Here is a 248027-nt window from a genome sequence, read left to right on the forward strand (position 1 = left end):
TTCAATAGGATCAGTTATATACAGTACACATAAGGAACGTCTTTACAATTCCAAATTTCTGGTTTCTAGGGGAGTAATTAAAAGGGTATATGAAAAGTCATAGATTTATTTAGAGATCATATATTAGCCTATAATATAAAGGTTTATAGAGATTTTTTTTCTAAAACTTGGGCCTAAATAAAATCAAGCTGCCTGCAAAAACTGGAAACTAAAGAGTCTATGTGATAGCAGCATTCTGTTTTGTGTGTAGATGAAGTCTCTGTACTGAGTATTTGGTTTGTAATTTGTAACTAGACAGAACAGACACATGCCAGGCCTCATTTGTACAGAGTTTTCATACAATGATTTAAAACCAACAGTTTGAATGGTATGTGACCACCTTAATGTTCACAGTCATGAGTTCCATTCAATGTGTAATCTTCTCTTGTTCATTCTAAATGTATGTTTTGTACATGCAGAAATACCAATTCCAATGATTGAAGAAGTAAATGAGTGGTTTTGTGAGACAAAAATTACTAAAATACAGACCTTTCAATTGAGGTATAGTAAGAAAACCATAAAATGCTTTTTGTAGCACATCAACAGTGCACATCAACTTCAGAAACCCTGGGCTGTATAAACAATTCCAGAAAGACCAATGTGTATTGATCATTGTGACTGTTATACACCTGATGAGTTTCCCCAGAGCTCCAATTAAATTTCTTAAATACAAAAGGCATACAACAACACATTATATAATGTCACTGATAAATAAACACCCATTACAATTATTTTTTCCTTGCATTTTGTCTTCATGTTGGGGGGTGAGCACAGAAACATCACCATGGGCAACTACAGTATGTGGACATGCACCTAGGAAAGATGTGCGGTGCAATGTGTTGGGGCTGTTTCTCCTGGGCAAAGTAAAATATTGCTTTAAATATAGAGCGAGCTGCTTACTCCCACATCCTAGACAGTTCCCTCTGTGTTCCTTGGACATTTATTTAAGTTTAAAAAAAATCTGAACCTTTTAACTGTCACTCATGGAAATAGAATTTAGACAGAAAAAAAACGTCAGACTCCTTCAGTTGACACTTCACTGAGCCAAAGTTGAGAAAATAAGGAATTCATATTTTCCCATACAAAATAATGATACCCTGTGGTGAACACGTCTCAGCTGCTTGGTTGAGCAGACAGACAAAGGGTTAAATGTATTCAATTAAAAGTGAAGAGCACAACTTCTTTCACTGGTATTATTGTTTGTGGTCTTGATTGCTTAGACCGTGATTTAACTATTTGATTTTCAAACATTTTACCACCAAAGAACTTTAATATTTTCTGATTGTCCATTATTTAGTTTGCTGTGTCCATTCATTGAAATGACTGTGTGAAAAATAAGTAGGTATTACAATTGAAGATTTCAAGTAGTATAATTCCTTTTTGTCTTCAAATCGATGCACACATTATTCTGACTGTTGATGTTGTTGACTTAAGTTGTTGTTTAAAAGGCTTTAAATGTCATTTTGTTATTTGTTGAAAATTAAATTAGTATAATATGTTAATGATATGTTCATTTCTAGATGGAATACTTATTGCACTATAGATATTTACACGGTTTTAATATCATATTCGATTATGGTCCAATAATTTATTTGATAGATTTCAACTTCTGTTATCCTTGTTAATGTCTAGTTAAAGGAAAACATAAGCTAATAAACATAGATGTTGTTTTTAACATGCACAAGGTACAAATGAAACTTTATATATGAAGACAGAGCTAGACAGAGCTATTTAACAACAGAAAAAAATATTTTATTTTCAATTTGCAAATCAATTTTTTCATTTTTTTCAAGTTGTTCTCTTACTAATCTTCCAGGTTCTACCAAACAAAGGACTTATTGCCTGATGTGCAGTTGAATTGTGAAATGTTACCTCAGTGATCATTCCTGTATAAGTAGATACTTCTTGCAGCACTGTAGGATCTTCTTGCATGTTTAATCTGGACTGTGAGATGCAGCCTGAAGGTGGTGGTGGTTTATGAGTATGTTTTGATATATTATTAAAGAGTTTTTTCCTAAAAGACACAGAACGTGTTATGATGTTTTAAACAATGCTTTTAAGGTTTACTAAAAAAACAAGGGTACATCAGAGACTGAATTATCAATACCCACTGATATTGTAGAGGCTGAAAAACATAAAGTGGAATCGAATCGTTTATTCTTTTGCCTGTTTCGGTAAGGTTTCTGTCTGTTTTCCCCAAATTTCAAGTGATTCCTAAAATCAAAGGCCCAAGTCTCGTAGTAACTGTCTGTCTCTCTGCAGTGCACAAGCCATCCCTTCAAAAAGAAACTCTAAACCAGGACACTGCGCTTCCTGGGGAAAGGATCTGTATTGACTTAATGCAACGAAGGCTTTCTTCATCTTCTTGAGCGCACAGATAAAGTAAGTTCTTACCAGCTGTTTTTAGCTTCTGGCAGAATTGGTCATGAAAATCCCAATTACAAAGCAGCATACTTTCACCCTGATAGCTGCATGTATTTCTTCTTGTTAGTACTTTACTGAAAAATCCCATTCCACCCAGGAGCTTAAAGGTAAACGAGCAGTGGTGGTTTTGTGCATGCTGGGCTCATCTTCTGTCAAACACGTATTTACCTCATTAGGCCATGCCAAAGAAGAATTGGTCATGTTTCCCTTTAGTCTTGTGTCTGTGGTCTCATAGATTTTTTTCACAAATTCAGAATTAACATTAGGGATTTAAAACAAAACCAAAGTGGGTGATTGCCATGATGTTTACATTGTTGGTTCTCCAGCATTTCATTGTTGTTACTCCTTGTTCCTAAGACTGGAAAAGCACAATAGTTGGAAATGGTTAACATAGTTTAATTTGAACAAAACAGAAGAATCAAAGGTGTGATCTTCTTACAGTTTGGGATGTGGCGTCCTCTGGGTTTTAGCCTCTTCAATTATATATTAGTTATATATGTATATTATGTGTACAGTACAGTATGTGTATCTGATAAGGAACAACTTTTAAATGTGAGGTGTTTGTTAAGAGCAGTTTATATTCACAAAAGCTGAAATGAGAAGTCACTTTAGGTGGTTCAGCTCCCCTCTGCATTGTGAAACAGCAAGAACACTTTTTTATTGCTTTTCCTGAATTTTGTGTATTTTTGAATGCTTTTCTTAGAGGTAATTTTACAGGACCATCTTGACAGTTCCTAGTTTCCTATGAGAAACTGCCTCAGATGGGAAGAAAGGGAAAAGGAATTTGATTCCATTGTTCCGTTGTTAACATTATTTAATCAAAATACTTTTAATTTCAAGCTTTATTTAATCTAACATTTCTTAAAAAGACATGTTAAGAGTCAGAAATATACTGGTGCTCTTCAGAATTCACTCACATAATTTCATCTGGAAAGCTGAATGAGGTCAGTATAAATAAGGAAAGAAGGCATTAATTATACATACTGTAACACTTTCAATAGATTTTTTTATATTTCCTGAAACTATAAAGCATCGTTTGTTTTTCTGTGTTCGGAATTATGTTTGTATGTATGCTTGTATATGTGTATGACTGGACTTTTTCTTCATCCTCAACAAAGGAGGCTGGTCATTGTAACTGTCATCGTATTTAAACAGGAATTATTGTCTCTCGCAGTTGCGTCACATATGCCTAAAGGGAAAATAGATATCTTTTCTCAAGGAGCATTACATTGAACAATGCATGTCAGAGGACTGCCCCATAGAGATGACATATGTTTGGCAATGGACATCTGAAATATTGGTCTGGGTCTGGAAATGGCAGTCTCACACTACCACCCCTGGAAATGACACTTCATCGGTTGAATTCTTCCTTTGAACGCTGCCAAACAGATGGCAAGGCTATAGCTTTTGCTATAGTCATCTCTTTTGTGTAGCTTTTTGCTTAGCATTACTTTGTGTGGACAATCAAGCCACTTTGTTGACCAGCACTGGCATTTCAGTTATAAGTATATTAAAAGATCAAGTATCTGTATGATACAACTAAATTTGTATTTAATTTGTATCATGAAAGGCCAGATATGGCTTGGTATGTTCTCACTGCAATCTGAGAGTATTAATCATACCACGGTGCGGTGGCTCTGTGGCTAAGGATCTGCGCCTGTGGCTGGAAGGTTGCTGCTTTATATCCCGCGGGCGGCAGAGGAATCCTACTCTGTTGGGCCCCTGAGCAAGGCCCTTAACCCCAACTGCTCCAGGACTCCGTATAAATGGCTGACCATGCGCTCTGACCCCAAGCTTCTCTCCCTGTCTGTGTGTCTCATGGAGAGCAAGTTGGGATATGTGAAAAAAGACAAAATCATAATACAAGAAATTGTTTATCGCCAATAAAGTGATCTTAATTACATTTTCATTTTAATTAAAAACATCTACAACCCACATGACTGGATTATTAGCATGCAAATTCTAGATTTTTCATTTTATCATTTTTCAGAAATGGCAGTATTCTTTTTTCACTGTAATACCTGTTTAATTTTTGCATCATTTTGGAGAAGATGCAATTTAAGACAAGTCATAAATACTGGATTTATGGCATTATGCAATCTAGCTATTTTATTTAACATGTGCTCTTCATTATAGTGGTTATGTGAAATGGAAAAAAATATAAAATAGAAAAGGTGAAGTTTGTCATGTTAATTTTGATGAAACAATAAATTGTACAAGCTTGAATTTTATAAAAGCTATTTAACAGTCGAAGGCTACTTTTGCTGAGACAAACACCTGCTGTACCTGCTTTTGCAGTTCTGTGAAGAACCCATGTTTTGGATTAAAACAAATTAAACACAGTTGTTTTATGCTGTTGCATTATGTACATATTATATAAACAACTCTTACATCCCCCCACACAGACACTGCAGGCAGCCATAACCCAGAATATTCTGATAATGACTGTACAATACATTTAGAATTAACATAAATCCATAACAAACCACAGCTGAACTACAGCCATAACAGAAGTAACAGCAATATGTCTTCAATTATAGTTTGTAATTGTCAAACATAAATGAAGAAATGACCAAACAAAAGTACTAACACATGCTGGAAATAAACTGGTAAAGTAGGTGGGTGTCTTCTGGTAGAATATTTTGAAACTACCACTTTCTACACAAAACATAAATGGATCACTGAATGTTGAAACATGCAGTAGAATCCTGTATGTTTTTTTCTCATGTACCATTCGGGACACATATCACCAAGTTGTTTCATTGAGCTGAATCATTTATTACAATGTTGTACAGAGAATGTCAACACGATTGAATATAAGAACAATTTTTAAATGGATTTTCCTTTCATATATACCAAATGAAATCAGCCGATTTTGAACAGTTTGTGTTTTGGAAGGGCCAGGGCAGGGCAGCTGAGGGACATTCTTAAGATTTTTATTAAGTTTAAGAACTATATCTAGATGAATTAATTGCTTTCCATAAAATATCCTTTCATGGGAAAGATGTTTTCTTTGCCTTCTGATTGACTGGTAGCTGAATTAAAAGCTGAAATATGATAACAGAATTTACTTCATTCATGTAACGGCTCACATCATACCAACCTCAGCAGAGATAATGATATTATCAAACAGTCGTTACCAACATCTTAGGTAGTGAGGAAGTGTCTTTGCATTTGGAAGTGTATTTTCTGTGTTAAAACATTTTTCTTCATCGCAGTGGAGTGTTATACTGGGTGTCAAAAATGACAAGCCTGACACAAGTGAATCTAACCCATACAACACCCCAGCCACTGCCTGTGCATGTGAACCAGTTTTGCCCCACGCCTTTGACTTGAGCTGTCCATTGTTTAGGAGCTACATACAGTATTTAATTTACAATAGTATTTAAAATTCACAGGCTAGGCAGAACTGATATTTTGAGTAAAGGTAGATGTATGGTGCTTAAATTAAAAAAAAATCAAACAGTAATTTTCTCTTTCAACGTGAGTGAATTTAAATCTCCTTTAAAGCAAGACTTCAACTTCTTGCAACTTCTGAGTGCATTTAAATCTGCTTTGCAGTGGGACTAATTCAAAGAAAATGAAGTGTGGTGATGAAGCTACATTATGCACAACTGTGAGGTCTTAGAACTGTTGATTTCAGAAACATTATTATTGCATTCACATTTTAAAGAATTAAATATGCTTAAGCCCTTTGCTTTGTAAGCAAAAAGTAAGATGAGGTGCCTTTCTCTTGTTTCTTTCTACTTCAAGAGATAAGTAGTCTAAAATAGAAATGTACTGTTCATTTTGCTTCCTATCCTCTTTCAGTGCCCCATTCTCTTATTATTTGGCAAAGTTAAAGAAAATGATGGTCTTATGGAGAACAGTAATGTCCTAAAGGTTTGTTTATAATACACACAGTCCTATGGCACAGCAGCATAAATAGTTAAAGTAGCATGATAGATGCCAAGCACTAATGAATGAGGTTAATACGCACAGTATACCTCTGTGTCTGACCATTTATCTTAATGACAAATAATTCTTTTAATCCATTCTAATGTACTGGCATCAAGAAAGCAATTTCAATTTAAGGTTTATTTTACAGTTGACATCAAAAAAGAGTGCATCAAACAGAAATGTACACATCTTAGGAAATGTTAACAAGATGTAAAAGTGCATGCAAAATGTGAGTCTTCTTTATCTATTTAACTTTTTTTTTTACTACAGCCGGATGCCAAAGCACAATCTCTGCAGTCTTCTTGTTCAGCTCATGTGTGAAGGACATTCTGCCACTAAATTTCAAGGAGGCATGTTTTACAAAAATGACATTTATGACAAATACTTTCAGCAAGCTGATGGAATAGATGTGTCTGGCTTTATACAAGTATTCATGTCAGAATATTATTGTGTTTTTGTTTTCTTTTTTATTATTGAATATTTGCTTTTGAATCAGGCAGTTACCCCAGCTGGAAAAAAACAGGTTGCTCTGTTAAATATATATATATATTTATACAATGTTTCCAATGATGTGAATTTCATTCCAATACAAAGAAAAATGTGATGTCTTGTTTTTACAGTTATATAATAACAGCTCAAATACAGTGGTTGTCCTCCGTAGGTTCAAACATTCAGGAAATGGTTTTAAAGTCTGTTTTACATTTTTGGCTCAAAGATTTTAAATATGCAATTATCGTATCCTAATATTGTCTTTGTCTTCAATGGTGAGGAATTCCGATCAAAGTTTTCCCCCTTCTTTTTATACTTTAGGGAATTTTCAAACGTCGGGAAGTGTGGCTGTAATGCCCCAAGATTTGTTCTCCCTGAAAGAAATCATAGAGTAACAATTTATTAAACTACAGAGCAACCTGGATTTTAGGGGTCTGCATTTGTTTTTACTTAACGTTATTTGTAATAAAATATCTCTCTATGCTCTCCAGAATTTATGTGGTGTCATTTAATAAAGGCAGCCATATTCATGCATTAAAAAATAATCCTACAGATATTTTGGTAATGATTTGCTACAGGGTTTTTATTTGCAAATCCATGGGGCATTACTTTGAAATAATAAATATACTAATGAAAATAAGGAAGAAAAAAAGGTAGAAAACAGTTTTCACTGTGCATTCATCACTGAATCATATTCAATCTGTTGTTGTCACTGAAAAGAAATCCTGTAAAAATTAATTTTCATTTTTTGAGAAAAATGTAGAAACAACACATTCAATTTTAATATAATAAAATAAAACTCATTTAAAGCAAAGTATTTTATTCACACAAATTTAATCAGATATATAACAACCGTTTGGTCCATAAATATTTAAGGGGAAATAGTTTCTATACACCATCTTTATCAGGAAACAAAGAAACATGGACAATCTTGTTAGACCACTTACTGTACTATAAACACGAAGATCAATATATAAGATTCTTGGATTTACCAACTATAGCTGAAAGAGTGCACAACTGCTTTCTATGACATCTCTGTCCCCTTTTAACAGGATACACCATAAAAAGATCTTCAGAAATCAGAAATCAATGTAAAACAGTACAAAACTAGTGAGGCGTTAAAAGGATGTGAATCAGTTAACAAACAACACATATATCCTGAATTTCACAAACTTTCTCCCAAGTTATAGCATAAGGCACATAATAGAACTGAGTTAGGCATCTACTTTATAAAGTAGATCTATAGTACCACTTTTGTTCTATTAAAGAACAAATTTTGACACTTTCAATGAAATGTTCTTAATACCAGCAAGGACTTTCCTTAGCTTTCAGCCAGAAGAAACATGTTTTTGGTCTGTTCAGTGGCAAATGTCCATAAAGAAAATAATAAATGATGTTCAAAAGATAAGATGCGTATGAATTTTTTTCAACTGGCTCATTCAAAATGTTACAGTTATCAAATTACTTTTTAATACATTTTCAGCTCTACTCCGTATGTCTCTGTAGCTAACCCATGCGTCGTTTTTACAAGTTTTTAAACTAACACCCTGAGCAACATATATAATAATGCACTTTCTATTGGGCAGTATAGTGTCACTGTGCAATTGTACTTAAGACTAAGTCTACTGGAAATCTGAACTTAGATTTTCCCATGTTACATTTTAAGTAATGAGGCCTGAAGACTGGTAAAAGTGCTCTATTAAAACAATCAACTAAAACACTCGCCACCTCTTGCCTGTTTAAATTCAGAACAAAACTCTTCTGATTTTTTTTTCAGTGTTTATAACTAAAACACTGAAACACATCTCATTCAATGTATCAGGTTTGCCTGTTGAACAATTACCACTGTACAGATCTCAAGAATTCTGTTAGCTTCCTGCTACAGTTTAGCTTTACGCTAAAACAAAACATATTCTGAGGTCAGCATCCACCTGGCTTTGAGTTCAGAAGCATTTGAAGTTCGATTTTAGATTCCGTGTTATATCGTTTTAAAATACTGTGGCGATTTGTGTAGGACCTTTTGCTTTACCATTTTACCTAGTTGCTAACTTTTACATTTTAAAAAATGATAACATAAATATTTAGTCAATAATGTAGAGGTTCTCTGTTTTCTTACAGTCCCAAAATGACTGGAGTAAATCCAGTAAACCCAATAAAAATAAGGATAATTATGAACAAAAAGAAAGACAGTATGTAATGACTTATGAATTATATTTTACTAAACATCTTACAAATAAATATTTACACATTTCCATAAAGCATATATTAAAGATATCCTTCAGGAAGGGAAAGTACAGTGTGGTGCATACATAGGGACATTTTGCTGGGCAAGCTTAAATAAATACAAAATTATTTAATGCTAGGCATGAAAAAATACAGATTTGTGAAGTTTTTTAATCAAAGGAAATGTGTAAATTTTTAAATGTTGATGTTTATAGTCAAAAGTATAATTTAATAATTGTTTGCCATGAAAATAATAGACATAAATATTGAATTTCAACAGTTTATCGCTAGTTTTGCTCTTCAAAAATTCAGATGTGAATTTTCTTTTTACATAATTATCTAGAACGCTGCACATTTGAATTTCTCGAGACCAAAAAGAAAAATCTGCATACACTGACTATGAAACTCAGCTGCCAAGTGGTTGCAAATGCTACACACCAAGATTTGTGTTTGTTTGCTCTCCCAAGATCTGTCTCTGGTTGTTAAAATGTCTTGTAAAAAAATGTTAGAAAAGGTTTGTTAAGGTAGTTTGTGAGGGACTCCCAGATTCGTGGCTGTCCAGACTAGAGGTCACTGAAGTCACTACAGTGATAGAGGGATTGGTCAGGTCTGTTAATGTGGTCGCAGTGCTGGGTGGAGTTAGTGCGCCGCTGTCTGACGAGGGCGGAGGAGGAAGTGACGTGCCATCAGCTTTATCAACACCCCCATTCTCCTGTCGCAAAACGTTCCTTCTGAATTTGGCTCTTGCGTTTTGGAACCAAACCTGCAAACCAATCCCAATTGATTTCTTTACTTTTCTTTTCTGCTTGTTTGTTCTACTTTGCTTTTTTTTTTAAATAACGCAATATGTTTGTATGTTATTAAACACCACAGTTTTACTTGCTACAGATTGTAATATGAGAAAAAAGAGGAGATGACAATAAGAAGTTTAAGTTACATTAAGAACTGGGGTGCTGATGTTGACACAACTTTTCTTTTATCCTTAACAACCAATAACCAAATAGTAATAAAGACCACCTGGAAGCAGAATGTTGCATCCACCAAAAATAAATTTCTGCATGTGTATATATAGATACATATACACATACATGTATTGACATAAAAACAGTCATTGTGAATTTCAATTTGTGATTAAATTCTTCCTCAATATTAAGAACATAATGGACTTTATTCATATTAATATATGGGTTACTAAGGGTACAGCCAAACTAAGCCTTATTACAAAATAGCTTAACCTTTCACTTTACAGAGAAGTAGGAGTAAAGCAGTGGATGAAACATGTCTACCAACTAAAGCTTTTTAGTGTAGTGCTTTCTTTCTCCTGGTTGTATAAACTGTAACCTGAAAACCAATAAAACAAGTCCTGATATAAAACAATAAACAGATCAACAAAAAATAAGATGAGTTAAAAAGAAAAAAAATATGGCAACAGCTAAACAGAGGATTCTAAGAAAGGACAAGGAAGGGACCAATTAAATTCATGCTTACCTGGAGAACTCTTTTGGTAAGCCCAGTTTTCTGAGCAAGCTGCTTTAGGTCTTTAGCATCAGGGTTGTGGTTGATAGCGAAGTATGACTTCATGGTGCGGAGCTGGTGATGTTTGAAAGACGTACGCATACGCTTGGTCTTCTGAGAGGGAGGGTAAGACTGCTGGTCCCGGTCCAAGTGATCTGCATCATTTTCATTACAACCTAAACACAAAAATGTTTTAAAAAAACTGTCAATAATCACAAAGCAAGTGGTTGGCTTTCACTAAATCCTGCTGTATTGAATTGAAACCATCAACCCATGCAGTATTAACAACAGATATTGTTTTCCCAGTCTCAGGATTTCCCTTTATAACTGATTTGGAATCAGAACTATTATGAAGCATTAATTTTTGTCTGCATATCGTTTGGGTGTTTTGGTGTGCTCCTGCATTTTTAGGTAGGTTTAAAAGTGTATTTCTAAGAGACTTTTACTGTGCCAGACAATGTTCACTTATACAGCTGTATATTGTTTTATTGCAAGATCCGTTCTCTAAAATTACAATAAAATCAGTCTGGATCCTTGGTGGTAACAGGAACCACAACAGTATGCACTCCAAAAACCCAAATGCCAACACTATAAAAGGCATGATTCCGAAACATCTGGATGCTACATAAAGTAAAAAGAGATGCATTTAAAGGATTAGAATTTGTTTTCAGTCCTTTTGGGCTAAAGCCTGAAAGCTGGAAAAGGATGAACTCCTTAAACGCAAAACAAAATGTACCCCAAAACATTTCCAAAATTAAATCTTTTCAAAATGATTTGCGCAAAATCCGAAATCACACCCAATCGGATTTACCATAGTTAACAGTGGGGCTCTAACCTAAAGGATTGATAAATGCAATTTTTTCCATAAACAAGCCAAATAATAAACAAGATTATGGCATTCACAAGATAATTATTGTGGTCTGTCAACTACATATTGGTGTCATGGAAAGTAACATGGAAACTAAAAATTGTTGGTCTTTTTTTCAGGTTAATACGGGTTATAATGCACAAATTTCATAATTGATGGAATTATTTTCAGTTTATATGAAATGTTGTGTATTGTCATACTCTTATCTTTTAGCTGCATTGAATTATGAAATTCTCAGTTAAGCTGAAGTTCGGTTAAGTTATTGCTTTCCTCAGGATGAGGCCTTGTAAACTGAAGTAAGTCTGTTATTGATTTATTTACTCACAGCAAGAAAACTGCCACTGGTTTCTGGTTATCAATATGACTAGGGACTGCGCATCTCACAAAAAGAATAGAACAGTCATACAATCGCTGGGAAATGTTAATAAAATAATGCATCTATTGAATGCATGAATTGGATATTTAGTGAGACTGAAGAAGGAAAAATAGGTCACATTAGGTTAAGTGAGTCTAATTATTTGTTCTTTAGAACCTTCCAATTTGCCTTAAGCACACTTTACAGTTATTAATGGCTGAGATTTTAACTTCTAAACTAAAGCAAAATACTGACCAGCTACACAGCCGATTTTTCTGTGCTTTTCTTATCTCATGAGTAAGAGGGAAAATCCTACCTGCTGTTTCCCAGGTATATACTATTCAGAATGATGATTACAGTTATAAGTGTAAAAAAACAACATCACAACAATAATAAGATGATGATAATTTAGCACAGTTCTTGGGTCCTGATTCGATTTTGGCCCGGGATACCCTCTGCGGCGAGTCTGCAAATTCGCTTAACTGAGGACTCTAACTTCTGCTCCGCAGGCGAGCGTGTGAGTCAATGTGTGTGTCCTGTGATGGACTGCGTCCAGTCCAGGGTGTATCATGCTGTGCGCCCATTGTTTGTGAGTAGGCACCGAGACCTTCTGTTAGACCAAGCGGTTGTTGAATCCGTTTTCACTTTCAACAGGAATCATGATTTTGTTAAATTAAGAATTAGTTCTTTCCGGAAGCTAGACTTGGTATTATATTAACTAATTTAAACAACGAGCATCAGGTTATTTGAATTTATTATTTTTTAACAAGGTTCAAATGCATTGTCAACGATTTTTTGCTGCCTAATTAAAAAATGATTAAATAATTAAAAAATGACTAGGAAGTGAAAAACTGACAATTTAAAATAAATTATCGGCAAGTAGTGCCAGGCTGAAAACATTGTGGGGTAGGCGCAGACATATACACACGTAAGATTAGAACTGTCTACATTGTTATTATTTTGCCTGATATTCTAGATGCCATGATTACGAGATATAGTGTAGGCACATTGAGGAATAATTTAAGGAAGAGATTGCATTAATGAAAAAACTCCCGAATTCTCTACTGCGAGATTTAAGTTTAGGTACCTTAAATGAGATATTCTTAAATTGTTTAGCAGTTAATTTGCTATTGTTCAATTATTTTAATCCATAAAATGACCACCAGGGGTCCCTGTATCATCATGTAAAAACATAACATCCTTATTAACAATAATCTGTCACGAGTTTGGAGATTTTAGGATAAAAACAACCCCACTGTATTATTTAACACCCCTTGAAGAATAACAGAGGCTGAAAACAAAACAGGCTTGTTGCATGATTTAAAATAGATCTTTTTGTAAAATGCACCCATATTTTGCTCAAGATTTCGAATTGTTTGGAAACAAAACATAATCACATAATTTCTTAGGACAATGTTTTTACATTGTAAAACGTCCAAACGCAGGTCATAATGATAGATTATTAAGGACGTGCAAAATACTTTTTTCTCACTCTGAAATTGTAACTTATATGTCTATTATTTTTCTCTGCGCCAGTGTGTGCATATACAATATACTGTAACAATGAGCCTGTCTATTGTTTTCTATTTCAAATAAAAATATTGGTCAAAATATCGTAAATCAAAATGAAAATAAAAATGCCTTAATGGATTTTAAGCCTTGGGACTAAATCAGCAACCAACCTTTTATTTTCAATTCATGTTAAAGTATCTTGACTATCTATAAAATAAAAAAAATGGTATGGCTGCTTACGTAATCATAAATATGTCATGCTAATATAGGTCTGTAGTCTACAGTAATTGGCTATGTACTGTTATGAAAGGTGAATGTACATATTCTGCGAATATAATTCCCTCATTAAATAAGATATACTGCACATTTAGATACATTTACATTGGCTTTTTGCCTCTCTTATTTCCTAAAACCGCAAGCAAAATCGTTTTTTTTATATATTATTGCTTTTGTAGTTCATACTAATGTTTGAAATAATATTATACCGCTATGCAGTTTAATATTGCTTGGAAAGAAAAACAATTAAAAGCAATGCAAATATAAAATCTATTTTTTTAAAGTGCATTATGTTTAGGCCCAATCCGTTGCTCTCCAGTTCCCGTGCTAAATTAATGGAGTCGGTGTAGTGGTTCCCGAGAACTGAATTGACCTTCTAAGAAGTGATTAAAAGCTGGTTGGAAGCTGGGGATTCCTACGTCATCTTCAATTAACAGAGAACAATTAACTCGCAGATTACCCTTATTCCACCCCATTCACGAAGAACAGCTCAAACTTGGCACACAAAGCCAAACTTCTTCAAGCAAAAGATAATTGCAAAAATGGTTCCAGAAAAAACGCAGTGTGTGAATTATAGCTTCAAAGGTACGTAGATTCCAAAGCATTAAAGTATTTCGAGTATAATAATAATTGTCATTAGTATCAAAGCAGAGAGCTCATTAACTGATATGATTCATACCTGCTGAATCAAAGGGGTTAAGAGTCAAGCCTTGTGAGTTCAATCTTTATGTATTTTAGCAAATGACTTTTTTGGGGCAATTCCATCTTCGTATTTTATTTTTTGTCAATAATTCACAAATACAATTTTGAAGGTATACGCTGTTTTGGTTTCGATTGATTGGGGAAAAGAGCCTTTGCTGTATTTAATAAAAAATAATAACTAATAAAATGTTGTAATCCAAGAGCCTTTAACAAAAAAAAAAGTTTTATACTGTAGGTTGTGTCTAATACCTCGATATTTCCAGGGTTCTGAGCCGTTAACCTGTAGGTGACCAATTCACCCCAATCAGCTACCCCCTGTTTTTAATGGGGGCAGGACTGTTAAATTAAAGAATCAATAATGATAAATTGTGCTTAGTTATTTTGAAATAATTGCCCAGAGAAATGTGACTTGTTACTTGCTAGAGAATCCTTTAGCCCGTGTGAATGTTGCGTATTAATAAGGAACAGTTTCATTAGCAAGTACATACTGTATATAGTGGCAAATATCGAGTGTAGATATTCATTATTCTCCTCGATTACATGTCTAAAAACCGTCTAGCTACTCTGGTAATTAAGCAAGTATTTTGAATGACTTAATTGTTTATTATCACAGCACAGAAGTGTGGGAGGGGGATAAAGAATAAGATTTTCAACAAATGTGTAGTTCGATCTTATAATATTTTGTAATATTTTAGGGCCATACTGAAGGTGAAGAGTACTTACCTGAGTTGTAACTGGCAATGTCTACACCTATCGCTGGATTCTTTCTCTTCCGAGGCCTCCCCTTCTGGACCGTACCAGTGCCGTTGAAGTAAGGCAATGCCAACCCCCCACTTTTGGCAGCTAATTCGGTGTAGTTTAACTGGGGGTGGTATTCTCCCTGTAGAAGGGTTTCGAAGTGGACCCTGCAGTACACGAGGCTGTCTTTCATACCAAAATGGTCTCCCGTGGTTAGGGTCTTGTTGCAAGTTGTACACGTGAAGCAGCTCAAGTGATAGACCGAGTCCCTGGCGCGCATCACCATTTCCGAAGCCGAGATACCAAGGTGGCAGCGGGCACATCTCTGCACGGAGAACCTTCTGAAACAGCAAACATTCTTTAAAGTAATGCGTCGACACGCATCGTGCATCATTCCTGATATGAAAATAAAAACAACCAGTTTATTGTTTGGTAAAGACGGTACTTTTCTGAGGTAGATCATACAGTACATGTAAGGGAGTAGTTGGACTGATTGGAGACTTGCCTTAATTGTATGTGTCAATTCTTGAAAAATAGTCACATTATGCTGTGGGCATAGCTTAAGTCAACGGTATATAGTAATTAGTATTCAAGAAATACTTTTTTCAGATATTGCTTTTAAGAAATTGAAATTATCAGTTGATGTTTTGCAAGGACTTAAATGGTCAATAATGTAGGTGGAATCTTGAGTTATACAATGCTTCATGTTGAAACGTGCTTAGTTTTTATTTGCAATCCAAAATTATTCAGACTCGCAAAAATGTATTGTCCGGCCGATCAAGGAACGCGAAGCAGGCCACTGTAGGGAACCGGTTATTAAGTTTTTTTTTTCCTGCTCTGCAAAATACAGTTAGAACGCTTTTAATATGAAACAGTTTCTGTAGGCCTACAATATTTGTTTGACATTTGGGCACCAAGTAAACTAAAACTGTTGGAATATTAATTGTTAGGTGTTTGAAAATGTATTTCCACGCGCATTATACTATATAGTTTAAAATGTGTAAACTGTATTCTTCAGTTAGAAATATATAATCGAGCAAAATGTTGCATGCAACAGCTAGTAAGAATCTATTTAGAAGTAATTTAAAAAACGTATAAAAACCTAACCATATTTAAGCAGCCCTATGAAAATCAAATAAAGTTTTTCTAAGGTTTGAAAGAAAATGGTAATAAAAATAACTCACCATATGCTTTATAAAGATAGAATATTAGACTAATTGCCCATTACTTTCGAATGATTCATTTTAGGTCTTGAAACGTCTATCATTTGGAAAGTAAAGTTAAAGACACGACTTAAGTGACTTTCCTTAAGGATTCAAATTAAAATCCAGAATATTCTTACCTGTAGTAATCCTCTTTGCAGTAAATGCTGCCATCCTTTGCGAAACAGGTGAGTTCTGATTCAAGGGCGAGTTTACATTCACAGCATTTAAGACACCTCAGGTGCCACTGCTTGTCCACTGCGAGTAAATAGTATCTGTCCGAGATTTTGCCGCCACAACCAGCGCACAAGGCAGGCTTCTCCGGACTCATGGAGGGCATACTCTGTAAAACCGCGACAAGCAATTCAATTTGTATAGTTGTAATTAATTAGACAATTTTATGCATTAAAACAATATAAACTTTCTGAAACGGTGTATTTCCATCTATATGATATTACAAATGATATATATATTAAATATGCTAAATTTTATTTATTCTAAATAAATACTGTAATCACAACCTTAAAAATAATAAATGAACAAATATTTTGGCATTATCTACGGTGCTTAACATTGGAAACAACCATAGTAGGCCTGTGTTTGTAGCTTTTAGGAGAACACATAAAGTTAAAAAGTTTAAACAAATGTTTAATACACTTCACCTGAACATAAAAATGATGTAATGTTACTTTTAGGAAAATGTGACAAAGAATTAGTCTTGGCAGATTTTCAATATATAACAGTTCCAAACGAAAAACACACTGGGTGTGGTATACACAATAAACACGAATATTCATTCTAAGTTTAATGTACCTTTATAGGCATGTACAAGAGATACGGATTTATCTTTAAAATAAATCGGCTTCAGGTTAAATTAATTGCACAGGTTCATTTTTATTTTCTTCTGGTAACACTAAAGCTCAAGAATTCAATAATCAGCAGTTCAGAACTAGTTTATTTTAGTTTAAATTTACGAATAAATAAAATAAAAACTTATTGTGTTGTAGTATTTTTATCATAATATCATTGAAACGTGTTACATAATTTGATTTCAGAGACCTACCTTAGGGAACTGATTTGAGCTATATTTTAATTCACACAATCTTTTGTCCATTTTTCTTCTATCCAGTTTTGAAGGATACAAAGAGATAGACTTGGTTGGCTACAAAAGGTACCATTTCATCATCAAATGATGTATCCTTCAAACTGTAAAATATATTGTTACCCAGGTTTTGTATTTAAACCTGGCTGTTTGGATTAGTTTAGGGCAAATTCAGTTATCCACGTGTCGCTTCATAACAGATTTACATGAAACTACAAATCTGGGAATTAAATCACGCAAACCAACAACATTTGCCGAAAACATATTGTTTTCCTAGTAGAGACAATACACTTTTGTCAAAAGGAATAATAATACAACGATATAGCCTATATATGTTTAAAACACGTCTGTATATAGAAAGTACATTGCGACAGAACAATATTGTGTTATTGCTGATATTAACAACAATGTGCTGTTCATATTTGAAAACAAGCTGTGTTTTAAACATTTTCAGTACATATATATTTGTGGATTCTCTAGCCCTCGCCTTTTTCTATGTTAATTGATGTCTATTTGTTCGATTCAATTAGTTATTAAGGCCTATTACGCTGTGAAAACAGATAAACCAACGCGTTAACAGTCCCAGCTAATAACTGCCTTTTGTACCAAGGGGTCTTTTAAAATAAAGGGAACTGCTGTTAATTCAGAGAACAGAGTCCTTACCGTCTCCCTTCCGTTCATTTGAACGCCTTTGGCCAGACGAGACTCAGTTTTAGATCTCCTTTCCATCTCCTCCATGATTCCTTGAATGTGATCCCCGGAGATTCCGTGGAAAAGCATGGCTGATGATCGGAATGTGTAAGTGTTTTCTTCTGCCTTGCACCCCACAACTTCCATATACAACCCCCAGAGTCTCAGATCATCCGAAAATATCTACAGCAAAAGATTCACACAGGTGCTAAGCTTCACTTTCTTGCAAGTACAACTCAAACGGTTATTAAAAGATTGGGAAAAGAAAAGACCGCAGCAGTGACTCACTTCCCAGTCTTTGATAACGGCTTGCACAAAGTGTAGTCCAGATAATAAGGCAACCAAAGTTAGAGCTGGCGGCAAGCAGCAATAACAAATGTTGATGTTTTTGTTTTCTGCAGTCCCTTATTTCCTTTAGGGTTCCAAGTGCTTGAAGGTCAGATTGGGACTGCCTGAATTTGAGAGCTGTGTCCTATTTGTGAACAGAGCAAAAGCCTGCCCAGTTTGGATAATTTGGTAGGAGGAGTTCTCCCTCTCTGGATTGCCAGTGATTTCTATTCACCAACAAAGACCTGTCATTCTCTTCTCAAACCCCTGGTGATAGGCAGCACGGGCAGAGAGAAAAATGAATTGGTATTAACTTTTTTTTTCATTAATAGTGTTTTAAATAGATTTTTAAAAACATATACGATTATTTCTGAAGGAGCAAGAAAGGGAACAAAACTGTTTTCTATGAATACCTGTCCATCATTTTACATCTTCTAATACAACATCAGTGTTGCTGCCGCAGTAAATCAATTAATATTAAATGTAAGTAAAAACGTAGATAAATGTTAGTTTATTTGGATTAGTAATGTCAAACAAAGATACAGGATGCTTTTATACTCTGTGTGCCTCTCTTAATGGGCAAAATTAAACAATAACATACATTAAATTATGGCAGTTTAAATGACCTTTTTAATTTTCACTCACCATTCAAAATAAAAAAAAGTATAAAATGAGGCCCGTGGACGTTTGTTCAACGTAGTTTTGCTATAAATAACAGAAATTTAAAACAAATATTAAATTTCGACAAGCCGCCTTACAAATGGACTTGGAACATTGTTCTAAGCAAAGCGCAAAGTTTCATTAAAGTTTCCGAAATGATCGAATCGATGTGTCGCCCTTTGTAGCATAACTGTGTTTTAGTTTACAATTTACAAAAAAATATGAACTTACAAAGCGGAAATATTTATATTTTATTTTAATTATATTCCAACCGTTCCTAATGGTTTCCTAGCGCTCCATCCATCATGTTCCGGAACCCTATCAGGAAAAAATGTATGTCCATTTGCAATTATATTCCAAAACTGTTTCCTTCAAAAATATAAAATGGTTTACTAGAAAGGCCATTTCTGATATTAATAATATCTTAAATTTCATTTCTAAGTGTTGCACAAGATTATTCTGTTTTAAAAATAACGTTATTACATAAATGATATTAAGACTAGCGCCACTTTTTATACCAGTATTCTTTCTCACATATTGAACGCATTTGGGATATCACATTAATTTTTAATTATTTATGTGGAATCTTATTTACATATCTGAGAACTAATGTTCCACCAAATATCAGGAATAGAATTTGTCACCTGTGCGGATCTGATACCATTCCTGAGTGAAGGCTTCGCTCCTCTGTTCATATTTGATTTTACCACATCCCTACTCCTGTATTATCCACACCTTAAAAGATTAAGTATACTCTGTATCCGAAGGTTTAAAACAATACATACGGCTTGTTTCTATGTGTATTGCTTGCACATAATGAATCAAGTATTTAACACTTCTCGTCTGATTGATGATGAATCAAATCACATATCTTGATATCCATATAGCTATAATTTAGTCCATAAGGCAGAACTGCATGTGTAAATTATTCTAATCAAGTGAAATAAACTGTGATTTGCTATTTTCTTGGCATGCTGTAATCTGACAGCAGGGCTGCTATTTACTGTAAGTAATGCAATTAGCCGTTTTTTAAAAAAAAAAATCAATGCCCTTTAAATAAAACTGTTATCTATTATACACTCAATGGGGATCCCAATTATTCAAGACTGTGTTTGTAATGACAATATGACACGCCTAATAATTTTTGCTTACATTAGATTTTGTGATTCGATTGAGAACTGAGACCATTAATATTGCGATGAACACAATACAGAACGTGTTTCGAGAATTCCTGAGGAATATTTCGACGGACCAAATCATTGTAAATAAACATCGTTCAACCTCTGTGGCTATTTATCAAATTAACATTTTATGATTTGCACTAGCCGGCAAAACACCGACGTGCAAAATTTAACAGGATAAATCATATTTACAGACATTTACCGTTTTTGCTGTTTGCGGCATCATTGCTTTTCTGTTTAGTACGGCAAACACATCCAATTAAAAGTACCTCACCTGATATGTACTGTATAAAACAGTATACATTTAAGATTAAATTACTTACACTGTTTATTTTCCACTTCCACACAATAAAACGGGATGAATGTATTTCCTTTACATTTAATATTAATGATACAGGGATTTGTTTGTTTTATGTATAAGAATTTAGAATTTTTATTTAAAAAAAAAGCTAAGTACTCTCCATGTGCTTTGGCTGTTAATAGATTTCTTCACGTTCAATACAAATCTGAAGGTGCAGTAGGTACACTAGCCAATACCAATCATTTTAAGTAGTGTTACGTTTCCATATCTGTCTCAACGCTGTGGCTCTATTAAATATAATTAAGCAGTTCCAGTAGCACCACTCTAAAATAAACTGAACAAACTGAATTTACTGTTAATTGCATAGTCCATTCTTTTCGCTGTGTCAGTTCCTGTTAACAGTACACTAACTGATGAAGACGACATCGGCTATATCCAGGGCATGGAGGAAACATTGCATTCTACTTGGAGTCATATAGAAAATCGTAAATGATATTCTTTAAGAAACCAGAATGTTTCCAAATCCAAATAACATTGTTATGGTGTAACTATTTAGAGGTGGTCTTTATCTTTAAAAAACAACACAAATGGCATTCCATTATAAAACCAGCGGGAAAGAGATAACGGCTATAAAAAAACAATTCTAATGTAAAAACGCACAAAAAAGGCAACTTACCAATTCATTTGACTTTACGCCCGCTGGTCTTCTGCAGTATACAGTACAGTGCCTTTATGTACAACAGAATGATGTCAGTTAATGCTATTCATATTAAGGTAAGTACGGCCGCTTACTTCAGATGATTTCTATATATTTAATTAATTGATTCAGATTTTTAAACCATAGAACTTCCTTCGGTAGTATGCTATGAAAACAATATTTGAATGCTGCTAACTTCACATCTCCTAATAATCGGCCATGGGCAAAACAGTAAGGCCATCACACACCGACCACCAGCTAAGCAGGGCTGAGAACTTTCGCTATCAGAAGACACACATTTTGTACACATATATGCATGTACCTATATCTTTGTGTTTGCTTACACGTTAAATTTGTTCAGTTTCCTGCAGTATGTGATCTTTAAGAATGGTGAATGAATATAAACGAAACGGATTCATTACGGAACATTAACAATGTGTGAATAATTCAATAATAAAACAGCAAGGTGTTTCTCACCGAATGCGTTTTTTGAGGAAACGAAAGTTATTTTTAATTTCACAACAAGAAACTCAATGTTTAAAACGCACCGAAAAGACAAACAAACAAATTTGGTTTTGACACCTTTTACCACAGTATCATTACTGGAGAAAAATCATTTGGGGTTCACATTTTGATTCTGCTTCGCATTTTAGATTATGCAGTAGAATTTGATAGTGATTGACGTTCATACATAACCACTCCTGCGTTATTTTGCAACTAAGTAAACACTTAAATTACATTTTCAGTGATAATTATCGTACATATACTGTACCATATACTAAAACAGTACTATAAATGAACAGATGCGCAAATTAGATCATGCTGATTGTACGCTGATTCAAGTGCCGGCTTGAATATACAGTACGTTTTTAAAGCTGGCATAATGTGTAAAACACGTAAAGAATGAAAATTAAAGAGGGCACGTTAGTTAATGTGCCGTCTTTCGAGGATATACCTGTCAAGGCTGAATATTCTTAACTCTGTCGCTTGCTCTTTGCTGAAGCGATCTATTGACGTTATATTGACAATGATTTTCCTATTAAAGCACAATGTTGGATCTGTGCATGTCGTATATAGAGTACTCATAATAAAGAAATTAAATCCAAAGACACTAAAGGAAGAGCAGTTTTAGCTTACCTTGGCTTTAAGACGCTTTCCAATGTGAAAATGTGCCCCTGTGACTGAGGGCTGGAAATATGATGGAGTAGAGATGGCAGGGATTCTGCCAGTAGATGGGGGTTGTTCCTTGTTTCTTTCAGTCCCAGTGTTAATTAAAATAAAACAGCTGCTCGGTGGACTGAGACTTGTCTGCGTTTTCCAAATATATATTTAAATATTTCAGTATTTTGAATATCGGTTCAGGAAATTCTAAATTATGTGCAAACTAGCCTAATTTGTAAAAAAAAAAGTAATTTATTCTTTAATTTTATGATCATATAAAACATTGTGTAATGTATAGGTTATTTTAGAAGAAAATGAGAGCGAGTGTACGCAAGTTCACTTTTAAGGGAGAGAATATATATATATAGGGTGCATTGCTATGTAGTGAGAATTGTTTGTACACATAATGTTAAATAAGAGCGTAGTTGTGTACAGGTCATGTTATGGTTATGATTACATCAAAATGACAGAATTCCTAAGCGTTATGGAGTAAAATATCAGATGAAGACGGAATCATATAAGTCTAATGAAAATCAATTATAATGTCACACAAGTCTAAGCGTATTGTACCTGTACTGTGGACTACAATTCGTGTTTGATGTGTTAAAAGTATTATCTTATGGAAATGACAAATATTATTAATGCAATGATGACTTAAAGCATCACCTGTTTTAAATAATGAAATAATCACAAATATTTCATATAAATCTCAGAAAAAATGTTACAGAGGGTTTGTACAGACTCTAATATCTTTTTTTTCTGAGAGAGAAGGGTTATACTTTGGGTAACTTGGATAGAGTTTTAAGTAGGCAGTTCGATTTCGATTTTTAATTTGCTGTTAATATTTAACTGCTAGGGTCGACACGGGGAGATGCGTCAGAATACGAGTTACAAAGGAACATTTTAGAGGTTAATTCCATACTGAAAAGTAGGAAGAAAGAAGAGAGTGCAGGGTTTAGGTTTTGGAACCTTCTTCAAGTGTGTGAGAAGGCTTTGTAACAGAAATATTGTTCATCTTCTTTCTTTTTACTTTTATGCGTGGAATTAACATTTAATTGTTTCATTCCAAACTAAGCATTGCTATTTTTATGTAAAAATTATTTTAATTATTTTTGTATCGGTAATCTATAGGTGCTTGTGTTACCTCGTGAACTTAATTAAAGGATGTCATAACTCTTAACAGTGAAACCCTTAGGCAAGATATTTCAGAACTGACGCTATAATCGCTATATTTTTAAAAGTTCAACTTTCCGAAGAGCAATGTAAGCTATCGGACTGTGATGACTTCACTAATACTAAACCAGCTTTCTGACTTTTTTAATGAAAATTTCCAGAATTTAGTATAAATACACATAGAGATTAATGAACACCCCTTCTATATTCCGCCTATGAATAACAACCCAATTCAGACGCCAAATTGACATTCGCTGTTTACCTCTTGAGTCTCTTTTTAAATATACGTCTTCTGTTTTTCGGTTATTTTTAAATTGCTAAATACCATCAGTTTTTATTTTTTTTAAATGCTCTATCTGAGCCATGTAGGGTTGGCATGTAGATTTACTTTATCCGCTACTTGTTTTAAAAACTTGGATTTCAAGATGAAGACTTAAAATTACTTTTAAATTGAATTTAACCTTATGTGTTATTTTCTTAGTATTGATAAAAACGTTGCCATTAATACGAGTAACAAACAATACTCTACATTTGCTGTTGAAATGTTGGATATGGTGGTATTTGATGATAATTTCTTGAGGCAACCAGTTAAATAAGTACATATTGTCCTATATAAATTAACCCAGTTGATTTCTCAAATTCTCAATTTATTATGAAGCTACATTATTGCAGTTTAGCTTTACTCTTTTTCAAAACTATGAAACACAACCTTTAAATCTTTAAAACTCTTCCTGAAAGCAATTTTCTTCTTCTGTACAGCAAAGAAAGTAAAAAGAAATATAAAAGACATACATATATGTGTATTTACATATTCTACTTATATAACATAGCACAGTGCAATTTCCAATTTATTTTCGTTTCCCATTGTGTATTTTATGTCCGTAAGCAATTAAAGAAATTAATCTAAAAGCTTTTTTGATATGATTCGGTCCATCACTTTAATTTTTCAGTGGCGATAACCTAATAAAGAATTCATTATTGGTGTGCAGTTTCTATAGCAACAGCATAAAATGAGCTCATTGTCTACATCTGATTGGGTGTTATTCAGACAGGTAGACTTAGAGCTCTTGTTTTGTTTAAATGCAATCCAAAATCAAGTCATTCTTTGGGGGGTGTAATTGTTAACAACAGGAAACTTTATTAAAGTCCTATTCATCAAAGATAAAACTGTTGTCAGAAGAAATCAATGGAAGTATGCGATCAACCTTCTTCTGAAAAGACCCTAAATTAAAGGATAACATTTTCCACATACTAATATTTATTCAGTATTCTAATATTGTTGTAGGGGTATTTGTAATAATACTGATTCTTAATAATACTTGACACTATGCTGTAACAATGTTAGTAATATGTATGTAATTTTAACATTGTTGTGTAAAATATCTAAGCACCAGAAGACACTTAAAGCAGTAGGGGTGAACATAACGTTTAGTAAATCTTATGTATTTAATCATTCATTTGCTGTAGGCCTGTATGTTTAAATAAAAATGAAATACTAAAGCGAAACATTCTATCAAAAGTATGTTCTTTACTACCTGCAATGATGTTCCCTCTAGTTACTAGAAGGGTGAAGAAAACCTACACTGGTATGACCCTAGAGGAAAAATTGAACCTAAACTAAAACAACATTCTATAAATGATCAATTAAGCCTATACTGATTTGTTTCCAATTAGATGCATATTAATTTAAAACTTTTACAAGAGTAATTCAAGGTTGGTACAAGAAAAGTTCTTAATTTTTAGAGATAAAACAATATAGTTTTTGTGTACAACTTCAGCATCTGAGCTACCAACACTCCATTATTAATGTGTGCATAATAATATTAATCAAAATATATTAACTTATTTTCATAGCTGACAAAATGTTTAAAATCTAGACTATTTTATCTTTGTACATTCCTCTAAAGAAAAAAAGTATTTGGAAGAGTCACTACAAAATCATTCAAATTCAGAAGAGTGAGCTTATTTTTTAGTTCTCAGCGTTTATCGCTCTTCATAAAGTAAAGAACAAAACAGATTTCATTGCCACTTACAGGAAATCATGCTGGCAGGGAAAAGTACAGATTTAGATTCAAACCAGTGAAAGCTTAACCCACTCCTTAAATATGCCAGTATCGGTATATGAAACAATCACACAAACACAACACATGGGCACCAGCAACACAATACAATGGTGATACATCACACTTGACTTAATTTGATCAATATCCATAAAAATCAAAGCTTGTCAATAGCAGAAGCCCTCTAGGATCCTGTTAGAGTTGCATTATTTTTTGGTTTGAGTCTATAAATCCTCAGCAAATTGTGATGAATTTGAAATTGTGATGGCCTTGGTATGTACGTTTCTAAAAAGAATAATGAACCCGATGTCATGTACAAGATGAAGCAAGATGATGGGCTGCGAGATTAATGTTCCTTCTGTCAAATAAGTATTTACCCAAAATTTTTCATATGCTTCCTTAAAATGTTCTATTTTAGTACTGCTTGTTACATATTGTATTATAGTCCAGTCTGAGCTGTGCATCTACTTTATTTAACCATGAAATACTTATATAATTTATAACCTATCCCTAACTTAGTAAATTTGCAAGGGACAGACAGATAGGAATCTTAAACTTTAAAGAATGTTTGAGCAATCCATGATCAAAAAATACAAAAAGATTATTCACACAGGATGACCATTTTTCAAGTATTGTTAAACTTTTAAAGCTGCCCTTGTATATAGTGAATTTTTAATTTATTCTTGTCTGAATTTAAGGCAGACACTTAGGGAAGTGAGAAGCGACCTACAGTATGTAGAATAGAGCATCAATACACACCAACTATATCACTTCACTAGGAATAACAACACCCCAGAATTTAGTGTACTGAAAGGATTATGAAGTGTTTTAGTCACAGGTTTAGCCTGCTCGTCTGAAGGCTACAGGACGAGGAGGCTAGGACCTACAGTACATGCAGAGTGAGAAGTGACCAAGGGGCAGCTGCAGAGGTGGAGGTGGGATATAAAATGGAGTAAGAGAGGGAAAGAAGATGGGGATAACATGTAGTACAGTATATATATATAATGTGTTAGAAGAGGAAATAACATGACTGACAGCCGAGTTTGATTGAACTTGGCTGTCGTCATCCCTCCTGAACCTTCGTTATAAACTCGATTTAGACAGTCCGCAGATTTTCCAGATTCTCCTGGTCATTACTTAAATCTTGCTGTATTTTTTTCTTCCCACTGTTGGGCTTCTCATTTGAACTTGCTGTGGGCATAAGTGGGCATTTGCCTTTCAAGCATTTGCCTGTACTGTATGAAAAAAGATTAATATACAGAGGTCAGTGTAATACATTAATCAAGAAGTGAATTGATGCAGGAGTCTTACTGCAAGACAACAGTATTTTGTTTTAAAGTTCCTATCATCAATTATTATCAAATTGAAACAAAGAAAAGGAGACTTTCAGTTAGTGAGCAACAGAGACAGAAAAAAGGGGGCCAATAAGTCTGAATCAATTTATATTTATTTTGGTAATTAGTAAATGAGTACTGCCATAGACGTCTCTGTGTTTTGCAGTATGAAATGTAACAGAGTGTGTCTGTTATGTTCTAACCACTTTATCCAATACAGGGTTGCGTGTGAGCTAGAGCCTATCCTTCCAAACAACAGGTGAAAGGCAGGATACACCTTGCAAGGGACACCAGTTCACCACAGGCACACACAGAAGCATGCACACACTCACACCAGGACCAATTTTTCTCAATTAACCTACCAGTATGCCATTGGACAATGTGAGGAAACCAGAGCAAGCTGTGTTTAAAATGAACCAATATTGTTTCATAGTTCTCAAAGTCTCAGATGTAATTTAGATTAAGAGCAACATTGTGTGTGCCGATATGATTATACTTTAGATATGATAGAGGAATCCTGGACACCCCACATACAAGGTGATCACTCAAATTCCATTTCCTAGTTAGAAGTGATTTTACTGCTAAACTGATAAAAGAAGTGATTTTGCTGGCGAACAGAATATGCTTATACACATCACCCTCTGTTTTCAATCTTGATCTCAGCTAAAAAATGCATATATATGCAGAAATATTTTTTATATATGCAGAAACAGCTGATTGTGATGTTAGGAAGAACTGGATTGGGGCTTTTTACCAATAGTGACTGTAATGACTGACACATGACTTAAGAGGACTCTATGACCATAATTGTTAATTGCAGTGTTCATTTCTCTATAAATGACCAATTAATCTTCCCCAAGTGTTCCACAAATACATGATCTATAGGAATTTTAATGTGTGATGGTACAAGAATGCATGTAGACTATTGTCTTTATTGAGCACACTATATTCCTGGAAGCAAAAAAAAGGATCAATACTAAATGTGATGTGTGCTTCAGAAAAATTTGATTTCTTGATTTGACCGATTTAATTGCCAGCTTTGATTGCATGTATAAATGTATAGGCCCAAAGGATTTATGTTTATTCCTACAACAAAATGTAATAAGCATTTCATATACTTTATTAAAATCAATTTATTGAATTAAAATGATTATTTTTAATTTGCTAATTAAATATTTCCTAGTAGTAAATTCACCCCCAGTAGTGGTACACAGAAAAAAAGGGTAAACACTGTTTAATAAAAATGCTTCACATTATCAAGTACATCAACAACATCAGTCAGAATCAGATGTCTTGGGTATATTATAGATCACACATATTAAATACAGTATGTTATGCATAGGGCTGTCATGCAAGTAATTATAGTAAAACCAGTAAAATTAATGGTCAAATATGAAATAATTCATAAAATGATTATAAAAGCATTTAATTTAATGTTAGCAAACTATATGATGTAACCAACTGATACATACAGTAACGTAATATGCATGACACTGATTGTGATGGCAAACTATAGGAAGGTAAGATTACCATGTCACACTGAAGGACACTATAATCTGACACATGCTGATGACATTTTGACAATTTCTATTTCAATGCTGCAATGATGACCTCAGAGGCACAGGATTAAGGTATGGAGATGAATAGTAGAAACCACACAGCATAGAAGATCGTTTACGTTGTCATGTCCTTTGGTTTCTTCTGATTGAGCATTTCTTGGTCCATCGTTATCACTACTATCATAGTACGAAGAAGTTTTGGGGTATTTTCAAGAATTCCTTTTCTTCATTATATTCCCCAAACATGCTTCTATCTTAAGTGGAGCAATTCATTTTCTGTTTAATCCAGTCAAGTTTGCATGTACTAGAAAACTCAAGGTTTTGAGTTGCAGAGGATGTTCAATACATCTTATAATGCAGGTGAAGGCTCCTTGCCTTTTTAAAATCTTTTTCTTTATTTTTGTATACAAACAAACATTGTAACAGTCATGTAATGAACCAAGAATCTATAATTCTACTTATCTCCAAGTAGTATTGCTAATGTTTATGCGTTAACTTCAACTTGCATCCACTTTCTAAAGCTTCTGGAAACAATGAAAACTCTTCCTTTAACTTACCATTATTTAGCTTATTTATTTGTATAATATGATGCATTCTTTCCTTTTGACAACATTGATGTTACTGACCTGGAAAGGATCTGAGGGCACAATCAGTGTTTTACAGCTTGCCTTTTTAAAAAAAACATTGTGCTCACATTAACAATGATTAATTTTTAAAATGAAATGTAATTCAAATGTGCTTTTAGACTTTTAAAGTCATTAGCAACAAATGTTATATTAGAAGAAAGTGCATTAGTACATATTAGCCTAATATGTAGTTATTAAGATAAGATAAGATCACTTTATTAGCCATATAAAATTTCATGCATTGGGAATTTGTCTTTTCGCATAACCCAGCTTACTCTCCATGAGACACACAGATAGGGAGAGAAGCTTGGGATCAGAGTGCAGGGTCAGCTATTGTACAGCACCCCTGGAGCAGCTGGGGTTAAGGGCCTTGCTCAGGGGCCCAACGGAGTAGGATTCCTCTGCCAGCCACAGGATTTGAACCGGCAACCTTCCAACCACAGGCACAGATCCTTAGCCACAGAGCCACCGCTCCGCCCCACAACACTTTAACAACGCTCAGTTGTAAAAGCAGAATTTCCTCATTTAAATAATCTCTTGTGATCTCAGTACTTTTTAAAGCATAAAATCCAAATTATCTGATACATAAAGTATATTAACAAAAAAGGTGATTTATACCTCATGAAAATGTGAGGTAGGTAACTTAGTAACAGCATAGTTATTTCTTATTTAACAACACATCTTTTATACCTTTCTGCACAGTAATTGTCGAAAAGTCATCAGCTGTGGAAAATACTCAGGCTATGTAACTACTGAGTATTAGCTGTCGAGGGCTACTGTTGATACGTAAGCTGGCCTATTTCACGGTCAGCTGAAAGAAGGGATGCACTAAATGGCAATACATCCAGTTAATGTGACAGATAAGTCCCTAGGCAAAAGAGAACACCCATTGTGAGCAGACCAGGTATTTGATGACTGACACCTTCACCATTCCAGTAGAAATGTTGCTTCTGCATGCTCTGTTGCTTCAATTCAGAATTCAAGAAAATAAATTCACTTCTCATCTGCACTGACTATGCATCCAAGAAACCTGTCCCCTTTAGTACTTTTATGATTATGAATCTCCTTGTAGATGCTTACAAGTGTTTGCTACTGATCAGGAAGCAATTGCCTTGGGACCCACTTGGCACTGAATTGTGACCAAGCAAATAGTCAGTAGTGACAATGTTCTGCCACAAACACATTCCCTCGTTCAGCCGGAGTAGCCTATAAAACAAGACATTCTAGCATGTGTGACAGAATCAGAGTAACAAACTAAGGGAGCTGTCCGTCCGTTTTCTAAAGATAGTTGCAGACATACAGTAGGTAGTAGCATTCTCCATCTTCAACATTATTCATTTTTGGTTTTGGACCTTTTGGTTCCATAACCCAAGATTTTGAGAAATTATGGGTTTTTCAGTTTGCCTTCAAAATTAAATATCTTAATGCTTTACTTAATTATTATGCATTTACTTAAGTGCAAGTAGGTCCATCTACCCTGTTTTATACAGTAATTAATGGCTAATTGATCCAAGCATCTCATTCAGTCGTTTCTTGAAAGTAGCAAGGGTATTGGCTTCAACAACATGAGTGGGCAACTTGTTCCCTACTCTTACAGCTTTTTGGATAAAGAACTGATGCCTGTTCTCAGCTTCTAATGCACTGCCTGTAGTTTCAACTTGTGTCCTCTGGTTTGCGTTTCATGGTTTATTCCAGAGAAGTCCACCTTTTTTTAGGATTTGAATAATCCTTCATAGGCTTCTCTATTCAATACTAAATATGTTCAGTTCTTTCACCTTGTCAAAGTGGGACATTCCTTTAAGGAATGCATCAGGGTGCTTTTCTCTTGACTGATTCCAGAGTAACTATCTTTTCTACAGTGTGGTAACCAAATTGTACACATTCAAAGGCTGCTTTCCTGAAATTGTAAAGTTTTAAATTGGACTCAATCTGTGTAGTCTCAAAGTATACTTAAAAAAAACCCATTACTCCCAGCACCTTAATTGTTCTCTCACTTGATCTCTCAAGCATTTTCTCTTGTTGATGCTGTGATATGTTCAGTAAGAAAGCACTCCTTAAAAATGTCCAACATTTTGGTTTCTGTTGCTGACTTTTCTATAACTTCTTCCCAGTCTATTGGGGAAAACTGAAGTCTATAGAATAGAATATATGTAATAGAATAGAAATTGACTCTATGAGACATGTAGTATTTTCACAAAAATACTTCATTCATTGGCTTCATTAAAAAAAGTATAACCTTGTGGTCAGGTAACCACCCATTTTTTGAAAAAGAACACAATGTTACAAACTTAAAAAGGTACATTTAAAATTATCTTAAACTGGCAATCTGAAAAAAAAAACCATGATCAGTTTTTAGCTTTTCTTGTTAGGTACAAAACTGTTAACCTAGCATTACAATAAAGCCAAAACATGAACATGACTCTGTGAATAACGGAGTGTAAAGTCAGAAGTACTTCAGCCACCTGTTACAGGAGTTCAGACTTCAAATTCCACATTTTTAATCCAGAGCAAAACTGATGTCAACGCAAACCTTTTTGTTTTGAAACATTTTTTGTTGTTATGCAAGAAAGAAATTAGTCAAGTAATAAGGTGTTAAAACTATAACGTTCCTTTAAAAGGAAAGGTATACATACAGTAAAAGTTTTAACTGCAAGACAGGTGGTAACAGGTAGGGTAAACAATACTATTCTTACTGAGTAACTGGGAAAAGCAGCCATTACAAGAGATGTTTACTTAGGTTAGAAAACTTTCTAACTGGTGTTTTAGAGCTTTCCGATTCATGCTCCGTTGAGTTGTATGTTTAGGTTGATAACAAGCATCAGAAAGAGAATACAAGAAGCACCAAAACAAAAGCAGGAAGCTTTGTCATAAGATTAGAACAAAAACTCATCATATATTTTCTAAGGATTCTATGATTTCTATTAAACATGTCACTTTCGTTCACTTGGCTCACTTTTCAGGAAAATGAACTATAGAAATCATACTATAGCTTTGAAGTCCTTAGGTTGAAAATTGATTCAGCTTTATTTTTTAATGAAGTGCATATTCAAGCAAACATTTTCAGACATTAACCATTATTGCACATCAGTTTGGTAATACATCTGAAATTTAAAAGATATATGTTCTCAAAATAATTAGGAGTATTCTGTGATATTCTGTTCCATACAAAGTAAGAGCATACTGTATATTGCAGTGTTCATAGCTAAATATAAAACACTGAATTAAATTTTTTCTTTTTAGCTGGGTCTTTCACGTTGACTTGGCCATACGGACACTGTAGAAAGATCAGAAAAGTAAGAATGAATTACATAAAAATTTAAAACTATATACATGGACCGGGTGAGAAAACACAAGTAAATATATCAATATATAAAATTACTTGTGAACTTGGATATTTCTATATTACACTTATTCATTTTGAAGTTATTTCTATAAAGTGTGATTATTTTATGATAACTACAGTTTTATTTTGCTGTCACTGTTCTTATTCAGTCATTTATTGAAAAGACTGCTTGCCACCCATTAACTGAACAAACTTTGCTTATATGTAACAAGTTCACTACTGAACAACAGTGGGATTACAGACAGCAATGCGCATGGACTTTTAAAAAATGTTTGGCGAATGAAACTTTAAGGCAAGCAATTGATTTAAAGATTACCAATGTTTTTTTCTAGCATTTATTTTAAAAGACAGAAAGGGTAATCTTTCAAGAATACAAGCATACTCACATGTCTGCAAGCACTTCCACAACACTTTCCTCTCTGAAGGTGGGCAAACTTGGTAAGTACCTGATACCCTGTTACAGGATCTACATATGTTTGCTGTTTTGCCTAAAAAACACACATACAAAAATAAACAGTATATTAAACTTTTTGCAAACAGACTTGTTCAATTGAAATAAATATGAATTTTAAGAATATACTTAAGGGATTAAATATCATATGCATTGTCATTTATTTGGTAGGGAACTGTAGTTTCATGAAAGGCTTGCACATTTTATTCATTCAGTACTCTATTATCATGCACAACAGCAAATATCTACTGTTCTTTTCTATTATTCATCATACATTAGTTACATCAACTAAACATTTTATACCTATTATAAAATGTTCAAATAGGGAGCTGTGTCAGCATGCACTGGCTGCAAAGTAAAAGTTAATTTTACTTAAAAGTACTTTACTTAATTTTAAAAGTTAAAATTTCAGAATTTTGAAAAAAACAACAACATTTCAGCTGTTATTTGGGTGTGTGACACATATGAAGTACTGTAGGCTCAATAGTTGTGTTTCCCTTTTCTGTTATTCAGCATGGGGTTAACTTTCATTTGTTAATGTTAATGTTAATAAAATGCAGATGTTTATTCCTAATGACATCATGGATGATAGTGACTTTGAAATATGACTAAATGCAGGGTCATTATAAAGTTTTGTTATCACTTCTGAAAAATGCTGCTTTTAAAAAACTACAGGTACAGTACATATACAGGCATTAGAATGGCAGTGGACTACACTGTTACAACTTTTCAATATGCTCTGTTACAATGATACAAACTGCCAGTAAAAGCATGTCGATAGAAATGGTAGCCTTTATATATCAGATCATACATAAGCAAGTCATGCTACTGCTCTTTGGCATGTCACTTGAAAAAACGAAAACATTCATTTCCACTGTTTTTTATATTGCACACACCATTGAGTACAGTGCCACCTGGTGGCAAACACATTTTTCCTTGACTATTCACATTCCTATGTGACTATGTATCAGACCTGTATGATTTTCATAGATACTGGATGCAAGGTTACAATCACATTCTTTTCAGAGATGCAGAGCTGTATGGCTGTGAGTTTTTAAAAACAGAATTCAGTCTATATTATTAGAAAAATGACTGTGACAGAACAATGTTTCCATGTCCTTGCTTTTAATAGTTTATCCTTAAGATAATACATTTAATGTACACCTTCTTCCTTGAAATGTGACATGGATATTTGCAAAAGTTGAATAAATAAAAGGTGTTTCCATCAGAAATGGAAACCTATGTTATTTCAAAATTACAAATGCGCAGTTATTATTATTCACAATGACATTTCTGTGAAATGTACTTTCCTCACGGTGTTGTGGCAGTCTGTAACTAACTGTATGAACCAAGGTGGTGAAACTGGTTTATTTTTAGAAATGCCAATAATTGTTACTGTGAGCTCAGTTCCATTTTTATGACTTTAACAGAATGAAACTCACATACACAGCTTTGACTTCCACAAAGACTCACTTTTGTCAAATGTGGCACAAAAGTCACAATTTCTATTTAGGGTTTTGAGCAAGAGACATGGTAGCTGCTGACGTGGCTGATATTCACTGAATATAACAAAGGTACATAAAGCATTTCTAATCTGATCCGGAATAGCTTTGTATCAGGGTACTTTTAATGACGTGAAGGAGATCAGCCCATAATGTTGCTGAATACAAAACATTTTTGACACTTTTGCACCGATCTACTTTTGGATTTTGTCAAATGATTTCCTCGGATAGTATTAATCGAAAGAAGCGATTTTTTAAAATGCGAAGACATCCATTAGTGTGTGCCACTCGTTCCTGGAAACAGTCTACATTTTTCAATTTGCTTTGCAAAGAACAGAAAATGGACTTTAAAGTCACTACACCATAAGCAAACCTTTGGTCCACAATGCTTTTCAAGGCTTTGAATAATTGCTCAGAATAATCTTCTAGGAAAGATCATAGATATATATTGTATATACCTTATAGTTTCTTACAATGATAATTTGTAGTTGAATAATCATATTTTTAAGAACCTTTGGTTTAAAAAAAATACACCAGTTTTCTGATCTGACAAACTAGAATGCAAGAAATGCCTAAGGCTCTTCTATGGCATGCCTTGTCATTTCAGATGGAATCTAGGCTTTCCATAGTGAAGCTGGCACTGTCTGTGTATTGTGCATTTTCCACCGCATTACACTACATTTCTCAAGTCTTTCAGTAGATTTGCTATAAAACTGCAATACGCTGTAACAGGATAAATCATTACAGTGGAAAGCCCTACGGCACTTTGAAATGATGCTGTTTTCTTAAAGCACTAAAAGCTTTTGATAAGCAAACTTCATGCAGATAAAGGTGAGCTATTTACTACTGAAACCAAAAACAAATGTACTATTAAAAAGGAGATATATATGTGAAGAAAAAAACCCAAATTCAAAAAATGTTTTGATAATGCATTCAATAACTGTTTTACTGACTGCTGAACTGACTTTTTTGTTGTGGTCAGAACTTCTTTTAAGTATAAAACAAAGACGTCAATGATTAAAACTATTTAACAGCACTTAATTTAACACTATTGATGTTATAAATGGTGTTATTAAACTTAATGCTTTGAAAATATTTTCTTTAGTGCCGTCTTCTGTTGCTCTTGATTCCCTGCTTCACTGTATGCACTGAAACTAATACTCAAAGGGACTTCACACTGCGTAAATAGCTGAATTATTGCTGTTGTTATGACTTGTCGTGGGTGTTTGTGACCCCCATGTGTCCCATGTCCAGAACTCTGAATGGTGAAATTAAATGCCACTAGAGGGAACAGGTTGATTTAACCCAAGCTAGTTAGTCAAGCTAGTGTGTCTGTCTTACTGTGGCTATATTAGGGGTGTGATTGCTTACCTAGAGAGATTATTATCTGTACCTAAAAGCCAGATGCATTAAAGCACCAAGCACAGACTTACTCATCTGCTATACTATGGAGAAACCTTGCTAATATAAGCAAAACGTACTGCAGAATAACCTATAGGACACATCATTACCCTAAAATGCAAAGCAGCAAAAGTCTCTGAAGAGAATTAGAAATGGAGCTATAATAGGTCACATTTTTTATTTATTTGGAATTTAGATTTGCCAATTACTTTTATTACATCACACCTGAAGAAGGCTCCACAGCCGAAATGTTGCATTTCCTTTCTTTTCTTTTCAGCATGAAATAACCCCGTTACCTGTTACTTTTATTACATACTCAAATATAATCAAGGGCTAAGTATGAGTTTATGGGTACCACTCCTGTACTGCATAAGGAGAATGTTGTGGGCATGCTGCTACAACAGCCACTCTTGCTTTGTACTCTACAGTACCTTACTGGGGAATTAGCGTCAATTGGACGAATGAGACATCTAACACTGATGTCAATGCAAGCTTGTAGGCCATGTCACAGGTGTTGCTGTTGTGATGAAAGCCAAGATGATTCTGGCTAACTAATACTCATCCAATCAACTGGGAGACCCAACGATGTACTATGCTGGAACTCTGAAAGCAAAGTTACACCAGCTACTAAAAGAGAGGATTCAGAGGTGGCATGTTGTGCTGCTTCAGAAAAGCACAAAAATATAAGAACACTGTTCTTGAGTCAGCAAACAAGAAGACGGGCAAACTACTAAAGGATCTACTGTGACAAAAGCATCTTCCTATCAGAAGCACTACTGGTGCTACTGTATGGCACCCTATGACATACTGTACATGAATGCAACAAATTCTCCTCCAAGTGTCAATCCTCAAACACAGGGAAGCACCAGCAGAATGGTGTGCTGAAGTGTGGCATCTTGTTTCTCTCCTCTTTCTGAAAAGAACACACCAGTATCGCATCACATCAGTTTGGGTAGAGGCCTGCACCCTGCTTCATTATTAGGGTACGGAGCAAAACCCTAATCGATACTGGCCCTGGGATTTTTAATGACCACAGAGAGTCAGGACCTCGGTTTTACGTCTCATCCGAAGGATGGCGTCTGTTTACAGTATAGTGTCCCCGTCACTATACTGGGGCATTAGGACCCACACAGGCCGCAGGGTGAGTGCCCCCTGCTGGCCCCACTAACACCTCTTCCAGCAGCAACCTTAGTTTTTCCCAGGAGGTCTCTCATCCAGGTACTGACCAGGCTCACACCTGCTTAGCTTCAGTGGGTTGCCAGTTGTGAGTTGCAGGGTGATATGGCTGCTGGCGTATATGGAAGAATGCACAGCACAATGGCTGGAGACCCATCAAGGTTCAGTTATGTACAGTACCATTACCAGCCAATTGGTCCCCATGCTGGAAATGAATGCTGTTATGAACACTAAGTCTTCTTCCCTTTGTGTGAACAATGTAACACAAACAAGAGGGCTACACAAAGTTACATAAGTAGAAACGTTGGGGAAGTGTCTTTAAACCCGTGAATATACGGCACCGTTTTATCCTATATAAATATATAAAGGTTTGTGGGAATCTGGAACAAGCTACCTAGTCATGTTGATAAAGCTCATATCATTGCGTAAAAAGTATCGGTGCTTTTCTGGTGCAAATTCAAAACATTTTGGTTGTTGATGAGAACTCTACATTTTCAATACCAATTGATGCAGTGGCTCCTAACAAGGTTTTGAAAGGGTTTTTCGAATATCCGGCTAAAGCCGGCAACTTGATTAACGCAGGACCGCAAACATTTTTTTGTAACAAATGTAATGGTTTACCAATTTGTAACGTAATAGTATACCTGCCTAATATGCAGTTGCTCGGCTGCCCATTCTTCGGAAGAAGTTTAAAAAACTACTAAGAAACATATCCTTATAATCACCATAGGTTTCCACTCCCCTGAAGCCAAATAAAAGCACAAATGTCATATGCAGACGGATATTGATATTCGTGCCAGCCACAAAGAATGCAGCATACCTTTCAAACGCTTCCACTAGAGGCCGAGGCAGGCTTAACAGGACACAGTGTTTTTGAGGTTGAGACTGCATGTCTCCTTCACATGGTTACCCCTGTAAAAATATATAATAATTCTTACCTCACAGGCCTCCTGGTGCAGTTTTGCAATTTCCTTCTCATCTTCTGTTAAGGGTTTTATTGCACGGACTCTGCTCTTGCTTTTATTGGTGGCTTGTTTTTCAGAGCTGCTACCGGTGTTACTGTAATTTTCTAAGCTACTGTACTTTCGTGAGCTAATTCGACCAGTCGCCTCAGCCATGCGATTTCGGGCACTGATAAAATATGCCAAACTCCGCGAGTTTAAATCTTTACAAACAAATGCGTGTGTTCTGAGGTACTGACAAACTGCGAGACACATGAACGATATCATTAACATATAAAGCCTCCTCTTACATATCATTAAATTATCGCTGTATTTTTTTTAAAAACAATATGAAATTTAATCAACTTTAACCAGTTAAGGGTTACATGCAAATGATCAAAACTGTTTTTTTTTTACTTTTACAATCGTTTTCTACTAAAGTGGAAATGAGACTGTTGGCAGATTCTCAGCAAGCCCTCCACAGCGTGACTGGGGTGTGTACGTAGTGTATACTGCCTTCCTGTTCAAGAAGGTGGTACACCAATAGAGAGGAGTTCCTGATTGGGAATCCCACAATACCTGGAATGTAGTAGAGGAATGTAGAATTATGACTCGGTTTCCACTTTTTCTTGAAGTTAAGAAACAAATATATGCCTACATATAAGGAACAGATAACGCCTACACTTGCTATATGAAATTACTTATTTGTTTTATCTTTTGCTGTATTTGCTACATTTGCTGTAACATAGGTTTGCCTCCATTTAACATACTCCGTAAAGCTGATATCTAAACTGTTTATACCACTTTGTCTTCAGTTTAGTTTGCAGTTGTGTAATTGCTGTAGCTATAGATTTGTGTGACAGGAAGAAAAAATGAAAATGCAACTCAGATTGTGTTTTAGGGAACTGCTCCACTCCCCCATGAAACACAATAGCCCATTCAGACCTGATATTCTCTACTTAGCGCATTATTATGATAGATGACAGTTGCAATCTTCTTTTTAACTTTCCCATGAAGCTCACCGTTTAACATAGAAGCAAGTTTAAACTGAAGCAACTAGGGAAGCCAGTGCATGAGTCTACAAATTGTTCTGTTTTAAGAAATCAGATTGCATGAGGACTGGTGTATTACAGGTCCTCATATTGTTGAGAAGAAAATCTTTCACTCACCCGTTGCCATCCTCACATTTTTGAAGATCAGTGAAATTAAGAGATTAAAGTGGTACTTTATACTGTAAATGCCCGTTTTTACCACTGCACAATAACCCCAAACATGAATCTGAAAATTGCCGAAAAGTCTAAACATTTCTTCCCATAATAATTCTCTCCATTTCCACATCTTTGCAGTTTATTTTTATCATTTATCATTTTGCATTTTTGTCAATTTTTGTTTGCAGAGCAACACAATTATCTGTATCTTGATAGTGAACTTCTCTTTCATGATGAGTATCACACCCTAGCCTTCATTAAGAAGAGTAACTAAAACTCCATAATAAAATAACTCCATTTGATCAAGTTTCTATTACTCTCTTTCTTTACACCCCTTTCTCACTCACTATTAGATCATTATTAGATTATTAACTGCACTATTAGATTATGTTTTTTTTTTTAAAACAGAACAGTTGATCATGCAGACAGTCCGTGTACTTGTGCCATACATTCTCTTGTCTGAATGAATTCAGGTTCTGAAATCTGTCTTCAATCTTATGACTGTGAGGAGAATTTGCATAATATATGAGGATAATCAATTTTTATTTTATTATGAATCAGTGGTTTATGCAAAATGTTTCTTTCCTATTAGTTTCACATATTTTTGGCTGTGTGCAGTATTGAATATAATTGCACACATTCTGTATTTACATGCATATAAAATATATGATATACTGTATATAAGTATATTTACTTGCTAAACAGTATTTGACTAGGAAAAAGGAGACTTTTATGCTGCATATAATTATCTTTTTGCAGAAAAAAACATTGTCTATTCACACAGATTACACATATGACTAAATTGGTTAATGTCCTCATTCACGCCAACACCCACGCACATTTCAATGCATGTAAAAGAACACCAGTAGAAACTGCTGACCTTTAAATGAGAAACAAAATATTAACAAGATATATAGATTTAGATTATATATAGGTGAACTCAATCATAAATTCTAGAAATGTAAGGAAAGGAAAGGGGAAAATAAAATGCTGTTGACTATATATATTTTATCTTCATAAGCACTGATGGCTCCATTCAAATATTCTAGAAAAGATCTGTAACATTCATTCATTCATTTAAACAATGATCAGTGTATGAAAATAAAACTGTTATTTTATTATGTTATTTACTTTTTAATTGTAGGTCCATGAATAATAACAATGATTTTTATTATTTCAAGGGTAACTATTGCTTTAAACCATCTTTTCTAATGTGGGTATGATTAATAGAAACTGACAGATTTTTTTTTTAGCAGAGAAGAATTAAAAGCTGAGTACAATGTAATGCACTGTTAAACTCTTACCATATGTATGAGAAAAAAGTTTCATAGTTGCCAAGGTACATTAAACATGAACAAGTCAAACATATGGCTGTGCACTGTATTCTACTGTAGATGCTGGCTTAAATTTAGTTTTGTGCACACTTAGAAAACAGATTTTGCATTGTAAGTGTTTTTGGCAGAATTCAATTTTGATTGTATTCAATATTCAGTTTTTCTTTTGTCGGTACTTGATCTGAATATGCAGAACTGACTAAACCTTAACTTCCCTATCCTGCTGGGGTCATGTTAGGAGTTGTTTAGTGTGGTTTTGTCCACTGCAAAATGAAAGTACTGTAAATTCAGTATGACAATATAGGTTTGTGAAGTGTACAATTATAACTAAATTCTTAAACAATTGGCTTTAGGTGAGGGATCATGGGCAGTGGAGAAAAAAGGGGACTTTGCTGTAGACATGCACAAGCTTAGCAGATGCAGAAGAGGCCTCTTCTCAAAGGCCTGCATATACAGTACAACTCATTCCTGCCATTTCCTTTCAGTTATAGCCCGGTTCAATAATAACAGCTTATATTTTTTATTGAGTTGTTAATCCTTTTTATTAAAAGAGACAAAATATCTTCATTAAATATTCCTGGTCATTTAAAACAGTGGCTGGACATGTGGGCCAGTTTAGATAAGCATATAATGGCTAACTGTTAAAGAAAGAAATGTTGGCACGATAGTTAGCATTCCTGTTTCATGTAAATACTAGCAACAGCATGTCCCAGTTTGCAGCCACTTAATTACCTTCCAGTCTGCCTATAGGAAATTGGATAACAGCCAGTTAGACTCTCGTGAGACGAGACAAACCACAGCTTTCAAGGCATTTTCAGATTTGGGGACTTATTGTAGTAGTAACAAAGACATTGAAGCTAAAATGGTGAATTTATTTTTACTGTCATGGAATACTTATGCCATTTATTTGGTATGAAAGGTTGAATGTTCAAGATTTAGAATTCCAGACTAAGACATTTACCTTATGCAAGAAAAGTCCCACCTTTCTCAACCTGCACTGGTATTCTGTGTGAAATACTTTTTTAAAGTAAAAATGGTCTATTCTTTCTCCCAAATCAGCCTTACAGGTCAGTTGCCATTTTGATATTTGAGTAAAAGAACCAGTAACAAATCAAAATCATATTACTTTACTTCAGAACCTTAAGGATTCCTAGTGCTATCTCCTGTATCCAGTGCTAGAAAATCTAAGCAATTATCAACATACAGTATTATGTTGTAGTGTTATACACATACTGTAGCTATCACAGAATTTTTTATTTAAAGATAGAAGTTGTTATCTTTTGCAAATCACTTATCACTGATGGCTTTATTCTGTATATCCAGGGACACAGACAAGAGAGCAGAGTCATTCCATAACTCTAGTTAACACTGTGGTGGTTCATCCCTGTCAATGCAGTGACAAAGGGTACTGTAGGTTTTAAAAAAAACATTTTCAGTTGCAGACTGACCTGTAATTATCTTTTGGACAGGTATTTAAGCAGAGAATTAATGGGTAGAGATGAATTATCTATTTAATGGTACTATATTTGATTAAAAAAATAAAATTTGACATAATTTTACATTATCCTAATTTAGTTAGGAACTTGCCACCATCACATCAGTGTTTTAGAGTTTCATATTTTAGTGCTTTATGTGATATTTTTGTGATAGGTGAAGCTTAGATTTTCAACAACCTGAGCAGTTGCACATTCATTTTAAATTAATCATCAGTGGTGTCCCGTCACAGCTATTTTGTGAATTATCATTATGAAAATTTAATATGCAGCAAGCAGCAGTTCTAACTTTTGATGTGCACGTTAGAAGTCACTTTACGACTGAAAATGACTAGGGCATGAGAGTCCATATTGCCCAATTGAATTGAATCCGAGTTCCTCACATAGATCCGAGGTTATCGGGCTAGGTAGTCTTACTGTCAAAACATTTACCCTACTAAAATATCCAAGCCTCTGCCAGTTTTTCCTCAATATGTGGTATTTTGTTAACAGTTAATAACTTAATGCACTATTACACGTCATTCTTGACAATCGCTGACAGCAGACTGGTGCCGCACCTCAAAGACGTTTTTTTTTAAATGGTGTAACAGAACTTTCATGGCAAATGCTTTAAGAAACTGTTTTTTATCCGCATCTTGTAACCTAGGTTACGACATGATTCAGCCTAAGGAGTACCGTGGGCTGTAGACTGAAATGACACATACATACAGCACTTGCGCTCAAAAATCAGGTGTTGTTCAAAGGAATGACGTCACCAAGGCTTCTGTTCTACTTCCTGGTTTTCTGTGCAGTGGGGAAATCTGTGGAACTGAAACACTGAGATAGCAGAATAGAAAATCTAAAAACAGCAACTGAAAGAATCATGCTGGGCTACCACGGAGCGTAAAACCCATGAGACACCATCGAAGCAAAGGCACTAGCAAGACGAAGCATTTGCAGTGACTTCTTTCCGGATTCCGACAGCAAAAACACACGCCGGTCTGTAGCTGTCGAGATGTAACTATGGACAGCAGGATAAAGTAAGTGATGGTTTGTGCATTGCATAAAGGCTCGAAAATGAGAATGTCAGTTTGCTGAAATAAGTTATTTTTCGTGCGTTGGAATGCACTAAGATTGCAAGTGTTAGCTCCTAACACAAAAGGGAACTGGATCTGTTTATCCATGATTTGAACATTTTTCTTAGGGTGAAATTGCTTTTACTGTGTGTACTGTATATGATGTAGGCCCAAAGCCTATGAAGAATCTTTGCTAATTCATTATTAATTAAAGTTTTTGGAATAGCAGAAACGTTAATCATTTCCCCCATTCTCTTCTAGTCTGAATTCAGTTTGTTAACACGTGAAATGACCTTATGAGAGCATCGAAAAGCTAGGTGTTCATTTCTGTTAATGGGACGTTCTGCTCAATCCTAAACATTTGCTAACAAATCTTTTTATATAAGCCAATACAAGTTAAATGCATTTACTTTTCACATGCTACATTTACCCAGTTAATGTTTAATTACATTTTAAAGCGATTTCTTTTTACTTTGACAGCGAGAATCCAGAAAGAACCTTTGACCTGGCAGTACAGGTGGAATGTCCTACCACTGAAAATGAAGGTAAGAAAAGCTATGAAATGCATACTGTGAAAAGTCTTTTTCATTTTACATGGAATTCAAAAGTAACGATTAAGTCAGGTCTGCCCTGTCAGATCTGCTTTTAACATGTCCCATCCTGGAGTAAACTAGTGGCAGAAAATGAAAACAAAGGTAGTGTGGTACTAATCCCAGCTATGAAGATCTGATTTATAAAAATATAAATATAGTTTCACTTTTCTACTATAAAAATTCAGCACTCCTGGTTTTTGTGGGTTAAAATCAGTCTCTGAGGTGTTTTCCAGTCAGGTGTCAGGAGGAAACCATGGCTATCTGTTTGCAGTAGCTGTAGATTTTCTATGATGCAGTCTGAAAAGTCATGTGTTATGAGCTATAGTTTCATGTGCTTAATACAGATGTTTGAAATAGAATCAGTGCCATGCATAACACTGCTCTTAATGCCAGTGGAAACTTGTGCATTCGTCGCTTATTTATTCACTGCATGGGTTTGATATCAGCAGGGACTGCAGTCTGTATGTAGTTTAAAATTGTTAAAATCTGAGGTAGTTTTTTGAGCTGCTGTACAAAATGCATAACTGTTTTGTTTCCCCACAAAATTTATGTGAACTCCTAAAAAGAAAACTGATAAATTATTCTGTGTTAAGAGTTTTGTGCTCTGAGGTTGAGTTTTTTACACTTAGGCCTATTGTGGCACAGGCTAGGTTATTCAGGAAGGAAAGCAGAAGTAGCATCTGCCTACTGATTTTAATCAGAACTTTCTTGAGTGTTTGTAGTCATGGTACAGTATATTCAGTGTGATAACAATATAAATTCCTTCAATGTGCATATAAATAAGCAGCTTTATAAATATCCTCAGGGTCTAAGTTAAAATCTTAAAGTTAAAATCTTAAAACCAGAAACAGGAATTACAGTATTAAATGTGATTCTCAAAGTAATGCAGAATTTATTCTTTGCTTTTTCATTTCTGAACTGATGATGATGTGGTTTTGTAAGTAACTTAGGTAAGTAATAAAAAAGAGCTAAGACCCTTTCCTCTTTTGTTCTGTAACAGCAGACCTCTGTGATCAATCGTGAAAAGAATAGAATCACGTACAAACTATTTTTAATTATCATTAAAAAGGACACCTTACTCCATCTAGACAGAAGGTTACATTTTTAATCACAGAGTCTATAGCTGCATAGGCCTTGAAAAGAAATTCATTTCCTTAATATCTAAATCTTTGGAGATTATTATTGCTGATCAGATACATCTGAGCAATAGAGAATCATTTGAATGTTGGAAAATTGATGTCCCAGTTTTTTAAAAAGAGCATGAGTTTATTTTACCATCACATCGGTATAACAGATTTAAAAGGCAAGATAGAAATATAACTGTTTCTGACTCGCACAATATGACTCTTAACAAGTAGCTGCATGTATGTAAAAACAGAAAATCACATATCTACTCATTTAAGCTATGGAGCCTTGAGCTAGATTTTCGTTACATAGTTAAAAAGTCCATATATGTTGGTACATACACACACATACTGTATATATGTATTATAGTAGGTGTCTTTGGATGAAAGGATTTAGGGAGTTCTTGTTTGGGCTCTAGAGTAGTAACTAGAATGTGTTCAAATCGTAAGTGATGGACTCAGCTGAATCAATGTTCAGTAAAATACCCAGCTGTATTACTGTTCTTCCCAATAAAAATCAATAATAACGAAATTGTGGTGACCATTTGGTCACTTGACAGCATAATGCTTGCATGCTTACAAATGCTATTTCATTTTTTGTTGTACATTAGAAAGAAAAATAAAGTGAAGATCAGCTGAATGTGGTTGTGGGCTAATTGTGCAATTTATAGTGTGTGAGGAAATCCATTTTTCAGTAACCTCACGTCCACTGTCCAGTACAACTTTTTACAGTTCAGTACTTTTTCATAGTTGCACATGAGCAAGAACTTCCTTGTGCTTTTTTCAAGTGAGATCACTCTCACTGTCTCTATGCATGTTCATTCATGGGGCATCAGTTGTGTTTGACAGGTCCTGGACAATGTGGTACTCGCATCTTGCACACTCGGGATACTTGACATATGATCTTAATAACATCCACAGAAGTGGTTTTTGTGTTACAGGTAAAACACGGATCCATCTCCAACTTTGCTCATGGTTTTGATCTGAATATGTAGGTAGTGGTACATGCGGGTTATTTTTATTTTGGTAGCATTTGCACTCTCACAACACATTCTGCTGGACTTTGTATTTCCTTCCCAGTAGTACCTCCATCCATACCTCTCTCTTTACTTCTCCAACCAAAGATTGATTTATTTCATCTTAGATCTTGATATGTGGCTATAAGCCTCTTTTTGTCTGTTGCCGGTGCCAAAACTCAGACATGCATTGTGAAACACAATTTCCATGCAAGAAAAAGTAAACTTTGTTGGTAGGTAGTCCATTACCACAGCCTTTCTTATCTAAAAAAAAAAATGGAAGGATCAAGGTGACTACAGTAAATATTTGATAAAATTGTTCAGTCACATTTTCTTCTATCAGTGTTAGAAGTATTACACAGAAGGCAAAAAGAACCTGCAATAATATGTCTGCTTAGTACCAACCTCTCAATAAAATACTGTATAATATTATGTAATTATTGTTATAGAAATATAATGAGGTACCGTTACACTGCAGTTCATCATTTCCAATCAAGAGCTAATTAGAGTTAATAAATTCTCTGATTACATTTTACAGGTATAGAGTTTAGGAGAAATAAAAACACAATTCATCCTTTTGTATCCATTAAAGCACGATGACAAAAAGCTTCCTTCATGTGATTTTCAGCAAAATGTCTCAGTGGAAAGTCAGATGTCAAAGATGTTTATTTAACCCTCTGTTTAAATTTAATATATGTTCTCCTAAATGCTACTTTGCTCATTTATATATAGTACGGAAAATAATTCTCATTGCTTATTTCATGGTATTATTTCACCCAGTTATTTTTAAATTCAAAAGAAAGGACCAGTTTGTCATTACAGGGTTTTTCGTCTTTACCTGTAAGACTTGTGTCCTTCCTTGGTTTTTGGACTTTTCTGGGGAAGTTGATAATACCTTAGATTCATTTCTTTTTCTAGAAACTTAATTTACAGCTTTTAAAAGATTTAAAAAATCTTTCCCAGTAGATGCAGTAAAGATACAAGGAGCACAGAAAAGCAACAAACAACCAATTCATTTTGAAGAACATATCATTTTGGTACACATTTTAACATTTTAATTTGATTGCTCTAGTTTTTGTACATCCTACTGTGAAAAAAAAAAGTTGAAGAACAAAAATGAGAAGTTTTCTCCTCCTTATGTAGAGTATGTAATTTTAAAAGTTCCTGAAATTGCAACTGTAACTGAAGCATGAATTACATGAATTGGCTCTTAAGTAGAATGAGGTTGTGAGTGCCTATTAAATGCACTGTACAGAGCTACCTAACCTCAAAAGTTGTCTTTGTATAAATAACAGCTTGGCAAAAATTGTCTGTGGATTACAATTTCCCTGATTATTGCTTTCTGTAGACATCAAATAGTTACCTTCAAGAAGAATGGTAAGAATACAATATATCTTCTAAGCATCTTGTGCTGGAATATTTGCTTTCGGTGTAGAAAGTGTGTTGTGGTTCATTGTTCTTTTCTCTCCCATCTTTTCTTTCTATGATGGGAAAATATTATTTTTTTGGTCCCCTACTAATGCATTACAGGTGGTCTGTCTCACTTAGAGCAAAGCCCAAAATAAAAACTTGAAAAATGCTATAATTGATAAAAGAATCTGTATGATTCTAGGTTATATTATTGCATTTCTGGGTATGAAAATGAGAATATGACATTGTTCTTTGAGCTGATGTCTTTTTCACAGGAGTTAATTTTTCATTTGGTTTTACCATATGTCTTTAACAATAGAACTAGCTTAATGTCTGCAGCTCATGAAAACATCAATCTTTTTTAAATGCGACAACAGAGAAGTATGTTGGCTAACCAGAAATGCATATAAACTGGGACTGCTTTTTAATCTGAAAGTAAATACCACAAGCATATTTTAGTGATGAAAATAAAATGGCACCTTAAAATGTTATTTTGTATGTATGAAAATATTTAGAACCTTAAACATGACTTATTTATATTTATATTTATCCTATATTTAAAAATATTATGTTATATTTAAAAAAGGGGTTAAAAAATAAGTTGTTGCCTGTGCACACTTTGTTTGTTCCTTCAGAGCAGAACACCATTTTTTCACTTTTTCTGATTTAATTTATAATTTTGTTTAGTCTAACAGTTTTAAGTTCTCCTTTATTTCCAAGTGCCAGCGACAAAGCTAATTAATATCACGTGTTGCAAAAGTTGTAATTTAATGTGATTCTTCTTTATGCATTAGGGGCTTTTTAATAGCAAAAAGTTTTTTACTCGCTTAATGTCTTAAATTAGAGCTCATATATTGTCATAACCCACTTCCCTTTAGAATACAGAGCAATGAGGCTCATTTCCTGACGTTTGCTCTCAGGAGTAATATGTTAAAACTTTCAGGACTCCTTCCAGTAAAATACTTAAGCTGCCCTACTCTCCTCACATAAACATTGCTCTGGTGCTCTGGACAGGAAGCCATTTTGACATGAGATCATAGCCCACTTGCTTCTGCAGCAAAATTCTGCATCGAAAGGCATTGAAAAATAAATTTTATAAATTGGAGTTCTCCTTTTGTCCCACCCTCTTCCCAACACATGTAAAAATATTATTTTTCCGTGAAGCTGGATTTGCCCTTTCTGAATACATTTCTCAAACTTTTTTTTCTGTATGGAAAGCTACATTTTAAGTCTTTTCGATGGCAGTTTTAACAATGGGTATAGGCATGAAATTGACGCGATTGATTCAGTTTTCATAGAATGTGTTGACTCATGACTTACTGCTAACGTTGTTGTGTTGTCTTGTAAATCTCCAAGATAAAAGAAATGACAACAGACCTCCCCATATCTGTAAGTCTGATGATTTTTCTTAAAGATGAACCTTGAAAATAGATATGAGGATTGTGAGTTCACTCTGACAAAAAACAGAAAGTGAAGGTCTTTTTAACTCCAGGCAGCTTGTCATACTGATATAAAAATGTTACACTGATAACGAGAAAGATATCTTAAAAGCAATCAAATATTCAAACAATACTTTTGTGCTGTGATGTGTTTGATGGTTTCTGATGAACCTCTTATGAATTAATATTGCTTTTAGACATGACATTTTACAAGACATTGATGTACTGTCTTTCAAGTCTAACTTATACACATGACCTTAAAGTAGATTTAACTCATTTCCTGCTACATCGTAGAAATAAGGAGCCTCATCTAGCTTTCACACAGCTTTGGCACTGTGGTAAATGATACAGTGTGTGAAAATTAATGAACAGCACATGACCTGGAGCTAAATACCTTTAGTATGTTTTTGAAAAAGTGCATTAGTGAAGGCTGTTTTTAATGGACAGTAAGGGTCAAGCATCACACTTTACAGCTTCCAAGAAAAATCATCACTGCATTGAAATAAATTTAGTTACCCGCATTTAATTTTTCTTGTGTTGTCCAGTGAGTATTTCTTAAAATATTTAAACATGAATCTATTTAAGATATAAAAAAGTCACTATAGATTCTGAAAGGAAATGACTTCCTGTTCTGTGTTGTTCATTATAGAGTGCATTTGAGGGACAAAAATAACTAGAATAGTATTCAAGCACTAAATTGTTCTTGAAAGTCTTGAGTTTCAATTTATAAGTTGCAAGTGACCCATAAATTAAAATTTGCAATAAAACACCTTTTCAGTAGTCTCTGTGGACAAGATGGTGTAGTGTAGCCAACCTTTTGGGGTTAGCTGTGAATGTCAAGCACTATGTTTAATATTATGTTTAGTTATACTTACTGTTAAATTAATATTTTAAAACAAATGTATAGACACATAATGAAAAGTATATCTCATACTGGCTGATGTACAATACATGTTTTTGGTGTCAACATCACTTTTTTCAGTTTTTATTTGAATAGCTTTTTACTATATAACATATTTAGGGTTATGGTTGTCAGACTTTTTTTCCTTACACATCTATTATCAATAGTTCAGTTTAACCAGAAGCAGCATAAGTGGAAGTGTGACAAACGACACAATTTCATGCTTAAAACATAAGAATGATCCGTCTGTTCTTATGCTTGATAGAACCATATCTAATAGAACTAAAAGTCTTCAGAACGCTTTAATGTGCTGAGAAGGATTAAAATGCAAAAAATGAGTATTGGAACCAGTAACATTAGTTTCATTTTAACACCTCTCAGTACATGAGCTAACATTTTCATAGCATTAATGGTTGTGCTTTTCTTCAGCAAATGCTGTGTGCAAGGCCTAGAGGATTTGTATATTGATGGTATATTAAGATGGAGGCATTGCCTGTACAATGTATTTGCTAAAAAGATAAAGCTGATTGTGCTGAACTTTTTTGTAGCATTATAACATCAGGTACAGTAGCTTATAATTGCATTGCAGTTATACTTCCCTTTTAGAAAATGATATACCTTGCAGTTTCTGGTAACTGCCATGACCTTTTTGAATATGTTTTTCTAGTTTAATCATGAAAATAAATCTCTTCTTTAAAATGAATTCCTTACAAAAGTTGAGAGTTCTGGCCTTATTGTTTATATTTCATTTTCTTTCATTGAAAAATACAGGAACAAGAACAAAACAGCAGAACCTCATAGTAGCCTGTGTAAAGTCAAATTTTGTGTCAAGTTGGGCTTTTTTAGAATAGTAACAGGTCATTAAGTCTCTGTTGCTTTTTCTGTTCTTTGCAGAAAAAATGAGTCATTTCTTGTGTGTCATATGTTGAACAAACAATAAACAGCAAACTGTTGTTACATTATAGACTAAGAATTGTTTGTATTAAAAGAATCACTTTTTTCACTTAATGGTAGCTGTACAGAAACTGTTGAAACGTTGTACGTGAAAGTGTTAGGTCATCCTAACAATGGAAGTTTTAAAAATCCCTTTTTTAGGATACAAAATAATGTATTTTCTGTCCAAAAACACATCTGAACATACAGTATGTGCAAGTGATGTTTTTAGAAGCAAAGTCTCTGCTTACAGCTTAATATTAAATTCATATGTGGCACACATAGAGGCTGAATTACAAGCTTAGGCACTTTTAATACACACAGATTTTTCCAGACCTTTGCCAAACCTGCTAAAGGCTGTTAACACTGCCAAGGAAAGAGTTAGAGACAGATGTTACCTGTCTCTCTGCTCTCCCGAGTTTCATTTTAGCAATAAAACTTTTAAAGATTAGAATGTCTTTTTCATTACTACAAATATGGTACAACTGCAGACATATAATATCCTGCAATTAAATTTGCAATTGATTATGTCTAATGTATGTCTATGTATTTTTTTTCTGTACCATATACTATGTATAAATATATATGCCCTTTGAGAAGTTCTATAGATGTAACAGGCAATTTTTGGAGGGATAACAATACCTGCTGTGTATGCAATTGTTGAAAGGCTCTTTAAAATGATTTACTAGAAAGCACGGCCGTTGGCTTAATAATTAGATGGGATTCAAAAACACTGTCCTTTTTCTGGGAAATGGTTTTGGCTTCTGGACTTTTCAGATTATCTTTTTTATGTAACGTGGGTAACGTTTGTACTGTATCTTAATTTTTGTTCTTAATAATCAGATAACATGGTTATGATGTTATTTTTTAAAATTACTATTGGGATTCTTATTATTACAGGCCTTTGTTTAACTGTATTAACCCAACTGCTGACTCAGCTGGCCTGTCAGCCCTGCCTGAGACATGGGTGCAAGACCTCTGAAGAGCACCAGATGCGTTAGTGCACAAAATGGTGTTGATTGCTCATTAATGCTCACATAACACTGTTCAAGACAGGAGCTCTAGAGAGTTAAATATGAGTGGCCAAATCCCCATTAATAAATTAACATTTGGTCTGGATACCCTGTACTTTTTGTGTTTCACCAAATTCAGGAACCTGTCAATTCCCCCAGTGTATTTTTTAACACATTGGTATCATAAATCTGACTTCCTTTTTTGTTAAACATGTACAGTAAGTAATATATTAAAAGATAATATTACAAATTTTATGACGAGAGAACTTAATGTTTAACATAATGTGTTGTATGGATGTGTTCATAATTAAGACAATATTACTGTGTGCTGGAACTTATACTAGTTATACCACTTATGACCGTCATTTAACTTTCTGTACCATTTAACCCATTCCAACAAGTAAGCAGATGTCATAAGTGGGCTTGTAGAGTGGTTTAAATATGTCTGGAGGGTTGGAGGTAGGAGACCCCCAGGTTACCACTGCTGTGGTTCTCACCAATTGGAAATGTTGGTACTAAAGCAGAACTATAATGTTGGATGATTTAAGAGATGATATAGTGGGCTAGGAACAGAAAATAGGTGCTGACAATCTTCAGCCGCATACCTAGCCTCTTCTCTATGTGCAGAGTGGGCGGAACAATTAGGTGGACTTGTGGTGCCCAAATAAATTTATTTAGAGAGCGAAGGCAAGCAAAGCCATGGGTGGTTGGTCCAGGGAGACCAGCTCAGTATATCAGCTATAGGGTTAGGGTTGGCTATGACAGTCTCTCATCCTCTCAATGAAAACAGGCAAGACACTGTGAGTGTGTTTCACATTTGTACAGATGAAACTCCAGCAATTTAGGCTTTGAAGGTTCTATGATCTAAGACCCTAATGGGATTTTTTTGTACTGAGGAGACCAAAAGTGAATTTAGGGCTGCATTTTTATATTCAAGGGAAGATTTATTTTCTTCTAGAACCCATCAGGTATAGGTAGTATCTCTGAGATTCACTATCTGGTTTGCACAGAGCAAACGGTCTTGTGGAGGTTTTCTTTGCTGAGTAGAATCCAAGCTGAAGCTGAGTGTCTCTGGATGAGTAAAGGTTGCTTTGAAGGCTTGGGCTCTAGGATATAGCCTTTGTTACTAAAAGTTGGTGTAATTGCATTAAAAGTTGTAAATATTAAGATTGTCTTCCAAGTTTGTGCCTCCTCAATACTGATTTGTAGTAATTGGTATCAGTGAGGGTTTTATTATCTGTATTTTCCATTACTAATCATAATGGGTATGTACAGCTGCATGACCATGTTGAGACAATTATTAATAAAAATATTCTGTATAATATTGTAAGAAGATAGATGGTGTAAATAATTGAATATATGTATTTAAAATACTATATAAGAAAAATCAGGTCTGGACTCTAGCTTGCCAAGTTAACAATAGCATGCCCCTATAGGCAACAAAGTAATGAACTAGCATGCTTTCGAAAGCCAAATATGTATTTATAGTAATTTATAACCACACAATGTCTCCTCCTGTTATTTACAGAAATTTACAAGACTGTTAGCACCAAGGCCATGCCTTCTTCAGAGCTAGGAAAACAGAACACAGTCCTGCAACTGAGGCACGGATACCATATATCAGAAGGGGGAACCTGCTTCTTTTAAAAGGCTCTATGCAGAACTAAATGGATGCTAAAACAAATAGGAATCTCCCTATTCCAAACTGCACATCACTAAGCAAGTGAGAGAAATCAATACTCTGGTGGATACCACAAGTAGGAAATAAACATTCTCAGCACTGTAAAACAGTAGTTCCTTACCTCATTCCTGTGGTCTTCAGTGCTCAGATTACCTAGACAGGAGACGCTCTCTCACAGCCGTGTTCTCCTCCTGTCTTTGATTCTTCCTCTGCTTCTCCTATACTTTTGCTTCTGTGTATACCTCTGTTTGCCCTGCCTTCAGAATCACTTGTCTTCTGTAACAACAGTATGACTTAATGATGTCATTTAGAGTGATGTGGACAATGTTAAATATTAATACAATTGTTTGGCCTCTGAATAATGTGGCCAATTGAGACTGTCATGTGACAACTGATTGAAAGAATACACCACACTGTCTTACCTTAAAGCATGGGGTTCTGTAGGTGAAGTTAAATATTTTAATTCACATGTAACAATATACTGTGTTATAAATGTACAGTTATAATGGCGTAGTTTTCTTTAATACCATATTTGTGCTTTAAGGTAGAAAATGTGGTGTGTATATTTTACCTTCGCTTGAATCTAGTGTAGTTATTTAGACTATTATATTGAAAGATATATTTTGCAATAAGTAAAAATCAAATATGAAAACGATCTGAACTTTTTTCTCCTTTGGTTCACATTTAATTAAAAAACATGATGCTTCAACCTTAAATCAAGTTACGTGATTCACTGGAGTCTCATCCTTCTGCTTGGTCTGTAACTGCGGTGCTCTCTGTAAGCTAGCTGAACATGGAATTCTTACTCGTACCTGTCAGTCAGTCTGTTTTAGTTTCCTGGGAGTCCATTGCTTACCCTGTCACCAAACTGAAAGAAGGCTCTGCAGGGAGTGACTGAGATCCAGAATCGCACTGCGCCACTGGTGTGAATTGGAATGGCAAACCAAACGACCAGGCAAGGACTGCGGCTTGCAGGCTTATCTAGTTCAGTGTCAACTCTCTAGTTCATTTGTGTGTTGACCCGTTATGACGGATGTTTTCCAGTTCTGTTTGAAGCTCACAAGTTCTGACGGGTACGGACAGCTCCTGCAGGGATGAAATTTTCTCAGGTGGTCAGAATCCAAGGATAAAACTGCGATAGGACGCTCTTGATTTTAATTACTAGATATGCTGGTTGCAGAAATCTGGAATGCAGCATACTGTATGGATCATTCTTTAGACATATATTTACTGTATGACACTCTTGTATGGCTGCAGTTTCATTATGTGAAGCTGTTTAGGTACTGTTTTTGAATTATTGGTTAGGGAGTGCTTTTCTAAATTGTAGTCTTAAGCATAAGCCTCTTTTTAAAATGGCAATAAAATGTACTTTGCTCTTACTGTTTTGCAGTCAGATGGAACATGTCTAAAGCAAATGGCAGGCATAAGATCCAAGTCAGTCATCTTAAACTGGATTTAAAGACAAGAGGAAGGTTCTTTTCTGTCCACCTTGGCTCATTTTTACTTCCCTCTCTTTGCTTACAGTAAGATCTTCTTGTGATCAGTGGACTTAATTTTTGCTTTCTTGGCTTTTCTGATGGAGCTTATACAATACCAGTCATGTGCAATTTCACAGACATGACTAACACCAAAAGAAAAACACAGAGTTTGTCTCCCTATCACTGTGAAAATAAGATTTATAATAGTATTGATTTAGTTTCAAATACTGGTTGATATTCCTCTGGCAAGTGTCAAAAGAATACGATGTGCTCAGAATGTGTTTTCGTATAGTCCAATTTTAACTTATTAAAATATTCTGGTTTTCTGTAAGTGTTTAAGACCCCTTTTTGGACTAAGGCCCAACAAACCAGCTTTTCACCAGAGAATGTAGGTCATTTCCAATGGATGTCTTTGTGGGGCTTAACTGTATTATTTGTCTTCACTTATCATGTGACTAAATTGGGAAGTCTTTGTTGTTACACAGCACACAGCGCTTGAGCCCGGCTTCACTGCAACTGTAATTGTCTTACAAAATGAACATTTAATATCAGTGTTTGAATATAGGAAGGAACTTGTTTTTTTTCCTTACTTCCTACTTTTCCTTCCTATGTTTTTATATTCCCTCAAATAGTAGGGCATGTTTTCTTAATTTTAACAGCTTTACAGGTGTATATTTACATTTTCAAAACTCCTTTCTCTCCTACTCCCTATTCAGACAAGTTTTTATTCAGTTTGGTATAGACCTAATCTAAGTCATGGTTTTGCTTTGAACAGACATTTGCACATTACCAAAGGATACCCTGGACTCAATTCCCTTAGGCGTCATTTCTTAGAATTTGCTTCTTCATGATATCAACAATGCAAACTTAAGGTGAAATCAAGTGTAAAATGTAACAATGTGTTGTTTTGGATGTAAAAAAATATTGATAACATTTTGTCACAAGTTATATTGAATGTCACAAACAGATGAATTAATAAAAAAGGCAATAAAAAGGAATTCCAAGTTGCCTGATAGTTACATGTATAGTAGCGGTGCTGCGTGGTATTTATTTGTCTGGATAATATTAAGGAAAGCTGTAGTTCAAAATATGTTTAATGAAAATTAGTAATCCTGACTCAAACACAAATTCTGTAATGTCTCCCATATCTTTATAACTATATTATCCAATTACTGTAAGTGTCCTATATCATTAAATTTTAACCCAGATACTTAAATCTTTCAAGGGTGCAGCTGTTCAAATGGTTGACAAGTTCATTTGGCAAAAGGAAAACACTGCTAGTGAACATAAACTCTGCATTAAATAACAGCTGTAGATGCTAAAGACCAGTTTTATGCTAGTAATAGCACAAAACTGCCTTTGACTTTAAATGTGATACAAAAGTGACAGTATATTCCACATCAAGAAAGCACTAACGGAATGTAATTGTTATCTCTTTGTACATGTAATTGAGTTTTTACTGAAACTGATGAAATTTTCCTTTTTTACGAAGCAGGTGGTGTGAACATATGGTAACAAACTTGTGAATATCTGAAGCGGAGCCTTTTTTTAAGCTGGAATTTATATTGACCTGAAGGACGAAAAAAGTATTCTTGTAGTGCGTATTAGTACTGTGCATTTATTAAGTCTGTGTACATTTTAGGCATACTGTAAAACCTTGTTATTAGTTATTAGTGAGGGACACCTTGAAATGTCTGTGAATGGCGAATTTGCGACTTAATAACTTATGGGGAAAAGGGTATGGTTCCGAGCCTTGTGAAACCAACATTTCAATAATATGAAGTACTGTAGTTCAGGCGGGTAGCTGCGTTAGCATGCGTAGTCTGCAAAGGAACAAGTAACAGGTTTATTCCATGCTGAAAAGAGAAGAAAGAAAACAGAATGTGTCGGCTGTGAAGCCTTCTTCAGGTGTGAGGTGTGATTGAAAAACAAATTTAAATAATATTTTTGTGAAAACTGGTACTTGGTTCAGAAACAGTATTTGGATTAATTATCAGTAAGAATTTTTAATGAAATATATTTTATTTAACAATTCTATTTCGCAGCATAGCACGAAACACGTCTAACGCTTTTCTTACGGAAACTAAAACGTAACCCACGACACACTGCTACCTTAATATGTTAACTCCTTGTTAACTAAGCCGTGTCTACTACAAAGTCTGATGCAGGTTGGGTGAAATAGATCTGAGAGATTAAAATGTGTAATGGGTTGACAGCAATTACTTTCCAACTGTGCGGTCTGCAAATGCTGAGAAAGCGGTCACTAATAATTTTGCACAAATATGCAAAATCGCCAAGTGCTGACCTAGAGTATGAATATGGAGATTTAACTGTACATGAATGCTATTTAGTTTAATAGTGCTCAAGTACTTTGTGCATTTAACTATACTTTTTAAAAATAAAATCATTATAAGTATTCAGAATTTTGAAAACACAAGCATTTCTTTTACATGAAGGTAAGAACGAGATGATTATTTGCACAACTATACAAACGTTTACCTGTGGACATAGCTGAACGTCTGAGAATTGAACTGAACAAGACGTTTTTTAAATGATGATTAAAATGGTGAATGATTTGATCTTTAGTGTACTATTCTTGTAAATGCAGTGTTAAAGTTGAATAGTCTGAACATTTGAAAAAAACAAAAGGTCATGTTTTATTTTGTAATGCATGCAGATATTAGATCTTACCAGTTACCTGTTGTTACTGGTTTGTGGACTTCTACATAGACATTAGCTTAATGGTATTTCAGTAAAAAAAATACTGATCAGCCACCTGATCTCCATAGAGTGCTGACTCCAAAAACCTTTTTAGCGTAATCATAATTAAACTTTTACTTCACCCATGAAAGTAAAAGTGGGAAGCAGTATTTGGTCTTGTCTTGCTTCTTCAGGGAAGTCCTACTAATTCTGTGAAAAGGAACTACTTTTAAGATTGAAAAATGTGCATACCTGTACAAAACCAAGGGGAGAACAGCAGTTTACCATATATAGTAGCTCAAATGTGTGACTTATCCTTTTACATATTATACTGTTAGTGATTCATTAATAAGTCCACTTTTTAATCATATAACATTATTGGAAGATAATATTTATCGACACTACAGACTCATTAACAACAACTAACAACTCATTAACATGTCTACATGTTTCTCTCAATCAGATTGTGTAGAAGGCCTTCATATAAATAATGTGGTTGTGTACTCTCTGTCTCCTGTTTCCTTGTAAAGAGACCAAACATAATATATGTTCAAATAAGTATTAAATATTTTTCTTTAAAAAAAAGATTCTAAGTATATTATTGGTTTTACCATAGCTTACTGTTTGTGGTGCTAACAATAGGTCATATAAATTTGTTACATTACACAGTTAAATGTGTTCATTTGTTTGAAACATCTGTATTCAATGAGTAGTTAAGGTTTTAGATTGCTACATGAATGGGGCTGTTTCAGAAACACTGTTATTCAATTATAATTCAATTAAATATGTAAAATCCAACACTGGTACGTATGATAAATATGGTATGGTAAAAATATACAACTTAATTTGTATATTTATACAATGTAAATATAAAATGGGTACCACTTTAGATTAGGTGTTATACAGGTCAATTATAACTGTTTTCTAAATAATATGTATTATAAAGTATTAATAGAGTGGTTAGTACATGATAATAACCAGCCTCTACTGCAGATTTATTCCTTGTTACTGATAAAACCCCAATCCTGACCATATCCTGAACCATACCCTTAACACTAGCCCTACGGTGATTTGCAGAAGGTAATATTGTCCATTTAGAAATGTATTAACGCCTCACTTATTCATTTATACATTTTCCAGTTCCTAAACCAAACTGTGGCCTAGTTCTTTTTTGTTCAGATTAAAGTTAAGTTTAGATCTTGGCAAAATTGAAATACAATACATTGAAACTACAGTCGACTTATTTTTTTTAATCTTGTAAATTATGCCTGTAGCACTTTCAAAGTAATCTTAACTGATCGTTTTCATAGTGCTACAACACATTGTCTGCCCCTCACAAATATGCTAACAATTAAAATAGTTTTAATGGAATTAAGCATATGTCAGTATTGCAGCTATTATTGAAGTGGATAGAAAATGTTAGCTATGTCATGTTTAATAACTAGGTAAAATATTTATATCCCTGTGGATTAGGTGAGAAAAACAGTTTATTTTTTCACTGGAAAAAAAACTTGTCTGTAACAGTATATTTTTTGCACTTTTTTTTCTTTCAAAGCAGGCTCTGGAAGTTTCCCAAAACTAATGTTCTTCTTGGAAATGCTTTACACTTTAAGTGTGCCAGTTCTGTCTCTGGCTGGCAGAAGACATTTCAGACATTTCTTGCGTTTTGGCAAAAATGTAATGATTGATGCGGTGTTGAAAAGAGATATTAATCAAATTTACATATTTTCATGCTCCGCCTCAATAAGTTTGGCTAGGCAGAAAAGTTAACATTGAGTCTATAATACCGTTCAACTTAATTAAAAGAAACTGATATCGTCTACAAAAGTGTAATTAAGTAATCACCCCAACATTTAGTTGGGATATCTGTTTTTTCCACACAAAACCTCTACACCTGTGTTGAATACGAAAATTAGTTTTGCAACTTGAGTTTCTGTGTCAGGATGAGCTTGAAGTTCAAGGTCAAGAGCTCAGATACTACAGCTTGTCTGTGATTGTATTGAACTGTAAGACAACTGTCTGTATTTTTTATATCAAAGTTGCTCATTTTAATGATGTAGCATTCTGCATACTAACGTACTGTGCCGCAAAAAGAACCATACAATACTCAGAAAGCTGTGCATTACCCACTAGAAGAGCAAAAATACTGCTTCTGATTTTGATTTGAAATACAGTGCAGTTTGTTTTTATGAATTGCACTGAGGTATAAGTTTTCTGGGAGTCTTATCTTTGCAAATACCAGAACATGTTACTGTATATATGCTACACCAGTAGTACAAAATGGAAGATAATACTACTAGATATTTAAAAGGGTAGTAGTCATGAGAAAAAATAGCTGGGAAAAGATCTGTGTAAATGTATGTGCTGAGATTGAGTGTGTATTACATGACTATCCCCAGAAGTTTAGTATTAAATCCAGTTTTAATACCGTTTTGCGGGGAGTGTTTCATTTTATGCTTTTTATTATCAATAAATTAGCATGAAATGTAATGCAATTTGTGAAAAGCAATTGGAAAAACATTTTTTTTTAGCGACACTGAGTCTTTTCGTATCTTAAAGGATGCACACTAATCTTCTTACCCCTTTAACTGAGAATGCTGGGGGTGGAGCTCCTTGCAGCTAGAATAAATCTACTGATCCAGAAGTAAAGTGATGACCACAGTTATTCCATGCTTTTGGCTCTGAAATCCTCTCCCTCCCCTTCCTCAGGGAGGAGGAGGGGGGTGGGGGTGTTCAACAATAGAAATTTCTGCCGTATGTTCAGTTGACATCTTCATCAGGTTCACAGCGGGTTACCTTAGTTAACTTTCACTTGACTGCTTGATAGGATTTTCTCCTGTTTCTTGACTAGCTGGGTGAAAGTCTAGACACCAAGAAGCAGGCCTCATACTACAAACACACAATGCCATTATTGTGAATGTTAAGTAGCTGCAGCTTCCTCTTACGTGCAGGCTTCTTACACGAACCGCTGGTACAAAGACATGGGCTTTGTTCGGAGAGAGAGGGGCTAATCCAGACCACTGCCTACTGTGAAATAAATCTTTCATAGATAAAAAAAAAATCATTGCCAATGAGGTTAGAGTTCAGCAGTTTAACCTTTGACCAAGCAAAGAAAAAATGAAAAAAGGCAGAGAAAAATAAAGAAGAACAGGGAGAAGCAAGTTCCACTTGGTCCTTCATCGTCTTAAAAGGAAGACTGGCATGAATGGTAACAAGAGTTCTAGTTGCACACAAGGAGTCTTCAGATAGACACTTGGTTATTCTCATGCATGTTCAAGCCTGTTACCAACACAATAGCTAAAAAAACAGGAACATTAAGTACAGCTAGTTTTGTTAAACCATTTTGAAGAGAACTTAGAAGCTGATCTTGAGTGAAATCTAAATATATAACTGAAACATCATGTACAGTACCATAAACTTTGGGCGGCAGTGGTTAGCATTGCTGCTTCACAGCACTGGGGCTCTGGGTTGAATTCCAGTCCTGGGGTGCTATCTACGTGGAGTTTGTGAGTTCTCCCCGTCTTCAGGTGGGTTTTCTCCAGGTGCTTTAGTTTCCTCCCAGTCCAGACATACTGGTAGGTTAATTGGTTTCTAGAAAAATTTGCCCTGGTGTGAGTGTGTGCACGTTTGTGTCCGTGTGTGCCTTGTGATGAACCGACGTCCCATCCAGGGTGTATCCCGCCTTGTATCTGTTCCTTGTCAGGATAGGTTGTAGCTCACCTGCGACCCTGTAATGAATAAAATGGATGGATGGAAGTATTGACCTTTTACACCACTAAATAATAATGTGGTTTGGCCAGCTCCACAAGCTTCTTTGGTAGTTGTATCGCATTTATGTTTGAATTACTCTGATAAGGCTTTTTAATTTTTTAACTGAGATGATTACTCATCTCAGAAGAAGAATGTGTTTACCATGTATGTAGTATGTAGTATACTGTACAGTGCATGCAGTGTACTATTGAGTGTAATGTGGATGTGCAATCTGTTTTGTTTATTTTCCCCCTCACCTTGGAGAGGCCCCTTGACTGCTGCAATGAAGTATGTTTAAGTGTTAATGGACAGCTGAAGCTTTGGACTACATAGGCAGCACACACATTAAGGAATGTCTAGTGTAGAGACTCAATAGAATAGAGACCAAAGGCATCCATAACATATGAGCCTTAAACGTTCCTAGCCAGCCTATGTCACTAATGGTGTCTTTCAAAAGACAGACAGCAAGCAACAGATATACTGTAACTTTGAAAATGCTGCATTGGTAGATCAAGAGAGAGAGGAATCACAGCTTTAGAAGTCATTTTAGACCATAGATTTCTCTTTTATGAACCTAAATCTATCAAGTATTGGGAACTGACTAATACTAAATTTAGGTGAAGGAGTTGTATTTTTTATAAAAGTGGAAACACAGCAGAAGTACTTTACCCAAATGCCTGGAGCATGATAAGGACAATTTCGTTGACTAAGATATTTCTTCAGCAGGCTAGACAAATACTTTGAGGAATTAAAAATACATTGTAGATGGCACACATAAAAGAAATTAGCTTTGAGTCACAGGAAATTGGGGTTGAATGTTGAATGTAAGATCTACCTTCTTTACGGTATTTTCTTTATGCAGGTATATTATTAACTAAAACTGGGAACAATTCTAGCAGCTTTTCACTGGTGAGCTGTACTGACGATCGGTGCAAGTTTAAAAAAGCCACAAAACTTTCTGCTCCTCTGAGGTGCTATGAATATCTTTAACTCTTTCTGCAATTAAAAAAAAATCTGTAATGTATCTGCTGCAAAACCTTTTTAACACTTTTAGTTTCAATTTGGTTATGCTGACTCCTTTGTGCTTTACCATATACAAATGTATAGATCAAGAGGAAGTATTTAACCACTGAAATAGCGGTGGATGAGCCAGGAGTCAAAGCAGTTCATTTTATCCTTTAAAGATATTGAATATTAGCATTTTGTTTTAAGTTGACAAATATTAATTTAGTTTAATTTACTCCTGGTAGGGAAAGAAGCAGTGGTCTCTTGTTTTTGACATGTTGTATCTTTACCCTGTATTAATGATGTAGCAAGCGTGGATGTGTTTGAGATTCAGTGAAAAGTGCTGTGCATTTCGTTAAACACAAATAAACAGTAAATTGTAAGCAAGACTTTTAGAGAGAATGCAAGTGTACTTTACTGAAAGCTTCCTCAGTACCGCAGCTTTAGGACAGCTGGATAGTAGGACAATGTGCTATAATAATATTAGACAATACATTATATGATTTTTTTGGTCAGCCTCTTCTCCTCTCCATTATATCTCAAGATCGAAGTGATGAAAACTTATACCAGCTGTTGAAGAAACATGGATCTCACTACCAGCAACCTATTAACCTATTCCTCCTGCTCTCTCCTTATCAAAGCCAGGGTGTTGACTTTTAAAGACAAGCATCCGAGGAACGTCAAAACATTGATTTGCAACTGACCTGTGCATTTCTGCTTGCTATGGCCATATCAAAGCACAACATCTGCCATACAGCCATGTTCCTGTTGAAGGTTAGTTGCACTCAAAGCCCTAGGGAATAATGGCCCCTCACCAGTGATGGTTCTATTACAGCGATCACCCACAGTTTCATATGGGTGCGAAGAAAAGAAATTACTTACTCCATCTAGGTGATTTCAATTCAATTCTCACCCATTAGCCCTGTTTTCTTTACTTTGAAATTACTCCATCTGGTAGAATATGCTTTTTTTTTATCAGAATAGGTGTCTTCTGAAGGATGTTTTTTTTAACATTCTGGTTTTGACAATTGAAATGCATGAAAAGACATTTTTTTCCTCATCTGTATGCATTTTGACGGGTGTTGTATTTCAGAAAGATTAGTTTGATTCTAATTAGATTGGCACTGGTTGCAGTGGAGTATCGAAGGTAATATAGAATATACATTTTTTGTATGAACAAAATGAACAAAAACAAAACAAAAAATCTGAAATACCTCTGAAAATAGTTATTTCTGATGTAGCACATTTTTTTAGTTCCAATTGCATTCTACCCTTTTTGTAAAACTAAACAAAGTGAGGTTTATTATAATTTTATAGTGTTGCTACTGTTGTTTAAGGTTTCAGCCTTTTTTTGACTGAAGTTAAACTATTGAAAATACTTAAACATTCCTAATATTTAATACAACATGTTGGTGTCGGGCACCTTCTGTACTAATCATAACCCAATATTTATTGTAAACAAACAACTTTATTTTGGCGCCATTAGATGCCTATGGCCATTAAACATTCTAAGATGCAGTGATTTCTGGATGCTTAGTGTCCTGTGGTATACAACATTAACAACACAAATAGAACACCACATGAATTTTTGAAAGCAAAAATAATATAAACTGGTAAAGAAGATGGGTATTTGCATAATTTTTTCTTACTCAGCTATATCATATATCGAACATACATAGTCCCTACTGTAGTTTTTCCTTTTTTCTGATGCTCTGAAGGGCAACGCTTAGAAGAGATGCTTTAGTGCTTGCAGATGTTTGAAATTAATCCTGTGTGGGGTAGGGCAGATCTCTCTGAGATTTGTAGTGTTGTGGTTTCTTCTCTTTCGATAACTATGAAGGTCACAAAGCACTTTGCTGATAAAGTCCAAATGTCAGGGACTCAGGGATTTGGCATTGAGGAAGATCAAAACTTTTAAAAATCCCCCTTTTTCAGAATGCTTAATTAACTTGGCTGTTTTGGAACGTGAACATCAAAGACAGTGTCCAGTAATCACATTTAGAAGTCAAAAACTGTGTAGGTGCTATTTATAAGAGCTGCAATGGTTTTCTGATATCACATCATTTGGCTTATCGTTTACTGTCTATTTTTAGAGAACTGGTGAAGAAAGTTTATAGAGTGGTATGTTATACTTACACTAAGTGTTAATTAAAAAAAAAAGCTTTTTAATTAACATGTTGTGTGGAGTTCATGAAGTTTAGTTTGAATGAATGCACACTACACCTACCGCAATCATGCTAGGAAGTCCATGTCAGCAAGATGATTGATCTCAATGAAGTTTACTTCCAGTTTAAATACTGTAAATAAAATATACTGACGCAGTAAAGGTACTAAGCAGATAGTGAGTTGAGAACACTTTTTATGTGATTCTGGCACGACTGACTGAAGCCTTCCAGATTTTTGCTAAGATTTATTATTTGTGAGAGTTTGGATTTGCAACACAGCAGCATCCTGTCTTGCATCCAAGAACCTTAGTGTAGTGACCACAGACAACTGACTTCATCTCATGAAACATTCAAAGATTTTGAATCATTTAACACTTTGTTATTTAGCTGACAAAGTGTGTAGAATGAAATAAGAATGACTCTGTTCTATATTTAATTTCCTACAGAAGGCGCCGATGTGTCAAATAGAAATATTTTGAATTTGACACCCTAAGGATGCTCAACAGCTGAAACATTGTGTTTTACTTGTTCAAATACAAAGTAAAGCACTTACTTGAAAAAGTTCCTTCCGGCCTCTTAGGACCTTTTGAAATTTGGAGGATTTTATTACTTTTGTTGTCAGACACCAGAATCTGAAATTTAAACTACTTCCTAAGTAAAAAGGCAAAAATGTAGAAAGAAAGACATTTAATTATCAGCATGAAATTGTTTTCTTTTTATCAGCATATGTTTGTCATCAATATTTCTGTCTTAATTTTCTTATAGAAGAATTTGAGCGTATTATTAAGCATACATTATTATACTTTCATAACGAATGGTGGCATACAGTAGCATTGCAATTGTATGCAAAAGAGTGTCTATGAATGTAAATGTTTCCTGGGATCCCTAGCTTTTCCATAAATTTCAAGTTTGATCTAATCTTAAAAACCCTCTTTCATGTGATGTTTCTCAATAAATACACAAATATTTTTCATTTGCTCCATATGGCGGTGTATGTCACACACGTGGTTATCAATACCAAGCTTCTTCTTAGCAAGGTTTAAAATGCTAAGATACTGTATGTTTGAATGTGTATCTGCAACAAAGTGTTGCAATGCGGTCTCATTATATTGTTCTTTAAGACATTTGGGGAAAAAAATATGCATTTTTTTTAGAGACCTGAAAAAAGTGAGTCGTGTTATTAAAATGGCTTTTACAATGGAGGATTATACTACCTTGTTGACCCAGGCGTATTTCCAAAGAAGAGACCAAGGTGTCTGAATATTTTAGCAGCTGTGTGTGTGTCTCATGTGCACCAGTATGTTTCACAGACCTGCTGAGAATAGGCACAGTCTCAGCAGGCACATCTCAGGAGGGTAAAGGACCAAGAACGAGGGGATTAACCAGGCCGAGGTTTGTCATGGTGACATTTTTCTCCTCTGGCTGAACAGCGGGGGTTGAGTTTACCCTCATAACCTTCAACTTTCATCCTTAACCCATTAATCCCCATTGTATCTTTGGAGCCTGTCTGTATCTGGGATAGTGCATATACAATAAGGTGTAGGGAATCTTTATGAATGGGTAATGGCTGTGATAAATAATTTTTAAAAAATCTTTGAATTTTTAAAGAAGAATTATAAGCCCAATACATCATGTAAAAGCTTTTTTAAGTTTTCCTTTATGAATTAGCCAGTCTATCTTTAAAATAAAAACTAACCATATGTAATTTGCAGCCAGAGACTTTGGCATTTTAAATGTAATAAATGACCTAAACATGTTAGAATTCAGTGCATTTAGAAGCGCCTGGGAATCTATTCTGAAAATCACTCTAGAATTAACTTACACTTTACTAATGTGTGCCTTGGAATACCATTACTGGTACCATTACTGCAGTATTACAATACATTATGCAAAGAGGCATACAGAATACGTTGCAGTTTACATACTTTATTAATTCAATATTGTTCCTGTATTGTATAGTCTATCAAGAATAATAAAATAACCTTTCATCAATTTTATGCTACTGTATATGGTTTCTTTTATCTGTAGTAGGAGAGGTAATATATCCCTTTTTGTTTGAATGTGAATTATTGTTAGATTGCAAAGGAACAAGTAATAGGTTTATTCCATGCTGAAAAGAGAAGAAAGAAAACAACGTTTTGGCCGTGGAGCCTTCTTCACCTGAACTACTTATTGTTAGTTTAGTTTAAGAAAATAAGAGAAATGTATATTAATTGTTTACACCCATTGTTTGTCTCCCCACTAAGATTGTCTACACTCCCTTTCATCACTTCAAAGTGTTATAAATATACAAGTCTTTCTTGGATATATTTTTTAAAAAGTCCTCTTCAAACTATATAAAGTAGGACACAATAGAAAGTTGATCTGAATCTGGGCTTTCCATATAAATTCTTATAAAAGGAAAAACAAATTGTCCCACAGGGGTTGTTATTTGCAAGTCCCCCTTCTTCATATGAATAAGCATGTGTCCTGAGGTATGTTTGAATAGTTTAGCTTTTAATACACAGCCTTATGGAGAAAAAAAGTCGACAGAACAGAGTGCTCTAGGTACTTTGTCTTTGGTCGCAGCTCTTTCTGGCAGTGATTCTCATCCTCTCACCCATAAAATCAGCATAAAATTGACCTAACACTGACAGATCAGATGGGGCATCTGGGAAATAATCCCTAAGGAAAAGAAAATTCAGTCTTTGTAAATCTTTTAAGATGAAGTGCGTGAAATCATGGAATCGGATTATGTAATGTGTCTTTGATTCTGTCTGTGAGTGAGTTTGTCCTTTTTTTCAAATGCAGTAAATATAGCACTTCATTTGTGTTTGTTGTAAAACAGAACAATTAAGGATTTATTATGCTGTCATAATATCTATCAGAAGCATGGAGTACAATTTCTAAAGTAATTTTGTTATAAATCTGACAATACCATGAGTAGATATTTTAAGCATCAGATATCCGAGTTGATTAAGCTTTTCTGTTAGTGCTATTTCTTTTGTTTTTTTTCTATGCTTCAAAGGTCAGAGTCTCACTCAGAACAAGATTATTTCATGCTACAAGTGACATTCTGAACTCTCAAACTTTTGATAAGAAACGTGACTGCAGACAGTATTAATCAACCTATTTTCTTGTGCTACAGCAAATGGCAGAAACAGGTTCAGAGACTTACATTTGTAGAGGTTTGTGAAATGTACAGTAGCATACAGTAGATACTGTAGGTGATGGATCTTGTATAGCTGTAAAACTTGACCAAAGAATTATACTTTCAAATTCATGAAATAAACATGGAGATATATTTTTTAAAATAATGGCAACAAAATCATCTAAAATATGCATATTAGGTTTTGGTAAGCTCATTTATTTTTACAAAGTGAATCTGTATCTTTTACTCAAACCATAATTATGTACTTATACCTTTATCTTCCTGGCCAATTAGGCAGTTGAGTGGGTTCCATATTGTTACATGTACTGTACCATGTTATGTTTACATCTGATCTTCTTACTGTTCTGTAATGTTGAGTATATAAAGGCAAACTTTCAGTTTCCTAAATCTCTATATAATTAGATTTTTCTCAAGTTCCATTTTCATGATTTACGTGATAGATTTTAAACCATTTTAAACCACAGGGAATGTTTAGAATGTGAGAGAAACATTTGAATTCCTTCCATCCATCCATCGATACATTTCCTAATCGCTTTATCCAATTCAGTGTCACAGATGAGCCAGAGACACGGACACAAACAAGCGCATGCTCACACTGTGATCTGTTTTCCTAGAAGCCAATTCACTTACCAGTATGTCTTTGGACTGTAGGAGGAAACTAGAGCACCCAGCAAAGACCCATGTGAAGATGGGGAGGGCATACTGCACCCCTGGACTGGAACTGAGCCCAGTGCCCCAGTGCTCCAAGGCAGCAACACTAATAACTGGGTCACTGTGCCACTCCACATTTTAGTTTTTTGATACTTATCTTTTCAAAATATTTGTAGTGCAATAAATATCTTTAGTGAAGGCCATCAGACACCTTAAGTATTTTGATTATAATATATATTATAATAGTTTTATTTTGAAAAGATTTCTCATTTTTACTTGCAAAGCAGGGGCCACAGCAAAAGTGATCCTAAATTATGGCGCAGGGCAAAATCTGTTCAAGTAGAAGTAGATTGACTTCATTTTCTTTCTCATCAGCTACATTAGCATTGCCTGGAGTTGTGTTTTGTAAGTGGATACTTTATGATCCAATCACAAAAAGTTGACCGTTAGAACAAAATATAGCAGTGTTTTTTGAACAACCAGTAATCACCAATACATCCGTATGTTTGTTCATGCTGTATGCCGAAAGACCTTTGTGTTTTCAAATGTTACTATGCACGTCAATAGCCTATTGTATATGGCTTGGACAGTTATGTACTGTATTTGTGTACTGTATATGTTGGGCTTAATTGAGAATAATCATGTGCAAGATGCTTCTGCAGCTATCACACCACAATCCATAAAGAACAGGAACAATGTAATTGCCTGAGCTCAGTGGAAGTGAGAGATCAACATACGTACTGGAGTGCTTACTGTTTCTTGCACATAGCACTGAACTACAGTGTAACACATTTTGAGTTATGTTGCTATTTCTGCTGGTTGGTTTCTTTAAAAATTAGTGCCCTTCAAGAATAAACCACTCCTTTAGGATTATGGTTGCTCTGTATTATTTTTTAAGTACTCCGGTGTTTCAGATACTACATTTATAAATCTAAAAATCGTAAGAACTCTAGTTTTCTCTGGTTTGTGCTTTTTCAGTGTTCTTGTTGATTCGGTGGGTCTTGGTAACACTGAGTTTTTCACAACAGTTTGACTCATGAAGTTGCTACTTAGTGGTTCACAGCAGCTTTATTCTAAGGGTGTTTAAACTGAAATACTCTAAGCAATACACATTTTGGTCATGTATTTTGGGAGTTCCTGAAACATTCAGTAACTCGCCATGCTGCTTCCTGTTTGAAAAACACAAAATGGGGAATGAATGATATCTTTATTTCGCTTCTCCATAAAACATTTGTCGAGAGAGGTCTGAAATGATTTTTGGTACAATTTTTAAATCTTGTTTACAGTTTAAACTGTTTACAGTTTATTTTTAGTGGGTAGAATTTCACATAATGGAACTTTTCACAAGCTACAGTATGTACCCAGAAGTTTTAGAAAAATAAAATGAATCCTTTGGATTTTTCCGTAAACAGGGTTTTTAAATATACCAAAAATGTGATGAATTTTCAGTTTTCTCCCCCTTGAAACTCTTGAGTAAAGGTTTCTGGTATGATTTTCGATAAAAAAAACCCATCCCATTGAAATTGTGAAGACTCCTATTATAAGATTAATGAGTGGTTTGGTATAATCTCTTTCATTTATTGCTTTTATAACATTGATACAGAACATAATCTGAAGTACCTGAATGGCAGTATAGGGGAGCTTTTTTCAAAACAAGGATGTATATTCTGATTTTATGTTGTGTTATTGTTTGATTATGTGTTGAGTGAATAGCTTCATTTGTTAACTTAATCGAGAAGGCTGAATTACTGAAGTACTGGACTTTAATTTGGGAAAGTATATATAGACCTAAATATAAACAGACAGAGCAAATGCTTTCTGGCAGTCCAGTTCCCTCTTAATAAATCACACACAGCATAAGCTGGACAGCAGCACTATCTTACACCTTGTCTCACACTCAGAGCTCAGGGAGACTTTGAAGCTCAGTGTGTGGGCAGTGAGAATGAGAAGTCGTGCAGTGTAGCGCTCTGCTGTTGGTGGGGTACTTTAAATAAGTGTGTATCTGTAAAGCTCATATACAAGACACCAAAAAATTGTCAGCAGATCAAGCCTACCTTTTAAAGTACTATCCTTACATACCCAGAATGAAACATTCCAGTTTTGTTTATATAGGCAATTGTGTTGTAGCTCATCTACATTTCAGTCTTGTGGTCAAATGTACAGTATTTAAATGCACATGCAAAGTACTTCCTGTTTTTAATATTGTGGAATTGAAAATATAAATAATATGCAGTTTCCACAAAAACTAAATACCATGCAAATCTATTAATTTATTATACCAAATTCACACATGTGTAAGACTTTAGCTGATTAATTATCACAACCAATAGTGCAGTATTAATTTTGGGGATGTCTTTGCTCAAGAAGATCACATTTACAATATATTTAATTATCAAATACATTAAAATATAATATAGCTAAGCTGTTTCTAACTAACGAGCATGCATCTAATAAAGTTTAATTAAAATAATATCAGGGTTCTGACAGTGGGTGCAGGCATGATTTACAGAATTCCTCTTGATGAACAAGGGCCACACACATGAATTTATAAGGAATATTACTAAAGGTATTTACAATGAATTTGAAATGTAAGGCCACCCTATATAGTTAATATGTGAATTCTTATAATTTATAATCTGCTCATATCAAATACAAATGAAAATTCTTTTAACATGACATTCTTTGTCAGAAACACTTTATGCTTAAATGAAGTGTTTTAAAAACTTCTATTTGACTACATGACAAAATAGTCTAGTTTAAATAGAACCATGTTTTATCATACTGTAGTAATACTGGCTTTTTCAGGGATCCTCACTGTCCCTATGCTCTTTGAATTGCTCAAAGGGAGTTTGGCGCAATTTGTATTGACTAAAAAATTCTGCCATCCTGTATGAAAGCAATGGGATCCAGGTCTAGACACCGCAAAAAAAAACAAAACAGAGTCTCATCATGCACATTGCAGCAGGCTACCGCAGCCTTCGGAAGTCTTGACACAAATTGGATAAATGGTTTTGACAAAAGGCAACCTTTAACAGAAAGACCTGAGGTGTCTCAATAATTCTGAAGGCCACAGTATGTTGAAAATGAAACACCACATTTATGAGATATAAACAGTCCTAAGGGATAAAGATTTGAGTTAAGTGCATTGATACTTTCCAATTTTTAACCGTAGTTCAGAAAAAAAGATTGGAGACACAGTAGAGGATGTTCTGATTCAGAAGGTCCCACACATTTTTAGGGTCTGAGCTGGAGTGTGCAGACTTGAGGAAAAACTACCCCCCCCCTTAATATTTATGCGTTCTGAATGTTATGTTCTGTTCTTCAGCTGCTGATTAATGCTGTCTGTCAATTATTTACAGATCCAGCGGTGTTGTGGAAGTTCCCGGAGGACTTTGGAGACCAGGTTGGAAACATAAAATGAACTTTTTTTATGTTAAAATAAAAATCCTCTCCTAGTCAGCCGTGGAGAGGCAGACGGTAATGAAAAGCAGTGAGCAGGTCTTCAATAACTGACGTATCAGTAATTATTATGCAGCCGTGACAGGAATACATACTGGGTCTCAATAAGACTTCAGTTTCCTGATGGTGCGGATTTGTTTAAAGTGTTGTTGAATCGGTGAATTCCTTTTCCTTATATCTGAGAGGTGCTGTAGTTGGCATTGTTTTAGGCAGTGTTTAGTAACATAATTTTATTTGAGCGTTGTTTCATTTAATTAGGCTAAATAGAGAACCTGGTGTTCAGCTGCATCCGAAAAAACAACAAGAAATTAGTGACCATTTCAAAATACATGCCTATTGTGGTCAATTCAGAATTCATTGAAGCAGTAGCCTCTTTTTTAATGTATGTGCTGTTTTTATAAAAAAGAGGTAGGCCAGGCATGTCTTTTTATAGAAAGTAATAAAGAATTGATAACATACTGTACACAGGCACACCGAATTGAGTTATTTTGTAAAATATTTTAAAACCTTTAATTTTCTCTTTTTTTCTGAACTTCATGAAAGTAATAGTTCGAGTGCTAAACAGCTTATTATCCAATACAAATGTTTTTAATAACAGGCTACCTTTTCCTTATACAGTACAAATAAGAAATACGGGGATATTTTAAGTAGTTAAAAACCCAGTCCCCACCAATCAAATGATTTGTCATAGGTATGAGATGTGATATTTAAACAAGAAGTAAAACAACACCCCCAAATTTCAATAGCCAGGGCTTGGAAATGTGCAATGATCAGTCGATATTCATCTTGCATCATACTTTGCTGGCTGTTGCCTGACTTGAAAAGAAAAAAATCTTTGGTGTTCTGTGTCCAAGTTCCATGACCAGTCCTCTGCTTTTGCTATAACTCTTCTAGTTGCTTGTAAAGAGTGACCGAAATAAGAACTGTTGTCTGGTCTATGTCCAACTTTTGTCCCTGGTTTCTCATTGGTTGCATTAATACAGGACTTCGTTTGGCTGTTATAAGGTCAAGATCCAACACTGCCACAATATCCCAGCAGTTTTGTATTGCACTGAGGAACACTTCTCGTTGTCCATGAACAACCATGCTTTTGATGCCAACATACGTATCTGTTTTATTTTTAATAAAATCAGTTTTATTTAAGGCTTTATGTGTTACTAATTTCATGCCACTTGTATTTGAGAATGGTCTGCCTCTGTTATAATTGCTCTTAACATCAGGTATGTGTTTCTTCTATACCCACTCACTGAATTGTCTTGCACATGTTTCCAAAGGGAAACCCCCACCCAACTTTTGTTGAGTGATTAGTTATTTTGTGCAGTTGCTCTTAGAAAAAAAATCAGTTTTCGACCTTCCACTGATTTTCAGTATTTATGATGTGTATTTGAGCACCATGGGTGGTGTAGTGCTTAGAATTTGTGCCTTGCATGTATGTTCTCCCTGGGTTCATGTAAGTTTCCTCTGGGTGCTATAGTATCCTCCCCAGTACAAAGACATATTGGTAGTATAATTGGCATCTGGGAAAACTGGCCCTGGTGTGTGTGCCCTACAATGGATTGGTGTCCCATACGGGATGTATCCCTCTTTGAGCCCTTTGCTTGCTGGGACAGGCTCTGGTTCTCCCGCAAACCAGTATTGGATACTGCGGTTAGAAGATGGATGGATGAATTTATGCGATATACTGTTTGGAATTGAATAATATTAACTTGTGAGATTCAAAATATTTTAATTTCATGTTGTCAACTGTCATTAAGTGTCTTTTTTAAAAGGTGTAGCAGTTGCTTCGTGATAGGAGTTTAGAATGTGAACTTGTCTTTGCATCAGATTAATGTGTTATCAAAAGAATATAATATTTAAAGCACCCCATGTTTGAATGTAAGCTGTATTGCACAAATGTGTTAAAATTTGTATGGACATGTCATAATAGATAATATTAATACTTAGTCATGCTTCTAAACCTATTAATAGTGTTTATACAAATAAAGATAGTGCTTGTCATTAATCATTATATTGTGTGAATAAAATGAACATAGCTCTTGTCATACTTTCATTTAACATTGCAGTTTTATCGTGAGCTTTTTTGTGGTTTAACAAGTTGCTTGTTGCTTCTGTACAATGGGCTATAAATGGATGTAGGTCCCTAACCACTAAAGTAGGTGGGTTAGGGTAGGGCTAGTAGTTGGGTTGTATATCATAAAAACAAACAGGAACAAGTATGCACAGACTCTTCTGTTTTCTGTATAATGGAACGTCTTAGTCCTTTGCAAACATACTGAGCTTTTTTAATGTAGGTTTTGTCATTACAATGCCCCGAAATAGTGTCACAGAGCAAAACTATAATAGTGTTTGAAATAAATTAACCTTTGTTGTAGAACTGGCAGTGTAAAATGTGTAATTAATGTACTTTTGTTAAGATTGTTTGTGGATGCGATTACTTCTCCTGGTGTGTGTACAGATGGATTGGCCTTTTCCACATAATCATAAAGGGCTCATTCACTTGGCTCATTACTAGGATTATGCCTCTCTAGTTTTTGTTGTGCTGCTGCTTCGGTAGCTGGAGATTTTTTTTTTAAGTTACTCAGCATATGGCGGTAACAGACCCAAACTCTACAGGGCCCTTTTGTTTATCTTGTTATTGTTGCTGAGCGTAATGACAGTTGTAGGCCGTAGATCGGGGTGCATGGGTTAGTCTACCCTGGGGAGGGGAGAGAGAGACAGACAGAAGTGTGGATTATGGAAATATGAATTGATTTCCTTTTTTTAAGAAGCACTGCCTGCTCTGGTAGAATAGGACTCAAAGGAGAACAGACTGGGAGCTGGCACGTAGTCTGTGGAATATGAAGTGAAAATGATCAGTTGAACACTCTGAAGTCTTGGTCATCCCCAGCTGCTGTGTATAGAAGCAAAGGCATATATTTGAATTATAAGAGGATGATTTGCAAATGAAGCGGACAGATGGAAATCAATCTATCCCTTCTTAGATTTCTTCCCGAACTTCTGAGAAATCAGGATTCTGCTTGCCTGTTGTCAGTCACAGGTTTCCTTCTTGAACTTTTAATCATACCATACTTTGTTCTTGGAGTTTGATAAAAAAAAATCTTACCTGGCAAATTAATATATTAAAATTCCTACATTTTGTTTTGTTTTCATACAAGCTGTGAGTGAAGCTTTTCAGAAGTACACACATTTGTTGAACAACCTAGAAAAATGTAAATGAAACCAAACAAAAACATACAAACAGTACATGGCATGTGTAGAGTTATGTTGCGTGTGTGAACATAGCCAGTGCAACATTCGGATTGTTATTGAAAATTAATATTTCTGGCTCGCTGGTTATTGTGTGTTGCTCAACGGTTTTTAAATCTATAATCAGATATTGGAAAATAGGGCTACTGTTTTTTAAGTGACTTCGGCAGCAGTTCCATTACATGCTGCTCCTTATCTTTCTTGCAGTATTTCATTCTTATCTTGTGCAGTTCTGTGCACCCTTAGATTTACATGAGAAAATCCTTATCTCATGCAGTGTGGTTAAGTAAAGCAAGTGCATGATTGAAAAAGTACATTACAGTACTTATATTAAGAAATACAATGCCCTTACTTTCATGTCTCACCAGTTACCTTTGGCTCTGCACAACTTTGATCATGACGCTTCAAACTCATGGTACAGATAATTTTTGGAATTATAAGGCGTAAAAGACGTAAGAAGTCTTAAGACGTACTTAATTTTAAAGTGCAAATCTTGTGTCTTCCACCCCTTCTGAAGATAAGTAGTGGGAGCACATAAAAGTTTAAAAGCAAATAGTTTTGTCCACATATTTATGCAAGTTGTAAGAAAATGTTAGAACATCTGTTGAAGTAGAAACAGTAATTGGAAAATTATATGTTAAGTTTCTTTAGAGGACTACGTTTTTTTTTAGTTATAAGCCACCTAAGATACCTTACTGACACTTGGCACTTTCGAAACAAGGCATGGAAAAAAACATTTTCTGTGCTTGCAGGGTTTTGTTTTCCCTGTTGATTAAAAATTGAAGGCCATTGAATTTAACAATGTGGCAATGGGGGTGGGGTAGGGGGCTGGAGGTTGTGTTGGCGAGTTCTTTTAGCTTTTGTTATTTCTTCATTATCCAAGTGAAATGATTTGTTCTGGGAGGCTGCTTTAACATATAAGGATGTACTGATCATCCCAAGGGTCCTTAAAGCAAATATTTGGACTATCTGACACCATGTTCAATCAAAAGGTCTAAACTTGACACTTCATGATTGGTTGCCTTTCCTCTCCTTGGCTGCCGTAGGATGCAGTGCACCACCCAGGGGATGTAGGAGAAAATGATCTGAACAATGTGGAATGTCAGTACTAAGATGGCCATCTTTTTAAGGCTTCAACGTGAAGCACCCTCTACAAAGGGTAGTTGGGGGTGGGGAGATGAGAAGGCATGGGGGGGGTTCATTCTGTCCAAGTTGACAGCAGGTTTGGATGTTGTTTTGTCTGCATGATTTTTTTAACACGGGCTTCTTGGGGGGGTGGGGGTGTTAAAGTTCAGGGTAATCTGCAGTTCCAACCTGGCGTTCTGGCCTTTATGCCAAAGCATGGTGAGCTTCTGAAATCCCTTGTTGTTTGTGGTTCTTGATTATAATACTTTGTAGTTTAGTATTCTACAAGATGGTGAATATGTTTTGCCCCAATGCTGTACCCGAACAAGAAAAAAAAACATCCTGATAAAAAAAAAATGTCCACAACATGGCCAAACATTTTCCTGTGTCTTATGTTCTTCATGCAGCAGGTGTCAATTTCGTGTTCTGGCCTTTTAAAAGGGAGAACAGGTGGCAGCATTGATTGCTAAACACTTGAGTCAGCTTTTATAATAAGGACTGCAGAACAAAGTCAGATTTGGCCACAGTCTTGTACATTTTGTTTCTGTCCTTTCTGTTCCAGTGCTGAAATACACATTTGGTGCATCCCCTACACTGGCACTCACACATTCACTGACTACAGTGTATTATTTTGCTTTTGTATTACTATAACTACTTTTAATATTTATATATAGGGCAGCAGATGAGGTGAAGTAGAGAAAATACTTATTTTTTGGTGCTAGTTGCCAAAAAATGATTCACAGTTTTTAAAAGCGTCCTTGATCTGGAGAGTTGCAAGAATGCACCTGCATTAATAAAACAAAAATATAATGATCTCAGTTGTATAGTGGCAAGCAGCCTATTTAACCATATAATTAGGTAACCTAGTTTATCTTTCTCTAAAAACATCATTTTTCCTTGAATTTTACGTGTTCATTTGCCATAAAACATTTCCGAGTATTTCCAGTCACTGAATGTCTTTTATTGTTGCCAATGCCTTCACAGTAGTATACACTGTATGCTTAGCTTTTATTCTTCAGTCTGTAACTTCTGCAGTACAGGCTATAAGATATGTTAAAACAAATGTGAAAGAACACAGCACATGTTTTCACCCTGCAACAGAAAAACTCCATCTTCCAGTTCCATTAATTGCGTGAAGAAGACATGTATTTATGGTGGCACATTTAAGGCTGGAATAGGCTTGTTGTTCTCTCCTGCTAGACCATGGAGTGCTCATAGCAGATCCACACAGCAGCACACAGCAGGGTAGTACAAGACTGGAGAGTCCAATGGGAGATGAAAGCTTAAATGGGTAAAACCCCCGAGGCCAGTTGGCACTCAGTTAATGATGTTTCTGGCTTAGCATTTCAGGCGTATGCAACAAAATCTCCAGTTTGCCCAGAGGAATATCAGTTTGTCTTCTTTAGAACAAAACTGTTCTCCATCAGAAATGAGTAGATTCATATCCAATGATTGCTGAGTTGTTTTTTTTAATTAAACTATGCTATTCAGCCATGTTGATTAATTTGAAATTTATAACACTAAATAATACACTTTTAGTTTTTTTGTTATAAAAATGTTAAATAAAAATTTGATATCTGAACTGGAAAATATACTATACCAATTGTTTTGATTGTGTTAATAAAATGATAGGAGTCCATGTTCTGTTTTTTACCCTCAATTTTATAGTTATAGTCTGATCAGTTTTTGAACTTAGAATTGATTTCTTGTGTAAAATTCAGAGTGTTTTGAGTTCTGGGATAAGGATGATGCACTGAATTACTAAATAACACCCTAGATTGCATAGTTGGTTTGGTCCAGTGCAGACATAAAAAGAAAACATGTTGGGAGCAAAGGTTATTTTTTCCTTATTTTATAATTAAGTGCAGCAGCAGTTTGGTAAAAGTCAAAAGAATATCTGTGAAAACATAACTGAAGAAAAAAAGCCATCAGACCTTAAGTGTGTTGTATTTTATTACAAAAAAGTGTCACTGAAATCCATAATTGTCAAAGCAATTTAAATTGTAGCCTTTATATCCTGTGAGAAAGACCTCATTGTTTAAGGTACTCATCCCCCAAAAATATAGGTACCCTTTAATGGTCTTCTGTGTTTTAATTAGATGTAACTAGGGACTATCGTGTGCTTTCTGCTCTTCACTGAGAACTGGACATAGATCCTCTGATGTCTTCTCCATTAATTTAATTTCTGTTAGAGCAGAGGGTGACTCAAGGCATTGGGATTGTGAATTTTTGCGAGTAGGTTAAGCAACATAAATCATTTTCTTTCCTTTTTATGATAAACACTAGTATAAAATACCTGCTACTATACATTGGCAGTAAACTAAAATGATGGATTTAAAATCTCATCAGCTACCCTCTGGCCTTTGCTGCAAGCACCCAGGAGAAGCTAGATTTACCAAAATGAAAGAGTGTGGCCCCATTAAAAGAAGTGAATTTTAATTTTTGTCTGCTTCAAACTGAAACAGATTTACGTTATGAGAGCTGAAGTGGAATGCAGGGGTTTGCTTTACCTTTTACAAATTGGCCCTCATAGAGCAGGCAGAAACTCCCCAACTCCGCATGGATGCCAATGAGTTCAGTTACTCAGCAAAATCAGCTGATCACATGCAGTGAGTGAGAGAAAGGTATTAATTGAAACTCCATCCTCTTTTTTGACTGACAAGCTAGTAGAAGATTGTTGATGGAGTTGAGTGTGTGTGGGGAGGGGAGGGGGGAGGTTGAATTTTATATTGACATTTTAAATTGAACAGTAGATGGCTAAAACGATATGGGATCCTACATTTGTAAAACCCTGAGCATTTATCATTGATCTCGCTGTCTTACACCGTGCTCGGTGCATTCATTGCATGTATTGGCGGCATTTATTGCCATATTGTTGAAAGCAGCTTCAGCCATAATGTTGCTTTCCATATGTTGGGAAGCACATTATGTAAACTGTCTTGTTTAAATGTATGCTGTATGTATGCCTTTTGTAAAATGTTTTGAGAGGAATCTAATTGGGGAAGGATGCCTGGCTACGAGTCCCAGCATTGATCTGTGCAAACCCATCTAACTCCATCAGGGGAGATACAGCCATCAGCTGAGCAGCTTTGCCACTGACATAAGCTCAGGGAAGATTTTTTTTTCTATACTGTTTATACAGCAGTCTACAGACCTGCTGGCTGGTTGAATTTTAAAGAGAGTTGAGGTTTAAAGACATAACCCCTAGGGAAAGCTTCTGCCAGTAGGGAAGGAGGTGAGAACTGAGGCTATTTTTTTTTTTTAGACAGGAGCGAAGAACTGAATACCAGTTAAATGATTTTTACATCTAAAATGTATTTCATTACTGAGGAATAGTTAATCCTTGGTTAAGTACAGCAAAGCTTTGACTGACATCGGAGATTAATTCTTTGTTCATAAGGAATTTTAATTTGTAGTCTTTAATAGAGTTAATATTTTTTACAGATATTAAAGTTTGGTTGTAGCAGTTCTCATCTTGGCCCTATGATAAACATGCTTTCCAGAATATAAATTGTTGGGAATAATCTCTTGCGGGCTACTCAAAAAGAGCTGTTATGTCTCTGGTGAATTTCTTGATGAAATCTTTAAAATAAGTAAATACATAAATTTGTGATTGCAGCTTGTTGCCATGGGACCTTACTACAATGAGAGTGCTGTCTCATTGAGTGATATCCCTGCCTGAACAGTAAATAAATAATAGAATCTTGGAGTTCATCCACTGACTCCAGTGACTTGTAAATGTATTATCTGTTTTATATTCTTTTGTCATGGGAAAACAGTTAAAACAAAAATGCTTCTCCCTGTTGACTCTTTTTCAGCCTCCTTTAGTGAAGGCCTTGTCTAACCTGGATGAATCCAGAACAACAAGTGGAGATAGAAATTCAATTGAAACAGCTTGTCACTGTTTTAGGAGAAAACAGGAAAAATGTGTTTTAATAGCGGATGTGCTAATTAATAAAAAACCGTTGAAAAATTCATATTAAAACTTTCATTTGAAAAACTAAAAGTTGCAAGCTGCAATTGACATGGATGGATGCTTCCTCATGAGTTGTGCCTTAATTTTTACCTGTTCTCGGAAAATTAAAACAGACCTCTAACTGCTAATTGTTTTTCTTTAATTTAGATTGATTTTATTTTGTTGTCGAAATGTCCTTTCCTGAAACTCGTGCAGTATGTGTTGAATCCCATGTGAAGACTACAGCTGCCACAAAAATAAAACATTTAATAAAGGAACAATAAATGTACAGCTTTTCCGCAACCATGTGCATTATTGGCGGCAAATATTTTAAAATGCTGCAAGAAATCTAAATGAAAAGTCTTTCTTTTGCACCAGGTGAGGCCATGGCAAACCTTTTTTTGCCCATAAAATATTTCATTTGCACAGAAATGGAGTGCACACCATATGCATTTCCACCACTGAAGTACCCGGGAACATACTGTTTTGTGTACATAATAGTTAATAATAGTCTTAAATGCATATGAAGGACCAGCTCAGATGTCTGCGACAGCTTTATTGCAACACAGCAATTTAACACTTGAAACATAGAACAGGCATTTCCATCTCTCAGAAAAAAAAATGCCACTGACTACAGCTTGCAGTGTAACTGGCAAAATAATGAATTGGTTAGCTTTATTTTTCATTGTCTGAGCTAGTCCTTCTTTTCAAGCTTTTTTCTTAATTGTGGCAGCATTTGTTTTTTTTTTTTCTGTGAGCGGCGGGGGGGGGATCAGTAACACCTCCCCATGGCTAGGCTGTGGTACAAGTACAGGCAGACGTGGCTTACCCATATGGTACAATGCTTCTTGTAAAAATCCATATGCTGCTGGTGAGGGGATCCCACTGGGGAGGTGTGGGGCGTTAATACCCTTTAGGCCAGGGCTCTTACTCCTGGTACTGCTTAGCCATTGTCACTGCAATCTGCCAAAGCATACTTTTAAATCTGCTGCTAGAATCAATGAACTTAATTGTGGCTAATTACTTAAACTAAGGATTACCCTTACCCCACTCTTCTTTATTTTTCTTTTTAAGAAAAGCACTGCACTACGGCTAGGTTTTGGCTACTTTGCAAGAGTTTCATCACCCTGTGATGAATTCAAGGCTTTCAGGTCTTTAATGTATTTTTTCTAATCTGTTTTTACAGGAAGTCCTGCAAAGTGTGCCAAAGTTCTGCTTCCCCTTTGACGTTGAAAGGTACAGTGAAATGTTCCAAAAAGAACCACCGAACAGTATCTGCGGTCTTATTCAGTTTGCCTCAAATGTGCATGCATGTGTCCGGATAGTTTGGACTGGAAAACTGAATTATATACAGTTTGTTGTGTGAGAAAATGTGAAAATGCTTCATTTACACATGTAAATGTTTTGTTTCCACAGCAAACATATTGATACATTTTCAGGCTGTATTAAATGTAAGGAAAGTTGTGTTTTCAGTACTTTTACTAATAGAGGTACTGTATGGGTAGTTGTTTTGTTTCAACTTTTCTGGTTGTCTGGTCAATTTTACTGTTAGGATCATGACAAAATTGTTCTTTTCTCTAGGGATCGTTTAACTGATATATTTGATCATTTTATTGGGATACTAGTGTTCAATTTCTTTTCCAGCACAAGTATTCATGTAGATATGGTTTCAAAAGCAGTTGCCCTTTAATGTTTACTAAGCTCATGGAAAAAAATAGAAAAAAAGTCCCATTGTACAGCTTTTTGATGGGGGTTGGGAAATGTCATAATCGAGACCTTCCGCTTAAGCACTGCTGCTGCCATCTAGTGGTAAAATCGTATTCTTAAAAATAACTAGCGGAGCATCCTAGTAGTTTTAACTAATGATCAGAACATTGTATTTCTGGCGAGGAATATTTAAGTATCAACTATCCCATTTAAAACAGCATTAAAAGACACATTGCCAGATTAATAATTATTGGTCTCATTTAAAATATAATATTTACTTCAATGCTTTGTCTTTGTTTTATAAACAATGAGCTTTAGTGAATATCTTTTCATGCTATTTATGAATGTTTTCATAACATTTGATTTGTTTTTCAAACATGTTATTTCAGTCATTGAATTCCAAATAAAATAAGACCTGCTTCACGATACAGTATTGCCTGTAAGATGACAATTATATCTAGTATAACAGGACTTGTATTTTCAGTGTTCTCAATCTTGAAAGCTTTTATTTTTATAGTTTGTACGCAGTTTTTTTATGACAAGTTACCCTCTAAGCATAATATTGCTGTTGGTTAGATACTAACAATGCTAAGTGGAAAGGGTTTCCTTTACAGGTTTGACAGTTGGTTTCTGTTGAATTATTACATTGTCATTGTTTCTTGAAGTAGTCACTTTTTTAAGTTTGTTTCGCTTGAATGTTCTTTTCTTACAGAAAATCTTACATCTTACAGATTCTTATCTTTCTTACAAACTTCCTACAGAGTTTCCCAAAACCAGGTGGGACAGCATTTTACCTTTGTGCTAACAGACATTGAAGGCAAACAGAGGTTTGGGTTCTGCCGGCTGACGTCGGGATGCAAGGTCTGCATCTGTATACTAAGGTAAGCTGATGTCGCAATTTATTTTTTTCATTGTGAGATTTTCTATTGAAGGAATGGCCTAAACTAATCTGACATCAAATTGGATGAACAAATTCTGAAAATGTGTAGTTCTAAAATACCTAAAGTTGCTTCTCAATATTGTGAGAGATTTAAATGGTGGTATGGCGAAACTCAACAAATTCTAATGCGGCGCCTTCTACTTCATCGAAAGTATTTTATTTTATTTTTTTTATAAATAACCTGTGTGAAGTCTTCTGTTACCATATGTTTTTGTGACCATTCTCCCCTTTTTAAAGGGGTGGAAGATTAACAGCTGTGTCAGTCTGCAGTGATTTATAATATGTCTTTATTAGAATACTTTTATTTTTTAGGTATTATGGGAGTTTTGTAAATGTCGTATTCAGCCTTTTAAGCATTAGCGGCTACAGCAGTTTGTTTTTTCAATGGACCTGCTTAATAGCAATTTCATGTCGAGCTTTTTAATACTGCATTATTAGTTTCAAGTTGATTTCTATGTACCGTGTTAGAAAGTCAACAAAATAAATGTTTTTTCTGTTCTGTGAGAGCCATGAGGTTATCATGTACTGTATAATTGATGGATACTTGATGATTCTTAGTATTTCATTACAGAAAATTCTTTAGTAGAGTTTACATGGAATTAGAGCATTTATTCATATCGGTGAACTTTATTTTTGTGTTCACATGCACAACTCTTTAAACTGTTGCTCCATTGTTTTTCCATAAAATGAACACATAACTCCAATTTACAAGCATTTGCCACAATATTGTTGGAGGATTTGGATTTAATATTGAGTTGATAATCTGTTGTATAAACCACTCATGCTGCCACAGTCAAGACTGCCTTTGTTTTTCCTTGTTGTGTGCCTATTGGCACAGAAGTATGGCAGAGACAGTTCAGTGATAATTATGTATGGTCCCTGTGCCAATTAGCAGAAGGCTCCCCTGTCCCTCTCATTGAGCATTACATTGTAATTCAGTTGACATATGATGTATAAAATGCATTATGCATTCTGAGTAGTTTGCATGGCTTGGTTCATTCATAATATAAAGCATACAGTAGAAGAAAGTTATTGGTTATAAAACATGGGATGCTTTATGGCTATTTAAAGGTCATTTTTTGTCTGGATTAAATTTTTGCAGACAGAAGTAATTAATTATTTAAATCGAGTCAGTATGAAAAATATCTTTCTGTTATTGAAAAGTACTTGGAAACAATAATACTCTACCTATTGCAGAATTTTATTTTCCATGAATAGTATACATATGTAAATATCAATTCCTAGATATCATGATAGAATGTGGTTGGTGTAAGGATTAGCCTTTTACTAAAATTTCATTAATGGCTTCATTAAAACGGACAAGCTGTTTTCCAGTAATATTTTTGTTCTGCCTTCCCGAGTTTGTCATGAAAATGAGGGGTTTTGTTTTTCCATAAAATAGAATATATTCCATTCCAGATTAGTTATTCTTAATATGTGTATAAAGCTCATGGTCCATTAATTAAAACATGGCCATTTATTAAACAAATCCACACTGAATCTTTTGTTCTCTTGAAAACAAAATAGAAAGTCATTAAAACAGTTTGCCTCTGTTTGATTGTTGAAGTGTTGGGACTATAAAATTGTCACCTCTGCATACATAAGGAAACACTCTAATGAGTGGGACAGTTTTATGTGGCCGAACCTTTGTAGTGTTGCAGCATGAGAGCAAGCTTAAAGCCCTGGGTCCCTTTAGGCAAAACCACTTTAAAAGCTAAATCTTTCCATTTTACACATTTTTTTGTCATTCTTCTGCATTGAAAAAGTAGCCCCTGGACATTAGAAGCTCTAGGATGGTTTCCTCTGTTTTATTTGATAGCTAAGACTGAGATTCCGGCTGGAGGTTCATTTCTATTAGTGGTCACTTAGCAGTTTGACAGAAAACATTTCCTTTTCTTTACTTAACCTTTAACCTTGAAACCTTAAGGTTTCACCAGATCTCGGATAGAACTAGCAACAAGTTTAAAGCCAACTTTTAGTAGCTTTCTTGAATCAGTTGTGATTTAGGACCCATTAAAGAAAGACAAAAATAAACTAGACAAGTAAAATACTACACTAGCCAGATGGGGGGAAAACTATGGAGGCTAATTATTAGGGATTATTAAAAATTTGCTGTGTAAACATATACAATTCCACGAATAGAAACATTATCAGTATACTTATTCCTTTCCAGCTTTATTGAAAAGGAATATTTATGCTGAAGAATAGTAATATGGGTTCCAGGTGAATTTAACTGAGTCCAGACATTAATTTTGATTATGGCTCCGTAGTTAACTTGCTTCTTTTAACATTTATTTAATCATTGTTCAGTAAACTTTAAAAGTTATCATTGATTAAAAATTCAGGTAAAATGTGCCAATAACACATTTTACGAAAAAGAGCGTCATCTCTTTTGTCCAAGTGTATCTATAGGCATAAGTTTATGATGCATACTTTTTTTACTTAAAACAATCTTGCACTTGAGGCACGGGGGTTGTGTAGAACATAGAAAGATAAATTACATATATATGGGCTTGTGGGGAGCAGAAAGAGATGTACTACAAATGATGAAGAGTGGGAGTGTTAAGATTTGTGTAAATGTTTATTAAAAATATGAAGCATTTATGGTTTATAACATTAAAGAAGTTAAAAATCACCCACCTTGGTGAGTATTCCTCCCTTAATCTCTTGATGAGTAAAGGGTCACTGCTTATAAACCAATAATTTATCTACTTTTAAAATAAACAACTTATGATCCACTCATTTATATTACAGTTATGATAGAGTCTGGAAGCTCTGTGTAGTTTTCTGACAGGGAAATACTCTTGTTTATAAAGACTTTCAGGAATGAAAAATGAGGGATTAAAAGTCAAGAGCCTTGCATTCTAAGCATCAGTGTCATACAGAGAACGATAGATAATGGTTTGGATTTATAGTTTTCTTAGGCTTCACTGTTGAGGATGTAGATACTGTAGTATATTAACTAGTCATGTATAAAAATGTCTTGACTGATTTATTATTTTTATATGTGTGTGTTGTGACTGTATATTTTTTGACGTTTTTAAATTGTTTATGGCTATAACGGTCTTTGTTTTTGCTGATTGTCATATATATTTTATTTAATGCATCAAAATGCTGTGTATGAAAATTATAATTATAACATTTTACCATTTTCTGTAGTATGTTAATTCCAGTCTACAGAGTACCCATTGACCTATATTATGATGAAAGACCCTAGCCAGTACTAGAACTATTTTATTCCTTTACAAAATATATCCTTATTTGGTGAAGGAGCATGCTGTGATCACTTGACTATGTTTGTCACTTAAAAAGTTTTTTTGTTCTTCCAAGTTTGCTTCTTGTTTTAGCCTTGTAAGCAAAAGAAGAGCTGAGTGCAGTTAGGCTTTTCCAAATTTTTGTATTGTGATCAATTACCATTACAAGTTGTATACAAAGTGTGTGGTCTCTGGATGGAAAACTGGAGCTTAGTTTTCTCAGACTGAATGCATGCTTGTACTTTTAATATTTAATGCACATGTGCATCCAGGCACATTCTAAAACCAGTCAACATTTACGGATAACTAATAGTTCTAAAGGAACTATGAGCTCACACCCGAAGAAGGCTCCACAAACTGAAACGTTGTGTTTTCGTTCTTCTCTTTTCAGCATGGAATAAACCTTTTACTTGTCCCTTTGCAGCCTACACATGCTGATGCAGCTTCCCACTAATAGTTCTGTACATGTTTGTCTGTAGATTCTTACCACTTGTGCATTAGGTAAACCTATCATAATTTAATGAAAGAAGGAATGTATTAAATGGGACTGATTTCTTTTTTTAACTTAACATCTGGGTTTTGCATTGACATTTGCAACATATAAATATGTAGGAAGCAGTTAGATTGGAAATCTGTAATATAATTAATATTAATTTGGTTGGATTAAAGCTTGCAACTCCATATTCCATTTTATATGAACTGGTAAAACAAGGCTATTATTGAATGTGGAGCAAAATATTTTAAGTTGGTTGTATAAAATAAAGAATAGTTTATTCTCTTTCAGACTACAATGCATTATGTGTTGTTTTAGATCAGTTTTAGGTTGAATTAGATCAATTTTTGGAGCAACTTTGTTGTTAAGAGAATGTGTAAAATGTGAGACCATTTTGCAAAATGTGAGGTTTTAATTTAATGATTTTGAAACATTTCTTATCCAAGATTTAACCACAATATGTTTTAAATGCCCCATACAGAAAGAAATCTGTAATTAAATGTAAACAAAGTGTTCTTAAAATGTGTATGTACACTTCTGCTACATCTAGTTGTGTGTTTGTAGTAGTGAATTGCTTTATCTTTTAGTTATTACAAAGAAATGTGGTCAGATACTGTTTTTTTTTTTACAAACAAACAAGAACATTTATATCTAATAAACTACACTAAGAAGAGAAATTCCTAAGATACCAAATAGTGAGTATAATGAAATAACTTGGATTAATAAGGAATGATATACTGGAAATTCACAAGAAGTACTCTTGGTACATAGCCAAATATTTGAGGGAGAGACAGACAACCGGTACAGAAGAGGGAAAGAAGCACAGAAAAACAGAGCAAAATACCCATTTTATGATCATCTTATGTACATGAACGATTACCCAAATGCCCAAGCAACCACCTGGTAAACACAAGGCATCATTCCAGTTAATGTAAAGCAGTTTAGAATGTTGTCTGCATTGTGGGAGCCAGTCACTTTAGAAGCTTTAGCAAACTTGGTTTTCCTGTGTACTGTAATATAGTAAAAATTAAAGATATGTGGAGAACACCAGGATGAATAAGTTTGATGTGTAAACTTGCAAACCGTTGGAATATAGAATTGTTTGTGCAAAGCGTTTGGTTTGTTAATGTCTTTTCTCTTTGCTTTCAGTTATCTCCCATGGTTTGAGATTTACTATAAGCTGCTAAACACTTTGGCAGACTACTTAGCAAAACATCAGGTGAGCTGTTCATTTTTTAATGTTGTCTGTTTTCAAGAGAAACCTAATTTATAGAAATAGTGATGATAAATACTGTGATATGACTCTTTCATTCTGCTTAAGGTACATTCACATGTAAGAATTTCTTTTTGGCATTTGAATTTTTTGGATTTTAATACAAGTATTTTTTTAAATTAATATTGTATATGGCTGTTTTTGTTTTCTCTTCACACATTAGCCTCTTTATCAGAAATAAAGTTTTCTTACTCTTTGATGTGTAAGGTTTAATGCTGCTGGTGAAGTGAAAAGAACAAGAGTACAAAAACTGAATTTTTGGTTTGTGCATTCATGTCAGTGTTAATGGACTTAATGTGTTTTAATCGGATGTCTGTATAATTCTGTATACTGTATAAATCTGTTGTAGAAAAATTGATTAGCCTGTTATAAATTCATTATTACTGATGCTTCAGAGGAGGTAAAGGGTTAGATTAAATACTTAAATATGATCTACTGAGAAGAAAACAAATTAAGAGAGCTCCTGTCAAATACTGGTGTCTTGGAAAATTAAATTGCTGAAGCAAAACTTTTGAAAATGATTATGAGCAGTTTTCATAGAAAAAATATTGACTTGATGAGCCAGCATCTATCATCCCCTGAAAGAAACAGTCTGAAAGCTTAACTTGTACTATCAGTGGGCTGTCATGTAGCAATGTTAAAAAGCTGCTGAGAACACAGTGCAGGGGTGTAAGATTTCTTGTACAAACAAATCACAAGCTAAGTATGTTTTGGAGTTTGAGGGCACAGGAAATACTGGATGACATGTTGAAGTTTTTAACTAGTTTTAGTACCATTGCTGTTTCCCTGTAGACAGATGGTTGGGAAGCTCTGTTTTAAACCTTTCTGATTTTTTCTTATAAAGTTGGTTATAAACTGTTCTAAAACAGTATTTATTTAATATGCTACTTAGTGCTTTTGCGGTTGAAGAAAAATACATGCTGTATACCTATAATACAAAATCACTTCAGCTGCAAAGCATTGAATAGCTTCTAATGTAAAGTTAATGGGTTTTTTATGGTATACAAATGTTCCAGTGTTATGCAAAAGTTCCAGTGCAGAGGCATGAAAGTGCAGTTTTGTTTACTGTTTCGTCTACTAAAGTGTGGGGAAAATGTTTTAAATCCTCGTGTATTTTAATGTGGTCTTGACAAGTTATTTTCTCAAATTCTAACCGCAATGGCTATAAGGGAAAAAGGGTATAATCTGTTGTACAATTTATAGAACTCAGTCTTCAATCTTAGCCAGTTTTGTGGCAAACAGATTAAAAAAATGTCTAAAACTTCTCAAGTGAGTGTCTTTCGTTAATTGAAAAAAACAACAACTGTACTCTATAAATCATCACATCAACAATAAGCTTGCATGGCAGTTTAGTTTGTAGTTTGAAACCACAGAATCTCTTGTTAAACTTACTCTAGTGGGCTTTTCTTTCTTGCAGAATTCTCCATGAATTTAGCATTTGCAATTTATGGGCACTCAGGCATTTACGTATTGTTTTTTGTCCTTCCTACAGGAAACTGACTTGAATGATATGTTAAAATCATTGTACAACCACCCAGTGCCAAAGCCAAGAACTCCTGTCAGTCTCAGTGTGGTAGGTATTAACAGAGCAGGCAAAAGCTGACATTTTGTTTTGAAGCAGAAGTGGTTTTAATAGCTAAGGTATCAGATAAGAAGCAACTGGACATTGTTATCCTAATGGGCACTTTCACAACTCATCATGTTTCATTGTAATCGTAAAATGACATGTTTTTATAGCTGTCCATCTGTCACTCTGAATGTACATATTTGTGAAGTTCAACCTTTTACTTAGAGACTGGCCTTTGGTCAAAATGAGGTGTTCCAGTATATAGCCATTTTTTTTAATCCATTGATTCCTCTGAAGAAAACAGCTGATATATCAAAATATGCCATGGTGCTTGTTGCAACAAATTGATGTATACACTAAACAAACTTTAGTGAAAGAAAAAAAAAGTTTGTACAACACTTCAACATGAATCTGTTTTTCAAAAATGTCCTCACTGGAATATGTCTAAAATGTATCTTAAAAAGGAGCTGTTTGAAATTGTCTTTTACACGGTGTAGAATATGTTGTAAGACTTAAGTATAGAAAATATTTGTGCTATGAAACATGTATCTCGACTGAAGTAAGAAAACTCAAAGCATGCTTCAATAGAAATATGCAGAAAATACTCCAGCAGGCAGCTGTGATTCTATTGATATGCAAAGTACAGGAAAAGGAAAACTTTTTTGTATTATAGTATAAAAGCACGGTTGTACTGTGGTCAGATGGCCACACAGTTCATTTGGATCCCAAATAAAGTGACACAGCCTGCTAATAAGAGTAGATTTCTATTTTCCATCCTGTTAATTGGATTTACAGTTCTTGACAAAGGATTCAGTGTTGCACTGTATTAGCATTGTATTTACCAGAGGAAGTATCTGTGATGCAGTTCCTGTTGTGATCAAAGTGTGTTATATAGCCTACTTTCAGCAATCTGAGAGTTCTCATCTTTACTACATTTTCAAATAACTTATTTTCTCTAAAAATACTGTTTTATGAAATGAACAGAGACTGGGTTGCTTTTTATGGTACTTCATGATACAGTACTTTACACATTTATTCCCAGGTTTTCTATTCCCTTAAAAGTCTGTAGACAAACCACTGAAAATGAGTGGATCAATCATGTTTTAATCATGGAAGTTAACTTGCAATTCCTTTTCTATAGTGTTAAATCGTTTTTATATAATAAAATTATAAAATCTTTCAAACATCTACTGTCATATAAGAAATCTTTTTTAAAATGGGATATACGATTAAGAAATTATCTAAATCGTTCTCAGTCTTTCCTAGTAAAAAGAAGGATTGTATATAGAAAAATAATCACACTTGTTTTATTTACTAAATCATCAAGAGATTATTTTTAGAAAAACATAAAACAAAGGGTTCACCATGTCATGCAGGTGCAGACATACTTTGACTACATTGTTTCTTGTGTGTTTTTACAAAAACATTTAATTAAATAACCAAAACTTGAGCATGTTTTCATGTGCGAATCACTTATTTTCCCAATTGGGAAACTGAAACATCAGTATCATTTTTTAGTACATATATTTATTTTATGTATGCATACATACATTTTAAATGAAATTCTAAATGTAAAGCTGAAGAATTATTAGTGTACTGTCTGTAGTTGACATAATGGTTTGGGTTAAAATGTTTGTTCAAGGTTTTTTTTAACATTTATACTTCCATTTTTCAACCCGCCACAACTTAGGCACCTATAAACACTGCATGTTTTTAATTGTCTCCCATATTTCATGAAACTAAAATGTAGCCGAAGTTCATTTTATTTTGAAATTAGTGCTAGAAATTGATCTTTTTATTTCAAGTGTGAATTTTTTATTTTACTTTTTTCCTCAAATTGTAAGAATGAGCAGTTGCACATTGCCACTGGGCAGGTTGTGAAACAACAGCAAAGCCAGCAGCCGGTGAGTGTAAAGAGAAAGTCTGCAGCAAATCTAAATTCTTTAATCTAAGCACTAATCATGGGGCAGTTGAAGGTTTTAAATTTTTACTAAATGGTCTTTTCTATCCTTAATATAACAAAATAAAAATCTCTGTTCATTCTGGATGTTTGCTTTTTCCACTTTGGAAAGCAAACTTTGTAATTGATAATAATGTACTGCACTACTGTATTCTCTTTTTAAAACAGCACGAGTAAAATATTGCATTTTTCATACACCTGAAAACAACTGTAGCTTAAATAAATCTCCTTTTTAATGTTCCCTCTAGCCCTCATTTTTGTATTTCCAAATATTTCGAAAACAAAATGAAAAATTTATTTCAAAATACACCATTTTCTTAAATACGTTTTCAAAAACTGCAAAGGATTTGACAGCTGTGGTGGATTTTAATGGTGAACATACTTCAGGTTTCAGTGTTCTGAGAAATGATTTCTGTGTCTATAGATGCATTTTAAGTATTTCTAAAGAAATGCAAAAAATATTTAAGGAAAGTTCACTTTGTGAACTTCAGTGTTGACAGATATGATAGTGTTCTACTGTTAAATCTACCCTTCTTACCTCACAGAAATGCATAATACGACTGCATACTAGGCTATTAGGAAATATAGGCTGTTCCGGTTAAAAAGAACTTACCTTTTGCAGAGAGAGGGTATTTATACAAAAATATAAAAAATCTGATGATACTGGCTTTGTCAACTTTCCCAATTGTAAATCTTTTATACACAATTCTTAAATAAACCTTTTTTGTGAACTTAAGTACGTACAGTACAGTCTTTAATCTTGAATGCTATCATTTCATTCTTCCCTGCTCTTTTGAAACTTTTAATTGGTGGTTGGTTTACTTCCTGTACTGTTTTATGAGCTTATACTAACTGAGAGAAAATAACCCTGAATGTTTTCCAACGCAGTTTAGGGTTTATTACCCTACCAGGCATTTTTTGGCATCTGTCTGTGCAGAACTCAGGGTAATGCTCAAGAAAAAGTAAACTATTTTGTTGTGAAGCATGAAGATGTGGACTTTGCGAAGATACTATGAAGCTGTTCCATTTGCAAATATACCTACTGTTGTTTGCAGTGAACTACATATAAGACTTTGTACGATTTATTTTATTTTTAATGTGAACAGTTTCTGTGGTACATGGCAATTCAACTTTGGAAAAGTTAATAAATCATGTATATGAAGAAACTTTTCAGTTTAATCATTTCCAGAATACAGTTGCTAAAACACTGTCAGCTGTGTTGGAATCACTGTTTGTCTGGTGCAATGACAGCCTAGCTGAAAGAGAGAAAACATAAGAAAAACGTGAAAATCTAGCTACTTGTGTCTATCGTAAGCCTTTGCTTTACCTTGCTTCTACAGATGGGTATGATTGAAGCACAACAAAGTTAGGACTAGCCTCAGGAAAAACAGGGAGTTATTGGATAGGCTGGGAATCAAACCTTCATTCTCTTGGTTTCGAGTCCTTTGATCCGAACATTAGACCATGCTGCTTTAAAAGTGAGAATTTCTTCTGATCCTGTTGATGTAGTTCACTTTAATCCTTAATAAAAGCTGCAATTTATTCAACGCAGTGTTTTACTTTTTTGTTGCGTAAAGAAAGCCAGTAGATGTGTTTGGTTTTAATATGAGATGTGGGCATTACCATACCTTTAATTTTGGGGAAAAATCATATAAACATTAACTGAATCAAGTGTTGCACTTTCCCAACAACACAGAATGTATCTCTTTTCTAAGGTTTTGTTTTCCTGTTTTACAGCATTCATACTTCGTAGCTCCTGATATTAACGGACTTCCCACAATTCCTGAAAGTGTAAGTTGTTTTGTTTTCTAGATAAAATAACAATACCTTTTAATATTCTCTCTACGTGTATATACACACACAGCTCTAAGAAGTTGTTTAATGGGTGAGGATCAAAATATTTTTATCATTTTTTTATGACAGAGAAATATTACTGAATACTTTGTTGCTGTGGATGTTAACAACATGTTGCAACTCTATGCCAGTATGCTGCATGAACGGCGCATCATCATTACCTCAAGCAAGCTAAGCACTGTAAGTACCCTTGAAGCTTTCACATTTCAATTTTTTAGCCACTAGAAATGTTCAGATTTAACAGACTTGCACATGCGGTTCTTATCACACCCTAGAAAAAAAAATATAAGCACTTGTGCACAAAAGGATTTTTCATAGAAAAAGCTAGTTTAATTACAATTTCAGGTCAGGTGAAATGTTGGCCTGTTAAGATTAGATTAAAGTTCTTTCAGTCTTCTTAGTTCATTTGAATGCCGTGTTGGCTCTGTGAAAGAACCCTTAAAGGCTATTACCGATTTTTTTATTATTCTACAAAGCAATCTGAAAAAAGTCAAGGTGGGATAGGACTAAAAAACAGCCCCCAGCTGATTATAGGTGGATTCATCTTTGTGACATAGCAGCAACAGGACAAGAATACCAAGTTAATGGTGATTTCTGTGAAAGGCTTCTGAAGATGTGATTTTCGCCCAGAATAAAAGCGGTGTTTCAAGTGGATAGTTGCATTTATAGCATTTTTAAGGTTTATATTAATGGATATTTTTCTGTTTTGAAGAGGGGTAAAATACAATAGTCAAGTTTTATCATTATGGGATTTCTAAGCACCTTAATTTTAAAGATGATCACCTTCCTAATCTTAAAGTAGCTTCCTGTCAATATAACATTTAAATGTACCATAGCTTTCTGTACTGATTGTGTGCATTTATTTTTTTTTCTCTTTTGAAAAGTGACTGTTAAGAAGTCTGCATACACTGTAACACTACTTTCAGACAGGTAAAATCAATGCTAGTATAGTATTTTTCCACAAACCTGCTAAAATAAAGTATGCGTAAATTGTCAGACGGCGAAAAAAGCTTAGTTTAATTGCTTGTAACATCTGTCCTACTGGAATATACGGATCATTAAAACATTACATCCACATTTCTACAGCATACAACAATCTGGACTAGTCTGCAGTGAAAACATGGCTAACATAACACTTAGGCAATAATATATCTGCTTCATATTATTTGCTAAAACATTTAGATTAACTTTATTAGAGTTTTGAAAATGGAAGTCATGGGTATAAAATATAGCCTAAAGAAAAGCTATTAAAGAAGACCTTGAAACAAATGGCAACATTGTATAGTACAAAAATAATTGTGTAATTTCATTTTCAGCCACTCTTAAATTATCACTTATATTACTTGCTTTCTGCATACTTCCTGTCAAACAGCTCACACTTTAAAGGGAGTTGTCCCTTATCTCTGAGGTTGATTGCAGTCCAAATGTTTATGACAGTTCATGGAAAATGGGCTAGTGATGTCATCCCAGCTCTATCTTTGCTGTTCCAGTTCACTATCTAAGGGCAGTGTGTGCAATAGGCAGGACAGGATTCAAGGACTCCCAGAAGACTTTCTTTGTAGGAGGTTACAAAATTACTCAATCTTGAAGAATTTTCCTCTTTCAAATCATCAGGCTCATGCCACTTATTCCATGACATATAGAGTATAAAACTATGAAATATTTGCCTCTTGGTTAAGGTTTTCACATTTAAGTGATTTAGTTTTTCCAGTGTGCAAAGACAAATCATTCCTAGTTTATTAAGCATTAAGGATTGTATAACACAATTTTTTTTTGCTTCATTAAAAAGCATGAAATGTACTGCTAACTTTCGAAAGCTAATCAATCTCTTCAGTGAGTAGAACTTCATTTGAGTTTTATATTATACATACTTTTTAAATTTTAGCAAATTATTTGGGGAAAAATATGCATTTTTTTTTGCCAAGCCCTGTTTTCCCTTGAAAATAGACTATATCTCAGGCTTTAGTCTCAGCTAAGGTTCTGTCCAGCTAGACCTGCTGCAGTTGTTCCAGTGAGCTGCTTGGAAAAAAAAAAGATGTGCATATATTATGCATGCTGCAGGCAGGCCCTCAATGTTTAGGCCCCCAGTGAACCTGCTGTGCCAGTCTACCAGAACATCACTCCATACTCGCATGTATTCAAAGCAAAGGAATAAATCATGATTTTACAACAATGCATCAGTTGACTTATTGCTGTTTTGTGACCAGAGGTAAGAAGTACCACTGTTTAAAGCCGTGTCGTTGGCTCTCAAGTCAGCCAAGCATGCAGGCTTGTCATATGCTTGTATAATTGTACCACACCAGACTTTCTCTAACTAGTCAGCTGGGGCTGTACATTTCGTCTCTGAGACCCCGACTGGCCTGTGTCTGACAGGAGCCTTCTCATCATGCTGTCAGTGTTATGCTAACAAGAGCAGATCCTTCATGGCCTGCAGTGGTAGCCAGAGAGGTTGCTTTGGTTTAGACATTCCTTTTTGAAGTGCATTGTCTGCAGTGTCGTTTTTTTTTTCTCCCCCCAAATTCCACTATTGATTTATTAGATATTTTTAAAACCCTTACCACCTTGCTTGTTTTTTTTTTGCTTGTGCAGAACCAACTTTAAGTGGCTGTTTTGCAATCTTGTTCTTGTTTCTTGTCTCCCCCCCCCCCCCAAAAAAAAAAAAGCCACCTGCCTGTTACTGGATAACCTGTGCAGGTTTTAGCTTCACACTAAACAATTGTCGACAGAAACTGGAGGAACGGCAGTAATTGGAGTTTAAATAAAAGGCCTACAGTATAAGGAAGCTTCTTGCACTTCCCTGGGTTCAGATGAGTATAGCATTGTCATGTGTGACAGAAGAAATTTCTTCTGTTCGCATTTGGCAGGAATCACTGCGCCTTTGTACCTTTGTTTTTAGAGAGCAAATTTTCTGGTTCTCAGGAAATATTTACTCAATTTTTAACGTGTTTTTTTTTTTACATAGATATATTAATAGTTTATTTTTCCATGCTTGGAAACAAAATGCGTTTTCTCTTTGCACATTATTTCTGGATTTGCATGGAATGCCAAAAGTAATACAAAAAATTCAAACAAAGCGGTGAACACATTATAGGCAGATTTGGCAAACAAAGGCAGACACAAAATATGTTTTACATTTCTTAAGATCGATTCATTTTTTTTTGCTATCTAAAGATGTAATTTTAGAAAAACGTCAGATTAGGCATCCAATGAAGATTTTTTCTAATTTAGGATACATTCATTTAGAATTCTTCAAGGGCAATCAATGGAGTCTATGCATCTTTCGACATACTGATACTGAGTGACTTGATAAAATATTTGATTTGTCGTTAAACTTTTGAAGCTATGGTCTGTTTTGGTGAAGGTGGTATCGAGTACTGGAGAGCTACAAAGCTAATTAATAAGAAATAACTCTCAGTAGGGTAAAACTGGCACTAAAAAGGTATAATCTATCATTTGTTCTTGAAGAGTGTATATATAATTCTGCACTGAATTGAATATTAAGTAGAAATCTCTTTGTGGATTTCATAAGCCATTTGGCTTGAAGCATTAATTATTTATTAGTCTGGCAAATATTTTATTAGACTGCACTGGAGACTGAATTCATATGGAGCCCTAGAGAAGCAAATCAGATCTCCAAATTCACTCCTTTTTACTTTTGATTTAATCTTTCCTAACAGTGTGTGGAGCAGTGGTGAGGTTTATTTTGAAAATGTTTGACAGAAATTAATTGTGCTACTGCTTAGTTTTGCTACTATATGAGACCTTATCTCTGCACAGTAAAGGAGTGAAAAATCAAACATATAATTTGCTTCTCAATGTTTATCTATTCTCCTGCCCTTATCCAACTTCTAAAATCCCTTTTAAACTTTTGTATAAATCAAGCCAATTGGGCTTGCCTTGAGGCCTTGTTGAAATAATTGGAGTTGGTTACCCAGGTTTTCTGAGCCATTACTTCATGGTACCAACTGATGAAAGGTTTTCTCCTCAGGGATGAGACAGCAGCTTGTTGGCACTATCAGAATAAAACATTCTAAAACTGGATGGGTTGATGTTTTTTTTTTTGTATCCAAGATTCCCATTACCACCAGTCAAGAACCATGAAAAATTAAATTAGAATGGAAGCACTTGAAATTCACAATGAGCACAACTTGATTGTTGTTTTATGATGAAGGTGGCTTTTGTATTGTTAAATTTAGAAATTCTACTTTTTAATGTAATTTGTTATACCTTCAGCTGTTTGGAATTAAGAAATACAGATTGTTTTTGGGAGCTGTGAAATATATATATCTATACTCTAAAATTATCCACAATATTTATCTCAAAGCAATTGTTCAACACACCAGGAACATTTTTATATCAAGCAAGCCAATTAGTGCTAATTAATGTTTTACTATTGTGATGGCAGGGGTAATTGCATAGCATACAGTATAGTGCAATGCAGTGTAGGAAAAAAAGAATAGAAAAAGTGATAAGCCCTACAGATGCACAAACTGGTGTTAAAGAAAGATTTATTTTGCTTGCTGTGGTGTAGCTGTTAAGCTTGGCCAGTTTGCTGGTCAATTGTGACATTCTGTGTGTCAGTGAGCAGGGTCTCCTGATAGTAGAAGCTGTAGTTCACACATTACTGAAGCTCCAACTGTCGAACATACTGGTCCCTTGGTATTATTTCAGCTTGCAGTCTCTCTTGGCTAGCTCATGTTTCATTCTTTGGCAATTTGCCCTAATGATATCCCCAAGGAGCCTTCAGACCTCTGTTCTTTTTCCATATTTAATCATGTTATTTTAATCTAGAGGATGAGCAAACTGCCGAGCAGGTCATTATAATCCATGGTAATGTTCACAAACACACTGAAATGGTTTATTTTCCGATGGATGCAGACAGCAATTGTCATACTGGTTTTGTTTTAATAAGGATTTTTTCATAAACTGGAATCCATTCATTCATTTTTGTCAATAATGTTCCTTTCTCTTTGTTTGGCTAGCCCTTCTTTTTCCTTTTTGTCGCTCTTAAACCTTTTAATAAAATATCTACTTTACTGCACCACCAATGCAAGTTGTGGAAACATAAATCCACATTCTAATAATAGTGTTTTTTAGATGAATTGAATCAGTTGTTGTTCTGTGAACATGAGCAAAAATAATCTGTTTTGCTGATGGCTACGCTGTATTACGCATTAGAATTCTAAAGCAATTTTAAATCCTCCACATGTGTGTATGTTTTGGAAAATGGAATAGAGCCTTTTAGTTTCTGCAGATACTTTAGAATGCAATAAAACATGAAATGCGTGATAGTTTCTCAAAATAGTAGTTCTCCAATGTTCTTTTTCTGTCGTTTATAACAGTTCAAACCCATAAGCAAATTGTCTTTTTCTGTTTTTTGTATTCTTTGCTTTCAACCTTTAGTTAACTGCATGTGTTCATGGGTCTGCTGCCATGCTGTTTCCAATGTACTGGCAACACATTTACATCCCTGTGCTTCCTCCACATCTCTTGGACTACTGCTGGTAAGGTTACTAATGCCTTTTCAACCACCTTTGGATATGAAACCCTGTAATTTAAATGACACCTTATAAAACCTGTAATCTCTACTCTTTAATGATTCATACAGCAATTATTTCACAATGTCCAAGACAGACTGTAGGTTTTTCAAAGCTCTTTATCTAATGAAACAGAATATTTGTGCTGTACATTGAAAAAAAAAAACGTGGTCTAAACTAGCCTGTTTTCTGAATTTAGAAGATTTGAGGTATCTAGAAATGGCTACTTTCAATATCACTGAGAAAATAATTTGTTTGGTCTCCGTTTTCTATTTCTTCATCATTTAAAAATTGGAATATTTTAGATTGGCACAGAACCCAAGAGATTTATTTGTATCATCTTATGCCAGTATTTGTTTTCATTGTGACATTTCTGTTTTGCACCGTTTTCTGGTTGCCTGCACATATTGTTAGTCAGTCAAGCAAGCATTTGTTGGTAAAGAGGATGTTCATGAATAAGGACAGTGCTCATTAATGTTGTATAAAAATTGAAGCCAAAGATCTGTAAAATCAGTTTGCATTGAAAAGTATAATAATTCAAAAATCTGAACAGTGGCAATAGTACACCTACTTGATATTATTGTAAAATTAATTGGGAAAGCTGCAATAAATAGTACTTTTACCAACTTGGGAAATCAGGCACATAATGTACATAATCAACCACCTGCTTAAGTTTATCAACAAATATGGAGACGTTGTGCTGAATTGAGGTTGATATAACTCTTTGTGTAATATCAGACTTACAAACAAGAAAGAAATGCACACAAATTTGACCAATTTAAATCCACATGTGCAAAATAGGCAATATCTGTGACATTATAAGCACATGATTGCTACTTATAAGCATAGGTACAAGCCAGAGGGAGTTTCAGTCTGTGCATTGTAAAAATTGTAACCAGCAAGTTCAAAAGAACTGAAGCTTGAGGAAGGAAATGCACAGGTGGTTAAAAGAACTTTGGTAGAAGCCATCCAGAAGACTGAGGAAGTAGATATTCCATTCTTAACTGACTGGGTGTTCATGGGCATCCTGGATTGCCGAAACTAAAGCAAAAAATGCCACCTTGAACTGTGAAGAACAGTGTGAGAGTTGAGTCTCAGTAATCAGCTGCTTATGGGGCCATGAGGGGGTCTATGAGAACTACCAGACATTATATCCACAGCATGGTGAACAATGACAGGCCAACAATACACAAAGAGATTTGCTCCCCACACAGTGCGAGTTGTACACTGCAGTAGATAGTGCTACTGTGCTCTTACGTCACGTTGAACGTTGTCAGTTTTTCCAGTGGGTCCAAGTTTTCACTTCCCAGACAGTGACCTTGTTTACATGTGGCATTAATAAACAAGGAATTTTCACTGAACCATGCGCAACCAACAAACAAAAATGTGGAACTTTGTAATGGAGCTTAAATCCAGACCAATAAATTAAGACTTTGCAAGCTGGACTTCTGCTTTCTCTGCTAATGACCATTTTACTAAAGAAGGTGGCATGTTTGTTGAAGATAGTGCCCTGTGCATAATACCTACGTAGGGTATTGATGGAAGGAGAGATAAACCATCACCTGCTATGTGATGTATAGAAAATCACATTAAGGACTGTTCTTATTTTAAAAAACCCAGTAATGCCTCATTCAGGGATTATACCTTCCACGTTAGCTAAAATAGGTTCAGTGACAAGACTAAGGTACCATACCTTCCTACTGGCATGAGAGAAAGTAAAGGAATAATTTTAATTTTATGGCAGTGTTACCCATCATTTTCTAATAAAAAGGTGTTTTTAAACCCTCAAAATGTTTATTTACCTGTAATATGTCTAGGCTTGTTTTATTCAAAATTATATATATTTAGAACCTCTCTGCATTATTGTGTATTAATGAAAAAGTGAATCTGTTTGTTTACATTTGGTCACATATACAATTTGTATCCACCTCTGATTTAGAGTTGGTGCAGTCAAACCTTAAAGCAGTACAGTGGGTCATTATAAATTGCATCTATTAATTATTGAAAATAAACTAGGTGAAATAATGTGTCACTTATGTGTACTTAACATTTTACCCTTGGGAAAGTTTGACAAAAATATTAGCCTTTTGACTGTTAGTTACATGCTGTGGGTCCGTGTTCTCCAGTTAAAAATATGACATTGTTCTATATGCTAACTGAAAAGACAGACCATTATCTTGTAGAAGAAAACTGCCATCATGCAGTAAAGTACACACTGCCTGGATTCGCTCCACAAGTGAGAAATCTATCGACTACTCATTGTGTGATAGTCAGTTTGTGGGGCTGACAGGCCAGTTCTGTACACAGAAGCATTTTATTATCAGGAATGGTTTTCAGCTTAATTCTGTCTTCCTCTCTTAAAATATTTCATTTATGTGCTTAAAGCTTGGTTTTTCCTAGAGTTGGAAAACATTAATTTTCCCAATTCTTTTTGAGGAATTTAGCAAATGGTTACAAAAGCTGCATAGCCAGATGAGTCCAATTTAAGTCATTATATTTGCGAGGTATTTTGGTTCTTTACTACTGTATATAGAGAGATTTTTTCAGCTCAAAATTCATTTAATTTTATCAGTCTGCATTACACATTTAGTTTACCATTCTAAAACCGAGAATTTATCTTTGGTTAGCTTTGGATATTGAATTTTCATATTTCGGCTTTTGCTAAATCGCAAGATCAAATGGATGTTTATTGAATATTTTCACTAATGTTAATAATGCAGTATGAGGCATAATTTAGCCAGGCTAAGAAAAAGACCAGAGACTTAATCCAAGTGGGTGGTCTCCTTTTTAATGTTGGGGAAAAAAACAAGAAACCTTTTATGAAATTAAATTTAGACTTTCATAAAGTAATTACTCTTGCAATCAACAATAATTATAGCACAGAGAAGAAGGAAATCCTGTAGCGTGCAAAATTTTGCTTGAAATGAAGAAGCTGAATACAGTAATGTGATGTTACAGTCATATCTAGCAGATGTTACAGCTAGGGCATCTTGACTTATTAGCTACTTGATTGAAAAGGTCCAGCAGCAATCTCACAAAATATATAAGATTTAGCTAGTTAGTAAGAGCACAGAATCCTTTATACAAGAGTCAGATAAAAATTGCTTACCAATTAAACTAATGAAATAATACCTTAATATAACGTAATAAAATACAATAATGATTTCAGGAAATAGTGTAGTACACTAATAAAGTTTTCTTTATAGGCATTTCCTTTTGATTAGTGTTCTAAAATTTCTAAAACTTTCCTTATATGATTCAGACTGACATTTTCTCCTTTGTCACTCTGTCCAATCATAATATTTGGATGACAGGCTGTAACTGTCAACTGTGTGTAGCTTTATGTGAATTGTTTGTGGAAGTACAGTAGAATTGAAAGTGAAAGAATTTGTAAAGTGTTGTCTTCATTTGCTAAAGTGCTCCAGGTTATTTAATGGTTCAGTGGCGAAAAATGCATGTGAATGTACATATTGTACTTGAGAATAATAAGATATTATGGGAAATGTTAACCATCTAGGTTAGTGTTCGAATGCTGCAAATACAGGATTTTTGTAGTACGTACTACAAGATGTTTCCCCCTAATTTCAAACAGGTTTAGTACCAGTGGCTGAAGATGCATATTATTTTTTTTCCACAGTGCCCCTATGCCATATGTGGTTGGAGTTCATCTCAGTTTGTTAGAGGTGGGTATTTCTTTTAAATTCCAAGGTTAAAAGTAAACGGTTTTGTTAAAAGTGGGCCAAGTTTATTTTATCATATATTGTGTATAGCAATCATTGTAAATATATAATGATTGATAAAAGTGCTTTGGTGAATTGAATTTTCTACTTTCAAGTTAGGAGTCTGCCATTTCTGCAATTTAGCGGGGTATAGCTTTTCGAGTAACTTGCATATGTACTGAACTCAACATGCTTTTGCTACCAGTTTATAGAATTAAAATTTTAAGTCTTTTGAAATGATAATGAAGTAATATTTAATTGGACAAGCTAGCATGGAACAGGGAATAAATTGAAGTGACATACGTTTTCATCAGCCTGCCTGCTTACTACAAGTAAAAGAGAAAGCGTTTGTGCTTCATTATTGAAGATGCTGCGTCGGTTGGGAGTAGACCTATAGCAGAATGTCTAAATTTGATATGCCTGACAATTGTGGAACTCCCGGTATTTATCACAAATCGCATTAGTGACAGTACCATATCTGGGCATACATAATGAGATAAAATCAGCATGCGTCTCCATAGCAGGAACTGTCACAGAATGACAAACTAAAATTTTACATACCTCTGCTTTTTTCCACCTGCAGTCTGAAAATAATTGTTGAATTTGTAGGTATCAGAATAAATGCATAACATTTTGTTGATTTATGATGTTGCACACTAAACAAGATTTTTTGGTTTAAATGTTTGTATGCTTTGTATTTCACAGAAAACCATAATCTCCTTTACTTAATCCTGTATTAGAAAAGCAGTCAATAGATATTTAGCCATTTTTTATACCTGATCATTATCGTCTATTGATTTATCTGTATTTACTGAACTGTGATTTGTTATTTTGCCTTTGATCCAGTATTTATTAAGACAATTATAACATATAAACCCTTAGTTTAGAATGTTGTCATCTTCAGTTTTTAAAGGGATTACATGACAACAAGGTTTCACTACCATGTATCTGTAATAATATGTATTACATTTAGTTCAGTTATAAAATGTCTTCTTTAGGTGGACACTCTGAAAGTTAAATGTTTAAAAAAATGTACTAAACATTTCTTCATGAGAGCATAGTGCTGTAAATATATATATATATCACTTTGTTTTTAGTTTATTATTCTGATTAACTTTACAATATTAAAAGAAATCTCAACGGTTTGACCCAGAGTCTAGGCTCTGCAAGCTGTTTGTAATTGCTCTGAAGGTGGTTGTTACTAGAACTGCTGAGGCAACTTAATGGCAGTTACTTTTGCATGCTTCTGTTTTTATTAAATTCTGACACCTTGTTTCAAACTATATATCTTTTTCATTACCTTGTGTTCATTTATATAATCTTTCCATTCTTGTATTCTTTTACTCTACATAATAGAAAGTCAAAAGTAGATCGCTGGAAGATGTAGTTATCCTAAACGTTGATACAAACACTCTGGAAACGCCATTTGATGACCTGCAAAGCCTGCCTAGTGACGTGGTAAGTCCACTCAGATGTCTTGGCCTCCTGCTTCTGTCCCTTTGCTCCGTGCTAACAAGATCATGCAGAAACAAGCTGATGCTTTTGCCGAGGTTTTCAGGGACATAACCAGCAGTTATAACTATACATTGCTGAAGAATATCAAGTACAGCACGAATTTCTTTATTATTTCAAAAGTGCTTAACAACTTCAATTGGACATCGTAATCACTGTTTAGCAATTGCACAACTTGTAATTAAAAAAGCCAGTGGTGTTCGTTAGCCATTTGAGCTACTAGAACAGAGGAGTCTCTTCATCTTATTTTAATCATTATATTATAAAGTAGGCATTTCTGTCTGCCTAGTGGCATGTCTTGCTGAAGAAAAGACCTTGATTTCTGAAGGCAGGAAGAAGAAGGGGGCCAATTATCAGTTCTTGCTTCTCTGCCACCTGCCAGTGCTTTCCCCTTTAATTAATGATCTGATGACACTGGTCAGTATAATGGGAAATGGTCGTACAGTTGGGGTCAGAAATATCTGTCTTTCATCCTTCTTTCAAAATTCAGTAGTTATTTGTTTTGGGGGGATGTTTTCAATTACAATTTAATCCATTGTACCCCGCTGGGATATGGGGGCTTGAGCGAAAAGCCCCACTGTTTGCCGATTCTGTTTGCCTAGCCATGTCTGCTTACTCAGGATTCTATTTGTAAATTAAATTGCAAACTGAGTTTGTCATAAAAGGGAGTTAGGTCTTTTGAAAATGACAGGGGATTCTTTTGTTTACATAGTTTGATAAATTAAGTGGCAGCTCTTTCTTGGCTTTGATCTTGCAATGCTATTTTTCACTGACTAATAATAGAACGCATTCTGTATTTCATGTTAAATTACCCAACCTAATACGTGAATGTCAAATAATGTATTTATTGCAGCAACATTTTTTATTAGCTCACCATTGGGGATATCGAATGGAAATGCAGAACAAAATGTTCTCTACCTAGTTAACTAATTAAAGGAAACTTATTTTTGTTTACTTGCAAAACACTTGCTGAATATGGGAGATGCATTCCATTTTTTTGTGAGGACATTTTTAATTGAAAAATGTTAAAACACAAAACGAAGCCCACAATGTTTAGAAGATTGAGAGAACCACTGGAAGACAGGAGATGGATCGAGTAATTTACAGTTTTATGTTTGAATACGAAAAACAAATGAGACTTTGAGTTCATTTATTCTAAAATGTCTTTAGAAAATCTTATGTAATTCAGAAGCTACTGAAAAAGATTTAGAAATATCAGTATTAATTAAAAAAATACTTTGAATTTACATTTTGTTCTATGTAGCCAACATCCTGAAAAAGATGCATTCATACATACAATACATGGTTATTTCGAGCTCAACAATTAATCTTTTGATTTCTAAGACTAATGTAAATTGAGCTAAAGGCAAAATTCTTAGAGCTTCAGATGTCAAGCTCAGAATAATGTGTATTCTAAGGCAGAAAATATAATATTTTTACAGCTATTAAAATAAATGGACCTAAACCAAAACTGCTAATGTTTTCAGACCAAGAACGTGCACCCATACTAATTTAAGGCAAACCATTGGAGATATGTGTAATTATAGGTTAGAAGGCTTTGGTTCCATGTGGACCTTATTATTATGATAGTTTGACCACTGGCCCTACTTTGGAAAGGGTTAGAGGTCACAGTTGTCCTGAATTACTTGCCCTTTTTAGATTCAAGACCTTATGCTGTGTTCTGTGTTGTCCTCAGCCTAATAGCCATTTCTCCAAAATTCACACTTAATATTTTAGATTTATTGACTATTAGAAATGCTACCATGCCAGTAGCAGTTCCGTTCTGAATTTTTTTAAAGATTTACAAATAGGAAGAATAATTGGTATAAGCTTTAAAAGGATGTGGCAATTTTGCGATAATAATTTTGGAAATGTCCCTTATTGAAACCATAAGATGTGTTTGTTTGCTATTGATTGTATTTTTGTCAGAAATTGGCATCACCGTGCTTTCTAGTAATGTCTTTATATGGCAGCACAGGTAATTAACTTAAATAAATCATTTGATGGCATTGAAAAAAACAGACAAACATATTTAAATGATTAACAGTATTATATAGTAGAAAAAAGCCTTGTCTTTGAATAATGAGAAAGATAAAATTAAGTACCTAAGAGAGAAAATGGTCAACAAAAAGTTTGTGTAACAGAAAGTTATGGTTCAGTCTTAAATGTTTGTACTTTGCAGCATTTTCTTCTGTTTATGACTTCTCTAGAATTTAAACTTCCAAGTTCCATTTCTTCCTGTTTATTTTTGTGTTTGTAATAGAATTGATAACATGGCATTAATATGTTTAAAGAATTGTGAAGATGAAGCAAATTCTTATTTTGGCATATTAGAAACAATAGTATTTTCCTTGAAATTTATTGATGTCTTATGTGGTTACCAAACTGCAATGACCTTGATGTTTCTAAAATAAACAGAAATGTTTTTAAATGTATCATGCACTCATTCTGCTCTTATTTAAGCATTTTATTTCTAAAATGGTTTAACATTGGTCATTTCTAAAATGTAAAAATAAAAATGACTGTCATCAAATTTCTAAAATTTCTATCTATACCAAAGATATAAAGTAGGCCAAGGTGGAATTAAAGCTTAGTATGTACTGTCCTTAAGGGAGAAAAATGTAGTGATTTAATTAAATTAGTTTAAAATTCTGGACAGTTTTGCTTTATTATGCTTTTAATATTAGTGGTTGCCATATGGTTTAAATGAAATGATTAAAGTTTTGGTTTAAAGATTTTTTTAGATAACTGCAATGACGCCTGCACAAGATTGATAGTGTTGGCTAACTAATTTATTTCATATAGACCATCATCTGCCAAAATTATTATGAGATCTCCATTCATCACATGACAACATGCCTACAGTTACTTTTCAATTCTTTGGGCATGGGTGGTAGTTATATAGTGCATGTGGCTGCAAATGTTATTAGCATTGCTCACTATACAGTATAAAAGTAATGAAACACATGTATTAAACCAGTATCAAACAAACAAATAAGATGTTCACATTCATATAGTCTTGACTGTTCCTTATTCTAAATTTTATATAGTATTTTGAATAAATATATTTTATTGAAAATATGTTTGAAGGTAGTTTTTACTTTTTTGAATTGTTGTAGGGAATATTTACCTATTGGAAACACAGAAAACTCAGAGCAGACCGTATAATTTCTTGAAAGAAACTTTTAACAGTTTGTACTTTTATGATAAATCGAATGACTCACCATTCTGAATCTTAGCTCTTTCCTGAATTATTATTCAGGATTTTCATATAAAAATCTTATTTATAAAAGAATGGAGTTTAGCTTATGTTGTACTTTACTTTTCTTTGTGTCATTTTTTAACAAAGGAATAGGGTTTAAAATGGTTTTCTTATACTAAGAAATTTATTTTTGAAGAGTTTTGTTTAAAACTTAAAATTAGCTTCTAAACAAATTGTTATTGAAAACCACTAAATACAAATATCAAGTGTTATCAAGTGTTTTTGTTCAACAGATTGGTGTGAACATATTATGGAATACAATTCTTCTGCGTTACAGGAGACTTACACGTATGCATACTGTATGTTAGAGGTAAAAAACTTTGACCATGAAGACCATGAATTTGGAAAATTTAGAATTTTGAAATTTGGAAAACATTAAAACATCTTTACTCTTAAAGTAACCCCCATTTGTTTCATTATTTTTAGATCAGGACACAGAAGTGTGATTACCTTAATTACATCAAGCTGTTTTTGAACAATATTTTTAATTGAATTAAGCATTGTTGACCTGTATTGTTTATATGTTCTGCATTTATATTTTTCTTTATTAGAGAAAGAATGAAGTAGAATCAACACAATAACCAAAGATTACTGTCATTCTTAATTAAAAGATTTTATTTTAGAGAGATTTCATTTTATAGTTGTACAATATAAATAGTAAATGAAATCACAGATGTGGCATTTAATACTATTTATTTCGTATTGCAGTCGTATTGCAGAAACAAATACTACTAATAATTTTTTAAGGAGGTCTCGTTAAAATGCAGTTGTACTCTGCCTTTCTTTATATATATAGATGTTCAATTTATTAGTTTTTTTTTAACAAAAGATTGCATTATTTGCAGTCTACTTTAGGACAGCTTATTCTCAATTTTGAAGACTCTTTAGTACCATCAACTCCTGAAACCGATAACTTTGCAGTTTGGCATGATGTAACTTGTATAATTCTAAGTGGCTCAGTATCTGTATGACTGTCTTTCCCTGTCTGTATATACTGTATATCATATCCAGCATGTAGGTTCTGCCTCAGAAAGCAGCCCAACACATGTGAATAGGAAGGCCCAGGAGGATATCCTATTAGTTCCAGCTTTCTCCGCAGCTCCCATTGCCAGCTCCCCAGTACAGCAAATAAAAACACACAAGTACCTCCTTTACTTAGTTTCCTGCACTAGACTTTGTTACAGTGTACGCCCAGAGGAATAAAGTTAAAGTATCACCATATTAAATAAAATGCTGTTTTTTTTATTTTTGGAGTCTGAATATCTGAACACGACTATCTCTACTTGTTAAATTCACTCTAGTTTTTTTTTAAGTTGAAAAATTTGGGAAAGCAATAATTAACAATAACATTTACAGTATGTCATATTACTTTACTAGGAACGTAAAGTGGGAACTGTCAAGTACATTTCTGAAGAAGACCTGAAAGTTGAGCTAAACTGAAAAAGCAGATGGTGTTTTTTTCCCCAACTAACTACAAGAAGTTGGTCATAAGATGGCACAGTCAGTTAATTGAGTTACATTTTTAACTTTTCCTTGTTCTCAGTTTTACATTCACATCCATGTAGTTTACACGTGTATCCTTTGGTTGTACTCCTAAGACGTTCACTGGGGGCTTTGAGGATTTTCAACACATGAATTAGGTCATAGTTGTCTCTGATCAAGGCTACAACAGCTCAATAACCAGTCTCAATTTTTTAATCATTGGCTTTAGGGATTATCTACTAAAGAATCATATTAAACATTTTGTTGTTTTATTTTTCTCTATTCTCTGACAAAGGCAGTTTTTATGTAAGCTTAATAATACTGTAAACCAAACCTGTGTGCACCTACTGTATTAGCCACACAAAAAGTGAAATTTTGAATGCTTCTCAATCTTGTGCATGAATAAGATTGTATACATGTATATGTGCACTTCAGAATACAGTACTGTACATCAAAAGAATACTGAAGGTTTTTAAGCAAACTTTTTCCCTTTGTAGTTCTTTAATTGTCTCCCAATGGTCTCCTTTCCACAGAATCTAAAAAAGAAATTCCAAGAAACATATCTTGATAAGATGTAAGTGTCATGGTTTTTGGAGTAGTGTCTTAGCAGTATTATACCATTTCTAAAAGCCAAGTATATTGATAGAAGGAGTTTAAATTTTATAGTGTACACAAAATTCCAATCATATTTGTAAAAAAATTAGAATCTTCTTCATTTGTGATATTCCAGCATAAATACAAAATGTTAACACGTAATTGATATGCATCTTAAGTAAATCCACAAAGCCTTTTGTAGTAGGATTTTGTAGTGTTTTTGTTTTTGTGTGCATAGGTTGAAGTTTTATAAAATTAGAAGTGGGAAAACTAACCTGGATTTAATTTTATGTGGTGATGTCAGACGTTTGCGTGTTTAGTCCAAATGTAGTTGCAATGCTGATTCAAAACCTTGTACGTGAATTGTCATGCTGTGTAATTATGTAGCTGTTTTCTTAAAAAAAGAAGAAATCTAATATAAAAGCACATTTAAGATTTAAAAGTTCTGAAATGGATTTCTAGAGTGAGTTAAGGAATATTCTATACTGTATTCACCATACAGTAGATCTGTCATGTATTATCCTTATAAAAACAGCAATGCACCTGTTAATTATCATCTCCAGCTGGTAAGTTAAATGGAGATCTGTTTTCTGTGTAACCTTTGACCCACACACTTTACATTACGCACTTCAAGCCTTGTGCTGGAGTTAATGGAACAGACTTTAATGAGCCACAGTGTATGCCCTCTGTGGGCTAAACGAATTGGACTCCAGACTTTTATCTAGAGCTATCTTCCCTTGATGTAAATTGAAAAGATCACAGCTCTGAGGAAAAGACCTATACTGGAAAGGCCTTTCTGCATAGATTATAAATATCATAACTCAATGATTTTTCTACAATACTATAGTTATAATTGGACCCAATGGGGGTCTCTCTCTTTGATCAGATCATAGCTACTGTGACTTTACACTAAAAAATGTCACTGCCAAATAGGTTTATCACCTGTAGAGCTAAGCTTCTCTGTGATGCTTCGTTCAGTTCTCGTTAGCATTATCAGATATATAATAGTTAATTAGTTTGACAGTTCAATTTCCATTATTGCATACAAGACAAATTGTATGTGCCACCATCAAAATAGAGGTATTAATCTAAATTTGTCTGTAATACAATTGGCAGTGATTATTAAAAAGTACAATTTAGAAGTTTATCCTATAAAAAATATAAAAACAATATATGCTGATGATTTTAACAGTAAAAACAATGGTTAAAGGAGCTTATCATTAATTTGTTTTTCAGGAAAGGTAGAATGTAATAAATCTAGAATATTTCTTTTTATCCTTTGGTGTTTTCTCAAAAATTAATACTTGAATTGTATGAATTAGTAATTATTTTGCATATTCTTAAATCAGTCTGATCTAATGTACGGTAGATGTGTTCCATGTGTTATTTTAACATTGCTTGATTTTTATGCTTTTGAGAAATAAGTGAACAGCATAGAAAACAAATGGCTGCATTTAATAGACTTTAATTTCTGTGAGGCTGCCTAGCATAGATACAGTAGGTTCCCTGCATCAGTTCACTGCTACTCCATATTTTGATTGTTTATTGTGCCATACATAACATGGTTCATATTAATAATGACATAACATTTATATTTAAATAGCAAAAACAAAACAATGATAATTCATCAGGCTGAATTATATCATTTGATTTTAAAATGTCAGTGTTTGTTGTTTGTTGCACCATGTATATGTTATACTGTATATATAGCTTGAAACCTGCTAAATATACGTGTGGAAAATGGTACTATAAACATGTTCACTGTAGATTTTTAGAAGACGCAGTGAACTGACTACAGAGTCTTTGACCTAATAAATTTCACAGGTAATTAATTTTTTAGGCTTAGTTGATTTTTATTTTTAATTATTTTAGGAACATTACGCAAGAAAACATTAGTGCCTTGTTTTTTTTTCCTGAAAATGCAAAGAGCCTGATGCTACTCCTGTGATGAATACTAGAAAAAGGTGATAAGGAGGACTTGAGTGTCTCTTAAGAAATGGGTCCCTCATGGATCTACAGGGTACATCTTTTATCAACCCACAGCAAGTTGGCACATGCTCTGCTCCTGCAGCAAACCTGTCGAAAAATGGCCAACAAATCAGAGAGAAAATAATTAAAGCTTATTTATGTCAAGAGGCCTTGAGAGAGTGCACAAAGCACTCTGCATTAGTGCTTCACATTCACCCCCCTGCCTTCTTCTCAATTAACAGACCAGCAGGTGCTCTCCACAGCACAACAGATAAGCTATCAGGAAGAAGGGAGGCTTTTTTGGCTGACCTGCAAATGTGATGGTTCACACCCCGATCGAGTTTGTGTCTCTCTCTACCAATTTCAGAGGTGTTAATTTAACTTTTCCTCTCGGTCACGCAGGTCTCCTCACTCAAAAGTAAGTTGAAGAAGCAGTCCACGGCAACAGGCAGCGGAGTTGCCAGGGCCTTCCTGAGGACTCAGGCCGCGCTGTTCGGATCCTACAGAGATGCCTTGAGATACAAACCTGTAAGATTTCATTTAGCAGCCACTTCGGCTGAAAAAAAAAAATTAAAATTCCAAGTTAATTAATGGATTACAGCAATTGCGGTGTGCAGACACAGGTGTAAATGCTTTAGTGGTGAAATACCCACTGGGCAGAATGGAGATTCACACATGCTCTGCAGAGAGAAAATTGCACTTCTTTGTAATGTCCCATTAACAGGGATTTAGTATTTTTAGTAACATTACTGGTAGCATTAGCATTAATAGTATTATTACCTTTTTATTAGCAACATATGAAGTAAACGGACAAATTTATATATTTTTACAAATGCACCACTTTATTAATCCATTGAATAATCATTTTTTGAGTACAGCCATCAATGATAACCTCTCTGCTAATGAGCTGATTTGATTTCTTGTGCAGCAATTGCTGCCTGAGACAAACCATTATTAAGTCAAAATGAACTCAATGTGCATTGTGTCTTCAAAACAGAATGTTGGAAAGCCAGTGAATAATGGACAGTTATTCCGAAAATGGGTAAAACTACTAGTGAACTCAGGTGATCCAAAGCCTTTGAACATTAGAAAACTGACAAGCCACACAGTACTATGCTGTTTTTTTTTCCATTTTCCATTTTTATTAACTTTTTGAAGGGTTCTAGTAAACTGCTTTACAGTTCATTCTCAGTGTAACATAGTATATTTGGCAAAGCCTCTGTTTCAGCTTTAGAAAATAATTGGACTGCGTAGGCTAGGAGAATCGGAAACCATAATTTATGCATCTACATAATCTGTAAACACTAACTGTCTTTGTTTCTAAATTATTGTGTCAATTATTATGTTTCAAAATGAATAGAGGAATATATATAGCTTCATGGCTTTATTTAACTTTTAACTGCAACAATTATCTTACACTTACCATTTAGATTTCCAATAACTCACTAAAACTGCATTTCTTTTTTAGAACAATTTTAATAGCCTTATGAATGGTGGTGTGGATACTGAAGTTATATTTTTTCTGTCCGCGATATATTCAATTTGGACTGCAGACTTTAAAATCCTGTTTTTGGTAGTGTATTCAGAGCACCTTTTAAGATTAATGTTTAATGTTTTATTTGTCCTCAATCTAAACTGAGCAGAAGAAAATGGAAAGTGAAAGTGGTGAGATGATAGTACCAATGAATCAAGAAAAATGTATTAATATAAAGTATAGAAAGTATTAGTATTGCTTTGTTTGAATTCCCAAACTTATTTTTTTTGTAAAAAATTATTTGAATTTAGACAGTGATTGCAGCTTGTGTTGCTTCTCACTGTAGCACATTAACCCTTGTGGAGGAACAAGTTAGACTTAATTCCACTTTTCCAAAAGTAAAATGAACACAACTTTTCATCCGTTAAGTCTTCTTGGCTGTGAAGACCACTACTTTACACAGAGTACTGGATTGTTTGCACTCATGTTATTTACATTTAAATATCTTTATAGAACATACTGTGAACATGCATGTTTTTTTTCCTTTACTGAACACACATTCTTCTTTCTCTAAATCCATCTTTTATTAAGGAATTATTTATTGTCATTTTTTAGTTTTTAAAGAAAAGATCTCCGTATTATTATTTGGAAAACAATGTATATTTATTGCATTCATTAAAGCCTTTTTAAGGTCCTTTTTAACTTTTTCATGTATGAAATAGGATACATGTAAAATTTGGCTCTTATGTTACAGAGAAGTGGTATTGGTATGATACCTTTCACATTTCTATGCTTACTTTCATACTTGGAAATCTTCTTAAGCTAAAACTGACATGGACTTGCTCAGCTGTATGTGGAATCTCGGTATTTTCTGACATCCTCAAACCTCAAACATACAAAACAGGGTATCCCCTGGAGAGAAATAGAAACTGTATTGCCACCCTGCTGCTTCAATATATCAAAAGAAATACATTTTCATTGAGTGTTTAATCAAAAATTCATTTTCCAGTGCAAAGCTACGTGATTAGAAAGGATATACAGCTTAGTATGCTTCGTTCTACCAGTGGTGTCTAATTTTACCCTTTCTCTCAGTTTCTGAAACTAAATTATTATTTATTATAAATAATTTGTGAAAAAAGAGTGGCTGGGATATGGTACAAAATGAACAAACTGCTGATGTTGCCAGATCATCTTTGTAAAATTCGAGAACCTCAGCTTTCTAAACTGTACCTGCAAAAAGGAAGGTTTTTCATAATCCCCCGCTTGCATAATTTTTTCTAGCTCCCCTTGGACTACACTTGAAAGTTTTATTTTGAAAACTCTCTAATATATATATATAAAACAGCACATGCTTTATTGTAGGTTTTTTATGTAGCTGATCGTGTTGGCAGGTGTGTTTGAACTAGTTTCTTTGGCTGACATAAAAGTAAATACCTACTGTACACGGTGAATCCAGTTTATGTTTTGACGTAATTTTTAGTTATACATTAAAATCTGCAGAGGCCAATATTATTACACAGGAATAATAATTATTTGAAGTAATATAAATGCTAATTATATTTTATTAGATCCGATGTATATCCTCACTGGCTCTCGCATTTCTTTTTCTTAATGTTTCGACCATTGAATCTGTGTGAATCTTTTTTATTTTTTCATTATGGTATGATGGTATAGTATGTACTGTCTTACAGTAAACCAAATTAGATTTTAGTAATGGCTCCTCTATTGCACCTGCCTGTAAAGTCATCGGTTAAAATTGTAACTTTTAACACATAAAAGACCAGGTATAATCTCTTTATTGTATCATTAATTCTTAGCTTGAAAGCTCAGTTTTGTTCTAAAGTTTAAAAAAAATGAAAATACTTCTCTGTAACAAGAGTTCTGATAGCAAATTTGTTTCCTGTTGCTCATTAGTAGCACTGAATGTGATCTCTGACTGCAGAGCTCATTACTGGCACCATTGCCAGTTATATCGCCTGTGTATGTGAGACAAATATTCACTCCTAAATAAGAAGATTACAGGAACAACACTGTCTAGGGAGATATATTTTCATTGGTAAATAATATTTTAATTCCACTATGAGTCCTTGGTTCTACAGTGTTCTTTTTCAGGACAAAAATAATTTTTAAAATTCCTAAAAAAATGGGCTATATTTTGAACAACATTAAATCATTGTCCTTTGCATATATGCCTATGATGGTACTACAGTTAGCAAGACCGAATGATTCAAAACTGCCTGGAATATGTGACGTTTGAATACAATAAAAACTGAAGTACAAAGACAGGTGGCAAAACAAAAAAAGTGTTTTTAAAAGAATAATGACACTGCAGTGTACTGCATGACAAGAATCATTATTAGCCAAATCTCTATCATATGTCACTTTTTTTTTGTTCCTCATTAGGGAGAGCCAGTCACCTTTTGTGAAGAAAGTTTTGTAAATCACCGGTCTAGCGCAATGAGAAGTTTCCTGGAAATGGCTGTAAACCTTCAACTTTTCAAACAGGTAAAGATTTTGTGAAGTAGAAAATACAAATTTTTTGGATCAGAAATAGAATTATATGATTGTGTGACTGTTTAACCCTTTGAAAACCAATTCATGTTTTTTTTTTTGGCCAACAAAGTGATTTGTATGTTGGGGAAAAGAAACTCCTCCTCTTTTGTTCTCTTTGAAGCAGGACAACTAAAACATTTATTTTTTAATTCCTTTTTTATCTGCATGAAACCCTAAAAAATGAATCCATTAAAGTGTGTTAGTGGCATACTTTACACTTTTCAATCTTTATATGGTTGAAGGAGGCATACAGTTTTATAGATTGTTTTATTCCGTACTAGAAGCTTTGTTGCTTTTTATGAAATTTTGTATTTCCGAATACTTTGCTTAGAAATAATTTTGCTGGACATGTCCTTGACAGTTCCTAGTCTCATTACTGTGTCAGATGAGAAGAAAGTTAAAAGGGTAATATGATAAACTGAATGTTCCATATAATATACAGAGTTTCTAATACTCCTAGAGTGAGCCGCAGAGTAAATTAGAAGGTAATGACATAAAAACCAAAAGGAACTATCTTAACCATTAATTAAAATGAATCCCTGTTATGTTGTACTGTTCTTAAGCCAGTACCTACAGAAAATGTTACCATCAGCAATTGCTTTTGATTAAGAAATGTAAACTGTTAATACTAGTACTTGGCAAGCCTGCCTTCATGAATTTCTTTTTTATCGACAGTTAAAGTTTAGTGCCTTGGTTAGCCTCAGATAATTTTTTTTCACAGAAGGATGAGAATAACAATTAATCAAGCCTTTGTTTCTGACGTGAAAGAAATTCATAACCTTCCTAGAAAAGATAGTGACAAACAGTTCAAAGACTTTTTTCAGCTCTGCAGTAGCTTTGGGTGCCTTTATCTTCTCCTAACCTCAGTGAAAAAGTCCAGTGATGTTCATTGCTCTGACCATGAACTACAGTACATCCATTTAGAAATAAGCCTGTTCCAGATAAATCCTACCTGCCAAGAGAAAGCAAAAAATGTGTCACTGAAAATCTGCTTTCTTTCATTTTTATCCATTTTGGTGTTGCTGGTGCATGCTTTTTCTCCAATAAGGTTTGATTCATTTCAGTTTCTCCACAACACTTACAAGAATCACTTGCTGGCAGAGCTTGCTGTGTTTTTATTTTTTTTGCTGTGTATGACACTTCCCATCCCTGAACTAATAGTGTGAGATCACAGTGTATATTAATATTGAGAAATATGTCTTCTCTTTTAGCGTGTTGCCTGTTTTTATTATTGTTTTCAAAAGCCATAAAGATATACAATCTTTTAAAATCTTGTAATCCTTTTTGAAAGGTATATATGTAAAATCACAGTGTTGTGTGATGCGCTAAGATGTGTGTAAAGAATCTTTATTGTTGTTTTTTTAGTAAACCAAGAAAGAAAACCCTTTGCTTTATTTCTCCACAGAATCGTTACTGTTGATTTTTAACAGCCTTGGGAGTCTTTTTGCTTTTTTTGACTTTGCTTTTCTGTGCAAAATGTATGTGGATCATGTTTTATTGGGATAATACAGGAGATATTATGATGTTATTTGATAGCTGACATGCAGATAAGTGAAGCACTAGTGAGGTGAGCATTTTAGGGTCATCATTAATATAAATTGGGATGCACATTGTGTACATTAAATCTGATTGCTCTGATTAGAGGGAGTATTACGTAATTACGTTACATTATATTGTTACAGCCAGAATAGAACCAAGGATTCCAGAATTTGATCCAGTGCAAGAAATGTTATATTAATCTAGCATGCCGCCAGAATGTTTGTTTTGTTGTGTGGATGAAGTAACACAATGCAACACCAAAATTTCATGCCTGTGTAATACACAAATATTGTGCTTTAAGGCTCTAAAATGTTTTAGGCTCTAAAACATTTCTGAAAATGTTGCCTTTTCTCCTGCTCTCAACTGTGATTATTTTTTGTTTATTTGTCTCTTTGAAATCTGAACATTAAAACTGGTAATCACAATATGATTTATTGAATGTTTTATGCCTTCTGTGTGACAAAGGAGGAAATTAAATTTCCCGACACTAGACATGCTACATGCTGGCCTGTAATGTTAATCGACCAGCTGTTCTTAATTTTAAGATTCTTCACTCTTTTTAAGTTGTGAAGATGTCTGGAACAGGTAGGATTAAAAAATATTTTGTCGTTTACCTTTAATGTGACCTGAACTTTGATTTATATCTATAGTTCATTGAAGGCAGACTAGCAAAATTGAACGCAGGAAGGGGCTTCACAGATATCTTTGAGGAGGAAATCACGGAAGGTGGTTTTTGTGGAAGTAAGTAGCACTATTTATGTTCTTTGTGTAACACGGATTATTCTCCATACTAGCAATGCTTTTATAAATATCACTTTTTCATTTTCATTGAAATATTACTTTCTGCATTTCACAAATTGTTTAACAATTTGTCTTTTTTAGATAAATATGTGGTCCTAAATCTCTTCAACCAGAAATTTAGGAACCAGGAACTTTGTCAGTATATTTTATTCATTAAGAATGGAAAAATTGTACTATGAAATGTACTGAAAGAAACATTTTAATTGTCTTTATGTTTATTACCTCCTCATGTGTTGGCATCAATTTCCCTTCTGTTTTAATGATAAATCACTTTTTGGTTAAATTGCAATAAAAGTGTCAGCAATCACAAGAATGCATTCATTAGCAACAGGTACAAAATGAGTACTATCAATATTAACATACAAATGTTTTTAAATATATTATCATTCTTACATATATACTTCTAATTTTAGGCAACTCTAGGTCTTATCAACAATGGATGCAAACAGTTAAGGTAAGGACAACTTGAGATAAAAACAGTTATTACCTGATTTATAACTTTTTTTTAAAAAAAGCAACAGAGTAAACATGAAAGGGTTTTTACTTTTTTACATTTTTGGTTTCAGATATTCCTGCTTTTCACTAATCTTTATGTACAGTTTTGTTAAACAAGTCAAGAATGTTGTGGGTTCCACAATCATATTACATTCCTCATCTACATACGCAAGAGTATATGTGTAATACAGGTAGTATCTTATCAGTCCCCAGTGAAATAGTCCCAGCACAATTCTCCTTGAGTAACCATATCCTAACTAAAATGAAGTGGTTTACTAGTTCATTTAAAAAAGATCACATTCCTCTTTGGTGAGTAGAGCATTTTTGTATTGAAATGCCCCCTGTATTGGAGTGTTTGGTTAAGTAAATGTGTGTTACACTTTGTTAAAGAATCTATTGGTGTTCACCTGTCTTTATAGTATTGCAAAAGTAATTAATCCATCATATTATTTCACACTTGCATCATAGGAGAACAAATACAAATAGTTGTATAAAAACAATAGAAGCACATTCTAAAAAAGTGTTAACGCAGTTATAGGTTTCCAGACAGCAATGATTTGATGTGGCAGCTGGTCTTCCAGGATTCTAAATTGTTCTGGCAGGAAACACATCCATTGCTCAGTATCCACCAGCTCGTAGTCTTTCGTTAAACTTGAGAGGGATCAGAACACATACGTATATTAAAGTTCAAATCTGTTGAGTGCAAACCTACTTCCTTTTTTTAAACTGTTTGGCATCAAGACATTAAGTGCAAAACGCTCTGCAGTTCTGAATCATTTACCTTTGACAGAGTGGACTTGTGTCATGGGATGAGCATGGTTAGCCAGAATTCAGCAAGAGGTGTTTAGCATTCTGGTTTGGAGAACATGTCAATGGAAACCTTGAAGGTGATGAGCCATTGCAGATCTGACACCTAGCAGGCACTCGGATTATCCCAGAAACAAAAGTATTGTGTGTATATGTTAACAGACGTATAAACTATAAATTCTGACTACAGTGCAGTAGATTAGTCATATAACTACGCTTATCTAATTCTTTACATTCTGTGAATATCTCAACTTGCTTTAAATATATTCTGATAGACCACTCCTATTACACTGAAGTTATACACTACATGTACTGTAAATGTAGTGCAGGTCTTTCATATACAGTAATTACATATCCTAAATAGAGGATAGAAAATAGAATTAGAGAGAAATACATACTGTATTGCTTGTTGTGATGCAATTTAGTTCGCAGAGAAAGATAAATATCCTCATGATCTTTTATCTAAAGTTTTCATTTTTGTTTATATTTTTTCTGCTAATTCTGAAAAATTTCACCTCACTTTTCACCTACTGTATATTTATGAGAACAAAAAATTAGACTAAAAAACTACACAAAATCTCAAATATTTTATATTTCTTTTCACCAGACCTCCGCAATATGGTATCAATTAATTTATCATTGATGGTTCTGTTTTGTCCAGAAATACCCTTATATTACCCTTATATTATCTTTGTGTTTTATTGGTATCAATTATCTGAAGACATATTAGTAATATAGGTTAATATTATTAGTGCTTACTGAAAAGCAGTTGATTCTTTTCTCATAGCTGTCTTTTTTACCCCCAGTAACTAAACCTGACCATTAACATGAAGATACAAGGTGTTAATAGCTGGTAGTGTACTATTTGTAAAGCATTTTTATATGAATATATAATATTATTATATGTCCAATTAATGTCATTTCTTATAATAAATAAGCCTGCACTTTCCAAGTTTTGTTGTGAAAAAGCCATATAAATATTGCATTTGATGTACATTTATTCTTTTCTTCATAGAAAGGTGGTGCTTTTATTAACACTGCAGTAAACAAAGCAAGTCCAGCAATGAAAACTGCCTATAAATTTGTAAGTTTTTTTGTCTATTTTTGTTTTATACCAAATTATACCATTTAAACCAAAATATTGAGTAATTATTTTGTTGCAGATTTTTTAATTAAGCTTTGTTTCATTCTGTATATGTTTAAAGTATGTTTAGGTTATATGCTGGTAATATTAATTGTATCCTTCCTTGCTTAGGCAAAATGATGCAGGGAGTATTGATCGCTGGAAACAATTTATTTTATTGGAAACATTATGAATGCTCAATCTTTTTGACAGTTCAGTATTTGCAATTTAATTGTGATCTACTCATTCAATTCCATAGGCCAAAAGAAATGCCAAGCAAGGAATAAAGGAGGTGAAGAGCATGTTAAAACAAAAGGTAAACCACTGAAATCACTTGAGGTTTGTAACAGAATTACAGGAGAAAGGTCTAGACAGCCTTTTCCCCATGTATATCCTTCCCTACACCTCAGCCTTACCTCTGTAGCAACTCTTTGGCTTATAGAGCCTGACCACTTGGGGTTTCGATGACCTCATATGATCTGACTGTTGTTCCCTCAGACATATGTATACAGTAGGTTAAACCAAATCTATCTCAAATTGCTCACACACTAAAATCCTTGATTCTGAGATCAGCCCGAAAGCTATTGAAATTCTGTGATGCTCCCTGCCATATGCGTGTACTTCTACATGGAGTATGTGATTCTCCAGAATCTCATACGATCAGTGTTTTAATCGGTTTTGAAATCTACTTAGTGCTTTGTTCAGTATAATACATTTTTAAAAAACGAACCCTCTAGCTATAGCCTGTCATGTCATACAGGCAGTGAAAGGGCCCTTTATTGTTTGCATATTTTATCAATGAGCCACTGATTTCTTCAAAGTTATTGTAACGAGATGTATGTTCGCATGAGAGTGATTGCTTTGATGGTGCAATCGGAACTTGTCCTGTCAAGCTGAGAACTTGGATATGGTGCACATAAGAGCAGGCTTTCACTACTAATAGTGGTATATTAGTTGTAGATGTCTGTTTTCATTTATTAATTTCTCCCTTGTTAATCCTGTAAAAGTGGTGTACGCATTGCATGAAATGAGAATACAAAGAATGTATACAGTGTTTATGTACAGTATATCAGAAATAGCCCATAGTAATTCAATATGCAAGTGCAACCTGGGTAACTTAATTACTCCATACTATACAGAAACTTCAATTTGAGCCTTGAAAGCTTTTAAAACTGTCAATTCCAGTGACAAGAAGTTGTGAATTGCTGAAAATGTTACAATGTTTTCTTTGCAGGAGGCTGATGAAGGAGATCTAGCTCCTTGTTCGGGGTCTCCAACTAGTACTAAAAGTCTATCACCAAAAAGAGTCAGGAAGCGAAAGGTAAGTAAAAAAAGACACAAAGAAATTAATTATACTATAGAGCAGAAGAGCCATAATTGAAAAGGAATTTGGCCCCTTATGCTCACTTGATTGTTTTTTTTTGTCTCATGGCCTTTACTGGTTGTACTGGGAACAGAAATCCCAAGTATGAAAGACACTTGAATGGCCTGTTGAAAGTAGGCAGTTTTGAGTGCCTTATCAGGCCTAACCTGTACATCTTTGGAGGTAAGGAGGAAACAAAAACACCGGGCAAAAGCCCACATGAATGTAGAGATCACAAAATTCCATACACATATATAAACACAATACCTGTTTTATTGTTTACCAGTGTTAAGAAACTCAGGGTTTTCATTCTCCTCTTTCCCTGTGGGGATTGATTCCTTCAGCTCTTCCTAAACACATTCTAAGGCTCTCCTGAAAAGAGCTAGACTGTTTGAAGTCTCTTCTGTGGAACAGCATGGCATTCTATAATGAGACACCAACATCCAGGACACCATTAGTTTGAGGAACTGTTCTTTTGAGGTGTTGGTCCTGACTGGGGGACCAAGAAGCACTACATAGATAGTTTGACTTGGGACAGAAAAAAAATAACACATGAATCAGTGATTCTTTTGCTCACTGATTTTGTGAAGATGATGACAATGACTTTAAAATAATTGAAGAGAAGAAGCTTGAACTTATTTTCCTTTTAAGTATATACTGAACATTACAAAATATTTTTATTGGAAGTGCATTTTTTTAAAGAAGGAATGACTGCCTGTCGCATTTTAATTAAAATGTATTTTCGGCAATGTTGGTTAGCTTGTATTTGAGACTTTGGTAGATCCATATTTAAGATGATGATGATGGTGCGTGGAGATTAACTATACCGCAATCATTAGATAGAAATACATGTACAATACTTTAACTTGTTTCTTATTTATTGAAATTCTTTCTATGTAAATGCACTACAATGAAATTAGAACCTTACATTTACTATTAGGAAAAAAACTACATGCAGTGTTATATTTTTATTCAAGAAAAAAAAAATCCACATTTGATGGAGCATGTCTGATTCACAAGTTTGCATTATGTTTCATATATTGAGACAGATCTGCTTATTCCATTGTCTTCCTGAAGGTGAAGGGTTTTAAAAAAAGCTGTTTACTTTCTCCGTTTACAGGAAAACAAGAATGTAGATGCATATAGTTAATGTAAACATCTGTGGAAAAGAATGTATATATTCATATCATTTATAACATGACTGATAAAGCGATGGAGTCAGCATCTTGTTTTCCTCATTAAAATAGTCTGAAGCAAAGATTTAAACCTACATTGACTTTCAAGCAAGAGAGGCTGGAGATTAGGGATTTGTCCACGAAGCACGCTCCGTCAGTAATGGGCCTATCTCTTAGTGCTGCTCAAAGCAGCATGTCCTTTCCAACGGCACCTTAGTTGTCACACTCCTTGCAGAGCCGGGAAGCAGAACACTGTGATTGCTCACCAAGAACTTATGCGCTCACTGATTTCCATAAATGATTCAGGCTCTCAGCTCCCAGAACATCGATATCTGTGAAAGCCTTGGGAACCTGAGCTGTTAGCATTGATTTTTCACTCCAAGGTGAATTCTGAGGACCTAAAGGATGCTGACATTGATTTAGTACTCAGTGGTCAGATTTTCATCATTGGGACCTCATTGCCTGGATGGACATTGTGTAAATAGCTATATTGTCAAAATGCAAAATTGCACATAAGTGACATGCAGAATACCTAAAGTACCCGGCCAAAAGCTAATGATGTACAGAAGCAGTGAAAAGGGTGATTTTACAGCTCATTTTTTTTTCTGAAGAATTGCTCACATACTGTAGTGAATATCTTCAAACTCCTATCAGAAAGGCATCTGCTTTGAAGTTTTGCAATAGGTTAAACAATACCATGTAACTGCTAGATTTGTGTAAAAAAATGTATTACAATTAAAGCAATATTTATTTTTAGAGGTTTTAGACAGCTTGACATATTTTTTTCTCCATAAGTGCCCCTGCTCCTTATTATACAAAGCTTTGAAAGATCTTTATTCTGGGATCTAAGAGAGCACAGACCAGAAGGGCTGGTTCTCTTTCCATTTTCTTTTCTCTGGTTGGGCAGTGTGTGTTGGAACACCTTTGACCCGACCAAATCTGCTGTTTTGGGGAAGATTAAACTATGAGCATGAATAGCCTGGAGTATGAATATGCCTCTGTAAGAGTCTTTATGAATCAGAATGCATGTGTTACATTGCCCTTGCAGATTAGCTTTATAGCATTCCCCTGATCCCAGTCTTACTGAACACTTGACTGTGATCCTTATTGTTGTTTACTTACAATTTCTAATGCTGACAGAGGAACACCCCTGCATGATCATAGTCTGAGAACTTTGAAAACATGGACATGAGGGTAGAAAGGGACAATGTTTCAAAGGAAAGGAGAATTAGAATGTGCACTCTCCATTGTATTTGATGACTGACCTTGCAAGCCCTGTGACTGGTTTGCATGTTTCCCATTGCCCATGCTGTGGGTAATGTCCAGTAGATGTTATGGAGACTTGCGAACGTGCCACTGCATTTACACCTGATTGTTGCAATTCAGATCCACACTTCTCTTCACAACACAATTGAGGCTGTGGGTATCTGTAATGTGCATGAATTATGGTCTTATGGATTATTGCCCTTGAGATTCTTGTGAACCTGGGGTGCCACTTTGTTGTTTGAGCACAAGTGCAGTGTGTTGGAGGAGTCCTGGAAGATGCTAAAAAATTTCCATTTAGAAAAATATGTGCTCCTTTTGAATGCCCTTCGGTTCAAACCTCCTGTTTGTGGCATAGTTATCAGACTGAGATTTCCTTGTATCTGTCTCTATAACTACCTGGCTTGAGCTCATATAAATACTTCATGAAATGATTTACATCTCAGCGTTTGTCAGTTTACTTTTGTTAAATGTCAGTATGTTTTTGTTAAAAAGTGAAAATTATTCAAAACAAAGGATTTTTATATATGTTCACTAGAATTCCAGGATATTTAATTAAACAAAATAGCCCAAAACTGTTTACAGTACCTCTGCTTAAATGGGAAAAATGTGGAATTTAGAAATTTGGATAAAAACACATTTTCTTTCCATATAACTATCATTTTTTATTTTATTTTTATCATTGCTAAGCTAACTAAAAGTTGCAGAAATAAATATCCAGTGAAATGTAGTTGTTGCAACTATATGAATCACATTTAATTGATTCAAAATTAAATAACTGACCCACCTGCAAAAAATTCAACAGGTTTGTAGTTGTGGTATTTTATTTCATGAGGTGGCCCACTGCCAGAATTCATATTAGCTGTTCAATTTTTTTTATTAGAGTTTAAAGAAAATTTAGAATAGCCTCAAGTTAAACTCATTTAACTGCTTTTATGTACAAACACTGCTTACATACTGTGGAAATATTTTTTTTTTTTGTTCTATTACTCACAGCTTTTAGTTTCACTGTAACACATTTAGTTGTGTATTAACACGTTTATTTGATATACCTAGCAAATTTAATGCGCTGACAGTAATTTAAATTCTGTACCTATAATAATAGTAATAATTCTCTCCCTTTTTCGGCTACTTAAGAACATTTGTCTAAATGTTTATTTCGAAGCAGAAGATGCCGAGACACTGTCCTCTCTGCTTGTCCTGTCATTTATTAATGCTAGACCTTACATTGTTTTGCCACGCTTTGTAGAACAATGAATACCCTACAATTTCAGATTTGATCTAAAAAAACTGCCTTGGAAGGTTTCCCTCTTAATTAGTCCAGCTATTTCCTGTGCTGTTGATGAGACTTAAATAAATGCCAAAAAGGTGTAGCTGCAAAGGTCTTCCAATTAGGGTTTTCCAGCACCAGCCAAGCTCCTCCCTGCTTTTGCGTGGATGTGATAGATCCCTGTTCAACAGTGTTATAACAGGACTCTGGGGACAAAGTGGGCACAGATTATAATGGTAAGAGGGCTGATACACAGTGTCCCAGAGAGGATACTGTTACTTCCCCACAGAGTGTCGAGGTCCTTATTGGGGAAATGCTTCATATCTATTAGGTGAGCTCGACGGACACAAATATTAATGATTCTTTGTGCACATCCACTTTCTCCTTTATAGCTAGTAAAATAAACAGCCTTGAAAGAGTTGTATCAGTTGTTATTAATTCTACCAATAACACAATATTTATTTCAAAAGCAAATATAGACATTGAATTGTTAGTTTTATATTACAATTTTTTATGTAGTGGTACAGTACCTGAAAGTGTTGTAGAACTGGACAGAATAAAACCTTTTGTGTTTGTGGCTATATCCTGAATGTAATCAAAGGATGTACAGTAAATAGTAAAAAATATATATATAAATGTCCAAAGCCATTAGAAATGGGATAGTCAAGAAAGCATTCAATGTGCAGTATTGCCATTATATTTTAGTGATGGTTTAATGAAAAGCTAATAAAATAATAAAATAATAAAATGAATAGTCCCAGCACTATTCAAATCCCCTTTTCGGACATATAGTGCTGAAATATTTTTAAAAAGAAACAACATTTTATTCCCCAAAAGGGGGGTCGTTACTATATTTTCTTAATAAAATTAACAGTGATGTTTGTGACCTGTGGTTCTTTCAAGATTTCACAAATCTATGGGGAGCAGCAACATGTGAGAATAAGGGGAGCTGCCACAGTCAATTGTTCTCTAGTTAAGATACCGCACAAGTGAGCAGAACAGATGGATAGCATTGAGCCAAGATGAGCACAAAATCTCGGCATAATAAAGATTGGTTGCTTTGAAAGTATGAACCAAAAAGGCTGATTCAAGTTTATTGCTAATTAAAATTGTTTTTTGTTCCTCAGTGTTGCAATTTGGGAAAACTCCCTTACTTTTACTGTTATTGTCCATTATCATTTTTTGCGATTTATATCGTTATATGCAAATGTTATTTGCATATTAACAAAATTACTACATTTGCCTCCTTTGTTATTGTATTTAAGGAACACTGAAACCAATTTATCCTCCAAACATATTTCATGAATGATAATTGTAAAAATAGTACATATTAAAAACGGAATAATTGAAATACATTTTACTTATGTCAGTACTGGTATAAACAATAATATGTGGCTGAAAAGGCATACTATCATCTGTAGTTATTGGTCTATTTTGTATGTTTTAATATTTACATAGTTGCCTCAGCATTGAAAATAAAATAGGACAGCATTTTCATCTCATAAAGGAACAATTTGTGTGATAGCTAGAATGGGGTGTGTAGCAACATGACAATGAAAGAAAACATCGTAGCTGTCTTCATAAATTTGTACTATTATTAAAAGTTTCTACTGTAGTTTTACAATTGTCTTGTTTAACATCATTTATTTATTCAAAAACCAGTTTGTTTTTGTTGCAAAGAAAGAATTACGTAGAAACAAGTATTCCAGACAGTGGAGTCAATACTGTGTTCATGGAGTCACCCGTGCAGTCTCCCTATAAGAGCAGGCTACACCATGGAGGAGTAGATACCGTAGGGCTCCAGTAAATCATTTTCTATATAAATTGGTCTCCCAGTCATCATTATATATGAGAATTTGTTCTCAGTTGACTTAGCCGTTAAAGTACAAGTATAAAAAGTCATAGTAACTGTGCTATTCTTCCTGATGGTTTATCACAGAATGGGAAACTCACTCACTTTGGAGAGTTTCACCAAGCTGTTTTCAATTGCTCCCAGCATGCTGCCTCCTTGTTTCACTGACAATGAGCAGTCTGGAACTACTCATCACACCTTTTATTAATAATATTACTCGTAATCTGTTCGGTCTCTACACATTTCTGGGCAATAGACAGGTAGAAAGGAAGGAATAAGCAGGGCTGAGACTGTAACTTATGCATGTTTAAGAGCAAGTGGCCGGATTCTTGCTGTCGTATACAGTCAGAGTCAAAATCTTTTATGAGGGTTATATTTAGGTTTCCGAACGCAGAAACCTATGTAGATTTAATGAATTTATGTTTTCTTCCAAAATGTCCCACTATCCTAGTCAAACACCATTTTGATCTTTTATACATGGCAGGTACTGTATCGTTCCAGAGTTGGAAAAATTGAGACGTGACAAGATTTGTGGTACTGTGTCAACCAAGACAGAGGCTTCACCCACGTATTAAAAAAAAAAAGATTTGCATCTTACAAGTTGTAATAATGTTTTATATCCACACATAGAAATTAAATTCTTATCAATATGCAGCACAAACTGCTCTTGCTGCTCCATACTGGTCAATTAATTCCAGACAGTTTTTTTTCTGCAATAAAGTTAAAACAGTGAAAATAGGGTTAGTACATATGTCAATATTTCTACCTAACTGCATTGTAGTTCTCGTATTTTTACACTACCTCTACTCAAAAATGGTTGAGGTATTTAACCCAAAAATTGTCAGGTTTTATCCATGGCAGAAAAAGATTTCAATATTAAAAAAGTGTGGTCCAACATAAACTGCTATTTTGTAAGCCAATTAAGTCAAAGCATAAAAGATGCAGAGAGAAACATTTATATTAATCAACTTGAGCTAATCAATGTAAATCTTAATTACCACTTGTTAGGATAAACAAATGTGCAGCTATCTGAAATATTGTTTCAAATAGTGTAGTTTAACATCTTTAAATTTAATAAATAATTGTTGGATGTATAGAGCTTCGAAAAGTAGAAATAATTTTGAATGAAAATTTGAACATTTTAAGTACTTTTTTATTAATCTTATCACCTGATTTCAAGTCTGACAGTTACTTTCTTCTTTTTCATTGACAGGAACTCAAATAATAGTATATCTGTCCTTAGTGTTTTTGATATATTAAGATACTGTAAGTGAAATACTAAAACTGGTTTGCCCTTCTGTACCAAAACTGCCATCTCCTGGTATATCTTTAATAGTGCAATGAATATGAAATATTTCAGGTCCGTAGCATTTTTAAGTAAAAAACTCAAATTTTCATTAAAAAATAGATTAAGCTAGTGGAATTTCAGGGTAGTGGATCTTCATTTGTTTGATTTACCACTAATGACTTTATTTGAGGGATTCTTGAAGAACTAAAAAGACTTGGCTGAAGTAGAAACTTGGCTCATTTCCTTGTGGTTTGTTTGCATTTTCCAGGCATATCATAATCCAGACTGCCAAAACCCAAGATCAGTAGGAAACAGGATACAGAAATACCATATGTAAAATAACATAAACTTCTTGCCTTTAAACTGCAGAGCAGAAATATTGGCTGTAATATTAGTCTCCATAGTCATTTTATTTAATCGATTGTCATAAAAAGGTTTATTTCTGAACTTCAGAAATCTTAATGGTTCCAGTTTTTATAAAATGAGGCTTGCAATCCAGAATGAATTAGTATTATAAAAACATGAAATCAATCAACATGTACCCATTAGGAATGGAGCAATTTTAAAATTCTAGATAATCTTGTCATTGCCTTGGACTTTATTTTGTTGTGCAGTAAGCAATGGAAAAAAAATGGAAGAATGTTACTTCCATTTATTCTTTAAAAGGAAAAGATTTATACAGTGGAATTCTGTTAATATGCTATTTTGGTGTAGGCATGTTACGTAAAACTATCAAGTTATTCCCCTAGAACAATACTGCTGCCATGGTTTGTTTTGACTTCCTGTTATTACTTCCCACTTGTATAAGACAATAACGTGTGTGTGTGTGTGTTCACGAGACGTGAATAGCTCAGTCTGTTTTCTGTGTCTGTAGGGAGGTGTTAGACAGGAATCAGTGGAGTTGGATCGGTTAATAAGGTTTTGGCAACTCACAGTACCATCTACACATGGCTGGTGTGAAAAGTAAATCAGTAATACTGTAATATCAATTCAGTCCCTGCGCATAACCTACAGGAGGTGTGTGTTTCATAGTCGAGACATTGCTTAGTAAAGCACGCTACAGTGGGATACACCAAGAAGTGAGCCCGCAAAGCTGATTTTTTTGGCTGAATTAAGGGGATAAAAATAAGATTTTTTTTCCCCCTCCAAGCTAGTGGTTTGGCCAGCTTCAGTCAAATGGCCCTGCCTTTTTATTTCATTTATGTTTTTTTTTCCTCCTCTTGGATCAAGCTGCACATCAACTCAGTGTGGGAGAAAAATTGAGTCATCCATTACAAAAGAAAATCATTTTTCCATTTGCACCTCTGTCTGTAAATTGGCTCTAGTTTGAAATGAGGGATTATTGACTCTGATCAAGTAAAATCCAGCCTTCCTTACGTTTGACATTTGTGTTTGCTGTAGTACAAACTAACATCTAGTTTCAATTATAAGGCCATTGTTATATTGTTATTATGGTTTTAGACAACTGATAAAAGACAAGTTAACTACTACCTGCTAGTATCCAAAAGACTGGACTCTGAAAATGCTGTTTTCTACGCAGATGAAAATCATGTGAAATGATTCCTTCATAAGGTACAAAGGTATTTTTTAGTTATATAAAATTCAGCTATGCACTGACCGCATTAGTTTTTAATGATAACAATTTTGTAATGTAGTTGTTGTGCTTTCTTCTGTTTATACTATGATGCTTATGCCATGATCTTTTAATATTTGATCTTCTTTTTTATTTTTGCTTTGTACTTTTTAAAATATATAATGAGTGGTCTCGAAATACAAAATGAAAGTTGCTACTACTCAAAATCTTTAAAGCTATTCTAAACACAGCTTTTTGTAAGGAATAGAAAAATAAATACCAGAGTAATTCCCTTTGTTGTGGTTACAAAGGCCATGTGAGGTATGCTGACTATAACATTAATGATGAAGGAAAGAGAGTAGCCTCGCCTTGTTTTCATAAAACTACTTTGGTTTGTGCCCTCCACAATATGCTAAATTACAGAAATTAAAAGGATAAATAACTGCAAACAGCATGACATTACCGTTATGTAAAGTTCTCCTAAATGAATCTGACAACATTTTGCAGGTGCATTTACAATTTCGCTTTGCAGAATACTGCTTGTAGCCAAGATTTACGATTCTGACATAGGAATCCATTAAAACATTTTTGGGACTCACAACCTAAGCCCTCTGTAATCACTTTCATTATAGCTCTTAGCTACCAGAAAGCAGGGCAATCAGTTTTGAACATATGTTCTTGTTTATTTGAATGGCAAGAGTCTTAAATGGCCAGCCAGCACATACATTTCTCAACTATTTTCACTGAGACAGTTAACCCTGTCTGTAAGGCGTTTCTTTACTGTGCATAGTGTAGATATGAATGTAATAACTGAATAAAGAAGAAAACAGCTGTCACCTTCTCACTGAAGGCACAAATTGTGTATCTTTTCAAAGATTCATTTTAATCTTCATACAAAAGGCTTTTCCAGATTTTTATTACTTTTTTGTAACCTCGGTATTACAGTACCTTGTGATAGTTAAACATGTATGTATGTCTTTAGAAGAAATGATGTTAATTACAAGTAACTCCTACAGTATGTAGTCGATATGAACTGTTGCAAATCAATCCATAAATCTGACAATTTTACGGCTGTAAAACAATACAAATATTAAAGTGGTTTATTTTACAGATAGGTCATGTTGGGATCCAGTACATCGTGACATTGGCAAGGGGTTTTAAAGACACGTGCCTAAGGCTATAATATCTAAAGAACTCTGTTCTCTTTTATAGTGGGCTACAGAAACTTTCATGAGTAGTAAATTTGCTGCTTGATCATTCTGAGCAAAGACATAGATATAATAAATACCTGTAAAGTTACCATAATAATGATGCGGTCTTTCTGTTAATGAGTCATTTTATGAAACATGAATGTTTTAAATAGTTATAATTCTTTTTTTATTTTTGTATACAGAACTATTACAAAAAAACAACCATAATTATGGGCTGTCCAGACTTTGCATTAGATGAAGATGAACTTGATACAGCAAGCAAGTAAGTAATTCTCATCTGTCTTCCAATTTTATAGAGCTTTACCCAGTGAGCAGATTTGTAGTAGTTTTCACTATGCATGCGTTGGCACCTGGGTTCTGGCCTTCTGCACTCCTTTGGTTTCTCAAAATATGTTCCTGCACCCCTTATCAGAAATCGTTGAAATAGGCCGTTGTTTTTATTCCTAAGATTTATCGTAACTATTGTTGAAAGAGATTATACATGTATTTAAATGTTGCAGTAGAATTAAGAATACATGGAAAAAGGACACACATTTTTTAATGTTTTTAAAGGGCTTAATTGGTGTTTTCGGTGATTTACCTTCTAAAAAATCTGGCATGTCTCACACTTCCAGAAAGGGCTTTTCACACCCCCAGGGGGTGCAAGCACCCCAGGTTAAGAACCACCGATCTCGTATCTTAGAAAAGAGCTTCAGCCATTGTGAGAGATGTGTTTCATTCTTGCTCCTCCTGTAAAAAGGCAAACACTTATCATGAGTTAATTCTAAATAATAAGCATGAATCATAGAATAGTCAATGTTTTTCCCCTATAGTACTTTGTAGACTTTAATAGCTCTTTAGAATTTGATCAGATCTACAGTTTTCCACTTTCATGTTTTCTGGGGCAGGGCAGAGTAAATGGTTGTGCTCTGAGCTCATAACTGGAAGGTCGTTTGTTCAGTTTCTGTTATGCACACTGCTGTTGTACTTTTAAGAAGTGTTTTACCCGCACTGCTCCAGTATAACCATTTCTGTGAAGCAGTGACCCATCCAGGGAAGACTCATATACCCTCTGCGTAACAGAAACTGGGCTAAAACTCCAACCTGATCAGCCTCTAGTTTTTAGTTTTTGTTTAAATTGTATTCCTTTATTAAACCACGTAAGTCGATTGAGACCATTGTTTTCAGTAATAATTTGAATGTGGACTTTTAAACTTTAAAAGTGATGTAGATTAAGTACTGAAATTACAGCACTACATGCAATGTCAAACCATTCTCATAAAATGGCATAACTATTCACAGTTTCAGAATTATTTTATGCAATTGTTTAAGCTGTGAATTACTTTTTTTGTGAAATCTAAATGTGATGTGATATTGAGTAACATTGTTATTAAAAATACCATTTTATCACTCTTCGATTTTATTCCTTTATGTATTAATAAGAATTAAAAATGCAACAAAGGAGTTTGAGATCTAATGCCGTTCAGTATATATGGTATAGCCCAAACAGCTAAGAAACTCAATGGAAGAAATGATTTCTCTCTTTGGTTGTATCAAGACTGACCTCTGGTGGCGTTTAAATTCCACACTTCAAAATCTGTATCCAATTCTGAGGTTTAAATCAAGCTGTTTAATTAAGTAGTTAAAATTTTTATTTTGCCAGTTTTAAACTTCCAGTCAGTGTTTTGTCATCATGAACTTGGAAATTATTCTTGCCTCTGTATTTGTACAGCAGGATAACTTTATAGTTCTGTTGGCTATCTTTCCGTCTCTAGGATTTCTTCAGAAGATAGTGGAGAACTCCATTCATATAATGGTGACAGTGACGACTCGGACTCAAATGAACTGAACGTGGACACACAGCACTCTGGTCAGATGGACTTGCTTGGGGAGATTTTAGACACCCTAAGCACAAACAGCTCTGATCATGGAAAGCTCTCGGGAGCCAAGAGCTTAGATTTCTTCAGATCAATGGATGATATTGACTACAAGACTGCGGTGAGCTGCTTTGAATTTTCTTGCCTTTGGAATAACTTCGGTTTTGCCCTGTGTTTTCTGGTAAACAAGCTCAGTGCTGATGTAGGGCTTTGAAAACCTGTTGTTTTTCTCAGTTATTCTCAAGTTTCCATAAAATGCTGAAATATGTATTGTAGGTATTGGTAAAATGTAATACTGATTTTTTGCCTGTCTCTTCCTGTTGTACCTCATCTGGAGCAATTCTCTGCCCCGGTATTATGTTTGCTTTGAGAAGCATCAACAGTGCGCCCCCTATCTGTCTTTTGCATCCACACTTGTGTATATATATTGAGACACATTAAAAACAAAACAAATGCAGTGGTTGCAATACTCATTGCAGTGTCTCTCAGTAAAGATAACTATACTGTAGAAGTACATCATATGCAGTTTGTGTATAGATCTGAAATCCACAACCTATGATAATCATCCTCCTTTTAACAGAACATACCTCAATCTTGCAACTATTGACAGTGTGGCATTTACACTCAAACAAATTGCTCTGTACTTCATTATTTAACTTCTTTCATTGTTCCTTTTTGCAGAACAAATCGAACACACCTAGTGAGAGTAACCTTACCCAGTTCTGCACAGGTGAGAGCGAACAAAGGGGTTGGAATCTGGGGCAGGATGACAGTGCGCTGCATGGGAAGCACTTACCCCCGTCCCCAAAGAGGAAGAGTTGTGGGGGCCAGAGGGACTTTTTGCACATAGTCACTGAAGAAAAGAGCGTGTTGCCTTGCACTCTTCAAAATCAGGATTTGCCAGAAATCACTGTTAACTTTGCTTCACCAGCGGATTCTCAGGATGTTTCCTGTAGTATCGTCCGCAGAAACGTGCTACGCAGACAAACACTAAAATCCCACCCAGAAAATGCCCTCCAAGATGAACACGGCAAACGGACAGCGCGGCAGCCATCGATTTTAGTGCCATGGGAGAAGGGAGACACCCAGGAAGAAGACCTCATAGTTAGAAGAGATGAAAAGGGTCTCTTGGAAGAGATTGAGTCTGTATACCACCTGAGTTCTGCTTTTCACACTGATCTACAGATTTCAGAGGTTAACAGTAAGCCTAGAGAGGAGATATGATTATGCCACAGAAACTTTAAGGTTAAGGGAAATATTAGCTTTATATACCCAGAGTCCCTAAGGCACAGGGAACTTATTAACATATTTTCTTCCATCTCATTACATTTTTAGTTTCTTTAGCTTATTTGCATTTATCCCCTCTGGATGAAGAACATACTGTAATTAATAGATGTAGCAAACGCATCCTGTACTGTTGATATTGATACAAGAGGCTTCTCCAGAAAATTCTGATCTTGAAACAAGCTAGTTTACCTATTGCCCTTTAGATGGAAGTTAAAACTTCAAATGATTTTGAATTAAGATGTTAGCACAGAACAAAAAATCTTCCTCTCTTTCAAATGGAAATATGTTTTAGTACACTATCATTAAAAATAATAATCATATTGCAAGATGCTGAAAAGGGATTTTCTTTCAATTAGTGTGTACATTTTCATTTTTTAAAATTTTATTTCCAATGTGTTCATTATTTCTATGTCTTTCAGAGTTTTAATTTATACTGTATTTTCATTTGCAAAAGATTATTTTAATGATTTTGAAGCGGTACAAATTTATGTCTGTGTTATGCCTGAGCAGTCTTGAAATGGGAAGTGATCTTAATAGATCTAAGATGCTATTAAAAACAATTAGGTTGTGTTTTCTATACAGATGAAATTATTAAAGACCATACTAGATAAGCCATAAGATAATGCCTTAAAGTTTATAATCAGCTGAAATAACAACACAGTGTTACTTCTGCATATTAGATTTAGGACACTTTAATCTAATTTGACGTTCAGGACAACCTGTATTTATCCTGTTGTGATGCTTTTCTTCAGTTGTCCTAAAGTTCATTTGTATGTACATCTAATGAGAAATATTCACAATAGATGTATAACAGTGATTAGGTAATATTAAAATGGTTTTCCGGTGTATTTCTCAGGTTGCATTCTTCTGTTGTGGCACCATCAGCCTTGGTTGTTTCACCCCATCAGTAGATAAACTAGAAAATACATGTTTGAGCAAGTGTAGTCATAACTGAAAGGCGCATTTCTCTTCCAGAGTGACCTTCCATGAGTTCTTTTAGGTCTCTTTGTCATACTCCTCTGTTTCTTTGGAGAAAAATGGCCGTCATTCTATTTAATGTGCCATCCCAAACCTTGAGTGGAAATAGCAACTTAAAGAATTAGTTCTCAGGAAAGGAATGCCTCATTTTATTAATTTGTTTAGATGTTGTCCTGCTGAATTTCTTACTAGTGAATATATCTTCACTGCAAAGCATAGTCAAGAGGCAATTTCCTATGAGCTTGATATACATTAACTGCACACAATATCACTTTCTGCAGTAGCAAAATGATGCACTTCCTCAAGTGCTAGATTTTACTACAATGAGCAATGTTTGAGACACAATAAGACAGCAGCATTGTGCAGACACCAGCTTTTTTTAATGAAGTAATCTCCTATGGAGAAGATACGACCTACAGTTATTTCCACTAAATGTGGTTTTGGAGTTAATCCGCTTGCACTGCACATTTGGATGACAAAATGTTTGCTTTCAGTGAATTAATTAATGTTACATACCAAAAGACACTTGAACTGTAATTTTGCAGCCTTTAACTGTAATTTGCCAGCCTTGTCCCTTAATTACTGAGTTGAAGGAGATATTTTAAAGTAAACAGATTCTCTTAAATAGATGACATTTGTCCATATTTAATGTTAGTGTCACATTTTCTAACGTAGCTGTATATAACATTGTCTTTTATGTCCCTTTATAAATTTATGCTTATGATTGAAGCAACTGTTCAACATGCAGGATAAATAGGTCATGACTTTGGTCTGTTTTCATATCAGCTCTGGGCTGAAATAGTGAGAACACTGATGTGGAATCATGTTTCATCTTCTTTAGATTTTTAAATTATCTGGTTATGTGAGACAACATATAAAAAAACAGTTCTGAACTTATTGACTAAAACTTGTGATGACCTCTACTTTTTAAACCTTCAGCCAATGAACAGTGTCAAGGGCATTTCCTGGCAACATCAGTAATTTCACTATATGGTCTGACTGTAGTCTTCGCTTACAAGGTAACATCTTCCAAAATATGGAATTGTGAAAAGAGCTACAAAGAATATTTATTTTAAATCTTCAGTTACACTTGCCATGAACACTATCTGGTCGTTTAGTATATGTAACTGTCTTTGTGTGATGGAGAAGATTGAGAACAATATATTTAATCAAGACCCATTTAGAATAAAATGATTCAATAATAAGCATTATTCTAATAAAATAATCCTGCCCTTTGTTTCAACATTAAAGAACCATTTGAGTAGTATGTTTTTAATTATAACGCACAGTGTTTGCACTGTAAGTTGGTAGAAGTAAGCTTGATTCCTCCTTTTTAATTTATTGTTGGTTTTTATTTTAGAAGTCTTAGTGTTCTTGTCATTATTTATGTTGCTACACTAATATTTTGATTGTAGTCATAATGATTTCTCACTGTAAAAATGTCCTATTGCTTTGTTTTCAACTGTGTTGAGACATCCAGTATTTCTGAATTGTGTTTGAAAAGTATTCTTATGAAAGGCATAATACTGTAAATGCAATAGATACATCGGTGTTGTATCTGTTGTTACAATTAAGGCTTAATGTGTGCCTTATATAAGTTTTTATCATAAAATACAAATATCTATTTATATATGCCAATAAAGACCTACAATGAATGATGCTATTTGATGCAAATATGATGGTAGTCTTCCAACGCTTTACTTTTAAAAGATCAATTATGATTTCTTTACAGTTTTATTTTTCAATTTTAATAGGTTTGGATCAATAGTCCATAATTGTGCAATCTAGTTTAGAATGCCTAAACATAAATGATAATATTTGTTTTTATAGTAGCTTTAAACCTGACAGGAGTATGCGATCCATTTTTTGATGTCTATACTTCAGTCTGGATCATACCAGTATGTTACATTTTATAATGTTCTTCATATTATTTTGAGGTACCAGGTTTGTGGTTAAATCTAATAACGTTTTTTTTCTCGTTTGATGCAAATCTGTAAATAGTGCCAGATAAATGTTTTCTGTTTTGGTGCTTTTTTTCACAACCATCTCATTGTGTTCCATTAGGTTAATATATTGTCAGTTTTATGTATTGAGCATTATTGTTATTGTATCTCTAAGAAAGGAAGGTGTGAGTCAGACTTTGCTTTTCCAACATAAACAACTCTTGTGTGAGTGAGGTTCAGTTTTATGAAGAAAAGTAAAGACTAATTTCCCAGATATGTGTATCTGGTTTACTTCAACCAGATTTCTCAGTTAAATATTCTTTGGGTAGGGTACCTTTTTTTGCCAACGGAAGTAAGATTCACCTTAAATTGTTAATTCCATAACACATTTTAGCATTTGTTGTCTTCAAAAATGAACACCATTAAATTAACTCAATGTTTATAAAAATACTTAAGATAAAAGACCGATATATTGCCACTCTAGTATTACCCTTTATAGCTGTTCTGTTAACGGTTTTAAAAATGTCCAGGTTAATATTTGTCTTATCAAAAGTAAGTTTAATTGTGCTTATTGTGTATACAATCACAATTTAATGTTGCTTTGCTGAAGGTTATTGCTGTAATTGAAAAAAATGTACTTTTGTCTGCATGTTTTTGACATTGTACCTCTATGCTTAATTCTTGGTCATACCTTGGTTGCCTTTACTCCTTAAATTTTTAATCGTAATAGTTCCTGCTTGTGAAAAAAAAACATTGTAAAGCATTGTGGAAAAACAATGTGGAAACCATTAATATTGCCCTTGGCCAGATGTACTCTCTCACTTCTTCTGTGAACTTCCATTTTTCAGAAGTATTTTTCCTGAGTTTGGAAAAACAAGACCCTGGGCACCCACAGTTTTATATGAGCAAATTAGCAAGCTGATAAATAAACAGCAACATGCAGACCATAACAACTCATTTTAAACAATGCAATAATATTTTCCCTTTTTTACATATGCTGTTTTATTACCAGATCTGAGTCCCTGGACATTCTAAAATGTACATTTTATAAATTCCCCATTGTAGGCTTACATTTTTTGTTGTTGTGTGCATATAGTTTATGATTCTGTTTTATCATTATAAATTACTCTCACTGTGTTTTGTGGTCTCCTTCCAAGGTTCCTGTCTTTCCTGGGTTTTTACTGCTAAATGTTGCTTACCTGCTTTATGCAGCCCTATCGTCCTTGCAACTTAAAAGCGAAAACTAGCATTTTTTCTTCTGTAATTCTGATTTTTACTGAATATCTTTATAGCTGGAGTACATTACGATCACTTTATGGATAAATGTCTACTTGACACAATATGAGAAATTGTCTCATTTGAAAACGTTCTCATTTTTCAATATTAGGTTCCTAATTGCTAATAATAATGCTGGGTCAGAAAAATAAATTGTTCCGGTTGCCTCATATTTCAAGGTACATTTTATAATCTTGATCCTAAGAACCTGTCGAACGAGGTACAATGAATAATTGCATTTGATCTGTAACATTCTGATAATTTAGATACAATATTACTGTTTCTGTGTAATCAGTGTACAAGGTGATATTGAGATTTGTAAGTTCATGAAGAAAATCTATGATTGCTAAGAATATTTGTTGCATATCAATGATTACTTCACACACAGTGCTCTCTGAAATAAATGGTGTTAGAAGATTGTACTGTACACATTTTACATAAATTTAAAATGAACAAACTTTTTTAAAAGGTGGACATTCACAGCTATGCTGAATTACAGTGCTGATATTAAGTACTGATACCAGTTCTTTCATTTTTTTTGACACATGCATGCTCTGATTTGAGAATAGACAAATATATACAGTGTCATCTCTGATGTACTGTTGTATTTAAGGGTACAAAAAATAACTCTGTCCAAAAGGCGCTCACTGTGAACTTTGTAAAAAATAAATTTTGGATGCTTAATATTTGTCTCTTTTTTCAATTTTAGGAAAGTGCATTTAAGAACATTTTTTAGGAGTTAGAAGTATATGCATTTAGGATGCAATACATGCTTCATACTGTAGTAGTTTACCAGTAATTATGTTCTGTACATCACATTTTCCTGATTTAACAGCTCAATCACAATTATAAAAAAGACAAAATCAAGAATTGGTGATAATTTGAATTCTTTAGGATGTATTTGACAAGACTACTATTTTGCAAGGCAGTTAATTTTATATAACATTGTTTCAGTCTGTTGGAACCATAATATTAAAAGCAGATTTGTACTGAAAGAAAGTAACATTTAAGAACCATTCAAGTTTTTAGTAATTAAATATGAACAAAATCATGAAATAAAGATTACAAGGGTTTCCAGATTGACGTTAAATCTAAAATACATTGGAGCTATATTGGAATATAATTAGTACAGTTGGTGTAAATAGACTTGCTCCTTTTCTGCAAGTATTTTACATTAATAAGTAATCTGTCCTTCTTGGGGTAGCTATAAATTTGAGATGAGGTTCCGAAGACAGAGGAGGAACAGGCTTAATTCTAATGCAAGTAAATACAACTGCATCACTTTAATTAAACTGTGAGAATGATTAGACTTTTCAGTCTTTATTATTAGCATTATTAGCATTTCTAACATACTGCATGGTCAAAGGGAAACAATTTAAATCAAATGTTTGCACTTTTGCCAAAGTTTAAATGGGATTGCAGCTGTTACTGGTTTTTGGCGAGTGAAAATGTAAGGTGCATTTCTGAGCACTTAGGTTATACCTTTGCCTGACCTGGTCAGTAGCTAAGCAGCGGTGGGCCTTGCCAATATTAGAATTGCAGACCCTAGAGGAATAGCAGGTAGATACTGTAAGTAATGTCTGAACCAATGTGGTGAGTGGACAATGGACTATATGTGGTGCTGTCTTTTGAATGAGCTGTTAAACCAAGCTCCTAATTTTTTGTAGTGTTTGTAACAGTAAGGATGTAAGTCCCAGTTTCCTGAATAAATTCCACTTTGGACTTGCACAATCTGGCCTCCCTAAGTCGCTTTCATCAACTGCTAAAGTAATTTTACCTGATCTGCTGTGTTGTGGGGCAGACAGCACAATGGCTACCACATCTAGATGCACTTCAATGGTAGATGAAGTGGGTCTCCTCCTATGTGTGAAGTACTTTGAAACCCTCAGGAATGAAAAGCATGGAACCATTGCAAGGTATTACTACTATTATTGCATTGATTCCATAATGGAAAAAAAAAAAATCACAATTAGAAATGTACTCATTACGTCAAGGCATTTAGATGACAAAAATCGTAAATATCTACATTTAAAACAAATATTTAAAATATGTAACTTATAAACATTAAAAAGAAGCAAGACTGTATAACAATGCTGTCATTATCACAGTGTAAAGAGGTGTCTGCCTCGAATTATATTTATCCAAAAATTGAAAAAAAAAATATCTTAATGGTTGATTTTCACATTTAGTAGCTATTATTATGATAACAGTGCACATTTCAAAACCTTATAACATTTGATGTAACAAAAGGATTTTAAAAATACAATACTTCTTGGCATTACATGAAGTTGTTTATTACATGCAAAAAAGTGTATTGAAATTTGGCTTTATTCAGACTATAATATCAGTGCAGGTTCATTGATTTAACAATATTTGTGAAACATGCTGCACATCATCACTTCGTCACAAGCAATGAGAGTATGTGGTTTATAATCCTTAAGACTGACCACAGACTTGGTTATATCATTTAAACCAACTGTGTTAAATGGGGCATACAGTGTATGGTGAAACCATACCTTATTATGATAGCTTCCAGTAATGAAATATTTGTGAACAAACATTTTTAATTGTGAAAAAGAATTTTTTTGTGTACTATGATTTCTTCTATACTACAAGTAAGTAGTATTTGTTTTTCAAATAATATGTATTATACTTTTCATCTTATGTTAAAGTATGTTAAAGTATGCTGTTCCACAATGCTGAAATCATATAAAAAAATCTATTTTCCAACAGTTTAGAAAATGTATATTGTGACAGTCAGGTCTTTAAGTATTTATTTTTTGTAAAAAAAGCATACAGCCTCCTTTTTTCAGCATAAATAACACAACAAACTGTTCACATTAGGCAAACACGAGACAATAAATTAAAGGGCAGTTAACATTGAAAGTAATATTACACTGACAATTACTCCACTTAATCTTTGCTAGGAAAGTAGAAAATTAAATAAAACAGACATACAGTAACTAATGTCATACATTAAGACAGGGACCCAAAGCATTTCTTTTTTCTGTGGACGTAAGATGGAAATTGCTACAGTGTGCAAGGGATAAAATTGACAATTTAGGACACATACATCTTTTTAATTTGAAATTGGCATTTTTTTATTCTACACCCAATTTGGAGTTGTTTGTGTTTTAGGACTTGGCTCTTTGGTAGTGCCCCTATACCGTCTTGGGAGAGAATAAGAAATACAGGCGTGCTTCTTTAACATGCCCACCTGCAATGCCCATTTGTCTTTTGACATATTGCAGGCTCCACAGAGCCCGAAAGTGAGTTAGAGCTGATCGATGGAGTGGTATGATATCACCACACGCTCCTAGGCACCTGAAAGGTTGAGAGACCTCTGGCAGTGTCTTGGTTGGTTGATCCAAGCTCACTCTAGCAATGGCTGGATCACCTGCTCAAGAGACTTTCTTTGTTGAGCTACTCCGGACACCCTTTTTAGTTAGCAGCTTTGGTCGATTGTCTTTTTTGTATGAATTGCAACTTTGGACAGTAAAGATAAAAAAAACTCAGTAACGTATTATACTACATCCATTGTATATTCATACTATTTCTTTTTTTTTACTTCTTCTCATACTTAGGGTCAGTCTTTGATCAGTTTTTTTAAACATCTTTGCAGGTAAGTTCCTTTTTAAAGGTGTTCAAGCCAGGCTCTCTTGTTTCACTTTTTAAATAGGTAAAACAAGTAAAATCTGTTCTGAGAGGCTATTGATGGGTTGAATGGAAAATTCCACAATGTATAACTGATGAAGACAAGTGCAATTAACCCGCATCCTGGCGGGAAACAAAGAACAGTTTTTAAGGGGGAGTTAAATAAGTCTTTCCATGGGTGGAGGCTGGACCATATTCCACATCTCCAAGCGTGATCCCTCCTTCTCTTGCCTGCTGGGGCTGTAAGTACCATGGGTGGCTCTCCTGTTCATGGCAACAATGAAGGCTGTGGTGGCCAGGAAGAGGGCCAGCAGTAGGGCCACTGAGACCAAACATATGGAGAGCAGGAGTTCAGAAGTCATGCTGTCTGTATTCAACTAGAAGATGTTAGAAAATCAGTCATGGTGAATATTTTGAACTGCTAGATACAGCCCCCAAATTGAAGCTGCTAAGATATAAAATCAGATATAGCATTATCCTTGATTCCTGACTGCAGCTTTAGAGAATCCCTTTGGTCTGATATCCAGAAATCTCAACTTCTGACTTAAGCAATTGTACAAGAAAGATGGAAACTATCTTGTGTTTGAATTTTAGAATTTTTATCATGGTTAGTTTAAATGAGTGCAGTGTGGACCAGGCTGTCTGAGCATTAGACCAAAAGTGAGATGGAAAGGTCAATCCTTTTTTTCTTTAACTCCAAATACTGCTGTAAGAAAAATTCCTTATTCGTTTCATTTTTCTTTTATATAAAACCATATGTTTTCATGCCAATTAAAAAAACTTTGTTCAAAACGTTGTTCAAAAATCAAGCAGGAAAATTGCATCCCAATACATACTGTAGATTGTAGTTCAGAGAAATGCCAATGTTCTAATAGAATTTGAACAATGGCAACATTTTGGGGTTTTTTTATATATAGATTTAATTTTGCAATGATTGGCAGATTAGTTATATTTTCTATACATCAAAGCAGAAAGCTTAATTGCCTAAGTAGGTTCCATATGTTCTATGTATCCAGTAATTTAATACAATAGTCCTGATTTTTATGTTATAAATCTAAAAAAGGAACAATTATCTATTTCAGCTATCATTCTTTATACGAACCATTTTTAAAGTTCTTTTTATAATTCTATCATGTTTAAAGTATAGTCCAGAATTTCAATGCTTTTTTAGGGTAGAGGGAAATAATGTGAAAAATACCTACAAACACATCTCTAGAGACGTATGTTATATTAACTCAGTTTTGACTTCTAGTTCTGTTGTTCCCTCTTTGTGTCATCTTGTTGAGTGTCTTTGTCACACTATATTTCTTGTACCTGGATTAACTTGATATTCCACAGGTAGCTTTTTAAGGGCACAAAGACCTGCTGGTCGGCTCCCTCACTGCTTCTTATATGAGGCGCTCCACAGGAGGCAACTTCATAGGGCAGCTTCCCTTGTCCGCTTGAGAACCAGCTTGTTCCAGACTCCTAGGGTTGAATGATCCCTCCATCTGCCGCTTCTCTCGGATTTTGATAATCGTAAAGACTAGCACGATTCCTATGGTTATCGCACCCAAAATGAGGCTAGGGGCAAGAACAGCGGCTAAGTGGAGTTTGTTTTGAGGAGTTTCACTCTGCGGAAAATCACACAAATGGATGTCAAAGATCTGCAGGATGATGCATATTCACTCTGTACAGTTTACAGAAATAGCCTACCAAAATCTTTTTTTGTATACATGGAATGCAAGCTGACAAACTGTGAGCAATCTTTAAAAAGGGTGTAAATTATGCTCAGTTCTTAAATATGAGAAAGTGTATCCTATAGTACTTATTCATAGTTTTCCCTTAAAGTTTTTGTCATTTAAAGTTTTTGGTAAGGCGTTTAAAGAATTGGAGGGTTTCAGTCCAGACGTTTTTAGATTTTTGTCTATATTTTATTTTGCAGTGACAGACTATTTACATTTTCTGTACATCAAAGCAAAAAAGCTAATTGCCAAACTAGGTTTTTGTTCCATAAATTATAGTTTGCTTTTTAATACAATGATCTTGTTTTTTACGCTGAAAAACTGCTAAAGGAATAATTACTGTATCTATTTGTGCTATCATTCTCGATATGAACTGTTTTATTTTTTAAAGCACTTACATCCGTAGTAAAGACTGGTGTTGTAGCAGTCTCGGTCTGTGCTGTTGAGAAATTATTGTTTGTAAAACACATTTATTAGTATTTTTAAAATCATTGTAAAAGTGTAGCATTAATTGTTGCATGAATGTCAGTTTCACAGTTTTGGAGGGTTTTTTTCTGAATAAATTGTTGAATATCACCATTAAGAGATTTTTTCCAGATTTAATATTAGACAAAATGATGATTGAAGTGAACTGCATTTATAGGTGCTGCTAAAAGATTTCCTTTTGTGTTTGTGTCTTCAGAATGTATGAACAGAAAGATATACTACCACATGTGAATTTATCATTTTCATTCTATGTTAAATAACATGACAAGGCAGTTACAGTGGAGGACCAGATACCTTCCATCATATCAACACTGCAAACACTGGAAGAGAATTACACCAGCAGCATAATAAATACTTAAAAATGTTTGCAATTCAAAATCTTTTAAAAATAGCACCTAACTATAAATTACGTTTCATTCATAAATAAATAATATTGATACCAATATTCAAAACAGTACATTGGGGACTATTGGAATAGTCAAAATCTTAATGTTACATTTGATGCTTAGTTGAACAAACAGTTATTTAGTTAGAATATATTATTATTCCATTACCTTCCAGAAATGAGAAGTTGAGCTTCAAAGTCAAAATCATATATGTTAGCCACTGGATCCTGGAGGTATTTCTTTCCCACAAGTTTTTTAACAGAGTCATGATATTCCTCATATAAAGGTTAAAATGTATTAGCTCCAAATACTCTTCAGTCTCTAGATGTACACCAGTGCGCTCCTGATTTTGAGTAGTGTTCTTTGTAGTGGAGTCTGCTGCATCTAGTTGTTTTAAAAGCCTCTATTTCCCTTAAATGTGCCACTTTTGCTGAATTGCATTTTTGGAGAAGCATGTGTCAGTTGTTTTTGCCAAAGATGCATTATTTGCATATTTTCAAGTGAAACACATTCACAGGTATCCAGTTTCACATTTCAAACATAGAAAAGCTTATCTCACTTCTGAATTCCCAAATACCCCAGCTGAATTCACAACAGACCTATATGTGTACCATAAGCTATTTTTTTTCTGAGAGCTTTTCTCAACATTTTTCAGATACTGTTCATAACAAAAGCACCAAAGGTGCCATCACAGACAGGAACAGACTACAAGGAATTTATTCTGTGAGACAAAGGCACAAGTAAATGCAGGCTCTCTCTGTAGGCTACACCATGGTCTCCTACTGTATAGATTTCTTTATATTATTCTATCTATATCTCAGCCACAGGAATCCATCTACTGTAGATTCCAGCGTAGAATCTTGTACATTCCATTCAAACTATCCTGCAACATACCCATATTATTCATCTCTTTTTGCACACTTTTGTATTGAAGTAGCAGTTTGTTTTGTCAATGCATAAAATGCAAGTCTTTCTCCTCTGTTTAGAGCAACTTGTTTGTAAAACAGCTGTCTTTAATGGTGACATTAAATATTTACAAAGCAACAATTTTGCTATTTCATACTGTGGCACACAAATGGTAATGATACCTTGCAGTGAGAAAATGTGTGTCTTCAGAGAGCACTTTTCCCAGAAGCAGGAGTTTATTTCACAATTAAAGCCATTGTGTACAGATCCTGAAGCTGTGCTAATTTATTCTTCAACAGTCAGGTTCAACCTGTTTTCAAAGGCTGAATAGCCAACTCAGATGTTTGCAAAGACACTGATTGTAATCTTGATTCCTACTTTTAAAAAAATGTATCTCTAATACTTTAAGGAACATTAGTTAATTAACAATAAGTTAATTGAGTTAATTGTATATTAGAATTTTTATTTTTGTTGAAAAATGTAAATGATTAAAATTGAAATTTCTGTAGAAGTGGAGAAAACATTTTCTCTCATATTTTGATTTGGGAAATCAACAATTATATTCTCTTATTAGAAAATTCAAATAGCTTTTAGTTAGTCCTTTTGTTTATTGGTCTTCTGTTTACACACACACATATATATATATATTGCATAATAAATATGTACTGTATATATTTATTCCATAAAGTATTAAAGTAGTGTGAAATGGAAAGGACCAGGTTTGGACACTGTCCAGACTTCAGTCTATATTACCCGTAACATGAAAAAACAGAATGCATAACGTTATTTTTTATTTTATTCATTAAAATGAATAAAAACTCCAAAAGTTAATAATAGTTTTTCAGAACAATTTAGAATTATTTATAGTCTTTTCCTGATACTTTATCAAGTAATGCAATAATAAATAATATTACCATATAAAACTACTGAATAGTAGGAATGGTATTTGAGCTTCTTGAATTCAAGAAAACAAAGTAAAACAACTAATTTTACTTAAACAGATTCTTGATGTTTTAGAATCTGTGTTTGGCTTCAAAGAAATGCCATTGAAAACTGCATTTTGCTTATGGACTATAATTAAAAAACATGGCACTATAATATACAGTACCTACAAGCACACAATGGTAACATTATCATCTAAAGCAAAATGGATGTTGTTGCTGTGTAGACTGACTAGTGCTGATTAAACATTTGATGAAGTCTGGAATATCAGCAGTGCTGAGTATAACTTTTGAAAGACAAGCAGACAGAAAAGGAAAAAAATAGGAACAAAAAGATAGGAATAATATTTATTCAATGACCAACACTGACAAGATAAGTGATGGAACAAGAACAAGACAGGAAACAGAAAAGAAAAGAGCATTTCTGCTCCACACATATATATATATACAGTAACAAATGCAGAAACACATTTAATGTACTGAAGATGTTTATGAAGACAGTACAGTATATGACAAAAGGATGTGATACCAGAGGTGTTTTCCTTATCCTTTAAAGAATGAAACACACCTGACCTTAGTAAGCCTGTTAATTGCAGGTTTGATTGGTACTGTAGGTTTACATAATGATTCATGTAATTGCCTAGCTAATGTTGATTGATTTCATATTGTCCCTTGGTTATTTATCTCTGTCTTTTCTAGACTTGTCGTAGTTTGTTGAGTTGCCAAACCTTGCTTCCACTTGGAGACAGTCTAGCCAACAATTATTTTTGTTTATTGCTCTAATTCATAGGCATGAGCTAAGCACATTCTCAGCTGTACAGTAAATCCACACTTTTAAAACCCTCATTTACGGAAGCCTAATGAATATTTACAGTACAATGTAATGTTTGTGTTTTTGGGGAAAAAAAAAACTAAATCATTTCCAGCAATTACCTTTATTACCTTCATATTAAGCCTCAGATCATTTATTAAAACTGTAGGACAGTTTTGTCTAAAAACTAATTGGATGCATAATAATTTAAATACTAGTGTAAGTAATATTTATTTAGAACCAAGGAATTTTCAGGAGTATTTGGAGGCTCCCTTGAGAAAGTTTACCATGATAAAATGCATAGGATTTGCATTTTTCTCATACTGACACCAGTCATCTACTTCCAACGTTTTAACGTGTTTTCTGTGATTTTGTTGGTCCTTACCATTTATCGCTCCTCTTTTACAATTCATACCACAGTAAACTTTTCTAAGAGTTCACATCTCACCATTGCTCATTACTGCCTTCCGACCCATCGATCCACAAAATTGACCATATTTGGTATGATTATTAGAACTGTAGCAGAAGTGTCTGATTGGTTTGCTGCACAACTGAAAATTTTTTTTTAGAAACACAGCAAGTATTCACACAAAATGTTAAATAAACTTTATCTTCTTTTTATCATGAAGTTGAATAAATTTTTTTTATGCTTTCTAAGTTCAGATAGGTCATTAATAGCCATGATAAAAATCCTAGTTTATAAATATATTGTCTATTTTTTATGATATATAATACAGGTACTTTTATATCATATAAATACATAATAAAGAAAAGTATCATACTTTAAGGCACAAAAGCCTCTTTTATCATAATGTGTTATATTTCTACAACATGATACCTGAGTAAATGTTAGAGAAGCCATCCAAGTTATGACTTTTTTAAATGAGGTTTAAAAAATACACGGAAAGGTATTTAAATATAGAACAACATTAACAATATTCTGTCTGCATTGTAATTCCCTGTTTTTCTAAACCCATTGATTATAATGAAGAATGAAGTGATTATTATTCAAGAAATTGCATTAGAAATAACTAAAAAAAATCCATAAAAAATGTTTTATCTGTACTCCTTTGGAATTAAACTAGGAATGTTGGGTTATTTTATCTTTTACTGAAAAGGGAATAAAAATCCTTAAAATATAAAAATAAAAGAAGTATCTTACGACAAGACTTTGGGTAAATGCCTGTCAGTAGTATCATACTGTCTGTACATTTTCTGCGCAAAAAGAAAGGAACAGTCTTCAAAAATAAGACAACTGATTAATCTTTACACCCTGACATGAAGACACTTTTATTAACTTTAAAGTGAATTTAAAGATTCACTTTAAAATCTAGTTATGAGAAAATATATAATTTTGATTCTTCACTCATAATAAATGTGCTCACACTTCCCCATATTCAGTAAAGCTTGAATTGAATTGTATTATTGGTTGTGACCTCAAAAATATATGCATAGTATCAATAGAGCAAGATCTTTTGTTACTATATATTATTCTAGATGTTCTAGTGGACATCACTGGACATTACTTTCCTGGAGGCACAATAGGATGAAAAAAAAACCTTGCCATCAGTCCTCCACTGCCCCCCACTCCACTTCTGGATCATCATCCAGTCTCAGAATGACATAAGAGAGGAGCTGGAAGAGATTCTGCCAGAGCAACATAGACACATAAAAGGAAATGTCGCTTACATCAACCTCGCAGCGCTCTCCAGCATAGCTCACATTACAGATACACTGGTAGCTGTTAAGCATGTTCCGACAGAAGCCTCCATTTAGGCAGGGGTTAGACTTGCACTCATCAACGTCTATTTCACACCTGAAACAGAAATGTAGCACTGGTATGAATACCCTGCCAATACAGTAGCTGTCAGTTCAAAATGTTTTCAATTGCATCTACAGGAACTTTCTGAAGCTGAGGACGTCTTTAAGAGTTGAGTGTTTCTAATATACAGTAAGTCTAATGACAATTAACATTAGGATCGGGAAATATAAATCACATATGAAATATCACCCTCTTATTTGAAGCATTTCTTATGTTTTAATCTTCATCACTGGGGTGTTCGATAAATATCTAAATGGTAGCCATATTTTCTGTACATACTAAAAGTCATTGAGTGCCAAGTACTGTAATTGAAGATTGTTTTGACAACATGAGGAATATGTACTGTACATTGCTCTCCAGAACATACAGATAACAGTAGCAAAGAGAAGATTCTCACCAGTCACCAGCGAAACCTGACTGGCAATTACATCTGCTGCTTTCTCCTGCATCTGTGCAGTTTCCTCCATTGAAACAGGTATAGTTCCTTCGACTGTTTCTGCAGATTGAGACTGGTAGCATTGGATATCTAAAAATGCAAACATATTCTATTAAATTCCTAAACAAAGAGGAATATCTCCTGTTATACCAAGTGAGTTCTCAATTTTATTATCCATGAGAGCTACAGAATATCACATGATGACTCAAAATGGTGGTAAAATGACAATGCTAACGACTCCGAACATTAAAAACATAAAGCATACAGTAGAATCAAACTATTGTAAGGAATTGTAAGTTTGTACATTTTTACATATAAGGTAGCCCAGATCAAAATTATAGTTGTTGCAAGTAGGTTATAATCACTGAAAGAAAATACAAATTTCCTAAATATTCTACTAACAGAGAAGTCTTTAACTTATTTTATGGAAGTACTATATAATTTATGAAAAGGGGGAATCATCTGAGGACTGTTCAGAAAAAAAAACAGGCGTTTCTACATTCTGTGCTATATGTTTGTACTTAATGATGTGAAAAAAAATCATTAAAGTATTAAAAGTGTATTTCAAACTAGAAGCCAAACAGCATTTGATTTTTTTGTATGAAAGAAGGTATTTTTTTGGGAAATAGGTAATGTAGGACAGTATATAAATTGAAAGACTAGAAGTCATAGTTTGATCAAACCAAGAAGAAATAGCTACACAATGCAATCAAGAAATGCAGTGGGCAGCATCAGTGCTACAATCTCAGCAGCTAATGAACCGTATACTGTATTGTAGGTGCCATTTCTTTCAATAGAAATAGCAGGGATCAAATCATACACCTGGACATTGTCAGAGCCTTGCGCCATCCAACTGAATTACCCAGCCCCAAAGCAAAACAGAAATTTCTAGACTTTAATTAATATGGAGGATAAATAAAGGTTAGAAAATGGAACATACATTCTTACCACTGGAACAGAAGTTGCTTCCGGCAAAGGATACATACTGTGAGGGATAGATATAAAAAGATGTGAACCAACTACTGTGCTTAAAAGTGTGTAGACAGTACCCTGCTAGAAAAGTACATAAACACAAAGTTTATCTTAATAATCCTGAGATCACCTGGATTTTAAAAGAGATGGGGTTAAAGAAATTACAAATTTGCTGTGGTAATTTTATTCTCAACAAATTTCAACTGGAAAATTGCATTAAGCCTTCACCGTATTTCTGGAAGGGTACTGAAACATGTTAGATTATTTTTTTGTCTTAATGGATGTTTTTCTTTTAAAAAACACAATTCCATCAAGGCAAAGATTTCAACAACAAAGGGATGAAGAGGGAAATGGGGATGAATAGTCCACAGGGATAAACATACATAAAAATACCAAATTGTATGTCAATGACCTAAATCCAAACTGAGTTCCCAGATAAAGAAAATTTTAAATAGTCTGCCTTGAGTGTTCTTTCCATTTTGGGACCAAATAATTAAATGTTGGGAAACATTGGTTTTGGTTTTTAAGATATAACTTACCGAGTCTCAGGCAGGTACCATGAAACCTTTTCAATTTTCACACTTAAGAAAGAAAAAAGTATGTTTTATAAAAAATGGGCACTACTTAAAAACAAACATTTTATAAACAGTTCTTATACATAAGGGATCTAAGTTATGCCTTACAGCTCTATAAGACAGGTTCATAAATTTCATTCCTTTCATAATTTGTGATGAAGCAGCGCTGGATATTACGATAAGGTACTATAGGTGATCCCAAGGCACTGCTGCCAGGCATACTGCAGATCCAAGGAAAAGAAATATTGGTTGCTAGGAAGTTATGAAGAACATTCCCAGTGGTATTAGCTATGACATGTGAAAGAGTTGTGAAACTTGTTTTAGAAAAGCAAATAAGAATAAAAATAAAGTTTTAGCTTTTCCCATTTCTAACATAAATCGAACATTTTGCTTCTGAAATGATTGCTTGGATTTTATGCTTTTGTTATTCAAATCCCATAATGTTTAGGACAGGCTAATCAAAAATGGCTACAGTGTAATCTAATTTTAATGTGTGACAAAAATGAAAATAGTGAAATAGTGTAACAGGAAATTGTCCTTACAAATCCTTGTAAGATATTAAACATAACTTAGGTTTAATAACATAGTCTCATTTTTTTTTCATTTAATGGCTCAAAAGAAGATGGTAGCTGCACTGTTCTTTATATTATTTCTGCCCTTTACCAGAAAACAACATCTGTGCGTTTGCATACTAAAGCAGAGACTACATAATAAACCTGAAATGATTCTTTCATAGAACAAGGAATTTGAGAAAATGACTAAAATATCCTATAAAAAGTAGACAAGCTCTGTGTACTGGAAAAATGTTGAGTTCCACGGATCACAATAACAAAACAGTATATTGATCAGGATGCACAAGTTGAAGTTATAAAGATGAATGTAATGCATTCCTACTACTACGACGTATATATTTCCATGAAATTGAAATTTGAAAGTTATTCTTCGGTTTTTCACTAACAATTGTCCTGAGTGTCCCAGGTTTGTTGGGTGGTGAGATAAAACAGAACTTTATGGAAAAGAATGGTTTTATTTAGTAATGTTGCATGCTGGTGAATAATATGACTCAGTTTACATACTTACTCACACTGGGATCCAGTTGCATTTTGAGGACATAAACAGAAATATCTGTTGATTCCGTCAAGGCAGGTGGCTCCATTACCACACTGGTGGTTTTTGCATTCATCTCTCTCCAGTTCACAGTTTCTCCCAGTGTAGCCTGGGTCACATTTGCATTCATAAGCCAACGTTCTATCAGTGCAATTGCCATGAATACAGGGGTTGGATGCACAGTTATCAATGTTAATTTCACACTTCAGTCCAGTCCAGCCAGGGGGGCATGTGCAATTATAGTCGTTGAAAAGATCCTTACAGCTGCCTCCATTCAAGCAAGGGCTGGGTGCACAGACGTTAGCTCCAGAACAGCCAAGTATAGCTGGTTTAGCAGACGTTTTAATGAACTGTTCCTGCTGATATCTGGGAAGATGAGTCTCTGTGTTTCCAAAGTATGATAATGAAATGCTACTAATTTCAATGGTACTGAGGCACCCAGCTAGATTGCCTCCCATGTCAGGACCTAAACTACCCACGAAAATGTTTGTTTCCTCCTTGAGAAAATTCAAGTTTCCAGCAGCAACGTTTGTGGAAGATGGTTCTTCTGTATTATCCAACACCATGACCCATTCTGAGGATTCTGATTTGGGTGTTAGCATAGAAAACATCACTTTATGCCATTGCCCATCATTGATTGGCATCTTGCTCTTCATGCTTAACGTAAGAAAACTATTTCCACTGACTAACTCAAACAGCAAGTGTGAATCTTGGATAGAGATTGTAACGAACTCTGGACCTTTTTCTGCGTGGAGAATGACAGCTTCATGTTTCCTTGTTCGTAGACTGAAGGTTATGTTGGTGAGATCGCAGAAAATTTTACCATTACCTTTGTAGGACAGTGCGCTGCTGTCATCACGAAATGTCACATTGCAAATACCTGAGTACAAACACAAAAAAGATATATTACATTGGTCCATATTTCTTATACATTCTGAGGTGTACATCCAGGTATGTCTTATACCTGGGTTTTGGCAAGAACATATACTTTCTCAGTGCTAGCCACATGTACAAAGAAATATTGTTATGGGGATTAGAGAGAACTTTGATGATAATATCATTCTTGTCTTTTCATGAAGACCTTTCCAAGTGACTAAAGTATCTATATCATTAATCCCAAAGAGTTAATCTATTTTAATCCAAACCAATATCAAGAACATGTACACATGTTTTAATTCCCATTACCTCTTTAATAAGATCTGATTCAGTCAGCTGTAGTGAATTAAACACTTCCAAACCTAGACCTGTACATACAGTATGCACTGTAATTAAGGTTAAAATAGTACATTCTCATCTCAGTCTGTGCCCTAGTTGTGATGCACAGTACACGTGAATAAATTAGATAATCATAACACTGAAAAGGTTTTGTATTTATACCTAAATATTTATATCTATATTTTGCAAAACATCTTAGTGTCAGGTCTTAGTCAATCTGTCTCCCATACAATACATAGCCATCCTCATTTCAGCTCATTGTTTTGCCATTATTGTGAGAAGAAAAACAATGGGGATTATACTTGTACTCGTGCAAATGAGTTGAGTTAACGGAGCTTACATTCAAACCCTTTGAGGCGAGGCTGACAGACAGCTTCTGCAGGACAGGGACTGAGCTCACACCACTGGACCTCTTCACATGTCCTTCCTGCTGTACTAGGAGGACAGGTGCATGTGAAATCATCCCACATGGCATAGCACACTCCACCATTCTGGCATGGGTTTGTCTGAGAAGGACAAAAACTCAGTGTTATGGAAGTACTCCTGCCATGAAAGCCTATTGACTACAAAATGTGCATTCTGTAGGAAAGAATAAAATGTCTTGATTGCTTAATAATAATAGCAGCCTGCCCAATAATAATAACAATAATAATTGCTTACACTTATATAGCGCTTTTCTGGACACTCCACTCAAAGCGCTTTACAGGTAATGGGGACTCCCCTCCACCACCACCAATGTGCAGCTGGATGATGCGACGGCAGCCATAGTGCGCCAGAACGCTTACCACACATCAGCTATTAGTGGGGAGGAGAGCAGAGAGTAATGAACCCAATTCATAGATGGGGATTATTAGGAGGCCATGATTGGTAAGGGCCAATGGGAAATTTGGCCAGGACGCCGGGGTTACACCCCTACTCTTTTCGAGAAACGCCCTGGGATTTTTAATGACCACGGAGAGTCAGGACCTCGGTTTTACGTCTCACCCGAAGGACGGCACCTGTTTACAGTATAGTGTCTTCATCACTATACTGGGGCATTAGGACCCACGTGGACCACAGGGTGAGCGCCCCCTGCTGGCCCCACTAATACCTCTTCCAGCAGCAACCTTAGTTTTTCCCAGGAGGTCTCACATCCTGGTACTGACCAGGCTCACACCTGCTTAGCTTCAGTAGGTCACCAGTTGTGAGTTGCAGGGTGATATGACTGCTTATAACAACAACAACAACAACAACAACAACAACAACAACAACAACAACAACAACAACAACAACAACAACAACAACAACAATAATAATAATAATGTATTTATATAGGGCCTTTAAGAGTGGATTATCAAATAACTTAATTTACCATTGCCTGTTGTTCATGAGAAACATCATTTGGTCACAGCAGCATAAAATTCAGATTTTGCTAAATGATACACATTTCTGTATCATGTATTACAGTGCATCATGCTTCCCATCCACTGTATTGTTTCCTTTGTAGACCATTTACAGCATTTGTGGAAACGGTTATATAGCAAGGTGTGTGAAACAGAACAGAGATCCCAAAATGCGATTCGTATATGTTCCACCTGCGAAAGCGATATGCCTGGCAAATGATTTTAAAATAAATTCTAGACCCATAAAATCTAAATGCATACATTCTAAATGAAATCTAAATAAATCATCTTTTGGGAAAACGCGGTCAGCTGATTTTGTTTTAGATTCATTTGTGCTGATTAAACCAGAGAGGATTAACAATAGAGACACCTTGCTGACTTACATCGCAAACGTTGTCACCTGAACAGCCACGGGTCACGTTCACAAGGCTTGTTATTCTGTAGGAACTTAGAGGAATTCCGATGGGGTAGAACTCGAGTCGCTTGGTGTTGATCCTCAAGTCCTGGATACATCCTTTGAAATAACCTCCAAAGGATGCAGGTATCCTTTTATTAGCCAAGCCACCAACATATACAAGATCTCCAAGCTGGACATTCACTGTATGGATGGAGGTGTAATTCAGCTTCTGTACAGACTGATAAAGTGCCATTTGGTTTTGTTCGATTTTAATGCTCAGTAAATGGAAGTGCCCATCACTTATGAAACGGTCTCCAGAGAGAGTCTCAAAGTCATTCACCCGGACATTTACTTTTCCATTTTCCAACCAGATCCTGAGGTAGTGGCTGGTGCTGTTTGTAAGAACAAGTAGTAATCCAGTATATCTTCGGGTACGAACAAACATTGAAATGGTGATGTTCTGCCCAGGACTGTCATCTATTGTGAAAAGAGCATAACCCTCCGAGTTATCACTGCCAAATCTGGCTGTGACATACTCTGTAGAGAACATAAGGAAGAGTTATTTCATTATGTACAAAGAAAAACACTTACTGTATGAAATGATAAAGCAGAGAATGTTAGCAAAACATTAATTAAAACACATATAACATGATATTATATGTTGTCAAGCTTTTTTTGAATATCAGGTAATCTACCTACAATACCAATTTGCATTGTTATGTAGAAGGGAAAGTTGCTGTAGTTTACGTTAAATCAGTAGAACACTGAACACTTATGACTGACTAATTTTTTCAGGAATTTTAATTTGGAAATGTGATCTTTTTAAACAGGTTGAAAAATTGATATTCTGGTTAACTCAAAGAGAGCTACTGTAGATGTCCAAGGCATACAGTTCCAAATATTGTCCCACATATTTGAAGCTTATTTTTTAAGAAAGCATTATTGTAAATATTTTAATATTAAGTTAGATGGGCAAACGAAAGACACATTTAAGATCTTTAACAACATATTCTGTGCTTGTAAAGTAGAATGCGAAAAAATGTGAGCCTTCTAAAATTTTGTTTGAGTCTTTCTCTGCTATAGAAGTTTGCATTATGGATTTTCTAATGTATGGAGACAATAGTTTTTTTGAGTTACATTGCTTGATCAGCAATTCATTTCTTCTTCTTTTATAATCAGGAATGGATACCTTGATGACCGGGTGATAACTTTGACTTTAGGTAAAAGAATCATCTTTAAAATTGTCTGACTTTTCCCACATCATAAAGCAGATGAGGGCTTTTAGCGTTACAAGGTCAAGAGAAGTTCTTAGTTCAATGCTGTGATAAAATATCTTATCCTTTGCTTAAATTACCCATTGCAGCTACTATGAAATGTATCTCTGTAGAAAATATAAGTTATGTATTGTATATCCATGACATTTAACCACGATCATTAAATATTATGTATTTGATAGTTTAGGGTTTTTAAACAACAAAAATTACATTGACATATACAGTATGTCATGACATTGACACTTCTCCAATTATGCTGATGTAAGGGGAAAAATCTAAAGATATGGAAATTCTTTTAATACTGCCTGTGTGCTTAAATTTCTCTTGTACTTAAAATCTACACAGTTAGAGACCTTAGCTGTTAACACAAATGCATTGAAAGTTATCTTCCAAGATCTTACTAAGATCTAGACTGCAACAGTCTGCGTGGGACATGTCAGACACAATCAGGAGCTACAGTATCTCTGTTGTTTGTTAGATACTCATATGTTCAACTCGAATTTTCCACTATGATTAAAACTTTGATAATTATTAATACATCTTACTTTGGGTGACACACAGCCAAGCTTGTCATTATGTACTACACATTGATCTGAGTGATCTAGACTTCGACCTATAATAATGCAAGTACTATATATATTTTAGCAAAACATCTTGATTAAAGATTTCATACTGTAGCTATTGCTCAAGGTTTCACAACCCACCAAGAATGTGAACCCATAACCTTCCCATTGTAAGTCTAGAACACTAACCACTACCCTAGCTTTATTAGATTACTTAAAAGTAGGTGCTACAGTAGCTGCTTTTAGCATGTCAATAAAGGTGATTTAATACTAAATATAGACTGAAGCATCTACATGTTATTGAAGGTATATAATGCATATGCTGTATATATAAAACCTGTATAAATATATAGTATTAAATAGCACATTAGAAACTATTAAGATAAATCGTAATTGTAATTGAACTATATAGTATACTGTTTAATTATTTTCTTTGCCTTTAGGATTTGCAGATATTGGGTAAATGCTTTCCAACTACTATCCTGGAGGACTAAACAACTAAATTTCACATGAAGAATATCAAATTATCAATAGATCATTTAAATTGAAAGAAACATGCTATTAAGCTAGCAAAGGAGTTTCCAATGAGTATTTACAAGTATTTAATGGCTTTAACATATTAAAAGGATACTTGTGACTACTTAGCAATGAATTACTACCTTGGCTGTTAGCATAGCGTGAACCATTTGAGGAGGTGTTCTTTGTAACAAAGTCAAAAACCATCATTGAATCCAACCTTTCCTCCACCTGCCAGACACAAATGAATAATCCTTTTCTTGAAAGAGTTTTTTGTTTAGCAGATGTCACAGATGTTGGAAGGGACGCACCGTGGAATGGCAGGAGAGGGAAAAAGACCCTATGCATAGCGACGAGACGGGGGTTAGCCCTGGCTCAGCATTGAGGTTCAGATGTCCTGAGACCCGCCTAGCACCAGGTCGCTCCTGTACATGGCCTGAGGGCATAGGTTTCTATACGGCATTTCCTGAACAGCTGAGCCCGGGCTAACCCCCGTCTCGCCGCTACGCATAGGGTCTTTATTGCTCTCCTGCCATTCCACGGTTTGTCCCTTCAGACATCCGTGACACCAGAAATCTCACTTCCGCATAGTTAAATCCTGCTGTCACACATACAGTAATGTATCTTGTGATTGGCTGGTTGGCCAATTTTTGATTAAATCACAACAATTGTGCAATATTTTAAAATAGGTTGTTACAATGTTACTTAATGCTGATGGGTCAATCAGTGTCTTAGTATTACTGTAGGTATTGCTTGGGCGAAAAGGTAACAATTATAACTGCGCTAGGCTATTGATGTGGACCAATGATTGACCAATGAACCTACCGCATTCAAAAAAATTCAAAAAACGAAATTGATTCCTGCCTTTAATCTTTCCTAAAAAAGCAAGTCCCTTTCTCAGACAGGTCTAATATTTAACTGCATGCAAAGAAGACAAATGTGTCAAAATGTGCCAAAATGAGCTCACTGCAAAGTTGGTTGGTGCCCTTTGCACAATCATTAAGATAAATGACAGTAATCTTGGTAAAGACTTATGCAATGCAACTGTACCAATTTTAATGTTGTTGTAATGACAAAATGTTTTTACTTCTCAGGTTTATAAGCCTTTTATTTAGCTCTGATTGCCTTACCATTTGAACAGTTTTGTCCTTCGTAAGGTCTGTAGCATTCACAGTGGTAGTTCTGCCAAAGGTTGATGCAACGTCCTCTGTTCTGACAAGGATTTGCCACACATCTGTCCTTGCTGCTGCATCCAGGAATGACATTCACAGCTGTTGCATTAGATATGCTACTAGGGACAACCAGCTGGGAATCTACATACACATCTTGCAGACAGCCAATGAAGTAAAGCTGGGAATGAATGGCATCAATGGTCCCTGGCTTGTTTCCTTCCTCTTTGAGACCTCCAATAGACCTGTTCCAAAATGCAGATTCATGCTGGTAATGGAGGATTTCCAGGGTCACTTTTTGCTCACAGTCACGAATACAGGATCTGTCTGAGAGCACAATTCCAAACATTCTTCCTCCCAGAGTAGCCTGCACAGTGTGCCATTCACCATCTGTCACATTGTGAGGGAGCTCCAAAGAAGAGCTCAGTTCATTTGCCTTATGTATTATGAAATGCAAAAGGCCATTAACCAGCTCTAGTTGGATGACTATGTCCTCATTTCCCTGGTAAAATAGGAGAGCGTTTGGCAGGACGGTTTTAAAGCTTAGAGTAATGTTTATGGAGTCTTTTTGGAGATTTGTTCCAATATAAAAGTATCCATTTTCCTCAAAAGAGAAAGTTGTGGGTATCTCACACTTTGAGCCTGCATAGCCATTTGGACAAACACAGCTGTATTCATGTTGTTCATTCTTGAGGAAGGGAATGCAGGTGGCTTCATTTTGACAGTCATGGTTTTCACAGCCCATAAGAATGTCTGTACAGTTCTGCCCACCATACAAAGGTCCTTCCAAGCTTTGTTGTAAACAATGGCAAACATAACTCCCAACTGTATTTTCACATTTAGCTCCATTTTGACAAGGATTCATAATGCATTCATTGATGTCCTCTTGACACAAGACACCTACAAATGAAGAAAAGAAATTATGAAAAGGAATTATGGATTTCAAGCATTATGAAGTTGTACTTAGACACTTCTAATAAACGTTATATAAGAATCAAAAACCAAAGCAATTCACAAACATGAACAGTACCAAATTCAAATAATGGAGTAGGATGCAGTGTTGAGTGTTACCGATATAAATTAGTGGCTACAATGGGGTATCAATAGCCTATTTATAGAGGAAAAAATTATTTGCAGTGTTTTAGTTGTACATTTGGTACAGCACACTTACAGTGGTAAAATATTTGCTCAGGTTTCTGGAAAGACAGTACATATGTGTACATATTTAAATCATGTTACATAAGCACTTGAGACATTGCCCTGTTGTAGCTGAGACGGAATTAAAACCAATTGACTGCAAAGCAGAAGATAGGATTTAGGAGATTAGCTTCTACATGCTCTTCTGCTGTAACACAAATAATGATTTTAGGGGAAATAGATTAATTTTGTGCATAATTGAGATTATATTGTTATGGTAGCATACTGTATACTGTATAACCAAATAATTATTTCAGACAAGTAGTCCTGCACACATTTATATTGGTTTCACTTGTGCCCTCAGAAAATTGTTGACTTTTGCGAGAGAGAGAAATCTGCACGTAACAAACGTCAGAGAAATCGGTCTGAGCCTTAAATATAAAAATCCTCTGATGAAATTGAAATCCTTTCATGAAATTGGGTTCTTGAGATAACTTTCAAAAGCCTCCACCTTAAAGAGGATCAGTTTAGTTAAACCTTGCATATTTTAAACAGTAATTATTTCATTATGTGGGACCCATCACGAAAAATCCAAAATAAAACAAATATTAGTTTTAAAACTAAAATTGTATTTTTCAAATCAGTTTTAAATGAAACATTTCTTCTGATAGCTTATTTTTTGATTATGTACTTTCTCTGAAATGTATCTCAGTAAAACACATGAAAGATCTAGTGCAAGAAAAAAAAGACTTTTGTACCTACCTGCCACATTAAGTTAGGAATATACTGTATACTGTATATATACTGTATATAAGTCCTTTTAAACTGACACATCAAAAGTAAAAAGTAACAAAATATCATCTTGAACACCAAAGTGATCATGAAAACAACACAGGGAGATCATTTAATAATGGTGACTGTCAAACACAAAATATCATACTAGAATTCAAATAAAGTAGAAATCTGCTCTCCAGACATTTTCATGGTAAAATGAAATAACTGTACCTGAAATGACAGAAAAAAAGATGGAAACCCAAGCTGTAGACACCACAATTGTTGCCATAACTTGTGATAATCGGCAAACGTCTGTTTCTTAAGGTGTATAGTGTCGAAATGAACAGAGTCTTGTAAATAGGCCTGCCATTCCCGTTGAAAGCTTCCACTGTATTACTATATTCACTTAGGTAGAATGCTGCAGCTCACTGACTAGCACTGCATTTTCTTCAAGCCAGATCAGTAGGCTTAAGATAATACACTTTAACCGTCTTAAAGAGTGACTGCTTGCCATTTTTAGGCAAGTGAAGCCAAGAGAATTTTAAGTTTCCAGGAAATGAAAAGGAAAATGGATTTAATTGTCAGACAGATGGATATCTGAAGGTGTTCCCTTTCAAATAATATGTATTTGTGTTAACTGTTGATAAATACACAGAAATTATAGGAACTTATTCACTAATGCTTTACAGTATATCCCTTTTTTTTTCTTAATTAAGCTTAATTACCTTTGAATGTACATCAATACCTGAATTTCAATCTATTGTTATAATGAGGGTTTTGTTTGCTTGTGTTATTTGTTGTTTACCTTTAAAACCTTGTTGGCATCGGCAGACAAATCCAGCAGCATGCTGGTAGTCAAACTGTACAGGAAGTTCTGGGATGGTGCCATACAGTTCCTTCCAGGAGAACTCGATACACTCACCCCCAGAGAGGCAGGGGTCACTGTCACATTCCTTTAAGTCCAGCTCACAGTTGGTACCTGAGAATCCTTATAAACACAAACGCACACAGAAATTAAACCTACTTAAAGAAACAGTACTTCAGCGTTTTCAGCACCATTATTATTATTATGATTATTATGATTATTATGATTATGATTATTATTATTATTATTATTATTATTATTATTATTATTATTATTATTATTATTATTATTCTGATGTATATACATATTGTGTACATTATCTACCTTAGTTTTTTATTCATTTAAACAAATTGCATATATAGTATATTTGACTTGGGCCCCTCAAAATAACATTTTCAAACAGCCCCACTCAATCAGCAGGTTTACAGAACCTAATTGCTCTTTATTCTGCACATATTTTTCTAGGACTGTTTAACTTTGGCAACACAGCAAATTCTTTTAGCAGATGGGAGGGTCTCTGCTTGTTTCATATCGTTACTGTGCCTTTGAAACTTCCAGTATGTAGTTATCCCCAAAGATCCAGGAGAGTGCCTGTCACCATACAGCAAAAGTAAACCTAAGGTCTGTCTCATAGAAACCTGTTGTCCAAGGTTATAGATTAGATAATTAAGTTTAGAAAGTCTACCTGGCCAGCAAAAACACTTGTAGTTCCCATGGTCTTCCTCACATGAGGCATTGTTGAGACAAGGTTTTGATAGGCAGAGTGGAACTGGGATTTCACAGTGCAGGCCCATGAAACCAGTTTTGGAACATTCACAGCTGTAACTGAATCAAGGATTTTACATTTATTAATTGATTTCCACACTTTTTTTATAGAGTAGTTTGATGCTAAATAAAAAAGAACATTTTACTTTTTGTTACCAAAGTAATATTTTTAAAAATGTATCTTACCTGTGAGAGTGTTTACACTACCGTGCATAAATAAAGCTTCAGGACCAGTTTAAACTGTGCTTACCTGTTGCTTTGTACTAAGAGCATTATTGGTATTACTGGTAAGCATGTCAAACTTTGTATGTATTATAGGGGTTTCAGTGAACTAATTGTATTTAAAAATGTAATGTCTATGGCTTGGGTGAAACAGAAGTTACAAAGCCAGTCTGTATAAAACATTCTCAATTTTCAATTTGAATTCTGAGTTAGAATTAAAGAAAAAACTTACCCATTTACTTCATCTACACATTGTGCCCCATTTTGACATGGCTGACTTCTGCAGTCATCAATGTTGATTTCGCACAGATCTCCCTGGAAACCTGGGGTACACGTGCAGGAATAACCATCCTGGTAGTCATGGCAACGTGCCCTATTAAAACACGGCTCTGATTGACATTCGTTGATTTCCAGCTCACAGCTGGTACCTGGAAAATCAAAGCACATCAGAAGTATTTGAGAGTATCAGTACCTTTATCTGTGTTCCATTACCAAAATACTCTTTGCCATCTGGAATGAAAGAAAATCAAAAGTTTGCTACAAAATGTAATGTTCACGCATTAAAATGTGATACTTTCTGTAACGTTGATAGTTTTGTATTGCATGATCTTTTGTAAACATTTAGGACATTCATCATGCAGTATATGTGCATGTGCAGGTCCTTCAAGAAGAGACTGATATTTTTTCATATTGATAGATTTTTAAAACTGACAGAAATTCTCTGTTAAGGGTGGAAATGGCTCCACTGCATCATGAAAGATTTAAAATTATATTTTAAAATTCTTAGAACTTGGCCACCTTATTCTGAATCTGAATCCCTCTGATGGTGTTTTATTTAAGAACAGCTTAGAAATCCAGGCTCAAAAAATAAAAGAAGTGAGTAAAAATTATGGCAAGTTTTAAAATAAAAAATGCGAATGTGAACCTTTGAATGCAAAAGCCTAATTGCTGTGTGTCAATAAATACACACGAATTAAGACTGCAGATAAAAGCAACATACTTTTTAGTATTTGTCAATGTCCTCTTTTACAAAATGGATGAAAGGGATAAAAATAGCAACCGCAATTACAACAACTATGTGTGAAATGAAGATGAGAAGTGTAGAATTTAAAAGATTCATAAAAATATGCAATTCATTACTAGTTATTCATACTAGAAACAGAGTATTAGAATAATTAACACCATCAAAAGTTTAACACAGAAGATTTCAAGGCATTTCATTTGTTTCAAATGCAAGAGATTGAAAGAGTCAAATCAAAGCAATACGTTAAGCAATAACTAAACAGATACACTGTCATAATTAAAAATTAAGGGGAAACAATTTAGAATGGAAACAAGGAGACTTTTTTTAAAGAGTTGACACTGCGGAACCAGTTTCTCTAACAACTTACTGTAGGTTGATACTGGAATCCTTTATGATGTTGCTGGACTATTTTAGGGTCCGTTAAAGACTAGAAATTAAACAAGATTGAGAGACTGTAAGTTAACTTATGTAAATTGTTTGGTCTTAAACTTTTCTGAATATTGTTTTGTTATAATGTAAGTTGACAACTTTCTGTTGTTTTTCAGAAAATTAAATCAAATTCAATCAAAGGTTTTAATCATCCAAACATATGTACCTATTTTTAGAGTATTTTATTCCAGTAAGTAAACACCAAAGTATAAAAACATATGTTAATGTTTTTATTCTCTTTGTGATGGCTTCCCCATACTACTGAACAGATGCTTCAATCTCATAAACTTCATGATAGACTAGAAGAATTATCTATTCAACCTTCTTTTGGCATAGATTTTCCAATAGGTCATAATTTTAATATTTTTTTCTCTACATTCATGTTTTCAAAGGTGTGCTACACTATATTAAGACTAGACTAAGTATGCTGTGGGAAACATAAGTGACAGAGTAGCCACTAGATGGAAGCACTCGTTTATTGTTAACAACAGCTGGGCCATTATATTTGCAGTGTCTTTTTTTCCATTATTGTAGTAATATTCCTTCTATATCAAGCGATATTGTTTCTTTTTAAATAATCAAATTTTGAATTTTCAATTATAGGATTCGTTTATTACATAAGTTTCAATTTTATTCAGGGGGTGTATATATGTTTAGAGCTCTACACTGTTTTAAGCATACATAAACATAATGTACTGTATAATGCACAACACAGCATAATGTTTAATCTTAACTGGAAAAGAGATGAATGTCTAGATCAGAGGTCTTTAACCTTAGACCTGGGGAGTCCCAGTCAAGACAGTCTTATACTGTAGGTCACCTGTTTTTAAAGATTGGTAGTACCTGAAACTACTGATCACAGAAGTAATTCGTTCAAATAAGAGAACTGGTCATTTAGGGTTGAAGAATGGGTAGTTTCTGTCTGCAGACAGCATCTGGTAGGATCCTACTGGGGATTTTTGAGCAGTAAACTACAACAGCAGATGTACTGTAAGGATCGGAGAGCCACACTAGAGGATAGTCAATTATTTATGTTTGTTAAGGGAAGAAATTAAAAAAAAGGTGTTTGTAAATAACTTGGTAACCATTTTTGACATTTAATTGACAAACTAACCAGAGAAAGGATTATAGATATGATTCTTATCATTTAAGTCTAAACTATCTTGAAATTACTTAGTTCACCTATTCAATTTCAATGGAGTTTTTCCAATTGATGTATAAATGGTTAAATGATGATCTACAAAACCTACTAGACTGGGGATTAGGGTTTAAGATTCCAGAGATTAAGACCAAATCGAAACAATGACCATCTGCTAACTGTAAATAGCAAGCAATTGTTTGATGATACTGGATACAAAAGGTAGAGACCTCCAATCAAATACCAGCAATTAATTACCAATTGAAAATTTATAATTGGTAAGTGGGTTGATTTATTTTTGTATTTGATCTGAGCCTGTTACTCACTGTTATTATAAAACAAGAGAAAGTTGAAAAATGTTTTTAATTAATTTTCATTAATTTCCACAGTAATCAGTTTTCTGGTTTTACGCTTTTGAAATGTCAATATAAACATACACAATGATGTCTTGTTTTTGGTGTAGCCTTTTGGTATACATTTGATGAGCATTAAATTAATATATTTACAACCTTAAACTCACAAAAAAGAAATGTATTACATTCATTGAAGCCCCTGGTATGTTTCTTGAAGGACCATTAACCTGACACATCATTTTATTCTCAATCCTCCATATGACAAAAGGTAGAACTCTCAAAGTGCAGTTTTACAAATAATAACATCTCTAAAATTACTTTGGACCAGACATTCTTCCCAAACTGAGTCTTGTATTTGACAAAGAACTAAACCTGAACTCCTGAACTTGTATGGTCAAATATAAATCTTCAAATATTAGATTGGTCGATAGGAGCTGGAAACATTTTGATAAACCCCCACTGTTTTGGGTACCAATTACAACTTACAGTACAGTACAAATCTTCCCTTTGTCTCAGTTGTTGTTAAATTAAGGACGGTAGAGATAACTAAGACAACAGCAAATCAATTGTTGATATACTGACCTGTGTATCCTGGCATACAAATGCAAACATACTTCCCAATCTTATTTAAGCAGGTTGCTCCATTTTGGCAGGGCTGAGAGGCACATTCATTCACCTCAATTTCACAGTGTTTTCCTTGAAAGCCCGGCACACAGTAACAAGAATATCCATTGACTCTATCCCTGCACACAGCTCTGTTCTGACAGGGACTGGAGGCACATTCATCTACCTCTGTCTCACAATGTGTACCGATGTAGCCATCTTTGCAAATGCATCTATAACCAGAAAATTCATCAGTGACAAGCCTTTGCTGGCAGTGTGTTCCACTCTCACAGAGACTGTCTGCACATTTCTGGACAGACCTTTCACATACTTCTCTGGTATCATTTGGAGTGCACTGACAAATAAGATCAATGGAATCCTCTGTGGCTTTCATGCATGTAGTATTATTTTTGCAGGTGCTCAGATGACACAATGGGTTGGCTTCATCACAATTTTTGTTCAAAGGGGTGATCAAAGCAGATGGACAGTAGCAAATATGATCTCTGAAAGTGTCTTGACACACGGCGTCATTTTGACATGGACCAGACAGACAGCTGGAAAAGGCCTCCAAAGGAAATGCACCTGAAATATTAAGTAAAAAACAAATGATTACACACTTTTATGAATTGTGAGTGTTTTAGGAACATTTTCCAAATGTAAAAGGCCATATAAATGCTCTGACATGCATCTCTCTCACATAACAGAATAGCTAAAACTCCAGCTTCAATATATAGTGTTGCTCTCTGCTACTTCAGTTTAAGGCATATCTTAGTACTACACATGTTGTAATTGTATGTAGCAAATGTAGCGAATATACTTTAAGAATAAATGTATAGGTTTTGATATTATTTGGTAGATTTACGTTCCCGATCACTCAATTATACTGACAATCTGAAATTGGTGGAGCAGCACTGCTGGGCAACCTTAATACCTCCAGTCAATTTGACTTAATGACATTTATCCAACCACTACTTTATTCACTTAATTCACCCAACATTACTTAATTGACCCTGATGATTGCAATTCTAGTTTTCCATTAATACATTTTTGTTCTGCTAAGTCATCTGCTAATGAACTTCGTTTAATTGTGGTGTTTTGCAGATTCTTACAAGTTGACTCAACAGACTGATCTTAACTGTTTTCTTTAATCAAAATTTCAGCTCAGCTATCAAACAATAATTCCACAGCCAATACTGTTGCTGGTTTACTCACTGGTAAAAGCAAAAAATCTCTGACAAATATAAAGATGGCATCAAGTCATATCTATATAATTTTCATTTGGCATTCTAGTTGAAGTTTTTCATTTAATCCTGGCCTTAGGCGTGTAGTGTTAGAATGAGCGCTGCCAATATTTTAGCGCCACGCGGGGCGTTTTAGCATGCGCACACAAGGCTGGCTGAGAACAGCGTCTCGGGGCGGGACTACGGGACTGTATATAGTAGGGTGGAGACTGGGACACAGCCCCCTTCCCTTCGTGTCTGTGTGTCAGTGAAGGTGCAGTGCTGTAACCCCTGTCCTTGTGTGTGTACCTTTCCCCGGTTCGAGTTTAAGTTCAAGTTAATAAATGTGTTCAACTCTATTCCCTGAGTCCCATGCCTGCTCCATTCCGTACCGAAACCCGAATTCATTACATTGGTGTCAGAAGCGGGATGGAGTGGAGTGGTCAGAGGCCCGGAGCTGTGCGTGTAGAGAGGCCTAGCCGAGACGGAGGGTCCTGGCGCAGATGGAGGGTCCTGGCACGGATGGAGGGCCTGCCCATATGGAGGGTCCTGGCCTGGATGGAGAGCCTGCCCAGATGAGGGGTCCTGGCTCAGGCCAGAGAGCCTGCCCAGACGGAGGTCCTTGGCCCATACGGAGAGGCTAGCAGGAGGAACGCTAGTGTAATGCATAGCGGGTTGTTCGAGCCAGCTTACCAGCGCGGTGACGTCACCGCCCTTCCCTGTGATTAGCAGGAACCACAGCCGTTGGGCTGGGTCCCTGTTGAGTGGTGCCGGAGGCCTGGGCTCGAGTCCTTGATAATAATAATAATAATAATAATAATTGCTTACACTTATATAGCGCTTTTTCTGGACACTCCACTCAAAGCGCTTTTACAGGTAATGGGGACTCCCCTCCACCACCACCAATGTGCAGCATCCACCTGGATGATGCGACGGCAGCCATAGTGCGCCAGAACGCTCACCACACATCAGCTATCAGTGGGGAGGAGAGCAGAGTAATGAAGCCAATTCACAGAGGGGGATTGTTAGGAGGCCATGATTGATAACAGCCGATGGGAAAATTTGGCCAGGATGCCGGGGTTACACCCCTACTCTTTTCGAGAAACACCCTGGGATTTTTAATGACCACAGAGAGTCAGGACCTCGGTTTTACGTCTCATCCGAAGGACGGCGCCTGTTTACAGTATAGTGTCCCCGTCACTACACTGGGGCATTAGGACCCACATGAGCCGCAGGGTGAGCGCCCCCTGCTGGCCCCGCTAACACCTCTTCCAGCAGCAACCTTAGTTTTTCCCAGGAGGTCTCCCATCCAGGTACTGACCAGGCTCACACCTGCTTAGCTTCAGTGGGTTGCCAGTTGTGAGTTGCAGGGTGATATGGCTGCTGGCCATATGGTGGGGTGCTGACCTGAGGCGGCAGAGGCGAGGGCGCATACCCACGTGAACCCTGGAGCATTACATTGGTGTCAGCAGTGGGGTGGGATAGCCCTTTGCCGAGGACGGCGAATTAAGCGGGGAGAGTGTAACGCAAACAGCCACCATTGCAGGTTTTTCGAGCCGGCTTACCAGCGCGGTGACATCACCGCCTTTCCCTGTGAATAGCAGGGACCGCAGCTGTTGGGCTGAAGGGAGATTTCCATACATAGAGAAACCATATTAAAACAAAGGAGTGCAGAGGAAAACCATTGTAGACATTTCTATGTTTGACTTTTATATTGTATATACTATATTATATAACACTTAAGTGTTATGAAACAAATCACAAAGACTTTGTTACCAAAACATCACCAAAAACAAGAATTTATACAGTTATCTAATGCATCATATTCACATTGTAAATAATTGTTCATAATGAAATACATCTATATGCCAGTTGCACAGTTAGACAGACGTGATAGATGACACAAAATATAATGTATGTAATGTCATTATATTTATATCTAATATATGATCTTTTTTAATTCTCACAGTTTTTCAGTAAAGAGCACACTAGCAAACCTCAGTGTTTTGCAAAGCATCATGTTGTGTTGGCATGGAAACCATTTGCATGGTCCCTTTTCTGAATTTGTCCTATTGCCATAGCAACCATCAGTAGCCAGAAGTCAGTAATTTAAAGCATTCTGTGTTTTTTTTTCTTCCTATTCAGACAAACTAGCACTTCCTTTATCAGGATGATGAATGCAGAAACACTACCTACTGTTGTATGATACAAATGATTGTATATTTCTTTGCTAATCAACACATCATTGCAACAGAAAATGTTAGTAGTTATGATATTTTACCGTGTAGTTCCACTGCAGATAAGAACCTTTCTGACTTTGTTAATTTATCACTGCATAGTTTGAAACACAAGAAGTACACTGGTACTAACAGGATCAATAATATTTTTGTACAATGTAGAATTCACTGATTATTATTCATTTTCAATCAACCCTTTCTTTAAAAGGTGAACATTATTCTAAAAACACTATGTGTAATTCAGAGTTATTGCTTACTTGTAATGTAAAAAGTATGTACTGTATGTTATTCCTAAGTAATGAAATCTAAATATTTAAAACTAACGTACCAACCTAACACTATACAGTAAGTCTGAGTTTATCCATCTAATATTTTGTAGTAATATTTTCAAACCTATATATATACCTGAGACAAACCTGTTGAATTTTAAATATTTTTTAAGGTTATGAACTGGGTATTCTATTTAATTGCTAAGTCCCTAGCATCTATTTAATTGTTAGGCATTATGTTAGGGCTTTTAAAATTTAAAAATGAAATAGTGTACTTCATGAGTCACCTAAAAACTAAAAATAGGCCATTTCATAACATGGTTTGTTGGAAATGTTTGCAAATATAAGATATTTTTAATTGAATGTAAATTTTCTGAATAAAGTCTTTATTCACACTTTGTCTACTGCTTTATTAACAATGGCAGGCATTTCCAGAAATGTGAGGTAATTCTGAAGCTGACAATTACATAATAATAGACAGAATATTAATTTCATTTTTCGTTATATCTTCTTATATATAAGCATTGCACCAAATACTTATTCGTTTTTTATGACATAGGATAAAATACAGTGCTGTCCATAAGTATATGGACAGTGATACAGTTTTTGCTGTTTTGGCTCTATACTTCAGCACATTGGATTTTAAATAAAACGAGGAAATGGGGTTAAAGTGCAGAATGTCAGCTTTAATTCGAGGGTATTTACGTCTTTATTGGGTGAACCATATAGGAATCACAGCCCTTTTTATACATAGTCCCCCCATTTCATGGGATCGAAAGTGGACACATTAACATAATCTTAAATAAAATTTGGCATGTTTGCAAATCCTTTGCAATTGAAATCTGCCACCTATAAACATCATCAGATGTTGGGTATCTTTCCTCAGCCAGGTTTGTGCTTGTTTCGGGTGCTTTTTGCTTTCAGTCTTGTCTTCAGTAAGTGAAATGCATGCTCAATGTGGTTCAGGTTGGGTGATTGACTTGGCCAGTCAAAAACATTCCACCTTTTGGCCCAGAAGACCTCCATAGCTGCTTTATAAGTATGTTTGGGGACATTGTCCTGCTGCGAGGTGAAGCGCCATCCAATGAATTTTTAAGCATTTCGTTGGATCTGAGCAGATAAGATGCTACTGTACACTTCAGAATTCATCCTGCCGCTGCCGTTTGCAGTCACAACATCAATAAAGACAAGTGAGCCAGTTCCACTGGCATCCATACATGCCCATACATGCCCAAGCTCACTGGACCACAGGCATCCATACATACCCATACATGCCCAAGCCCACTGGCCACTGGCATCCATACATACCCAAGCCTTTTCTCTTTCTATCACTCTTTGTTTCTAAGCTTTGTTTAATCTGTCCATAAGGGTTTGTCCCAGAACTCTAGATGTTTTTCTATGTACTTTTAAGCAAACTGTAACCTGGCCTTTCTGTGGCCTTTCTTACCACTTACCACCTTTCTTGTGGTGAACCCTCTGAGATCTTTATGGTAGTCTTTGACACATCTATACCTACATCCTGCAGAGTGTTCCTGATCTGTTCTACACTCCAAAAGGGTTTTTTCTTCATGATTGAAAATGGTCTTCTGTGGTCTACCAGGTCATTTGTATTGCTAAGCTCACCAGTGTGTTCTTGCTTCTTAACAATTTACAAAACAGTTGATTTTGACACACCTAATGTATGGCTATGTCTCTGATTGATTTATTCTGATTTGTCAGCCTCTTAATGGCCCACTCATGATGGCATTTAAACTTCTTTGGTCCTCATTTTGAGAGACAACAGCAACCGACTCCCAGATGCAAATGCCACATCTAGAATCAACTCTACACCTTTTGTTAGCTCTCTTGTGCATGAACAAATGATGCAACAACACACAGCTGGCCAAGAACTGAACAGCCAATTGTCCAATTACTTTTGATCCCCTAAAATGGCAGGACTGTGTATAAAAAAGGCTGTGATTCCTATATGATTCACCCAATACAGATGTAAATACCCTCAAATTAAAGCTGAGATTCTGCACTTTAACCTCATAGTCATTGTTTAATTTCAAATCCAATGTGCTGGAGTACAGAGCAAAACAACACAAATAATGTCACTGTCCAAATACGTATGGACAGCACTGTATTTATATTGTTTCAAAGGTATTATGAACACTTAGAATTTCACAGTGAAATGAACTGAAAAAAAACTGCATGATTAACACAATTAGAGCATCTTTAAAAATATAAGTAAAGTATTTCAATTAAAATTTAATTTTAATTTTAATTAATGCATTTCCCATCTCATTAAACTTTTATTCTTTAGCAATATCCAATGTAAATACTAAATGTGGAGAGATATAAATGCAGAAGAAAACGTACTTTTCGGTAACTTTCTGACAACATGGGGCAGCTCTTAAAAGCTTCCCTCAGTTGTATTCTAATTTAAATGCTAGCTTTGCATTCATATACACATTTGGAAGCACATGGTTGAATGGTCAAATGTTTCAGTAAAGTACACTGACCCACTGCAAGGTGTGATACATTGTAAAAAAAACAAACCGAAATAGAATATATATATCCATACGAATTTATGCCTCTTTAGCAGAAAATTAAAAAATGAAAATTAGAAAGAAAAAATAATTTGGTATGAATATAAAAGTGGACATTGCACTTATATTTCTATTTTAGAAACTGAAATATAGGTGTAGCCACAACTAATGTTTGACATAATCCTATAAAATCCTAACACCAATAAAATGGTGATATAACACTGACTTTTACTGTCTCAATATTTCTATTCAAGCCATCACGCCTGCCATCTGAAACTTAAAGGTGCCCTTTTTTCAGCATATGTTGTACAGGTCAAGAGACCTCAGGAGGCTGAAAGTAAGATGACATCAAAGAAGAACTGTTTTCAAAACAGCACTAAAATTCCTACAGCTATAACATAAAGAGCAGAACAAATTAGACCAGATTATAAGCAATGAGGCATGGAATGGCTGGCATGAGCATGACAGCAAAGAAAAAATGAGTAGGAAAGCAAAAACACCCTCTTAACTTTTTAGCATGGTTTTAAACAACAAAAGAAGAAAATATTAATTTAGTTGTAGTCATGCAACATTTCTGTTGTTTTAATATTGTGTACTGTTTGTCACCAAATGTTGAATAAATGTACTGTATAGGTACAGTACTATATGTTACAATGTTTTTTTTTTCATTCTGAACATATACTGTGGCACATGTGGTGTATAATGACTAGATTTTTACAGTTCCTAAACAAAAAACTGTGTGAAGATACACAGTCTCTATTAAGCCTGTATTTTCCAGAAAAATCGTCAATGATAATTACATTTGGAACATCGATAACTTCAACTTAAAAAGTTGTATTATTTAAATGTATTATCTGTTTAGGCACTGTGATACTGGGCCAGTGAAATCGACCATTTCCCAGTATAAAGATAGAATTGAAGTAAGGGTGATTTAAGAACTGAAAATCCAGAATACTGAATCATTAGAAAACTGAGAAGAAACCATCTTTGACATAATACTATGAATGAATCAGCAGATACGATCTGCTATATACGACTTAATATTAACAACAGCAAACACACGCACAAACATGGGGAAAATGAAGTATTGCATTATCAAATAACTTTTTTGTTTGTTTTTAATTAATTTGAAAATCCAGTTAAATGTCAGTTAACTTACCTAACATATGATTAATTCAATTTAAAAACAACCCATCCAATTCACACCTACAGTGTCTGTTGCAAGATTTATAGTTATTTTGAGAAAATTGGGTAGGAGTGAATAGGAAATTGAAAATAACTCTGTTATTGTATAACCAGCCAGGAATGCTCCAGATAGATGTTTATGGGAAATGAATTAAAAATGAAAAGAAATATTTTCAATCTTGTGTAATTTATTCAGTTCTTTGCAGCTTTTAACACACTTACAGCAGATCTTTCCTTGTACACCCTGTGTCCCATTATATACAGTACTAATTTCATATGCAATTTTCACCACTTACTATGAATGAGAAAAAAATAAGAAAAAACATAAAATTACAGATAACCAGCCTGTCTGGATATCACAATTTTAGGAGGGGAAAAAAGCCTTATCAGGCTTCTCTCTAAAAGCAAAAAGTACAATAAAACCTTACATATACAAAATTAGACTGTAATATTCAATGCTGAGAAAATTATTGTGAATTTCCAGATATGATAATTACCTTTTCAATAGTTTGTTCAAATTCTATTTAACAACGAATTGATTACACAACAAATAGAAAGGGACTGCTTTTTAATTTTTTTAATTAAAAAATGCTGAGGAAACAACAGGCATTGCTATGGTGATCTATAACTACAAACCTCCCCACACTTGCGAGGAATAAACCAGGGAGGCTGCTACAAGGGTAGAGATGGGTGGACAAAATTAAACTAAAAAAGACAGAGTACTGTATAGGCAAAGTGATGCTCAAAAGTCAAAATATTAATGTGTAATAAAGGAGAAGCGCAAAGAGTACAATTTGACCCCTTCCTCAACTTCTGTTGACAACTCCATTTCAAACTCTAATTAAAGTGACAAGGCAATGAATAAATGGGGATGGTGTAGTTAAGTATTTAAATGCTTGGTTTTAACTTGACTCATACCTGCTTAGCTTTCGTGGGTTGTTAGTTGTGAGCTGCAGGGTGATATGGCCATAATTTTAGTTTTGCAAATTCAGGTTAAGGGGTTGGGGATTCATTTTTAAATTTAATAATGTTTGCATTAAATCTGGTGAAAACGGCCTTTTTTCCAGTTCTTTACATTATTCTGATTATTTATGTTTTCATTACTGTCTTGAAAAAACGATTTTTAATAATTATAACAATAAGTTCTGGAAAACCTATCATTTGTATTTATACAATTGCTTTGTGCCTCATGATTGTTACAGGAGTAGGTAATTATTGCCCACTGTGTCTCAATGTGATTTTGGACTGGAATAATAAGATAGTAGCCTGCTGGGGTGTGGGTGCAAATCAGTTCAAATGTTTGTCTTACCATATGTTCACATGATGTAACAGTCATAATCCTCTGCATTGTTATCATCACCGGGCAATTTTAAAATGGTACATGTGCAACACACATATACTGTAGCCTACTGTACAGGAGATGTTCATAGATTTTTTTTCTTACAACCACCAGTTGATCAAGAAGCTTTCACAAATAATGACCAACTGAGTGGGGATAAATTTCCAATTTGAATACAATGAACACAACTGGATTTGACTCATAAACGTTTTTTTTTTAGCTGCCCTCATTTAAAACCTTTTTGTTGCTGGGGAAAATATGTTTCTGTGTTAACAGAGTGCACGTCTTTGTGATATGCTTTCACGTTCACATCTAAACAACTTTAAATAATTTGGCAACAGCTTAAAATTCAATGATCCTATATACCATTGAATATCTCTAATACTACGATAGAATATTTTATTTTACCCGTTAGCTACACACGTCCCCAGCAAACAAAATGCCTGCCTTCCTTCAGTCCACAGAACTCTTTGTGATGCTAATGAAAAGTATGTCTCTTCTGCACTAAGGCATTCATTACCCCCATAAAAGACCTTTTTGCTTGCCCATATGGAAAGTGTCATGCCTTTGTGTTTTATGGACATTTACATTACGTTGTTTCAAAGTGATAACAAAAATATCCTATTCATCACAGCCATTATATTGAGTGACAGGAGAATAAGTGCTGGGCATCCACGTGATGTCAGTAGTATGTTTTGTGTGTTTTTTTGTTTGTCTCTGTGGACAATTAGAGTATTAGACTCATGGGAATTCAGGACAGTAACTTGAATTTGAATCTGACATTTTAAACACTGATGTGATTTCATTTTCCCATTGAAAATAATGTTAATCATGACGAGCATAATACAGACAAAATAAGAATAATTTGATACCTTAGAAATCTTATTAAAAACTACAAAAAAAGCCTATTTTTGCATATTTTATCACATTGCTATTTAGAAACATTTAGTAACATTTGTACATTTATCAATTAAAGAGATGTATACTCTCAGTAGTATATGTCTTCAAAACATTTCAGAACATCACCTTTATTATGAAAGTTGAAATATTTATTTTGTAGACTGTATCACTTTTCTGGCTTTAGCAATACTGTTGAATCATGTTCTAAGTGTCTATGAACAGAAGGTGACCCAGATTGAAAGGGCTGTACTACAAGAATAATGTTAAGACCCTTTTTGAATGGCAGCTGCTGTCTGAGCTCTGGCTTATTGATATTCAGATTAAGCAACCTGAAATCACACACAGAAAAACACATCATCTTCTGCTAGAGAGGCAATCTGACTGTCTGATCATTTGAATCTGGTTAAAGAAATGTTGACTGCTTTGAACCTGTTGTTTTTCACATTTGATGTATTTTAATCAACAGTGGCATGAATGATTCTTGTCAAACTTTAACATTAATCTACATTGATAAGCAAAATGACATTAAGAAATGAAAGTACATATTTTCGAACAATTGTGTTCAGACAGATCTAAAAGTAGTTCTACACTACACTAACTGGATAATGCTATTTAATAATTCACCTTTGTTAAATATGATTACAAATTTCAATATTCTCTGTGAAAAAGACAAAAAAGTAAACCAACTACAACTCAGTCACAAAACAATTAGCAGATTACAACATTTTTGAGAAAATCTATTGGCCATTCAGCAGTCAATATCCATATTTCCAAATCAGTGATAACAGTCCAAAAACTGTAAAAACTAGTATTGGAAAGAATTATACTTACTTGCTGTCCTGAAAAGAGTGAGAAGGATGCAGATTATGCCAATCAACTTTAATCTGGAAGGTTTGGGGAAAGCCATGTTTTAGTGTTTGAAATCATTCTGTAAACTGCATGCTGAGCAGGTTGTGGCTTTTCTTATTTCTTTCAAAACACAGAGGTACGCACAGCCTGTGTGTTAGGCACAGGATCCACAGAATGCCATCTGTGAGCTTACTAAGGGCTCTTTCAGCTGCACACCAATGAGCTCCCACTTCAGAGCCCTTGTATCTATTAAGACTACCATGGACGGCTGTGGTGATTACTGAAAAGTGACACAGACTTTACAGACAACGTGGACTGGAACAATCATCAGTCCAAGAAAAGAAACACTTCAGGTCTATTCAGAAACAAGAGTATTCACCACAGCAGTCTGTGAGCTTTTCTTTATCCTTTGCACAGCGAAAAATGTTTCATTAAGTGTTTTAGCATGTGTTATGTGAAAAAATCTGATGACATGGCACAAAGAATAATAAAAATCAATACAAGAAGACATTTCATTTTGCTTTGGACAAATATCTCAAAATTGCATGAGACTACATTAGCTTTAAGAATAAAGCACAAATTCCCATAATGATCTTTACTGCTTCACATAAAAATGAAATTTTAATGTAATGGTATCAGTATGGTGGACAAAGACAAATATTTTATGCTATATGCACCTTAGATTCATTTTAATTTGGTATTATACTGAAAATCAGTGAGCAAAAGAGTTGCACCAGATAAGTAATTTAATCCTTCATATTATTCTTCACCAGCAGTTATATCACCCTGCAATATACAGTACAACTGGCAACTGATGGAAGCTAAGCAGGTGTGAGTCTGGCCAGTATCTGGATGGGAGAGCTTCTGTGAAAGCTAAGGTTGCTACTGGAAGAGGTTAGTGGAACCAGTAGGGGGTGCTCTCCCTGCAGTCTGGAGGGGTCCTAAAACCCCAGTAAAGTGATATGGACACCACAAAACAAGAGTAAAAAAAAGTGCTGTCCTCCTAATTAGGTGTAAAACTGAGGCCCTGACTGGCCATGCTTTTTAACCCACCTCCACCCCCCAACTTTGGTGGACTTCTTTATTTTTATTTTGTAATTTTTTTTCACTCTCTCATTTTTGTTCTTATTAGACAATAACACAAAAAAAATCTTACATTAAAAAAAAAACATTCAAAAACTTCCTACTAATATTCTTAACATCTAGTGCCATTCAAGTATGTCTCTAATGGGCTCCAAACATCCCTATACTCAAGTTTCCCCTGTAAATTATATGAAATCTTTTCAAATTTAACTTGTTATACAGCCTCTTTAATCTATTCTTTGTACGACGGTCCTGTACTGTCCACCCATTTTCGCAATATTATTTTCTTAGTAATAATACAGAGCGTCAACCTTACTTTAACCTTTGATAAATCACCAAGGATACATGTAATGGGAGTAAATGGAATTGAGATATTTAGGTACCTGAGAGCTGTCCTCACTGTGGAGGTCCAGAATGACTGTATGTACCATAATAAGTGCAATAGTGACCCTTTGTGTGTGTTACATTTGAACACATTCCTGTATTATGCCACTTAATCTTTTTCAATTTTTCTGCGGTATAATAGAGTCTGTTTAAAATTTTGTACTGAAGCAGTTTGTTATGTATAGCTCTAATTGGATAACTAACATTATGCCACACAGTATCCCAGTCTATGTCCTCTGACTCTACTCAGAGATCGGCTGTCCACTGAGATGCAGAACTATCAAAAGACTTGTTTGACCTTGCATTGAGAAGGTTGTAAAATGTCAGAGCCTTCCAGGACACTTCTTGAAAAGAGTAGGGCTGTTAACCCTGGTGTCCTGGCTACATTTAATGCTGGCCTTTACCCATCTCATTACTCAGTCCCCATGGTTGAATTGGCTTCATCACTGTGTTCTCTTCCCCATCGATAAGTAGTGTGTAGTGAGCATAATGGTGGACTTTGGCTGCTGTTGCGTCATCAAGGTGGGGGCTACACATTGGTGGTGGTGGTGGAGGGGGGTCCCCATTACCTGTAAAGTGTGGTAGCCAGAAAAGCTCTACATGAGTTTAAGGAATTATTATTATTGTTGTTTTTGTGGAAGTGGCCAAATAGAAATGTTTAAAAAAAATGGAAACAGAAATGACAAATTGGCATAGCCTTTACTAATAAAGCCCTTAGTAATAATGGCCCAAGCATTGGCACAGGTGTTAATTGTTTTTTGCCAAGATGTCTCAGTCGATTCCACCCCACACAAACCTCTGAGACTCCAGGCTTGTCTAGGATGCACTGCAGGTGGAAACTTTTACCGGATGTGAAGTCAGACATGGTCAGTTAGGAGAATTTATGTGAAAAGAAGTTTAGTTTGACACTGTTTTATATTTTTTTGTAGTTGTATCATTGACTTTTGAGCTACAGCAGTCCGTAAGAAGATTAATGTTTCACTTGTCTGAACAGAGGAAGAGGCAGATGAAGAGAAGGTGACAAGGAGTGTGAATTACAGCAAGACTGATTCTTAAAGGCAAGAAAATCAAATCTCGCATAAATAAACAAGATGCACTTTCTGTGAATGTGTTTAAGTGCTCTGTGTTGTATGTTGGAGGTGTAAAAGAGTTTTCCATCTTAACCAGTGCTCTGCATAACTGGATATGCATCACAGATATTGAAAAAAGTCACAGTATGTGTTTTGTGCAATCTAAGGGCTACAGTGAAAGTGACAAGTTCATTTTGATACTCTCTGGAAAATAAATAGCAGTCCAGTTTTTCAATTATTAATCTCTCTTTATTGGGCCAATATCTCAATTTAGACTCAATAATGTTTGTTTTGTGTGGCAGTGCAGTTGCAAGTTAACGCTGCTGCCTCACAATTCAGTACCTGGGTCTTGGTTTTGATTCTGGACAGGGGGGTCTGAACAAAGAAGATTAGCCTTATGTGCAGAAGTTTATTGTATGTGGATGTTGCATGTTCTCTTATCCAAGAAGTTGTCACTTCCTCTGCTCTGTGCTTCTGGTGTAGGCTTGAGTTCATTGCAATCCCTACCAGGATCAAGTATTATTTTGGCAAAGCAATGCGTGGATATTATGGGATTTTCTCTATACATTGAGTCTTACAAATTGATTCACAGTCAAAAACCCAGTTCCAAGACTTTGGGACTGGCTTCCTTCACTAGCTTGTTGTGACCAGAATTCCATAAGCAGCAAAGTACAATTATCTGTGCCACAATGGGAGGAGTTGAGATTAGTTCATTACAGCCCTCTTGGAACCTGGTGAAACAGACTCTTGTGACTTTCTTGGTGCCTGTAGGCTTGTGGTAGCATCAGTAAAAGACACAGGGATCACCTCTAACCAGCACTGAACTTTCTTTCTTTCATTGCCATGCTAAAATGTATAAAAGCAAATGAGTGGGTGTATGAACATAGAAAAAACTTACAGTATGTTTATAGCATATTTTATTTAAATGTTTACTGCCCTTGACATTTTATATTGATTTATAAATGTGTATCACTTACTATAATAAGAAATGCTGCTATCATTCAATAAAATCTAAATAAAAATGTTAACAAAAGCCTTACAGCAAACTAGAAAAAAATACTGCCACAAAATTGAATCACCATGGAAATAAAGCCTGCTATATACATTGTTTCATTTAAACACCCTAGACATGAATAAAAGACTCTTTAAAATGGGTTTAAAAGTTATTTATTGTGAGAAAGAGACTGACGCTATTTCAAATACTTGGACTCGTGTGTTCGTGATTCACAGTCTGATTTACTACTGCTGCAAAATGACAGCAGTAACATCACATGCACCTTTTGTATGTTTTTCAGAAATATTTTTCTTCATTATCTTCAAAATGGTTGCTAATACAGAACCATTCTTGCCTTGGCAACTGTTTCTAGGTGATCATTTATAGAAAGATGCTGCAATGCTTCTATAATTTTCTATAAAATAGGCCCACAAAGAGTTGTCTGTAGTCTATTATTTGCCAGAAAGATTTTTTTCATTGTTTTATCCACTGATCAAGGGAACTCCAGTAACACATATACAACATTGTGAGCATGATAAATGTTACATCTATTTAGTTTAATAAACAGAACAATATTGATTTTTTTGTTTCTAAATATATGACACAATTGTATATGTATTGGAAATGGAAACTGCCATGTCAATATGACTTTTGCAGGTGGAATAAAACTTGAATTTCTTAAATGAAAATGAAAACCAACATATTGAATTGTTCTGGTGTCATAGTTCTGCATAAACTCAATGGTTAACCATAGTATACAGGTCTCAATATACTGTATATGACAAAATGCCCACAGAAAATGCAATTGTGCTTCCTAACAAAAGAGGGGGCTTCTAGTGAAACACTCTCAGTAAAATGATAGGAAACAATTCCCTTTGTTAGTTTTTGTTGTGAGTAGGTCAATCAATTTTAAAGGCCACACAATTTCAATGCTGCTGTCCACAAAGCAAGGCCATTTTTTAGAACTTTTTAAATTCTATCAGTGTTACCACCTTGTAGCCTCACCTTGGTAGAGCTCAAACGTTCTGTGATTGATCGGTACAGAGGCGGCAGATTTCTATGGACCAATATGGCCTCTATGGACCAGGGTGCTTTTATTTCTTATCTTAGGTCACTGTACCACAGGAAGTGCAATCATTTGCATGACAATTATTTAACTAAGGTCACTACAACTTAGTCATTCATGATGCTGTAGTACTGTTTATTAGAACAAGAGTACTAAACCCAGCGTTCTGGATACATTTTGGGCTTGCACAATACGATCTCCCTAAATTTGCCCCTTAATTAGAATGGGAAAGTAATTTCTCATTTCTCCACCTGATTACTGTGTAGAGGCACTGCTGGTGCATAATGGCTGGTATGTACTGCATCACCCACATGAGTGCTGTGCTTCAGAAGTGAGTGTAATGTGTCCCCTCCTATATGTGAAACACTTTGGGATCCTCTGGTATTACAAAAATGCAAACAATAGTTGTTATTATTATTTTGAACCATTTAAATCAAATTCAGAGTTCTCTGAATCATGAAGACTAAGGTCATTCCAGACATCCTTCATATGCCAAAATGGGCCAAAATGTATTGCAGGATTCCTAGAAGTATCCTGCAGGGCTCCTTCATGACTATTTTGTATTCTCTGTGAAATTAGATCCTCAAGTGGTTGCCTCTGGGATTCTTAAAGAAGTCCTGTGGGTTAGTTGTAGGACCTCTTAAGTATCTGCATCACGATCTAAAAAGAACACTAGTTAATATTGAGATTTGTTTTTACAACAGGTTAATATAAATAGTTTATGATATATGGAGTAAAAATATCTAACACCTTTCAAATACTATTTGTATTCGGAGTTTACTAACTTTACAGCATTATGAAATAATGGATTTGTCATGCATTTCTGGGTTATCAGACTCATTATTCTAACTAAACGTTATATGTTTCCTGGTTCTAGATAAAACCTTTGAAGAAATCCACGAAATTCCCTAATATTATTTTGTCCCTGTTTCTAAGTAAAATGACTACTGAACCATTCTCAAGCGCTTTTGTGAATGAATGTTCAGGTATTAACTGTTGCGCTCGAACTGTGTTGTACATTTAATCCTAATAAGACTGAGTAAACCAAATATGTTGTATCTGTATCATATATCTAACCTTTATGACAAATCATTTGTGTAGAGAGGGAGCTCATATTATAAATGTTTTAAATTGCACGTTTTAAATTAAAGGCTAATTTAAAGGAATCCAAGGAAACAAACGAAAACAAAGGTGCTTCTATCACTTAAAGGATTACAGACGGTCTCTTTTAACTACCGATACCGTGTCTGAAACAAATTTCAGGGAAAAATTAGAAACATTCTATCGTCAACAGTAACCTAATCCATTAATTTAAAGGAATGAAACGTCAGTCTTGCAGCCTTTCTTGTAGTTTTATTTTATACCCTTTGAAAAAGAACTACAAGATCCATAGTTCCGTGCAACAACAAAATATTCTTATGCGCCAAATAATTTAATATTAGCGTATTCCACATTGTGAATTATTTCTATCTAAGTATACACTCTTATGAAACAAAATATGTTTCGGCTGCCTAAATTTCACAATGTAGATGTTTTCATAATGAAAACCATAATACGCCGGTCGACCAATAGAATAGCAGGTTATTGCGATGTTGTTTTTTTGTGTGTGAAAAAAGGAAAATAGAAAGGTGGGGCTTTTTGTCTTATTTTGGAAATAAATATTTACGTTTTTATGTTCAGTTATGTTACTTTGGGAACTTAGTAATCCTTAGTTGATTCAAAGTGTTAAGGTAGGAAATGTCCAGAGTTTTCCTTGAAATAACTTAATTTTAATAAGTTGCGTTGCGTCGTTTGTCAGTGATCTCCCCTTACGGGGGGCCCGTGGGCTTGAAAAGGGGGTCCACAGGGAGGGTAACGATTTGGAGACAGAGCATCGTTGCATTAGATCGACAGCTAAAGTCGTAAATTTTTTTAGTTCGGTCTGAAATCTCCATTAAAATCAAAAAGTCCTACGCAGGGCACACAGTTCAAAATAAGCATTTCAAAGTAAATGTATTTAGAATGAAATGAGAATAGTTTCATAAGGCACAGGTGAGGACGACATTCTTCTTAGCCACAATTTCTAATACTATTTAAGTCACACTTGTATGTATAAGGTGTTAATTAGAAAACAATTATTGTAGGCCTGGATATACGCATACGAAGATATGCAAGTCGATTATAATTCTAGGTAAATGACAATGACAGTGACAACGAGCATGGTATACTTCTAAACAGAATCTTGATTACTTGAAAAATTAGTGTAAACACCTACACAATTTGTTTGAAATTATGCTCTCGTAAATTAAACATGTTCAATACGACAGACACGGAAACGGTAGCAACACAGAAATACGTTAGCAAGGCATAGTTGTTCTAATAAGCTGTTAAAACAAGATTTTTATAGGCTATAGATAGAAGTTTAAACATCGCAGTGTATAGTCATGTTTAGTCCAATTTAGTCCTGTATTATGCACTACCTTTTATTTACTACTAAAAACTAGTAGTACTAAAACTAGTTTTAGTTTTTCGTATTTTTGTGCTTCCCCAGAGTAGTTTACGCAATCTAGATGCTGCAATAGCTGACATTGTTTATTTGTTTTTCAGGACTGTGAGAACACATCTAAGGAAATGAAAAGAAGACAGAATTTATCACAAAATGTTAAGCAAAAGAGGACTATGAGCCTCACAACTGAGAAAGAGACTTCTCCAGGTTTATTGCCAAGTGGCAATAGTATCATTGTGGCCACTACAAAGAAACAACTGAAAAATCCAAGCAGCCCTCAAGAAATGTCATTGCAGCAAAAAAAGCATTTCAGCCACACACAGTACAATAGTGATTTGCTTAACTTTTTAAATGATGACCGACAAAAGACGCCATCTTTCTGTGATTTGAACATTATTGTCAGTGGAAAGCAATATAGTGCACACAAGGTGGTGGTTGCGTTTGGCAGCAGCTATTTCCATGCTCACTTGAGTAAAAATCCAAATATTAATCACGTGACGGTGGATCACGTGGCAGATTCTGTGTTCCAGCATTTATTGCAGTTTTTGTACACATCAGAATTTCTAATTCATGACAGTGAAATCCCCTCTCTTCTTGAAGCAGCCAAGTTTCTTGATATGATTGAAGCTGTGAAGGTGCTAAGCAGCAAGGAGTATTCAGTAGTTTCACTGCATGAACAAGAAGTTGCAGAAGAAATACCTTGCAGTGAGTCATCACAAACAGCATTAGAGTCCATCTCTAAGATTCCTAGTAATAACCAGTGTACTTTCTGCAGTCGAACTTTCTGCTACAGAAAATCATTAGAAAACCATTTGGCTAAGTCTCATAACAAGGGTGAAAAGTCCGAAGAAGATTGCCGAAATTCAGAAACAGACTCACTCCAGACGACAAGAAGGTCTGCACGAACCCGGAAGTGCCCAGCAAAGTTTGACCAAATCGACAATGAAAGTGGCAGCTTGTCGGATGAAAACAGTCTGAGCAGAGTCTTCAGTGAGGATGAGAAATCTAACCCCACTGAAATGGAGGACAGTGAGAATGTGTCTGATGAGGAGGAAGATGCTGAAAATGAGGAAAGTTCTGATGAAAGTGGAGCAGAACATCAGAGTAACAATGAGGAAGAAGATCAGAATATTGATGCTGAGGTCCCTGATCATGATTACCCTGAAGGACTGGCTCCAGTCATCATTCACAGCGCTAACAGGAAAACTCTCAAATGCCCTAAGTGTAATAAAACATTTGACAGAGCAGGTAAGAAACTCCAGATTAGGCGAACCAAAACAAAATTTGTCTGTGGGTGGTCAAAGCTACTGATTAAAGAAACATGTCCATATTGCCATGCTTAACTTGTGATTACTCTTGGACAGAACCTGGTATTTGAGTCTTGCCTTTAATAGTTTTCAATGGGGTCCTGCTCACCCACATCTTGATGCGTATCATAATTTCCTTTCATGACTGGTTCAAAAGAAAGTTTGAACTGCAACCTTGTATGTGACAGGTACGTGAATTGTATTTTTTTGTTTTACAGGAAAGTATGAAAGTCACACCCGTGTTCATACAGGAGAGAAGCCTTTTGAATGTGATATTTGCCATCAGTGTTATTCAACTAAGTCAAACCTAACTGTTCACAGGAAGAAACATAACAATGAAGCACCCTTTCAAAAAAAAGAACACAAGTGTCCATTCTGTAATAAGCTACATGCAAGCAAGAAAACTCTAGCTAAGCATGTTAAGAGGTAAGGATTGCTGTGCTTTAAATAGAAATCCTAGAGTTATCTCTTGTGTGTTTTGTGGTTTGAGTAAAAGCCATCATTATGCAATCTGTAGATACAGTATGTGCTATAGACAGCAAAACGTTAGAAAAACAACTTTTGGTCTGTAGAAATCTTTTACGTTATGTCTTTCCTAATATTTATGCTTGTTTGGCAGCTTCAGGCAAGCACTTATCAAAATGTTTGTGTTCACTGGGATTCTTTGAAACACTGCTGGATTTTAAAACTGCCCTTAAATTGAAAAAAATTAATATGTAAATACTGGAAACAACAAAAGCTACTCAATTAAACTGCACCATTGATTGCCCTCTTTAGAAATATGAACATGGATTACTATGAATATACACGTTTATGGTTTATATTGTTGCTGTTTGTAAAAAAAATGTGTATTTGTCATTAATAGAATATCTACAGTGAAATGAAACATTTAAACAAATCATTAACACTGTTCACTTTGTGATACGGTCTGGTGGTTAACTAACAGTGAACTGCTGATCAGTATTACACATTGACAGTGCATGGACACTTATCACCAGTTTTCATTTTGGCAATGGCATTATGTTAAATTCACTCATTAATCTTTCAGTTTAAAAATACAATTCTCTTTTGAAGTATTCCAGTGAACTCCGATCCATATGCTCACCACTTCATTGTCACTGATAACTTTTTTATTTACAGGCAAAGAATGCTATCTAAGTTTTTTTTTCCCCTGAATTAAGAGCTGATATACATTTTAAAGGATCTTTGCATTACATTTGGCTTTACTTGTTTGATTGCTTGATTTTAGGTTTCACCCAGATCACATTCAGGAATTTCTTTCTATGAAGAAGAGAAAGAGTGAAGGATGGAAATGTGATGTAAGTCATTTTGCATTATCCTTGGTCCAAACCATATGGACCATAATGTTGCGTATGAGTTGTATTGTGTAATTGTGATTGTACAATTAAAGTACAGATGTTAAGGATTTAAATCACTGCACACATGTGTTCTGCTAATTGAATGTCAGCTTTAATGAAGAAAAAGCCAAGAATGCAATGATAAAAATAGGTCAGCATTTATTCTGTTCTACTAATTAGTTGAGATCCTTTAAACCATGTAGCCAAAAAGAGATGCTGGTGAAGATGGCCTGATTAGTTTTTAGAAAAAATCAACTATTTTATTGATACTAACATTTTTTTTTCATGGAATTTCTTTAGATTTGCAACAAATCCTTTACACGTAGACCACACTTAGAGGAGCATATGATCCTTCACACACAAGACAGACCCTTCAAATGTTCATATTGTGATGACCACTTCAAGTCAAGATTTGCAAGACTAAAGCATCAAGAAAAGTTTCATTTAGGTAAAAAAAAATACTATATACATTGTAATTTAGTTAATTAAAAAATTATGTTCCTAAAACCTGTGCCATTTTAGAAAAGGAAGATAGACTATCACAGAGTTACCTGAATATTAAAAGAAAGGATGGTATAGTTAATAAGTAATTCATACATAATTTGAAGTATATGTAGAAATTTGTGTGCAATCATTTTTTTCTGAAGTTTGAAATACAATGACTGTGATTTAGGCCCGTTCCCATGTGACATTTGTGGTCGACAGTTCAATGACACTGGAAATCGAAAACGACACATTGAATGCACGCATGGGGGAAAAAGAAAATGGACATGTTTCATTTGTGGAAAATCTGTCCGGGAAAGGTAGGTCAAAAACCTGCATTCTCAAACAGTGAACACATAAAAAGAATTAAAGTAATGAGTTTGCAGCATGCTGCTTTTAAGTTGCTTTTAGTTCTTGATTAAAATTCAGAAATGTCAGCTGTTGTGGAAAAACACTGCTAATCCATCAAACAGAAGAAGATATTATTCAGCAAATGAAAAACCAGAGCTATGTTGACTTGCTTTATGGTTTGAAAAGGGGTTTTTATTAGTTAACAACAACCTAAAATGCTTTTCTTTCTGTACAGGACAACACTGAAGGAACATTTGAGGATTCACAGTGGAGAAAAACCTCATCTTTGCAGTATCTGTGGACAGAGTTTTCGGCATGGGAGCTCCTATCGGTAAATTAAAATTATTTTTGTAAGAAAAGAGCTCAAACTGTTTGTACACTTTCTATTTGGTATATTACAATCTGCTTGTGAGAAAATGAGGTGCTGTAAAAGAAAAAATGTTCTGTGTTGGAGGAATAAGGTTTTATACCGTATTGTAGTACAACAGTATTTGTGTTGTTGAATTTATACTATGTTCCTTTTGAGTTACCTGCAGGTCTTTTTTCATAATATAATTGCAATATTGTAATGTTTCTTTATTCTCCAACAGGCTTCATCTTAGGGTCCACCATGATGATAAGCGATATGAATGTGATGAGTGTGGTAAAACTTTCATACGACACGACCATCTCACAAAGCACAAGAAAATACATTCAGGTACATAGATTTCAATGTTTCATAAGATAATATTTAAACATCTTTAGTTGGTGTGTTCATTCAGAAAAGAGTGGAATGTTTCTCATTTGGATTGTGGTGATGAAAGTCTATAAACTGTGGAGTCTTCAGTAATGACACCCATTGCCCTTTACTTTACCTGCAAAGCAGATGTGAGTCTGGTCAGTACCTGGATGGGAGACCTCCTGGGAAAAGCGAAGGCTTCTGCTGGAAGCGGTGTTAATGGTAGTAGGTGGTGTAGTGAGATGTAAAACCAAGGTCCAAATCCCAGGGTGTTTCTCGATACGAGTAAGGGTTAACCCGGCGCCCTGGCCAAATGTTTTTCCTGACCTTTACCAATCATGGCCTTCTAATCCCATCTATGAATTGGCTTCATCACTGATAGCTGATGTGTGGTGAGTGTACTGGCGCGCTATGGCTCCCGTTGGATCATACAGGTGGATACTGCACATTGATGGTGGTGGTGGGGAGTCCCCATTACCTGTAAACTGCTTTGAGTGAAGTGTAGAAAAGGGCTATATATATGTAAGCTATTATTATTATTATTATTATTATTATTATTATTATTATTATTATTAGGGCAAGTGTGGGCATTCTGATGGCTGTCGGGGTTTTTAAAATGATATGATAGCCATTTAACAGTAATCACCATGCCAGTGTATTAGAACTGTATCAACTGGTGCTTTGCAGGAGAAAAAGCTCACCAGTGTGAAGAGTGTGGCAAGTGCTTTGGCCGTCGGGATCACCTTACTGTTCATTACAGAAGCGTTCATCTAGGTGAAAAGGTTTGGCAGAAGTAAGTAACCCAGCTGAGGAAACTGAATACCTTTTGGTTTAGAATCAAATTTGTGAATACCAGTGCCCATTTGGTTCAACAGTGTACAGTATGTGGACTAAATAAATGCGATACTTATATTGAAATATAGTTGTAGGTATAAATACAATAGGTTACATAAAGTAGTGTGATTAAATGCATTAACTATGTCTTAATAGATCATAACATGTTTTTTAATAGATATAAAGCAGCCGTCCACCAATGTGAAGTTTGTAAGAAAGAATTCAAAGGAAAGTCAAGCTTGGAAATGCATTTCAGGACGCATTCAGGTAATGCATTTTGAATATCATGCGTACTGTATTCTTTTTTATGATATTTTGATTGATGTAAAGAGGATATTGGAACATAGAGGTGAGTATGTCTTGTCTGCTTAAACCTTTCTATCTTGAAATAATTGATGATGTTTGTATTTAAAAACCTAGCAATGAGAAATTTAAGCATTGATTTTTCAATGAGTTGATTGATGTCATGTCAAATAATAATAAAACTGCAGTGGTTGGGCCCCAAAAGGGTCGTTCTGTGGCAAGTAAACAAACAGTGCATCAAGACATTTCAATTTTTGTTAATTAAAAATGTAATTAAAATATTTTCGTAACTGGTAAATCTTTAATTAGAATTGAAAATGCCCTGAAAATGCACTAATGCCTGTCATAAAAAATCAAAAAATGTTTCACAGTATTCAGCAAAATATCATGACACTTTTCATCCATATTGGACATGTATGGTATTATTCTCACAAACCTTGTAAATTGGACGAATTTATAAAAACTAAACTGACATACAACCATTTCTTGCAGCTCCTTTGTAGTATAGAAACAATAATACAGTACAATTTCTACAGCTTCTAGCATCTTTTTTGGAGAATTTGAGACTGCAGTAGAGGTCCAGAAGAGTTTTACATGTGTGCTTTAAATTGTCTTAAAAATTAGTTTTATGACGAATGTTTTCCATTTTTGCAAAGCTCTTTGAAATATTAAATGATTTAGTCTGGCTCACAAAAGAAGTGGTTGTTCTTAATAATACCTTTGAATACTTTTTAATACCTTACAATGTCTTGTTTTAAAGGGGAGAAACCTTATAGATGCCACATTTGTAATCAGATGTTCAGAATTAAGAAGACTTTAACGAAACACATGGTGATTCACTCAGATGCACGCCCATTCAACTGTCCGCATTGCAGTGCCACATTTAAACGGAAAGACAAGCTGAAATACCACATTGATCATGTCCATGGAACCAAAGCTGCAGAACAGCCAACAGCAGATCAATTGGAGGACAAAATGGTTTCTTTGCCTGTGCCATACGACGACAAAGTCTATCATCCTGAGCAGTCCAAGGTCTATCGGCCCGAACCAAAGACAATACTGCAAAATGTATCCTCAGACGTATGTGTGCCTGTGACACTTGTCCCAGTTCAGATGCCAGATGTTTCCAGCCAGACTGATCTTGTAAGGCACACTACTCCTCTGCCTGCCCAGTCACATAACATCCTCTCTCCACAGCCCCAGGGTCAGCAGACAGAGTACCAACCAGCTACAGATCTGGTCTTTCTAGAGAAATACACTCTAACTCCCCAGCCAGCAAACATTGTTCATCCAGTTCGTCCTGATCAGATTTTAGATCCCCGGGAGCAGTCTTACTTGGGAACTCTGCTAGGACTTGATACCTCTGCAGCTGTACAAAACATATCTAACTCTGACCATGGTCAGTAACATGTTTATAGTCGTGAAATGTACAGTAAAGGTACTTGAATCCTACATGTTCTCTTTCTATTCAAAATAAGGTCCTTGCACATCCTCGGGCATGAAAAACATCCCATGGACTAGTTAAATTTCGTCTCTTCAAAATGTGGTCTTTTTTGTTTCGTATCCTGAAATCCAAAGAATTATTTCTTCCTTTTTTATCCACTATCTTACCCACTACCCACTACTAGAGGATAGAGGATGGATAGTGGATAGTGAAAATACACTTTTTATAAAATGTCAGTATCTTCACTGTTTGTGATTGGGAATGCTCAAAAGAAATCTGAAGGTTTTAAAGACAGTATTCAGTATTGCAGTGGACCATGTGAAAGAATTTGCAAACCAATTCCTGCATGGTGATAGTGATTCTTTGTAGCTGAAATGCTTTTATTCCTGATTATATAAACATTTAGTTTTAGGTTCAGAATTCCCATCTTGCAAGGCTAGTTTGGAGCTATCTGATAATTCCACAAATCTCTGCTGGTGCAGAGAAAGCTATGTCTGAATGAGGATGGGTATGTTCAGTGCAGAGACAGAATGATGCAAAACATCATTGTAGGATGCTTTGGATTTGTTGATCTAACAAGACAAAGACTTTGATATGGTAATACCCAATATGTACTGTATGAATGTTATTGTATATTAATGGCATTTGAAACAATAACTTAACAATGCATTTATTAAAATGAGCGCTTTAAATGTTGTTTTATACATGTTCATGTTGTGTTACAGCATGATACGTAAGATTAAAATTTCACAAACCATGAAATCCAGACATTTTGAACTCTTATTATTGTGAAATTTACAATAATTAACCAAGCATTTGGTAGGATCATATAAATAAAGCAGTTACTTTTAACTTTGAATGCATCCCAAAAATATTATTTGCCTTTTGTGGTAAATGTAGCCATTTTCTTTGTGTTAGATTTTGCCTTCAGTTCTGACTCTGTCAGGCCATGCCTCAGTCTCAAGACAAGACTTATCCTTTGATGAGGCTTACCTGACTAAGCAGCTCGTCTTTATTTGTTACTCAACATTTTGACAATATCTGGAACCTCCCTTGCCCTGCTTTAGTTCACTGCTGAGAGATATCTTTTGCTACTTTTCAAAGTTGACAGGTTTCTTTTTCTGTCTTTTCTCTTCCTTGCCTTTTCTTCTTTCACTGGAGGCATAGACCTTACCAGCACAACAGGGTACATACAGTAGGTGGAGCTCTCCCACTCCCTGCCAAAAGCTCAGTGGATTTTGAATAGCTGTAGGGCCCTCTAGTGGTAGGTGCAAACAAGGTCTCGTGCCTCGTTGCAAATTTCTGGCCCAGAACGCCTTGAGGTATTGAGCCATTGAGCCTGCACACGTGACTGCGTCTTTGAGGTCTCAGGGTTTTAATCTTCAGTGCATATTTAAACTCCCAGACATCTTGAGCTTAAAACATGTTTTGCATTCTTGAGATCTTGAGACAGGGTTTTTTATATTTTCATAATATTCATTAAACCTGGGAGATCTTAACCTTTTGAGGTCTTCTCGCAGTCTCAGGTCTTGATACAAACTAGAGGCCTTGACAGGGTCTGCCTAAATTAGGCCTAAATGATGTCTTGTAGTGGATTTGTATTCCTGAAAGTTTTGAAAGAACTGGATTACGATCTCAAGATCTTAATAGGGACTTGAGATTCAACATGGGACCTGGTTGCCTTAAGTACTCAACGTAAGCCTTTACTTTTTGGGGCCTGGAGTAGAGAATGTACCCTAAACTACCCTGAATCTGTGGCAAAAGATGTACCCCTGGCATGTCTATGAGCCTGACTGGTTCAAACCAGTTTTAAGTCCTCGAATATTGTGTTCCAATTCACACCTGGAAACTTTCTCAGCTGTCCAATATATGGTGAATGTGAGACCATTGTACTCACTGCCCTCCCAGCTGTGGTCTGCATGAGTCCAAGTGTCTTTACCTACTGTGCAGTGATGCAGTACCGCTGTGGGACCTTCCAGTGGTGTCAGACATGCATTTCAGATCTCTTCGGTTTGCAGACTTGTGTTTTCTGTTGCTCACTCCTCCTGGTATTAATGTTCTGCCAGCTTTTGAAGATGGATATCTTTCAGTTCCCCACATTTAGTTCCAAGAGCAGGTACTGTCTCCTGTTGGAGTACTCCCCATCAGCATGTACCAGGCAGCACCCATCAGGGCATCTGACTTGCTGATTATATGTCATAGACACAGCATGACCTCTTATGGGATTCAGGGCCTTTCAGTCAGGCTCTGTATTCCTTTTATGTCTCTCCATCACTGTTATCTTGGGCCGCTCAACTTCGTCATTCCTCAAGAGATAATTACATTTCACCTAAAAGGGTAAGCAGAGTTGGTTACTTGCCAACTAAATGCAGTCATTATCCTTCTGGCTCATTAATATTGGGATTCAGAAGGTTGCAGGTTTAGCAAAATATTGTGATGAGCTGCTGTGTTGTTGCATCATGGGGTGATGTATCAGGGTTCAATTTGAACATCTTCACAGAACATATTGCTAAAAAAAAGGGCAAAAGTGCTGAAGGCACCTCTCACCAGGAGGTAATAACTACATTTCTTTTCAGTGAACTAAGATTATGGTAACCTTGCTTTTTTCTAAAATGTGAAATACCAAATCTCAATGTGTGAGATATATGACATATTATTAGGAGTCACCCCAGTAGAAGTGTAGTTATGTGGCTTACAGTATATATTTGAAAGTTTAATGTCTTGAAGATGTTATGTTCAAATATTTGTTTTTTTAAATAACATTCCCAACTGTAGCTTGCATGTATTGTTTTTTTTTAATGTTGATGATTTTAACAGATTTGCTGCTACATTTTATACTCTGTTGTCAATGATATATTTCTTAAATGCTTCTCTCATTATCAAATGTAAAGATGTATATCATTCTGAATTTCGGATGCATATGTGCAAATAAAAGTTTTTTAAAATTATTTGATATTTTCGTATTTACATTTTCCAGTTATCTCCTGAATCACAACATCCTCTTTCAAAAATAAGAAACTCTGAAGTAACACTTGTTTATAGCAGTAAGAAACATTACAAAGAATGGTATGGAAATGTTTTCTTTTATACTATTTATAAAATATATATATATTGTATATATATATACAAGCTTCAGTATATAAATGCACAATCTTTTACTTAACCTGAAACCTTTACTTAAGGATCCATATGCAGTTGTAGTCTGTTTTTAAAAAACTATAATTCTCATATGCCTCATAAATGCTTCGATGTGTAGTTTGCAACTGCACACACAAGACAAAAATGCTACTAAATGTTCCCTGAATGTATTGTAACACCCCTACATTGATCCAGGAATGTAATAATAACTTAGTCTTGACAACGAACTCAGTGGCACTTGGATTGTAAAAAATATATATTCAGTTACATTTTCAACAACTATACTTCAACTTGACTGTACTGTTACAATCTTGTTAACTAATCTTGCCAAATTTCCATAGGTTAAGGAAATTGGAGACTGCAAAAAAGATTATCGCCTTAGTATTGATCAACCAGTAGATGGCACTCTTCTCTCTGGACATTGTTTTAAACAACTACCCCGATATGGCTAGCAGGGACACCTGCTGAAAGGTGCTGTCCTTCATGAGAGATGGTAAACCGAGGTCCTGGCTACCTGGTAATTAAAGACAACTTGGCACTGTTCATTAGAGTAAGGGTGATAACCCTGGTGACCTGGATAAATTCCACCCCGTGCTTTCATAATCTGATATATCCAATTCACACTATATTCAGTTGATAGAGAAATTTCTCATTGCTCTGCTGTGTGGCGAGTCAATGGTCACAATGCGTCAGACAGGTGCTGCTCATTATTTGTGAATGGAGCGGGTCCCTAGTTATACTGTACATTATGCGCTCTGGGATGCTGCGGAATGAAAAGTGACTTTTGCATGGAAGATGTTATTACCTCTAACATTAATATTAGCGATTTATAGGTAGGCTCATATTTTAAATTAGCGTTCAGCGTTTCTTGTTTAAAAGATTTGAAAACTTTGTTCTTTCGTTTTCAAAATTACTCCAAAGGCAAATTAATAAAAACAGTATTCGGCATTCAATTGCTGTGAAGCATAGCTGATTTAGAGAGCCCCGAAAGACTCTTCCGCCTGTTTAATCTTTTTTCTTTTACGACTCTGGTAGTTTGTGCAGGCGTGTATGATCTCACCATCATCTAAAACATCATCTTAGCTGAACATGAGAGAAGTAATGGAATTCATTATTTCAGTCCTAAGATATTGGCAGGTATAGGCGGTTATTGAAAGTGATTTACTGATGATATTATTAGCTGGGTGTGAGGTACACGCATTGTGTCGCGTGTACACAAATACGCCGTTTCTTAACTACATAAACCTTGTAAGTTAAATTGCACCCCAGCATACATTAGTTTGTTAACGACTGTGGAATTTAAAAAAGCAACCTGGCTGCTGGTTGGCTTTGTTGGCAGCGTACTGATTGGATAGGAGGAATCCGCAGACTCCTCTGTGATTGGCTGAAGGGGGAAATTTGAAATGTTTCACTGGGTGGGTCTTCGTGTGCATGCAGTTGTAGTCCACGGAGAGAAGAAATGGGTTAATAATTTTAGGTGTTATAAAAACGATTTTTATACAGCAGTAGGTTAGATTTTTTAAAGATGTCCGCTTTTGTTAAGAAGGGTGTTTTACTGGACTTCAGTCCGACGTGCAGTGTCCATAATGAAATCAATCCAGGCAAGGGTGCTGCTGTTACGAACTTCTCATCAGGGGATGCAAACAAGGAAAACAAGAGTGGTTCGTACCCCGTGTTAAGTCTTGTGCAGTTCTCAAGGGCTCCGTTTGTGAGTTTCGAGACCGTGAAGTTGGGATCTTCTAAAGGAGCAGTCTTGGTTGTCGAAAATCCAAATCAAGATGTGGCCGAAGTGAAAATAGATAAATTTCCTTCTGCCAAAGGATTTTCGGTGGATCACAGGCATTTCATTCTTAAGGTAATGTCATTTCTTTTTTTTATTTGTAGTTTGTGCTAATGTCTGTCAAAAGTACATTTTCATGTAATTATCTCGTTTTGTCCTGTGATATTTTGATATGAAAACTCGCCCCAGAAAAAGGGATCATGCATTAGAAGAGTTTAGCGTCGTTGTAATAAAGGCGTTTAGAATAGAAAATATTACCTCTTATTTCGTCTTTTTAGCTGTCTACATTTCGATGAAGTTTCGAAACTTCGATGCCTTGTTGCCTATGTATTCGTCCTTGTGTATTTAGGTGATTTTGGTATTCTTCTAAACACCCGAACGGTTAATGCAAACTGCAAAACAAAAAAAAGGTCTTTTTTTGTCAGTTTTAAAAAGTCGACACTGTCCATCTCTCCAGTGAACTTGGGCTCATCCCTCATCGTAGAATATGGTCTCCTGCAGAATAGACGATGACATAATTCGCAAATTTATACGGAGCAAATATCAGCAGGGAACAGTCATTTGAAAAATAAGTTTTCGTACCGCTTGAACATCTGCATAGTGTATATTCAAATGTGACTGGAAGACACTTCCCATATTGTACTGTACCTACTGTAAAGCGTTATACGCATTATAAATGTGTTGTAGTCTGCGCTTGATTTTGCCCTTATGCTAGTTGTAATCTCTTGTATAAAATGGGAATATATTTTTTTTCTTCATATAAACCTGATCGTTTACAGATACTGTAATTTGTTTTAGAGCAACCGAATAGCAATATAGCGTCCTACTGTTGTTTTTCCAACATTTTTTACCTTGTTTTAAGTTCTATATTTGTCTTGGAACTGGGATTGTCCTATTTCGAAATCACCTGTTCTGGTGACCTAGAATTTCCCAAATATCAATCAGAGTTGCAGTAAGGTGAATTAAACCATATGAGTGATTAATACATTATTCCCTGCCTTTATTGAAGGGTCTTTATGACTATTGCGTTTATATAAATATATATGGAAATATTTCTAGTGTTACTGCATATACCAGTCTTTATATTTCCTTATATTTATATAGCACTTTTCTGGACACTCCACTCAAAGTGCTTTATATAGATACTTTATTAATCCTGTGAGGGAAATTGTAGTGCAACAGCAGCCTGGCACAGTCAACACAGCACAGTGTAATGAAATTATACAATTATACACAATACAATACAGTAAGTACTCCAGAAAATGGAGTATCCAGAATTGCTCACAGTACAGAAAATATAACAAACCAGAAACCAGTACAGTACACAAAAAGATGTATTGCACAAATCCACAGCATATATTGCACAAAAATCACTTGTAAACAGGAGAACTAGCTGTAAACAGAGAATTCATGTTTAGTCCAAAAACAGGTCAAAGTTGCCCCTGCCCAGACACACAGCGGATGAGTTGTAGAGTCTTATGGTAGAAGGCAAGAATGAGCTTCTGTTGCGCTCCCTGCCGCACCGTGGTTGGATCAGCCTTTTGCTGAATGTGCTCTTCATTCTCACAAATGTGTCATAGGGGGGATGGGAGACGTTGTCCATGATGGTCGTTAATTTGGACACCATTATCCTCTCAGCCGCTACCTCCAAGGGGTCCAGATCTGACCCAATGACAGAACTTTCTCTTTTGATGAGCTTGTTCAGCCTGTTAGCATAAAGGCAATGGGAACTTCCCTACATCATCAACAATGTGCGCATCACCCACCTGGATGATGCGACAGCAGCCATAGTGTACCTGTACACTCAGCATACATCAGCTGTCAATGGTGAGGAAACAGTGATATAGTGGCTTCAGAGTAGATTGATAAAGGCCAAGTGAAATTTGGCCAGGACACAGGGTAACTTTTTGAGAAGAGCCCTGGTATATTATTTTTATATAATGTTTTTTTTACTCTAAAAAAATATATACATAAAATTGAATATATTTGTTATGAATATACAGTCCTTATTTTTTATACATCAAGATTGTAAAGACTGCTTCATTCTCCATGTGTATATATAGCTCGCCCTTCTGATGCGTTGGAACGAATGTTGTTTTTTTATCAAGTTCAATGCACAGTACAAAAATCTTGAGAGACGGTCTAGAAAAACATAAGCTGATTTTTATACATTCCATGTGTACTCATAGTGCCTTCTATTTTAAGAAATCATAAAAGTGACCATTTGAAAACTCAGTTGAAAATCCATCTTGGAAAACTAAAGAGACAAGCAGTAGTAGCTGAATGCATCTCCCTATATTAGGTTTGGTTAAGATGGAAGTCTTTTTGTTAAGAATGGTATGTAACTGAATGGGAAGCGTGGAATTTATATAGAAATGACCGAATTACATTATTAATGAACTGAATCATTTTTAACGTTTCATTTGTAGCCAGAAGAAAGCACCAGCTTGTCAATAACATGGACCCCTGTGGAGGAAGGAGGAGTCAGAGAACTAATTACTTTTATTGCAAATGGTATTGTAAAGCATCAAGCTATTTTGCTTGGAAGAGCAGAAGCACCCAAAAAGAAAAGAGTAAGTTCCTTTTTCTGTTTTATTCTCAGATGTAAGCTCTAGCTTAATAAAATACATTTCTGACATTGTTCTGGTGACATTTGACAACAAGCCATGGTAATGTAGCAAAGTAAAAAGTAACAACCTAGAATTTTTTTTTTTGTCTTTCAGAAAAGTTTGTGGGACTCGATAAAAACTAAGAGACCTTCAGAATGTCCTGTCCCAGCTAAGGGAAGGAAAACTGATTCTTCATTAAAGAAGTCTGCCAACAAAACATTCCATGTTTCTCGAAAAGTGCAGTATGTCAAGGAGAAGGGGCGAAGCCCACTTTCGTCATACAGTAATGCCCCGATAGTTGGAAGTACTCTTATGTCAAATCCTGCTGAGAGTCGATCAGGTCTTTCAGAAAAAGAGTCTTATTACACACCTGGCTCCTTGCAAAAATCTAAGACACGTTCTGCACTGGACAAATCAAAGAGTAATGATTCCTTCCTTGATGACAAATCTGTTCCTCTTCCCAGGCCTTCTTTTCTGGTGTCTGATTTTGATCATGTCGAAAGGTCTGACCATATAGAAACAAGAACCTTTGAATGTTCGTCTCTTGTTCCCAGTACTAGTGATGCGAGAGTTGTCAGTGTACTGAATAGGACACACTCTCCTGTTTATACTCCAGATCGTGTTGTAAACCCACTTACACCACGAATCAACTCGAGACGAGCTCCAGACTCTTTTTTAAGAGAAGATGCTCCTGATGGAGGCCTCAAGTTTTCACCAGTGACTCCAATCCTATCTGTTCAAGATGCATTGGCAATTATTCAATCTGATGTCACACATGGATGTGAGGAAGGTGATGTCCTGCCTGCGATGTGCTCAAGTTTTGATTTTTCAGATTCTTTGGATTTGTTGACGGACACTGAGGGATTTCTGTCTTCTAAACCTTCTGAACCACTAGCTCTTCCTGAGATTTCTTCAGATTTTGAGCCTGTCAAGGCAAGGTTAACCTTCTTTGTAAAATCCAAAACTGTCCATGAGCATGAATCAAAAGATGAAACGAAACACGCTCAGGTAACTACAAAATCTAAGAAACACACATTTTTAGCTGAAACCGTTACCAAGAGCAGAAGCTGTTCCTCCCAAGAGAGCAAACCTGAACATGGGCGAAAAGCAAGTTCTAAACGGCTGCTTATGGACAAAACAGTGGAATTAATAGAGGATGAATGTGTGAAGCCAGTTTCAAGAGTATTCAAGGCTGTTAAATTCCAAAGCCTTCCTGTCATTGATTCTGATGTGAGCCTAGAAGCTCCAAATGCTTCAGGCCAATCTCAATCCCCATTGGTGGTTGTCCAGTCAAATTTCTCTGCAGTTGTGTCTCACCAACATCTTTCTCCAATGTTGGCTCCACTTAGTTTGACTTCAAATGTGGCTGAGGAGCCTGGTTTGTCTCCAATAGTCCCAACCAGAACCAGTGGCTCTCTGCTCTCCACCTGGACTGATGTCTCTTTGGTGGCTGGACAACATGATCTTGGTCCAATACTGTTGAACCAGTCAGAAACAGCCCCTTCGGCAATCCAGCCTACACTTCCTGTGCTGTTGGATTCTCCTGATCACCAAAGCAAAAAAAGAAAAAGTGACGAGTTTTCAAAAGACAACTTGTGTGAAACATTTCAGATTAAAAGAAGCCGATCATTTAGGCCTGCAACAGAGAAAAATAAATCCGTACAGGAAAGAAGACCCAGCTCAAGAACATCACAGAGTCTTCACAAAGTGACAGCAGGCAAGAATATATAATTATTTACTATATATATATATTTTGTGGTCAAAATTGAATATTTCAGTATTTGTAAACTAGAGTTTTCTAGATTATAGTCTATGCTAAATATTTCATTAAGTGGGATGTGGCCCTATTGTGAGGACTATCGGCATGTTTATTTTTCTCTATCAATTTGAGTTAAGAAATACTGCGTGTATTGTTTATGTAAAACAAAGGTATACATTTAATGTTTTTTTCTTTTAGCAACACGTAACTCCCATTCAACTGTCTCCACAAAATCTATGAAGTCCCTCAATGTGGCTCAGTCACAGCTGATATTTTCAAAGCCAGTTAAGAAAGGTAATGTTAGTTTTTTTTTCCCAAAAACTTTCTAACAAAGTGAAACAGTGTTGATCATATGTTCAAATGCAGTAGAAATTTCTGAGTCTTTGTTTGCAAACCAGTAACAGGATCAAAGACTTGATCAGCGAAGATATTAAACATCAAACCTAATGCAACTGTTCATTGTGCAAATTGCACTGCAATTAAAGAACTGCCTTTAAATTCAGAGTAACTTGCAAATTTTTATTGGAAGGATTAGTTCGACACCTGTATCGTGCTTTCTCCCTGCACTTGTTTTAAATTTGTTACACTACTGTGAAACACTGGATTGCTGTGAAGTTCACACCTGTTATATGTATGCTTAAAATGTTCATTATGAATTTTTCCACCTTTTTTATTTAAGGTACTGTAAGATCAAGTGTCAAAACCTCTTTGAAAACTACAAAGTCTGTAGCAGGAGTTGCACAGTCACAACTCACCTTCATTAAACCAGTACAAACAGGTATGTATTTAAAGACCTTAATTTTTTTTAATCAAGTCTCAAATTTTTGTTGTGGGATGGAAGGCAAACTTCTGAATGTTTACACAAGGAAGTTACTTTTACCTTTTTTTAAATAGTAATACCAAGACACCCATTACCATTTGCTGCCAAAAACATGTTCTATGATGAGCGATGGATTGAAAAGCAAGAGCGGGGTTTCACATGGTGGATTAATTACGTTCTCACACCTGATGATTTCAAAGTCAACACTGAAGTCTCAAAAGGTACGTTTTACATGATAATTTGCTGTGAGGAATGGAATGTTGTTTTCTGTATTGTAACTTCAGGTTAGGTTTTTCATATCGGTTAATTTGAGGTAAATGTACTGAGCTTGTATGTAAACTCAAAACTATCCATATGACTTCTGTTTTTTCAGCTGTACTAGTCTATTAATATGCGAGTCTTTTATGTTAAGATTACTTTTGCATACAGAAGTAAATAAGAACGTTTTTGTTTTCCAGTCAGTGCCATGTCCTTAGTGATGGGAGTTGAGAATCAACACAAAGTCAGCGTCCCCAAAGCACCAACTAAAGAGGAGATGTCTTTCAAAGCATATACTGCCCGCTGTAGGCTAAATCGCCTTCGCCGTGCTGCTTGTCGTCTTTTTACATCCGAGTCAATGGTCAAGGCCATCCAGCGGCTAGAGCTCGAAATTGAAGCTAAGAGGCTTCTGGTACGGAAGGACCGGCATCTCTGGAAGGACATAGGTAGGTTTATGTGATTAACTTCTGTTTTTTCAATCACTTATTTTCTTATGTTAATGTCTTTCTCATCATAACGGGGGGAAAAAAGTTTTACATGGACTCTTCTGTGAAATTACAGGAGATGTGAGCTGCTAAGTCTTATCATTCCACCTTTTTGTGTGTATAAACCAAAGAAAATGAGTTCATCAGCTACCTTTGACTCGGATATAATAATTCCTTATGCTTATATAGTGCTTTTCTAGACACTCCACTTAAAGCACTTTACAGGTAATGGGGACCCCCCTCCACCACCACCAATGTGCAGCCCCACGTAGATGGTGCTCTCAGTGGGTAGAAGAACAGAGTGATTTAGCCAGTTCATAGATGGGGACTATAAAGTGGGCATGACTGGTAAAGGCCAATAGGGCAATTTGGCCAGGATGCCAGGGTGGCACCCCTATTCTTTTCGAGAAACATTCATGTGTGATTTTTAATGACCACAGAGAGTCAGGACCTTGGTTTTCCATCTCGTCCGAAGGACTGTACCTTTTTTCAGTATAGTGTCCCTGTCACTATACCGGGGCATTAGGACCCTCTCAAACAGCAGGGTCAGCACTTCTACTGGCCCCACTAACGCCTCTTCCAAACCTTAGTTCTTCTCAGGAGGTCTCCCATTCAGGTACTGACCAGGCTTGTACCTGCTTAGCTTCAGTGGGTTGTCAGATGTGAGTTGTGAAGTGATATGGCTGCTGGCAATATATGCGCAAAAGTCTCCTTTAGTGTTGAAATTTGACAACGTGAATAAGTATTCATACTCGGAAGTCAGTGCTGCTCCTGATTTGTGCCGTTACCTGAAAAGTTATCTGCGTTTGTGTTTGTATGCTTCCTGACACCCTTGTGGTCATTTTTAAAGGGGAACGCCAGAAGGTTCTGAATTGGTTGCTGTCCTACAATCCTCTTTGGCTGCGAATAGGGCTTGAGGTATTGTACATCTTGAGTTTTTGTTTTTCAATTCATATAAAGAATCTCTTGTCACCTGCAAGGCATGTTCCTGAAAACGCTTGTGGTAGGTAAAGACGCAGCTGGTAAACAATGGACCTAAGGGGAAAAAATAGTTAGGGGAACTGAAGTCACGACTTTGAATTAAAACATTTTCCCATATAAGAAAGTAAAGAAAAACACAGTATTTTGGATAGTTTTTAAATACGTTTCTGGCATAATTCTTACCTTTATTGCTGTGATGATGCTTGTTTCCCAAACTGCATATGTCATGTACAAGACATTAAGTGACAATGCTGTTTTACTACTTAAGATCCCTCTGAAGATTCCCTCACTTTTTTATTGTATGAATGATAGATTGATTTACACCAAACAACCAATCATCAGGACTATTACTTGGCTCTTCACACAATTCATCAATCTTTTTTTGATAATCTTCACAGATCTAGATCAGTTAGCATTACTGGACTCTTCACTTTTCTCATATGCCTAGGAGACATTTGAATGTATTATTTAACTATTGACTATTATTTCTGATATTGACAATTGCATTGGGCTTTGATGGTTTTGGATATGATTGTACACTAATATGCACTGAACACTTTAAGAATGAGAGAAATTGCAGACATCTACTGGCAATGGTGGCTGACTGAGAAAGAATGAAATTGGGCTGCATGGTTGCTCGCTCTTTCTTGAAAACTCTCTTGAGTCAACATGCATTACAATACATGGATGGTTCTGGAACATGTGGATACTCAACATTAGTAAAATTATATACAGAAACTTTTGCATGGATACTCAACACCATGCAACTGTAAATTCACATATCATGGGATTACTGCCTTTACATTTTTTTTGGCTGTGCTTTATGTTTGAGAATAGTCATGCTGCATATTGATCTCATCCTCTAAGCCTTTTGTTTGTTTTAGGTCATTTATGGGGAGCTTATTTCTTTAGAGAGCAACAGTGATGTCATGGGAATGGCGATGTTTATTCTTAATCGCTTGCTTTGGAACCCTGATATTGCTGCGGAATATAGACACCCCAAAGTACCTCATCTATATCGAGATGGTAAGACACCTGGCTCATCATGTCCTGCTTTTTTGTTGTTATAGTGGTGTTGTGGTCTTCATTAAGTGGAGTTTTTGTTTTTGTTTGTTTCCTCTCTCTCGAGTAGGTCATGAGGAAGCTCTGTCTCGTTTCACCTTGAAGAAGCTCCTCCTGTTGGTGTGTTTCCTTGACAAAGCAAAAGAGTCCAGGATAATTGAACACGATCCTTGTTTGTTTTGCATGGATGCAGAATTTAAGGTTGGTTTTCTATTTTATTTGTGAAGGGTTTCAGACCAAGTCAGTATAGGAGGTTTCTGGTAATAGTACTTACAAATGTGTATGTGCACAAATAATTTTGTATTTTAGGGTAATTATAATGCTTTTTTAGAATGTTCTAGTCCTTCACTGATCATTTTGTATTTGATAAAATGCTCTGAACTTTTCCTTGGCTGAGGGATAGACATTTTATAATTATTTATTGCTCTTTGATATTTTCATAGTCAAGCAAAGACCTCCTACTGGCATTTTCACGGGATTTTCTAAGTGGAGAAGGAATTCTTTCTCGCCATCTTGGATTCTTGGGCTTACCTGTCTCTCATGTCCAAACTCCACTGGATGAGTTCAGCTTTGCTGTGAAAAAACTGTCTGTTGACCTAAGATGTGGAATCCGCTTGGTGTAAGTTACAATAATCTGCTTTTTTGTTTTCTTTTTTTAAGTGCATAGTTCTGCAAAAAGGTGGTGTTTTCTTTAGAACTGAGGGCTGCTTAGAATGGGCTTTTTTTTCTTTTAACCTTTTAATACTCTTTTCATAGTATTGGAAACAAGTCAAGGAAAATAAGATACTGTTGTTTAATAGTTTATTTCTGAAGTAAGCCGTGATTTATTTCCTAAAATGAGAACGTAAAGTTTTTCATTGCACACAGAAATGTAGCATTTACAGGTGTTCCGTATGAGGAAATATTTAGCATAAGTACTACTAAAGAATTTACAGAAGAAAACTGCTGTTAAAGAGAAGTTGCATTTTTTGTGCAAAGAAACTATTTGTAAAGGAAATTCCAAAGCCTTTCCTTTTTTACTGATATTTTTTTTTCTGGAACCTAGGCGAGTTATGGAGCTTTTTACACAGGACTGGAGCCTGTCACGTAAGCTCAGGGTGCCTGCCATCAGTCGCCTTCAGAAGATACACAATGTTGATGTTGCACTTCAGGTCCTCAAAGCAAGAGGAGTTGATCTAAATGACGAACATGGTGAGTTTGTATTTCATATTATTTATGTAGGCCTTATATTTAGTTCACGTGTTGAGCGTGGTCTTTTTTTTTTTTTCAAGGAGCAACTATTGACTCAAGAGATATAGTGGATGGGCACAGAGAGAAGACTCTGACACTGCTGTGGACAATCATTTTTGCTTTTCAGGTAAGTCATGTGTGGGTTTATATTTGTAGTTTTAAACTGCAGTTTGAGTTTACCCATATTTAATGTACTCTCGTCTGTTCTCATCAGGATCTCAATTGCAGAGACTGCACTAACTAAATTGTATTTACTGCAGGTTGATATTTTACTTGATGAGACCCAGCTGGAGGAGGAAATTGGTTTCCTCAGAAGAGCATGGAGAACACGTCAAAAGCTTACAGCGCTACAGTCCAACCATGGCCTAGTGGAGAAAACAAAAAATGAAAGCAATAACAGTTTGAAGGGCAGCAGGAAGATGAATCTATTGATGGACTGGGTGAATGCTGTATGCATATTTTACGATGCAAAAGTAGGTCGCTTACTTTTTATTAAAGCTTGCAAACCTTTTCAGTATTTCTTCATGTTTGTGTGATAAACATCGCTGATTGTGAATAATTTGTACTTTTGTTTTCCCAAAATGTAATTATGAATTGTACACCTTGTGTACCTTTTATCATTGTTCTTTCTGTTTCTTTTTCCAGGTTGAGAACTTCACTGTCTCGTTCTCTGATGGGCGAGTTCTTTGTTACCTCATCCATCACTATCATCCTTGCTATTTACCTTTAAGTGCTGTTAGTAAGAGTACAACACAGACAGTAGAGTGTGGTCAGCGTGGAACAGTTGGACTAAATAGTTCAACTAGTGACTCTGAGAGCTCCTTTGATGTTTGGCCTGAATCCCAAAATGGTAATTGAGTTTGCGACCATTTATGTATTGCGTATCTAAGGGGTTCAGATTTGTGCTATGATTACATTTTAATACAAAAAGCACTTTTTCTTCATAAGTTCTGCTGTACTAGGGGGTTGTGTTGAAAACTAGTTTGCTTTTATAATAAATTTCAGCTTACCTTGAGGACTTCTTGATGTTACATTTATTAGTATTCATTAAGTTGCCACTAGACGTTCTAAGGCAAATGAAAGCTGAATATGTGCATTTGTGGCTCTTCTAGTGATTTCTAAAAGTGCAAAAAGGACACTATGAAAATACTGAGTACATCTTAATACCTGAGTAGGCTTTGTACATTGCATCTGGTTTCTATGTGATTTATCTGAGGTCTGAGCTTTTTTCTTCACATTGGTAATGTATATTTGTAACTAACTTATTATCGTTTGATTACTTTAGTTATTTTGTGCTAAATTAATCGGTTGAAAGAAGAGAACATAATTTTCACATTACTTTCAAAAACAGGCACCTCGACATTGATGTTTTTCAAAGAGCTCTTGGAAAAGGAGAGGAAGAATTTCCAGTTGGTGAATACAGCAGTGTCGTCCCTTGGAGGAGTGCCAGCAATGATAGATCCTGCTGATATGTCTAATACTATTCCAAATGAAAAGGTGTGTTTACTATTAAATTCTATATTACCCTTTCTCAGTTTTAGTGAACTTTATAGATATTTTGAATTTATTGACCTGTGACCTGACCTGTTTCTCAGAGAGCCAAAATTCATATTCATTGAGTTAAACTTTGACATGTAAATTAATTAAAACTGCAAATTGAATTGATTTGCATAATCTTTAGTGTTTAAATGTCTTTGCATTTAAAAGCAATGTTGACATGATGTAGCACATATAGCTTTTAGTCTCTGGGATTTGGAGTTGGTCTTTAGAATTATTCATTGTAAAATATAAAAATACAGTTGCATTAAACAAATTGGGGAAAAACATTGAATTTCTCTCTGCACATTTCTCATTCAATCAAGCAGAAGACCCAAACTGGACTAATGCACCACTGATAAACTGTTACTATTCATGATACTTTTGTCTATATTGCTCAATTTATGATTTTCAGGTTTTACCATTAAGATGTTTTCTTTTTCAGGTTGTTGTCTGTTACCTCTCTTTTCTTTGTGCCCGGCTTCTGGATCTTCGTAAAGAGACTAGAGCTGCTCGAGTTATCCAGGAAGCATGGCGGAATTTCAGACTGCAAATGGAGCTAAAGCTTTATGAGGTGCAAAAATCTTATTTTGAATACAGTATTTTGTCATCTTTGTAATCTAGTGTACCTAGTGATTACAAGTTACAATCTAGTGATGTTTTTTTTACTTTGAAGTGCTGTTCTCTTAAAACTGGTTTCGTATTTTCTTAACTATAGGCAAAAAACAAAGCTGCACTCAAAATTCAATCAGCTGTTCTGAGGTTTCTTCAGCGTCGAAGAAATGAGAGGAAAAATATGGCTGCACTTCTCATCCAGACATCCTGGAGGGGATATATTGCAAGACAGAAAGTCAGAGAGATGAAAAGAGAACAGCTTCATATTCTTCAGAACTCTGCTGCAGCCACTATCCAGGTATAGATTGTATTGCTTCTTAAGTCTGTCTCAGTTGATATTAGAGGTGATGCATTTGAAGGGTGCTTTGTTTTTATTATCCTTGCTAACAATTGAATGTTTTATTTTTTAGAGTCTAATTTGGTTGTTCTTAAACTTCCTTAGATGCTGTCTTACTATGCATAAAACGACGTTCTGGCATTGCATTAAACCATTTCATCTCCTACTCTTTGTAAGGAAACTGCAATATTGCAAGGAAAGCTCAATGCCTTACCAGACATCCCTAAATTAATTTTAATTATTCAATTATAAAATTTTCAATTAAAGGATCTAAAGTGAACTGTCAATCAAAACCGGAGCTAGTTAACATGGGGGGGAATTTAGTGGTGCAATTTTAGAAGGCAGTTTTAATTAAAATTTCTTTTAAAAGGCTTCCAGTCAATTTAAGTTGTTCTGCCATTTTGTCAGCGAATCAGATTTTTCCTGTCCCCTAGGAACACTAGTCACTTACCTCTTCAGAAAGAGTTAACAGGCAGTGAGGGCTACAGCATGAGGCGATAAGGAAACATTGCTAGATTATTTTCTGTTAAGTAGTACATGTGTTAATGATGTTTTCGATTATAAAATTGATCTGTTATGGAATTAAAGTGCTATTCTTTTTTTCAGGCACATTGGAGGAGATATTCTGCTGTGAAAAAGTTCCAGCGATTAAAGTGCTGCACTATTGTAATCCAAGCCTATGCAAGGATGAAATGTGCATTTGTTGCATACCAAAACGTTCTATCAGCTGCGAAAACAATTCAGAAACACTGGAAGGCACACCAGTTGGAAAGAGCAGAACGCCAAAAATATTTAACCCTGAGGCGTTCAGTGGTCATTATCCAGCGAGGGTTCAGGAGATGGAAGGCTCGTGCTTTAAAGAAGATGAACAGTGCTGCAGCAGTAATACAGGCTGCATTCCGCAGCTGGCAGAAACGAAAAGCTGAAAGAAAAAATCAGGCAGCTGTGAAGATACAGTCATGGTACCGCATGTGCAAATACCAGAAAAAATACGTTGACATCCAACAGAAAATGATCAAAATACAGGCATGGTATAGAGGTAGTAGGACACAACGCTTGTATCAAAAAACTAAATGGGCTGCCGTGTGCATACAAAGACATTACAGAGCTTACAGACAATGTAGAGCTGATCGGGAAAGATACTTATTGACCCAGAGAATGACCACAGTCATCCAGTCCTTCTACAGAGGAATGAAAGCGCGATGGCATGTCAAGGAAATAAAGGCAGCTACTGTCATCCAGTCTTTTTGGAGAATGAAGAGGGAGAGAAGGAAATTTTTAAATGCAAAGCAAAGTGCTGTCATTTTGCAGTCCTGCCTAAGAAGATGGAATGCATGGAAGAGGTACCAGAAAATGAAAAGGTCTGCCATCGTGATCCAGAATCGTTATAGAGCATATGTTAGTGGCAAAAAAGTGCAGGCTGAATACAACAGAATTCGGTCTGCTGTAATTTCTCTGCAATCAGCGTACAGAAAATGGCAAGACAGAAGAAAGGCACAGATGCACCGGTCTGTGGTCAAAATTCAGGCCTGGTATCGTGGTTACAGTGCTCGAAAGAAATTCAGAATGGTAAAAGAAGCCACAATAAAAATCCAGTCTTATATTAAAATGGTGCAAGCTCGTCAGCATTACTGCAGTTTAAAGAAAGCCACACTTCAAATGCAGACGTTGTACAGAGCCAATAAACTCTGTCATCTGGAAAGGACAGAGTATCAAAGGAAACGTGATGCTTGTATTTGTCTCCAAGCAGCTGTTAAAGGACACTTGCAGAGGAAACGTTTGGATACTTGGAGAATGTCTGCAACTAAAATCCAGTCTTTTTTCAGAATGTACAAGACAAGAAGTCTGTACCTAAAAATGTGTAGTGCCACCGTCATTATTCAGAAACGCTTCAGGGTGTATAGGGAATGTGTCAGATGCAGACACCAATTTTTGGAATTTAAAGCAGCAACCATATGTTTACAGGCAGCATATAGAGGCTATAGTTTGCGCAAAATGATTAAATACCAGAACAAATCTGCAACTATTATCCAAACAGCAGTCCGAGCTCACATTCACAGAAGAAGGTTTGTAGAAATGAGGCAAGCTTCCGCTGTAATTCAGAGGTGGTTTAGGGCTTGTAAAGAGAGGCAGAAGATTAGAGAGACCTATCTGAATATGCAAAGAGCAGCTCTTACTCTTCAGGCAGCTTATCGTGGTCACAGAGTACGTAAGCAAATGTTGAAACATCATCGAGCAGCAACAGTGATTCAAGCAGCCTTTAGAATGTTTGTGATTCGCAAAGACTTCCTCCGTTTAAAGCAAGCAGCTGTGTCTGTACAGAAACGTTTCAGGGCTAAGATAGCAGGCCAGAACCAGAAACGGAAATATCAGAATCTTCGTAAGTCAGTAGTGAGACTTCAGGCATTGTGGAGAGGGCAAACTGTCCGAAAACAAATGAGAAAATGGCATGATGCTGCTGTGGCAATACAATCACTTTACAGAACACATGTGGCGCAGTCTATGTACAGATCAAAGAAAAGGGCAGCTCTTGTATTGCAGCGCCAATACAGGGCTTACTATTTAGGGAAGAAACAGCATTATCAGTATGTGCAAATCAGAAAAGCTGTGATAGCTGTGCAGGCAGGGTTCCGTGGCATGAAAGCTAGGAGAGAACTGAAAGAAAAACACAGAGCAGCTACTACAATTCAGGCAGCATTTAAAGCCTATAGCTGTAAGAAAAAACTTGCGTCTTTCAAAAAGGCGGCGACTTTCATCCAGCGATGGTATCGGGCATGTTCTGTTGGCCGGCATCAATGTCAAGAATTTATGAAGCTAAAACAAGTGGCTGTGAAACTGCAGGCAGTTTATCGAGGGTCCAAAGTAAGGAAAGACATGAGAAACATGCATCAAGCAGCAACAGTCATTCAAGCGAATTTTCGAATGTACAAAGCAAGAATTGTTTACCGTGCAATGAAATTGGCAGCAACCATCATACAGCAGCATTACAAAGCCTGTGCAAGAAGAAATCAGGAACGTAAAAAATATCTGTTACTGAAAAGCTCTGCTGTTGTTATACAGTCAGCGTACAGAGGTATGAAAACTCGCCTGCAAATTCAGAAAATGCACAGAGCAGCAACCGTGATTCAAGCAACTTACCGGAAGTACAAACAACATATCGTGTTTAGAAGGTTTTGCTGGGCAGCAAGTGTTATACAGCAACGATACAAAGCCCATAAAATCAGAAATATTGAAGTTAAAAAATACAGAGCAAAGAAGAACGCAGCTGTTGTCATTCAGTCAGCTTTCCGTGGCTTTAAATCTAGACGGCAAGTTATGGAAATGCACAAAGCTGCAACCATTATCCAAAGGACATTTAGGACTTACTGTGAGCGCCGACGGTTTCTTTCACTTAAAGCAGCTTCTGTTGTAATTCAGCAGAAATATCGAGCTACTGTTGCTGCAAAAACAGATCGAAAAGTCTATCTGATGCACCGTTGTGCCATTGTTGCCTTACAGTCTGCCTACAGAGGTATGAAGGACAGAAGAACGATCAGAAAGATGCATCAGGCGGCCACCGTAATTCAAGCTGCATTCAGAATGCACCGAGCTAGAATACCATTCCAAGCAATGAAGCTTGCAGCCACCTTAATACAAAAGTATTACAGGGCATATGTAAATGGAAAAAATGAAAGACAAGCATTTATAAAGCTTCGAAACAGTGCGGTACTGATACAAGCAGCTTACAGAGGTATGAAGGAGCGACGACAGTTACAGGCAAAATGCAAAGCTGCTGTAGTTATTCAAGCCAAATTTAGAATGCACTTGCATAAGTCTTATTACAAGAGGCTGCAGTGGGCTGCTCAGTTTGTGCAACAGCGATACAGAGCAAACAAAATAAGGGAGACTGCAATGGAAATGCTCAAGTCAAAGAAGCACGCTGCAATTTTGATTCAGTCCGCTTTTCGTGGCATGAAGTCCAGACAATGTGTAAAAGACATGCACAAAGCTGCCAGTATTATTCAGAGTAGTTTTAAAGCGTACAGAGAACGCAAGAGGTATCTTTCTGTTAAATTGTCTGTCCTTGCAGTTCAGCAAAGGTATCGTGCCACAGTAGCTGCAAAGCGACAGAAAGAGCACTACAAATCTTTGCGTCATGCAACCTTAACCATACAAGCTGCTTATAGAGGTTTTAGAACAAGAAAGGAAATTCGTCAAAAACATTTGGCAGCGACAGTGATCCAGGCTGCATTCAGAAGTCACAGGGAAACCGTGAAATTCCAGGCAATGAAAATATCCTCTCTCATAATTCAGAAGCATTACAAAGCTTACATTCAAGGTAGAAAGGATAGAGAGAAATATTTAAAATTAAGATTGGCTGTCGTGACCATTCAAGCAATGTTCAGGGGTAAAAGGGTTAGACGGAATGTAGCAGAAATGCAGAAAGCTGCAAGTACTGTACAAGCCAGTTACCGAATGTATAGACAAAGGATGGCTTTCAAGACGATGAGATGGGCAGCCAGTGTACTCCAGCAAAGATTCAGGGCTCATAGAGTAAGAAATTCTGAGATGCTCCGTTATCAAAGCATAAGGAAGGCAGTGGTGTGCATCCAGGCTGCATTCCGTGCCCAAAGAGCAAGGAAGCTGGTTAAACAAGTTGGAGCTGCCCGAAAAATTCAATCCGTTTTAAAGATGTTTCTGAGGCGACGTCATTTCTTAAAGCAGAAGGCTGCCTCTGTTGTAATTCAGTCTGTATACAGGAGCTACAGAGCAAGAGTCTCTTATACAGCCATGCGGGTCTCTGCAGCAGTAATCCAAAGGTGGTACAGGTCCTGCAGAGTTGCTCAGAAACAACAAGCCAAGTATCATGCAATGAAGCAAGCAGCACTTACATTGCAGTCTGCTTATCGAGGGATGGTTGCAAGAAAGTTCCTAAAACATAAGCGAGCTGCAGTCAAGGTTCAGTCTGTGCTCCACATGGTCATGTATCGTAGGAGATTTTTAAAACTTCGATCAGCTACAGTTAGATTACAAGCTTCATTTAGAGCTTATGCAGCTATGAAACAGTTCAGACGGTACAGAATGGCAACCCTGACTATTCAGAAGCATTACAAGGCCCACAAAGCAAAGAAAGCACAGAGATCCACTTACCTGAAGACTTTGGAAAGTATCCGAAAGCTTCAATCAAGAGTGCGTGGATACCTTGAGTACAGGAGATTCCAAAGGATCAAGAAGAGTACAGTAACTATTCAGGTAAACAATAACTGTTTATTTACGGATAGGAGAATTATAAAAAATCTACTTAATTGGCAAAATCATTCTTAACGTATAATTTGGAGTTTTTCTTCAATTGTTTTTTTTTACTGATTCAGTTATGTGCAGCAGATTAAACCGTTCTATATTCTTAGATATGGATACATTGGGTTTTTTTCATTAGTCATTTTTCATTCCTGTCAATTGATAGATCAAAGTGCTGACACTTAATATTGGTGGGATTTCTCCTAATAGGTGTTTTTTATAATATAATTATAAGATGACAAAAAATTGTCAGTGGAACTTACCTATAATAAAACAGTCAAATATTGTTTTGAATATGTAGAATTACATCTGGTAGTCCTGCTGCAGCATATACAAGCATTGAACTTATATTTACATTTGCAATGTTTGAGCTATGTTCATTTTGTATAAATATTTTCTGCATGCAATTTAGAGATTGTGAAATTCTGAGTAACTAATAAAGTATGGATTGTACGTGTTTTTTTTTTTATTAAACAGGCCTTTTACCGTGGCTTTGTACAGCGGCTGGTGTTCCTACAGTATAAGACTTCCGCCACAAAAATACAGAGATATTACAGAGCCCATATACTTCAGAAAACAGAGAGGGCTAAATTCTTGGAGTTGAAGAAGTCTGCAATTGCTGTACAGGTATGAAACCCGCCGTTTGAACTTTAGAATATGTGAAGAAAATATCTTATGAATTATTCCATCTAACTGTATATGCTCAGCTCAGGATTTTCTGCCATCGTGACCCTTTTTGCAGGCTGTGATCCGAGGCTACTTGGCTAGACAACTTGCCATGAAAATGCGGGCAGCACGTGCTATCCAAGCATGGTATAAAGGCGTCCTTGTGCGCAGAGATCTTCTGGCAACAAAGAAAGCCATTGCGACAGTTCATCGCTGTATTCAAACAAGGCAAATAAGAAACAGGTAACCAAACAAAATTTGAGGGTAATTGAATTTACTTCTGTACAGTTTAAGAACTAGAGCAGGATACCATGTGTATATATATATGCACACTTACATACAATACACTGTATATGCGTTGGAGATTCTTAGTCTTGGGTCTGAAGGATGCCAGTGGTTGGAATGGTTTTTTATCCTTTTTGCAACCTTTTAAGTATTCATAGGTTAATTGAGACTTATTTTTAAGTCTTGCACTTAGCTCTTAAATAGTTGAATTAGATCTATAATAAATGTGCTCTGATGTGTGAATTTCAGAGATGTTGAAATTCTGGTGTATTATCTGAAATATGACCAATTGCTAAAGTGAGTGAACAATTTGTTGGAGTTTTTATGAAGGCAAATCTGCATAAAATTGGAGTTTATTGATTTGTTGGAAATAACATGCTTCAGTTATTTCAAGCTTTTTAAACTTGAGGCTTAGTGCAGAACAGTCTAAAGTGTAAACAACAGGTTACAGATTTTCCCACAATGAAAATCTGCAGATGCAGAAACGGGAGTTTCTTAGGAGCAGAAATTGCAGGACTGAGTACCTTTGTTTTAGGCCACGATTGTAGTAATGATTTTGAAAATGTGATAATGAAAAGTTGTACAGTTAAAAAGAAAAACACTTCACCCCCAGAATACAACTCTATTTTCAAGTTTCAGATTTAATAAAAAAACTCTCTATAAAATATGGTAATAAATGCATTTACATGATTCTGCTTGGTCAGCTTTTGAGATCAAATGGTATAATTTCTATGCTGACTGTACTCAAATCTACATCCATACCAAACCTGACACTAATGTGACTGTCTCTATTTTATCTTATTGCATCTCTGACATAAAAAAAAATGGATGACTCAAAATTTCCTTCATCTAAAGACTGAAGTCATGCTTATTGGCACCCCCCATTAACTTTGTAAAGCCAATGCTGTAACCCTATCTATGGATAGTACTGTACTTGAGCTTCAGGCTAAATTGAAAAACTTGGGGGTGATATTTGATTCAGACTTGACTTTCGCCGCACGTGAAGCATATTGTCAAAACGTCTTTCACCTCAAAAATATCGATACGTCATGTTATCACAAACTGTGGCTGAAAAGCTGATCAACACATTTGTCTTCTCCAGAATTGGCTACTGTAACGCTTTATTCGCTGGGGTTTCTAAATCCACATTGAACAAACTCCAGTATGTCCAAAATTTGGCAGCCAGAGTCCTGACCAGGTCTAATGCAAGTGATCACATTACTCCTATCCTGGAGTCCTTGCACTGGCTTCCTGTCAAGTTTTGTCGACTTCAGAATCCTCATGCTCACCTATGAGGCTCTGCATGGCTTAGCACCTAAGTACCTGCCTGAGCTATTTGCCCTACTCCCCACCTAATTCTGGTGTCCTATCTGTCCCCAAGCCCGTCTACACTCTATGGGTGACAGGGCCTTCTCCTGTTATGCCCCTGTAGTAACAGACATAAGTTCTGGAACCCTGAACTGAGTTTATTGCATGCAAGGAACAATAAGATCAAAGTATTGTTCGAAATATATAGGTACAAAACTTCCAGTTTATATGGCATATTTCAGCTGCTTCTGACGCAAATTGTTACCATGGTAACGGGGGGACATCTGTGTTTGGACATTCCCAAGACCTTGAACACTTTTAATGGTTGGTTTTATCTTTCCTTAGTTAAGGAGTCTATATCTTGCACTTGGAATTTCATATCAATTAACTCCCATCCCTACCATAACTCAGAGGTGCCTAAGCCTGGAATGTCTTGTGGTACAAGAGGTCTTTGTGCAGAAAGAAATCGGTTAACCCCTTTTTCACATCTTATATCTTTCTTCACCCTAAATCTCTGGAACTCTATCCCCAAGGATATCGGAGAGTCACCTTCCCTAAACTTCAAATCCAGACTCAAAACCTTTTTCTTTAGAATAGCCTTTTCTTAACTGGTTCTGTTCTTTAGCCCTCTGCTCCTACTGTATTTAGTACCACCATCTACTGTCTCCTCTGTCTGTGTATTTTCGTCGTGCATATCTTGTGTATTTTTTATTGGTGTTGTCATTCTGTAAAGCGCTTTGAGAAGCCACCTTTAAAGTCACTATATAAAAGTTATTATAAGAAATGGATGTATATCATGAACAGAAAGAACGAACACTTCTGATTTCTCAATAGATACCTGAAGATCTGCCAGAGTGTACGCATTATTCAGAAAAGGTGGAGAGAAACCCTTTATGCAAGGAAAGAGCACCACAATTTCCTAAAAATGAAATCATCTTCAATCAAGATTCAGGCTACGTGGAAAGGATACTGTACAAGGAAAAGGCTTTTGAGGGTAAAACATTTTATTTTTTAACTAAACAAATACTTGCTATTACAGGGTTATGTAGTTAAAAGGGAACCAGAGTCCCAATTTCTCAGACTGGTTATATTGGTTGGCAAGATTGGTAACAAATTGACAGTATTGCAAAATTCTGAATTTAGCACAGAATCTGCAACTTTTTGAAAGTACTGCACGGTTTCCATTTTGTCACAAACTTCTGGTCTTGCCACGAGCGAGGGTTAGCGCAAATTGTGATATGAAGCTGCCCTTCCTGCTCACTAGTCACTTTAATAACTAATGTTATGCGATTTACAAGCAAATAAGTACAGGACAGCAGCAGACATTTCACCACAGACATGATCCAATCTGCATGCAGAGTTAACAAGTAAGTAGTATTTGTTGGCACAATTAACCAAGCCTGCTTGTTTACAATGTAATAGGGCTGCTTCACATCACTAGACGTTCTGTTGCCCTGTTCTGAATTGCATAATATGGCACTGCGTATACTTGGAGATCTTGTCTGTTTTGTGATTAACATATACAGTAAAACCTCCAATTTAAATGTGTACATTTTGCTTTCATTGTGGTTTGAAGTGCGCTCATCAATGCTGATTCTGTATATCACTGAAATATCAAAAATGATGTTGCAGTTCCCCTTTAATGTGTACAAAGGTGCAACAGAAAAGGGAGAGGTAGATCCCCCTGATTTTGTTTTCTGTTCAGTTTTATAGACTTGCACAAATAACGGAGCATGCTTTTCTTATGAAAATACTCCCCTTTGCCATCACAGGAGCATTAAATCAAGGCATTCTAACACAGGTTTAGTAGGCTTGCACAGCCATTCGGTTGTAGTCACTTAACATTTTCACTTAAAAAATTCACTTAACCGTCCGCTTAGGCGCAGACAACTGTGTTTAGGCTTTTTTCCAGTGTTCACATCTCTTGAATTTACCAATTGTACAGCAGTACTTTTTCTTTAATAGAATTGAAGTGTATGTGATTGTGGCCACCATTGTGCAAAATAAGCCAGCTTCTGAATACTTACACTGGAAGAGCCAGCTGATTTTTCTTTTTTTTTTAATTTAGGAAAAGAGAATGAAACGGGCTGCTATCACCCTGCAAGCCTTCTGTTGTGGCTGGCTTGTGAGAAAAAGGGTAAGTGGGAGTCACAGCTGTATGGCGGAGAGTTTTATAAAAATCACATTGTGCCTGTAGCTTTCTGACCTTTTTGGGCCTTTTTGTGAATCTTTCAATATTGTTTGTATTAACTTTTCAAAAACAACCTTGCTGTCAGTAGCAACATTTACCACATTAAATTTCAATTTTAAATTGTTGCACAGATTGCAGAGGAGAAGGAAGTCAAAAGGAGACTACGCTTCTCAGCAGCCGTGTATCATCATCTTTGTGCTATGAAGATACAGCGAAGGCTAAGAGCTTATTTGGCCCTGAAGTCTGCAAAGCAGCAAATGCATTCTGTGATTTCTTTACAGGTACAGTAATGATGGTATGGCATGCTGTGAAATTGAAGTGGTAATATTCTACAAAGCCAATATCCTATGGCAGGAGTCGGGAACCTTTTCTGCCTGGATCCCTTGTTTTCCATGCCAATTAACCTCTTTCCTAAGTCATATCTCAGAACCCAGGTTTTATATTAAGTTGCTTTTATGGACTCGGTTAAAAAAGTCAAAGGCTTCACTGATGTGAAGAGAATTATGTGATTGAATTTGAGAGCTTTTAATTGCATGTTTTTATCATGTCTTTTAAGTGCTCTACGTGTTTTACAGTTCTACGTGTTTTACAGTTTACAAAATTGGTTTTGTAGTTTGCTTTTTCCATAGTCGGATCAGCTGCCTTCTCCATTGGATAAAAAATAAGCGTTTTCCAGCTGTTTCTTACTAGATCCTGGCCCATATTAATATTTTAAATTGGCTAGAAAATAAAAAATATAGGCTTTGTGTCAGGATGTGTTTGAGTAACATTCTACCAAAAAGTAATTCTGTACCTGTTCATAAACAATTGGAGAAAAAAAGAAATCCAATTGACCAAATCTATCGACTAGCGGCATATAAGTAAATTAATAATTTGTTGCAAATTGTTATTATTCACAAACTAGTGAATAAAATAAATTGCTGATATGATCTTAAATATTAAATTGTTGGTCAAATTCCATTTTTTTTCTTGTATTATCATAACTCTTTCTCCTCACACCTTTAATAATGAAAAACAGTGCAGTTTACCTTTAACAGAAATATTAAGCCCATTGTAATGAATGCCTTTCTAAATGCTGTTTCACTTTATATAATTGCCTATTGGCATTTTATAAAGATTAATTATGCTTTTCTGTGTGAAGTTCATTTGGAGTGGTAGCAAGAAAAAATATTCCTGGATTTAGGGGGATTATCAAATACAAACAGGTCAACAAAGCTAAATCTCTTGCGCTCAGAGCAAAGGGGATTAGGAGGAGTTTGGATCCCAGTATATATAATTCTAAGGGGTATGGAATAGGGTCAGCACTCTAGCAAGACATGAAAATGGGGTCAGAATAGTGACGTTAAATTGAGACTAGAAAACTACACAAAGATTTGTGGGTGTATGCAACAATCCTCTCAGCCATGTGGGTTATTCAAGAAATAGCTGAATTAAATCAGGTTTACTAAACTATTAAACCTCCAAAGGTGGTCAGAATTACTCCCTCTTGTTTGCAGCTCAATATATGGAAAAATCTATCCGGATCAGCCGTAATATTTGAATTGCTTTTTACTGCAGAGGTGGATTAGATCTAAGCTACAGAGGAAAAGATATCTTGAGGAGAGGGAAAAAATGATAAAGGTTCAGCGAGCAGTCAGAGCATGGCTCCATCGGCGAAATGAAGCTGCCACTGTCATTCAACAAGCAGTGAAAAGATTCTTGTTCAAGAGACGACAGCAAAGGGCACAGCGTGGGATTATAAAGTTCCAGGTACATTGTTTAAACCATGGAGTAATTACCTTTTGATTAATCAAATAAAAAAAAATAAAAGACCCCTCACTTTTTTTGCTTTCTCTCAATTTAAGGCCTTGTGGAGAGGGTTCCGTTCACGAAAGAAGAGCGATACTTCTGAAATTGTTGCCATGAGATGTCGATTCGAAAGTGTAAATCAAGGCGTCAGAGAAGAAGATAAGCTTTGGAACAAGACAACGATTGCAATTGACTACCTTTTAAAATACAAGCACTTTTCATATATTCTTGCAGCTTTGAAACACCTAGGTAAGGCTGTTTCCACTATTTTTGAGTCTTGCCTTTTGATTATTTTACTCTTAATGTTCATGTTTGCACTAGTATTAATATTTCATAGTCCAGAGGTTCCTAGCGCTGCTTCTGGAGGACCTCTGTGTCCACTGGTTTTTGTTCAAACTGAGATATGCATCACTAATGATTTGCGTTAAATTGATCTGCTGTCTTGTTTAGTCTTAGTTTCTGCATTCAGCTTCATTCAGGGTCAAGCGTCAGCATACAGAACTTTATGTAGCCTTTCGTCAATGTGTATTTAACCTTTGCTCCCTTCTGCCTTGACACTTTCTTCATGGGTGACTACTTTATGATGAACAAAAACATGTGAGAATGACAATGTATCAAACCCCCCAATGAATATTTTTGTTTTTCTCCTGGCTTGTTTGTTTGACTTGCCTACCTTTTTACTTTTCATGTAACAGGCCTGTGAAGTTCTTAAACTCTACCATTAGAACAGGACTGATACTGGACCCATTCCTTGTTTTAAGAACTAAAAGCCAATTTAAAAGCATTGATCAAACAGACAACTTAGCCAGAACTCGGAGCAAATGCGACAAAATGCCACAAGGAGGTCACCTGTGCTGTAACTTAGGGATGGGTGGATCAGGTCTTGGCAGATAATCCTTTGGTTTTCTTTCCAGTAATTAATTTAATTACATTACTGAGTTACCTATTTAACACATTGCTATTGATGATAATCCTTATGTTGAGTTCATTTTGGGACTTGAGGAAAATATCATGTTTAATATGAAAATGATCTATTTCTTATTTTTCAGAAACTGCAACAAGGCTTTCATCAAAGTGTTGTGAACATCTTGTGAACAGTGGAGCAACATTAACTATTTTCACTCTGATCAGGAGCTGCAATCGAAGTGTCCCTTGTATGGAAGTAATCACTTATGCCGTCCAAGTTCTCCTGAATTTGTCAAAGGTATGCTTTGTGGGTCTTTCATAAATGTTTTGGATTTATTTGAAGAGGTCGATGCGGTGCTCTTTAATACTGCTGTACCGTAAAAGAAGCTTTCACAAAAGCCATGGTTCTTTCTGTAGTAACACTTGAAATGAATTTTCTCTTACTGAGTCTTGGGTGTTTAATAGTTGAAGTAATTAAAATAACTGATTATCCAGGATATTCCAGAGTGCTTCTTTTAAGTTGATTTGAGTTTATTTCTGAAGACTTTGCTGTCACCTTTTTTTTTTTGCAATATGTAGCATTCATTTTATGTTTGTCTCTTTTTGTCGTCTTTAGTATGATAAAACAACGGATGCAGTGTATGATGTGGACCATTCCATTGACACATTGTTAGACCTCCTGCAGATCTACAGAGACAAAGCAGGAGACAAAGTGGCAGATAAAGGAGGAAGCATTTTCGCCAAAACCTGTTTCCTTTTAGTCATCCTGCTGCAAAACACACAGCGGGCTGTGGTAAATATTTGTGTTCTGTGGTTAAAAATAAAGCTTACCGTGTTTGGTTTCATGAAACATTGAAGTTTTAAGGATGGCAATTTATGGTCAATATTTATACCAACTTTCAAAATCACATCTGTCTTTTTTACAAGAAATCTGGTAAATTCGCGTCCAAGTTTACATGTGCAGTTGTGCCATGTGCAAATTAAAAGGCTTAATGTCCAATGTAATCTGATTTTTCCTACTGGAAAATTTGCATGATATTTTATAACAAGCAGTAATCGCAACACCACAAGTACCTGATAACTGGATTGATAACTTAGTTTTTAGTTCAGGGTGACTTGGAATATCATGCATGTGTTTTTCTCTCAATGCAGGAGGTCCGTAATCTTCCTAAAGCAGTGGACCGTATTTGCAGCATTTATCGGCTTACTGCTCGGAAGCACAAGATGGATGCTGCAAGGACCCTTACTAGACAGAAGATGAATGTCTCACTCAATGGAAGCTTCTTTTCCCAAGTAACTCCCCATAAGACAAAGGCAATTCCTAGGTAGGTTGCAATAATGATATAGAGCCATAGGGTTTTGGCTTTGATATCGTATGGTGATGGTGGACTACTTGTGGTCTGTGCTTGAAGATTGTTGGATCATAGAGTTGACATGCATAGCAGATATTAGTTGGATAGCATTTGACATTGTTAAATATTTAAATAACTGGCTGTGTCAGATATTTGTAGGGAATGCAGTGCATTTGTGTGACTGGGAGACCTGCTGTTTTTCTGTTGTAGAGCTTACAATTGTATTAAACATTACGGAGTATGATGACCAAGAGCATCTGACTTCAAATTCAAGTCTCGCATTTATCTGCATTACAAAAGACAAGTAGAAATTAGGTTAAATGTTACTCTGAGAAACCTGAATATTCTTGTGGTTTCTGCTATAATATGGATTCTGATACGATATAACACAATACTCAAGCATGGGTATTGGAAGTAGTTAAGGTGTCTCAAAAAGGGACAGTGGTCAAATATCTAGTGACAACGTGCATTTCTTAGCATGTTTAAAGCAAGAAAGGAGGTGTTTGCTGAGTTGTAAGGTGGCCTGAGATGCAAAGTGGTCCTCTGGTTTACCTTGGTTAATTAAGTTTGTGGTAATCGTTAAGAGTCATCAACAATATAAACAATATAAAAAGACAGAAGGATAGCGAGGGGAAAAAGAGGACTGGAGAGAGTAAAGGGAGCAACTGGAGGTCTCCTTGAATCAGAATCTCAGTGCTGTGCTGATGCTACTAGTACAAATGCATCCAGCCATCCTCTCAGTCAGCCTAGGTCCTGCCCCTTGTAACTTCCAGAAGACTGCTGAATGCATTGGAAAGGATTGGAGATGGGCTCTGAGGCAGCTTTGCCCAATTGCCATAGCTGCCCTTGGTTTTTTGCAGCCTGATGTTAAGTGCTCTCAGGCTTCTGTATAAAAGTATTACTTGTGAAATTAACACCCATGTAAATTAAAATGTAATAATTTTACCATTTTTTCAAACATTATTTTTCTTTGTTAGATATTCTGCACAACATAGTTTGTGATAACCTAAACTGACCTTCTAGTAAACAAAAACATTTCGAGTGTGAGCTTATTCTGATTTCCCAGTGAGTGAATACTTCAGCAGGCATAGCAAAAGTCATCCAGACCAGACTGTAGGCTTTATTGCCTCTTTAGGTTAATTATCATAAGCAGATGTCATAAATGCTATTTTTAACACTGTAATTAAATTGAGTGATCCTTGATTGAAGCAACACATTTGCATAATTGCATGATGAGCTGTAGGGTGGTAGTAATCATCTAAATAAAATTTATAACGTTTGTTTTTAAGGCAAGGGACCTTCAGATATACATTTTCACTGTTCAACCCTACAAATCTTTTTTTTTTTCAGAATTGCTCCTGACTGGGTCTTAAGAAAAGACAACATGAAAGAAGTAGTGGATCCTCTTCAAGCAATTCAGATGGTTGCAGATGCTCTTGCTATAGTGCCTTAGAAAACTGAATAAGCAATTTAAAGAAAAAGCAAAACTATGTAAATTAAATTTCAGACCTTCCTTTCAGACCAGACCTTTTTAACAAAGATGAAACTATTTTGTGCAATGTTTCATTAAAGAGGTTAGTTTAGATCAAACACCCTGTGTTAGAGCTTTACAAAGATGTAAGTAGAAGTTTTTTATCCAGTTTCTCCTACAGTATGTGCCTTTTAGTTTTATGTGGACTTTATGCTTTCATAAACTTAAAACCTGTATTTAATTCTTTTAAAAAACACATTGTACATAATTCAAACATTGTACATTGTTGTGTTTTTCATTTCTAAAATACAGACATCGAATTTTGGAAACCCTTTCCTGAGTGTGTTGTTATTTTTATTCTTCAATGTCAATATTGGTTTCAAAGAGTGCTTCAGTCTTATGAGATATCCACTGATCATTCAGGAAAATGACAAGTTTGTAACTACAGCTCTATGTAAATGTTTGCTTTACAAGATTTGTTCTCTTGAGCATTCTTCAACTTGGACCTTAGCTGCAGTGAGAATATAATTTCTGGTGAGCCAGTTGAGATGTTAGTATCACACAATGAACACTAAACATATAATATGGCGCATAAATGAAAGTCAATTAGTCAAAGAAAGCTAATTTCTTTTTGCACTGCAATCATTTCTTGAATGAATTGGTCTTTAGGAATGACAGTCTTTGGGGGAAAAAGAATCTTTTTAAGGAATGCAGATGGTTCATAGTGGGTAAAGAAACTAAACTTTCAGGTTCTTTAAGAATACAATGCTTTTAGACGGATTACTTTATTGGCAGAGACTAAGATTCAGGTATGAATAAATGTTTCGGGCCAAAATATTGCACTTTTAAGTATTTGAATTAGTTGATGGTTCTTTTCAGTTGACCTGAATTTAGAGGCAGTATTATTCATTACAAACGTTAAAAAGAGATGACGACAACAACCAAGTTTGATCGGCCTCGGCAGTTGGTAATGAGCGATCATTCCTGCCATTTATTCCTCTTCTAAAACACTAAATACAGTCTGTGATCCTCTTTTGCATACATCATTTTGCATCCCACCTTCACCGCATCTCCACCTTTTGCAGGTGCCCCTTGGTCACTCCTCGTTCTATAGCTAAGAGGTTAACCCTCACCTCAGCGAGTTGAGTCAAATTTTCCTTTAAATGTGCTTAATTCTTGGGTGTTATACCCAGTGTACTGAAATTAGGTGACAATACAGTACATGTTGGCGACTGAAGTCGCATCCAGGAAAACCTTTTTCATTTGCCTTGCACATGTAAACATTGTTTCCAAATGTCTTCATTAAAAGTTCAATTACCCGTTTCAACAAATACCATGACATGAGGTAAGAACTCACTTTTGTTTTAAAAACACTTTAGTAGAATATCTACTGTTTGAGCTAAAGGTATTTTCCAAAATCACTCACAACCTTTAAACACAAGAAGGTGGATTAACTTGACTATCACTGCATCTTGTTCTAATTGGAGTATTTACTGGTCTTTTTTTCCATCAATGCATGCAAACTTAGCAGGTTCATTATGTTTAATCAATACCATTCCTCTTTCTCCATATTTTAGTTTGATATTTGTGCTCTTCATGTCATCCAGTGTCACAAGCACAGTTCTGAAAAGAAATAAAACATTCTTTGTGCTGTAGAAACAATTCAATAACGTTGGTATACAGTAGTTGTATATTTATTTCTGTTAACAGCACTGAAGAAATCGGTCTTCAGTGCCTTTGCCAGTTTGCCAGTTTCCTTGGCAAACTGAGGATACCATATCCAGCTCAAGCCGGGTCACACCTCAGTGCTATGCTGATTTGTACACATCCCAAACTACAGTATCTGGACCGCAGGAGTCAATATGTCCCATATGAGTGCCTTTCCTGATCAAACATGCTAAAAGTGTTCCTAGATTCCATTCTTTTCAATCTAGGCAATGTTTCCAGTGCCCTTCAATAACGGGGAAAGTGTAACAATCAGAATTGTGTTGTTACTAGGCTGTGGTAGTTTGTTAGTTGCGAATTAAAATTTTTCTGTGTACTTGTGTAGTGTGGTGCCTTAATCTGAAATGAATTTTCCCCTGCTGATAATAGTTTACTCCATGGCAGCATATACTGGACAAAGTGCCATGTGGAGTATAGATTAGAAAAATATGGTTAAGTTTACGGTAAAATCGGTTTTAATCAATGTTTGACTAATGTTTTAAAACATGACAATTATCAAAACCCTTTTAGTAATATAATCCACCTACAGATTTGCCAGTGGGATAAAAGCTAATTTTATGGCTCCTCTATACTCCGTTTAAAAATCCTGGTTGAATCTCTAGATGTTATGTTTCTTTCTTTAATTTTATTTTCCTTTTCTGCTTTTTCTACCAGCGATGCTTTGTACTGACACGTGGATTGACATACAGTAGTATAACAACTTATATTTATCAAGGAGTTAGTAAATTCCTTATTTTAATTTATTTCTAATTTTAATGTTAAATGTAAAATGGAGATTGATAATAAATCTTGAAATATAGTAAATAGTATAGTACAAACACTTATTTCAAAGATTTTTCATAGGTCTCACACCTGTCATTACTAATTTCTTTGTTAAGCATGACTGATTTGATCTTAAAAGCTAGAAGGAAAATCTAAATCTTATGTATCATTAATGTTGTTTACTATTTATGCCATATTATTCTAATAAATATTTAGGAACGTGACTTCCTTACTCATGTCGTTCATATTTTTGTTTCATATGATAGAACTGGAATGTTAGTTAAATTTTCTGTCAATGTTGTAATATAAAATTGTTACAATGGAGAATAATACAGGAAAAATAAATACACACCAAAGCATTTTGGGGGTGTAGACCATTCTCCTCTCCTACATATTATAGTATCTGAACCTCCCATTTTAAAAATAAGTTCACCATATTCATAACTGGACTTTGTCCAGCCTTCAGTATCAGCGCTTTTGACAGCTGGTGGCGGTCCACATAATTCTGGTGCTAATCATAAGAAAAAAAGCTAGAAACTGGAATATCAGTCAATTTAACTTAAAAGTATTTGAAAAAAGACATTTTTAGAAATGTTTACCATTTGTTAATAAATAAATATTTAATGTTAATGAACAAAGAAGGGGATGTAACAGGATATCAGTTCTTGATAGTAGGCTGCACAACTAAAATATTTTAGATTACATGTTATTAACAGGATAGGATTTCCACAATTTCTCCTCATTAAAAATAAGATTGTTCTAACACTAGGCTGTTGTGAAAATGTAAAATTAAAGGATTTGGCGGCAAATTTAGCAAAAACAATAAAACCAAATTATTTTGTATATTGGAGAAATGTAAGCTTAAGAAATGTTTATCTATCATTCACCGGAGGGCCAGGTTAGAAGCATTACAGTTCTGTAGCTAATTGTTTAAATCAACTATGTAACTGAGTTCATATGTGGAGCTAAAAAACAGAAAGACATTAGGCCATCCATGAACTCAGACCCCTGATTTAGATAATATTATCTAAGTGCTGTAAATTGTTACTTGTATTACCACATCATTAGTAATTCATGCTGTAATTGTATCAGTTTAATATCAAAACTAATCTGTATTATGATAAGTGCAAATTCATGTTGTAAAATTCAACATTTTTCTTTTGTTAATAATAGAAAGATGTAATGTGAAAACATGGGAGCTTGGTACTCATACGTACTAACTTTGCTTTCAGATGCTCAACATAATTATTTGCTAATTTTACAGTGAACCAATTAATGATGTCGATATTACTAATTATTGGTTGAGCAGATTGTTTTAAATTAGGGTATTTAGAGTTTGGCTGGAATGTCACTATATAAATGTAAATGATTAAATTTTGACCGTAAACCTCTGTGTGTAGATGTCTGTATTGTCATCATATAATCCCTATGTCATGAAGGTACAATATTGCTGCATCCTGTAATAGTAATTCTGCATTTTTAAAAAATATTGTATTGTAATGCTACGGGGTTCACGTGGGCGCCCTTGCCTGCTGCAGCTTCAGGTCGGCCCCCCACCGTCGGGAACTCGAACCAAGGCCTCTGGCGTCACTCAACAGGGACCCAGCCAGTTGAGCTAAAGAGAGATCTCCCCTCAGGCCAGTGCTATCACAGGGAACGACGGTGATGACACTGCTCTGGTAAGCCGGCTCTTACACACTCACTGGTGGCCGTATGCGTTACAGTATTTTATGTAAAAATATTCCTTGTAACCTGTTACTAATATTGAAGATTAACAGTTTTGCAAAGTTTCTGGAGAGTTATTTAGCCAATGGAATATTTATAGCACAATGGTGTAGTGTGTAGTGTGTAGTCTACATCCACTGCTGACATTGCAGATAATTTTGTCCTTTAAAATTATAATTCTTCTGACATACTGTATGTATTCAACTTTCTCCTCATTTTCATAGGATGTCTTTTGTAATGAAATCATTTGTCCATTGCTTACTTCTGGTGGCCTCGAACAGATCTGTGATAGCATTGAAGAGTTAAAAGAAATGTTCAATTAAGTTAATATTTTAACCAGTTCTTAGGTATTGTATTTTCAAAAGGAATTTTAATGTGTTACGCAAAAGTAAAAAGAGGTGTTAAGAAAATGATCAGCCTAAAACAGCAATAATCTATTTGTTGCAATTGTATCTACTTAGTAGTTGTTTCTGAAATATTCCAATTTAAATATTACTGTCTGTAATAAGCTATATACTGTATATGTATAGCTTTCTTTTATATTACAGTACATACATTACATTTATATTAATATGCTTTCTTTTATACAACATGCAAGTGATTGTATTAAATACTGAAAGAGTTTACAAAAAAAGGACCTGAAAGTAATAATAAATTAAGAACAATATGCAATTCAAGTAAAATATAATAGTTGGATCTTGTGAAATTATGAAGGGCAACTGTATAAGTGAGTCCAAATTAAATTTACTCTTCTCATTTTTATATACATTTTTTATTGGCTGTTATAACTCAAGCTTGTGTTTTAACTAAAGAAGCAGTGGCAATCAAAATATTTGTTATATTGAAGAATTCTAAATCTAATTAGAAAAAGTGTATACTTTGGAAGGGAATTAGTTATCAACATGCTAGCTGATATAACATGACAGCTGACTTTCCTCACTTCTGTATGGATTGAATTGTGAACAGGTTTTTCCAACCCATCCACACATCAAATATCCATTTGGTTTTATGGAGTGTAAAAGCCAGACAAGAAGCAAAATATTTGCTCATTGTTTCCAGGGTAGGAGTACTCAACATGATTATCACATATCCATAATGTTACACCAGAGCTTTAAAAGGATTACCTTAGCTGCTTTTACCAGTGTGGATCTAGATACTGAGGTAAAACTGGTAGAACAAATATAGGTTAGATTGGAGATAATTAATGGGTGCTAAAAAGCTGAAGCTAACTAAGGGATAGAACTGAAAAGTGATCCAAACCAACATACATTCATTGAAATGAGGAGAAATGAAATCTGAATCCACATCAAAAATGGACATTTCTAAGCAGAGGTCTTAGGCTTGACATGTTTAATTTGCTAAAGTGATCACATTACTCCTATCCTGGAGTCCTTGCAGTGACTTCCTATTAGATTTTATCAGACTTCCTATCAGACCTTCAAAATCCTCATACTCACCTTTGGCTAAGGATCTGCGCCTGTGGCTGGAAGGTTGCTGGTTCGTATCCTGCAGCCGGCAGAGGAATCCTACTCTGTTGGGCCCCTGAGCAAGGCCTTTAACCCCAACTGCTCCAGGGGTGCCGTATAAATGGCTGACCCTAGACCCTGACCCCAAGCTTCTCTCCCTGTCTGTGTGTCTGATGGAGCAAGTTGGGGTATGCGAAAAGAGAAATTCCTACTACAAGAAATTGTATATGGCTGATAAGTGATCCTATTTCATTTAAATGCTCCACAAGGCTTGGTATGCTCTAAACTCTTTCAAATCTAAACTCAAAACCTTCTTTAGAAGGGCCTTTACTTAACTGGTTCTATTATATACCCTTTGTGAGGGTGATAGAGACCATGAGTGTGAATCAATACAGAAAATCTAATCCCACACACAATTAACAATAAGAAAGATATAAAAAAAATAAAAGACATTAATTCCTTGTCCTTCTCTGAGGACAAAATGGTAGAAAAGTACAACTCAGTAAAGCAGATGGAAATAAGATGTACTGTGAGCTGTATTAGTATGAATGTTCAGTCCTAAAGGCTTTGGAGTGGTGATTCTCCATTGATTGGTGATAAATTTCTGAAATGAAAGGGAACAAATTCTTAATTCCAGTGATGCTCTGGAGGACACCTTGTTTATGTACCAAGAGATATACTCAGCATGTGTTTGTAAGGTGGGAGGAAACCAGTGCACTCCATTTAAAATGGTTAAAAAATATAAGCTCCCTGTAGATGGAGCCACAGACTGGATTCAAACCCAGGACCCATGAGAGATGATGGCACATTGCTAACCACTGGGCCAACTGTGCTGCACTGCTGTTGATATCAGCAGTTAAACAATGTCAAACACCTTGGCACAATACTAACATGAAACTCTGAAGTTGTTCATTGACTCAGAGTTCAATCACATTTAGAGCAAATATCAATGATTTTTGGGAACATTTTTGTCTACTTTTTGTTTATATTGAGAGGCACTAAAAGGGTGACAAATGAGTACTGGAACCAACAGCATTTGTTGTATTTCTAATACCTCTCTGTATAATTTAAATTAACGAAAATTGCTATGATTTAATGTTGATCAATGCAAGCAGTCCTCAGCACTCACTGCTGACTACCTTCACTAGTTCTATATTCCAGGGCTCATCTTGGGATGCCTCAGCCACATCTAACTCACTTGCAGTGCATTGGTTACCCTCTTTTTCTTTTCTTTTCCTCTTCACTCCTGAGCCACCTCCAAGCACCCCAGTGGAACCCATGGAACCATTCTTGTTCCTGTAGTCCAGCTTTCTCATTCTCTCTATGGGAGCTCTGCCCATGCTTGTGCTGTCCAGAGCCTTCTAGTAGCTGACATGGGAACAGAGATGGATCGCTGTCAGTCTAGTCCAAATGGACGGGACTGGACACCTGGGTCTCCAGTTCTGTCCACATCCAGGTACTTCCTCAGAGAGATGCCTTTCCCGGAGACCATGTTGTTAGCTCACACCTGACCTGGTCCATGAGGGAGACCCCTCAGAAGGCTTGTGTGTTAAATTGGCCTGCAGCCTCCTACTGGACAGTCAAGACTGGCGTTTTCCTGCCTGGCCAGGGAGATCGGACTCCCCTGCACAGTCAAACCTATGCTTATTTAAAATAAAGACAGTGCCCCCCCCATGCTTTTTTCTACTACTTCGACAATTTCAATCAATTTAGAGTGTGCTATAATATTATTGAAAATTGTTTACAAAAGACACCTTCATTTCTCAAATAAAAGCTTGACAACTTATGATCTGATGAGGGTTTGTAATTATTTGAAGAAATTACTGTATGTGATGTATGAACTTTGGAACTCCCTCCAGCTGTTTCTAGTAATCTTTTAATATTGTTTTTTAGCTTTTGGAAATAATACCTGCTATACTCGGTTCAATGTAATGTTCATGGGAAATCTTTAAGACGACTACTTATATTTCTATTTAATTAAAAACATTATTGTAGGTTTTATTTATGTGTTTAGTATTTCATCTTGAGAGAGTGAGAGCTCTTGTTTGTGATCAACAGGGCTGTTTTACTTGGGAGACTTGAGAAAATATACAACTTATACTCTATTAGGGGCGTCACAGGTGCTGGACAGGTGGGCTATGCGATAGTTCATCTGCCGGGTTCAAAGGGAATAAAGTGTGCTGCCGAGGAACATAGCGAGGTAATTTGCTCTGAGTTAATAGAAGAATTAGCATCTGTGCATTAAGGCATCACTTGTCATTGTAGCAGAATATCTTCTCTTAACAGTATAGATGCCGCTGGTTGAGCCCCAAGGTACTTCTGTGTCTTAACACCAGCAGACAGAAAGATAGATGGGAGATCTCAGAGAGTGAGAGAGAGAGAAAACAGCAAACCACCTGATTCTGTGTCTGGGATGCAGGAGTTGTTTATTGGGAAGCATCCTAGGCCAAACAGGAACAGAAATTTGTGAAGGCCTGGTTTTTGATGAAGAATGGGGGAATAGCTGAGCATCAGTATGTACTGTATATGCATGTTTCAGTGCCTGGTGATTTATGTAGACAGAATAAGCTGGGCAACACAGAGTTAGTTTACTGAATGGCTTCTGAATCTGTTCTTGGGAAGCTTGATGTTTCATATCACTCTGCCATAAGTTAATCACTGGTATCTCCTAAACATACACTGTATATTTCAGTTTAGACAGCGATATTGAAGAATGCAACACTTTTTGAGATTAGATAGTTTATTGGCAAGGACTAAGATTTCTGAAGTATAACGTTTCAGTATGATAATTCTCAAAACAATAACAGTTCCAAAAAAAATGCTGGTGCTTACATAACATGTCAGTTGATCAAGATATGAAGGAAATATTCACAATGTTGGGTGACAATACATGTTTGATATTGCAAGAAGTTTAATGCAGGAACATACTGTGCTTTGTCATTTACTGTACTTTGAACAGTTTAATGGTAGTTTCCAATCTTGTTCAATGAATTACGGTTCATGTATTTATTGCAACAAATACTGTGATATGCATTAATAAACAAGAATTTTATTTAAAGACAAATTAAGCAGTCTACTTTTTAATTAGTTATGTTGAAGGTACTCTGCAACAATGCTCAGAGCCTTTATCCACAAACAGGTAGATTAACTTTACCATCATTGCATTTTAATCTAAGTGGATTATTTCCTTTTAGAGATTTGCCATCAATACACGCAAACTCACAAGATTCGTCGTGTTTGATAAATACCAGTTCTGATTCTCTAAATCTGAGCCTCAGATTATTTCTCTTCATGTCATCCAGTGTCACAGTACATGGTTCTAAAAAGAAATGAAACAATCAGTACATGCAGAAAGAAACATGAATACATACTGTACAATTCAATAACATTGCTGATATACAGTAGCTGCACATGTCTTTCAGCTAACTCTTTACAATGAAGAAGTCACAGTGGTCACTGTTCCATGGCAAACTGGGGATACAGTGTCCAGCTCAAGGTTATTCATCAGTACTGTGCTGATTTGTACACATCCCAGACTTGAACTCACAATGTCTGGATATGGGGCTTGACTTGTCTTCCAAACAAGTGCCTTCCCTGATCAAATGTGCTAAAAACGTGCACAATGTCTTCATTTTAATCATTTTCAATCTACGTAAATTTTCCTTCCCTGTCAGTGATGATGGGAAAAACATTTTCTAACAATAGAAATTATATACTTGCTAGGTTACTAGGTTATGTTAGTTTACTTCTTGTAATCAGGAATGACAGTTACTTTCATTTGTGCAAGTACAGTACATATCGCATGAATATCATACCATTTTTGCTATTTTTGCTATGTAATAAATAGGTTATCTATAGCAGCATGAAGTAATTGTCCACCACTCCATGACTGAGCTGTTTTTCTGCAAGCAATTCTTCTTAATGACATGTATGAATTTACATTGTTGTAAAAGACAAGCTATGCCTCCTTGCATTTAAAAAAGGATTTGGCAAAATGGAGAATGATTACAAATCTATAGTAGAGGGTTGAGCTATCATATGAGCCACCTCAGAAAACAAGACCGATTTGATCATTTTTATTGATTGATTTTAATTTAAATTGAAACCTGGAACTGAAATTGAATGTTATTTTCTCTCACTGTTGTTTAAAACATATTTAACACTAGTGAATAAGGAAAATAATGAGGTCAATATTAAGGTTAAAATAATTACATACCTAAACATTTAGGTAGAGTAGTCCATTCTCCTCTTGTACATGTAATTGTATTTGATCCTTCCACTATGTAAAACTTTTGACATCTGTATGTAACACGATCACCAGAATCATAGCTAGACTTTGTCCAGCCTTCAATATCTGCATTTGTGACAACTGGAGGCTGTCCACAAAATGTTGGTGCTAAACATAAAATATAGATTGAAACTGTAATGTCAGGAAATAGACTGAAACAGGAAAATATGTTATCACCTCCCCTAACAAACACCAAATTTTATGGAGATTACCATTTGTTCTTTGAATAATGGAATGTTTTCGTTTTCAGTTTCGGTTCAGGATTTGCAGTTTTTTGTTGCAGTATAATTTTTTAATACTAAAATGAACTTACTTATACCCAGCTAAAATAAAATATTTTTATAACTCACATGTTATTAGCATGTCAGAATTTCCAAATAATTCAACTAATTTACAAATTCTCAGCTAAAAATATGAGCCATTGCAACACCATTGTGTTAATGTGTCATTGTGGAAACCATAATTCAGGCTTTACAAGCTACGTTTTCAGTGTTCCACATCAATTCTGTGATCTTCTGCATGTCACTTCCATATCTTTCGACTGCTATTTCAATTTTCTTCCAGAAAACAATGCGAAAGATGTGCTTTTTTTCACAAAGAGCATGAGTGCCAGTTAAGGTGAAAGACAAGAGAAGCCATTATGAGGTGAAGTGTAGCAGTGTTTTATATGTTTGTAAATGTCTTTCTGTTGCACCAGAGTGGACATATCTCCTTGTTTTATACAGTAATTGGAACTTTGTTGCTGTGAAAATGCAAAATATTAGTTTTTGTGTGACACAAAATTAATTAAACATTTCTAGAATCACTTTTAAAGACTACAAAAGAGTGCTGTAAAATATCACAAAGGATTTCCTCCAGAATTGTATAACAACAATGATGTGCTTTCTGGATATTTTCCTGTCTTGGATACCGAGGTGTCTTATTAGGCTTCCTAATAATCCCCTATTCATAATAATCTATGAATTGGCTTCATCACTGATAGCTGGCGAGTGTACTGGCACACTGTGGCTGCCGTTGCATTATCCAGGTGGGTGCTGCACATTGGTGGTGGTGGAAGGGAGTCCTCATTACTTATAAAGCACTTTGAGTGCAGTGTCCAGAAATGCACTATACAAGTGTAATTAATTATTATTAACCATTGCGCCATTGTGCCACCCTATTGTGTACAGCATTACAAGATTATTCTATTGTCACTATAATGGTACAATGCTATTGCAATGTTACCACACTTTTGACATTTTCCAACATTGATTAACAATATTAACAATATTGCCTGAAGCTTACAATTTGCATTGCCACAATATCATATCATTCTGTTTTCACCATGAAACATCAAAGTTACTCACAGCACACTGGTGTTGTTGTCCACCTCCCACGCCTACATTGCACATAACTTTGTCCCTGAAAATGAAACTTGTTTTCGCATTCATATTCCACCTTTTCCCCTTCTCTGTAGGATTTCTTTCTTGGGGAAAGCAATTTTCCTTTATGTACATCTGGTGGGCTGCCACAGGACAAAACTAAGGAGTTGAAGGCAAATAGTGATTGGTCAATAGTAAAAACAACAATTTCTATTTACTGTATTTTCAAATGTTACATGAAAAAGGTTCTTAAACTGTTATTTGTAAAACAGCACCCTCATTCATTTCAATTATAGCTACAATACATCTTTTATTAAAATGTCAATTCAAATGTTAATATCTGCAGTATTCCTGGTTTTTAATAGTTATGATGGAAATGGCTGTTCTTCAATGTTTGTATAAACATAACATAACATAAACAATCAGGTAATGAGTCAAAACAGAAATTAAAACTTGCACATTATAAATGTACATTGTTTTGCATTTGTCTCCCATCTAAGATTTAAAAAGAACATAAAACAGAACAAATAGGTGCTGCATTAAAATATCAATCTTTAAACCATGAAAGGTCTGTGGTTTACCTTCCACCTATAATTCCCACAGTAATTTACACACCTGGCAAATGTCCATACTTAAGGTCAGAGTCTCATCAGGCTGGATCTTATCCTGGCTTCTGTATTGTTAAGCATACTTAGGTGATATAACTCCTTCTCCCCTTGGATGGGATACTAGTCCATTAAACCGCAGTCTCCAACAGTTCTAGTAACCATTTGCATAGCTGATTGGGCTGCACAGGCTGGGGATAAGGTACCTTCCTCAGTCGGGTCTGCAGTGGGATTTCAACTCTTAACTTTCCAACTAAGAGTCTGGAGCCCTAGCCACTACTCTGTATTGTCTCTCACTACCCGATCAAGTGGATTGAGGTAAAACAAAGAAACTAAAACAAAACAGCCAAGGCTTCTTGAGTTTTTTGTTTGAAATCAGGAATAAAAGGTGACGTAAAAGCCACAAACCTTACCTTTACATGTAGGAAATGGGCTACTCCAATTCCCATTTGCGGTACAAAAAATTTGAGATTCTCCATTCAAGTGTGTATTAGGAGAAGCACATTCAAAAAGCAATGCACTTCCATATGGAATGGGCTCATTATTTTCCGGCACTCCCTTAACAATTATGTCATCCGTTGTTTCTTCCAAAATGCACTTGACCACTAATAGAAATTACATTTAAGATAATAAATTTACACAGCTCAGGAAATTATTATTTTATTTGATTTTTAAATGTCATGTTTACTTACTAAATTGTAAACTGGGAAATATTAAGGTATGTTCAAATAACAATTAGACAAAGAAGATATACAGTATATATATATAATGAAAACAATAAAGACAACTCTTTTTCACGCAAGTTTGTCTAGATCAAGTATTAAATATTTCATACAACATGGGTTGTGAAAGTTTAGGACAAGCTATCCAAGTTGTTGAAATAGACATATAAGTTTTTATCCAGAAATGACTCAATCCAAGGAACAAGAAAAAAAACAAACCAGATTATTCACATTCATAATCTTTCTTATCTTCTGTATATTAAAATAACAATAATGAAAAACATTCACATGGTGAAAACATTTATTGATTGGAATAAAAGCATTAAACTATTCTTTGAGATTGGTTGGGAAATGTAATAGTCTAATTTCTTGAACAGATCTTTAAAGAGAAAGTTTTAAACACAAAATCTATTTAATACAAAATTAACTTTTAGTTAGGATCTACTCCTGATTTACCAAATATACAACTGAAATATCACATTATTGTTTAGCTATTTTATGTACGTGTATTCTTAGTGATTCATTTTAATATTGTTGGTGATTTTTAAAGGGGTACTCTTGTTCATTTAAAAATGTCGCCAAAAGTGTTACAATGTTTTGAAAGAATATTCACCTTCTTCCATTTATGCTCTTTTTTAAATTAATGTTAAAGTTATAGTTTGTATTCTTCATAACAGTACTTGCTGTTATTTATCTTCTTTCAGGGATAAAAGTGTCCAATTTAATCATTCAAACTTTTATTTTCTTAAATAAAAATTGGACCTTTGTTGCTTCAGTTGTAATGAAAATGTTACCTTCACAATGAGGGGTATTTTGACTCCATCCATCTGCTCTGCAAGTTTTGGTATCCCTTTGGCTTGCCATCTGATAGCTGAGTAATGAAAATTCAAATTAGAGGTTTAATTATTTTTGTTTGTTTCTATTATTGCTTGGACAGATGCAGAGGCACAAAATTTAAACTCGCTTTTTTTCCAGTCACAGCTTTTTCAGATCCTAATGAGAGGTGTATGTCTAGTAACTTTTATTTTTTACTTTGCATTGCATTACATAAATACAGTATAAATACTGAAGTCTGCTAAAATCATTCTTATGTGCAGGAATATTATAATAACCTATAATTACCTACTTTGCGCAAAATTGCCTAGAAAATGGGAATAATAATGCATTATACAAATGGTATATACCTTGGTAAATCTAATCACAACTGTGTTAAGTTTCTTGACAGTTAAAAAGCAAATATACTGATCACATTTGTCACATTTTCTGTTCATGTTTCAAAAAAGTGTGTGAAAAGGTCAAGCCCTAATCTCACCCACTTCTACCAACTATGTATAAATATCAGGTTTACTCACTTGTGCATTTCATTTTAACATCCCTCCTTCCATCCCATTTTCACCCTGGCTCATCCTCAATTAAAAGGAAGGGATCTGACAACTTTATCCTTCTGAATGGGTTTTAATTCACCTCGGCCAGGTCATTTATGCCAATAATGTTCATTCATTACAGTCACATATCTTTTCTGTCTTAATTATAGTGTATCTGAACCACCAAATAGAGTTTGAAATGCTGATATGTGTGCAAAACCTACCCTTCATTGCAGATATATTGAATTTCAGCTCCAAATACAAAGTCTGCACCATGTATTAACTGAAAACGCCCATTTAATACATCTCCAGGATGTCCACACTGCTTTGCTAAAAAGTGAAACACATTGGAGAAATTAATTTGATAAATTCTGCATAGGAAATATGATTTTGTATTTTACGAATGAAAAAACTTCAGAGGAATCTGAACTGCAACACACAAAAATTAAAGTAAAAAAAACATTTATTAAAAAGAAGGGCTTCTGTTGGATACATCCCATAACAATTTGTTTGTTAATCACAGAGACTTAGTGTCTGTCATCACATGGAGTTTCCTTTTCAGACTAATTTTGATCATATTCAAAATGTATTGGTATTTGTACAATAAATGCATTTTGCCTTTAATGGAACAACCAACTGGATGCTGTTTAGCCTTAGAAATGTACTATACATGCATAAATATCATATAGTTTTATATTAATTTTATAGTTTTATTTTTTTAAATTTCATTACGTACTTACGTTCACACCTTCCAGGACGATGTACTACCCAGTATTGTTTTTCACACTTGTAACTAATTCTTCCTCTTGAAACATATCCAGAGTGACAAGTGAAATATAATAAATCTCCATTTGTGTAGTTATCCTTCACATATTCTTTCGAAACATAAGCATTGGCAACGTTTGGGATGTATGAGCAGGCTGCAAGAATGCACAAGAATAGCGAAAACGTTCCAATTAGAAGCTCAAGATAACATAAAAGTAACATAAATGTGTTACTGAAAAGTAACAGAATCCTATTCGGTTTCAAACACAGCACTTGGTACATATGTTTTCTGACTTTCTCAAATAAAATTAATATGCTAGTTAGATGTAGAGATTTACTGCATAAGTGAAATATACAGTATGATATTTATTTTGGAAGAATATATAGTTATTGTTGCATTATGAGAAAGATACCCTATGAAAAATAATTGTTGAAATTCTTTATAAAAAAGTCATTATCAAAAAACAATAATAAGATTCTTGTGATTACAAAACCACACAATATTAATATCTATAAGAACTGTATCAATATTACTTTTATCTTTCTCTCTCACCTAGTACTAAACCTTTTTTAATGACTAAAGAGTAGAATAATAGAATTATTAGAATCACCTACCTGATGTTTTTGTTAAAACATCAACACAACCCCATATAAGAAAAAACAAAACAACGTGTGAAGATACCATTTTAGTTACTGTGCAACTCTGTTGACCAGACTGAATAGCACACATTAAAACCCACAAAAACCCACACAAAGGAGAGAATGTGCTTGCTAGTTAGTTTCTGTAGTCACCACACATAACTTTTTTTCTTTTGTTTAAATAGCTCCTTGAATCAATATGTTATGTAAACACATTGATCATAGGGCAAAAAGAAAAAAACTTAACTGTTACATACCCAACAATGTGTTCTGTCTGTCAGTGATCACAAACCTGTGATTATGTATTCATGTGTACATAGTTGTTATAAAGGAACAAGTAATAGGTTTTTTTCTATGCTGAATAGAGAAGAAAGAAAACACAACGTTTCGGCTGTGGGTGATGAAGGCTCCACAGCAGAAACTTTGTTTTCTTTCTTCTCTTTTCATCACAGAATAAACCTATTACTTTCCAGCATGCTGCATGCTGACGCAGATACCCACCTGAACTTGTTGTTAACTTGTTGTTATAAATACACCTTTCATGGTTTGAATGATTTTAACAGCAAGCAAAAGTTGCTATGAATTATATGATATATGAATATATATTTAGCAGGAATGGTACCTTGATTCTTCCTCCTTAACTTTTTTGTATGACATTAAATGCAAAGGTAATAGTGATAACTTTGTGATATGGATTTATATACATATTGAAATGTGAGACATGAAAATGATCGGAAAGCAAGATTTTTTTATGCCCTTGGTGTTAAAGGCAAACTGCAATGCTGTTTTTATATTTCAGGGTTAGAAAGATAAGTGCAGAATCAGTATTGATGAGTGCATTTCAAACCACACTAAAAGTAAAATCTACAATGTAACTTGTCAAACCTCCAATTTACATCACAAAACAGACAAAATGTCCAGCTACGCACAGCACCATGTTCTGGGATTCAAAATGAGGCAACAAGACTTTCGATGATGTGAAGCATTCCTATTACACTGTACACAAGCAGGCTTGTAAATATATATATATATTTTATATTTATATCTAAAATATAACATTTTTAAATATAGACTTCAAGACAGTTTTGCTGATAAATGGAACTTACTTGTTAACTCTACATGCAGATTACATTGGAAACTTTTTGCGGTGAAATATCTGCTGCACAACCTGTACTTACACTTATTTGTCAGTTTTTTCTATACCGTCAATGAATTTATGTTGTTACCGAGATTTAATAACTGGACTGTGAAACTGGGACTGCAATTCCCCTTTTAATACAAAAGTAAACAATCCAGTCCATTTCACATGATAGCTTGAATATAGTGTTCATCCATGAAAATAGTGTTCCAGGTTGTTTTTCCAAATAAAGATGTGCTTTTACAGAAGTTCCACACAGTGCCCATGCCATACTGTATATGTACTGTATGATAGGAGATTAAAGGAATTAGAACTATTGACACCTGTCCCTTTACCATATAGTTCAGGTGGGTAGCTGCGTCAGCATGCGTAGGCTGCAAAGGAACAAGTAATAGGTTTATTCCATGCTGAAAAAAAGAAGAAAGAGAACACAACGTTTCGGCCGTGGAGCCTTCATCAGGTGTCAACACCTGGAGAAGGCTCCATGGCCAAAACGTTGTGTTCTTTTTCTTCTTTCTTTCTTCTACTTTTTATTTTACCATATGCCAGTAAATGGCATTCCCAGGACTCCCCAAATATACTGCACTGCAAATAGACTTACAGTAAATCTCACAGAAGAGGATTGCCTATCTTATTAACACACATCTGTGCATCATGGTATGTACAGTACACTGTTTTGTACGCTGGCAGTCATAGTTTTACACTCTCTACAAATAAAATTAATAAAAACGTAAATGGATACATATCTGTAGAGCTGCTTCTCTAAAATATCTTTCTCAAGAAGCTTGAATTTTTACATTTTAAATACTTGACTAAACAATGCAGCAAATTAAACTTTGAGTTAATTATTCCCTAGAGGAGTCTTTTATGATAATAGCCTAGTTTAAACAAGCTATTTGGAAACAAAAAAAATCTTCAAAAACAACATTTAAGGTGAATGGTTTGACTTTGATCTGCAAACAACTTCAGCTTAGTTTTGTACTTAGAGTATAGGTCATGGTAAAAACATTTCACATTGCTTAATAATGACAGTGTGTTAATAATCAACATATTGTCTTGATTAAATTTAAATCAGTGTTTATTATTGATGTAGTGTGAGTAGGATCTTATTTCCCATTAATTGTTTTATATAGACCAGTGGTTCTCAAACTTTTTGGACCAAGTACCACCCCTAATCCAACCAAAGCATCCAAGTACCACCTACAAGTCATCATCTCATAGTAACCCCAGAAATTCTCAATGACCAACATGAGCACGCGTGCACACACACTCACACATACATATAATAAATATTATAATAATAAACTTTATTTGATATAGCGCCTTTAAAGATGGCTTCTCAAAGTGTTTTACAGAAAAAAAAACAGTAACAACAACTAATAAAAAAGCACCATTTCAGTGAGAGGGGTGAGCCTGTTTAGTCGAGCAAAGCAGATGTGAATTAATTTTTCGAGTCTTGATACAATTCACAACAGAGTCTAACAGATTTTAAATCGTCAGGCATTTTCTTGATGGCAAAGGTCTCGCGGTGGATGTTGCAATGCGTTCATTAATTTCTGGAGCAACCTCTCTAATTCATGCAACTACTCCGTTATGTCGGCTTGTCATTGCTCTAGCACCGTCTGTACAAACTCCGACACACTTTATCAAGTCGATGCCATTCTCTTCGATAAATGAATTGAGAAGCTGAAATATGTGTTCTCCTGTAGTTCCTGTTGGTAGCGGTTTACAGAACAGAAAGTCCTCACGGGATGTACCCTCAAACTCGTATCTAACGAGCAAATTGGCCAAATCGACTACAGACTCATCTAATTGCAGTGAAAAACATCTGCTCATCTTAACGCACTCTATCAGTGTACTTTTGATATAATCCTTCATTTCAATAATTCTATGAATGACTGTGTCTTTCGGGGGGGGCAGCAGGTCGAGCTGTTTAGCAGCTTTTTCTCCACACATAATACATGTCTTTTGCCAACGGTAAATAAGGTTCTTCAAAAATAGTGTGGCTTACCTGCTTTAGCAATCCGCAAGTTTGCATTTTTCTGCGTTTCTGTTTTTATTTCCGTATTTATTTAAAGTTTTTACTTCATGCGCATGGGAGCGAAACACAGAGACACTCGGTGTATTTTTCCCAAATTAACAGTTCTTAAATATTTTTCTGTTATCTATCAAGGTTTCCTGTGCTCACAAGATTACCAGCGTTCATAGCACGTATTTCTATGCATTCTTGCATTTACAACATTGGCATTGTTCCAAAATCACGCACATTCTCCTTCCTCCCTATTTGCTGGAGATACAGTAGCTTTTTTAAATACAATTGGTCACTTGCGTCCGTAGCACGCATTCCTATAGAGTGGTATAGAATTTCAGAGTATCTCTTGTGTCCACTGAAGTATTAGCGCGCACTGTATCGTAGTACGTAGGCTGCGTATTCGACACATATTAAAATAAAAAATATGAAAACCCGTCCGGATTTTTCAGCGCACACGACACAGTTCCAGGGTCATTTGGCGTACCACCTTGCGGCACTCTGCGTACCACTGCCGGTACGCGTACCACAGTTTGAGAACCACTGATATAGACCATATATAGTCATTTCACAATGCTCTCTAAACATAGAAAATATTGTGGCACCCTTGCCTGGCATTGCAGTTGAAGAATGCCCGGCTAAAGTGCACGGCGAAGGGCAGGACGGGAATAGCAACCAAGGCAGGGACTAAGGGAGCCTCTGGCCAGTGCCACTGACCATCCGGAATGGGGGTACACTGTGTAAGGTGAAATAGTTATCCCTAGTTTGCACCCCTTTTATACCTGTACCCACTTACCACCCTATACCCACGTACCTGTACCCGAAATGACCCTTGTGTGTTGCATCCTGCTTTGTCTTGTCGTATTTCTTGTGTGGCTGTTGCTGTGCCAGACACATGTCTGACTAATAAAGCACTGAGTCTTGTACTAAAAGAGCCTGAGTTCATGTCTACATCTTCACCGAACCTGCCACGCTACAATTGGTGTTAGAGTGGGAAGGATTGACAGAGACCTACAGCACCCGTCTGACTCAGAGAAGCACTGGTTCCCTCAGCAGATAAGCGACACCCTTAAGTGCCTCCTGGGGGCAAGCAGCAGCTAGCTCCTCGGCGCCATCGGCGACCACAGCCTTTCTGAGGGCCAGTGGTGGCCTGCCTGGTGGAAGAGGGACTATCTCCCTGAGCTGAAGTGGCAGGAATGGGAAGTTGGACCAGCAGGGACCAGCTGGCTATTCATGCACCAGTGGGCACCAGTGTGGCTGAGCCGCTACAACAAGGAGGTACCGTGGCAACTGTATGAGGGCCAGTTCCAAATGGCGGCCTGGGTGAATGGCTGGTCCCAAATGGAGATGGAAGGCCACCTCACAGTGGCTCTGGAAGGGAAGGCCTTCTAGGTTCTGCTGGATGTGCCCGGTGACCAGTGCAACAGCTACGCACTGTTGGTGTCAGCCCTCCAGAGGCATTTCGGCAGATTGCTGCAGCTGAAACTGGCCCAACAACGGCACCGCCTGCCACCATGGGAAGGATTGACCATGGCTGGGGTTTATTCCTCCCCTGCCTCATCGATGGCAGACACTGCCAAGCCCTGATCGACACCGGCTCAATCATCAGCCTGCTCCGGCCTGGTGTCCTGCTGGGCACCGAGACAGCCAGACTCCCAGGATAGGAGACCACCAGACTGTGCCCGAGGACGGTGATGGGACAGTGCGCAGAGGTCCTTGGCAAGCGGGCGCTGACCGTGAAGTTTGGGGCAGCGAGGGGGAAACACCCCTTTAAACTTGCCTAAAACCCTGAGGACTGCATTCTGGAGTTGGACTGGTTGCAGCAGGTGGGTGGCTGCCTAGACTTGGGCCGGCTGGAGTTGGTGGGGCAGAGGGAATAGATCCGTCTTGCGGGGGACGGGACAGGGGGGTGTCCGGGGCATACTGGCTGACTGGAGCAGGCCTGGTGGGATGGTTGGCGGAGCGACCGCTGGGGGGAATGCGGGGGGCAAGCACAGGGAGGAGACAAGACGTGCTGTGGGGGAGCTTCTCCATCGGCCAGGGGCTGTTCGGACGATCATGCTATTCGGACTGTGTAATGCCCTGGCGACATTTGAGAAGTTGAAGGAGCGAGTGCTGATGTCAGTCCCCCGGAGCAAGTGAGTTGGGTATTTAGACGACCTACTCGTGCATGCCTGGGATTTCGAGTGGGCTCTGGCAAACCTCCGGTTAGTGTTGGCCTGCATTTGGCGGGTTGAAGGTTAACCCCGGGAAATACGAGCTCCTGAGGCAGGAGGTTACTTTCCTGGGGCATGTGGTTGGCCCGCAAGGGGCGGCTACGAACCTGGGGAAGGTCGTCGCAGTGCGCAACTGGGTGACTCCCTGCGCTGTGGCAGAGCTCCGCAGTTTCCTGGGGTTGCCGTTTAACTACCAGAGGTTTGTACAGGACTTCGCCAGCCTTGCTGCCCCGGCCCACGGAGAAAGGGTGCCGTTTCGTTTGAGATGTGGAGCGTGAGGAGGCCTTCCGGGGGCTGTGGGAGTCTCCCGGATCCGATGGAGCCCTATGTACTAGATACTGACGCTAGTGACATGGGGGTGGGAGCAGTACTAGCACAGGTGGTCGTGTATTTCAGCTCAGGCCAAGAGGAATTATTGTGACACCCAGAGGGAGTTGCTGGTTGTCATCAATTTCTGCAATTTCAAGGCCTACCGGTTTGGGTCTCGTTTCAAACTCCGGTCGGACCATGCATACCTCACCTGGCTGCTGAATTTCAAGGAGCCCAGGGGCCAAATGGCTAGATGGATTGAGATTCTGCAGGAGTACAACTCTGATGGTCGTGCATCGTGTGGGGTCTCGCCACCGAAATGCGAGCAGCGGACTGCCATATGGAACTGGTGGACCTGGCGTGGCAGCAGAAAGGGGACCCCGACATTGGAACGGTGCTCCACTGGAAGGCAGCAGGGGCATGGGGCACTTCGGCTCCGGGAAAAACCCTGCAGCGACTCCAGGACCATTTCTATTGGGGCCTTTGCCACCAGGACGTGAAGGGTTTCTGCCGGATGTGTGCAGTCTGTGTGGTCCAGAAGAGCCCACCCGAGCGTGCCCGGGCACCCCTCCAACAGCACCACGTGGGGGTGCCCATGGAGCAAGTGGGGGTGGACATACTGGGCCCATTTCCGTACACCAAGGCGGGCACCCGCTACATCCTGGTAGCAGTGGATTATTTTATGAAGTGGCCGGAGGGATATGCCCTCCTGGATCAGAGTGCGACCACCATGACTGAGACCCTGTTGGAGGGAATGTTCGTCAGGCTAGGGGGTGTACCAGCGCCTGGGGATTAAGAAAACGAGGACCTCACTCATGCTTGGCCGGGAGCTGCGTAACCTGGTGGATCTGGCATTCAGTTCACCGCTGGGAGGAGAGCTGGCGCAGACAGCTGGGCCGGATTACCTGCAGCAGCGGATGCTGCGAATACACAGCTTTGCCTAAACCCAAGTGCCTCAGGCGGAGGTACGGCTGAAGCAGTGCTACGATCTGCGCTGCAGGGGGACCCCCTTCAGATCGGGGGACCTCGTCTGAGTCTTCAATGGGCTGAGGCCCTTGCGGCACCGGCATGGGAGAGATGTGGAGGCATGGGAGAGTCCTGGAGGTCATGGGGGAAGTCTGCTACCATGTCTGGTTCGGGAAGCAAGGCAGGGTGGTGGTTCTGCACCGAGACTGTCTGGCTCCCTTCGGGGCTTGCAAGGGGATTGCTTGAACGGGAGGGTGTGGAGGAGCCCGGGGAGCAGTCAGGTCCAGATTTCACCAGCATGGGGTGAGCCGAGGAGGGGGACCACCTGACTCTATCTTGCCGCAGCGAGCAAAGTCACCGGGTACCTTGGGGCCTGGAGGATTTTGTGTGTAACACAAACAGCACACTCCAATAAGCCCTAAAATGTTTTTGTGGTGCATAACCAAAAGGTCATCATCTGAGTACTTGAAGCATAATTACTGATGAATAATAATATTTGGAATAAACAACTGCAGCATAATTCAGTCCAAACATTCTGGCCAAAAATAGTTTTGCTATTTGCCAAAGAAAAAAAGAAACTAATTTGATTTAAGCTACATCAGACTTCACCCATTACAATAGACAGCCATCACCCATTACAACTATTAGTAAACATTTTCTATTTTATTGTGTCATTGCTATTTGTTTTCATATTAATCAACAATGTACAACAAAGAGCTGTACAAGAAATCACGGTATGCATTAGAGGAAGCCATAAAACGCACCAAACGGCGCTACAGAGTGCGGCTTGAAACACAGTGCGCTGACACCCGGAGGCTGTGGCAGGGATTACAGTCAATCACAGGCTACAAGGGCTGCAGCCAGGAGATTGACACGAACAACGCATCCCTGCCTGACGAGCTGAACCATTTCTATGCCCGCTTTGATGCTCTGAACATGGGCAATGCTGAGAAGACCCCAAGTGTGCAGGGCGAGTTTGTTCTGAAACTCTCAGAGCAGGACGTGCAGAAGACTCTGAGCAGGGTGAAAATCCGTAAGGCTGCAGGGCCTGATGGGATACCACCTTGCGTCCTGAAGACATGTGCAGCCCAGCTGACCACAGTGTTTACGGACATCTTTAACTCCTCCCTGTCACAGTCCATGGTCCCCACCTGCTTTAAAAAAACCATTATTGTTCCAACCCCCAAAAAGACAAAATTGACATGCCTCAATGATTACCGCCCAGTAGCATTAACATCTGTGGTGATGAAATGCCTGGAGAAGCTTGTGTTGTCACACATCAATTCCTCCATCACAGAGTCCCTGGACCCCTTGCAGTTCGCCTACCAGAACAACAGATCAGTGGATGATGCTGTCTCCCTGACTCTGCATACAGCCTTGGAACACCTGGACACTAAGAACTCGTATGTGAGAATGCTGTTTATGGATTACAGTTCAGCATTCAATTCCATCATACCCAGTCAACTGGTGACAAAGCTCAGGGGATTAGGTCTGTGCAACTCTGTTTGCAACTGGCTGCTGGACTTTCTTATCGAGAGACCACAGGTGGTGCGGATAGGCAATAAAACATCAACACCACTCACCCTGAGCACTGGAACCCCACAAGGCTGCTGTCTGAGTCCAAGGTTGTACTCCCTATTTACTCACGACTGCACAGCAAGACACAGCAACAACTGCATCATTAAGTTTGCCGATGACACCACTATAATAGGACTGATCAGTGATGATGACGAGCCCACTTACAGGGATGAAGTTGTACAGCTGCTTAGGTGGTGTCATAGCAATAGCCTGGACTTGAACATAAAGAAAACAAAAGAGCTAATAGTTGACTTTTGGAGACAAAGGCCATGCACTCACAGCCCACTCAGTATTGATGGAACGGAAGTGGAAACAGTCACCAGCTTTGGGTTTTTGGGAATTCCCATCTCTAAAGATCTAACCTGGACTGTGAACACTGATTCTATCATGAAGAAGGCTCCGCAGCGCCTTTATTTCTTGAGGTTCCTCAAGCGATGGGGGATGCCAATACATGTGTTGGTGAACTTCTACTGCTGCACCATCGAGAGCGTCCTCACCAACGGGATCACTGTGTGGTATGGCAACACCTCTTCGCGAGAAAGAAAGGCACTGCAGAGAATGGTCAATATGGCCCAGAAGGTGCGGTCTCACTGAGATTAAACAGCTCTATGAGGACCGCTGCCGTGGTAGAATTCTGGCCATCACAGAGGACAGTCGCCACCCCGGGCATGAGCTCTTCACCCCACTGCCCTCAGGTAAGAGATATAAGAGCATACGGACACTTACCACTAGATTCTTCAATAGCTTCTATCCACAAGCAGTGAGACTGGCGAACACATTTAGCCATCCCCCTCGGACCACACCTACACCATCACCATCTACCTCTTTATGATTTCTTATCTATTGCACATCTCCAGTCATTGTTTACACGTCTGTATTGTTTACATTCAAACTGTCTACATGTTTACTTACACATTGTCTATTGTTTGTTTGTACATTGTCTTGATGCACTGTTTGCACTTTGTCTTGTTTTTTACACTTGTTTTACAATAGAGAGACTTTCTGTAAGTAAGAATTCCATTGTACCAGTACCGGTTACATATGGCAATAAAGTTCAAGTTCAAGTATCTTGTTTTTGGTGATTTTCATTACTATATTTTGAGTGCTATTGCTTGTTGGCATTGGCACTGAGGCATCTTACAGTAGTTACAGTACTATGGTCAGGAAATTGGATTATTTTGGTAATTCTGTAGCTTCGTTGTATTAGTGAAACAGTAAGAAGCTAAACTGTAGTTTACCTCTAGTTCACCTATAGTTCAGGTGCGTACAGTAGCTGCGTCAGCATGCGTAGGCTGTGAAGGAACAAGTAATAGTTTTATTCCATGCTGAAAAGAGAAGAAAGAAAACACAACATTTTGGCTGTGGAGCCTCCAACCTATTACCTGTTCCTATGTCCCCTTATACCTTTGCTCATGTTATTTTACTCCTCAGATAGCAGAAATATTACCAGTTCATGGGTTGCTTTGATAACTAAACAAACTCACTGTAATGTAATTAATGAGAAAACATTCAAAAACACCTGAGGACTTTCACATATTTCACATATTTGAAACCTAAAATGTTATTAGATCTTAATCTAAGTTCTAATAAGGACTTAAATCCAGTAATGCTGATGGCATCTCCACTGTTCTGGTGGCTCTTCCAAGCAGGTCTGGTTATGGGGAGGATGTGTGACAGAGCACAGTCTGGGCTGCATAAAGATTGTGTTTTTTGGCAAGGAGTATTAAGAAACCTTTATATTTTACATAAGCATAACAGTCTTCCCATTGGATCAGGGAAGGAACTGCATTTTCCAGTGAGCAAAATGAGGATTGTTAGATTATTTTCTGGGTTATTGCCAAATAACTTGTCTTGGAGTATAAAATGGTTTGAAAAAACATCTTAAGATTTTTGGTTTGAAGGGCCTTTCTTTGCTGCTGGAGCTGCTTTCCACAAAAAAAAGTTGGATAGTAAGCTTAGATAAAGATAGTAAAATTTCCAATATTAGCTTTAAAAAGTAAAGATCATGTAAACATCAGCAGAACCTGTACAGTAAAATCCATCCATTTTCTAACTTCTTTAAAGGAAACTCATCTGGACATGGGAAGAACATACAGCCCTTCCACAGACAGCACCCTGAGAATTGAAATCAGGGCTCCTGCACCAATAATGAACAATGCTAACCAATGCACCACTGTGTCTCCCACCAGTATGCTAAAAAACTTAAAAATGTAACATTTGATATATTTTTAGTTTTAATTTACTTTTACATTTCATTATTTTATGTTTAATTGTAATATTTGACACTTGTAAAGGTAATTTTTTTTAAATCCTTAAGTGATGCTTCTTGGGAATCAGCCTTTTTGACAATGATTTACTC

At 35.6% G+C, this 248027-nt stretch overlaps 8 protein-coding genes across 17 annotated transcripts; 3 read left to right on the top strand and 5 right to left on the bottom strand.

The window, feature by feature from the left end:
- Positions 1 to 6525: 6525 nt before the first annotated feature.
- lhx9 (LIM homeobox 9) lies at positions 6526 to 22482 on the bottom strand. 4 transcript variants are annotated; one of them, XM_088598430.1, is made up of 7 exons: positions 22378 to 22482; positions 21220 to 21271; positions 18048 to 18257; positions 16423 to 16625; positions 15066 to 15421; positions 10603 to 10805; positions 7695 to 9877 (listed from the first exon to the last, which is right to left on the bottom strand). In XM_088598430.1, the coding sequence occupies exons 3-7, from the start codon at positions 18219 to 18221 to the stop codon at positions 9620 to 9622; spliced, it is 1194 nt and encodes a 397-aa protein (XP_088454556.1). In that variant the 5' UTR covers positions 18222 to 18257; positions 21220 to 21271; positions 22378 to 22482; the 3' UTR covers positions 7695 to 9619. The 4 variants fall into 4 exon arrangements, with proteins under 4 accessions (XP_088454559.1, XP_088454556.1, XP_088454557.1 ...); XM_088598431.1 differs by lacking the exons at positions 21220 to 21271; positions 22378 to 22482 and adding an exon at positions 18363 to 18569; XM_088598433.1 differs by lacking the exons at positions 7695 to 9877; positions 21220 to 21271; positions 22378 to 22482 and adding an exon at positions 6526 to 7265 and having other exon boundaries at positions 18048 to 18559.
- A 9671-nt stretch (positions 22483 to 32153) lies between these two features.
- c11h1orf53 (chromosome 11 C1orf53 homolog) lies at positions 32154 to 38466 on the bottom strand. The gene is made up of 3 exons (XM_088598435.1): positions 37965 to 38466; positions 32883 to 32984; positions 32154 to 32427 (listed from the first exon to the last, which is right to left on the bottom strand). Exons 1-3 carry the CDS (start codon positions 38283 to 38285, stop codon positions 32356 to 32358), a joined length of 495 nt encoding a protein of 164 aa, XP_088454561.1. The 5' UTR covers positions 38286 to 38466; the 3' UTR covers positions 32154 to 32355.
- Positions 38467 to 42753: 4287 nt separating this feature from the next.
- dennd1b (DENN/MADD domain containing 1B) lies at positions 42754 to 138784 on the top strand. Of its 2 annotated transcripts, XM_088598439.1 has the most exons (23): positions 42754 to 43021; positions 43538 to 43602; positions 71427 to 71470; positions 81039 to 81088; positions 82321 to 82440; positions 87396 to 87465; positions 89012 to 89092; positions 90931 to 90990; positions 92784 to 92837; positions 92970 to 93080; positions 98304 to 98404; positions 102075 to 102120; positions 103513 to 103614; positions 111377 to 111502; positions 114852 to 114953; positions 117191 to 117281; positions 117755 to 117795; positions 119659 to 119727; positions 120026 to 120082; positions 121001 to 121087; positions 130944 to 131023; positions 132516 to 132738; positions 133299 to 138784. In XM_088598439.1, the coding sequence occupies exons 1-23, from the start codon at positions 43005 to 43007 to the stop codon at positions 133839 to 133841; spliced, it is 2340 nt and encodes a 779-aa protein (XP_088454565.1). In that variant the 5' UTR covers positions 42754 to 43004; the 3' UTR covers positions 133842 to 138784. The 2 variants fall into 2 exon arrangements, with proteins under 2 accessions (XP_088454565.1, XP_088454566.1); XM_088598440.1 differs by lacking the exon at positions 90931 to 90990 and having other exon boundaries at positions 42755 to 43021.
- A 2076-nt stretch (positions 138785 to 140860) lies between these two features.
- Positions 140861 to 176479, bottom strand: crb1 (crumbs cell polarity complex component 1). Of its 3 annotated transcripts, XM_088598438.1 has the most exons (15): positions 176259 to 176479; positions 168532 to 168587; positions 165726 to 166328; positions 162432 to 162627; positions 161898 to 162037; positions 161153 to 161335; positions 158398 to 159336; positions 154901 to 155451; positions 153476 to 153641; positions 151894 to 152800; positions 150778 to 150819; positions 150207 to 150251; positions 149228 to 149356; positions 148698 to 148824; positions 140861 to 142131 (listed from the first exon to the last, which is right to left on the bottom strand). In XM_088598438.1, exons 3-15 carry the CDS (start codon positions 166138 to 166140, stop codon positions 141913 to 141915), a joined length of 4059 nt encoding a protein of 1352 aa, XP_088454564.1. In that variant the 5' UTR covers positions 166141 to 166328; positions 168532 to 168587; positions 176259 to 176479; the 3' UTR covers positions 140861 to 141912. The 3 variants fall into 3 exon arrangements, with proteins under 3 accessions (XP_088454564.1, XP_088454563.1, XP_088454562.1); XM_088598437.1 differs by lacking the exon at positions 168532 to 168587 and having other exon boundaries at positions 140861 to 142076; XM_088598436.1 differs by lacking the exon at positions 168532 to 168587.
- LOC148651999 (protein crumbs homolog 3-like) lies at positions 142131 to 145031 on the bottom strand. The gene is made up of 3 exons (XM_088598441.1): positions 144519 to 145031; positions 143877 to 143917; positions 142131 to 143367 (listed from the first exon to the last, which is right to left on the bottom strand). The coding sequence occupies exons 1-3, from the start codon at positions 144628 to 144630 to the stop codon at positions 143143 to 143145; spliced, it is 378 nt and encodes a 125-aa protein (XP_088454567.1). The 5' UTR covers positions 144631 to 145031; the 3' UTR covers positions 142131 to 143142.
- A 5957-nt stretch (positions 176480 to 182436) lies between the features above and the next one.
- On the top strand, positions 182437 to 191015 carry zbtb41 (zinc finger and BTB domain containing 41). Of its 3 annotated transcripts, none has more exons than XM_088598443.1 (11): positions 182437 to 182501; positions 183460 to 184606; positions 184884 to 185091; positions 185915 to 185984; positions 186324 to 186471; positions 186697 to 186826; positions 187093 to 187188; positions 187448 to 187554; positions 188263 to 188368; positions 188588 to 188676; positions 189473 to 191015. In XM_088598443.1, the coding sequence occupies exons 2-11, from the start codon at positions 183484 to 183486 to the stop codon at positions 190117 to 190119; spliced, it is 2724 nt and encodes a 907-aa protein (XP_088454569.1). In that variant the 5' UTR covers positions 182437 to 182501; positions 183460 to 183483; the 3' UTR covers positions 190120 to 191015. The 3 variants fall into 3 exon arrangements, with proteins under 3 accessions (XP_088454569.1, XP_088454570.1, XP_088454571.1); XM_088598444.1 differs by having other exon boundaries at positions 182488 to 182603; XM_088598445.1 differs by lacking the exon at positions 182437 to 182501 and adding an exon at positions 182622 to 182904.
- A 3567-nt stretch (positions 191016 to 194582) lies between these two features.
- On the top strand, positions 194583 to 222342 carry aspm (assembly factor for spindle microtubules). 2 transcript variants are annotated; one of them, XM_088598446.1, is made up of 30 exons: positions 194584 to 195149; positions 197504 to 197647; positions 197798 to 199400; positions 199641 to 199736; positions 200122 to 200220; positions 200337 to 200483; positions 200721 to 200966; positions 201856 to 201923; positions 202871 to 203012; positions 203119 to 203249; positions 203492 to 203667; positions 204094 to 204239; positions 204320 to 204405; positions 204539 to 204751; positions 204924 to 205128; positions 205630 to 205775; positions 206260 to 206388; positions 206533 to 206727; positions 207373 to 211998; positions 212521 to 212670; positions 212786 to 212952; positions 215137 to 215296; positions 216371 to 216439; positions 216625 to 216774; positions 218051 to 218242; positions 218338 to 218530; positions 219331 to 219485; positions 219804 to 219980; positions 220340 to 220512; positions 221890 to 222342. In XM_088598446.1, exons 1-30 carry the CDS (start codon positions 194820 to 194822, stop codon positions 221990 to 221992), a joined length of 10617 nt encoding a protein of 3538 aa, XP_088454572.1. In that variant the 5' UTR covers positions 194584 to 194819; the 3' UTR covers positions 221993 to 222342. The 2 variants fall into 2 exon arrangements, with proteins under 2 accessions (XP_088454573.1, XP_088454572.1); XM_088598447.1 differs by lacking the exon at positions 216625 to 216774 and having other exon boundaries at positions 194583 to 195149.
- Positions 222343 to 230410: 8068 nt separating this feature from the next.
- Positions 230411 to 237605, bottom strand: LOC148652002 (complement factor H-related protein 1-like). The gene is made up of 8 exons (XM_088598457.1): positions 237409 to 237605; positions 236769 to 236948; positions 236253 to 236358; positions 235459 to 235535; positions 234356 to 234547; positions 233323 to 233496; positions 231905 to 232084; positions 230411 to 231007 (listed from the first exon to the last, which is right to left on the bottom strand). The coding sequence occupies exons 1-8, from the start codon at positions 237521 to 237523 to the stop codon at positions 230814 to 230816; spliced, it is 1218 nt and encodes a 405-aa protein (XP_088454583.1). The 5' UTR covers positions 237524 to 237605; the 3' UTR covers positions 230411 to 230813.
- Between the last annotated feature and the right edge of the window lie 10422 nt (positions 237606 to 248027).

The sequence above is a fragment of the Lepisosteus platostomus genome, chromosome 11 (assembly GCF_059453375.1).
Source record: "Lepisosteus platostomus isolate fLepPlt1 chromosome 11, fLepPlt1.hap1, whole genome shotgun sequence".
In the NCBI taxonomy this organism is placed as follows: domain Eukaryota; kingdom Metazoa; phylum Chordata; class Actinopteri; order Semionotiformes; family Lepisosteidae; genus Lepisosteus; species Lepisosteus platostomus.

Coding starts and splice junctions, on each gene's coding strand:
- dennd1b (XM_088598439.1), top strand. Junction 117,282..117,754: donor GGAAGGTGGTTTTTGTGGAA/GTAAGTAGCACT, acceptor TTCTAATTTTAG/GCAACTCTAGGTCTTATCAA. Junction 132,739..133,298: donor ATATTGACTACAAGACTGCG/GTGAGCTGCTTT, acceptor TCCTTTTTGCAG/AACAAATCGAACACACCTAG.
- crb1 (XM_088598436.1), bottom strand. CDS start 176,334: ATGGCTTTCCCCAAACCTTCCAGATTAAAGTTGATTGGCATAATCTGC. Junction 166,329..176,258: donor CACTCTTTTCAGGACAGCAA/GTAAGTATAATT, acceptor TTAATATTTCAG/GTGCATTTCCTTTGGAGGCC. Junction 150,252..150,777: donor TGGTACCTGCCTGAGACTCG/GTAAGTTATATC, acceptor TATCCCTCACAG/TATGTATCCTTTGCCGGAAG.
- aspm (XM_088598446.1), top strand. CDS start 194,820: ATGTCCGCTTTTGTTAAGAAGGGTGTTTTACTGGACTTCAGTCCGACG. Junction 204,240..204,319: donor TGATCTAAATGACGAACATG/GTGAGTTTGTAT, acceptor TTTTTTTTCAAG/GAGCAACTATTGACTCAAGA. Junction 215,297..216,370: donor CAAGGAAAAGGCTTTTGAGG/GTAAAACATTTT, acceptor TTTTTAATTTAG/GAAAAGAGAATGAAACGGGC.
- LOC148652002 (XM_088598457.1), bottom strand. CDS start 237,523: ATGTGTGCTATTCAGTCTGGTCAACAGAGTTGCACAGTAACTAAAATG. Junction 235,536..236,252: donor CAATATATCTGCAATGAAGG/GTAGGTTTTGCA, acceptor TTCATTACTCAG/CTATCAGATGGCAAGCCAAA. Junction 234,548..235,458: donor AAATACCCCTCATTGTGAAG/GTAACATTTTCA, acceptor AATTTCTATTAG/TGGTCAAGTGCATTTTGGAA.
- c11h1orf53 (XM_088598435.1), bottom strand. CDS start 38,285: ATGATATGTAAGAGGAGGCTTTATATGTTAATGATATCGTTCATGTGT. Junction 32,985..37,964: donor TGCACCAGGAGGCCTGTGAG/GTAAGAATTATT, acceptor TGTGTTTTTTAG/GCAAAACAGCAAACATATGT. Junction 32,428..32,882: donor GTGGAAGTGCTTGCAGACAT/GTGAGTATGCTT, acceptor ATCTTTCTACAG/TGTCCGTATGGCCAAGTCAA.
- zbtb41 (XM_088598443.1), top strand. CDS start 183,484: ATGAAAAGAAGACAGAATTTATCACAAAATGTTAAGCAAAAGAGGACT. Junction 184,607..184,883: donor TAAAACATTTGACAGAGCAG/GTAAGAAACTCC, acceptor TTTGTTTTACAG/GAAAGTATGAAAGTCACACC. Junction 185,985..186,323: donor GTGAAGGATGGAAATGTGAT/GTAAGTCATTTT, acceptor GAATTTCTTTAG/ATTTGCAACAAATCCTTTAC.
- LOC148651999 (XM_088598441.1), bottom strand. CDS start 144,630: ATGAGGAATATCATGACTCTGTTAAAAAACTTGTGGGAAAGAAATACC. Junction 143,918..144,518: donor CAACTTCTCATTTCTGGAAG/GTAATGGAATAA, acceptor ATTTCTCAACAG/CACAGACCGAGACTGCTACA. Junction 143,368..143,876: donor CACCAGTCTTTACTACGGAT/GTAAGTGCTTTA, acceptor GATTTTCCGCAG/AGTGAAACTCCTCAAAACAA.
- lhx9 (XM_088598430.1), bottom strand. CDS start 18,221: ATGGAAGTTGTGGGGTGCAAGGCAGAAGAAAACACTTACACATTCCGA. Junction 10,806..15,065: donor CATTGCCAGTTACAACTCAG/GTAAGTACTCTT, acceptor TTTTGTGTTTAG/GTTGTAATGAAAATGATGCA. Junction 9,878..10,602: donor TTACCAAAAGAGTTCTCCAG/GTAAGCATGAAT, acceptor ATTGGTTTGCAG/GTTTGGTTCCAAAACGCAAG.